Genomic DNA, 287,697 nt, shown 5'->3' on the forward strand with positions numbered 1-287,697 from the left:
GGTGACAGGCCAGCCCTGGGTAGAGGGATCATCGGGGAGTTTCAGGGTGATAGGAAGAGGTGTGGAGGCCTCAGAAGCTTCCACAGTTGCTGCCTGGCCCCATCTATCCCAGGTTTGTAGCTCACGAGCTTCCTTGCATCCTGCAATACTGACTACAGCCAGCAGAGGCCGCCCCAGGCATTATTTTACAGAGCCTGTCCTGTCCTGGGAACAGGCCTTCCCCACCTCGTCCTGCATCAGTTTTGCTGTGATGGTGGGACACAGGACCTCCAGTGGGCACTCAGACGACCTATCAGATGCTATTTGTGAAACTCCTACCATGCGCCAGCCTAGTCAGCTAAATACCTACCTAACAAAGCCAGTGAGGAATCAAAGAGAGCACAGCAACATGGCAGTGAAGGCAGAGGCCTTTTTTTGGGGGGGTGGGGGGCACAGGGTCTCATGTAACCCAAGCTGAACCTCAGACTTGCTATGTGGCCAAGGATGATTTTGAACTCAATTTTTAAAAGCCAGTCTGTGTGCACACACACACTAGGCACGTGTATGGGTGTGTGGGTCAGACACTCTTCTCCTTCTACTTTTGTGTGAGTTCCAGAGATCAAACCCAGGTTGCCAGGATCATGTGGAAAGCAAACGCCTTTACCGACTGAGCCATCTGCCTGGAACTGTCCATGCGTCTTGTGCCTCAGTTTCCCCTTATGTGAAATGGGAATGGTTACAGATAGACCCTTTCTGAGGGCCTTTCCCCAAGGACCATCGGGTTAGTACAGTATTGAACTTGCAACAATTATGTCTAGGAGAGTATTTTCACAAGGTTCATGGCTTGGGCTTTTGCTATATTAGACAGATGGACAAGAGGAGGCCCATGCATTTTTTAAAAGATTTATTTATTTATCATATATACACAGTGTTTTGTCTGCATGTATACCAGAAGAGGGCACCAGGTCTGATAGCTGGTTGTAAGTTATCTTGTGGTTGCTGGGAATTGAACTCAGGACCTTTGGAAGAGCAGCCAGTGCTCTTAACCTCTGAGCCATCTCTCCAGCCCCAGGCACATGCATTAAAAAAAAAAAAAAGATTTATTTATTTATTATTATGTATACAGTGCTCTGTCTGCATCTACACCTGCAGGCTAGAAGAGGGTGTCAGGTCACATTATAGATGGTTGTGAGGCACCATGTGGTTTCTGGGAATTGAACTCAGGACCTCTGGAAGAGCAGATAGTGCTCTTGACCACTGAGCCATCTCTCTAGCCCCCGCACATGCATTTTCTTGTTAGTGTTTATTCAGTGTACAAAACGATGACCTCGTCATGCCATTTTCACACACATTTGTAATGTGCTTTGATCATATTTAACTCCCATTGTCTTCTTCTTCCTCCCACTGGTCCTCTTCCTCTTTCCAAAGAGTTTCTTCCAGCTGAACATGGTAGCTCACACCTATGATCCCAGAATGTTAGAGACGGAGGCAGGAGGGTTGCTGTGAACTCCAAACCAGCCTGGGATAAGACAACAAAGCACCACCCACAAAGAATCCCTTGTAACACTGTGTCTTCCTTCCTTCACCCCTCCCAGGGATTGGCCCTGGACCGAGAGCATGCTGGGTAAGCACTGTATCATGGACACATCTCCAAGCAGCACATACCATATCTTCTTACATTTGCATTCCATCTAGGAGAGAAAACTGATGGCCTGTGTCTTTCTGAGTGTCTGGCTTATTTTACTTGACATGGTGATCTCAGCTCTGACCATTTCCCTGCAAATGTCATAACTCCATTCTTCATGCCTGAATAAAACTGCATTGTATGAGCACGCATGCGTGTGCGTGCGTGCGTGTGTGTGTGTGTGTGTGTGTGTGTGTGTGTGTGTGCGCGCGCGCACACACACACACTGATTGCACAACCCAGGTGGTGTGAAGAGCTGACAGGCACCTCTGCTGTAAAGCACATGCATTTAGTATGGTTGTAAGTGTTAGGATACCCAAAGCCTTCCAGAAATAAAAACCCAGATGGAGGAGGGGCATATGAGACTCCACCTGAAGCAAGTGGAGAGGTTCTTGGTAGTTGCTGTCTGCGGAGGGAGGGGGAGCCATCTTTGTTCAGGGTGTAACCTGTAGAAAGTTGCTTGTAATTCATTCAGTGACCCCACACTCAAGCATATGTCTTCAGGCAAGCTTAAACCTAGTGGGTCATAAAAAAAAGTTGGAGAGAAACTTGTTAGGGAAAAGAAAAGGTCTAGATTGGGTAGGAGGGGACGACAGAAGGCTAGGGCTAGAGAGATGGCTCAGTGGTTAAGAGCACTTACTGATTCTCCAGAGGACCCAACTGCCTGTAAGTCCAAAGACATTCAAACATGAATACATAGCTACATACCGACACATATAATTTGCATAATTAAAATAATAAGAATAGCTGGGTGTGGTGGTGCACACCTTTAATCCCAGCACTTGGAGGCAGAGGTAGGCAGATGGCTGCAAATTCGAGGCCAGCCTGATCTACAAAGCAAGTCCAGAACAGCCAAGGCTACACAGAGACACCCTGTCTCAAAAAACAAAACAAAACAAACAAACAAACAAAAAATTAAGATAAAAAAATTAAGATAAAAAAATCACCATATGTATGTATAAAATTGTCAAAGAATAAGTAAAGTATTCTAAAGGAAGGAAAGTGAAGACATGGGTCTAGAAATGAGCCTAGGCTGGTAGGGTGTTTTGCCTGGCAGGCATGAAGCCCTTGGTGTGTGTGTGTGTGTGTGTATGCCATGGCATTTGTGAGAAGGTCAAGGGACAACTTGCAACAGTCACTCTTCATCTCACCAGCAATGGAGGGTGGAGGCAGGAGGAATGCGGGCTTAAGGTCTTGGCCACGCTAGGCTATATGGGACCTTGTTTCAAAAATAGAAAGACCCAGAGGAGTGGGAGGTCTGTGCGTTTGAACCCACAGATGACTGTAAGTGCTATTATAGTGAGGCATACTGGGGCAAAGGTGGGTGTGAGCAAATGGTAAGCAGTAGGGCGGGGCCTAGCAAAAGCAGTCCGTTCTGGTTCTCCCCTGTTCTGACATCAGTCATAAGTGTAAACATAGCATGAGGGGCTGAGGGTTGCCTTCATAGGAGAAAGATGGGGTAAAAGACTGGGGCCTTCCTGTTCCTGCTACTTCTAAAATGTAGGGTACCTGTTTAGAATGGCATGTCCTGAGCCATGTGAGTGTCTGGGCTGCTGGCTGCTGCCTTGCACAGGCTGCAGGTCCTGTCTGCAGCTAGCCCAGTAGTTTTCTATAAAGGTGCTCATGTACCTCTGTTAGGGGAATGCGGATAATCAACCAGGAACTCTCGGCTCCAGCCCCGGGCAGCCACTCAACACAGAAAGTAAAGCCCAGCGAGGGAGGAGCATCCAAACTGCCCAGAGACTGGTATGCCTGCCAGGAGGTGCCAAGGAGCCCGAGCCTCTCAGACTGGGCCAGCCTGGGCACTGGGCCAACAGCAACCTTTAGGATCCGCAGGCTCACGTGACTGGTACTGACTCTAGAACAGCTAGCTACCTGTAGCCTTGGCAGGAGTAACACATCTGGTGCAGAGACAAAGGGCGCCCAGCAAGGGCGTGGCAGGAAACAAAAGTCCAGGGGTTACAGCAACGTCCTAGGTAACCAGATCTATGCTGGTGACACCCACTTTCCTCTGGCTACTTCTTCTCACTTAGGCACGACATGCTGGCTGGAAGAGGTCCCCAGACCAGTACATCCTGCCTCCCTGTTTTATAATTTGGAGACATCAGACCTTACAAAGAGGACAGGATCTGCATAAGGTAACACAGCGGGCACAACCTGGGTCCCCAAGTCTCTATTTTCTTCCCCAGTCAACCTCCCAGTCCTGTCTAGGGCGCTGCCATTTCCAGGTGCCCCAGGGATGTGCCCAGGGGTAGTCATTTCTTTTTTTTGGTTTTTCGAGACAAGGTTTCTCTGTGAAAGCTTTGGCTGTCCTAGACTCACTTTGTAGACCAGGCTGGTCTCGAACTCACAGCGATCCACCTGCCTCTGCCTCCCAAGTGCTGGGATTAAGTAGCCAGGCTGGTCTCGAACTCACAGCGATCCACCTGCCTCTGCCTCCCAAGTGCTGGGGTTAAAGGCGTGCGCCACCACGCCCGGCCCTGGGGTAGTCATTTCTTAAAGGGGCCAAAAGAAGTCACTAACAGTGGCCTCGATCTGGGGTCTCAAGAAGGCCTTAGGCTGGGGGTGGGTATTTTTAAGCTGCCAGACCAACCTTGTCACCCAGCGGGTGACTTCACAGGTCCTGGGATTTTTGCTCAGTCAGTTTACCTATCTTCAGCAGTACTGTGCACCTTCTGTATTTGGGCTTGCCACGGTGAGTCTCCATGCTGGCTGTATACCAGAACTCCTGCATGCTCTCTGAATCTCCTGATTGATGCCCGGGTTTCACCCCAGGCCAAGGCCACCAGAGTCTCTGTAGGGAAGGGTGGAGGTGGGCACAAGTGTTTACATTTAATTATAATTCACAGACAAGGGCTGATTAGAAGTCAGAGAGAAGGAACTGCACGCTGCAGCCACAGTTACAGTCCCTGCTTCCTTTTTCTCAGGCCAGCCTGCTGCAGCAGCTCTACTGTGAGCCACGAGAGAATCTGGGAAAGTCCCGGATATCGTCATGCGTGACGGCATCTAATTAATCATCAACTTCGCAATGTGATCTCCAGCCTATAAAAGGGGAACCTTCGGAGTCTTGTAACCCTGACCACTGGCCTGCAGACAGACATCTCCAGACCCAGGGACTTGCGGCCCAGGAGGAGCCCAGGCTAATGGGTTCCCGCCTCAGCCCTGAGGCCAGTAAGTAGACTTCCTGTACGTCTTGACCTGCAGAGTCCTGACTGCAGAGTACAGATGGGAGGTCTGGACCGGGGAGAATGGAGACCTTGAGCTCATTGGCTTCTAGAGTGGGTTTCTGCCACAGGCTGGGCTGTGTGAGGGAGTGAGCTTCCGGTTTTCCCAGGAACCCAGCAGAAGCTGGGTGACTTGAGTCCAAGATGGCTGCCGAGATAAACATCCCTCCTCCCCGACTCCATTACCGGGTAACCAGTCTTCATCTAGGGACCAGATACAGAGAGAACCAAGGCTGGGATGGGGCAAAGGGTAGAGCTTAGAAGGCCTGGTAGAAAAACAAGGGGGGTTTCAGCTTTGCCAAATTAGCGGTGGCATCATGGGCAAGCCATTTTGTCCCTGGGCCCTCGGTGTTTCTCATCTGAATGCTGGGGATAATGCCACCACCTTGATAGCCTTTAGGGCTTCAAAGATAGACATCTAAATAGTAATGAGATAGATAGTTTCTCTGAGACACTTGCCTGTACCTGTGGTCATGTGTCTCTTAGTGGAAGGACCTGGGTAAGTGGGCAGGAGAAAGCATTTTAGGCCTTAGCACAGAGACTGGGACCTGGCAGCCTGGACTTGTCTCCTAAGTAGAGCAGAGCCCTTGCTTAGGGCCCCATGGCAAGCACCCAAGGCTCTCTCACAGTGGATGTCCACGCCCAGAGCCAGGCCTGCTGTGGCAGCTGTGTTTGGATTCAAGTCAGTCAGGGCAGTAAAAATGCCAAAGGGATGAAGTGTAACAGGTGCAGGTGTGTGTGTGTGTGTGTGTGTGTGTGTGTGTGTGTGTATGTGTGTGTTTGTGCTGCTGAGCTCATGATCTCCTTGGGGCTGGCAGGACAGGAGCCCCTCTCCCCTCAAGTTCTGGGTGCTTCTATACAGGGTACAGAGAGTAGAGTAGGAGGAGGCTGCAAAGGGCTGAGTGGGTGCCTGGCACCCCAAAGGCCTTGTTGGCTGGAGGAATGGTGATGAAGATGCTGACAGTTGGGAGGCCATCATGGGGCAGGTGGCTGCCCATCCATTCCTAAAATCTCCAGAGCCTTGCTGCAGAGACTAAAATTTGCCCTCATCTCCCCATGGCTGGAGATGACTGTACGGACATGTATTGTGTGTCTCAAACTTCCTAGCAGTCTAGACCCAGGCCAGTAATGACTCCCCTGCCTCTAGCAGTGGGGAAGACAAAGGCGGGGGTGTCATTGGAGAGGGTCTTCCACTCACTCTGTCCCATGGAGCCTCAGGATCTGGCCTGACATGGGGACCAGAAAAAAAAAATGGCATCCTTTTAGAGAGTGCTCTGGACCCTGAGCCTGCCCTGCCTACAGGCCCAATCAGCGCCCACCTCTGCCGCCCCCCCCCCCAAGCCAGCAGTGGGATCTGTCAGGTTGTTCAGTCAAAGGGTAGGAAGATTTCTGCAAGTCTCTGTGGAGGGAGCAAGGCAGAATGGAGGTGGTGTCTGTCTCTTTAGTGCGCTGTGACCCGGCTCTCAAGCCAGGAAGCTGAGTGTGAAGGAAAAGGTGGGGCCCCTGTGGGGGGCAAAGTCCTGAAGGCCTTTGATAGGCTGCAGGGTGAGGTTGGCCTTTAGCCCTACTCAACCTTGCTTGGGTGCAGTGAAGAACCAACACACGCCATATAAGAGAGTAAGTGTGGAGAGGCCAGGCCGCAAGAGGCCCCTTGCTGCTTGCCCATGGCCATCCCTCCTGGGAGTCACACCCAGGGAGTTGCCCAGAGGTAAGTAGAGGTAAGGACACAAAGCCTGAGTGTGCAGTTGAGACAAGGTGGTTCAAGTGCTCTTGTCACCTAGGGACCCATGGAAGTAGCAGTGTGTCCCCTCAGTTTCCTTCCTGTAACCCAGGACATGAGAACGTGGGTCGCAAAGGTCACTGGGAAGGCTTCTAAATGGGGATGGAGCTTTGCCTGCTCAGGCTGCCAAGCCAAGGTCAAGGCTTTCTTTTCTTGGGACTCTTGTACCCTCAGAGGCCATTCCTGGGGCAATCACCCTCCCCATAAACCATCAGCCAGACCCCTGCTTCTCCTCCGGGAAGTGGGTGGGGCAGTGAACTGACCTTTCTCTCCCAGAGCAATCCTGCCAGTCCTCTGTCCCCCAGGCAAACACCCTGCCCATAGCCAGGGAAGACTGGCCACCATTTTGAGATGAGCAATCTAAAGTTCCCAGACCCATAGGGGGTCTGAACTCTTTCCGTTGAAGCTGTAGTGGTTGAGGCTGGGGACCCACTCTGGCCCCATTTCTGCTTCTGTGGTGGACAGACTTGTAGCCTGTGGTTCCCAGGAGAGCACATCCTGTTTCTCTGGGTAGTGGGGTTGCAGGCAACTGTCTCCAGCATCCACCCTGGTCCAGGATTATCTCTCGAGTCTCTCTAGCCAACCCTACTCTTGAGACCCTCACATTAGTGGTAGCTGTGACCTAGTTAAGGGACGGGGTGGGCTTTGGCTGGTAGCACCAGCAGCCCTCAGTCCTATGTCTGGCTCTGCTGGCAGGCCTGCGGTCTACAAGTGGAACAGGGAACAGGCAGTTGGTGGGGGATGGGGTCTCTCCTGGGCCTGACTCAAGTTCAGATTGAGTTCATCTTACTTCCCCTCCTCACCCCAGCCCTCCCCCAACCTACACCCTTAAAGAGGAAAGGCAGGTCTCACACACACTTAAAGAGGAAATGCAGGTCTCACACACACTTAAAGAGGAAATACAGGTCTTCGAGATCTGATCAACTGGGCCAGGAAACTCCAGCTCTCCCTCCTGGCTGCCAAGTGCCTTTCTGCAGGAAGCCCCTTAGTCCCAAAACCCACTTCAGGCCTTGGCTGAACATAGGCATCTCCTGCTCTCAGCTTGTACCCCTGTCCTGTGGGAAACTGCTGTGTCCCCTTCTCTTCTGGGATCAGGAAGTCACCTTCAGTCGGGGAGGGCTGACACAGCTCTCCTGTAGGAGAAAGTGGCCAGAGAAGCAGAGAGGAAAGCATGGCTCCTCCAGGCGAGATACTTGAGGATGCACTGAAATGACTCAGCGGGTAGAGGTGCTTGCCAAGCTAAAAGACTTAGTTCAGTCCCCTAAACCTGCAAGGTAGAAGAGAACTGACTCCTCCTGCGAATTGCCCTCTGACCTCCACCCATGTGTCCTGGTACTTGTGCACTCAATAAAGCAATAAGTTAGAAGATAAAAACAATAAACTTTATCTGGGTTCATATGCCTAAGTCTTTGGTTTGGTTTTGTTTGACAAGAGTTCACTGTCTACGTATCTCAGGCTAGGCTAGCCTGGAACCTCTTCTGTAGCCCAGGCAGGCCTGGAACTTGTCTTCACCTCCACTGTGCTGGAATTACAGCGCCACCACACGAGCACAGCTCAGGGATGAATTCAGAGGAGGGTCACTCGTAGGTTCTTTTAATTTTCATGCCAGGCAGAAGTGGGGAACTGCGGTTGGGGTCCGGGGAGGTTAATAGATCCAGGCAGGCAGAGTGAATTACCCAACCTGCTTTGAGCAGGTTCTTGGGCCTTGTAGGATGAGGGCGGAGGAAACGGTCCACTGGAGGAGGCCAGGGTGGCCCAAGGTGCTGGGTGTTCCCTGGAGAGCTGGTAGGATAGAATGGTTCCTTATTGACAGGCTCCCCGCTCTGCCCCACAGACACCGACATGCCCCGCGAGGCCCTGAGTTTCCACGGGGACGCCACGGGCGCGCAGGTGCATCTGAATGACCTGAGAAGCACAGCACGCAGGCGCTCCACATTCCACGATGGCATTGTGTTTAGCCAGCGGCCCGTGTGGCCCGGTGAGCGTGTAGCGCTGCGGGTGCTGCGACACGAGGACGGCTGGTGCGGTGGCCTTCGAGTGGGCTTCACACGCCTGGACCCTGCACAAGTGGCGGCTTCCTGCCTGCCGCCCTTCGTGTGCCCTGACCTGGAGGAGCAGAGCCCCACGTGGGCAGCGCTGCTTCCAGAGGGCTGCGTTCGTGCGGGGAATGTGGTCTGCTTCTGGGTGAACCGTAGAGGCTGGCTCTTCGCCAAGGTCAACGCTGGCCGCCCCCTTCTGCTTCGTAAAGACGTGCTGGTCCAGGGCGCCCCACTCTGGGCGGTGATGGATGTGTATGGGACCACGAAAGCCATTGAACTGCTGGGTGAGACAATCTGTGGGGCCGAATTACTGTGGTCCTGGAGTGTGTGGCACGGAGGCAGTTATAGGAGGCTTCACACACCTGTCTGGAGGCCTCTATGCTCAGGATGCCATCAGCCCATGGCCAGGTCCTAGTGTAGGGATGGGCACTGGAGACACAAATGGGCAAAGGCCATAGCCTCGTCCCTAAAGGATGATATACCATGACCAGTGCCCTAAACAATATTACAAGGTTGGTCGCCTTTTTTTTTTTTTTTTTGGTTTTTCGAGACAGGGTTTCTCTGTGTAGCCTTGGCTATCCTGGACTTACTTTGTAGACCAGGCTGGCCTCGAACTCACAGCGATCCTCCTGCCTCTGCCTCCCTGGTGCTGGGATTAAAGGCGTGCACCACCACGCCCGGCTAGGTTGGTCGCCTTTTACAAAGGAGGAAGCATTTGGATGGGGCCTTGCAGTTTAGTTCACCCATACTAAGGCAATAAGCAAAAATAAACAAAACCGACAAAAGCTGTGAGAGCTGCCAGCTGGGTTCTTAACATGACAAGGGGACCGGCAGTGAGGAAGGGAGCTTGATTCTTCAGGGTAGCACGCTTGTGTGTGCATGAGTATTTGTGCATGTGCGTGCATGTGCGTGGATTCCTGGATCTGTTGTGCTAGCTGTGAACCTTCCTTTCTGCCTTAGATCCCAAAGCCAATGCCTGGATCACCAGTGGGGAGGCTATGCCAGAGTCTGAAGGTGAGTGCAGCCTGGGACCCTGGTGGCCGTGAAGTGTGACCAGTTCACCCACAGGTTTTGGGGCCAGCTTACTGTGGCTAGAGATCCAGAAACAACGCAACGTTTCTGCCTTCAATTCTGAGAGTATTTTCATGAGCCAATACCTCCCTGCACCCCCCAAACAGTCTCATGTAGCCTAATCTACCCTCAAACTTGTTCCAAATGCTGGGATTGCAGCCTAGTTCAATCTCCTTTTTTTCTTTAAAAAATTTCTTACAAAACATATACATCACATATGCGCCTGGTGTTTTTGGAGACCGTAAGAGGGAGTTGGATCCTCTGGAGCTGAAGTTGCAGACTGTCGTAAGCTTGCCACATAGATTCCGGAAATCAAACTTGGTTTCTCTGTGAAAAGCAACACATGATTGAAACTGCTGAGCAGCCGCGTGTGGTAATGCATGCCTTTAGTCCTAGTGCTTGGGAAGCAGAGGCCAGCAGATCTCTGTGAGTTCAAGACCAGCCTGGTTTACAGAGAGAGTTCCAGGACACCAAGGCTACACAAAGAAACTCTGTCTTGGAAAAACCAAAGGAAGAGGAGGAGGAGGAGGAGGAAGAGAAAGAGGAAGAGGAGGAGGAAGAGGAATTGGAGGAGGAGGAGGAAGAGGAGGAGGAGAAGGAAAAGAGGAGAAAAGCATGTGGTTAGCTAGAGTGATAGTTCAGTTGGTTAAGTGTCTGCTTGGTCTAAGCTGAATCCTCAGAACCCATGTGAACAGACAGGCACCTGCTGGGAATGTGGAGACGGGAATCCTGGGATTTGCTGTCCAGCCAGTCTAGCCAATCAGTGAACTCCAGGTTCAGTGAGAGAACTTGTATCAAAAACCAAGGTAGAACGTGATGGAGAAAAGCTCCTGACATCTACAAGACAAACACACATACACACACACACACACACACACACACACACACAAACACACACACGGCTGGGGATTCAGCTCAGTGGATGAGTGCTTGATTAGCATGCACAAAGCTCTAGGTTGATTTCCACCACTGAATAAAACCAGTAGTGATAAATGTTGGGACAAGGGGGTCAGAAGGTCAAGGTTATCTTCAGTTACATATATTGTATTTGAAGCCATTCTAGGCTAAATGAGACCTTTGTTTCAAAAAAGAGATTAAAAAAGTAGGGTGGGTCTAGAGCCTAGTGTGTGCCAAGTCCTAGCTTTAGATTCAGAGGAGAGAGAGAGAGAGAGAGAGAGAGAGAGAGGAGAGAGAGAGAGAGAGAGAGAGAGAGGAGAGGGACAGGGAGAGGCGGAACCAAACCAAAATCCATCCCTACATGAATTGTAAAGCTTCCTGGCTGGTAGTGGTGCACGCCTTTAGTCCCAGCACTCGGGAGGCAGAGGCAGGAAGATTTCTGAATTCCAGGACAGTTAGGACTACACAGAGAAACCCTGTCTCAAAAAACAAAAACAAAAAAACAAAAAAGAAAAAACAAAAGAATCAAACCCAAAACAAACCAAACAAAACCAACCAACCAAAAAACCCAAAACAACAACAAAAAACAACCCCCACAAGCTTTACCAAATACATAGACCATAAGCAACCAAACAACAACAAAACTTGCTAGACTCACCTAATATCTGTGAGTGGATTTCTTCCCAGGAGAAGGAATGTGTGGCCTTTATTTTCCTTGTACCCACAGGAGAGTTTTGTTGTGTCTCTGTACCCTCAGAGGATATAGTCCACAAGGCTCGTTATAGCCAGAACCCAGCCAGTGGCCTGTGAGTTATTGTTTCTTCCTGTTCCTACCTACGCTGAACTTGCATTTATAAATCCATCATAGGAACTGATCAACGATGGCAGCTAATAATAAAATAGCGCAGCTATAATACCATACAGTAATAACAATTATTTAGTACTCAGGATTTTTTTTCTAGATCTACTCGATAGTTCCATAAGTAGCTGAAACTGGAAGGCAACAGCTTGAAAAAGGGGCTGAGTGTATTGTGTAGGTTTTCATGTGAGTGCACTGAGTGGATTCCCACAGGACCAGGACACAGTTCCTTGGGATACTGAGCTTTCCTGTCCCGTGGGAAGAGCATGAGTAAGGTGGCCTACCCTCCATGTGCGCCCTGACCCATGCTATCTCTTTTTCCAGTCACATCAGGAGAGGAGTGTGTGATCTGCTTCCACAACACTGCCAATACCCGCCTCATCCCCTGCGGCCACTCACACTTCTGCGGCTCCTGCGCCTGGCATGTCTTCAAAGACACGGCCAGGTGCCCCATGTGTCGCTGGCAGATTGAGGAGGTGGCTGTGGAGCCTTCACAGAAGACTGGGAAAGGCTCCTGAGAAGACAGGCCTTCCGGAGTGGGTGCAGGTGGGACCTGGCTCTGAGGCAGGCCCCTACAAAAGGAGAAACCTCTGTCTGGACATGGGCCAACCAGCCCATTAATGGGCTACCATGACTGATCTTGGGTTAGCCATGAGGGAAGCTCGGAGACCCTTTCCTCAGCCAGAAGGTTCCGTAGAGGCTGATATGGCAAAGAGAAATCTCTCTGGCCACTTTGGGAAGTCCTCCAGCATGACAGGGGCAGCCTGAGCCTCCTGCTACAGTGGAGGACATGAAGGAATCTGTGTCTGGCCCAAGTACCAGAGGCAGGGACGTAGACCATGGTGATTTGTGAGATAGCCAAATAAACTGTGTTTTGTAGCGATGTCTCCTTTGCTTTACTCAGTGGGAGGAGATGGCACCCTGGAATGGTGAGATGCTAAGGCATTTGGGGATGTGCTGCCCTGTGCAAACCCCCCCCCCCCACTGCTTTTCCAATAAGGACTGGATGGGCTCTGGGCGCACACTGGTTCACGGGCTCTGTTCACTGAACATACCAGGGATTGGGTCAACATTCTTAGCTTTCCTGTTTCAACCAGACCTTGCCCTTCCAGCTGGATTCTGGGGACTTCAGGAGGCTCTGATGACTGATGGAAGGCAGGTATTAATGGCAAGGAAGCCCCAACCTGGGGCTCTCTTTATGGGGGAACCCCAGTCCCTGGTATATTTGTTGAATGCAACTAGTTTAGAGTGTTTAAGCTGAGACTGGAGGAGGAAACACTTGAAAAGAGTATCTGGGAGATGAGATTTGTGTTGCAGATTTTAGGACGTCTCTGATGTGGTGTACCTTAGCCTTCAGACTTCCCTTCAGCCTGCTCTCTCTCTCTCTCTCTCTCTCTCTCTCTCTCTCTCTCTCTCTCTCTCTCCTCTCTCTCTCTCCTCTCTCTCTCTCTCTCTCTCTCTCTCTCTCTCTCTTCCGAGACAGGGTTTCTCTGTGTAGCCCTGGCTTTGTAGACCAGGCTGGCCTTGAACTCACAGAGATCTGCCTGACTCTGCCTCCCGAGTGCTGGGATTAAAGGTGTGTGCCACCATGCCCGGCCTATACTGAGTTCTTTATTCCCACGGCTCGGAAGAAGCAGCTGCGTTTGGTGTTAGCTAACCCCTTGTCTGTGGGATGGCCTGGGTCTCTTGAATCAAGTGGAGGCATCTTATTCGAGGCCATCCTTATGTAGACAATTAAGGATGAAACAGCTGCTTTAGAAGAAAGAACATAAGAAAAGGATGTAATGTCTTGTATTTGTCCCTGAAGGGCTTTGGGGTAGAGTGGGGGCAGGGTGGCCTCTGTCACTGCTCCGCTGTCTTGTTCTTGTCTGGCTTGGTAATCTCACACTACACTATGAGCCTTCTTATTTAGCCTTCTAATTTTTCCAGACCTTTCCATGTTAATCTTTCTCTTCTCATGGCTATATATGTACCATGGGCCCCTCTCCCTGACTTCCTTTAGAGATCCAGCTCGCAATCAATTCTCTTCACTCCCCCATCAAATCACTGGGCACATGTAGTTGCTCCCTTCTGTTCCCAGTTATAAACTGTCAGGAATGACCTAAACAAATCTATCTGTCCACCAGGAAACTATGTAGGAAACAACACCTCATGAAACAAAAACTTTGGTAAGAGAGAAAGAAGTGGATCAAACTGAAGACGGATGTGGGGCCTTCTCATCTATTCACCCCAGTTCATGCTGGAGATAACCTGGGTGCCTCATGCAAGAACACACAGGGAAAAAAGTCCAAGTGTCTCAGTGTGAAGGGTTCACAAGCCAGGCTAGCAACACACCGGGCCAGCATGGATCCCATCCTTTACCATTGACATAGGCAGTGATTGGGGGAGCTTGACTTCACAATCCAACCAGATTGATTGACCAGAGTGAAGGGGGCAAGGTCAGGTGAAGTACTTTTAGCTTTAGGAAAAAAAAAAATCTCACAACAGGGCACTGGTGATGGGCTGAGGAAAGGATCCCGCCCACGTGTACACACTGAAGCGGGGAGTTAGCTCATTATGCACGGCTAGTTCCTGCAAAGGATGAGCCGCTCAAAGAACTCTTTACACCCAGTTTTATGAACTTGCAGCAGAGGAGGTCAATGATGTGACCTCCTGCCGAACAGTGAGTCATGGAAGCGTCTTCCCAGGGACAGGAGCAGGGAAGAGCTGAAAACTTGGAGCAGAGAAGGCAGGCAAAGCTGCTAGCTCAGGGCAGGCAGCCTCTGTATCCAGAGTGTGGTTTCCTCTGCCAGCAACCCCTGTCAAGGTTGGTTTCAATCATCAACTTGCAGACTCTGGAATCTTCTGGAAAAGGAGGCTCAGTGGGTGAGTGTCTACTACTGTAGGCTGGCCTGTGGGCATGCCTGTGAGGAATGTTCCTGATTGGCTTAACAGAGTCGGGAACCCTCCTTGATGGTGGCTGGCACCATTTCATGAGCTGGGCCACTAGCCCAGTGGTTCTCAACCTTCTTAATGCTGCAACCCTTTAATACAGTTCCTCATGATGTGGTGATCCCCAACCATAAAATTATTTCGCTGCTACCTCGTAACTGTAATTTTGCTACAGTTATGAATCATACTGTAAATATCTGAAGTGGAGGACATCTGATATGTGACCCCTGTTGGCACCCTACAGGTTGAGAAGTGCTGTTCTAGACTGAAAAGGAGAGAGCTCACCAGCTCAGGGATGGGGGTGCACTTATGGTTTTTATCCCTGATGCAAAAGGAAGCTGAGCTGTCCCTCACTGGTCAAGGTTCAACCGCAAAATCCAGTTGCTAACACGTAAGATGAGGGAAAAAAAAAGCAACAAAAAAACCTTAAAGCACAAGTTTGTTTTTTTTTTTTTTTTCCTGTGTGACTAAGGAGGAAGTAGGGTCAGGAAACGGTGGCTTAGCGCCAGTCAGAAGCTGAAAAACAACTTGTGGTTTGTTAAGGGGGGGGGGAGCAGGGCGTGCTTTAAAAGAACAGATAATTGTTCATTGCATCTGAAAGGGCAACTGGAAAAGAAACCTATATAAAATTGTCGAAATCAGTGAATTAATGTATTGAATGTTGAGACCTAGTCATTTTTCTCCCATCTTCCTCGAGGCTGAGATGCCTTGGGGTGGGAGAGATGGAGAAGCAGTTAAGACACTTGTTGCTCTTGCAGAGGACCTAGGTTTGATACCCAGCACCCACACAGTGACACAACTGTCATTTGTTGTCAGCTGCAGCTCCACTTCCAGGCTATCTGATGCTCTCTCCTATCCTTTGTGAGAACCACACACATGCCCATGGTACATACGTGCAGCCAAAACACTAATATACATAAAATAAAATAAACCTTTTAAAAAGACTCAGATGTCTGTCTATAATTACAACTCCAAGTAGAAGACTGAAGGAGTATTTTCTAGAATACTAGCAGTTCAAAAGAAAACATCTGAAGATAATGACACCGAGTTATTCCCTGAGCCCGCCCAGCCTGGTCCCTTTAAGTCTTGTTTCTCAGGGCTTCGAGCTGAAGTGGCTTGCTTACGCTCTAGTCTTAATTCCAAGCTGATATCCAAGAATTCGCAGACATCTCAGGAAACCTCTAAACAAGAAGTAAGGAAGTATGAACTGAAGCCAGTTCCAGTGGCTCACTCCAGCAACACGAGCAAGGGTTGTGAGCTGGAGGCAAGCATGGGCTATGTGGTGAGTTCTTATCTCAAAAACAAAAATAACAGCAGCAGAAGACAGAGAAAACAGACGGAAGGACAAGGCCACCCACATCAGGGCTGATGTATTTCCTTTGAGACACTCCCCTGCTTACTATGTAGTTTTAGCCCAGTAAAACCAGCCTAGGTTAAGCCTGGCGTGGTGGCACATGCCTTTAATCCCAGCACTTGGGAGGCAGAGGCAGGTCAATCACTGTGAGTTCAAGGCCAGTCTGGTCTACAAAGTGAGTCCAAAAGAGCCAAGGCTACACAGAGAAATCCTTTCATGAACACCCCCCTCAAAAAAAAAACCCAGCCTAGGTTTAAAACATTTTAAGTAAAAAATGCACCAAGACAATCTGGCCTACTAAACATCCTAGTTTGCAACACAGTTTGCAAGTCGAGGCAGACTCCTAGGAGAACCAATCCACCCCGCAAGAGAGACATGAATCCATTCTCAATCCCTGTGGCCAGTATCTCCCACAAGGTCCCACCTCCTAATGGCAATCTATAGCCTGTGAGTGTTGGAGTGGACAACTTACAGGCATACCATAGCAGCCTATAAATGGCCAAAAGGGATCTGAAAAACCGAGTTCAACTTCACTAGTGACAGGAAGATGCAAGCCCAAACCACAGTGAAATGTCAGCTCACACCTGTAGAAATGGCATTATCAAAGAAACTGAGAACTGTTTGCGAGGATATGAAGAAACGAAAAGTCTTTTTTTTTTTTTTTTTTTTTTTTTTAAGAAATGAGAACTCTTAGTCATTGTCTCTGGGGTGTAAATACTATAGAGGTTCCTCAAAGAATGAAAAATAAAACAGCCACATGACCCAGCAGTTCTACTGGGCCCGCATCCAAATCAGTAAGCCAGATTTGGAAGGTTTTCCTGCCCTCCACTGCAGTGTTCACTACAGCACCGTTCACAGTAGCCAAAGTCCAGGGGCAACTTAAATGCCCAGTTGACAAGTGAGTGGATAGGTCAAACATGATGGAGGTGGGATATTACGCAACCTTAATAGAGGAAGAATCTATTTGCACTCTGAGTGAAACAAGCCAGACTGAGTCAAATAATTCCCAAGCCAGAAGGCTCTGGAAAGCTAATGCACAGCAGGTGACTAGTCAGTAATGGGGCTGTGCAATTGGGATTTGCCCAGGGACCAAAATTGGCAACTATGAGAAACAGAAGAGAGGCTAGTCAGCTTGACTGTGATGATCACTTTATGATACAAACACTTTCCAAAACATTACACCTTAAAAGGATACAATTTTTACCTGTCAATCATAGTTCAGTAAGGCTGAAACAAAATAAAGATACATAGTTTTAGCAGCTGAGTTGGAGGTCTGGCTTGAGATCCAAGATACTATAGCCTGCCAGTCCTGGGGAGAAGGGGCAACATGGCCTTGGTTGGTTAGTGTGGAGGTGGGGTTGGGTTAAGGTGACAAAATACCATGAGGTGCCAGGATTTAAAAGATGATGGCCAGCACTTAGGGGAAGCAGCAGCAGTTGGATCTCTGTGAGTTCAAGCCTATCCTGGACAAGCAAGGTTACACAGAGAAACCCTGTGTTAAAAAAAAAAAAATGGAACTGCAGTAGTAATATTGAGTAATATTGATCGTCTTTCCAGATAGATTATCCCTAAGAACACGTAGAGGGGTTGAGACATCTACAACATGGTCAGCTTCTCACATAAGCAGAACGGCTGGCCCTCTGTGGAAAGTCCCACACGCTGTAGAAGGTGGCCTAACTAAGCAAGTTCATCACCTTCCCCCATCCTTGTCATGGAAACAAAGCCTCTGGAAGTGGGACCCGTGACAGGGAAAATAAAGAAAATGAATGGGCCCGGGCACTTGTGTGCCTGGAGAACTGCTCAACAAGAAGAGAATAGAGTTGGTTAAACGCCAGCTACTCTGTTCCTCAGACAGGAAGCCTGCCATCAAAACACTGGCCTTTCTTTCTGAGGCTTCTCGGGCGGGGGGCAAAGGCTCAGGTTTTGTTCAGTGGGAAAGTGAGATGGACCGAGGCTTTAGCTGCCTGGAAGTGAGCTTATAGCTTGTCTGGTTTCAGGCTGCCTTCTTTTTAATGGCTAGTTTACAGGAAGAAAAATTATCTTACTTGGCTGCAGCAGAGACCTGGTGCCTCTAGCGATGGCATCACTGGGGAGCAAATCTGAAGATGATGTAATGTTTTGTTGTTGTTATTTTGTGCTTCTTCAAGACAGGGTTTCTCTGTGCAGTCCTGTCTATTCTGGAACTCACTCTGTAGACCAGGCTGGCCTTGAACTCACAGAGATCCACCTGCTTCTGCCTCTTGAGTGCTGAGAGCAAAGGCGTGTGCCACCTCTGCCCAGCTGTGAGTTTTTGTTGTTTTGTTTGGTATTTATGTAATAATTTAAACCAGAAGATGATGTAACAGTTTAAATTGGTTTCAAGCCTCAGCTTCCTTAGTGTTGGCATTAGAGGACACACTACCACTTTCAGGGTTTTTTTTTTTTTCAATTTGTTTTATGTTTTCCTTGAGGTTTTTTTGTTTTTGTTTTTTGTTTTTTTTTTTTTCCTCCTGTGAGTTTGAGGCCAGCCTGGTCTACAAAGAGCGTACAGGATGGCCAGGGCTCTATTACACAGAGAAACCCTGTCTTGAAAAAAAAAAAAGAAAGAAAATGGAAACTGGGCACCAGGTGTGATGGTACATGTCTGTAATCCCAGCACTCAGGAGCCAGAGGCAAGTTGATTACTGTAAGTTCGAGGCCAGCCTGGTCTACAAAACAAGTCCAAGACAACCAAGTCTACACAGAGAAACCCTGTCTCGAAAAACTTAAAAAAGAAAAAAAAAAAAGAAAGAAAAAAGAAAATGGAAACTGAGCTAGCAAGATGGTTCAGGTAAAAGCACTTTTTTCAAAGCCTGTGACCTGAATTTGATCACAGTGGAAGGACAGAATTGACTCTTGCAAGTTATCCTCAGACTTCCACATGTCTACCATGGCACATGAACACACACACACACACACACACACACACACACACACACACACACACACACACACACTGATAATAAATAAAAGTTTTTTTTTTTTTTTTTTTTTTTTTTTTTTTTTGGTTTTTTCGAGACAGGGTTTCTCTGTGTAGCCTTGGCTGCCCTGGACTCACTTTGTAGACCAGGCTGGCCTCGAACTCACAGCGATCCACCTGCCTCTGCCTCCCGAGTGCTGAGATTAAAGGCGTGCGCCACCACGCCCGGCTATAAATAAAAGTTTTAAAAGGCATTGGTTGAACAAAAGAAAACTTGTAAGCCTTACCCAATATCACACAAACTTAGCACACACTGTGGCCTAGCAGTTCCAGAGGGTCACTGTGGTAAGGAGGTTATGGAATGAAAGCAAATGAGAGCATGTCTAAGAATACCTTCCAGAATGTTCCAGGAGGAGCTCTGTGACAGGGATGTACTTGGGAACAAGCTGATTATTCTCACCAGAAGGTAAATGCTTATATCAACTGCTACAGGGATTAATGGCATTTCCCCCTTTTCTTTCTTTCTTTCTTTCTTTTTTTCAAGGTAGGGTTTCTCTGTGTAGTCTTGGCTGTCCTGGAACTCTCTGTGTCCAGGCTTCAAACTCACAGAGTCCTGCCTGCCTCTGCCTCCTGAGTGCTGGGATTCAAGGCGTGCACCACCATGACCAGCTTTTAAGATCGATTTATCTATCTATCTATCTATCTATCTATCTATCTATCTATCTATCTATTTATTATACAGTGTATACCTGCAGACCGGAAGAGGGCACCAGATGTCATTATAGATGGGTGTGAGCCACCACATGGGTGCTGAGAATTGAACTCAGACTTCTAGAAGAGCAGCCAGTGATCTTAACCTCTGAGCCATCTTTCCAGCACCCTTCTCTGTGTTCTTTTCTCTCTGGCATTGATGATAAAGCCCTCATAGGCAAATCTTCTACTACTGACCAAAACCCTGCTTTGATTTTATAAGACAGGGTCTTATGATGTAGCCCAGGCTGATCCTTGCACTTGAAATCCTTTTATCTTAGCCTTACAACTTATGCTACCAGGTTTGGCATCTTGAATGTGATATAGTCAATGTCTGTAAACTAAATAGATAGAATAATGTGTGTGTGCACATTTGCAAGTCTATATTAAAGTTCAACAAAGTAGAAAGTCACCCTGGAAAAGAGAGGAGAGTGACTGAACCGCCATGTGCATTTCCCTGCAATTTTTTAAATGATAGAAATGCATTACATTTTGATTAAGAAACACAAATATTCGCTTTAGAAAACACTCTGATGATTTCTCAAACACATAGTTACCATATGAGCCAGTGATTTCACTCTTGGTGTATGCCAAGCAGCCTGAAAGCACAGAACAAAGGTTCAGAGAAGAGCCATCCATTCACAATAGCCCCAATGGGGAACCGGCCCAAATGTGCACCAGCTGAGAACGAGACAGTGGAGCAGGGCCATCGGCACAGCAGCGCAGTATTACTTGGTCATCAAAATGATGCAAACAGCTGGCTCATGCTCTGAGGATGAGCCCTGGAAACACTGAGAGAAGGAAGCCTGTTACCAAGGGCCACATGGGGCCTGGAGAGATGGCTCTGCAGTTAAAAGCACATCCTATAAGGAAGGACCCAAGTTCACTTCTCAGCACCCATGTCAGGTGCCTCATAAGCACTTTAACTTCAGCTCTAAGAGGTTAACACTTTCCTCTGGTACACAGACATGTGGGATACATAATCAATAATAATATATTATTATTATTTGTATATTATATATTATTAAATATAATAATATATTATTATTAAGGGGGCTGAAAAGATGGCTCCAATGTTTGAGAACATTGCTTTTGCAGAAAGCCTGCATTTGATTGCCAGCACCACGCAGTGGTTCACTCCATCTGTAACCCATCACACACACACACACACACACACACACACACACACACACACGCACACACACACACACGGTACATATACAAAAATGCAGCAAAAACACTCATAAACACAAAATAAATATTTGTTTGTTTGTTTGTTTAAAAATATTTATTGATTATGTATACAGTATTCTGCCTGAGAGCCAGAAGAGGTCACTATATCTCATTATAGATGGTTGTGAGCCACCATGTGGTTGCAGGGAATTGAACTCAGGACCTTTGGAAGAGCAGGCAGTGCTCTTAACCTCTGAGCCATCTCTCCAGCCCATAAAATAATTTTTTTTTTCAAGACAGAGTTTCTCTGTGTATCCTTGGCTTGGCTGTCCTGGACTCACTTTATAAACCAGGCTGGCCTCAAACTCACAGCGATCCACCTGCCTCTGCCTCCTTAGTGCTGGGATTAAAGGCATGAGCCACCACGCCCAGCCATAAAACAAATCTTTAAAAAATAGTAATAAAACAAAAACCAAAGGGCCCCAAGTTATGTGAGTCCATGTATATAAAATATCCACAATAGGAAACACAGACACAGAAACTAGCAGGGAACAAGGGCTGGGAGAGGGAACCTGGGGAATAAAACTAAGGGTGGGGTCTGAGAAAGCACAGTTGCTGCGGTTCTTGCCTTGCATACGAGAAGCTCTGGGTCCAGTCCTCAGAGCTGCGGGAACCAGGCAGGCATGGTGCTGTACTCCTGCAATCCCAGCAAGGGAGATGGAGACAGGAGGACAAGACATTCAAAGTCATGAAGTAAGTTGGAGGTCCATGTGGGTTTAAAGACCTTGTCTCAAGCCAACCAACCAAGGATGCTGGTCTCACAGTGAGATCAAGGAGGTACTGTCGATCGCGCTGATGGCCGCACAATTTTGATGTCATTGAAGCCATTTAATTGGTACTTTTAAATAAATTGGTTTTTGCTTGTCCCTTTGCTTTTTGAGACAGGGTCTTACTGTGTAGACCAGGCTGGCCTCGAACTCATGGAGACCCTCCAAGTGCTGGGATTGCAAGTGTTAGCCACCACAGCGACTGCTATTGGCACATTTTTATGAGGATGATTATGGTCTGTGAGTTATACCTCAACAACAACAAAAACGTATCAAGCAAACCAAAAGCCTCCACAACACTCTTCAGTGGGGGCAAACAGAAACAAACAGGAGCATCCAAAAGAAAAAAAAAAAACCTCCTGGAGTGGGAGCAACTGAGTGACATGAGAACGGGTCCTGCACAGCGCACAGCCCTCACTAAGACAGAGAATGTCCCGCACAGCGCCGCTGCTAGATAGAACATACAGGGCAGCTGCTAGGAAGATGGAGAGAGGAGGAAAGGGTATCTCAGAGAGTGCCAGTATTCAGTTGGAGAAGGACAGAGTTGTGAGGGAGTCGTGAGGGAGTCGTGAAGGAGTTGTGAGGGAGTCGTGAGGGAGGTCGGCCTGTAACTACTACGCCAAAAATGAAGATATCCTAAAGAGACCCTTGTGTCTTATTATCTGATCTTCAGAGTGTTGAAACAATGGACATGCAAGATGGCTACTTCCCCAAGAAAAAGAAAGGCCCCACCCAGGGGCAGGGAGGTGGGGCTTCTATCCTAGAAAGAGATTCCACACAGTTCTAACAATCTGTCAGACCACTTTAGGGTGTGAGACTGAGGCCCAGACATGATGTGTCCATGGTAGACAGGACCACCTTGACTGAAATGCCTCGATGTGCATATTCCTAAGCCTTTATTTAAACTTTAATCTCATTTCAGGACCCCCAAAGATGGACATGAGGGGTCACCAAATCTCTGTCCCTCTTCCCAATGTGGCCACGTTGAATAAATCTCCCCATTCTGCCTTTCACTATTAATCTGTCTGTTCTAATTGGTCTCTTGAGGATAGGTGGCCAAACTTGGATTCTTAAGGTATACAGAGTGTGCCCCACCCCTACCCCAAGTTCGGTAACAAGCAGGGGCAGGAGGGGATGTCCTATCAGTTGTCAGGAGAGCCAAGCTTCAAGGGTGTGCCACAGTTGGGTGCTAATCCCATGCCAGGCCTGCTCACTCGTGTGTGCTAGGTGACAGGCAAGCCCACTGCCAAGGTCCATTTTCCTGGAAGCTGGCTTGATTTCTCGGTGGTCACTGAGATGGAAGGGCAGCGGATCAAAACAAAGAGAGTATTTTGTTAATCATCCTCTGGAGGATTCTTGGCAGAGAGAAAGGAAAGCAAAATCTCCACATAGGGCTATTAGTGTGTGAACAGGAAATGGCCAGGTGGGATCCTGGAACTGCTGAGGGGCTTTCCCTGGGACCCAAGAAACTCCCCCATGGCTCTGCTAGGGGTCTGGAGGTCTGTCAGATCTGCTTAACAACCCCCTCCCCGCACTAGTGTTGGCATTCTGTTTCATATAAACTGCTTAAACACTTCTTCAGTTTAGAAGTCAACATGGAGGCGGGTGTGGTGGCACATGCCTTTGATCCCAGCACTCATTCTGGGAGGCAGAGGCAGGAGGATCTCTGTGAGTTCGAGGCTAGCCTGGTCTACACAGAGAGTTCCAGGACAGCCAAGGATACACAAGAAACCCTGTCTCAAAAAAACAAAACAAAACAAAACAAAAACAAACAAACAAAAAATGATCTAGGTTAAAAGCAGCATAATGCGGGGCTGGATTCAACAGTTAAGAGCATGCGTTGCTCTTGCAGAGAGCCTGGAACCAAGAAAATAGTTGATAACCATCTGAAATTCCAGTTTCAGAGGATCCAATCCATCTTCTGACTTCACAGGGCACAAGGCATATGCATGTAGTGCACATACATATATACAAGCAAAACACACATATGAATAAAGGTCAAAAGATTATATATATATTTTTTTTGCTAGAGAGGAGTGGTCCACACCAGTATTCAGGAGGCAGAGGCAGATGGATTTCTGTGAGTTCAAGGCCAGCCTGGTCTACCTTCTGAGTTTTATGTCAGCCGAAGTTAATAGTAAGGCCCTTTCTCAAAACTAAACCAAGCTAAAACAGGAGTAAAGATCTCGCTGTGCAAGCAGGAGGACCTGAAGCCATCCCCAGCATCTCTGCAAAACTCAAGCATGGCTGCCCATGCTTGCTGGCCTGCCAGTCTAGCCAATATGGTAGCCTTAGTTACAGAAGTGTCTCAAAAATAAATAAATAAAATATTTTGAGGGAGCTTTCTTTCTTTCTTTCTTTCTTTCTTTCTTTCTTTCTTTCTTTCTTTCTTTCTTTCTTTCTTTCTTTCTCAAGACAAGGTTTCTCTGTGTAGGCCTGTCTGTCCTGGGGTCTTTTTGTAGACCAAGATGGCCTTGAACTCACAGAGATCCGGCTTCGTTTTTTTTGTTTGTCTGCCCCCCCCCGCCCCCGCCCAAGACAGGGTTTCTCTGTGTTGTCTTGGCTGTTCTAGACTTGCTTTGTAGACCAGGCTGGCCTTGAACTCACCGCAATACACCTGCCTCTGCCTCCCGAGTGCTGGGATTAAAGGCGTGCGCCACCACACCCGGCTTCGTGTCCCATTGCACATCTGTGCACACCCACCTGCCGGTTCACACTGAAGACGGTAGCATTCCCCTTTAGGTACCTGACAAGCACCTGGAGAAATCACAAACTCCCACGAGGAGAGACAGTACTGCCTGCGGGTGTCGGGTAAGAACTACTGCTAAATCTCCCTCAAACAACCCCACTCACAGGCGAGGTTACGCAGGGAAGAACCCTGTGCCGCTGGCTTCTGCACTACCGCGGTGTCAGTGACTCACTCCTGCCTCTAGGGGGCTCCCCAGGAACACAGACAAGGAGCCATCGTCTCTCAGTTCTTTGAGCCAAGATTCTACATGTGGATGGATGTGGCTTGGTAACCCACAAAAGTATGGCTGCACGTTACGGAGGAGGAGGAGCCACAGAACATCAGAGGGTGATAATTGGTGGAACCTAGACACCAATGACAACCCTGTCCAGCGTTCCGTGAGGTACAATGATCTTCTCTGGTAACCGCTGGGTAAGAAAGCTCATTTTTTTTTTTTTTTTAAATCCATTCAATTAATCAGTTTGTTTTGCTAGTGGATGCATGCAGCCTGGTGTGGCATGCATGTGCAGAGGTGGGAAGTGGACTTCGGGCATCATCGTAACTCATTTTACTTTTTTTTTTTCGAGACAAGGTTTCTCTGTGTAGTCTTGGCTGGCTGTCCGGGACTCGCTTTGTAAACCAGGCTGGCCTCAAACTCACAGTGATCCGCCTGCCTCTGCCTCCCGAGTGCTGGGATTATAGGTGTGCACCACCACTGCCCAGCCTTTTATTTATTTTTTATTTTAATTTTTTGAGGTTGCCTCACTAAGTCTAAAACCTGCTATTTTAGTTTGTCTAGCCAGCAAGTCCCCAAGATGTGCCTGTCTCTTCACCTAGTGCTGGGGTTATAGGCATGCAACATTCCCAGTTTTTGAGTGGGTGCTGGGAATGCAAACTTTGGACTTTGGACTTGTGGATCAAGCATTTTACCTACTGAGCAGTCTCCCAGCCAGGGATGCACTATTTGGTGGAGCCGACTGGCGGGTCTCTCATCAAGCTTTGCCACTATTTATCTTTGCTGGTATTCATCTAATTGGTGGTCACATCAGACAGACTTCTGACTGCTGAAGCTGTATTTGTGCCCCGCTCTCTCATGGAGTCCCCAGACCGTGAGTGAATATGGAAAGCAACCCGTGTGGGGCCAAGGACTACCTCTAGCCTCACCCAAGAGTCTCTGTAGACAAACAGTATCCTGCATTGCTTGAGTTTATTTATTTAATTTTTTTTGAGACAGGGTTTCTCTGTGGTAGCCTTGGCTGTCCTGGACTCACTTTGTAGACCAGGCTGGCCTCAAAGATTTATTTATTTATTATGCATACAATGTTGTGTCTGCATGTACACCTGCATGCCAGAAGAGGGCACCATATCTCATTATAGATGGTTGTGAGCCACCATGTGATTGTTGGGAATTGAACTCAGGACCTCTGGAAGAGCAGACAGTGCTCTTAACTTCTGAGCCATCTCTCCAGCCCAGAGTTTACCTTCTTGTTTTTTGTTTTTCTGTTGTTTTCTGAGACAGAGTTTCTCTGTGTAGCCTTGGTTGATCTGGACTCTCTTTGTAGATCAGGCTGGCCTCGAACTCTTAGAGATCTGCCTGCCTCTGCCTCCCGAGTGCGGGGATTAAAGGCGTGCGCCACCATGCGTGGTGAGTTTAACTTCTTTAAGGTGACTATTAGAAGCTTATTCCGCAACATTTCAAACATCACAGAAGATCTGAAAGGATCATATAGTGCAATGCAAGTTATCCTCCACTTACATTCTATATTTCCTAAAATCGTATTTAATTTATTTATTTATTTAGGTTTTTCAAGACAGGGTTTCTCTGTGTAGCCTTGGATGTCCTGGACTCCTTTGTAGACCAGGTTGGCTTCAAACTCACAGTGCTGGGATTAAAGGCATGTGCCGCCACCACCTGGCTCGCATTTATTTATTATTATTACTCCGTGTGTGTGCGCGTGTGCCCGCGGTCCTCCTGTAGAGATTAGAGGACAACTTCTGGGAGTCAGTTCTCACCTTCTACCGTGGGTTCTGGGGACTAAATCAGGTCCTCACACTTGCACGGCAGGCACTCTCACCTGCTGAACTATCTCAGCAGTCACAGGGTCAATAATTTTAAAAAAACAACAAAATATTTTTCACACCTGCTTTCTTTTATTTTCCAGCTTGTTCATTTGTACCATGACAGGATCTGGCCTCATAGAAATATCTAAATTAACCAAGGATGACTTTGAACTTCTGGTTCTGCCTCCACCTCCCCAGTGTTGGGAGCATAGGTATGTGCCACCAGGCCTGTTTTATGCTGTGCTGAGGGTAGGATGAGGACATCTTTGTATGCTAGGCATGCTAGCAACTGAGCAACACCTGCAGCCATGCACCAGCGTCATGTCCTTGCCTGTCCCCCATGCACGAGTGTGACTCTGTGTGCTTGTATGCATCCTCTTAAGGTGTTTTTGGACCACTGGAAAGTAGAGCAGGCAGAACGCTGCTTTACTCTAAATCGTCCGTATGCATCCCTGAAGAAGAAAAACGTTCTACGAAATTACGTTAAGAGCTAAGGATACAGCTCTGCCAGTAGAGTGCTTGCTTGGTGTGAATAAAGCCCTGAATTTGATCCTCACCATCACATTAAACCAAAGTGGTAGCACAGGCCTATAATCCCAGCACTTGGGAGATGGATGGAGGAAAGTTAGTCTGAGATACATAAGGATGCTCAAATAAAAATGACATTAAGATTTAACTAGCTGGCCGGGCATGGTGGTGCATGCCTTTAATCCCAGCACTCGGGAGGCAGAGGCAGGTGGATCACTGTGAGTTCAAGGCCATCCTGGTCTACAAAGTGAGTCTAGGACGGCCAAGGATACACAAAAAAAACCCTGTCTTGAAAAACCAAAAAAAAAAAAAAAAAAAAAAAAAAAAAAACCCCAAAAAAAGTTTTAATTAATTTATAGAAGCTCATCCTTACTTGTACTGAATCCTGTCTAGCTTCTTATACCAAATTATGCTTCAAAAGGGACATTCTGCCAGGTCTCTGCCTCTCGGCGTGCCCAACCTTCCCATTGTAGCTGTTAGAAAAACAGTCCCTGTCTCAAGGGGTTCCAGAGGAGCCACCTAAGGGTAGTGAACAGCTTTTCTCAGATGTCTCGCCTGTGTGCATGCACCTGTAAAACAGAGGACAGTGCTGAGTATTGAAAAAACAAACAAACAAACAAACAAACAACTATGCAAGCAAATACATTCCATTAAAAAAGAAAACAGTATCAGGGCCAGGCACCGTGGCACATGCCTTTAGTCTCAGCGCTCTGTAGGAACAGGCAGACTGATCTCTGGGAGTTTGAGGCCAGCCTGGTCTACATGTCTAGTTGCAGGCTAGCCAGGGCTACACGATAAGAGCCTGTCTCCCATCAACCAACCGATCAATCAATCATCAATCAAGGGCCGGTGAGATGGCTCAGGGAGTAAAGATCCTCGCTACCACAACTGTTGGCCTGAGTTGGAACCCTGAAACCCACATCGGAGCGACTGACTCATGACTGTTTCCCCATGACTTCCACACCTGCAAGTGACAACAGCAAGCGCATGCACAACATAAGCGAGCCAATAAGGAAGCGTCAAAAGAAGCCCCTGCATAGTGTTTTTATTAAATTTGCAGTTTTGTGTTGGACCAAAGGCACAGCTACCCTCTACCGCTTCCTTCTTCTGGAGAAACCACACTCCCCCACCAGGCTTGGTGCCCAGGACTCAAGGCTTCACCCAGGCTAAGCAAGCACTGTGCCCTTCAGCTATACCCAGAAGTTCAAACACACATCATTTTAATATCACTAGGTCGCTATAATGAGCTTCAGGGTCTCAGAGGACCCGGCTCCTTTGTTATTCAGCTAAGTACCCACGTGGCTTCCCAGCAGGTGCATCAGCCTCTGCAAGCACCAGGTGTGAAACTGAGACTTCCAGCTGCGCTTAAGGTCCAGCTGGGGAGCCTTCTGTTTTATAGTTTATTTAACAGACCCTTATTCAAATTTAATCAGGAGGCCAGACAATAGTCTTATTTCCCCCCCGGGGAACTAACCGGCTTCCCTACTACTTCATAGTCCCGATGTAGTTCCTTAGAATATGACCTGCGTGCTGGCTAGTTTTGTGAGTCAGCTTGACTCAAGCTAGAGTCACCAGAGAGGAAGGCGAAAGCGCCTCAGTTGAGGATGCCTCCATGAGGTCCAGCTGTAAGGCATTTTTTCAATTAGTGATCAATGGGGGGAGGGTCCAGCCCACCGTGGGTGGTGCCATCCCCAGGCTGGTGGTCCTGGGTTTTCTAAGAAAGCAGGCCAGGCAGGCTAGTAAGCAGCACCCCTCTATGGCCCCTGCATCAGCTCCTGCCTCCTGGCCTGTTTGAGTTCCTGTCTTGGTTTCCTTTCCTCCCCAACGTGCTTTTTGGTCATGGTGTTTCCTTGCAGCAATAGAAGAAGTCTAAGACAGCCTGTAATCACATGATGCAAATAAAAGGCAGAGGCGAGTCCTCTCTCCCACTTCTCAGAGCCCCTGTTCCCCTCCATGGAGGAAAGCTTCTGTGTCACACCCAAGACTGCCCAAGTGTTTGCAAAAATTGCACGTTCTGCCCATTCCCATCAAAACTTGATACCCTATGAGCATATACAGGGAGAGGTAATCCCCCTCAGGAACAGTCATAGGGGAGGGGAATAATGGGAAAATGGGAAGGAGGGAAGAATGGGAGGATACAAGGGATGGGATAAACATTGAGATGTAACAAGAATAAATTAATAAAAAAATTAAAAAAAAAACTTCACATGTAAAACTAGACAGAAAACAGTGTCTGGAGGCAGATTCTGAGCTGGGCAAGGCTGTGTGTTCTTCAGTCACAGCACTCGAGAGGCAGAAGGAGACTTTGAGTTTGAGTTTGGAGAAAAAAAATAGTAAGTCTATAGAGCAATGGTCAGTACTGACCTTCTCTCTCTCTCTCTCTCTGGTTTTTTGAGACAGGGTTTCTCTATGTAGCCTTAGCTATCCTGGACTCACTTTGTAGACCAGGCTGGCCTTGAACTTACAGCGATCTGCCTGCTTCTGCCTCCCAAGTGCTGGGATTAGCCAGGCATTTTTTTTATTGTTTTTAAGATTTTATTTTTTTAAGATTTATTTTTAAGCTGGGCGTTGATGGTGCATGCCTTTAATCCCACCATTTGGGAAGGCAGAGCAAGTTCCAGGACAGCCAGAGTGAAACAGAGAAACGCTGTCTCGAAAAACAAAACAAAAGACTTATTTTTGTCTTACGTGTATGGGTGTCTTGATTGGCTGTATGTATGTGAATCCTGTGTATGCCTGGTGCCTGCAAACACCAGAAGAAGCCATCAGATCAGACCTTCAGGAACTGAAGTAAGGACAGCTGTGAGCAGTCACGTGGGTGGCTCCCCATGAGCAGGGAGCAGCAAATGCTCCTAACTGCTGAGCCATCTCTCCAGCTCCCAGGTTAGTTCTTGAGACCATGGTCTCGTGTATTCCAGGCTAACCTCGAACTCAGTACATAGCCGAGGATAAGGCTGAATTCTGGACCCTCGTGGCGCCATCTCTAGAGTGTTGTGTTACAGCTCGCACCTCCAACCTGCTTACGTGGTGGATCCTAGGGGTGGAACTACGGGCTGAAGACAGAAAGCCTCAGGTGGGATAGGAAAGTGGTCAGGAAAGCTGACGATAACATCTGCAGACAGTGAGACTCGGGGGCCCCTTGATAAGAAGACAGCAGACCAACCTCCCTTGAGACCACAGGGAAACAGATCTGCAGATAGAGTCTTCTACCCGCCAAGCCCCCCTTTCTGCCCTATAAAAAAACCCAGGTCCTCTGCACCTTGACACACACTCTGTTCCCTTAAAGAGACTGCTGCCCTTTGTTCTTCTCATTTTTCTCGTTTCAAAACAAGGAGAATCTCACTATATAGCCCTGGCTGTCCTGGATCTTACTGTGTAGACCAGGCTAGCCTTGAACTCACAGAGATCAGCCTGCCTCTGCCTCCCGAGTGCTGGGACTGAAGGTGCGCACTACCTACCTTGCTTTGACTGAAGGTTAATTTACTTCTGTAGAGGTCAGTCTCCTCTTTCTTTTATTTTCATGTTGCCTCAACCAATCTCAATGTAACAGGAGGGCTCCTGTTGTGTGACACTATTCCTGGGGAGATGGGAACAGATGTTTCCTCATCCCAGGTAGGAACTATTAACAGGAGGGCTTGGTGACTGGACTCTCTCTCTCTCTGGTACTGTAAGTCCAAAGAAACTCTTCCTAAAGTTGCTCTTGGTCACGGCGTTTTATCACAGCTGCAGAAGGTAACTAACGCATCCTCTCTTCCCGTTTGGCTGTGCTCATTAATACCATACTTTGCTCTGCACAACTTCTCTCCTTCCTTAAAGTCTCATATAACACATTTGAACTCATCATTACAGAATTATCTCAGCCGGGCGATGGTGGCGCACGCCTTTAATCCCAGAACTTGGGAGGCAGAGGCAGGAGGATCATTGTGAGTTTGAGGCCACCCTGGTTTACAAAGTGAGTCCAGGACAGTCAAGAGAAACCCTGTCTTGAAGGAAAAGAAAAAGAAAAAGAATTATCTCAACAGTGAATCCAGCATGCTTCAGATGTTTGTTTATGACTTCTGTTGTCATGACAAAATGTTCAGAACTAGATATTTTATGAGAAAGGAGGCCTTTTCTTTCTTTTCTTCTTTTTCCTTTTTCTTTTTTTTAGCTTGCAGTTTTGGAATTTGGAAGCAATCACACAGCGAGACAGGCAGCAGGAGGCTTGGGGGTCATGTTTACTCTTTTTATGACTCACTCTTGGCAGAACAAATTTACTTTTCAAGACAGTAAAAGTTCTTTCCAAGGGCAGTGACCTCAAGGACCTAATCCTGTTCCAGGAGGCCCCACACCTTCGAAGTTTACCCTCTCAAAATCACCAGATGCCACGCTCCACAAATAACAACTCCTGTCCGATGTCCAGGCAAACAGCCCTAATTAAACTGGGTGGTCACAAAAAGACAAAACAGAGACAAGATCTGAAAATAGGAGGGGTGCTCGTTAGTGGGGAGGGGATGAGGGAGGGAAACAGTGGATATACATGAACAGACTTGTTAAAGAAGGTAGATAGATAGATAGATAGATAGATAGATAGATAGATAGATAACCTCAACAGTCATAGTTATGTGCACTTTTAATCCCAACATGCAGGTGGCAAAAGTGGCAGATTTCTATAAGTTTGAGGCAAGCCAGGTTTATATAGTGAATTCTAGGCCTTCCATTGTTATATAATGAGGCCCTTTCTCGATGAATGAATGCATGAATAAAAGCATTTAAGACCCAAATTTCTTTTCCTAAGATCTACCTGAGTGTACCTCCCTTCTATTTCTGTAGGAGCGCCCCTTTCTCTTCTTCTGTTTTCTTTTAGAACCAACAGTCCACAGGTATAGTTTCTTCTTTCTCCTCCTCTTCCTCCACCTCTTCCTCCTCCTCTTCTTTTTTTTTTTTTCCCTTCCAGAGCTGAGGACCGAACCCAGGGCCTTGCGCTTGCTAGGCAAGCGCTCTACCACTGAGCTAAATCCCCAACTACCACCACTCCTCCTCCTCCTCCTCCTCCTCCTCTTCTTCTTCTTCTTTTTGAGGTAGGATCTCACTATTGGCATAGGCTTGCCTCCAACTCATCATATGACCTTGAACTCCCCCCCCCCACAGGGTTTCTCTGTGTAGCCTTGGCTGTCCTGGACTTGCTTTGTAGACCACGTTGGCCTTGAACTCACAGCAAGCTGCCTGCCTCTGTTCCCAAGTGCTGGGATTAAGTGCACCACCACTGTCCAGTGACCTTGAACTTCTGATCCTCCAGCCTCTACTTCCCAATAGCTATGATTATAGAGATATGCCCCTACAAATGGTTTCTGTGGTACTGGGGATCAAATATGGCTTCCCATGTACTAGACAAACCTTCTGCTAACTGAGCCACACCTCCAGACCTGAATCCGACGACTCTTTTTTTTTTTGGTTTTTCGAGACAGGGTTTCTCTGTGTAGCCTTGACCATCATGGACTTGCTTTGTAGACCAGGCTGGCCTCGAACTCACAGCGATCCGCCTGCCTCTGCCTCCCGAGTGCTGGGATTAAAGGCGTGCGCCACCACGCCCGGCTTAATCCGACGACTCTTAAGCCCACTCTTAAGAGAAAAGGTGCACACCACCAGCTGAAGTCTTAGCTTTCTGCATGAGAAACAGTTTCCGAGCCTGGGATTCAATGTTCCTTTTCCCAGCAGCGCAAGAGACATCAACAAGGTATGTTTTTTGTCCACAGGGCAACCAGAGAGCATCAGCAACAGCAGGTGCCTCCCCACCCCCCCATCTCCACCCCCAACCCCCATTCTACAGCAGAGTGTGTTCCCGCAGTCTGAGCAGGGAGTTGCTGCTAGAATTGCTCGGCTGATGCTGACTGAGCACTGGGCCTGGAGTCTAATGAGGGATTTGGGTTCTCTGAATCCAGTAGAGGAAGGAGAGGGTATGGGGGAGACTGGACTTTGGATGCTATGGTCAGGGAATGTGCCTTGAAGAGGCATGTTAACAGAGGCTGCAGTAAAAGTGTGAGAGATTGTAGGTAAAAGAACACGGCAATCTGAGATGCAGAAAAGCACCGTGGTGGCCCTGTGTGTTCCAAGAATCAGATAGACAAGAGCTCTGCTTATTATTGCTGTTACTGGTAATGAAGAATAGCGATGCAAATCAGGCATGGTGGCGCACGCCTTTAATCCCAGCACTCGGGAGGCAGAGGCAGACGGAGCTCTGTGAGTTCGAGGCCAGCCTGGTCTACAGAGTGAGTCCAGGACAGTCAAGGCTACACAGAGAAACCCTGTTTTGAAAAGCCAATAAATAAGTAAATAAATAAAATAAAATAAAGAAAAGAAAAATAGCGATGCAGCAGTTGGCAGAGTCTGGCTACTGAGCACTGAGCCCTAGGGCACAGGGTTGAAATGTGTATAATGTGAGCACTAGATTTCAGAGAGACAGACAGCAGACAGACAGACAGACAGACACACATACACACACACACACACACACACACACACACACACGATTCAAAAAGAAAATGTCGTAGTAACATTTCATAATTCCATTTAAAATTGTATCTATTTTTACATATTTTTACGTGCTATGTGTGTCCTTGCATGCATTTATGTGCAGCATATGTGTGTGTGTCCGGGAGCCCACAGAAGCCAGGAGAGGGTGTTGGATTTCCTGGAACTAGAGTCATAGATGGTTATAAGCTGCCAGGTCCTCTGTAAGAACAGCAAATGCTCTTAACCGCAGAGCCATTTCTCCAGGCCCTCATAACGACAGGGAACTGGTAATTCCAGTGTTCGTTCATGAGCGAGCAGGTGCATGTACATATGTGTATATGCATGTGGAGACCAGAGGGGAGATGTTCCTTAGACACTACCTACTTTGTTTTAGAGACAGGTTCTTTCACTGGGACCTACAGCTCACCAATTAGGCTGGATTGGCTGGTCTGTGAATTCCAGAGATCCTCCTGTGCCTTCCCTCGACACCAGACTTTCTATACATATGTAATGTTTTCATGAATTCTTTGAGAATTTCCTATGTACACAGTGTATTCTGAGCATATTTACCTCCACTCCTCCCAGGCCCACTGCCTACTCCTTGCTCTCTCTGGTTGACTTCTTGTGTTCTTTATTTCTTTTTTCATTCTGATAGCACACTGATTTCATTTTGTTCTCATACTGTGGGACCACTCACTAGCACATGCTCAACCGCTAAAGAAAACTGACTCCGCCCCCCCATCCTCAGAAGCCACCAACTGCCAATAGGTCCTCAGCTAGGGTGGGGGCCTGTGATCTCCTCTCCACTCTATGCTACAATATTGACTGACTTGATCTTGGGCAGGCAACCATGATTGCTATAAGTTCATGAGTGTAGCATTCCTGCCACATTCAGAAGACACTGTTTTGTTTCTCTCCTTCACATAATCTGGCTCTTACAATCTCTCTGCCTCTTCCTCTTGAAAGGTCCCTGAGTCTGTTGGGGACTGTTTTGCCCAAATTTTGAGACTCCCCGAACAGACCACCCAAGAGCCAAGTCCAAATGTAATAGCAAGGAAGTCTTTATTGCAGGTTCGAACCTGGGCCACACCTCCTATGCACTGACACAGAAGATGCAGGAAGGTGGCCTTGAGTCTCAATTGAGAGGGGTTTTTATAGGTTTTAGAAAAAGAAATGGGTTTTACAGTATATGGTTGGATGGCATATGGGCAGAAAAGTTGCAAGCAGGGAGTTACAAGCCTTGGTGTTTCGTGGTTGAGTAATAGATGTAGGGGCAAGTTGGCCTATAGAAAAGATTGGTTGAAGCAGTCATGGGGGTGTCAGGACCTGGCCTAGCTTCTCCTAATTGGTTGTTGCTATGTGCCAGACCACCTGCTGGTCACCTTGACCAGCAGAGAGTATATTTGAACTTTCCCAAGGTGAGCTGATTGTGTTGCTAGGGGAATTTTTCTGTTTAGAATAGTTTGTGGTTTTTCTAGAATCTGGGTTCAGCCCTTGGCTACATTTAACACAAAATGGAGTTTGTCGGTCCTTACAGGGACAAGGTATAATATGTATGTCTCATTCGTGGTTGAATATTACAGACACTGGTTCTCTGTACTTTGACCAGTTGTGAGTTTTAGCATAAAGCACTGTTCACTGTCAAAGGAAACTTCTCTGATGAGATTTGAGAGCCGAATCAATCTGAGTACAGAGAGATATGAATTTAAAGAGCAATTTGATACTATGAGATCTGGTACCTTCTGCTGTGCAGATGTACATGCAGGCAGAACACTGTATACATAGTAAATAAATCTTAAAAAAAAAAAAAAAAAAGGAAATATCTAGCTGCCAGCACCTTTGGGCACAGCCTTGGAGCTCAGCCAAGTAGACGCTACTATGACCTTAAAGACAGGAGGTTGGACTATTCACCGGATCGACCCGGAGAGGGGAGGGGCCGGAAAAGGGGCGGGGTTTCTGCCGGCAATATGGCCGCCGCAGGACTCTCTGGCAACCTCCAGCCCGCCCTCTATAGCCGGAAGTCGTCTTGCCTTCGCCTCTAGGAAGCGGAAGTGTTAGGGCAACTGGCAACTGGGTTACTGCTTTGAGAAACCGGCTTGTGAGGAGCGGCGGGAAAGGCGCGTGTCGGCTTCTCACTGGCGCAGCCTCCGCCGCGGTCGCTGCTGTCCCGCCCTGCCCTGGCGACGTTGCAGGCACCGGAGTGGACGAAGCGCGGCCCGGGAATGGGCAGCCGGGGGAATGCGAACACTGAGGGTGCCGCGGCTGCGCGGAGGGTGACAGGTACCTCGGGTGGTGTGGGGCGGCCTGGGAAACAGGAGAGAGGGGCCAACGCGGGAGGCGACCGTGATTCCGAGTCACCTTGGGCTTCCTCCTGCACTCTGACGCGGTTTCCCTTCTAGTGCTCTCTTCGCGAGCGCCTCAAGTTGTCCCCAGCGGTCGTCTGTTCTAAGCGAGGGGCGGCGGGCTCACTCCAGCAGTCCTGACCGGGTTTGAAGTGTAGGAGAAGGAAGCCGGGCGTGGTGGCACACGCCTTTAGTCCCAGCACTCGGGAGGCAGAGGCAGGAGGATCGCTGTGAGTTCGAGGCCAGCCTGGTCTATAAAGTGAGTCCAGGATGGCCAAGGCTACACAGAGAAACCCTGTCTCGAAAAACCAAAAAAGAAAAAAAAAAAAAAAAATGAAGTGTAGGAGAAGGAAGTGCCCTCAGGAATTTAGACCAAGCCTGACCCTAAGAAGGTTGAGAACCCAGCACTTTGCATGACTCTTTGGAGAACCAGTTGGTGGTTTTTCTTTTCTTTTTTTTAATAGGTTTCTGTTTTCAGGTGATGCATCTTGGTTGACTTTTTCTGTGAGTGATAAGATCTCTTGGCATGAAATTGGAGGATTCACTTCACTTTTAGCTTGCCACCTGTCAGCGGAAGATCTGCGTGCATCTCCAATACATTGTGGGCGTGAGCTTTTCTAGTTGCTCAGCTGAAATCTCCCTTTTTCTGCCTTTATTGTCAGGTTTGAGAAGGAGCATGCATTCTTTGCTTGTTCTGAGACCTGGGAGCTTACCCTTACTGTACCTTGGAAACATCTGTGCGCTCAAAAGCCTATTGTATAAAGTTCTTTCTTTCCTAGAAATACCTTGTACAGTTGGCAGTTACATGAAGACATTTTTGTTTGCTTCCTCTTCCTTTGGAGATAGGGTCTCATGTACCTCAGGCCAGCCTTGGGACTAGAGGCTTGGCCAGCTACCACCGGACCTGCTTGAAGACACTGTAGCCTTTCCACTTGGCTTGCTTTTGATAAAGTGAGCTGAAACTTTTTTCTTTAGATAAAGATTTAAACATTTTTATTTTACTTATTTAGTTTTTGTTCTCTGTGAGCAGGACAACCCAGCTCTGTGTGGGTTTCAGGGATCAATCTCAGGTTACCAGGCTTGCATGCCAAGAGCCTTTACCCACTGAGCCATCTTGCCAGAACTTTCTTTTTTGCTTTCTTGAGTTGGGGGGGGGGGCGATCTATCTCTATTTACACACACAGATATACATCTATCTATCTATTGATGCAGATATATCTATTATCTATCTAATGACACAAATATCTATCATCTGTCTATCTAATGACACATATCTGTCTGTCTGTCTGTAGAGAGAATGTAATAGTGTGCATGTGGAGATCGGAGGACAACTTTGAGAGGCTTCTCTCCTTCCACTGTAGGGCCTGGGATTTGAACTCAAGTTATCAGCCTTGTGTAGCAAGTGCCTTTATCCACAGAGCCATCTCTCTGGCCCAAAACTTTATTAAAGGAGGTAAACAATACTTTGTACAGTAGCAGGTGATCTACATTGGATTAAAGGGGAGTAGATGGACCAACGGAGAAACCTCCATTAGAACTTGTGTGCAGGGATGTAGTCATATTCATTCAGATGAATAGCGGCTACTTGGAGCTGAAATCAAATTTATGTGACTCACAGCGAATGGTTATTAGGTATAGGCCCCTCAGTAGTTAATTACTTCTCACTTGGATTGTATGTTTCCTATTCATTTTCTTTGCTAAATGAATATATTGAAACTCAGTCTGTAGGCTTGCAGATTGCAGATTTTTTATGCTGCCCCCCCCCACTTTTTTTGGGGGGGGGTTGAAACAGTGCTTTTCTGGGTAGTCCTGGCTGGCCTTGAACTCAAAGAGGTTCACTCGTCTCTGCCTCCAGAGTGCTGGGATTAAAGGCGTGCGCCACCACCACCTGTTTTATTTTTATTTTGTTTTTAAAAAAGAGTTTTTTAGCTCCTCTTTACTTTAACAATGCTGAAGCAGCTGGGTCTGTGGCGCGCCCTGTGTAACCCTGGCACGCGGGAGGGAGGTGGAGGCGGTCGGATTTGGGATTCAGGGGCATCCCCAGCTACATAGCAAGTTTGAGGCCCACAGGGGTCAGGACAAGAACCTGTTTTGAAAGAGAAAGAAGGAATGTGGTGATACCTTCAGAACCAGCCCCCCTGTTCTACTTCCCAGAAAGTGAAAGCTTTGCCACACACACCTGTTTCTCACAGGTTTCATATTTGATGTGGATCATAAGCAAGCGTTAGTTTAAACACTCTCACGGATGGCTGCTAATAGACCTGGGCCTAGGACGCGCTGTTTGTCTATCATGCTGCCCTCTTCGTTCCTTTGGGGTGGGAGAGGCCCTAAGGCTGGGAGTCTGCTCTGTTGCTGCTGGCTTGAATATATTATAGGGCTCCTGGGTCCTCCTCTTTCTCCTATTGGTCCTCTTAAGATACCTGCCCCAAAACTTTCCAGCTGTTTTACTTTTCACTGCCTCCCAGAAACAAGAAGGTGTCATTTCGGGAGCTCCCCTTTGCTTGCTTTCCCTGCCGATTTATATTACCGTAGCACTTCTTCAGGTGCTGGTGTGACTAGCTGTGCATCCCTGATAGTTACAAATCATAGTGAATCTCGGTGTCACACTCCTCTCTTGTTTTCTTAATTCCTTAGTGAATGAGGCCTGTGTTTATTTCATTTTTCGAGGCTCCTGTGTTCCAGGCTTCATGCTAGGCATGATGTCCATGGCAGGCAAGACTCCCTGCACTTGAGGTACTCACATTTAGTCCCTGAAGTCAGCCTAAGCATGGGCCTGTCAAGTTGGCTGGGTGGATTTCTCTGGGGCCAGCTTTAGGCCCATCCCATTCAGATCGACATTGTTCCTTCCAAAGACTTGCCCCTAAAAAAAAAACAAAATAAAACAAACAAACAAAAAAAACCAACCCCTTTTTATGGGGGGGAGGGGAGGGGTTTGAGACGGGGTCTCTCTACATAGCCCTGGCTGTTCCGGAAGTCACTATATAGACCAGGCTGGCCTCAAACTCAGAAATCTACCTGCTTCTGCCTTCTGAGTGCTGAGATTAAAGGAGTGAGCCACTCCTGAGTTAGAAGAACCTCAACTTGCATTGGTTCTTTTTTTTTTTTTTTTTTTTTTGGTTTTTTCGAGACAGGGTTTCTCTGTGTAGCCTTGGCCATCCTGGACTCACTTTGTAGACCAGGCTGGCCTCGAACTCACAGCGATCCGCCTGCCTCTGCCTCCCGAGTGCTGGGATTAAAGGCGTGCGCCACCACGCCCGGCTTTTGCATTGGTTCTTGAAAGAAAGTGGTTTGTTCAGTTTGAGTCTGCAGAGAATGAATCCTTACTTCTTCTAACACCAGTAGGAAATAGTGTCACACTGTAGAATATTAAAAACACTGTACAGTGCAGTGGCGTGCACTTAAGATCCCAGCACTTAGAAGATAGAAGCAGGAAGCTCCCAGTTCCAAATAGCCTGTGTTAGAGAATAAGACCTCAAGAACGCATAAGCCTGCTAAGGGAACAAAGCAAGGCTCTAAACCTTGCTACTTAGTTCCCCAGCACCTCAAAGGTAAAACTGCCCTGAGCTTTCCTTATTTCCCAGATGGGCTGGTGCTGCACATCTCATGTGCCAAGTGTTTGCTTAAAGGAGGCAGGAGCCAGCGGTGGTGGCCTTTAATCGGATCACTGTGCGTTCGAGGACAGCTTGGTCAACAAAGCGAGTCCAGGACAGCCAAAGCTACACAGAGAAACCCTGTCTTGAAAAACCTAAAAAAAAACCCCAACTAAGCAAAGAAACAAAGAAACAAACAAAAAAACCCAAACTAAAACCGAAACCAGAACAGGGAGGCATAGCTGCTACCCCCAAAGTCTTCAGTCCTTTGGTCATTGTGCAGAAAGACTAGGTAACAGGACGTATGTAAAGCACCTGGGCCTTTCTGTTGTTTCCCAGCTCCTGTCTGTTCCCCGCATCGAGTCCTTCCTCACCCCATAGGACTTAGCCTTCCTTGTTCTCTTTCCCGCATGTTGTGCTATACCCAGGCATACATTTGTTTATATATGTACAATATTCTGGCTAGGTTTTGCATCTTAGGGAGGCAATGGGGGCTTTTTTTCTGTCTGATATTGTGACCTTAGTCACATCTAAGTCCACCCATTTTCCTGCAAATTTTGTGATTATGTTATTCTTTAGAGCTGAATAGTATTCATGTGTGTGTGTGTGTGTGTGTGTGTGTGTGTGATATTCATTTTTCACGTATTGATGCACAACTAGGTTGGTTCTAAGCCTCTGCAAGTGGCTGTCAGTTGCAGGCAGTTTCTTGGTTAGGGATGGGAGCCTGTGCCTACTTTCCCCTCTCAGTGCCCGGACACAGTCTGGCCTGAACCCGTGCAGGCCATGTGTGTTCTGCCATCAGCATCTCTGTGAATCTATATGTGCATCAGTCCTGCTGTGTCTGGAGGATGCTGTTTCCTTGGAGTCAGCCATTGCCCCTGGCTCTTACAGTCTTTCTGCCCCAAGAAGATTTGATAAAGACATCCCTTTTAGGGCTGAGCGCTTTATTTACACATGGAATGTTCAGTGTTTCATTGGTTTGTAGAGAAGTTGGCAGTGCTTGAACATAACACTCTTCTGAGAGATGCTTCTGTGTCTATAACTTATTTTGTTTCAGTGGTGTTTTTAGTCTTTATGCATTGTATAAAGAAGGCTTTTAACATAAGTGATATCAGTTAAAAAGAAAAAGAAAAGTAGATCCTGATTGGCTCACTCAATGTCTTTTTATTGTTGTTGTTTTTTGGTTTTTGAGATAGAGTTTCTCTGTGTAGCCCTGGCTGTCCTGGAACTTACTCTGTAGACCAGGCCAGCCTCGAAGTCACATCTGCTTCTGACTTTTGAGTGCTGGAATCAAAGGTGTGAGCTACCATACCCCACTGCCATACCCAGTGGTTGGTTTTTTTCCCCTTTCTTTCTTTCTTTCTTTCTTTTCTTTTCCTTTTTTTTTTAAAAGAAGACCTCTCATCATGCTGTCCAGGCTGGTTTTAAACTCTAATCCTAATTTCACCACAGCATCCTGAATAGCTGAGATTACAGGCTGAGTTTCCTTTTTGTGGCACTGGCGATGGAATGAGTGTCGTACTGTGCTAGGCAAGTGTTTTACCACTGAGGCACAGTTCTAGATGGAGGGTACTGACCTCTGTGTAGCTCTGGACTGGGGTGCAGAGGTGAGATTAAGGAAGTTCTGAGGTCAGCCAGTGCTGGAGCTGTTTTCTGCAGTGGTGTGGATGCCGTCTGAGAATGTCAGTTTCCTTGGGGAGGATGCTGATGGGAGCCTCTGCTTCCTAGGAGCTTGGGCTCCCCGCTTTGTAGATGGGCGCAGATGGCACGAGAAAGTCCTGAACCCTTTGCAGATTGCAGAGCCAGTCTTCCAGTTGCTACACTGGAAAATCACTACATTGTTCCCTAGAGTGAAGGAAACTGCGTGCTTCTGACAGCAGCTGTCATTGTCTTCCAGTTTTAGGGTACAAGTCCTCGGCCGAGGGGCGGCAGCACCATATCCCCTCTGGAACGACAAGGAAGGATGTTTGCTTGCCACTTTCAGTGTCTGGTAGCATCAGACCCCCGGATAGTCCTGGGCTTGGGTGTAGCTCTAGTGTTTACTTCTCTCTTCACAGGCACTCTCTCTGTGTCTCTCCACACCTCTCCCTTTGTTAACACTAGTAATACTGGGTCACTATACTGATTACTGCCCTCACGAGCAAAATGTTATCACCTTGTAAAGACCGTCTGCACGTCAGTGCCCATTATGAAGTAGAGGGGTTATGACCGCAACATATTCCCCCCTCCCTTTTTGGGGAGAATATGGTTCAGCCTACAACCTACTTGTCATTTCTGTTTCATCTATCTTAGATTTGTTTACCCTCAGACTTTATGAAGTTGCATGCAGCCTGCTGGGTGACCAACTTTTACATGTCTGTGTGATGTCACCCCTCAGGAAGGGAAGTGGCGCCCTGTAGGAAAGATTGTAGCCAACTAGCCAACTCTAACTGCCTGACTTTCCTTGTCCCAGGTGCGCAGCGCTGCCTTTTTGGCCATCATGGTGCTACATGCTGTTTGTGTCAGAAGCATTTTATTTCTGTAGGTTCACTGTTGTTTTGTACTTCCTTGTGGACTTTTAACATTCCTTCTCTCCTTTTTTCCCCTTGCAGGGCTTTGTTACAACATGGGTCTTCTGCTTGCATTGGCTTCCCTGTGCCTGTTTTCCTTAGCAGAGGCCAATTCCAAAGCTGTTACAACCTCACTTACCACCAAGTGGTTTTCTGCTCCTCTGCTGTTGGAAGCCAGGTAAGGAAGGAGACATGCTCTTCTGTATAACACAGTGTTATAAACTCAGGGCCTGGCAGTAAATGAATACTGAGGAGTGAGCTCACACTGTTCACTTGCATGTGCTAAATGCCCCTTACAGCGCCCACTGCGCGCTACCTGGGAGGTGAGGATGGGCTGCACAGGACTGATTTATAGGCTTAGGATTGGATAGGAGGAGGGAGGAGGAGCTGAAGAATCCACTTATACTTGGTTAAAGGTGCTCCTGTTCTACTTTGTAATCTCCCAAATCAGGATGCTTTCTTTCTTTTCTTTTTTCTTTTTTTCCGAGACAGGGATTCTCTGTGTAGCCTTGGCTGTCTTGGACTCACTTTGTAGACCAGGCTGGCCTCGAACTCACTACAATCCGCCTGCTTCTGCCTCCTGATGTGCTGAAATTAAAGGTGTGCACCGCCTGGCCGGGATGCATTCTTAAGTTTAGAGTTTGTTCTTGTCATTAAGTTTGTACTTTTGTATTAAGTCAGATCTTAATTAATTTGTGTCAACATATATATACATTTAAAGTGTTTTTTGTTTGTTTTTTTGCTTTTGTACCACATAGCAGTCCCTTGTATAACTACATTGGTCCTTGGTGCTACATAAGCTGATAGGATGGGGAGCACATGCCTGTAATCTCAGCATTTGAGAGGAGGATAAGGAGGTCAGGGTCATCCTTTGATACACAGAGAATCTAAAATCAGCCTGGGATATAGGAGATGATGCTAAAAAAATAATCTTAAAGCTGGGAATGGTGACATATCTGTAACAGCAGCAGCCTGAGTAGAGGAGTGGGAAGTTCACGACCAGCTTTGATGAGTTATGCAGACATTACCTCATCATTATCACACAGCATTAGTAGCAACAGAAGACTGGGAATGTAGCTGGGCGCGTGGCGCACGCCTGTAATCCCAGCACTCGGAGGCAGAGGCAGGTGGATCTTTGTGAGATCAAGGCCAGCTTGCTCTACAAAGCGAGTCTTAGATAGCCAGGCTACACGGAGAAACTGTGTCTTGAAAACAAACAAACAAACAAAAAACAAAAAAAGGATTGTAACTTACTGGAAGAATGCTTGTTTGCCTGTCAGGTGTGAAACCCTAGGCTCAGTCCTCAGGGGAGTGTCTATGGTAGGAGGATGTGTTTGAGGCCAGACTGGGTCACACAGTGATCTCTTGTTACAACCAGGCCGTAGTTTAATTCTATAATATAATTAAGTCTTAAATCGGTAAGATGTATTAAGTGATGAAAATTTTTTTTGTTGGGGGTTTGCTTTGTTTTGTTTTAAAGACAAGGTCTTATGTATCCCAGACTTGCCTCAAATTTACAATGTAGCCAAGGATGACCTTGAACTTTGATTTTCTTGCCTCCATCTATTCAGTGTTGGGATTATAGCTGTGTGCTATCATGCCTGGCTTATGTGACCCTGGGATCATGAACCCAGGATTTCATGCATGCTAGGCAAGCGCTCTTAGCATTTGAGGTGCGTCTCCAACCCCTCGAAGGAGTTTATGGTGCTACCCATGGAGTTGAGAAAGCATGTCTGAAGCTGCCAGCTCCAGCTTCTCAGTTGTTTTTCCAGTTTCTTTGATCACTCTTGAGGATATAGGCTATGATATTTGCTTCATCAACTTCTCCATCAGAAACACCTCCCCTTTTTCTGCTATCTCTGGCAATTTATCACTTTGGGCTGTTACTTTTAGATCCCTTCTCCAGTAGGGGTTTGGGAACAGGTGGTCAAGGGCCTTGGAGGTGACTCCAGCAGGAGCTTTGTATGTTTGAAATTACTCTGCAGCCACCTCTACAGCTACCTGAGGCCACCATTGTTCCCTCCTGTCCCCAATGATGAGTTCGATAGTGTCGGTGGATGAGGACGAAGAGGTCTATGTACCAGGGCATGTGGCTGTTACAGAACTTGTTTTTCCTTCCGGCTAGCCCTGGGGCACTAAAAGCATTCCTGTGTGTATTTTTAGATTGTGCCTGATTACTATGAAGGGATTTTAGCCTGTGATTGCCCATGCAGTGATACAGACATTTAATTGAAGTAAAACTCTTGAGTGTTTTGAGCAGCTGTAGTTACTACTAGAAATAAGTATTATTAAAATTGGGAGCAGCAGTCATTTGTTGTTAGACATAATGGCCAGAGGGCATAGGGTGATAGTTATAAATCAAATCTATCTTCCAATAATAATTTTTGGGATTATAGACATGAGCCCCGAAGCCCAGCTAGCTCCCTTTTTTATTTTTTTCATATATGAAAAACTTTTTTTGAGTTCCTAGCAGCTTCCTTATTTGGAGAGTGGGTGTGATCAAGGGTGCCTGAGGACTTACACTGAGTGAGTGTGCCTAGTGCACGGAGAGAACAGATGCCCTTAAGTCTTCCTGTCTTCCTCTTCCTCCTGTGGGAGACTTACCCTATCCTCACGATAACAGTGGATACAGAATATGCTTACCATATTTGTACTGTCTGTTATATATTTAGGTGGTTTAAGGTTTTGGCTTTTTTCTTAGTTTTTCTGTATGTGAAGAACTTTGTATTATGACCTTTTAGAGGTATTTGTCAATAAAGAAATGGTGTGCCTTCTGTGCACATCACTGTGTGTTATCAGTGACTGGTGCTGGGTATGGCTCTGTAGTAAGCGCTTCCCTAGGTTGTTGGAGGCTATAAGTCACACATGCAGCACCAGAGAGCACAAAAATCAGTGTAAGTGCAGTAGCTTGTACCGTCCTCTTCTTCCCCAGCTGAAATGTTTATAGTAAACCCATGGATACTTTTGCTCCCTGCATAGGAATACAAAGCTAAAGAAGCAGAGCAAAGGAAAAAGCAAAGTTCATTATATTATATAAGAGTGGCATTATTTTGTTGTTGTTGTTGTTTTTTTCGAGACAGGGTTTCTCTGTGTAGCCTTGGTCATCCTAGACTCACTTTGTAGACCAGGCTGGCTTCAAACTCAGTGATCTGCCTGCCTCTGCCTCCTGAGTGTTGGGATTAAAAGTGTGCGCCATCACGCCTGGCTCTGAGTGGCATTATTTGTAATGATTCTTCTATTATCCTCTTCTGGATTAGTTTAATGGATGTAGTAGCTTTCTTTCTTTCTTTCTTTCTTTTTTCTTTTTTTTTTTTTTTTTTTTTTTTTTTGGTTTTTCGAGGCAGGGTTTCTCTGTATAGCCTTGGCTGTCCTGGACTTGCTTTGTAGACCAGGCTAGCCTCGAACTCACAGGGATCCACCTGCCTCTGCCTCCTGATGTAGTAGCTTTCTTAAGACTATTGTAATCTTAGGCCTCTGAAGTTGGATAGAAATATGTTTCAAGAAAATTGTTTGTGATTGTATGAAAAGTGTTTAGCCTGAGTGGGTCCTTGTTTTGTCTAACCCTGCTGAGTGTGTCATCTTCCCTAAGCTCATGAGTCGGTGTTGACTTGCATATTGACTGCTTAGAGTGTAAGCTGTCCTAAGGTCAATCCAGTGTGTAATGAGTCAGTACACAGCCTAGAAAAACAAGGCTCACGGAGGCACTAATAATCTATTAGGAGGAGCCAGTCACTTTGAAACCTATCTTTAGAGAAGCTATGTATTCCCAGGAATTGCTTCCCATTTTCCCACATTTCTCTGTGTAGCTGCGGAGTAGAAGGCAAGTTGTACACCCCAGGGTTGGCAGTAATGGGCAAGCCTTGCTCTGGCTAGGTGAGCTGAAGATCTAGGTCTGCAGAGTCCTTTAGGACAAGGAGATCACCCCACACTGAGACTGTGCCTCAGAGCCACAGGCACCAGCTTACCCAAGTGGTCCACTCAGGCGTGAAGTGCATTTTGATTCAGGAACTTTAGACTTGGATGACAGGAGGCTTAGACAGACCTTTTATACTTTAAAGCTAAAAGAGATGATAAGTCTTAGGTTTGATTTTGTTACATGTGTACTAATTTTAAGCTAAAATTTAATGATGTGGAAACTTTGGTGTTTTAGATGTTAAAAGCTTAACATGCTGCCTTTATTCTTCAAGAACTGTTCTGGGGTTCACGTTTAGTGTGGCAGAACCTTAAGCTGACACATCTGTCCTTTGTAAGATCCTTTTATTCTCCCTAGTAATACAGTCTGTGTTGGAAGATTTTATCATCTCATTGCTGCTATCTCCTTCTCTCCCAGTGAGTTCCTAGCAGAAGACAGTCAAGAGAAGTTCTGGAGTTTCGTAGAAGCCAGTCAAAATATTGGATCCTCAGATCATCACGGTAAGATTGAAGCAAATGCTTGTTTGACTTTGTGGTCTGGGGAAATGTTAGAAAAAATGGTCTCTTTTGTATAATATATATAACATGGTAGCTGCTGGAAAGCTTTTCTTTAGTGACTAGAGTTGTTATGGGAGGAAGATTTGCCTTAGCCTCCTGCACGGGCTACTCCCGAAACCCTCCAGTTGTAGACCAGTGCATTATTTATTTTCCTTTTGAAGAGGTGAGGCCTTGCTCGGTGACCAGGCCGGTTACACAGTCCTGCTGCTTCAGCCTCTCAAACAACGGGGGTCGTCGGCAGACACCACCGTGTGGAGCCCCGCATATCATGTTGTGTGGTGTGTGCAGTTTGTACCTGTGACTGCAAACGAGGCCTTTCTTCCCATTGCTTTTTCTCTGTTGTGCTCTGTTGTTAATGTGCTTTGGGACTAGTTAATGGAAGTACATTTTATTTTAGATCATTTAATATTACCTTTGTCTGTCTGATTGAGCCTCTCTTCCTTTTGTTATAAACTAATTACACAACTGAGTTATTTGTGTTAGTGTGGTTTTTTTTTTTTTTTTTGGTGTTAGTGTGTTATTATTAAGTCAGTGCCACCCAGCGTGACTGTCATTGTACCTGCTGGCCACTGAATACCTAGTGTCACGATGTCAGGTTAAGATGGACCTCGTATTGCTCAGTTTCAGTTTATGGTGTGCTTTCTTGAGCACTTCCTAATATGAAAGATGTAGTATAGGTTGTTGACGTTGCTAGTCCAGTATGCTAATAGAGGACATAGTCATGTGCTACCCATTGACATCTGATTGGGATGGGCCACATACATGAGAGTGATGCCGTAAGATGCTACCCAGTGACCTCTTAGTTGTCATAATTTGTGTAAGTGTACTTTACTGATTTACACAGTGACAAAGTCACCCACCCAATAGTGCATTGCTCTGAAAATATATCCCTTAGTGACATATGACTGTCACTAAAATCTTGAGCACTACACTGACAACAGTGACTTCTTTTTTTTTTTTTTTTTTGGTTTTTCAAGACAGGGTGTCTCTGTGTAGCCTTGGCTGTCCTGGACTCACTTTTTAGACCAGCTCGCCTCGAACTCACAGAGATCCACCTGCCTCTGGCTCCCGAGTGCTGGGATTAAAGGCATGTGCCACCACACCTGGCCTGCCTGTCTGTCTTTCTTTCTTTCTGTTTTTTTATGTTTCAAGTGTGACTTCTTACTGGAGCAGAAAAGGTTGGAAACTGACTATTGTTAGGTTAAATGGAATAGGCTACTTTTAAATTTTTGTTAAAATATCATTTTAATGACATCTGAATCTCATGATAGAAATACATACAGATTTTGAGCCAGCATCTATGTTTTAATCATATAAGTTAGAGTGAGCTAGAATTGTTTATAACAAGTTATTTCACAGATCTGGAGACTTGGCTCAGTGGTTAAGGGTATGCATGCATGCTTTTCAGATGACCTGGGGTTCATTCCCAGCTCCCACATCCAGCAGCTCATAAGGGGATCCGATGCCCCTGGCTCTGAGGGCATACATGTGTGTGTACCAACACACAGACAAACACAAAACTCAAAACAATAAAATACGTCTGAAAACATATTTTACCTTTACTATTTTATGAAATAAAATTTTCAGTATAGGTTTTAAAATAAAACCTCAAGTCTTAACAGCTAAAATGAACTTTTAATATAAATGACATGTTCTTGGTTAGTGTAACAGGGATGTGAATTCATAAACATATGTTAAATGTTTCATTATTCAAAAAAAAAAAATGTTTCATTATTCATAGTTCTGCCACCCAAAGATTGACATTATTAATTTTTGTGAACATTTTGAAGTATTTCTTTCTGGTTTCTTTTTCCATGTAAGATGATGCTAATGTCATATGGAACCGGATGCACTCTGCTTTCAAGAATGTAAATACTGGAGCTGGAGAGATGGCTCAGTGGTTAAGAGCACTGTCAGCTCTTCCAGAGGTCCTGAGTTCAATTCCCAGCAACCACACGGTGGCTCACAACCATCTATAATGTGATCTGGTGCCCTCTCTTCTAGTATACATGCAGATAGAGTACTCATATGTAAAATAAATAAATCAATTTATAAATAAAAGAAAAGAAAGGGGAGGGAACTGCCAAGGCTCTTCTCCATGCCCTCTGGCCTCTCTTTAAAAAAAAAAAAAAAAAAAAGAATGTAAATACTGGGCCTAGGGAGATGGCTCAGTGGATAAAGCACATACTATGCAAGTGTTTAGATCCCAGAACCATGTAAAAACCAGGCAGATGGGACAGTCACCAGTGACCTAAGCACTCAGGAGGCAGAAAAAGGGGACCCCTGGATTAAGCTGCCTTGTAGACTAGCTGCAGCTGAGAGGCTCTGGCTCACTGTGAGAGTTTGCCTTAACACATAAGTGGAGAGATGCAAGCACCAAGGAAGATGCCTGGTCTAATTTTGGGGCCTGCACAAACATGTAGGCATGTTCACGTGCCCTTGAAACAAGTGTGTCCAGACACATACGGCAAGCTAATATTTTTCTAATTGAAGATTTTATTTTTTAAATAGCTCATACTGCAGTCAACACTATATTCTATAGTGTTTTTTTTTTTTTCTTCTTCTCCCCCTCCTCACACACACATATGTGCATATACTCACACATCTTTATTTCACAGTCTTTTGGCAAAAATGATTACTTGGTGTGTAACAAGTTCTGTACTTTGCTTTTTGTTTATTGGAGGATTTATTCATAGTAGCACTCAGATGTCTTTTTTTTTCCTAAATAACTTTGTCTAGCTTATCAACCTTTATGATACTATAATATCTTTTGATATCTTGTTGTGCTCCTTAGAGTTTAGTTGAGTGGATCACACAGTCTAGGTTCTGGGAGTACAAAGATATAAGCTATTGCCTGTCTCTGCTGTCCAATGTCAGTGACATGCACTTTAGTCAGTGGTGTGGTAGACAAAGCCGTCCTCTGGGGTCCCAGCAGCGACGTAACTGGTCTGTGGGAGCATGGAGTAGAGATGAAGTCTGCTCTCCTGATTGGTGTCTGCCAGGAGGAAGCCATCTCTGCCAGTAGGAAAATAGTGGTTCAGGCAAGCAGCATGCTTTAGAAGAAGAAAAGAAGAGTCTGTCTGTGTTACGGACCTCAGGTAGTTTTAGTCACTTGACAGAAATTCAAGATGATGCCCTGGATGGAACACTGGGGAAGTTCATTTACCATCTGCCTTTGCTCTGCCTTACTGACCTGCCTTACATGGTTGTCTGCAGTCATGCAGTTCTTCGGCTAATGTGCTTCCTTGACAGAAACGGATCAGTCCTATTACAACGCGATATTGGATGCTGCATTTCAGTTTCTCTCACCTCTGCAGCAGAATTTGTTGAAATTTTGCCTCTCTCTTCGTTCCTACTCAGCCTCCATTCAAGCCTTCCAGCAGGTAATAAAAATCATTGTGTCTAGAGGACAGGCTTTTGTAGGGGTGTGACATGGGGACTTACTTGATTTTAGTTCTCTTGAGACTGACTTACATTTACCACTTTCTTTGTCTGACGACATTTTCTGGTATTAATGATTGATTTTTAAATAATGAGCAAAACTGATGGTTTTAAATCACTGAGGTCTTTAAGTCATAGATGTTTCCTTCCTTCCCTGGTTTGGGGATGGAACACAGGGCATTGGGCATGCCAGGCAAATTAGTAAATGTGACTTCCAAGCCACACCTCCTTACCAATCACCGCTATGCCCATTGTATTTTATTTTTCTTGCATTGGGGCTGGACTTGGATATAAAAATTTTTTAAAAATTATTTACTTGTATTTTCATGTGAGAAATGAAAAGAATATCATCACAAGAAAAGTGACAGCCACATGCTGCTAGGCAACCCCGTCTGGAAGATGTAATCTTGCTAAAGCAGTGGACCTGACTCTGGTCACAACCTTTGGATGTAAAAGCAGGAGATACAAGAGATAGGCAGTGTCAGCAATGCCAAGGGGATGTCGTCCAAATATGTAGGATCAGAGAGCCGTTATAGTAAAGCGACCTGGTCTATTCTGTGATAAATGAAAAGGGAAAAGAAAAGAGGAACATAGCAACATGAGGAAGACTTCAAAATGTCACTGCAGGGTCTTGTTTAGATTTTGAAAGCAGATGTGTATATCCCAACTAGACATTTGTTTGAGCAGGTGTTAAAACCATCCTGTATTATAAAACAAAACAAGTACGGACAAGCACTCAGAGTGGATGAACTGCGTGGAACACTTCTCAACAAATCTCTCTGCTATTTCCGTGCCTTTTGAGTGTGGCCTGCTGAGTTTAGTTAGAGTTCCTTCACAGAGCTAGGTAGGAGACTATGTACTGGAGCAGGGGAACATCACAGGAGCTGCGCCATTAAGGCAAATGCCACCCCCTCTGCCAGTAACCCTTAACTGCAAGTAGTCCTGGAGGTAGGGCTGAGGCCTGTGGCTCTTCACTTGAATGGCCTGCTCGTGTACAGGCTGTGTGCATACCGCCACAAGTGCAGTGAATTTGAGTGAAGCTGCTGTATGCCCAGAAAAGACATTTCTTCCTGCACGTCTCATCCTCTGCTCTTGCGCTCTTTCTACCCCTCCTCTGCAGAGTGTGATGACAGCTGTCCCATTTAGGGCTGAGTCCTCTGCCATCACTTGTTCTAGGTGCTTTGGACAGTTGGGTTTCTGTGGAAACTGCTACTCACTGCACTTGGGAACATCTCTAGCAAAGGCTTGGACATACCACTAATCTGGGGGTATAAGCACGAGATCCCTGAAGTTTGTCATCTATTCATCCTGGTGAATTGGTGAGCTTCAGGTTCAACGAAAGAACCTGCCTCAAAAAATAAACTTGAGGAATATTCTAGAAAGGACGCTGCATGTTAACTTCTGACCTCAACATGTATATGTAGGTACACACACACACACACACACACACACACACACACACACACACACACACACACACACACCATACATACAAAGTTTCTGCCATTTTGAGCCAAGGGTGTTTTGAATGTACAACCTATCTGTTGCTAATTCTGAGACAGAGGTAAAAATTCAACTTTCTCTTGTGGAATGATAACACTAGTACTGAACCTCCTGGGGTGATATGGAGGAACTGAATCACAGTTCCGTCTTGGAGCGTTCTTATCATCTTGACCCTCAATGGCTGTTCAGCAGATGGTAGTTTTTGCTTTTTTTGTTTTTGTTTTTGGTGGTTTTGATTTTTTGAGACAGGGTTTCTCTGTGTAGCTTTGGCTGTCCTGGACTTGCTTTGTAGACCAGGCTGGCCTTGAATTTGTAGAGATCTGCCTGCCTCTGCCTCCCTGAGTGCTGGGATTATAGGTGTGTGCCACCACACCCGGCTTAGTTTTTCCTTGTATTGATGGTGGATTGTCATTCAATCACATGTTCATTAAATGATAGATTTCTGTCTTAACCTTGAGTAGAATATGTATTTGTCTTCCCTCACAGATAGCAGTCGATGAGCCTCCACCGGAAGGATGTGCATCATTTTTTTCAGTACATGGGAAGCAGACTTGTGATCTTGATACCCTGGAGACTCTTGTGCTGTCTGCACCTGACAGGTTGGTTGCGTTACATGTGCTCTCTGAGTTGAGTTTTATTTTATTGTCTTCTTTGTTTATTTCAGGTATTCTCACTCTGTAGTCCTGGCCTAGAACTAGAACAGACCAGGCTGGCCTCGAACTCACAGAGACTGCTCTGCTTTCCTCCAGGGTGCTTGGATTAAAGGCATATGTGTCTATGCCTGGCTGATTTTTGTCTCTCTGTTTGTTTGGTTCTTGAGAAAGAAATTAATTTGTAGACTGGGCTGGTTTTGAACTCAATCTTCCTGTGTAGGCCTCTCACGCGCTAGGGTTATGAACATGTGGTGCATGCATAGCCCCTCTGATGGTCCTAGCTCTCCATTTATGTATGTACTAGAGTATAGCCGCAAGCCGGACACGGACCAGGTATGAGCATTGGCTCCGTTACTTAAAATAGTGTTGTAAGAGGAGGCAGATGACTTTGCTTTCTCTTTTTGTTTTTGTTTTTTGGCTTTTTGAGACAGGGTTTCTCTGTGTTATCTTGGCTGTCCTGAACTCACTTTGTAGACCAGGCTGGCTTTGAACTCACAGCGATCCGCCTGCCTCTGCCTCCTGAGTGCTGGGATTAAAGGTGTGCGCCACCACGCCCGGCTTACTTTGCTTTCTCTTGTTTCAGAACCAGAGTATTTGATATTCCTGTTTATTGGGCAGTGATTTTTTTTTTTTTTTCTGAGAGATTTTATGGACTTTGTTGTTAGCTTATCAAGGAATGCTGTCTGTTCAAAACGCTGAGACCTGAAGTAGCAGAGACTAATGATAATGCTCTTTTAGGATATTATTACCAACAACAGACAGTACTTAAAAGATAATTGAAACTTGATTTGAATAATGAATGTGCACTTTCCTTTGCATGAAGAGGCTGAGTTCTGCAGTGGGCACTTGCAGTATGTATGTGTCTGTCTCTCTGGCTGGAGCAGCTGCCTCTCTCTGAACCTGCTCTAAGGCCATGTGGTGATCGCTCGTTCTACCACAGACGTTAATGGGACTTTTGGTTGTGTATGTCTTGTGTAATGACAACTGTACTATGGCTGCCCAACAAATGGCCTGAGTGTCTCTTACTGAGGATGACAACCAATAAGCTCTTTATGTTCCAGGCACTCAGAGGCAGGGTATGGATAAGGCTGAGAATGGCCACTGGGGGAGATGCTCTCTTGGGTGAAACATCATTGGAGACTTTGTAGTTCTTTTAAAATTTTGTTTAGTTTGTTAGAGCAATAGTGCAGACCTACATAAAGAGTGGTGTCTCTTCTGAGAGATTAGAACTACTTTTAATAGTCTATTATGTGTTCTGTCAGGCGTTTTTTATGGCTTTCAATCTGTACAAGTAGGTAGGCCTATTTCTGTTCAGAGGCGTCTTTCCACTTAGTGCGTGTAGGTGTACTTCAGTATTTTTAACACCTGCGCATTGTCCTATGTAAAAATGTCCTGCTGATGGTTTTTCAACTTGTTCCCAATTTTGGAACTTTCCTATGATAAGGAACATATTTTTTCATCTGTGGTTATCTTTGTTGAGTAGTTATTAGAATAGAGGTTGTGGGTATGTTAGTTACTTCTTTGTTGCTATGATTGAGTACCACGATGAGAGACAATGTAATGGAGCATTTACGTTGGCGTAAGGTTTCTGTCCTACTTTGCTTCTTATTGCTGTGATAAAACACTACAAATAAGAAGCAATTTTGGGAAGGAAGCGTTTATTTGGCTTATAGTCTCTGATCAGGGGAAAGCAAGGCAGGAACCTAGAAGCACGTTGCCCAGCCTGCTTTCTCTTATAACTCAGCATCTATTTAAGGATGACACCGCCAATAGTGGGCCAAGCCGTCCCCCATCAATCATTAATCAAGAAAATGCCCTACAGACTTGGCCTACAGACCAGTCTGATGGGAGCCTTTTCTCAACTGAATTTCCCTTTTCCTAAATAACTTTAGCTTATGTCATGTATACAAACACACACACACACACACACACACACACACACACACCAAAACACAAAAACAAAAACAAAAAAAAGCCCCTAAGCAGCACAGTTTCAGGAGGCTGTGTCCATCACGGCAGGGCAGCCGTGATTCAGGAGGCTGTGTCCATCACGGCAGGGCAGGCGTGATTCAGGAGGCTGTGTCCATCATGGCAGGGCAGGCATGATTCAGGAGGCTGTGTCCATCACGCAGGGCAGCCGTGATTCAGGAGGCTGTGTCCATCACGGCAGGGCAGCCGTGATTCAGGAGGCTGTGTCCATCATGGCAGGGCAGGCATGATTCAGGAGGCTGTGTCCATCACGGCAGGGCAGCCGTGATTCAGGAGGCTGTGTCCATCACGGCAGGGCAGCCGTGATTCAGGAGGCTGTGTCCATCACGGCAGGGCAGCCGTGATTCAGGAGGCTGTGTCCATCACGGCAGGGCAGCCGTGATTCAGGAGGCTGTGTCCATCATGGCAGGGCAGGCATGATTCAGGAGGCTGTGTCCATCACGGCAGGGCAGCCGTGATTCAGGAGGCTGTGTCCATCACGGCAGGGCAGCCGTGAGTCAGGAGGCTGTGTCCATCACGACAGGGCAGGCATGATTCAGGAGGCTGTGTCCATCACGGCAGGGCAGCCGTGATTCAGGAGGCTGTGTCCATCACGGCAGGGCAGCCGTGATTCAGGAGGCTGTGTCCATCACGACAGGGCAGGTGTGATTCAGGAGGCTGTGTCCATCACGGCAGGGCAGCCGTGATTCAGGAGGCTGTGTCCATCACGACAGGGCAGGTGTGATTCAGGAGGCTGTGTCCATCATGGCAGGGCAGGTGTGATTCAGGAGGCTGTGTCCCATCACAGCAGGGCAGGTGTGATTCAGGAGGCTGTGTCCATCATGGCAGGGCAGGTGTGATTCAGGAGGCTGTGTCCATCACGACAGGGCAGGTGTGATTCAGGAGGCTGTGTCCATCACGGCAGGGCAGGTGTGATTCAGGAGGCTGTGTCCATCACAGCAGGGCAGGCATGGTGGCAGGAAGAGGAAGTGAGAGCTCAGATCTCATCCACACACAGGGAGCAGAAAGAGCAAGAGCTGGAATGTGTCAAGACGATAAACTCTGAAAGCCTGTCCCCAGTAGTTCTTCCTCCGAGTTCCAAAGCTTCCTAACTTCCCTCCAAACAGAGCCACCAACTGGGGACCAAGTATTTAAATACATGAGCCTATAGGGGATGTTTTTCTTTCAAACCACCACAGTAAGTCATGTTTTAAGAACTTTTAATGTCTTGATGCCAGTCTAAGGAGTGTGGTGGTTTTAATTTTTTGTTTGTATTTTGAGAAGCTTAAAAAAATGAAGGAGCAGTGGTGGCATACACCTTTAATCCCAGCCCTTGGGCAGCAGAGGCAGTGAGATGTCATGAGTTCGAGGCCAGCCAGGGCTACACAGAGAAACCCTGTATCGGAAAACCAAAAAAAGAAAGCTGAAAAGTTAAATTCATTATAGGAAGATCATAGTAGCAAACATGGCAGAGAAGGGAGACTTGCTGTAGCTTACAAGTTGCAAAGTTTTACCTGCTGCTTACATTATTTGCACAGTATGTTTTCAGATAAGTCACACTCCACATGTGTCTAGGTAAGCAGTCTACTAGTGAGATTTAGTGTTATGAGGCTTGGTGTGCATCCTGGCTTCCCTTCCCTTCTTTCTTAGGGATTGATAATGTTTAATCCAACTCAGTATTTTATAATTAATATTCATATGATTTATGTTTATGATCATGAACAAGTAAAACTGATACTTGACAGTATCCATATGCAAGCTAGGAATGTGATGCCATGTAAAGATACTTAAAAATCTGTACTAAGTTCTTAAAGTTGTTGTCAAAAGTGTCCTGGTTTTTGTTTACAAATTTTTTACTTGAAAATTTTAAGCTTTTAATATTTATTTCCAGACCTAAACCTTTATTATTCAAAGGAGATCACAGATATCCCTCATCAAATCCTGAAAGTCCAGTGGTCATTTTTTACTCTGAGATTGGCCATGAAGAGTTTTCTAATATTCATCACCAACTTATATCAAAGAGCAACGAAGGCAAAATTAATTATGTATTCAGACATTACATATCTGTAAGTATTGACTATTTACAATGTTCGTAATATTAATTTGTGTACAATGACCTTATAATTTAATATGGGGCTGGAGAGCTGGCTCAGAGGTTAAGAGCCCTGTATGCTCTTCCAAAGGTTCTGAGTTCAATTCCCAGCAACCACATGGTGACTCACAACCATCTCTATAATGTGATCTGATGCCGTCTTTTGGCCTGTGGGTATAAATGCAGACAGAGCACTGTGTACATAATAATAAATAAACCTTTTTTTTTATTCTGTAAAAATTTTTTCTTACATATACATTTATATTTTTCCACACATATATATAATAGATTACATATAGTAATAAATAAACCTTTAAAATAATTTAATTTGAACTATTTTGGGGGGGATCCAATATTTTTATTAGATCTTTCTTTCTGTTTTGGTGTTCTCTCTCACTCATCTCTTTCTCCCCCTCTCTCCCTCTAACTCCATCAATTCTTTTTTTTGAGATACTGTTTAACTCTGGCTAGCCTAGCACTCACTATGTAGACCAGACTGACCTCAAACTCACAGTGATTCACCTATCTCTGCCTCCCAAGTGCTGGACCACAGTGGGTGCTACCACACATGACATTTTTTAATTAATTTTTTTTTTTTTACTTTCTCTTTTTAGGAGTGTGTATATACAGTGTATGTACATGTGTGTTGTGTGTTTACATCTGTGTGTGGGACCATCATGTGCATGTGGAGGTCTGAAGTAGATATTGAATAACTACCTGATGGCTCACCACTCACTTTCCTCCATTCCTTGAGGCACAGTCTCTCCTCAGTGGATGGATTGAGCTAGTCTAGCTAGCCAGCTTGCTCAGGGCTCTCCCTGTTTCTGCCTTGTATGGGTTAGAATTACAGGCAAGCTGCCACACCAGTCTGGGTGCTAGGGATCTGAACTGCGGTCTCATTCTTGAGTGGAAGGGCTTTACCTGCTAAGACATTTCTTCAATCTTCGTCAGAAATGGCAAACAATTATACTTAAAAAGTGGTGTAATTGTTTGGATTTTATTTTAAAATGAACTGCATAGAGCTAAGTATGAAGACTGACTGGATAGTGATGGAATCATGATCTGTTTTCAGACACTTTGAAAGGTGCTGGATTGACTAGAAACAGTGTGAGGGCCTCTCAGCCTCCAGAGAGGGACAGAGAGAAGACATTTAACCATCACTTGATTTGTTTTTTTAGGTTAAGGTACCAGTGGGCCTGCCTCTTTTGGCTGCAGATATGCAGTGTTTAATTGATCCAAGATCCAAGGTCTTTTTTTTTTTTTTTTTTTAACAGCAATTTAATCTTACAGTAAATGGAAACTTATCTTTTTAAAGAAGATTTATTTATTTATTATGTATACAATGCTCTGCCTGCATGTACAGTTGCAAGCCAGAAGAGGGCATCCGATCACATCATAGATGGCTGTGAGCCACCATGTGGTTGCTGGGAATTGAATTTACGACCTCTGGAAGAGCAGTCAGTGCTCTTAACCGCTGAGCCATCATTCCAGCCTGGTCCGAGGTCTTATATCTGGGTAGGCCCCCTCCCCCTTTTTCTTTTAATCAAGAAGAAAATCATTAGTGAGATGTAGTCTAAATGACAGCCCATGTAGAACTCAGGACCACTAGAAGAGCAGACAGTGCTTTTAACCTCTGAGAGGTCTCTCCAGCCCCTGGCCAGAATTATTATTACTTTTTTTTTTTTTTTTGTACTGTTGAGGATCTAGTTCTTGGATCTGTGTGCTTGAGAGAACCCTCTGGCTCCTTCTCTGCCAGCTCCTCTGTGTGAGTATAAGTCAGGCCTGCTTGACCATGGCTTTGTTTGGAAGCAGTGAGGAACCCTTTGTCCTAACCCTCCTCTCTGGAGGTTGGATACTGGTTAAGGTTCACTCCTTCACTCCCCACAGAACACCCCCTTCTATCTTCATGCCCTCCTTTTTTTTTTTTTCTTTTTAAAGATTTATCCATACTATGTTCTGCCTTCATGTGTGCCTGCAGGCCAGAAGAGGGCTCCAGATCTTACTATAGATGGATATTATGAGCCACCATGTGGTTGCTGGGAGTTGAACTCAGGACCTCTGGAAGAGCAGCCAGTGCTCTTAACCTCTGAGCCATCTCTCCAGCCCGTCCTCCTACTTTAAAAATAATAACCCACTAAGTCCAGTTAGTGTTGTCCATACGTGCCTGCTTCTGGGGCCACGCACTGGAGCATGGGACACCCACTAGTGGCTGTACATCCACAAGAACGTGACTCTTTTTCAGCAGCCTCATAATGAGCCAGGTGGTGACCGTGGAATTCTTGCTCTGTTTGCAGAATCCGAGGAAGGAGCCTGTTTACCTTTCTGGCTATGGCGTGGAACTGGCAATTAAGAGCACGGAGTACAAGGCCAAGGATGATACTCAGGTGAAAGGTGAATTTGTAAAATCAGACCAGCGTGTTCTCTTGCCTTTAATATGAGTTAATGGGGAACTGGCTCCCATAGTAAAAAGAACAGGGTTAGGAGTGTCGTGAGCCAGTGTTCCCGTCCTGGTTCTGCCTCGTCTGAGTGGGTGGCCGTCAGCTCATTTCCTAGGTCCTGATGTTTGTCCTCAGGAGTATATGGGCACTGCAGACTCTGATAACGTAGAATAATTTGGGGTGGATATTGTGGTATGTGATTAACAGTCTTAGACTCAGGCAGGAGAGTCACAGTTCAAGGCTGGCCTGGACTGTCTCCAAAACAGTAAAAATGAGAGTAAACAGAAGCGGGAAAAAAAAAGTTGAAAAGGTTTAATATGGTGATTTTTGCAGAAAATAATTTAGTAGACAGTAACAGATATTGCTGATATCATATTTGTCACAAATAAGCATTACTGTGTCATTCCAGCACAAAAATGTAAGCATCCCAGGCTTAATGGATGATTCTGTTGTTATTGTTATTGTTGTTGTTGTTTTTGAGACAGATTCTCTCTGTAGCCCTGGCTGTCCGCGAGTCACCCTGCAGACCAGGCTGCCCTTAACTCACCGCGATCCTCCTGCCTCTGCCTCCTAAGTGCCGGGACTAAAGGACTGAGTCCTCATACCTTTCCCTGAATTTTTTTCAACCGAAAGTTTTACTGCCTATCGTTTTTTAAAAAAATATTTTAAACATAAAAAACTTTTATTAAATCTAATAACTTTGAAAAAACCTTTTTATTTTCTTTCTTTTTTTTCCAAGACATGGTTTCTCTATATAGCCTTGGCTGTCCTGGACTTGATTTGTAGACCAGGCTGGCCTCGAACTCACAGAGATCTGCCTGCTTCTGCCTCCCTGAGTGCCCGATTAAAGGTGTGTGCCACCACACCCAGCTTAATTTTGAAATTTTTAATGTAAAATTTTCTAAGGCTTAAGAGAAAATACATTCTTATTTTGTCTAGGAAAATAAAAATATTAAAACACTGTTGGTTTAAAAGGCTACATTGAAATGTAAATTGAAGCATTGACATTTAACGTTCAGACATTGTGAAGTTAACATTTTCTGGTCTGAGCTACTAGACATGTCTTCACTATGTCTCTATAGGAACTGACGTAAATACCACAGTCATTGGTGAGAATGATCCTATTGATGAAGTTCAGGGGTTCCTTTTTGGAAAATTAAGGTATGTTAATTTATGTTGACAAGATGGCTCCGTGCGTTCATTCCTACTGTTGCTCTTGTTGCTGTCTGCTAGCACTTCCTGTGTGTAGTCCATGCAGAGAAAGCCCACCGCCCCCTCAGCGCAGCTGCTAATGTTGAAGCTCACGCTCTTGGCCGGCACTGGCTACCTGCCGGTGGCTGGCGTGCATTTTTCTTTTCTACTCAGTTGATGACATAAAGTTACATGTCATTGTGTTGATGGAGTAACAGAATAGATCAATTGTGTTGCTGATGTTCACAATGTTGGTGGTAGTGTGGACTTTAAGCTAGAGTAACCGAAGCTATTTTCTTATGCTGAGCAGAACCTGAAAAAATAAGCAAAAGCCTCATAGTAGACTTTAAAAACACTCAACAGAAATATGTTCTATCAGCCAACAGGAAATGGTTTTTTCTTTTTTTACTTTTTTGGTTTTTTGAGACAGGGTTTCTCTGTGTAGCCTTGACTGTTCTGAAGCTCTCTCTGTAGACAAGGTTGGCCTCGAACTCACAGAGATCCACCTGCCTCTGAATTCTGAGCGCTGGGATTAAAGGTGTGCGCCACCACACCTGGCACATGTTGTGGTATTTTGTAGCAGGGTCTCAGTTTGTAACCCTGGTTTGTCTGGAATTCTCTGTACAGACCAGGCTATTCTCAACCACACAGAGATCTGTCTGCCTTTGCCTCCTGGCTGCAGGTCAAAGTCATGGGCAGTCACACCCGGCAAAAGATGATTTTAATGATGGAATTTGTTTCATAATCCATAAATCATTTTGTGAAAACATCAAATGTATAGCAGAAAATTATTCTTAACTGTGGTGACTTGATAAAAATTTCAGAGCCCTGAATTCTGCTGTGTGGGAATTTCAATTAGAACACCTGTGGTGTGCTGCCTTAAAAAAAAAAAAGAATAAATAACATATGCTAGGCTCACTTTTCATGTACTTCAGTGTGACATTTGGCTGAATGAAGTAATTTAACCAAGTTTCTAGTTCAGGAAGCAATGTCTTCATTTCCAATTGAATTACTATGTTGCTTTGGTTCAATGCTTAGGACCTTGATTATCATCACTTTTGGATGTGGCTATGGTTAGGTACCATTTTTATTTAATCAAGATCTCCAGAATCAGCTGGGCATGGTGGCACACAGTCTTTAATCCCAGCACTCGGGAGGCAGAGGCAAGCAGAGTGCTGTGATTTCGAGGCAGCCTGGTCTATAAATCGAGTCCAGGACAGCCTAAGGCTACACAGAGAAACCCTGTCTTGAGGGAAAAAAAAAAGATCTCCAGAATCGCTTTAATGCTCTTTCTAGATGTGTGCTCGCACGTGCGTGGGTGCGTGCGTGGGTGCGTGCGTGGGTGCGTGCGTGGGTGCGTGCGTGGGTGCGTGTGTGTGTTTTGCAGGGGCAGTCCATGAGTACCATGCTATGCACATGGGCTTGGTTCTCTGATTCCTTTATCTGAGTCCTGGAGCTCCAACGCAGGCTGCCATGCTTGGTGGCAAGCCTTTACCGCTGAGCCGTCTCACTGGCCCCATTTTGTGGGTCTTTGGGTGATAGATCCCGTGGTTTTCTGCATTCATAACACAAAAGCTTCATGTAAAATATGTGCTATCAACTTACTTTTAGAGGACAACTACTGTGCCTTCAAACCTTTTGTCTGAATTGAAGGAATTTTTTTTAGGTTTGGGAGGGGGAAATTATGAAGATAAAATTGGAGTCCTTCACTAAGTGTATTATGAGAGAAAATATCGAAAATAACTGATTCTGTTTCTGTCAGAGAACTGCACCCCAACTTGGAAGGGCAGTTGAAAGAATTCCGGAAGCATCTTGTGGAGAGCACCAATGAGATGGCGCCCTTGAAGGTCTGGCAGCTACAAGGTAATGGAAACTCAGAGGCCACTGACAGTTTTGTCACTATATTTTGTGGTACAAAAAAATGCAGAACTTGGGTTGGTGATGTAGCTCGGCTGTTGGAGTGCTTGTCTAGCATGGCTCCCAGCACCACTGTGGCCAGCATTTGTACTGTAGCCTGTATCCCAGCACTGTGGCCAGACAGGATGATTGGCAGGATGAGCTAAGGAATAGAACCATGTCCTAGGGCAGAGAAGGGCAGAGTTTGAATGAAATCTACTAGATTCTGAGAGTACCACAGATTCTGATTTTATATACATATATGCGCGCGTGTGCACACACACACACACACACACATACACACACCCGCCATTTTAAAAGTGAAATACAATTACACCACTTCCCTCCTTTCCTCTCCCCCATCTCCTCCCCTTGCTCCCTTTCAAATTTTTGGCCTCTTTTTAAATCATTGTCCTTACCTTTGTGTGTACACACACACACACACACACACACACACACACACACACACACACACTCCTAGTATGTTTAGTGTTGCTGTGTGTAAATGCTTTCAGAGCTGACGACTTGGTATTGGATAACCACCTAGGGTCTCATCCCTGCTAAGACCGATTCTCTCTTTCTCAGCATGTTTGTTGTTGGTGTATAGAAAATCTGTTGGTTTTTCCAAGTTCACTTTTGTATCCTGCCACTTTGCTGAAATTGTTGACTTTTTTTTTTAAGTTTTCTGGTGGAATTTGGGATCTCTTATAGATAATATCAGGTCATCTGCAAATAGAGATATAGTTTGACTTCTTTTCCTATTTATGACCCCTCAATTTCCTACCCTTGCTTTATTGCTCCAGTTAGTGTTTTGGGCACTGTATTGCAAAGGCGTAGGGATAAGGGACAACTGTTTCCTTCCTAAATTTAATGGGATTTGAGTTTTTCTCCACTTAGAATAATATTGGCTGTGTATATATAGCCTTCATTATGATGAAATGTGGTCTCTCTAGTGTTATTAGACTCACCCCCCACCTCCCGCCAGGGTTTCCCTGTGTAGCCTTGGCTATATTGGACTATCTTTGTAGACCAGGCTGGCCTCTAACTCACAGTGAGCCACCTGCCTCTGCCAGTGCTGGGATTAAAGGTTTGCACCACCATGCCCGGCTTTATTAGACTTTTATCATGAAGGCATGTTGGATTTGTCAAAGGATTTTTTTCTGCATATATTAAGGTGGCCCCATGATTTTTTTGTTTGTTTTGAGAAAAGATCTCACCATGTTGTCTTCGCTGGCCTAGAACTATGTAGATCAGGCTGGCGTCCAACTCAGAGATCTGCCTGCCTCTGCTTTCTGAGTGCTGGGATTAAAGGTGTGCCACCATGCCTGGCTAGAGATGGTTATATGGTTGTTTATCTGTTTATATGATTTATTACATTTACCCACTTATATATGGTGAACTCTCACTGTATCTTGGGGATAAAGTTAACTTTGTCATGGTGGATACTTTTTTTTGACATCTGTCTTTATGGGATTTGTAGGTATTTTACTGAGGATTTATGAATATATTTTCATCATGATATTGGCCTGTAGTGTTCTTTTTTTATCATATTTTTATTCTTGTTATTGAAGTACTGACTTAGTAGAAGTTTGGACATATTCCTTCTGTTTCTAATTTTTAAAAATAAATTTAAGAAATATTGGCTGTAGATCTTTGAAAGTTTGGTAGAATTCTGTGTGACTCCATCGGGGCCTGAACCCTCTTTAGCTGCAAGGCTTTATATTTACTGTTTGAAATCTCCTTTGTCACGGTCTGTTAGGCTGTCGGTCTTTTCTTGGTTTAACTTCAGTGGTTTGCTTGGATCTAGGAATCTGTCCATTCCTTTTAGATTTTCCAACTTAATACAATTTAGGTTTTTAACTTATTTTCTTAAGTTGTTCTGGATTTCTTTGGTGTCTATTGTGATGTTTCACTGTTCATTTCTGATTCTATTAATTTTGCTTATCTCCTCTTTTCTTTTGGTTAATTGGGCCAAGGGGCTGTCAGTCTTGTTTATCTTCTCAAAGAATCAGCTCTTCAGATTTGTTGGTTCTTTGTATTGCTTCCTTCATTTCTAGTTTATGAAATTCTGGTCTGGATTTTAACATTTTTGCCATCTACTGGTCTTGGGTTTGTTTTGTTCTTGTTTTTCTAAATTCTTAGTCATTTATTTGTAGTCTTTCTAATTTTAAAAAAAATTTATTTACTTTTTATTTTATGTGCATTGGTGTGAGGGTGTCAGATCCCCTGGAACTGGAGTTACAGACAGGTGTGAGCTGCCATGTGGAAGCTTGGAGCTGAACTCTGGTCCTTTAGAAGAGCAGACAGTGCTCTTAACCACTGAACCACCTCTCTAGCCCCCCTAATTTTGTAATGTAAGCACTTAGTGTTATAAATTTATTTGATTTTAATGTACCCCAGAGATTTCTGTTGTGCTATGTTTTCATTTTTATTCAGTTCCAGGACTTTTCTTGATTTTTTTTTTCCCCTTTGATCTATTCGTCATTCAACAATGAGTTGTGTAACCTTCGTGAGTTTGTCTACTTACTAGAGATTTGTTGGCTGTTGATTTTAAGTTTTTTGCATTGTGGTCAGATAGTATACATGGTGTTGTTTCTATCTTTCTGAATTTGTTATGATTTGTTCTGTGTCTAGGATGTGGTCTTTTTTTTGGGAAGTTCCCATGGGCTGCAGAGTAGAATGTATATTTTCTTAGTGTTTATGTGTAATCCTTTATAATCTGTTAAGTCTGTTTGATGTATGACATTACTTAATTCTCATGTTTCTCTGCTAAGTTCTTTTTTATCGATGACAGCAGTGTGGTATCAGAATTACCTATTATTATTGTATTAATGTTAATCTTTGATTTTAATTTGAATAGCAAGGTTTTTTGTTTTTGTTTTGTTTTTTATGAAATTGGGTGTACCAGAATTTGATGTATATATGCTTAGTTATAGTGTCTTCTTGGTTAACTCTTCTCTTGTGTGGAGTGAAATGTCCTTCATGTCTTCTGGTTAGTTTTAGGTTAGCTTAGGTCTGTTTAGTTGCTAGGACAGCAACGTCTGCTTGGTTTTTTGTCCATCTGCTTGCAGTGCTTTTCCCATTCTTCCTTACTGAGGTGGTGCCTGTATTTAAAGCTGTCATGAGTTTCTCATACATAATACAGAATTGGATCTTTGTTTCTTAATCCATTCAGCCAGCCTCTGTCTTTTGATTGGGGAATTGAGGCCATTAATAATTATTATTGAGAGGTATGTGTTGATTGCAGACATTTTTCTCCCTAAAAGTTTATGTTCTCAGTTGTACTTTTTGTTTCATTAATTATGGCATCATTTGTTTTCTTTCTAGATATCATTATTCATCCTTCTAGTCTGGCATTAGTGCTTCCAGTATTATCTTTAGGATTGGTTTGTAAACAGGAGTTCTTGAAGCCTTCTTAGGTCATGGAAAGTTTGTCTTTCTCCTTCACTATGGCAGATACTTTTGCTGGGTACAGTAATCTAGCTTGGCATCCATGGCCTCTTAGAACTTAATGTGCTTTGCTCCAGATCTTCTGGCTTTCAAAGTTTTTACTGAAAGCTGGGCACGATACCACATGCCAGTAATCCTAGCACTCGAGGCAGAGGCAGGCAGATCTCTGTGAGTTCAAGGCCAGTCTGGTCTACAAAACAAGTCCAGGACAGCCAAGGCTACACAGAGAAACCCTGTCTTGCAAAACCAAAAACCAAAAACCAAAATCCAAAAACCAACCAACCAACCAACCAGACAAACTAACAAAGTTTCTACTGAGAAATCAGCTGTTAGTCTGCTGGGTTTTCCCTTATCGTGGCTTCTATTTTTTCTTTTGTAGCTTTCATAGTCTTTCTTGGTTTTGTATATTCAGTGCTTTAACTATGATATTCTATGGAAGTTTGTTTTCTGGTCTTGTCTTTTTGGTGTTCTATGCGCTTCTTGTATCTGTGTCTATTTCTGTCATTGGTTTGGGGAAATTTTCTTCTCTGATCTTGTTGAGAATCAATCATTTGGCCTATGCCATTGATCTGGGATTCTTCTCCATTTATGCATATACTTTGATGATTGGAGTACCATAGATTTTAAAGACAGAATGATGAAGAGAAGAAAGGAAATTCCCTGTAAACATCATATTCGCTGGTTTTATGCATACATTTTAAAGACCTAAGTTTCAGTTTTAAAATTTAGGTTTGTACTTAAAAAAAAAAAATAGTGCTGAGGGTTGAATCTAGGGCCTCACATATTGGGTGTGCGTTCTACTACTGAGCTATAAGCACAGTCTTGCATGCATTTTAAAGTATATTTATTATCACTGTGCATGTGTAGGCTGGTGTGCTATAGTGCCCATGTGGTGGTTAGAGGACACCTTTGAGTATTTGATTTCTCCACCTTTATTTGGGTTTCACGAAATTGAATTCAACTGATCAGGCTTACATTGTAGGCAGCAAGCACCTCTACTCACTGAGCTATCTAGTTGGTCTCCTGTATGCATTACATTTCTTTTTTTTTTTTACATTCTTATCATGGAATTTTTATTTTATTTTTTTTATTTTTATTTTTCTTTTTTATTTTTTTTTATTAATTATTCTTGTTACATCTCAATGTTTATCCCATCCCTTGTATCCTCCCATTCCCCCCCACCCCCCCATTTTCCCATTATTTCCCCTCCCCTATGACTGTTCCTGAGGGGATTATGTCCCCCCTATATATTCTCATAGGGTATCAAGTCTCTTCTTGGCTACTTGCTGTCCTTCCTCTGAGTGCCACCAGGTCTCCCCCTCCAGGGGACATGGTCAAATGTGAGGCACCAGAGTACGTGAGAAAGTCGTATCAAAAATATGGAACGCTTCACGAATTTACGTGTCATCCTTGCGCAGGGGCCATGCTAATCTTCTCTGTATCGTTCCAATTTTAGTATATGTGCTGCCGAAGCGAGCACTGCATTACATTTCTTAAGCTGTGTATCTGTAGAATGTTAAAGGCACATAGGGACAGAATATATGTTCACTTTTCTGTTCTAAAGAATGTTCCAAATTATTCTCAAGATATTTTTTCCCCAAGGTCATTTGCTAAATCTTCTTTTTTTTAAAAAAATAAGGTGATTTGAGAGCCTCACATTGTACATTCTGATCTTACTCTCCTCCCAGTCCTACCATGTCTGTCCCCTCCTCCCCTATGACATCCCCCCACCCCAACCAAGTCTGTTTTATGTTGTCTCCATATACTTCCTGGATCATGGCCAAACTTCCCTTGGCCCATCTCCCCAAGGGAAGGTGAGTCTTTTTCCATCTGCGCACTCCCACCAGAAGCCATCAGCTGTGGAGAGCCTTGCCCAAACCCACACCACTGCAGGCAGGCACAAGCATGAGGTGGCCAGCAGGGGCAGGGCCAGCTCTCCTGCCCACCATTTGCTAAATAATCTTTTTTTTTTTTTTTTGGTTTTTCGAGACAGGGTTTCTCTGTGTAGCCTTGGCTGTCCTGGACTCACTTTGTAGACCAGGCTGGCCTCGAACTCACATCGATCCGCCTGCCTCTGCCTCCCGAGTGCTGGGATTAAAGGCGTGAGTCACCACGCCCGGCTTTGGTAAATAATCTTAATGCTGTATTTTGTGATAAATTGTAAATCTAGAAGACAACAGGATTTGGCTCAAGTTTGTTTCTGCTAAACGTGTTAGCATGTGTCCTAGGATTTTATGGGTGTAGATCATGAATAACTTAGTAAAAACTCCAGGAGTCCATAAAGTGAATGAGATCTGAACTTAGCCATGGTCACTCTCTGGAACATTCTTCAGTATCGGGATTGTGGGTAGTATTGGGGATTTTGGTCTGCTGTCATTGCTTTAGATTCATATGTTCTAACATCACACTCGGCATTGTTGCAGATCTCAGTTTCCAGACTGCTGCCCGCATCTTGGCTGCTCCTGTGGAGCTAGCTTTGGTGGTGATGAAGGATATTAGTCAGAATTTTCCTACCAAAGCCAGGTAACATCCAGTAAGGTTTTGCTACCTTCCTCTCCTTAACATTATTCCCAGTTATTTTCATGTTTGCATAGAACATGATGTAACTAAAATGTAAAAATGTTTGAAAATGAAGCCTATTTGTAACTACTGAAGTGACTGGTGTCCTCTTTCTAATAAGATGACAAGACTGTTGGTTGTGTGGTTGAAGACAGAGGGATCCAGATGCTCTTAGCACTATACCACTTATGCCAGATTAGCTAATCCAGAGTCTGGTCCATTTTGTGTCCTGATGAAGAGGGTTCTGTCTAGGGCTCAGTGGCAGAACACTTGCCTCTCATGCACAAGGCCCCAGGGTTAATCCTCAGTCCTGCTGGAAAGAGGCGGAAGGAGAGAAGGGGATGATCAGGACCCTGGTTTAGAAACTGATTCAGGGAGACTGACTTGTCCATTGTAGCAGAGTATTTTGAATTTTCTGACATTGCTGTCTCCTGTGTAATGTTCCTCTTTGTCCTATGAATGTAAGGCAAAATCTTCTCAAAGCTGAAGTCTTAGAAACCTTTGACAGATGTCTTTGTTTCACATTACTACCTGCACTGGTTTAAGGTCTGGCCTGAGGCTTTCATAAGTAACTTCTTATGCCTATGTAAGATGTCTTCATCCACCATGCTTCTAGCAGATACACATGCAGGCCTGAGCCACCACTACAGATTTCCTAGGCCAGCAGTCACTTTAGTGCATGTGGTGCTGGCTGCTTATCTGTGCCACGTCACAGTCAAGTAAGAACTGGGAAGCAGCTGGACTTGCTGTCACGTACTGTCACTGTGAGCCTTTCCTTTGTTGTTGTCTTACAGTCATGGAAATTTGTACATCTGAGGGGTGAAATACATTTACCAATTGTAGGTCTGTGCAGTTTACTTAGTTCTTATTTTGTAATTTATTGAATTGTATGTTTCATGTTTAAACATTGGGAAGTTAAATACCTTTTTGTGGCACGTTAAGCCAAGCACTGATTATATTTTTATTGTTTTAGAGCAATAACAAAAACAGCTGTGAACTCACAACTTAGAATGGAAGTGGAAGAGAACCAGAAGGTATTAGTAATTGTAGAAAATTCTCTGACTGGGTGTTGGGGGTGAGGGCAACAGGGAGTCTAGGCTTCCTTTCTTAGCAGTCTTTCTTTAAACGTGTAGATTTCTGCCTGTGACGTACTGCACAGGGTAGCTGGGTCCTTGTCCTTCATTCCCACAGCCCCACATGCAGCTCCTGCAGAGTGCCAGGGCACTTTCTGCTCACGCTTACTTATCCTTTGCTTCCAGAATTCATTGGCTTTCTGTCATTGCCATGTGGGTTCATAAAGAAAAAGCCTGTCTCCTTAGAGCCATTTCAGTATAGAGCTGTTCAGAGCAGGGGGAACCGTTGTGTAAAATTAACCTTTAAATTTTGTTTTTTTGAAACAAGTTTTTTTGTTTTTGTTTGGTGTGGTGTGATATGGTGCTGTGTGTGTGTGTGTGTGTGTGCGCGTGCGCGCGCGCGCGTGTACGTGCACGCATTCACTCTATAGACCAATCTGGCTCAGATTTGTCTCCTTCTGCCTCCTAAGTGCTGGAACTAAAGGCATGTGCCAGCACACCTAAACCTCAGTTAAACTGTTTTCACCCCCAGATTTCATTATGTGGAGGATGTCAGTTAATTACATAGCTTTAAGAAAGAAAGAAAACAAATATTTCACATATTTTTTAAATTAAACACATTACCAGCTGTGCTGATGCACACTTGTAATCTCAATGTGTGTTAAGTAGAGGTAGGAAACAGGAAGTGCAGAGCAAACAGCTTCCAAAACTAGAGAAATGACAGAGACAGCTGGACAGTCACCCAAGGTTCCTCTGTAACACTGGGGCATCATCTTCAGCCTTCTGGCCCAGGATATCTGACAGATTATTTGTGAACAGTAATTATGTAGGACTTGTCTATCTTCTTGCAGAGTTTGGCAGTAACTAGTAACTAACAAGACTGTAAGTTTGATTGACTGACTACTAATTTATATTTCTTATATTTTTGATTGTGAGCCTAGCCTTTAACAGCTAAGCCATCTCTCTGGCCCTTATATTTTTTAATTATCCCCAACAGTTTGCAATAGCAACTTTCAAGGACTAGAACTTTATATTACATTTGTAAATGAGTTGTTTTTGGTACAATACCTAAAACAAGAATTAAAACACATATATAGTATGTTATAAAAAAATAACCTTAAATTTGTATCAATATACAAAGGTCCATACCAATGCAAAATTTTTGGCTTGTTGAATGCTCTTTAGTTTAAAAGTAGATTCAACAATCTACCCTTTTATCCTATCGCTCCTGTACCCTCTTTTCCTCTCTTCATCCCTTCTCTTCCCTTTTCCCTTCTTCTGTGTATGTTGTGTGTGTACAGGTGTGTGTATCATAGCTCACCCTAGAGGGCAGAGGGCAACTTTGAGGAGTCGGTTCTTGCCTTCTCCCTTGTCTGGTTTCTGATGCTGTGGTGTGCTCCAGGCTGGCTGGGCCTTCAGCTTCCTGGCAGTGCTGTATGACGCTAGGCTTACGTACGCTCACTGCCTGCGCTCACTGCCACAGCTGGAGTGATTGCTGGGAATGATGTCGGCCAGAAGTCTAGGGCCTCTGTCTGCTCACCCTTCCCTGCCTTGAAGTTCCAGTCCTCAGTTGCTTCAGCTCTCCATTGTCTTCTTGGGCTTTGCTGTTGTTGGGTTGTTTGTTTTTAAGGGAATTTTGTTGTTTTTCATATTTAAAATTTTTGGGTTTTTTTTGAGATTATAATATAATTGCATCATTTCCTCCTTTCCTTTTTCCCCTCCATATACTCTTCCTTGTTCTTTCAGATTCATGGCTGCTTTTTTTCATTGCTTCTCACATAGATGTGTGTTTCCACAGTTCTGTATTATTCTCTATCTTGTTTTCTATTTGATGCTGCCATGTCTGTGAAGCATGAGATGCGCTTCCTCACACAGTGCTAGAGATTGAAAGTGGACTCTGTCTCACTCCACTGAGTGCTAGACAGTGAAGTGCTCCTCAGGGCTAGGGCGAGGCTCTGCTGTTGGTGTCTGGCTGCCTTCCTCTGTACTGCACTCTACTGTTTAGGTGGGCTGCACCGCTGTCCCATGGTGCGGATGAGTGAGAAAGAGTAGCATTCATCAGACGCATCTGAATGGAGCCCATCAGTGTTTCTGGCAGGAATTGCGCAGCACAGTCACTGCTGTACTGGCCAGCCACTCTGTGGGCCGCAGGAAGGAAGTCCCAGCCAGGCCCGGGTGCATGGGCAGCTGGAGGCACTGGCTTCAGCGCAGCAACACAGCAATGCAGGGCTCCTTGGTGTGCTTCAGTTTGAGGCTTAAGAGGGACATGGTGTGTAGAAACCCTTCTTTCAGTCCTGTGCTTTCAGGGGCCTTGTGCTGGTGGCCAGCTCCCTTCATTGCCATCACAGTCAGAGAAGACAACAGAGAAGCAAAACACTTTACTGTGGTGCTTGCAAAGAGAGATAAGGAAATTCCAGAGCTTGTGTAACTTGATAGAGGGGAAAGTCCTCCTGTTACAGATAGTGTGCTTCCTTCTGCCTTCAATATTAAGGAAATAGATTTTTTGTTTGTTTTGTTTTGTTTTTGTTTTTCTTCCGAGACAGGGTTTCTCTGTGCAGCCTTGGCTGTCCTGGACTTGCTTTGTAGACTGGGCTGGCCCTGAACTCACCGAGATCTGCCTGCCTCTGCATGTGCCATCACACCCAGCTAATATGAAGGAGATAGTTCAGTTTCTTTTGTTATAAGGGACATTCTTTGTGAACAAGCATGTGCATTCTGTTGTGTCTCACGTAAGGCAGAATGATACGCTTTAATTCTTTGTAGTCCTGACAACTATTGGAAAAGAAACCCCAAAGAATAAATATCTTACTGTATTGTGGGCCAGAAAGAATCATTTTATTTTAACAATTAAGTAGAGATAATATTTGTTCAATTAGCCCTATTTATGTTCTATTGTGTGTGATGTATGCATGTGTGTATGTGTTTGCAGGTATGTGGAGCTCATTTTTGTGGGTATACATTCATTTGGGCGTATGTGTGTACAGTAGCCAGAGGTTGATGTGGGTGTCTTCCTGAATTGCTCCCCACTTTCCTTACTGAGGTTGGCTCTCTAACTGACACACACAGCCAGCGAGTGTGGTCTTGGGAATCCCGTCTCTCAAAGTGCTGAGGTTCAGGGGGTCACCATGCCTTCCTGCTGGGCCTCTCTGTGAGTGGATCTGAACCCCAGCCTGGCAAGCACTTTCTTTACCCACTGAGCCACCTCCCTGGCCACTCTGTCTTTCATTTTGATAAATGCCCCACAGCGGTTGGCATGCTTGCATGCCCAATGTTATAGAAATAGTTGTGTCATCACCAGAAAGTAGGAAGGAGGAAAGGAAAAAGGATGGGGACCCAGGAAAGCAGCAGCTTCACTCACTGGAGTGGATACTCAGAAGGGTCCATGGAGACTATAGACGGGCATCTTAACCCAGCCTCAGAATGTCAGGAGGTGTGGGGGTAATGAACCCCAGGAACAACGAGCTCTCCTAACGTGCTCTCACTGCTCTTTCTATGTGTTTTCAGTATTTCAAGGGAACTGTAGGATTACAGCCTGGAGATTCAGCTCTCTTCATCAATGGGCTTCATATTGATTTAGATACCCAGGATATATTCAGGTATGGATACTGTAGGTTTTGTTCTCTCTCTCTCTCCCTCTCTCTGTCTCTCTCTCGTCTTACAGCTGATGTGTTCAGGATCGTCTTTCTTCTCAGTGTGGCATGAGCAAAGGCTCATAGCTCATGATGCTCACTGGAGGGGGCCCATACCGTGGTCCTCACCTGCAGGACAGTGCATGGGCAAGGCTTGAGTATTTTAAAGGATGCATCTTTAGAGTTGTAGTTTTCCTGTTATCTGTAGAAGCATCGAGAAGAGCTTTTGCTTCTGAGAAGCTTGAAGCAGGTGTAGTCATAGTGCTGCCTTCCCGGCCTCAGAAGGCATTAATTTTTTATAAAGTTTTTTGAATATTCACTTAGAAATTGTTTTGTTTTTGAGGCATGTTTTATTACTCAGGCTGGCCTCCCAGCTCCGTGGGGATGACCTTGACTGATCCTTCTGCCAACACCTGCAAAATCCTGGAATTACAGGTTTTACACAACATGTGGCCTTGCATACTTGTTTTTTGTTATTGTTTTTAAAATGTAATTGAAGTCTAAGAAGTTGTAAATTGTCATCATGTGTTTAGGACAGTGGGCAAGTAGAATTCAGTTGTTGCTGTGGCTTTATAATAGTGAAAATAAACTGAATCCACAAAAGCAGTTGTTAATGCTTTGGAAGGAATAGTTTCATAGTATTATCTTCCGAATTAACTGAATTAAACTTTATAACCATTTGTTACATCACAGACCTAGTGATAAGTTGGTAAAATGAATATGAATATTTGGAATATTGTTAATCATGTCTTTTTATTGAGTGATTTAAAAAATAGTTTTATTGCAAACTAAGAGATTGATGGTTACAGTCTTAAATAATGCAGAGAATAAGGAGCAGAGTATAATACAGAGTATAAACACAAATTATTTACTTATAAATTACTATAGAAATAAATTTTATTATAAATTATTTACTTATAAATTTACTATAAATACAAAGTATAATATAGACTATAAGTAAATTTCCTGCCATCTTGTTAGCTTCTCCTTATCTCTTCTGCTCCCAGCAGACTTTTCCATTGTCATCATCATGTTAGAGCGTGTGTGTGTGTGTGTGTGTGTGTGTGTGTGTGTGTGTGTGTGTGTGTGTGTGTACCTGTGCCAGCTGGCCCTGATATTAAACACACATTAAAGATATAAAGTGCTCTTTATGCTTTTAAATTTTAAGGTAATTATGGATTCATAAAATGTACCTGAGTTTAATCCTTGGAACTCATGTAAAGGTGGAAGGAGAGAACTGAATCCACAAAGTTTTCCTTTGATCTCCATACACATGCAGAAGCATGCACACGTATCCTATGTACAGTACACCCTATAATTAGTAATAAGTGAATTTATTTAAAAAAACAAGCAAAACATGTGGTATAGTGTAGAATGGTTATTAATAATACTGATTCATTTTATTAGTAATACAGTAGTTACTTTCTAACCAGCTGTTTTTCCAAATAACCACACAGAGAGACTATGATTTAATTAAGCACACGCATATGCACACAATCCCCCACCAACATATCATGCAACATAAAGTATAAACTGAGGGCTATTTTATTATTTATACATAGAGATAATCTAATCTTATACTGACAGATAATCTGCACATCCACTGCTAATGTAAACAAACAGGACCAGGAAAGCTCCTCCGGTCACTGGCTGCATCTACCGACCAGACAAAGTGAGGGGAGGAGCTCCAGTTTTTTGGGATTTGCTTTAGAATTGAATTTTGAGCTGATAGATTTTTTTTTTCATGGCGAGGCTTTCTTCTTAAGCTTTTTCCTATACTAAATATCATCAGGCTCTCTGTGTGTGTTGTATGTTTTGAATTGAATCTAGGGCCTCATGTGTTGTATAATCCCCAGCCCTTAACTAGACGCCTTGTTTTTCCCGCAGTCTGTTTGATACATTGAGGAATGAAGCCCGGGTAATGGAGGGTCTGCACAGACTAGGAATAGAAGGCCTTTCTCTACATAACATTTTGAAGCTGAACATCCAGCCCTCTGAGACGGACTATGCAGTAGACATCAGGAGCCCTGCTATCTCAGTGAGTACCACTTAGAGTGGCCCTGAGGCCCTGTGAGTTCAACTCTAACCTCTGTGGGCACCTGCCCTTGTGTGCATTCTCTCCATTGTGTTGTATTTATAGGATTCAGATGAGTATCTTGGGAAACAGTGTTGTGTTTTCCCAGTTGTGTCTAGGTTTTCTGTGACTTTGTGACAATATGCATAATTTAAACCTATTAGTAAAGCATATATGTCCAACCAGGAGCCATATTTAAAGGGACCTTATTATCTATGTGATCTCTGTGTCTCTGTCATTTGTAACAAGAATGTGAATGGTGGTACTTTATCTTTTCCCCTTGGTTTCTGTCCTGCATTTATTTTAGAGGCATCTTACTGAAAGAGAGATATGTACCATGCATCAGGCGTGTCCATCCTGCAGCCTGTTGGCCACAGGTATCCCAGGATAGCCATGAACGCAGCCCAGTGCATTCGTAAATGTTAAATCTTGGACCTGGCTGGCTGTAGACTCTCTTTACGTGCATTCTCACTTGGTGACATAACCATTGTTTATTTTGGTGCATATGGTTTTGCTTATAAAGAATCAAAATAACATAGTATGGAGACTAATAACCATATGGCTCATCACCATTTTTACTAAATAGTCAATTTGTGTAATAATTGCTGTTTTCTTGGAGGAAAAAAAAATGTGTCAAGTGAAGCTCTTTTCGTGTTCCTTCTTACTTATACCTCTTCTCCCTGCGGGCCATTTCTTCCTGAAGTTGGTGTGCATTTCTCTGTCTCTATTTATACCTTTATTTCTTTTTAAGTTTCTTTTAAAAAAAAAATATTTTCAGTCTGGTGTGTCTGGTGTTTCACGCCTGCTTCTTTTCATTCCATAACCCCAATTTTATTTTTATAACCCCTTCTAGGGCTTTATTCCCCGCACTTTCTTTATAGAAGACAACGGCCTAAAGAGCTCATACAGCAAGGAATAATTAAAGCCCTGGTTTTTGTTTTTTTCCGAGACAGGGTCTCTCTGTGTAGCTTTGACTGTCCTGGACTCGATTTGTAGATGAGGCTGGCCTCGAACTCATAAAGATCCACCTGCCTCTGCCTCCTGAGTGCTGGGATTAAAGGCGTGCGCCACCACCGCCCAGCTTGAAGTCCTTTTAAGTCAGGCAATTAAGAACATTTTAATAGTGGTTTAAATTATTCATATTGCTAGGTGTGGTGGCACACACCTTTAATCCCAGCACACAAAGGCAGGTGGATTTCTGAGTTTGAGGCCAGCCTGGTCTACATAGCGAGTTCCAGGACAGCCAAAGCTACATAGTGAGCCCTTGTCTCAAGAAACAAACAAATTGACATTGCTAGAAAATCTTTTTTATTTAACAAACTTTTAAAAAGACTCTGAGAGAGGATGGTGTAGTAAATTGGGGCTGTAGTACTCGGTGGTTTGAAAGGTCTTTAGCTTTATTAGGGCGATTAGACTAGACAAAGAGCTCCTGACACTAACATTGTATGAGGCTTCCTCTTGCTCTGTTCCTTAAAATTTTACTTATTTTTTTTTTTAAAGAACATCATTTATACTTTTATAGCTGATAATGTAACATATATAGAATGTGTCTAACTACGGTTTCTCTTGCTGTGATGAAACACCATGAACAAAAAGCAAATTGGGGAGGAAAGGGTTTATTTAGCTTATACCCCTACAGCACTGTTCATCATTGAAGAAAGTCAGGACAGGAACTCAAGCAGGGCAGGATCCTGGAGGCAGGAGCTGATGCAGAGGCCATGGAGGAATGCTGCTTACTGGCTTGCTTAGCCTGCTTTCTTTCTTTTTTTCCTTTCTTTCTTTCTTTCTTTCTTTTTTTTTTGTAGTTTTTCGAAACAGAGTTTCTCTGTGTAGCCTTGGCTGTCCTGGACTAACTTTGCAGACCAGGCTGGCCTTGAACTCACAGTGATCTGGTTACCTCTTCCTCCTGAGTGCTGGATTACAGGCATGTGCAACCATGCCCGGCTTAGCCTGCTTTCTTCTTCTCCTTCTTTTTCTTCTTCTTCTTCTCCTTCTTTTCTTCTTCTTCTTCTTCTTCTTCTTCTTCTTCTTCTTCTTCTTCTCTTCTTCTTCTTCTTCTTCTTCTTCCTCTTCTTCCTCTTCTTTTTTTTGAGACAGGGTTTCTTTGTGTAGCCTTGGCTGTCCTGGACTAACTTTGTAGACCAGACTGGCCTCGAACTCACAGTGATTAACCAACCTCTACCTCCCAAGTGCTGAAAATGCCTTACAGCTGGATCTCATGGAGACAGGTTCCCCCTTCAGATAACTCTAGCATGTGTCAAGTTGATATAAGACCAGCCAGCACAGAAGGTATATAGTAGGTCTCACCAGGCAGCCATCTTTCCTCCCAGAGGTGGGCTGCATGAGCAATTGCTTGTGTATCCCTCCAGAGCACAATACTCACACAATCAGGAAAGCATCTTCCTAGCTCTTCTGTTCTCCCTTACCCAGTCAACAGGTGCTTACTGTTCATGTGCTTTTCTTTCTGCCCTTGTACTTTTGGAGATATTGCCATATTGGGTCTCTCTGTGTCCTGTCCTCATGGGTACATGTGAGAACTCAATTGGGATGGATACCTGGATGTGGAATGCTTAGAGGTTCTAGTCAGGTCTTCGGTTTTATCCTGTCTGCTTTTTTAAGTGAGCGTGGCAGATTCCACCATGGCTTGAGGGTGCCTGTATGCTCTGTCTGTACTTTGCCTAGTCATAGATATTGACAAACTGTTATTTTCCACTTTAATGACTGTGACGTTTTCTTGTGGAGTCGTTGACACTTCACAGATTGTGATTGAAGGTGTATGTCTTCCTGTGTTTACTGACCACTTATGATTCCTCTGAGGTTTATTATTTTTATTCTTATTTCATTTCCTATAGATTGCTTGATTTTTTAAAAAGATTATAGTTATTGTTACTAGTCTTTAGTTGGTTATGTTGATTGCAAATAACTTTACTTATTTTATGGCTGTGTTGTAGTTACTCATTTTTCTATTCAATCTTTGTATGTTTGAGAGTAGTCTTGTTTATGCTTGTATATTTGCTGGAGACAAGGTCTTATATAGCTCAGGCTGGCATCACTCTACGGACGGTTGAATACCCGATTTTCGTGTCTCTACCTGCCAAGAGTGCTGGTATTACACCCATGTGCCACCATGCCCGTCTACTGTGTGATTCTTTCTGTTGTTGTTGTTGTTTTTGGAGACAGGGTTTCTCTGTGTAGCCTTGGCTGTCCTGGACTCACTTTGTAGACCAGGCTGGCCTCAAACTCACAGCGATCCACCTGCCTCTGCCTCCCGAGGGCTGGGATTACAGGCGTGCGCCACCATCCCCCAGCTTACTGTGTGATTCTTAAAGTCTCATTAGTGTTTTTTCATCAATGACTAATGTGTATGTATCGTGATTTTTGTTTTTGTTTTTTTAATTCAAGTGGGTCAACAACCTCGAGGTTGATAGCCGATATAATTCTTGGCCTTCGAGTTTGCAAGAGTTACTGCGACCTACTTTTCCTGGTGTTATACGGCAGATCAGGAAAAACCTGCATAACATGGTGAGTAAAACTCCCCACTGCCTCTCCGTATCTGCTTCTCCTTGCTGTATCTTATGTCTCCATCATAAGTAGAATATTCACTCTTCTCTTGTGTACAGTGTTCATGTTACAGCAGTGTGACAGCCTCTGTTGCTATGTGACACATGCATCTCATCCATAACTGGCCACTTTTTGCTTTCATATTACAGTATTCTGCCCGTGTGTGTGTACACCAGAATAGGGCACCAAATCATGTTATAGATGGTGTGAGCCACCATGTCATTGCTGGGAATTGAACTCAGGACCTTTGGAAGAATAGACAGTGCTCTTAACCTCTGTCCTGCCCCTAAAGTTTTTATTTTCTTTCTTTTAAGATTTACTTATTTATTTTATGTATATGAATGCTCTATCTACATGCATACCTGCAGGCCAGAAGAGGGCACCAGATCTCATTACAGATGGCTGTGAGCCACCGTGTAGTTGCTGGGAATTGAACTCAGGATCTCTGGAAGAGCTGCCAGTGCTCTTAACCTCTGAGCCATCTCTCCAGCCTCTTAAGACAGTTTTTGTTTGTTTTATTTTTTTACTCAAAAGATATGTGACTACTGCTTTTACATCTTGTTGTGTGTGTTTGTGTGTGTGTGTGTGTGTGTGTGTGTGTGTGTGTGTGTTAACAGGCTATTTTTTCAAGTTACAACTTAGTCATTGGTTCGATAGATTTTTAATCTTAATAAGTAAAAGAAAGGAGAGCAACATAAGAACTAGTGTGATACTTGAGAGGTGTACTCGAGGGACAGATGCATCAGTGTCTGGCTCCGTGGACACAGTTGTAGTTATTAGTGCATTCTTCAGGTCATGAGATATTTTGGTCCTGATGTTAGCACTCTTTTTTTTTTTTTTTTTTTGGTTTTTGAGATAGGGTTTCTCTGTGCAGCCTTGGCTGTCTTAGATTCACTTTGTAGACCAGGCTGGCCTCACAGAGACCCGCCTGCCTCTGCCTCCTGAGTGCTGGGATTAGTACTCTTAGTGTGACACGCCCTCCACCCACCCCCACTCTTTTTTGTGAAGCATAATTAATTAGGGCATTCGATTTGTTCCTATTGCTGTGATAAACTCTGTGACCAAAACCATCTGGGAAGGAAGGAGTTTATTCCTCTTACAGGTTATAGTTCACTGTGAGTGGAAGTTAGGTCAGGAACTAAGGCAGGAACCAAGCAGAGACCATGGAGGAGAGCTGCTGTCTGCCTTGCTCTCCATGGCTTGCTTTGCCTGTATTCTTATGCAATCCAGGACCACCTGCCTAGAGGTGGCCCCACGCTCAGCAGGCTAAGTTCTCCCCCACACCGGTCATAAATCAAGAAAATGCCCCCACAGATTTGCCTACAGGCCAGCCTGATGTATGCATGTATTTTAATTGAGGGGCCCTGTTCCCAAATTACTCTCGATTGTGTCAAAAGAACAAAGCAGTAACCAACACAATTGGCCCATCATCAACTTGACACACAAATACATCACTATTATACCATAAACTCGGCTTTCTTATCTGTTCCCAAGATGTTATGTTAATATTAATATCACGATATTAACATAGCAAATCTTTGAAAGTCCCACTGTCTTTAAAAAAAGTTCATACTTTTAAGGTTTAAGTTTTCTTTAAAATATCCAATATCTATCTCTTTAAATGTCCGAAGTCTTTCCAATAGTAAGCTCCTATAAAAGAAGAAATTATGTGCTTTCTGGGTTCAAGGGAAGAACCAATCATAATCATATCAAAGCAAATCCCAAATTCTGCAGTGTAGAAAGTATAGTCCTTGGTATCTCTGACCTCCTCATGGTCCTCTGGGCTCCAGGGGCAGGGCAGCTCCGCTTCCCTTGCTCTTTCATCTGGAGCTCCTTCAGCTCAGAAAGGCTCAGGCTCCACAGCTGCTACTGTTGGTGGTGGTGGTCTCACTGTCCTTTCACATCTCCAGCATGTGGGGTCTCCAGTGCACCTGGGCTGCATCTTTACCGGTAGCCTCCCCTGGGCTCTCTTCAGGGACTCTGGCCTTGCACATGGTGCCAACCCCCACTTTCTCTTCTTGACCCCCTTGAACCCCGGGTTTCTACTTCAACTGAGGCTGCACCTTCACTAATGGCTTCTATTGACCTTTCATGTAGTGCCGTCTTGAGCTGCCCTTCATGGCCTGCTCATGCCTTCCAAGCCAGTACTGTGAGGGCTACTCTTAAATGCCACCACTTTTGGCTGCCAGCATGAAATGCAACCTTGCCCCCTCTGGACCACACCTATGTGCTGACTGCTCCTGTAATGGTTTATTAAAGTCTGAGCACTCATGACCTTTCCAACCCAAAGTTCCAAACACTTCCACAATCCTCCCCGTAACAATTGGTCAGGCTTGTCAGCAGTAGCCCATTCTCTGGTACCAGTTTCTGTTCTAGTTTGCTGTTGCTTTAATAAAGACCATAACCAAAAGCAACTTAGGCTACATAGTTAAAGTCTCCCTTCCCCACCAGCCATTAACTGTTCCTGCCCCCCACCCCCATGCCGGGAAGGGGCAGGGCCTCCCAAGCTCTACTATCTTAATCCCCCACTAACCCTTCTCATTACCCTCTCACCCCACCTCCTTCTTTTCCTGTGTTAGAGACTGAAGTGTCTTAGCAGATCTTTCCCTGTCATTTCTGAGACTCTTCCCTCTTACTGCTGTAGAGAGAGGCAGAGGGCCAAGGTTGCCTTTGAACAACCGTCTGTACGTCTCTCTCTCTCTCTCTCTAATTTTAATTTTATTTCATATATTTATTCCCTGAGTGTGCGTGTGTGCAGGCTGCACATGCCACTGTGTCTGAGTCAGAGGACAACCTTCTGCTGATGGCTCTGCTCTGTGGGCCTAGGGGTTGAACTTGTTAGAATAGGCAACACACGCCCAGTGCTTCTCAACCTTCCCAGTGCTGTGGCCCTTTAATACAGTTTTTCATGCTGACCCCAACTATAAAGTAACTGTAATTTGCTTTAAAAATTTTTAATATATTTTATTAATTTATTCATATTATATCTCTATGGTTATCCCATCCCTTGTATCCTCCCATTCTTCCCTCCCTTCCATTTTCCTCTTATTCCCCTCCCCTATGATTGTGACTGAGGGGGACCTCTTCCCCCTGTATATGCTCATAGGGTATCAAGTCTCTTCTTGGTAGCCTGCTATCCTTCCTCTGAGTGCCACCAGACCTCCTCATTCCAGGGGACATGGTCAAATATGAGGCACCAGAGTTCATGTGAAAGTCAGACCCCACTCTCCACTCAACTGTGAAGAATGCCCTGTCCATTGGGTAGATCTGGGTAGGGGTTTGAAGTTTACAGCCTGTATTGTCCTTAGCTGGCGCCATAGTTTGAGCAGGATCCCTGGGCCCAGATCCGCCCGTCATAATGTTCTTTTTGTAGGTTTCTAGGACCCTCTGGATCCTTCTATTTTCCCATTCTCCCATGCTTCTTTCACCTAGAGTCCCAATAGGATGTCCTCCCCTCTGTCCCACTTTCTTGATAAGTGAAGACATTCATGGGACATGCCCCTTGGCCTAGTGTCCAGATATAAATGAGTATATACCATTTGACTCTTTCTGCTTCTGGCTTAACTCACTCATTATGATCATTTCTGGTTCAAACCATTTGTCCACAAATTGTAATTTGCTTTTGTTATGAATTGTATTTTCTGATGGACTTAGGTGACCACTTGAAAAGGCATTTGACACGTCTTGACTCACCAAGTTGAGAACCACTGCACTAAGCCATCTTACTAGTTGTCCTTTGTCTTCAAACCACCCCTTTCCTTTAAAAAGTCAGGTCTTTCTCCTTATTACCATGCAAGTAAATTTTAATTTTTCATTAAAAATGTATTTTAGGTAATTCTCAGATATCTCAGGCTGGCCTTCAACATTATCCAGTCAAGGGTAACTGAGCTTCGGATCTGCTGTCTCCACCTCCAGGTGCTAGGATCACAGATATGCAGCAGCATGCCTGGTGTTGTGTGGTGCTGGAGATGGATCCAGAGCCGCCTGCATGCTGCTGACATTCTACCCAGTGCTCCCCAGCCCCAGCCCTGAGTAGCTTCATTGTCTAGAATACGTACGAGCAGGTTAGCACACGATGAGGACTTAGTACACGGTCACTACTGCTGTGGTTTAAGAGATGAGCTCCAAATTAATTGTTAATCCAGGGAGCCTTGGAAACAAGTACAACTAAAAGGCAGGCTCTGTTTTCCAAGGTGGGAGAACTGATAACATTGAGGTTTATTTTATTTGGTATGGTACACTAGGCATCAGCAATCTGGGACACCAGTGGGATGTCGCCAGTGAAGTCCACGAAAGAAAGAGTCACACCTCCTTGCACCACCACGGTCTCTGCTTGTTGAGAGTGGAAGCTGCGGTTTTCACGTGTAACCCCTTAGGTGTGGTTCGGTAGTGTTTTGAGAAAGACTGGCCTCATGTTTGACGATTCACGTCCTTTCTCTTGGCCCAGGAATGCTTGCCTGCCATCTCATGGCTTCCTGTTCTTTTTCCTCCGGCAGGTTTTTATTGTTGACCCTGTACACGAGAGCACAGCCGAGTTGATCAGCATTGCCGAGATGTTCCTCAGCAATCACATACCGCTCAGGTAACGGGCCACTTAGCGAGGGTGGGCTTGTTATTTGGATTTCACATCTTGTTTCATTGAATTGTAGTATAATTACTAGTCAGGTTCACTGATGGCGGTTTTATCTTCTGCTTGGTAAGACACCTGTGTCTTTTGGGACTGAGAATTTAGTTTTCAATATGGAGATGCTTACCACCATTGAATTATTAACAACTAGCCATGTGAAAATAGTTTGTGGTCTTCACTTGCTGCCTATTGGAAGGGACTTTGCTTAGATGCATAGGAAAGAAACCCTGTTTCTAATTTCGGCAGCGCATGCTTTGCTAGTGGCTTTTGCTAGGTTTTCAAGACTAAATGTGTTACAATGTTAAGTAACCATTTGTAGATTCTGTAGATACAGATAGTACATCTGTGTTAGTTATATTGTCATGTCTACCACCTGGACACCAGGTAGCTAGGTTTCCCCTGTTTTTTTCATAAACAAGTATATATATGTATTAAGATATTTTCACTTACAGTCTGTAATAATTCTTGTAATTTTACCAATTGATAAAATTTGAGTTCTTTTTTTTTGTTTTGTTTTCAAGCAGGGTCTCACTATGTAGCTCTGACTGACCTGGAGCTCACTATACACACCAGGCTGGCCTTGAACTCAGAGATCCACCTGCCTCTGCCTCCCAAGGGCTGGGCTAAAGCTTGTGCCTCTACACCCGCTACAACTTGAGTTCTTAAAAATGAAAAACTTAAAGGACAGAAGAGCTGCTACTAAACAAAGATTGCAGTGTGCTCACTGCTCAACACTGACTGAGTTGTGGTTGGCTTGTATGAACGCTGTCTGTCCCGTTTGCCTTCTCTACAAAGCTTTTGCATACTTTTAATGGCCCTAAGAGCTTCAGGAAACATGGAACTGTGTGGGGAGGACCTGGGTTTCCCAGGGGCTTTGAAGAAAAGGAGGATTATTAAGATCAGAAAAGCAGAGATTATTGAATGCAATGAAATTTTCATTTAAATTTGAATACTACCTGGGAAATGGAGAAAGAATTTGCTAAATTATAACTATAGCTATGTTTTGTCTAAAAGGGAATCTTGGATCATGTAAATTGATTTATGATACAGAGTGGACAGTAACTGAGCATTTGTACAGTTGTACTGAAAGGCAGGAACCTTACAAATGTAGGGAAAGAAGGCAGGCGCTTGCGCCCTGGGCAAATGAAAGGCATCGTGTGAGCATCAAAGGGGAGCCTGGCAGATAGGCTGACGTTTCCCTCTTGATGTAGGGAATCTGGTTCTCTCTGTAGCAGGGATACAAGCTCTGGAAGGAGGCAGACATCCTCAGGGTTATCTAGCCAGGGAGGCATCCAGGAGACACAAAGCCTGACGTTTTTGCCTTACCTAAGAAACACTGATGCCCAGTAGAAGCTGGACATGGGGAGTGGGCTGTAAAGAGGTAACGAGACCCAGTGATGTAGTTAGGTGCCAGTCGATGTCCTTGCCTACAGAAAGATGATTAGACCACTCTTTCTACTTATACAGTCTATGTCATGAGTAAAGTTTTAAAAAGTAAGAGTTAACCTGAAAACAAATCTGTCTACACATGCCTGCGCACAGGCACACGCACACATGCATCACTAGATAATGAATACTAACTTTCTCAAGATGGGGTCTTGCTATGTAGAGGAGGCTAAGTAGAGCTCAGTGATGTCCTCCCGCCTGTGATTCTGCAGCGCTGAGATTATAGGCGTGCACCACCACACCCAGCCCGTTATTAACAGGTCATACTTGATAAATATGTTCATATTTTTCACATTTCCATACTTGCTATGTCACTATCGCTTGCTCATATTCACCCCATCACTCGCCTATGTCCCTCTTTTCCTCTTCTGCTGGCCCCTTTCCCCTGCTTCTTCCAGCATTATTATTGTGCATGTGTGTGCCTTCTTTTTTGGTTACTGTGGCTGTGATAAAACACCATGGCCCAAAGCTGCTTGTAGAAGAAAGGCTGTATTTCAGTTTTACATCCCATCATTATAGGAAGCTGGGCCAGGAACCTATAGCAGAGACCATGTGGGGATGCTTTACCAGTGTGCTTGTTTTGGCTTGCTCAGCTGGCTTTTTATATCAGCTAGCCCACCTGCCTATCTCAACAAATCCCACAGCGGGCTAGGCCCTCCCGTATCAATCAGCAATCGGAAAAGATGGGCAGACATGACTACAGTCTAACCTGGCCGGCAGTTCCTCTGTCCATCTGTCAACAGCAGTGCCCAATGATCCAGGCACCAATTTGTGTTTTAGTTTGCTTTCCGTTGCTTATGTCATCTGACGGCTTACAGTCCTGCATGAAGATGCTCAGGGTAGGAGTTCCAGGAGTGGGAGCAGAGAGCACGGAAGAACAGCGGCTTACTGTTGTGCTCCCCATGGCTTACTCAGCTTATTTCCTTACACAGCCCATGACCATCTGCCCCCGGGGTCACTACTCAAGTAGGCCGGGTCCTCCCAAGTGAATCCTTCATGAAGGGAAGACCCTAGAGATGACCACAGGATAGTATGATGCCTCAAGGTGGTTCCTCACCTGCTTAGATTGTGTCAGGTGATGAAACCAGAGCCAGCATGCAGCCTTCTCCCAAGTCTGAGCAGTTATTACTGAAGCTTATGGACATCCATGTGTAGATTCCTATGTGGACAAAGTTCTGTAGCAGGATTGCTGGGTTGTGTGATGAGTGTGTGCTTAATCTTGTAAGAAGCAGCCAGTGTGACTCCAGAGTGTCCTCTGACAATGAATTGGGAGTCTCTGTTGCTTCTCAGCATCGTTCAGTGTTTGGCCGTCCTCGTAGATGTATAGTGATAGGCCATGTTTAATTTATGATTATATAAAGGCGTCAGATCCTAGTGTTTTAGTTTGTGAGTGTCTACTCAGAAAATTTCCTCAGTTGTTTATTTATATGGGCTTTTTGAGACAGGACCTTGCTGTGCAGCCCAGGCTGACCTGAAACTATGTAGCCTGGGGTAGCCTCAGACACACTGTCCTGCCTCAGCACTCCCAGATGCTGGGATTGCAAGTGTGTGCTACCATGCCCAGCTTCTTTAGCCTATTTAAAAACTGTGTTGTTTGCTTAATACTGACTTTCAAGAATCCTTTTTATATTTTGGATACTTGTTCTTTCTCAGATGGGCGTTTTTCATAAGTTTTCTGCTAGACTGTGGTTTTTCCTTTCCTTCTCTTGTTAGTCCCTCCCCCTCCCTCAAAGCAGGCATCTTTTTGTTTTCTTTTGTGTGAGGGTTTGGGTTTTTTGAGGCAGGGTCTCACTATGTGGCTCTGCTTGTCCTACAACTATGTAGACCAGGCTGGCTTTGACCTTGCTTCAGCCTCCTGAGTTCTGGTATTAAAGGAGTGCACTGCTATGTCTGGCTTCCTTTTATATTGTCTTAATTATATTTTAACTCCCCAAATTTCTGGGGTCTTAAAATTAATTTATTTGCTCTCTATGCGTATGTGCCTGATTGTCTGTATGTGCACCAAATATGTGCATTATCTACAAAGCTAGAATTGGACATCACATGCCCCGAAACTGGAATTAGAGGTGCTTCTGAGCCTTCCAGTTCTGGGTCCTGTGAATAGAACCCAGGTGCTCTGCAAGAGGGCAATTTCTCCAGCCTCCAATTTAAAAGCAGAACAGAATTTCTACCTATCACCATAGCTGTATTCTTCCTATCAGTGAAGAAATCTATTCAAAACTCTGAAACAAATTTAATTGTGGAAAAAACCCTAACCTGTTTTATGACTCCACTCTTGTGTTTTGTAAATGACGTGTGTGCCATTGCCAGCCTTGCTTAGAGTGGGGGTGAGCTTTGCTTCTGGGTTAGGACTGCACAGTGGCCCCGCCTGCCTCCAGCTGACTGCCTTCTTTATGATGCCCCTTTGCTTCTTCCCCTCTGCAGGATTGGGTTCATCTTTGTGGTCAGCGACTCTGAAGATGTTGATGGGATGCAAGATGCTGGAGTCGCTGTTCTGAGAGCATATAATTATGTTGTCCAAGAAGTGGATGGTTATCATGCCTTCCAGACTCTCACACATGTATGTTTTTTGTTCAAAATGACAAATACTTTTTAAAAAATATAACTTACTCTAAAGCAGCTTGTGGTAGTATTATTTTGTACTTCTGTAATAAGAAAAAGTAAAGTAAATTCTCACATAAACTCTTGTATTTTATACTTAAGAGTTCTTTATACTTTATTGAGTCACTGATGTGAATGTTATAAATTGCTGGTCTTTTTTTAATGTTTAGAATTTGTTACTGTATGTTTATATGGGGACATGCATGTGCTACAGTACATGTATACAGGTCTGAGTAGGTTCTCTCCTTCTATCATAAGTTCTGGTGCCAAAGTCTCTCTGCTTTGGCAAGGTCTAGGGTAGGATCTGGTACGGGATGCCTGATGGTTCAGGCAGCTGATCACGACTGAAAGAAGAAAGAGGGCAGAGAGCCCAGGGTTCCTTTTCTAGTGGCTTGGACTGGTCCACTGCTGATAGTGAGGAAAACTTAAACTGGCTGCTTTTCTTCTCTATAGTCAGGGCTGTAAAAGTGCCTTATAGCCAAAACTGCAGGGGAGTCTAAAAGGAGGCTCTTTGATCTGTAGATAGCAGACCTTGGTAAGCTAAAATATGTCTGCTTGCCTGAGAGGGCTAAAGGAGAGCCCTCAGTCTGTTAACTTATTTGTGACTCTACAAGGGAATAAAAGAGAGATAGAAAATAGATCTCTCTCTCTCTCTCTCTCTCTCTCTCTCTCTCTCTCTCTCTCTCTCTCTCTCTCTTTCACACACACACACACACACACACACACACACTAGCACACACACTAGCACACATTCAAGAGAAAAGGGTGGATGAAGTTAAAAAACTTTAACCCCATTTTTTGTCTGGTTACAGCTTTTATACTTATCAGAAAAAGAATTACCTCATAGTCAAAAAGACAGTTAACCACAAAAACAGATGAATTGTAAAACACAATTGGTTACATGTTTTAAAACCAAACATTTCTTATCTATGTATCCATTACATAAGTTCACAGTGAGTTCAGAGTGACAAAGGTTGACAAGGCTAAAGGTTAACAGAGTCTAAAAGTTACAAGAATATATGTCTTTTGAATTAGGACTGACCTGGCTGCACATTTTCTCACTATCTCTTAGTTCATAGTGAGTTCAGGACAATAATTTTATTTGTCTTTCATTCCAAGAAACAAAGTAAATTTAAAATGACAGTATATGATGCCATAGAGTGACAAGGTATAATATAAGGAATTATAACAGAACAGTTTGTATATTTGAACATTAAAGCTTGTACTTAATTTAGACATTTCTAGGCAGCCCCATTATATTTTGAGTTTATGGGAAGTTTAAGCCAACTTGCCTATATTTATGGTGTATACCAGGATTCATGGTGCCATCTGGAGTGAAGGCTTATCTGAGGCTACAAATCTGCCTCAAGGCTATCCCCTAGTGAGGCATCTGGAGGTCCACAAAGGTATATATTACAGACATAAACTTTCTAAAATTGTTTTAGAAGCTCTAAAACAGTCTAATTTTTTAATTGTTTGAATCAAATCAGGAATTCCATAATCAGGGATTAATTCATCTGAACAGTGGTATCTTCAATAAGATCCCTTAGGAAGTTTGTTCAATCAGAGTGGGTAAATACCTAGAAAGTGATAGTTCACACCAATTTTAGGTTTTAGAGAGATGCAGCAGTGCACAGCTGATGGGGTTGTCAGAGGTTGGAAGCAATTCTGGGGTCCATCATTGTATAGACCTTGCAAAATCCGGGATCCCTTCCAGAGAGCTCTCATGCCTACTGGGCTTCCCCAAACCAATGGCTCTTGACATCATGTCAGAGGCTGGAAACAATTCTGGGGGTGCATTATGGCACAGACCTTGCAAAATGTCGGATCACCTCCTAGAAAGCCCGCATGCCCAATGAGCTCCTTTCACAGACTATGGCCCTTGACAGTCTGGGGATCAAACTTGGGTATCAGGCTTGTCGAGCAGTTTCCTTTACTTGCTGAGCCATAGTGCTGGCCGTTAGATGCAGTTAGCTCTCTAGGAGTCCGAGTGTATTATAGTAGTTTGTACTTTGGTTATTTGTAAGTACCAGTTAATGCCTCCGGGCAATGTGATGTTCTCTACTTGCTTTTTAAAAATTCAGTCTTTTCTCTTTTGACCATCTTATGGCTTCTTTTTCCTCGTCACCCTCTTCTTTCTTTCCCCCTCCTCCTCTTCTTTCTCCTACTCCGTCTCATACAGCCTTGAACTTGGGCCCTGTGCAGAAGGTGCCCTTGAGCTCCTGATTCTCCTGCCTTCCCCTCCCCCCACCCAGAGCTAGTATGTTAGGTGTGCAGCCCCACACCTGGTTGTTCCTTTTCCCTTTGAGATAAGTTCTTTCTGTTTAGCCCAGGCTAGCCTAAGACTGGATCTCTCTCTCTCAGCTTCACAGTGCTGGTTATCTCAGATATATTCTACCTTCCTAACTTCTGATACTTCTTAAAGCATGTTGCTTCTGGCATTTAGGTTATAATGTGTTTATGGACGGATAGATCATTTCAAGAAACCTTTAGTTCCAGCAACCAGGTGCAGGAGTGTCTTTGTGAGTTCAAGTCCAGCCTGATCTACATAGCTAGTTCTAGGCTAGCCAGGGCTTCATGATGACACTATATTCTTAAGAAATGAAGGAAGGAAGGAAGGAAGGAAGGAAGGAAACTAACTCCTGGGCTTCTAATCGGAGGCATCTTATGGGGATATTGAAGTGGTAGTGTTGCTAAGAGGGTCCAGTTTCATTTTTAAGAAAAATCTTATTTTTATAATGTGTTTAGAGACTTCATCACATTTGCTTTTCTTTCTTTAGATCTATAACAAGGTGAGGACTGGAGAAAAAGTGAAAGTTGAACATGTGGTCAGTGTCTTGGAGAAGAAATATCCATATGTCGAAGTGAATAGCATTCTGGGGATTGATTCTGCTTACGATCAGAACCGGAAGGTAACACATTCATTTGGCACTTTTTATGTCCTTGGTATTTTCTTGACGGCAGCATTGGGCTGTCCTTTGTGGGTTGGATAACATCTATGGTGGGGTGTTGATGCACTTAGCATTTTAAAATGAAAAATTTAAAACAGACCACTTTTTAATCTTTTTTTTTGGAAGGCAGGATCTCACCGTGCAGCCGTTGGCTGGTCTTGAGCTCAGAGATCAGCTGTCTCTACCCTGTGAGCGCTGGGGTTAAAGGCATGCTGCTACCACACCTGGCCTCACTTGTCAGTCTCTGGAAAGTAATTCAATTTCAGAAAATAGCACTTTTTTTTTTTTTTTTTTTTAACTTGCCTGTTCATGTTTTAACTGGAAACAGTTAGCTTTTTCATAAGGTAGTGGTTGTGCCGGTATGAAGCCTGTTCTGGATAAAGCCTATCAGAAGCAATAAGAGCCAGGAGGGTGCTGTAGACCATAGTGCATGTCATATTCATTTCACATCGTTGTTTGGGCTCTGGATGGGTATGTTCTAAGAACTGTAATAACTAGCTGAGAGTGGCGGCACACACCTTTAATCTCAGCACCTAGGAGGCAGAGGCAAGTGGATGATCTCTGAGTTCAAGGCCAGCCTGGTCTACGGAGCAAAGTTCAGGACAGCCAGGGCTACACAGAAAAATCCCTGCCTTGGAAAAGTAACAACAACAACAACAACAAAGAATTGCCTGCTGATGCAGGTGCTTTCTGCACAAAGCTGGCAACCTGAGTTTGAGGCTCCAAACTCATATAAAGGTAGAAGAAGAGAAGACTTTACCTTTTTGGGGTGACAGAAAACCAAGTACTTGGTGACCAGTTTGTACAGTTACATCCCTACAACCAAAACATCTGTTGTTACACTGTGAGAGGCATTAGAAAATACCTTGCTGTATTTGGTTTTTAAAAGGTGCCATAAAAAGGACTAGTTAGAACTTAGTAAACAGGTCTTGGAGGTTGGAAGCTAATGCAAGAATTAGTCCCCTTTTGCAGCCCAGCTTAGTGTGGAAAGATGTGGAAAGAATCCCTCTGCCTGCTGCTGGTGCTTGACGCTAGAAGGCTGGCTGGAGTGGGCTCCCAGCTTAGGCACAGAGAGCCAACAAATCTGTCTGTGGTAATTCTTGAGAGCCTGGTAAGGAGCTGGAGAGGCCTCTTCCTCTAAAGACAGCAGGAGTAGCTGAGGAGCTGGGCTCTGGGATCCTCCTCCTCCTCTGTTGGTGCCTGCAGCAGTTATGACTCTGCCAATAGAGGGCATCTGGCTCATAGAGCTGCAGTTAAGGTGGTGAACCCCATATATGCGCTGGCAACAGAACCCAGGTGCTCTGCAAGAGCCTCGAGTCCTTCTCATGGCTGAGTCATCTCTCTAGCCCTTCGTTTGTTCTTTCAAAAATTTTATTTTTATTTATTGTTATTGTGTGCATGCATATGGAGGCCAAAGGACAGGTTTGTAGAGTCTGTTACATGGGTTCTGGAGATCAAACTCGGGTCACCGGGCTTGCCCAGCAAGTGTCTTTACTGGGTCACCTCTTTAGCGTATACTTTGTTGTTGTTGTTAATTTAAACAGGCATGTAAGATAATATGTTTTGTTGTATATGTGTCATGATGGGGAAAATGTCTTCTTATTTTCTTTCATTGTTTTCTAGGAATCAAGAAGCTACTACGAGCAGACTGGTGTGGGTCCGCTGCCTGTGGTCCTGTTCAATGGGATGCCCTTTGAAAAGGAACAGCTAGACCCTGACGAGCTGGAAACCATTACAATGCACAAGATCTTGGAGACCACTTCCTTCTTCCAAAGAGCAGTGTACTTGGTGCGTGGCATTTTCAGGCCTTTCTTCTCTCCTTGACTGCCCGCTTAGACTCCCCGCGTTAGTGCGTGAGAGTGTGTGTGTCTGTGTGTGTGTGTGTGTGTGTGTGTGTGTGTGTGTATGTACACACGTACTGACAGAGCTTTTTAGTTAGCCTAGGCTCGCCTCCAGGTGCCAGTCTTTAGCCACTCAGGTCTTCTGAGTACCACTAGATCTGCTTTTTCGTTTGTTTGAGAACAAGTCTCCCTGTGTACCCCTGACTGTGCTGGATCTGGCAGTCCTACTGCCTCCATCATCAGGGAGTAATAAGATTATAGGTGTGTGCGCCATCTATTTTTCTTAACCCTAATTTTTAATTTGTCCTTTTACATATTTTATTTTTTTTTAGTGATATTATTTATTTGGTAATCTTGAGTTTCATACTTTAGTTTTATAGTTTTTTTGTTTTTTCTTTTTTTTTGAGTATACTTAATATAGACTGTTTAAATTTTTTTGTTGTAAGTCTACAGTTTGGGTTTTTGAAAGAACAGTATATGCTGGCCACTTGGTTTTCGTTGTTGTTTTGAGTATGTGTATATTTTTCTCTTTGATTGTCTTCATGCTTTTGTTTTGACATTTTTAGTGTAATTATGCTCTTTGAACCTGATTGAGCCTTCCCCCTACAAGGTGTTGTTGTTGTTGTGTTGTTTGTTGTTCTCGCAGCTGTTGCTTGTTTTATAATGACATTCTTAAATAGATTCCTTGTTATGTGTGAACTCTGAAGTGTCTGCTTATTTAGCTTATTAATTAGCTAGTAAGTGAACACATTTCCAGAATACTTTTTCAGGGTTCTGTTCATATTAAGGAGTGGCTTAAGTGCTCAGCTAGGCTGCTGACAGTTGTCCGTAGCCACCTGATGTCTCTGTGGGGTGCTGGAGGTGAGTGCTGGGCCTGTGTATGCAAAGGAAACACTCACTTGGCCAACGTGCCAGTCTTAGCCTTCAGTTATTGCTTGCACAGACTCTCAAGGCTGTCATCAGAGTCAAGGGCTCCCTATGAATTCTTCATGCCTTGTGCAGTCCTCTGGGCATCATGCTTTAGATTGTAGAGTGTGGTGGGTGTCAGAAATACACAGCCTTGGGAACTTCTCATTCTCCAGCTGTTACTGTGTTTAACCAGCTTCATTTTAGCACATCTGAGGTGTCAAGCAATTTCTCCTGGTTGTGTTTGCAAATATCCCAGGGGAAAAGCTATTGAAATGTTACTCAGCTCAAATGAAGAGAACCCCCTGCCAAGGCTACATTGCTTCTTTTGGTGACCTGTTGGCTTATTAAGGGTTTTATTAGTTAGAGAGAGGTAGATTATAATAGGGCAAGTTAAAATGTCTAAAGGCCATTTCTACTAACATTCAGATATTTTCTTCAGTAAAAGCACCTCTGAATTTTGCAGGCCTTTAGCTAATTTATTTAATTTTGGGAAAGTTGTGTGTGTGTGTGTGTGTGTGTGTGTGTGTGTGTCTGTCTGTCTGTCTGTCTGTCTTTAGATAGGAGACTTTTTACTCTATTATATCTGCTGAATATCATCCTCAGTAGTATTTTAAATGTTAAATAACATGGATATACTTATAACCCTAAGTCAAAACATACTGGATTATTTTCTTACTTTAAAATCTGATTTTTCAATTTTTTAATTAATTTTTATTATTATTTAATATTTGCAAATAAAGAACACCACACACCAAAATCAACCAGATTTCAAAGTTACACTCGTCAATGAACTTCTGTATAGTTTAGAACAGCCATTCTGCAGTTACGGAGCATCACATTGGAATTTGCATTTTTACTATCGGATATATTTTTATGCTCTTATCCACCATCAATCCCCAGAAATCCAAGATAAAGTTAGAACTAGGAAAACTATTGGCTTAATATCTTCTTTTATAACTTGGATCCATTATTGCTTGGTGGTTTGAGTGAAAATGGCCCCCATAGACAAATACATTTGAAAGCTTGGGCTGTAGTTGATGGAACTTTTGGGGAAGGTTTAGGATGTGTGGAAGAGGTTTGGAGGAGGTGCATTACAGGGGGCAAGCTTTGAAATTGCAGAAGCCCACTCCATTTTCCCAGTTAGCTGTCGTGGCCTCCTACTTGTGGATAAGGATGTGAGCTCTCAGCTACTGCTCCAGCACCATGTCTGTCCTTTTTGTTGCCATGTTCCCTGTCATGGTCATGGACTCTAAGAAGCCCTAAATTAAGCAATTTCTGTTATCAGTTGTGTTGGTTGCATGGTGTTTTGCCATGGCAGTGTGACTAGCACCCCCAGTGTGGTGACAGGGTCAGAGATGCTGTGTAGTACGTTCACACTGTATTCAGCCCTGTTCCTGGGCTGCTGACAACTCTATCTCTAGTGAGTTGCTGTTACTGCTATCCCTTTAACATTCACGCCCCTTTGCATCTTTTTCACACAGGGTGAACTGCCACATGATCAAGACGTGGTAGAGTACATCATGAGTCAGCCGAGTGTTGTTCCGCGGATCAACTCTAGGATCTTGACAGCTAAGCGAGAGTACCTGGATCTAACAGCAAGCAGTAAGGAGCATTTCAGTAACAGCTTTGGCTTTTGGTTTCGTACTTCACATTCCTATATTTATTAGATTATAATGTTAAGAAGGGAGTCCAAAATTATGATATATGCTTCTGAACTCACAGGAATTTCCTTCTGTAAAAGGATAAAATCTTGGAGAGATGGCTTAGTGATTAAAAATATTGCTGCTTTTGCAGGGGACTAGGATGTGGGATCTGGCTCCCTCTTCGAGTCTCCAAAGGCATCAGACACAAACATACATACGTGCAGTTAAAACGCTCATACACATGTAATAAAGATAAATAAATCTTAATTTAAAAAATGGAGTTCTCGCTGGGTACAGTAGATGACAGTACATCTGCAGCAGGAAGCTGTAGCTGTGGAAGTAGCTGTAGGAGCTGGAGCCGGGGTGGCACTCCTAGTTTAAACATAGGCTGGGTGGGGCATCTTCTGGAGGAGCAGTGCTATGGGCGGGGGCGGGGCGGGGCTGCACAGTGCTGCTTGTGAAATTCGATGAGACAGATCTGGCCCTGAAGACCACAAGAAGTTCATTTCTTTTTGACCTTCAGTTCAGTTCCAAGGACTCCAAGAGTCTGACTTTCCAACATTTTAGCTTGTCAGAATTCCTGTGAACCAATCCCTTAGTGATATCCCTAACTTTGTCTTTGTCAAATGTGAGCTAATAGCTCTCAGGGCAGCTTTGAAGGGAAACTACAGTTCTGGGGCCTCACATTTATAAGGGATCAGTTACTTGTCCAAGAAACAACTCATATTTGATGACATGAGAAAGAACGACCCTGGCAAGGGAGGAATCGCGTTATCGAAGCACAAACATCAAACCCTGGGGACTGGATGTAGGGAAGGAGTACAAGCATGACAAATTCCTAGTCACCTTGGGTGGAGCGTCCAAGAGGAAGACGTCAGCTCCTGTGAGCCCTGCAGACACAATTCAAAAGCACCAACGTGAGGTATTCACTTGCTGGAGCTAAAGGCTTGCTCAACTGCAGAAAGGTGGTGTCAGTCAAAAAAGACAACTCACTAGGAGCAATTCTGCCACAGACAGCTGCTGTGCTTCCTAAGGACCGACCACTCCTTCATGTTAAAGGATTGTTTGTTTAAGGAGCTTCAGTGAGACTGGCCAGGATGCATGGAGACAGAAGGACTGACAGACGGTCATTCAGCTGTTACTCTCTAGGAAAGCATCTGAGAGTGCTGGCACATGCTGCGCAGAGTCTCCTCTGTGTCCTAGCAGAGATAATGCTGCTTCTCCTCAGAAATGACTTTACATTCAGATTTTTTTTTAAGAGATGTATTTATTTATTATGTTTACAGTGTTCTGCCTGCATGTCAGAAGAGGGCACCAGATCTCATTACAGATGGTTGTGAGCCACCATGTGGTTGCTGGGAATGAACTCAGGACCTTTGAAAGAGCAGGCAGTGCTCTTAACCCCTGAGCCATCTCTCCAGCCCTGCATTCAGATTTTATTGATCCTTTAATGAACAAAAAAGCTTGAATATCTCACCTGACAAACAAGAGTCTCAACATTAAGTGGTCATTTGAATCCCACCAGTGGAAAATCTTCACAGGCCTTCTACCGCCTCCACCCCCACCTCTGCCCTGCAGCTGTTGCCATCCCCATGCACCCCACCCACACCTTCAGCCCACCTGCCTGTCTCAAATCCAACTCAGACTAATTAATTCCTACTCTTGTTCCCCACGTACTCCAGAAAGTCAGGGCTCACGACTTTCCAGTTGACGGTTTTAGTCAAAACGGTGGCATCTTTGAGGGCCAGCAAGACAAATGAACCTCTAGGACTTGTCTGGAAACTGTGCCAGGTCTGCTGTATCCAAAGGCTATGGAAGAAAACTGTCTAGTGTCTCACAAAAGGTCTAAAATGAAGTTAAACACAGGAACACATGCACATGCACGCGCACACAGAGAATGAAAAGGACCAAATAAAAAAGCATGACACTGGAGGATGACTGTCAAGCTGGCAAGCAGACTAACTCCATTCATAGTCCCATTGAAGGAGTAAAGAATCGCCTGCCTCCATGGAGCCTCTTCAACAATTGGTGAACTCCCAGATTATTTGGTAGAATATATTGGTATTTATATATACTAGTGTATATCCCATGAACAATGCCAGAATTACAAGAATGACTTTAATGCCGAGTATGGTGAACACAGGGCTTTGCATGGCAGAATAGAGACTGTAGCCAGGAGATTTATCAAACTGGATGCACAATGAAAATGCCTTCTCTGAACTCAAAAAAGTACTAGAATTTTCCTGAGAAGATCTTACAAGAGTTTAGGAAGACTAAGCAGTCCCAGTTCCATGAAGGAAAATACAGATGTTCATGACAAGCTGGCTCACATCAAAGTCACTAGGTGGACTTAAGTAACAGCAAGCAGTTCTGGCACCAGAACTCCACTTGGACCACAGATGTGAGTAAACCTCAGCTCACTCACTTAAAGTTGCACATGAGTTGCTCCAGAATCTAGGATGCCGCTTAGCTTGTCGGCAGTTTCATGTTAGTCAGCTGGGGTCCCTTTCCCTCTGTTTTACTTGGCTTCCTTGAATTCTTCCCGCACCCCCAGACTTGCTTGTTAAAAGAAGCAGTGTTTCTTTTAGCTATTGGGAAGTCCAGTGTCTACTTCTGGCTGACTTTTCTCTGGAAACTTGTGTTTGTCATCAGAGATGCGTTCTTAGATATCAGGTACGCAGTGTCCACACTTAAGAGTTGCGTGAGTTTGAGACAAGCACTGATGTGCAAAGTAAACAAAGCCCAGTTGCTGACCTTTCTTGATGCAAACTCTTTGCCTTAAATGGTAAAATATGTAGACATTTGCACAAAATACCAACATATTTTTACAGAGGGTTGAAACTGTGAACATGCAGATTTCCATGCATCCATGTATCTGGAATGACTTGCTCTACAGTGCTAAATCTGCCCTGCAAGTTAAACCCCATTGCAGTGGCTGCTTGAAGGTGTTTGCCAGTTGTGTACAGAGTGTGGTTAGTCAGTAGCTACACTGATTGCTACTGACAGTAGCCATGGGAGGCACGTGGTGGCTGACCAGCGTCGGAGCATGTGTTCTGCTCACATGTCTGTAGAGCCTCTGTGGATGTGAGCTGTGTGAAAGTAGGACGCTGCTGCTCTCCGTCTGCTGCTGAGAGTTACACGGTTATTGTTTGTCTTTTCCCCCCCAGATTGCGGCTTCTGTTCTAGAAGACAAAAGCATTTCCATTTCAACTGTTTGCCAGTGTTATTAATATTGGATAAAAATAGAAACATTAAAAATTAAGCATTTGGTTTTCTATACTACTATAAAGTATTCTTGAAGAGGGATATGCAGAAGAACTATTACCTCTATGAGGTGCACATTCAAAGAGTTGGTTTTTTTTTCATTCTGGATATCAAGAATATAAAAAATGTAGATATGTTTAATCATAACATGTATGATTCATGAAATAGCACAAACTTTCAGGTCATGGAATTTATCTGTTGGCATTGATTTAAATTATCATGTAGGAACATAAGTTATGTCATTAAAAATAAAAGGATTTTGAACTAATGTTGATTCAGATTGTTAGTCTTATGGTGTTGTCTTATTAAATGCATTGTGTTTTCAAGTCTATTGAAATCCTTGCCAAAATTTTGGCACTATCTTTAATAAGGATTATTTTGTCTCCAGAATCCTAAAATAGATAAATATATACCAAATATAGGTTGCCGTTAGATGATAAGAGTGGACCTGTGTTGGTAACCGTATAGCCACAGAGTACTAACTGTCAGATTCACATTGCTGTGACAAACTAGTTGAGAACATCAACTTTAAAGGAAGGATGGTTTGTTTGGTTTTGAGACTCAGAGGTTTGACCCCATGGCCAGTTGCTCCATTGTTTTAGAGCCAGGAGCGTGCACTGGGGCAGCTGCTTGCCTGTAGTGGCTGTGAAGCCAGAAGAGACAGGTGCCACCATCCCTTCCGAGAGCACGTCAGGCAACCCGCTCCCTCCTAGGAAGCAGTGCCTAATATGTTTTACTGTGCCTTTTATGCATCTTCTGTTATGCTCAAAGGTGATTATCAGTTGAATATTAATGGTAGATTGCATTGAGGCTTGTTAATTATCCATCTGTTTCCATTTTTTCTTTTTCCCCAGATAACTTTTTTGTGGATGATTTTGCCAGATTTTCTTCCTTGGACTCTCGGGACAAGACTGCTGCTATAGCCAATAGTATGAACTATCTGACAAAAAAAGGTAACTCATTGGGCTTGTGTTGGATCCAACATGTTTATTCTTTACTTAGTATTTGCAAACATAACTCTCTTACTGTCCTGGGAAAAGAGATTTCCATAATTTCTTTTATTAATTTTCCCTTAGAATACAAGCATAGAAAATAGACATTTAAAATACAATTCTGTGTATATCTAAGAATTCAAATGTCTTCTTTATAAATTTCATGCTTATCATTAAAATCGATAGGAGAACCCCTTCATGACTCAAAGTGAAAAACATTTTATGAAAACGATCTGTCTAGTTGTTCGATAATATCATAGGGCTGATTTTATTGTAGAGCTTATGAGACAGACTGGATTCTGGAAAGCCTGTGTAATTCTTCAAAGTGACTTTGATGCAGCATTACTTAGTTAAGCTCTACTTGTGTAAAGTGACTGTTCTTATCTGCAGACAGGCCCTTTCCCTCTGGAGGGGCTGACGTGGTTCCCTTTGCAGAGTAGTTCTGCTAATGCTGGGCTCCCCACCAAAGCACCCGTTGTCATTAGGACAACGCCTTCTACCCCTATAGTCTTCCCTTGGAGCATCTGGTTTCCTGCATCTGTATAAATTCACACGATTAGTCCACTGGGTTTCCCTAAGCTTTGTCTCTGAGGGGTCCTAGGACAGAGCTTGAGCATGGCGGGAGCTAGAGCAGAAGGCAGCACAACCCTGTTAGCTGTGTGTACTCTGCTGGCTCCCCTGATGACACTTAAGTGACGTTCTCTTTTCTTCTGCTCTTTTTTCTTTGCCTTTGTCTAGGAATGTCCTCCAAGGAAATCTATGGTAACTTAAAATTTCAGAATGTTCCCTTCATTTTCATAATTAAATTAAATGGTTTCAAGATGATTGTTATTCTGAATTTATTGACATTTCATTGTGATGTTTCTAAAATCTGTGGGTAACAGTGGAATGTAGATAAACAATATAAATGTTTGCAGACCTTTCAAAATGTTGTACGTTAACACAATTAAACACTGCATTGCATCGCCCACATGTTTCGTTGCATGTGCTAACAGATCACAGAACGCAGGACAGCTAATTGGTGCATGCTCCTGGTTTCCAATGAATTGCAAGGACGAGCACTCAGCTTCATGCTGGAGACATTTCACCTCCTTCTAGCATACCAGTCCTTGTCCTTTTCTTATTTTTCTTTTTGCATGTTTTTTGGAAAAGATTTGGCCTAACTTTAATGATGAAACATAGAATGTATTTTTTCTTCTAGTCAGTTTGTTTTTGTTTTTCTACAGATGATTCCTTTATTAGGCCAGTGACTTTTTGGATTGTTGGGGATTTTGATAGCCCTTCGGGGCGGCAGTTACTCTATGATGCCATTAAACATCAGGCAAGTATCTTGGACTCCATGCTGTGAGGGGCTTGTGGGGTGTTGTGTCGCTCAGGCTCTGGTTGACCTTCTGAGCACCGCTGTGTCAGTGTGGTTATTTTTTGTGCTGCGGGAAAGGAGCACAGTGTCTTTAAAGGTTGTCAGCTCCTAAGAAAAGAGCTCAAAGCGGGAATCTGTAGTCAGCTAAAGGTTGAGTCAGGGCTGTGACAGATAGTCACATCAGGGCTCTCTGACGTGAATGGAGAAACCCCTCACATGGTCCCAAGGTGGGATCACCAAGAAAGAGAGTCAAGCTCTCAAATATGGTTTTTCATTGAGGTGAAATACACATGCATCTACTTAGTGTCACAAGCAAGTATGTCCCTATGTCCACCACCCAGATTAAGAAATTATATTGAAGCCGGGCGTGGTGGTGCACGCCTTTAATCCCAGCACTCAGGAGGCAGAGGCAGGTGGATCACTGTGAGTTTGAGGCCAGCCTGGTCTACAAAAGTGAATCCAGGACAGCCAAGGTACACAGAAAAAACCTGTCTCGAAAAACCAAAAAAAAAAAAAAAAAAAAAAAAAAAAAAAAAAAAGAAAAGAAATGATAGGATATGAAGGCTCTTCTCCCTCACTGCTTCCCTCCTTTTTCTTGCATCATAAAATCTTAGGATGTGTACTTATATTTGGTTCCTTTACTTAACATTTTGTGAATTTACTTTTTAATTTTAGTGACTTAAAGAAATATTTCTATTTTATGTATATGTATATACATGCCCAAGAAGGCCAAAGAGGGCGTCAGAGCCCTGGGAACTGGGGTTACAGATAGTTGCATGCTGCCTTGTGGGTGCTGGGAACCGAATGAGCATTCTCTGAACGAGCCACACGCACTCTTAACAGCTGAGCCACTCTCCAACTCCTGATCCCCTTTTCTCTCCTCCTACATTTTAATCTGTCTGTCTGTCTGTCTGTCCATCTGTTTGTCTGTCAATCGATCATCTATGGGAAGAGACACATGCACGGCATGATGTGGAGTTCAGAAGACAACTTGTGGGGAAGTCCTTACCTTCCACCCTGTGAGTCACAGGGCTTGAACTGAGATCTTAGTTGGTGGCAGGCACCTTCCCTGCTGACTCATCTCAGCAGCCAAGTTATATTCTTGATACAAGTTCTTCATCTTCTTCCATGTGGATTCATGGTTTGGTTTTGTTAGTTAGAACCGTTGCCTTTTACCAATTAGGGTTTCATTGCTGCTGGCATCTAAAAAGGCCACATGAACGAAGATGGATGAGCAGGAACCTGAAGAGAATTTAGAGAAGGTGGAACACAGAGTATAAAATGTGCCACGGAAAGATAGCACCCTTGTTAGTCTGCAGTGTTTGCTGTATTTATAGAAAGGAAGTTGGAAGGAAGGCTGGGGCCAGTTCATACAGGATTTGGCAGACCTGACCATGCCTATCGTCTGAGTTTCATCTTGAATCTAGGCAAGTACTAATGATGCTTGGGAGAGATATTGCTGTTATGGAGTACGACTGATGGTAGTTTGGTCTGGCTGTGTAGCCCAGGCTGGCCTTGAACTTTCAGACATCCTCCTGCCTCTGCCTCCAGAGTGCTTAGCACAGTGGAACTCTCTAAGTTCGAGGCCAGCCTGGTCTACAAAGTGAGTCCAGGACAGCTAAGGCTACACAGAGAAACCCTGTCTCGAAAAAACAAAAAAGATAAAAAATATAGGTGTGCATCACCATGCCTGGTCAGTGTTACCTTCTTAAAGTTCATAACATAAACAATGTAATTCTTATCTTTCTTTTTTGTAAATAGAAAACCAGTAACAATGTTAGGATAAGTGTGATCAATAACCCCAGCCAAGAGATAAGTTACTCAAACACTCCAATCTTCAGAGCGATCTGGGCAGCTCTCCAAACACAGACCTCCAACTCTGCTAAGAACTTCGTCACTAAAATGGCCAAAGAGGAGACGGCAGAGGCCCTGGCCACAGGCGTGGACATCGGGGAATTCGCTGTTGGGGTAAGGCTCGCAGGTGCCGAGGCTAGCCTGGCCACTCATGTTTCTCCCCTAGGCTGAGGTGTCCTGTTCTTAATTGGGTTTGTGATTACTTCTGAGTCTCAGGATATGTTTTTGTTGGGTTAGAGTCTTTTTTTTTTTTTTTTGGTAGACCAGGCTGTCCTTGAACTCAGTGATTTTGCCTGCCTCTGCCTCCCAAGTGTTGGGATTAAACGCTTGTGCCACCACTGCCCGGCTTTGAGTTAGAGTCTAACAAGAGATAATTCTGTTATATTACATTTTATTTTCAAACATGCTTTGGTTTCAGGATGCCCAGTTTACAAGTTTGTGCCACTTTGTATAATCTTTAAAAGATAGTATTTGATTTATTGATAAAGTAAAAAGCAGATCTAAGATGTTTATGAGGTAGACAATTAGCTGTTCTTTTTTCTACTGAAAGCCCCTTAATGTTACTAATTTTTTTCCCAATGTCTTGTAATTCTTAAATTTCTGATTAAAAAAAATTTTTTTTTTTATTAAAATCATGAGTATATTGCTGCGCATTGGTGGCACACACCTTTAATCCTAGCACTCGGGAGACAGAGGCAGGTGGATTTCTGTTAATTCAAGTTCAGCCTGGTCTACAGATCAAGTTCCAGGACAGCCAGGGCTATACAGAGAAACCCTATCTCAAAAAACCAAAAGCAAAAAACAAACAAACAAAAAATCATGAATATTTTGAGGTTCAGTTAGAGGAAATGGCTGTCACTGAAGTTAACAGATTAAAAAATGCAAAAAGGGGGCTGGAGAGATGGCTCAGAGCTTAAAAGCACTGACTGCTCTTCCAGAGGTCTTGAGTTCAATTCCTAGCAACCACATGGTGGCTCACAACCATCTATAATGTGATGATGCCCTCTTCTGGCCTGCAGGTGCACATGCAGGCAAAGCACTGTAAATAAATCTTTAAAAATAAAATGAAATAAAAATAAAAATGAAATACAAAAAGAAGTGACTGAGAATAGATCTCCAGCTAAACAAATCAATAGAAAAAAATAGGAAAAAGGAACGAGCAGTTTATGAGAAGGGAAGAAAGAAGAGAAAAATGAGGAATTAATTATGAAATTTAGTTATTACTTTTCACAAAAGCACTTGATTGTTTTCTCGTTATTACTCATTTGTGTGGTTTGCTTAATAACAGTGACTTTCCTTAAAAATGATTACTTCCTAGGGCATGGATGTCAGTCTTTTTAAAGAGGTCTTTGAGTCTTCCAGACTGGATTTCATTTTGTCTCATGCCCTGTACTGCAGGGATGTTCTGAAGCTGAAGAAGGGACAGCGCGTGGTGATCAGCAATGGCAGGGTGAGTTCTTGCTGGGCTGCCAGCCTCCAGGGCTCTCCAGCCCACTCGCTCCTTGAGACTTCTGTGGTCTGCCATAGAGCCGCCCCCTGTTGGCTGACGAGAAGCCTTGTGACGCTGTACCTGCCTCAGTTCAAGTGCAGGTGCCGAGAGTTCTGTCCTGCCAGTCCAAGAGTGTGCTTCAGGGTCTATTCCAAGGCTAGATCTTGAGGAAGCCCTATTCCCAGTTTTCTGAGATAGCGCCAGATAGATTTCCAAAGTGGTTGTACAAGTTTGCATTCCTACCAGCAATGAAGGAGTGTTCCTCTTTTTCCACATCCTATTGGGACTCTAGATGAGAGAAGCATGGGAGAATGGGGAAATAGAAGGATCCAGAGGGTCCTAGAAACCTACAAGAAGAACATTATGACAGGCGGATCTGGGCCCAGGGGTTTTGCTCAAACTATGGCGCCAACCAAGGACAATATGTGCAGTAAGCATCCAGCTCAGATCTAGCCAATGGACAGGACATTCTCCACAGTTGAGTGGAGAGTGGGGACTGACTTTCACATGAACTCTAGTGCCCCATATTTGACTCATCTCCTTGATGGTGAGGCCCGGTGGCACTAAGAGGAAGGATAACAGGCTATCAAGAAGAGACTTGATATCCTATGATCGTATAGAGGGGGAGGAGGTCCCCCTCAGTCACAGACATAGAAGAGGGGAATAGGGTGAAAGCGGGAGGGAGGGAGGAATGGGAGGATACAAGGGATATGATATCAATTGAGATGTAATATGAATAAATTAATAAAAAATAAATAAAAAAAAGAGTGTGCTTCAGATGCCCCAAGGGGTGCTTCCTGCTGTTTTGATTGTGTCCTGGGAGGTGGTGAGTGTGGGCCGACCAAAACAGAAGTCCATACAGCTGCTCACAAAGTAAGCCTTACTGCTGTTTGCTGAGAACTAGTGCAAATGGCACTGCTATTTATGTCAGTCTGCTTAGAAAGTTAATGTGAAACACACACATCTCTGCTGTCTGAGGAGTTAATAGATAAACATTAACTGCATTTCCTTAGGCTTTATGTTTTTTATTTGATTCACTTTACATAAGACGTGCGTTAGGGCAGGAGTAGTCAGGTGTTTGGTGTGTCAGCTCCCAGGGTCAGCAGAGGCTTCTCAGGAGCTGACAGCCACTGCTACAGCTCTGCCCTCTTCTTCCTTCCCTCACAGATCATTGGGCCGCTGGAGGACAGTGAGCTCTTTAATCAGGACGATTTCCACCTCCTAGAAAATATCATCTTGAAAACATCGGGACAGAAAATAAAATCTCATATCCAACAGCTTCGAGTAGAAGAAGATGTGTAAGTTTTGATAATTTGCAAGTAGGTGCTTGATAATAAGTGATGAAACTAGTTTTCCAGTTAGAAGCTAGTTCATGTCACAGAGTTTTATTAATTTTCTTCTCATTGGTCAAAGTGAGGAATGTGAACACAAACACACACACACACATATACACACACATACCACACACACACACACACACACATATACACACACATACACACACACACACATACACACACATACACACACACACACATACACACACACACATACACACATACACACACACATACACACACATACATACACACACATACACACATATATACACACACACATACACACGCACACACACATACACACACATACATACACATACATACACACACACATACACACACATACACACATACACACGCATACACACGTATATACATTATCTCCATATCTAAGTCAGTGGGTTTATTTCCATTTTGAATTTGGAAAAGTTCAAGCAGAAGCAGAGGGCTGGGTCTGCTTCTTACTGGATGTGTGTGTACAGACTGCCCACTGGTTCTTGGTCCTCAGTTTCACTGTGTTCAAGAGAGGAAATGCATGGCAATGGCTCTTTCCTGTATACTTGTATGGAATATGAAGTTGTTTCTCTCGCAGAGGGACGATGAGTTAGATGTTGCTGGCTTATGATTTTAATTATTTTTGTAATTTTATTAACTAATGTCTTTTAGTATGTTTTACTTCCAAGAATTAAATTGTTTGAATGCATCATGTATTTGCTATGTAAAGACAGCCCAAAGTTATGTGCAGTCCTTTCTGTGTAAGATGTCACACGAGTGTGTACTTGAGGATATATTTGTTTACTATTCTAAGGACCTGATATGCCAACTCCCACAGTAGCTGCACCATCTGACATTCCTACCAACATTGCTCCTGGTTTCAGTTTCTCTGTAGTCTCACCAACACTTACTGTTTTTTGTGGGGTTTTTTTTTGTTTTTTGTTTTTAAAGCAGTAGCCATCCTCTGGGGTGTAGAACGGGGGGTGTCTCCTGTTCAGTGGTACCATTGAGTTGCTGTTCTCATGCATACTGTTGGCCATTGTGTGTCTTTGGGGAATGTGTTCTAGTCTTCATTTCATATTAGGTTATCTGGGTTTTTTGTTTAATTGTGGGCACTCCTTATATTCTGGTTCCTTATCAGATCCATGACTTGAGATACTATTTTCCCTATTCCCTTAGCTGCCCTTTGCCCTTTGAATAGTGGCATTTGATTCATAGTTGGACAATATAAAGAAATTAAAGTGTTCCCTTTTGTCTCCATTGTTTTCATGTAGTGTCACACTGCATCTTTTACTAATGTGTTGTTTCTGATAGCTGCCAAAGTAGCCGTTGGCGTTAATTTTGTGTTTAGGCTGATGGTCTTCAGCAGTCATTAGAAAACCTGCAGATAGCCGGGCATGGTGGCCCACGCCTTTAATCCCAGCACTTGGGAGGCAGAGGCAGGTGGATCACTGTGAGTTCGAGGCCAGCCTGGTCTACAAAGTGAATCTAGGATAGCCAAGGCTACCCAGAGAAACCTTGTCTCGAAAAACCAAAAAAAAAAAAAAAAAAAAAAAAAAAGAGCCTGCAGATAAAAGTGGTGCTAAGATTTCATAACTCATCTTTTAGGGCGAGTGACTTGGTGATGAAGGTGGACGCGCTCCTGTCGGCGCAGCCCAAAGGAGAGGCGCGGATTGACTACCAGTTCTTCGAAGACAAGCACAGGTATAGAGTTAATGTTGGACTTAGGTGCATCCATGAACACTGACTCTTAGGCTTTCCTTTTGTTTCTCCATATAGGGTCCTCTATACATTGTTAGAGACGAGAAGCTCAACGTGCAACTTGCTTTGTATGTTAGTGTGCACATACAACTTGAAGTTCATGAAAGTTGGTATTTCTAATAAACTGGACGTAATTCTGAGTGCAGCCTTTTAATGAAAATAGCACTTAACAAAATAGACCAGGTGTAATTTCCAGATAATTCAGGAGTAACTAGTTTTGCTCAAATACTAAAGTACTTCTCTCTTGTTGTTTATTATTTAAAAACTATTGTTTCCAAAGAAAAATGTATTTAGGATATGAAGATATCTCCGCCTTTTTATTCTTCAGTTTTTTGTTTTCAAGTTTTGAACATGGATGAAGTTGGAAGACTTGCAAAGAATAACCGTGTGTCTGTCACTATAGTCACCATTGCCGGTGTGCCTCCTGCCTGTCGCCTACACATGTCTGTAGCCCAGATTTACCAGTTAGTGGTGTGTCACATTCAATATTTCCTATCTGTGTATCCAACGTGCATGTGTGTACTACATTTGTTGATCTGTATATTTGTCACACATGTGTATTCACATCTTTTTTTCTAGCATTTGAAAATTCATTGCTGACATGAGAGAAAATGTCTCAAATGTTCAGCAAGTGGAGACTTGGTCCATATACTGGGACCATAGCTGAGAAATGTGACCTTCATCCAGTGATACTAATAGAGATAGATCTCTGTTTAGATTTCTCTGATGTCCCAGACCACAAATTGAAGTTATTTGTATATCTTGAATCTCCTTTCATCTAAGAGATTCCTCTGTGCCTGGCCCCCTCCCTGCTGCCCTGATCTTTTAAAGAGCCCAGGCAGATTGTCTTTGGAATACTATAATGTGAGTTATTTCCTTAAGACTGGACCAGTTTGTTTTTCTGGAAAACCCAAAACACTTGCTCTGGCTCCTTGTGTAAGATATTTACTCCTGTTATTTTAACTATATCTATGGATATGTCCACATGTGTGCAGGTGCCTGTGGAGGCCACAGGCTGTTGGATCCCCTGCAGCTGGAGTTATAGGTGGTTGTGAGATACCTGGTGTAGGGGCTGGGAACTGAACTCACGTCTTTCGCAAAAGCAGTATGCACTCTTGGCTGCCAAGCCTTCTTTCCAAGCCCACATCTCCTCCCTTATTGATGTCTTGCTGTCTCTTTCCTTCCCACCCCACCCTCCTCTCTAATCTAAGGCCTGTCCATGCTGGGCAGTCACTCTGCCACTGAGGCACATCTTCAGCCTTCCCGTTGCTTATGTGACTAGTAGGCAGAGGGCTCTGTGACCCAGAATAATCCTTGTGCTAGTTCACTACCAACATTGCTGGTCACGCGCTGCTCTGCTCTTTCCAGCACTGCGCTCTGTAAGAGGTAGCTAGTTATCTAGCTGGCAGCATAGAGACAGTGATTGACCTGCTGCCTTTGTAGCCAAGACAGCAGGCCCTCAGCGAGGCCTGAGCTCTCCCCAGAGAGTATGAGCTCTGTGAGTTTTACATAATAAAATTGCCCTAGGTACAATTCTGTTACGATACAGTAGAAATTCTTACAGATGTTGTGATAGCCAAGTATTTGATGTGAATCAAAATTCCTCATTTCTATTTTTTTTTTAAAGGTTTTATCTATTCAGGTCATCGTATGGATTTCTTTGTTTCTGGTTTTTTAATATGCTGAAACTTGCTTTCCTCAAATAGATTGCATTTAATTACTACATAAAAATAGTTATCATTTCTGCTGCAAATAAAATTATGCCACCTGTTCTATGTGCCTGTAGTAAACTAGACCAGCCAGCAGCAGGGTGTTGTCTGAGAGCCACTTAAATTCTCTTTGGCCCAAGAGCAGACCTATAGCATCAGGATTTGCCTTAGCAAGTCCCCAGTGGTTCCTGTGACCATGGCTAGGGAGAGCACAGTGTTCTGGGACATTTACTTTATTCATCCAATGGGAATGCATGATCTTTTGTTACTGACGTTTGGCTTCATTCTGGGGCTTTCTCTTACCAGTACCAGTACATGGTGGTGGTGGTTTATACTATGCCATTCTCACGTGACTTATTTCCTTGCGTCTTCTTGTCCCTTGTTATAGAATATAAGAAATAATAATTTAATATTTTTTGCGTAAGGGTGTTTTGCCTGTGTATACCCATACACCCATGTGCAGTGTCCTTGGAGAACAGAAAAGGGCACTGGATCCTCTAGAACTGGAGTTAGGGATGGTTGTGAGCACCCATGGGGGCTATTTTGGAGGGTTTTGGTTGGAAACAGGGTTTCTCTGTATGGCTGTCCTGGAACCCACTTTGTAGACCAGTCTGGCCTAGAACTCATAGATCAACCTGCCTTTGTCTCCTAAGCACTAGGATTAGAGGTGTGCGCCACCGCCGCCATTCTTAGAGGTGATTTTTTAAAAATAGCTGCACTAGAAGAACAGCTATTTTGTATTGCAATAATTGGTGGTGGACTGAATTCAGTCATTAGTGTTAGAGGTTGCAGGTAGCTGCTGTGACAGTCACAAGCTGTACCAACATGGTGGCCGTTTCCAAAGCACCTAGCATTTGAAATAACCACTGCAGCAGAGTGACACTCTAGCTGCACGCTTGGCTGGCTGCACCCTACTTTGTGTTGTCCTTTTACCACAGGGCCAAGTGCTCTTGCTCTGTAAAATTTTCATCAGATCAAACAAAGCAATAAATGATTCTGGACAAGGGGGTGAAGTGTTTCGATCCTTTGAGAGCTGCTGCTTTTCTTCTCTTTGCCTTTTCATCTGTAAGAGCTCTCACTGGGCTCACGCTGCAATGCTAGTGGTACTGAGCATGCACGGTCTCTTCCAGACTTACCTCAAAAAGTAGTCTGGAGGGGCTTTGGCATGGTGGGGCTCCACCAATCGCAAGGCTCGCTCAGCTGTAGTTCCTTGTGCTAATGAGCAGTTAGTTCTCTTGCTGGGACACTACTGTGATTCCTTAGTGTGATTCTTTTTCTTAGTGTAATAGATGCTCCTGCTCCTCTTATGTCGCCTGAGCCACTGATTCAGACAGAGGCACTGTCCCAGAATGCTTTACAGGAGTAAATACATGCTGGTCCTCCCTTGTTAAGGACAGGTGAAGCATCCTGGCTTCACAAGCCAGGCACAGCAAGCCTGTTTCAAGAAATCAAAAATAAGTAAAGCAAAAAGGAATCAGATGAGCAAGTTGACTTGGTAGATGAAGTGCTTGACGTGTAAGCCTGGTGACTTAAATCCTATCCCTGGAACCAATGTCAAGATGGAGGAAAGAACTGACTCTACCAAGTTGTCCAAAGGATCTGCACAAGTATGCCATGCTACATGCACACTGGCTTATACTTGTCCCCATAACAATAATAAATAAAGTTCAGATGAGTAATACCTGAATTCTCTCAGTGATAAGGCGGAGTTTGTTGTCCTTTCTCGTCCATGCAGATTGTTTTAGGTGTTGAGGAAATTGAATTAACAGTACATGCTGGCCACCAATACTGTAGCCTCATGCTCAGCTCTTTGACTTTAGAGGAATGTGGGTATGGGGAAAGCTGGATGCACACATAGTTTACAGGTCAACACCGTCTAAATATCTAGCAACAAAAATAATTTCAGTATATAATTTGGTGAGCATAAACTATTTCCAATTCAGGATACAGGGTGTGTAGGAGCATGTGAAAATGTTTATATTGAAACAGTCAGGGAGGAGCATCTTATTTATTTATTTTGTGTATATGGTAGTGACAGGTACATGTGTACGTGATGCACATGTGGAGGCCAGAGGACAACTTGTGGGAACTGGTCCTCTCCTACCATGTGGGTGCCATCAGGCTCTGTGGCAAAGCTGCTTATCCTCTGAGACACCTTGCTGGCCCAAGAAATTGTTTTTAAGACCAATATTCCATATTTACAACTAATTTATGCAGCATCTAGAAAGGATCATGCAGACATACAGTGCCGTTATTGTAAAGTGAGGTTTCTGAGATACTTTCTTTTTATGTTTTACAAGTTTCCTAGAGTATTAAGTTTGGTTAATTGATAGTTGATTGATTGCAGTACTCAGCATTCTCCCGCTGAGCTACACCCTACACCCATTGTTGTTAAATTTTTAAAAAGATTTATTTATTTATTATTAATATTTATACAATGTTCTGCCTGCATGTATACCTGCAGCCCAGAATAGGGCATCAGATCACATTATAGATGGTTGTGAGCCACCATGTGGTTGCTGGGGATTGAACTCAGGTCCTCTGGAAGAGCAGTCAATGCCCTTAACCTCTGAGCCATCTCTCCAGCCCTTCTGTTGTTGTTAATTTAATGGTTGCTTTTCTTCTCTCATACTTTTCCTGCCTGGAAGTAAAACTTGGCATAATGTTCAGTAAATGTCAGAAGTAAATAGCCAATATATTTAGTAGCTGGGCTTTGTGGTGCAAGCCTGTACTAAGTGTTTGGGAGGCTGAGGCAGGAGGATTACAAGTTCAAGGCTAGCCTGGGCAACTTTAGTACGACCATCACAAATAAAAAGTAAACTAGGACTCAGGGTGTGTCTTAGTGGTAAGGCTCTTGCCTTGGAGAGGAATGAAAAGAAAGCAAAAACAAAAATCCAAAAGCCTTAGCAGTTTTGTGTAAGTGCAGTTCCAATCTAGCTTTCCTGATTTCACACAGATTTTCAGTCTCTCTTGTCCAGGATTTCACAGCCTAAGCTCTAGCTTAGTCTCAGTTGCTCGCCATTTTAGCTTGTTGCCTCTGATCTACATATTGTTTGAAGTGCTAAGAAGGCTAACTTGGTTATGCTCTGTACTGGTGGTGTCCTGCACCGCCAATCTAACAGTTTCCTGTTTCCGCCATGCCAATGTTTTGTTCTTTTGATTTTTTTCAGTGCAATTAAACTGAAGCCCAATGAAGGGGAGACCTACTATGATGTGGTGGCTATTGTGGACCCTGTCACAAGAGAAGCACAGAGGCTCGCCCCCTTGCTCTTGGTAGGGCTGCTGTGGAGGCGGCTCTCATCTTTAACCAAAGCAGTCATAGGCCCATGATTTTCTGGGCACTTTGTTTGTCCCTTAGACATTTTCTAGAGGAGTTGGACAATGACATTTTCATAAAGGTTGATAAAGGCTTCGTCATGGATTGTAGGAAGCTATACTTTTATGTATGTTTAAAAAAGTAACTAGCACAGTCCCTAACATTTCATTTAGTGTGTGTGTGTGCGCGTGCTAGGCCTGAACTTGGAGCCTTATACATGTTATGTGGGTTCTCTATCAAACGAAGTACATCTCTAGCCCTTGGGATTTTTTAGGATAGTATGATAATCTACTCTTCTCTGTAGATGTTAATTCATATTTTTTCTTATACCTTTTTTTTTTTTTTCCTGGTTTTTCAAGACAGAGTTTCTCTGTGTTATCTTGGCTGTCCTGGACTCACTTTATAGACCAACCAGGCTGGCCTCCAGCTCACATTGATCTGCCTGCCTCTGCCTCCCGAGTGCTGGGACTGCAGGTGTGCGCCACCACGCCCAGCTTCTTTTTCATTCTTTTTAATGTGAACTGAAGCAGTGAGTGGCTGTTTTTTCCTTTGTAGCTAAATATTCATCATTTACCTGCTGTTTCCTTACAGCTGAGTGCTAAACTTTGTGTGAGGAGCAATATCTGCAATAGCCTTTTTAAAAACCATATGTGCATTCATTCATTCATTCATTCTGTCTGTCTGTCTGTCTGTCTGAGCACACGTCACAGTACATGGGTAGCGATCAGAGGGCATCTTGCAGGTCAGTCCATGCCTTCACCATTGGGTCTTGGGTTGGAAGGCTTGGCAGCAAGCACTCCCTGCTGAGCCATTTCATTACCTTCCCTGCCCCTTTTTGAACCATGCTTTAAGCATGTGTGGTGCTGTCTACATTGGAGCTCTGATTTCCAAAACGCCTCCAACAGAGACGTAATGGCAGGTGTTAGCTTTGAATTTCCTCTTGAGATGTTAAAAAACCACCTTGTCTTCTACTGATTATGAAATAATACATTTCTGAAGAGAAAACCTAAATATTTGTCATCTGGTTTGCTTTTCTAGGTTTTGACTCAGCTGATAAACATGAATCTAAGAGTCTTTATGAATTGCCAATCTAAACTTTCGGACATGCCTTTGAAAAGGTAAAATGCCATATAAGGAACGTTGCTTTAAAGTGGTACCAAATCTAAAAGTTAGTACTAGGTGGAAAGAATCAGGTATGTTGATAGTGGATGCTGTGTGTGAAAGGACATCTACTGACTGCTCAGTTATGTCACCATTTTTGCTCTGGCAGTCACACTGACAACATAATGCAGGCTTGGAAGCGTTCACATGGCTTCTGTGCAAGCTACTTGCACATTTAAAAGAATGGTCGCCATCCGTTCTCATGTGCAGAAGCTCACTGTCCTCATTCTCATGTGTCCTGGGGAAGGGACAGACTTGGCTTGGGATGGCAGTGGTAGTTTAGCACATGCTCTGGCTATGGGCAGTGTCTTCCTTGATGCGAGCAGAGTTCTATAGTTAGATTTTTGGCGGGGAGGCATGTTTTGAGACAGGATTTATCTATACAGACCTGGCTGTCCTGGAACTTGCTCTGTAGACCAGGTTGGCCTCGAACTCACAGAGATCCACCTTTCTCTACTGGAATTAAAGATGTGCACCACCATGCCCAGCTATAGTTAGACTCTTAATGGGTCCCAGCAGTTTTGCAAAGGATGGAAGGAGTTCCAGCTTCCACTATTAGCTTTCTATTAAGAGGTTTAAGCCGGGTGTGGTGGCACACGCCTTTAATATCAGCACTCGGGAGGCAGAGGCAGGAGGATTGCTATGAGTTCGAGGCTAGCCTGGTCTACAAAGTGAGTCCAGGACAGCCCAGATAACATAGAAAAACCTTGTTTTGAAAAACAAACAAAACAAAAAAGAGAAAGGTTTAATTATTGCATACAATGTTTTCAGTGCTGCCATGAGAACACAAACACCATGTAGGGCTCAGATTTTAAGACAGATGGTTCTCAAAGAGGATAGTGCTCAGGAAAGTGGTTGTGACCCTGACAGCCATAAGTATGAGGTGGTGTCACCTGCATTCTTCCCTTTCTCCCCTCTCTTGGCTCTACAGCAGCCCTGGGAGGCATCACTAGACCAGAATACGATTTGTTTATTCATGTCCTGGTCTGCAAGGATATGGTCCAAACCGAGATTTTTGATTACCCGCTGGGCGCTTGTGATTGTGATTGCATCAAGAAAGCCTAACACTTCTGTTTTCATTTCAGCTTTTACCGTTATGTCTTAGAACCAGAGATTTCTTTCACTGCAGACAACAGCTTTGCTAAGGGACCAATAGCAAAGTTTCTGGATATGCCACAGTCTCCGCTATTTACTTTGAATTTGAACACACCTGAGAGCTGGATGGTGGAATCTGTCAGAACACCATATGATCTTGATAATATTTATCTAGAAGAGGTAAGAATATAATTGTTTCTGAATATTGAACCATGCATAAAATCCGTTTATTATTCAGTCGGTGGTGATTTCCTGAACTGCACGGCGGACCTCATTGCTCACATCCAGTGTCTTGTTCTTACAGCAGCAGCTTTATGCAGATGCCCTTCATGTTCAGTTTTGATATGTGCATAGCCTGGTGCTGCTGTCCTTGCAGTCTTTTTGCGATCTCAGTTCAGTTGACTTTCATTGCCCTTAGAACCAGCTCCATGTCAGTATTGCTTGCTTTTCTTGTTGCAGTATCTAAATGGTTGACAGAAAGATTGACATGGACTCATTTTGTGGTAGGGAAGACGTGGCAGTGGAAGTGGCTTGGGCTTCTGTGGCACCAACCTGGAAGCAGAGAAAGGAGAATTGAGATAGTTTTCTCCATTTTCCTCCTGAATTGAGCCTCTCTTGAAAGGCCCTCACACGTGCCCAGAGGTGTGCCTCAAATATAGTCCAGTTGTCAGCAAGGGTTAATCACCACAGTGGCCGTCACCACAGGGCTCCTGTGCTCTCTCCCTGGCCCACTGGCAGTTAGTAGTGCAGTTTCTGTCTCTGAGAGTGCTCAGAATATGACACTATGTCTGAGTCGCTATTCAACAAGTACTCTTTCATGACTTTTTTCACCTGATAAATGGTTTTCCAAGGTTCATGTATGTGATCATACTTATTAGTTCTTTATTTTGATTGCCAGATAATATTTCACTATATGGACATAGTGTACTTTGTGTGTGTTGGTGAACAGATGAACACTGGGTGGCTCTGTAGCTGGCTCTTAGGAGTATGCTGCTGTGGATGTGTACAAGCCGCACCCATCCATTAGCATAGGATGACAATCCTTTTTCTTTATTCAGGGCCCTTCAGAACAGTGTGTGGAATCTTATCCTCCCACTGTATTTTTGGAATGGTTTTATTTTGTTATTTCTTTCTCCAGTGAAGATCTTGTAATCATAGTCATTAACACTATCTCAATCAAGATGCAGAACATTTATCCCCATAATTCTTCTGCGATCCTTTTTGTAGATTACCTCCCACCCCCACCACAAGGAGTGGTCTACTCTCTGGAATTGTGGTTTTGCCTTTTCTTGAGTTTTTTGAAGTCACAAAGGATGATTTGTTAAATTTATTATCCATCTATCTATCTATCATCTATCTATGTAGCTATGTATCTATCTTCTTTCTATCTATCTATCTTGGTGGCGGTGGGGAGTGCCGTGGTATGCACATGCGGGTCAGCGAACAGCTGTGGATCTCAGGTCTCCTTCCACCATGTAGAATCAGGGATCAAGGTCAAGTCATGAGCCTTAGCAGTGGCAAGTGCTTTTATGCTCCTGGCTGTCTACCTGACCCCTGTGATTGCTTTGAGTATGCACGTGTAGTATCCAGGTGGCTTAATTCTGACTTTGCAGGTGGACAGTGTAGTGGCTGCTGAGTATGAGCTGGAATACCTGTTACTAGAAGGTCATTGTTACGACATCACCACAGGCCAGCCCCCTCGAGGACTGCAGTTCACGTTAGGAACGTCCACCAACCCAACAATTGTGGACACGATTGTGATGGCCAACCTGGTAAGTGACGAGTTTATCAGATGGTAAAACCGCAGTTGTGGTAGCTTAGGTCTATGATTTATGACAGAACAGTCAGCATTCCGAACCATGGAGTGAAATAAGAATTAACAATAGACTAAATGTAGTCAATGTAGAAGTTATTGTTTGGTTAAGCTTGGAGATTCCATTTATATGCCAGTTAAACAGCGAAACATGACAGCGCGCTGCTGGCCCTCTTTTCATTGGAAGTTCCCAGGCATTTTCGTCATCTCCTCACTGAGGCACAGTAGGCAGGCTTCCCAAATTCACTGCTTCGTTCCTCTACGGCTCTTTGTTTCTTTTCTTTCTTTTTTTTTTCTTTTTGGTTTTTCGAGACAAGGTTTCTCTGTGTAGCCTTGGCTGTCCTGGGCTCACTTTGTAGTCGAGGCTGGCCTTGAACTCACAGCGATCTGCCTGCCTCTGCCTCCTGAGTGCTGGGATTAAAGGCGTGCGCCATCACGCCCGGCTCGACTCTTTGTTTCTTAGCTTGTTAGTTGATAGTTTTTGGTTTGTTTTGCTTTACTTTTCTCTGATTTGTTAACTGTCTTTTAAATTTTTTTAAATTACCATGGCAACAAGATCTTGGGTTCAATAGTCAGTACAACCAAAAAAGAAAAAAGAAAGGAAGGAAGGAAGGAGGGAAGGAGGAAGGAAAGGTAGACAGATAGGTTGGCCTACACACATACTTGATCTGACGTTTCAAAAGAAGAAGTAAGTATCCACCAGAAACATTTTAAATTTTAAAGAGAACTGAAATTTTACTTTCTTTGTGTCCTAGGGATATTTTCAACTCAAAGCCAACCCTGGAGCCTGGATTCTGAGACTAAGGAAGGGGCGCTCTGATGATATTTATAGAATCTACAGGTAGGGGGCGGCGATGCAGCTTCGTTGTAAAAGACTCAGCTTTAACTACATGGCGCCTGGCCTTGCCCCAGGCGTTGTGCACTGCAGTCATGTGTAATAAAGCCGTGCCTTCCAGTACAGGAAACGTGGAAGACGTCTTAGGGATGAGCTGGATAACAAGGGGTAGAAAGGCTGACTGTAGTGAGGTTTGTTCTCCGTTGGCTTTCCTGTGCCAATGCTGTATCAGAATGAAGTTGTTCTTTCCTGTGTTGCAGACAATAGGCTTTGTCCACTTGATGATATTTGACTTTTGAGCGTTAAGTGGGCTTGGCCCTTTTTAGTACATTGATGGGAAGGTATAGCTCTTGACCTCGAGTGATTTACAGAGCACGATGGGAGCTTTGACTGTCATCTGACTGACATCTGACTGTCAGTCCTGGTCCTTGGGCTGGTGCTGTATAGATATACTCCTAAAACACATGGTCAGAGACAGGAAACACCTTAAAGTTCACCGCGTCTCTTAGTTACAAATCAAACCCTAAAACACCACTTTAAAAGTTGTCTCTAGCCTGTTTTACAGAGTTTAAGTTAGTCCTTGGTTCTGTGACTGCTTAGGGAATGGTTTCATTGGTGTTGATGTGAACTCTAATGGTGTGTGTGTGTTTGCTTTGGTTTCATGGCATCTTAGCTGACATGGAGAAGCTGTGTGGAGTAGTGGTTTTGATGCAGAATTCTACTCTCTTGTCCAGGCTTAAACTGGGCTCAAGTGAATCATCTGCCTCAGTCTCCTGGGTAGCTGAGACTACACGCATGCCCCATACCTAGCCTGAGTAGCTGAGACTACACGTGTGTGCCCCATACCTAGCCTGAGTAGCTGAGACTACACATATGTGCCCCATACCTAGCCTGGTGCGGATTTCTAGTTTAATAGCTCTGAGAGAGTTGTGCTGTAGTTATGTCCCTAGTGTAAACAGTAGGCTTTTTTCTGGTTAGGTTATTGTCCAGATAGGCTTCCCAAAGTGATGCTTATGAATTCTCTTTCTCCTGTGTGCCCCTGTCCATCTTCCTCCTTGCCCAGGCTGGGGTACCACCCTCTCTAACTGCTGTCTCGGGTTCCTGTCTTCTTGTGCTTCGCAAGTCTCTGTCTCTAGGGTCTCTGCACTTCAGCTTTCTCCTCTCCTTTTCCCTGAGAACCCTGCTGTCTGCTGAATGACAGAAAATGCAGTGACTTCTTGACATTTGGTGACTGGAAAATATGATACAGAGGAAAACATGCCTCTGTGTGCCTATAAATAATGCTGGTTGTACTGTGGTCCTTGTACCAGAGACACAGAATTGAGTCTCTGGTCTAAACATGGTTGGTTGTGTTGCCTTGAGACAGACGTCAAGACCCAATTTTTTTTTTTTCCCCGAGACAGGGTTTCTCTGTGTAGCCTTGGCTGTCCTAGACTTGCTTTGTAGACCAGGGTAGCCTCGAACTCACAGCCATCTTCCTGCTTCTGTTTCCTGAGTGCTGGAATGAAAGGCATGTACCACCATGCCTGGCTTGTTTTTTTTCTTAGTCACTCTGTAGCCTAGATGGCTTTGATCTCAGGTGTGAGTCACCACTGTCAGCCAACAGTAGGTTTCTTCATATGGCTGCTCTAGTTAACTGGTAGCAGTGGTTCTGGTGCTGGGCCTGAGTGCTCTGATCTGTGAACACACATTTGGTCATGATGTGTCATGTGCTTGTCCTGACTGAGAACCTTTTGCTCTTCGCTTGGTGATCAGAAGGAGGATTTAGGAAGGAAGTCGGCTTGGTTATCTAGCCTAGAGATGGAAGTTTCTGTGAACACTTCTTTGTCCCCTAAAGGGGCTTCTTTGAGGCTGTGAGGAAGCAGTTGGTCTGGAAAGCTCTGCTGTGATGACCGTGATGGATAAGCACACTGATGCCTGAGGACTTAGCTGTGTTTGGAGGTTGTGACTTGTGTTCTGTTCTGTCTCCTTTGTCTCTCTAAGCCATGATGGGACAGATTCTCCTCCTGATGCAAGTGACGTCGTTGCCATCCTCAATAACTTCAAAAGCAAGATCATCAAGGTGAAGGTGAGCTTGTGCGGCGCTGGCAGCTGCTAGTTTCTGGTTGGTAAATAGCCCCATTCAGTCCCTGTCGTGGGACAGTGTAGACAGTGCCTCCCTGGCAACGCTTTAGGGTCACGGTCAGCCACTACGTCAAGGTGCTAACCCTGATTGTGACTGTTTCAAGAAGAGCACATTCACATTAGCTTATTGAAATGTTGCTTTAATATCTATTTCACTGTTAATTATTGCTGTGAATCTTACCTTGCCTAAGTTACAAATTAAGCTTTTCTTCATAGCTTATCTTAATTGTCATAAATAGTAAGAGCAACGCTATAGTATATATTCTGGGTTCTGTACTCTCAGATTCCATGCACCCGCTAGGGGCTTGGGCTGGGCTGTTTCCAAGAAGACGAAGGGGGACAGCTTGAAGTCAGTCTGATACTGCATTTGAAGGTGTGTGTGTGTGTGTGTGTGTGTGTGTGTGTGTGTGTGTGTGTCTTTTAACAGGTCTAGGAATGCTGCTTAAGCAGAGTGTCCTTGTGAGACAAGCTTCTAGTTTCCTTCAGCCAAGAAATTGTCCCTTTGGGTAATTTCAGAGAGCAATGGTAGTCTCATTTTATACAAAATGTTCCCACAGAGACTTTGCTGCCCTCTCCCTACACCCCCCGCCCAATCATTTAGAGACAGAGTCTTACTGTGTAGCCCTGATTGGCCTGGGACTTGCCATATAACCAGGCTGGCCTCAAACTCCCAGATATGTCTGACTGCCTCCCAAGTATTAATATTAAAGGAATCTACCACCTTGCCTGGCCCAGCTTTGCCAGTTTTTTAAAGTTTTGTTATTTGTACATATGTAAATGTGTTTGTGTGAATGTGTGCCACACCTGTGCAGGCACCTGTGGCGGCCAGAAGAGAACTCCCTTGGAGCTGGAGTTACAGGTAGTTGTGAGCCACCAAATGTGGGTGCTAGGAACTGAACTCAGAGCTTCTGGAAAAGCAGTAAGTATGTGCTCTGAACCACTGAGCCATCTCTCCAGCCCTGGCTTGGACATTTTTATACCCATAATTCATAGTGTTACATTTTTATTCTCAGAAGACTGTGGGAAATTCCAATGACAATTCAACAGTAAGATTATAGTTTTATAGGGACAGTAGGGAACACCTATACTCTGAATACTTACAGAGTTAGAGGCAGGAAGATCAGAAATTCAAGGGCAGCCTAGAATGCATAGTGAGTTTGAGGCCATCTTGGGTGACATGAGACCCTGTCTCCAAAACCAAACACAGAACACTAAAGTAGGTGATTTTATTTAGTATCTTTTGTTGCTCTTTCTCTTCAGCATTTTGAAATTCTTTGTCTTAAAATAAAATGATTGTAGGATAAGTAACTATTGCACATGGTAAAACCGAAAGTCAGCCATTGCACGGCTGAACAGGAGGAGCCTGCTGCAGAGAAGCCTTTGTGGTAGTAAGTCCTGGAAATGGCCACCACCCAACAGGCCTCTCTCAACAGCTCCTGTAGGACAAATTCTTCCCTAGTTGTCAGCTAGAAGAAATGCTCACTCTGTGTTTCTATGCAGCTGACCTTGTTTTTTAGCTCATTGTATAAACTGATCGTGAATATCTCTCAATTCAAAGAGATTGCTGCTCCTCCCTGAAGGCTTGGGCGATCTGAGAGTCAGGGTGGGGTTCTCCTGTAGGAGGATTGGCTGATTGTTTCCTGTTGACAGTTCTTGGTATGCATCCAGTGCAAAATGAGGTCTGTGCCTGTCAGACCTACTGGGAGAAATAAGATCTGTCATTTCCAATTGCAGGTTCAGAAGAAGGCAGACATGGTTAATGAAGACTTGTTGAGTGATGGAACGAATGAGAACGAATCTGGATTTTGGGACTCATTCAAATGGTAAATTGGCATCATAAAAAGGCTTAATGTGTTGAAGGAAAAGCTGAGCGATGGGTACCATGCATCCTTTGAATATGGGAACTCTTCCTGGGCCACCTTCACACAGCTAGATTGTGTCCTTTCAGTCGCTGTCGAGGAATGTTTCCCGTGTGACTAAGGGAGGGAAAGTGTTCTTCTGCATAGCTTGCTCTGCTGACCTCCCTTTGGGCAGATTGCATTATTTGGAGCAGCTTGTGTTCCATTTATTCCTAAATGACATGGTGCCTCATGGTGAGCATCTTTCTTGTTACCTTGTTATCTCTGTGCCCTGTCCCAGCATCTTTGTATGCTGCTTCCACCAAGTCTCCCCTCTAGAGCTAGAAGGAACAAGCACTATCTCTTTTCTCTCCTAGAAAGTTTTGTCTGCCCAGCATTGTAAGTGCTGTTTGTATTCTGTTGTTACAGGGGCTTTTCAGGACCGAAGGCTGAGGAAGTGAAGCAAGATAAAGATGATATAATCAATATTTTCTCTGTTGCATCTGGTCACCTCTACGAAAGATTTCTTCGGTCAGTCTTCATTGCTTGCTATGTACATGACAAAGTCTTCTTTGTGTGAAAGGTTTTACTTGCTGTACTGTGTATATGTACATACATATATGCATTACATATACAGACATATGTATGTATACGCATATATATGAGGTACTCTTAGGGCTGTGGATACTCACCATATGCTGCTCTCTTTGTTTGATCCGGTTCACTTGGTGAAGTAGAGCTGTATAGTTAATGCCTCTGTGTGGATATCACAAGGCTATAGACCTTTATATCCTGTGCACACCTTATGGACAATTATTGGTTCCTTGGCCGTCAGATATCACATAAACTATGGCCAAATGCTACACAGGTCTGTACTTTCTATGCCAACTCCCTAGTTTCTGATTTATGACAAAGTATAGAACTGTGTAACATTTGGCCATCTTCTGCAGGCCCACGGGGCTTCAAAGCTGGATCTTAGTTTTGTGAGAACACCTTTGCTTGAGACTAAAATAGAAGGGCTTTGCCTAAGTCATGCAACGGGAAGCAGGTCAGGCCATTGCTTTGAGTTGTTGGTGTGCTTACTTGAAGACACATCACTTGTCATTGTTCCAATTTCAGAGCTGTTTTTACTTTTAGTTTCCATTATAAATCTGGTATAGAAAATAAAAATAATGTCATTTGGTTAATTTTTAGTCCTTTTTTCAATGAATATCAGCGCTAAAATAACAATAGTAGTGATAACTTAATTGCATTTCTTGGCCTAGGAATCCTGAGCCTGTGTCTCTGGTTTCCCTTCTCCTTCGCTGATCTCCTTTCTGTAGGCGTTCTGTCCAGGCTTACAGGGGCCTTGTACCCACTGTTTGTTCAGCACCAAGTGTTGCTGCCCCTGAGCATGGGCATTTGGAGAATGGTGGAGTCATGACCTTGACCTCCAGTGCTGACTCTCAGCAGGTTATAAGATGGTTTGTTTAAACCTGCAGCATGGTTAGCATCTGCCTCTGCTTGTTTTGGAATATACTGACAGTGAAATCCTTGTCTCTCTCATTTGGTGACATCCTTACACGCACACTTTCCCATTACTGAAGGTCTCTTTGCCTAATGGAACCATGACTTAGCTCTGCTGTCAGTCTTGTGACTTTTCTTTGCTTAATTTGTTGAGGTTAAAAGCATTGGAAAATCGTTATTTGTTTTGTTTGGCAGCATAATGATGCTTTCAGTGCTGAAGAATACCAAAACTCCTGTGAAATTCTGGTTCTTGAAGAATTATTTGTCCCCCACATTTAAGGTTTGTTCATGGGGAAAAGGAAAATCTTGTTAAGGGAATATTCCCACCATAGCATATTCTTTTCTGCCTCTGTTTTATCTCTCCCTTTCATTAGGATACCCTAATTTCATTGTCTATGTCTGTATTGGTATTTTTTTTTTTCTTCCAGGTTGCTCTATTTGGGGTGATAGTGTTTAAAATATAAACCCAAAATTACAGCCTGCGTGAAGCTGGATAATAGAGGAGGAAGTCTCTGTCTTTTCTAAGAGATGATGTTTTAGCAAAGTACCAATCCTGGCCTTGGAGGCGAGGCATGCATGTCTTGTCTCAGTTTAGAAAGTGCAGTGATGCTGTTTTGAGAAAGGGGTGAAGACATGTTCCCTCTGTGCCAAAGGAAAACCACACTTGAACCGTTTCCTGCTTGACTCCTATTGGCCTGGACTGATTTTCTTGCAATTACTTTTTTTCTGTGGCATTTATAAAGGAACTTTGTAGTCAGTGCTGACTCATCTCAGATGAGTGGCTACTTCACCTCTGATCCATCTCCTGAAGTGCTAGTGTTGGTAGCTACTTCACCTCTGACCTCCTGAGGTGCTAGTGTTCGATAGCTATTTTACCTCTGACCTCCTGAGGTGCTAGTGCTTGGTAGCTACTTCACCTCTGACCTCCTGAGGTGCTAGTGTTCGATAGCTATTTTACCTCTGACCTCCTGAGGTGCTAGTGCTTGGGAGCTACTTCACCTCTGACCTCCTGAGGTGCTAGTGCTTGGTAGCTACTTCACCTCTGATCTCCTGAGGTGCTAGTGTTTGGTAGCTACTTCACCTCTGACCTCCTGAGGTGCTAGTGTTTGGAGTCCAGAAGACTTAACTTCTTAACACCAGGAGATTTTTAAGAGCCCTGGCTCTGTTGTATAATGCCCTTTGTTAGACAAAGCCTTGAAAAGATCTTGCCATCAAGCTCCAAGTGTTTTACTAAAGTTAAATTTTAGATAAGTGAACCTGGAACTTATGTGCCTTAAACACACACACACACACACACACACACACACACACACTCACACACACTCACTCACACGCATACACTATAAATCTAAAAGCCTTCACCTGCAGATTTCTGTCATTTTATGTGGTGAATAGAAGTAACCAAGAAATGGGGGTTGGACCAGAGTTCATATGTGCTCTTATGTGAGTTAGTGACTTAAGACCAAAGTCTTACCAGACCTTGTTTTAGTGTTTTATTTGTACTGTAATAATGGCGGTTAACTTACATTAAGTAGTCAATTTTCTTAATCAGAATGAATGATTGTTGTTCTCTGTGTCTAAAAATAGGAGTTTATACCTTACATGGCCAAAACATACAATTTCCAGTATGAGCTTGTTCAGTACAAGTGGCCACGGTGGCTTCATCAGCAGACAGAGAAGCAGCGCATCATCTGGGGCTACAAGATCCTCTTCCTGGATGTGCTCTTCCCACTGGCTGTTGACAAGTTCCTGTTTGTGGATGCTGATCAGGTGAGCTCGTGCACACCAGGTGTTGAGAGCTGGGTCAAATATGCTGGGTCTCTTTTTCCCTTTTAAATATAATTTTCAGATGGAAAAGTACCTGTTTATTTTGTATTAGAGTTTCAGAAATATGAAAAGATGTCACCCTGATGTGATCACTTTTTAAATTTAAGTTCCATCAGCACATCTCCTTTTTAAAAATATTTTTTTGAGAATGTTATGTATGGATACAATAAAATGTGATTATATGATCATTATACCTGATGGTCCCCTCCATAAATAACCCAGTGTGTCTAGTTAGTGCAGCCCATGGGTGCATGAATATAGAGGCATCCACTGAGCACCGGAATCCTATCAGCGGCCTAGAAAAGAAGGATTGTCCCTTCCCAGCAACTCTCCACTGCCAGCAATGCCTCAGTAAGGGGGGAGCCTACGTATCATCTGACTATCCATCTGTTTTTTTGCCAGCTTGATCTTGTCCAGGTCATGTGTAGGCCCAGCTGCTAAGAATGTGTGAGTGTGATAACCACATCCTGTCCAGAAGGCAGCATTCACAGCACTCTCATCTTCCTTAGTGGTCATTGAACCTTGGGAGATGGGGGAGTTGGGGTAGATACTGAGGATTCAGACTCTTATTCTCATCCCTTTGAGCAGTTTTGTATCTCTGCTGCACACTGCTTAAAGAAGCATCTCTGACCATGGCTAAGAGCAGCATGAATCTATGGGTTTTAACATAAGCATTTAGAAGGTACCTTCAGAGCATCGCTATTTAGGAAAATAACAATAGCAGGTTCTGCTCTTGGGCCTGTGACCTCCACAATCCTAGGCTAGGCTTTGGGCCATGATTAGAGTACTAGGGATGGTGTTTCTCTCCTGTGGAGCAAGCCTCAAATCCAGTGAGAAAGCCATTAGTTATCCCCTCACAACTATGCCACTATTGCACCAGTGACAAAAATTTCTTCCCATTCTTGGGCTGTTTATAGACTCACTTCACAGTTGCTTTTGCTCTACAGAAGCTTTTTGTTTCATGAGAGCCCATTTATTGATTAAATGCTTTTATTTCCTGTGCTATTAGAACCTTATTTAGAAAATCTTTACCTATGCCTATGAGTCATTGGTTCTCAACCTTCTGATGCTGCAGCCCTTTAGTACAGTTTCTCAGGTTATGGTGCTACCCAACCAGAGTTTTTTGTTGTTGTTGTTGCTACCTCCTAACTGTAATTTTGCTGCTGTTATGAGTTGTATCTGATATGCAGGATAGTCTTAGGTGACCCTTGTGAATGGGTCATTTTGACCAAAAACGGTCGTGACCCACAGGTTGAAAACCGCTGCTTTAAGTTGAAGGGTGCTTTCAACTTTTTTGTCTGGCAACTTCACAGCATCAAATCTTTTTATTTAATTTTATTTTTATGTGCACTGGTGTGCTGCTTGCATCTGTCTGTGTGAGGTTGTCAGATCTTCTGGAACTAGAGTTACATATAGACAGTTGTGAGCTACCATGTAGGTAGCCCAGAGTACTTAGGTTGAGATTCTTGAACACGTGGAGTTGAGTTTGTCCAGAATGAGAGATCAGATCTAATTTCATTTTTTCTGCATGTTGAAATTCAGTTTTCCCAACACCATTTGTTGAACATGTTGTCTTTTCTCCAATGTATATTTCTGATACTTTTGTCCAAAATCAAAACTAGTTGTGCGGATTATATCTGGGTCCTTGGTTCTAGTCCACTGGTTTGTATGTTTGTTCTTGTGCCAGACCGTGCTGGTTTTTATGACCAGGATAATTTGAAATCAGATACAGTGGTGCCTCCTACACTGTTCTGTTTGGTTAAGGTTGCTTTGGCTATCTTTGGTCTTTTGTAGCCTCTGTCTAAATTATCTTGGATTAATCTATGAGGAATAGATTTGGAATTTTTTATCGGAATTGCACTTGAGTTTGTTGGTTTTGGTAGAAGGGTCATTTTCATGATAATAGTTCTTCTACTACATAAGCGTGCTGTATCTTTTTATCTTCTATCTTCCTCAATTTCTTTCTTCATTGTCATAAAGTTTTCGTGCTAAACATCTTTGCTTACCTGGTTAGGTTTATTCTCAGGTGGGTTTGTTGTTATTGTGCTTGTTTGCTTGTGGCTGTGGTTTCCCTGGTTTCTTTTTCAGACTACTACTGGAATATTGGAAGATTATTGATTTTTGATGTTGATTTTTGTATTATGCCCTTTTGCTGAAAGCATTTATCAGCTCTAAGACTTTCTTGGAGTCTTTAGCATCTGTTATATATAAAATACTATCATCTTCAAAAAGGAATACTATGACTTTTTTTTTTTTTTAAAGATTTATTTATTTATGTTTATATAGTATTCTGCCTGCATGTGAGCCAGCATGCCAGGAGAGGGCACCAGATCCCATTATAGATGGTTGTGAGCCACCATGTGGTTGCTGGGGATTGAACTCAGGACCTTTGGAAGAACAGCCAGTGCTCTTAACCTCTGAGCCATCTCTCCAGCCCTACTATGACTTTTTATATTTGTATTTCTTTTATTTCCTTCTCTTGTCATATTGTTCAAGCTAAGGCTTCAAACACTGATATTAAATAGAAGTTGTTCCTGATGTTAGGGAGAATGCTCTGAGTTCTCCATTTAGTGTGATGTTGGCTTTAGGTTGGTTTGTATATAGTTGTTATTATCCCTAGACTCTCCTTGATTTTTATCATGAAGGGATTTGGATTTTACCAGTGACATTTCCTTTGTTGCCTGTAGTCCATTAATGTGATGAATTATATTTACTGATTTACATATATTGAACCACTCCTGGATTTACTGAAATAAAGCCACCTTGGTCATCATGAATGATTTTTTTTTTTTTTAATTGCATATGAGTGCTTTATCTGCAGAAGAGGGTATCAGATTACATTATAGATGGTTGTGAGCCACCATGTGGTTGCTGGGAATTGAACTCAGGGCCTCTGGAAGAGCAGTCAGAGCACTTAACTGCTGGGCCATCTCTCCAGCCCCGCCCCCCCCGCCCCATTTCTAAAAGAGTTTTTTTATTTATTAAGTATACAGTGTTTTGCCTGCATGTACACCTGTATGCCAGAAGAGGGCACCAGATCACATTATAGATGGTTGTGAGCCACCATGTGGTTGCTGGGAATTGAACTCAGGACCTTTGGAAGAGCAGGCGGCGCTCTTAACCACTGAGCCATCTCCCCAGCCCCCATGAATGATATTTTTGATGTGATATATTCTTCAAGGATTTTAGCATCTATGTATATCAAAGGGATTGGCTTTTTAATTTTGTAATTTTGGTTATGGGGTAACACTAGCTTCATAAGAAGAGTACAAAAGACGTTCTCTTCCATTTTATGGAACAATTTGAATAGTATTGGTATTAGTTCTTTGAAGGTCTGGTACAATTCTACAGAGAATCCATTGGAACAGACAGTTGTGAGCTATCATATGAGAGTTGGGACTCAAACTTGGGTCCTCTGGGAGAACAGCCAGTGCTTTTAACCATTCTCCTTCAATTTTAGTAGGTAGTGATAGTTTTGTTGGGTATAATAGTCTTGGTTGACGTTTGTATTCTTTCAAAGGCTTCAAAGGCTTTCAGAGCTTAGAATACATCTTTCCTTTTGGCTTTTATGTGTTTCTGTTGAATAACCAGGTCCTATTCTGATGGGTCTACCTCATAGATGACATGACTTTTCTCTTTTGAAGCTTTGAGTACCCTTTCTGTATTCTGTGCTTTTAGTATTTTAACTATAATATGTTAACTATAATATGTTATTTGGAATTCTGTATGCTTCTTATATCTTGCTGGGCATCTTTTTCTCTAGATTTGAGAAAATTTCTTCTATGATTTTATTAAAAATTTTGTTTGTGCCTTTGGAGTGATACCCTGCTTCTGTGCTTGTAATTTTGTGCCTATAATTTTTCTGTGCCTATAATTAGAAGATCTTTTGTTTGTTTTATGGTATCCCAGATCTCTCCCATTTCCCTTTCTTCCTCCCACCAACTATTTATCGCTGGTCTTTGCTGCATAATTTGAGTCCTCCATCTTGTCTTCCCGTCCTGATACTCATGATTCAGATTCATTATGTTTGTGAGGCTTTCCAACTGAGCTTTTGATTCGACTAACTGAAACTTTCATTTCTTGTATCATTTGTTTGTTTTTCTTCAGTATTTCTCTCTCTCTCTCTCTCTCTCTCTCTCTCTCTCTCTCTCTCTCTCTCTCCTTCTCCCTCTCAAATTTAATTTTATATATTGGGTTGACTTCCTTATTTCATTCACTCTGTTTTGTTCTCAGAATATACTCATGTTTTTAAGTTGTTTGGACATAGTTATAATTATATTTTTTAATTCTTTGGCTGCAAGTTCTTTCAAGCCATTTTCTTTAGGAGCCATAGCAATAGGGTTAGAAGTAAACAAGACTAGTTATCTTGTTTGGTTTTGTTTCTGCTCTGGGGCTTGTGCATCTAGAATTAGTTTATTGGTTGAGCTTTTCTTGTATATTTTTCATTTTTAACATTTAAGTCACCTTTTATTGTCTTTCAGTGGTGGTGTTTGCAGTGTTTAGGAGAGGACTAAGTTGTAGAGGGTTGAGGTGCTGGTGTTCTGTGGGTGGGTGTATAGAGACAGAGCCTCCATCTCATGCTTTCCTTTGAGGGTTAGGTATTGTCCGGTATAAATGTGGGTACCCTGCTTGCTTCTGCAGCTTTCTCTGAGTCTTGGAATTTCCCATGTCTGTGGATCTTCCAGCGTCTAATCCACTTCCTGTTCTGATCCACAGCTTCCACTGAAGCCATTGCAGGACGTGGAACTTTTGACAAGCTTGTGGGTCTAATCTTGAGTCAGCCCAGTCCCCACCCAGGGTCTGCAGCTTCTGAGAGTTCTCATTGTTATCTCGTCTTAAGTACAGCTGCTCTGTATGTGGGTGCAGTCCTATGTCTAAACTCATTTAACAAAAGTACCACGAATTACAAGATAAATGTTCACTATCACTTGCTCACTATGTCCAGTTATCTGGCCAAATATTAGGTACTTTATTGTTTGTTTATTTGTTCATTCATTGATTTTGAGCCTTTCTGTGTGGTCTCCATTGTTCTTGTGTCTCTGCCTCTAGAGCACTCGGACTCCAGGCCTGTGCTACCATGCCTAGCTAAGACAGGGCACCACTTTGCTAAGACCACTTTGGTAGTCAGTGCAAAGCGCAAAGACTCTCTACAGTGATGCTCATCTTAACAGTTAAAGCTGTGTTCTCCAAGCTGCTGAATGTGTGCTTTTGATCTCCTTCTCCTCCTGTTGGTTCTGTTCACTGTACATCTGACCCTAGCAGGAAGCTTGATAGCCATGCCACAGCCCGAAAATACGACAGTCTTGAAATTCCTCATGTTAAGTGAATTAGTTCATTGCTTTTGAATTGAACAGTCATATTTTGAGCCAGAATGTAAATCAAGTGGCCTCTGGTCCAATTCCAGCAGGTCTTCACTTTCATCTGAAGCCTCCTTAGCACAGGCTTATCTGTGAACATTTCTCTGGTGTCCTGTCTTATGCACTCCCACCAGAGTAGCCCACTGAGCCCTGCTTACTTACAGCACAGTAGGGCATCTCTACCCCGTGTCTGCAAACTCTTCCATGTGCTGCCCACAAGCCAGTTTAAAAGACCCGCCATCCATCCATCAGGCTCTGTCACTTCAGTGTGTGCCGCGGTATCTGGTACCTGTGTCCCTGCTCTGTGCGAACACCTAGCAGAAGCAGCTCAAGGGAGGAGAGGGTTGTCTTGCCTCATAGTCTCACAGTCTGACGTGGCAGGCAAAGGAACGTGGACAGTGGGCCATAGGGGCAGGAACATCTGGTGTGACTGCTTGTTCCCATGACAGCATACAAAGGACAGAGAACAGAACGTAAGTAAGGCCAGGCTGCAGACTTCAAAGGCCTGCCCCTAGAGACCTACCTTCAGCAACTGGGCCCAACCTCCTGAAGGCCCCTCAGCCTTCAGAATAGCACCACCCACCAGCTGGGGCCAGCTGCACAGAACTGTGTCTGTGGGGGTCGCTTCAGACTACACGTGACAATGCAGGAATTCAGGCGTGTGTTCTAGAGCCTGTGCTGTACCCATTGAGCTGCCCTTCTGCTCCTTGTGAAATACATTATTAGACTCTAAGGAATACTTTAGAGTTATCTGTGTCTTAGTTAACAAATGATTTGGTTGTCTTTTCTGCAGATTGTACGGACAGATCTGAAAGAGTTAAGGGATTTCAATTTGGATGGTGCCCCTTATGGTTACACTCCTTTCTGCGATAGCAGAAGAGAAATGGATGGCTACCGGTTCTGGAAGTCAGGGTACTGGGCCAGTCATTTGGCTGGACGAAAGTATCATATCAGGTACTGAAGAGTGCTTCCTACAGAGGGTCTTGCTTATAGCTCTTATGCCTGAATATAAAGAGCAGCTTACTTCCTTTGCTTAGCTGCCTGTACAGCAATGTGTTGTTCATAGTTTTCCTGTTAGTGTGTCCTGATGTATATATAATCTGTTAAATACATTGTTTTGCCAATATCAAGCATATTTGTAACCTCTTGGATCAGTGTATGGGCTGGGTGTGGTGGTGCACACTTTTCATCCCACCACTCAGGGGGCAAAGGCAGGAGGATCTCTGAGTTTGAAGCCAGCCTGGTCTATAAAGTGAGACCCTGCCTCACAAAAACTGAAACAAAAAGCCCACCATCACCTGTATATATATTCATGTCTAATGGACACTCCATGTGTTCTGGATAAAGTATAATTTGGAAGATTTGGAGGCTAGGGCACACAAAAGAAATATTGCAGGGCTGGAGAGATGGCTCAGAGATGAGGAACACTGGCTGCTCTTCTGTGGGGCCTGGGTTCAATTCCCAGCACCGACATGACAGCTCACACCTGTCTATAACTCCAGTCCAGGGCATCTGGTGCCTTTTTGGCCTGTGTAGGCGCTGCCTGCATGTGATGCACAGACAAATGGAAGCAAAACACCCATACACATAAAAAATAAATAAATAAATAAATAAATAGAAAGATTTACTTATTTTATGTATATGAGTGTTTTGCCTGCATGAAAGCCAGAAGACTTCAGAGTCCCTGAAATTGTAGTTTCAGGAAGTTGTGAGCCACTATGTGCATGATGCGAGCCAAGCCCTGGTCCTCTGGAAGGGTAGCCAGTGCTCTAACCCAGTAAGGCTCCAGCCCCTAAAAGACCCATCTTAAAATGAGCCCACGCAGAGATGCGTGCTGAGGCGCTGTGATGTCAGGGTTAGTCTTTGTTTCCTGGCCTGAAATGCTTGTAACACTCGGGAACTAATTTCCTTGTAAGACAACAAGATGAAAAGCTGGCCAACGGGAGCTGCTACGGCAGAGTGTGCCTGTCGGGTCTGCAGGCCTCACTGACATATGCACACTCCTGCCACCGTCCGGTTCACCCTCTCAGAGACACTTGCAGCTCTTGACCTATTATTTGGTTTTGGTTCATTGTTGGCATAAATGTTTGGTTTGGCTGTAACAAGTGTCTCTTCTCTGCTCAGTGCACTGTATGTCGTGGATCTGAAGAAGTTTAGGAAAATAGCTGCTGGTGACAGACTCAGGGGACAGTACCAAGGTCTAAGTCAAGATCCCAACAGTCTTTCAAACCTTGATCAAGTAAGTGACCATTGGCATTTGCACATTTAAGGCATGCCATTTTGTGCCAGAAAATGAACTGGGGTGTGTGTGTGTGCGCGCGCCTGCATGTGTGCATGCGTGCGTGCGAGCGTATGTGTGTCTTATATCTGATCACAAAGGGGCTGAGACTGTCGATGGTATTAAAGTTTCCTAAGCCTGACCTATATGTCAGGAACTTTCAGAGAGGCTTGCTGAATACCTTTTCCAATAACAAGCACTTTCAGAAGTAAAACGACAGGTTTGTTTTGTTTGGGCTTGCTTGTATTATATCTATTTTTCTGTGGATGGGTGTTTTCCCTACAAGTAGGTCTGTGCACTGTGTATGCAGTGCTCCCGGAGTCCAGAAGAGGGAGTAACAGACAGTTGTCAGGTGCCATGCTGGGTCCTGTGGAAGAGCAGCCAGGGCCCCCTCAGCGTTCTCTCCAGCCCCAAAGTTGTAGTTTTAGCTATTTTAGATATCTACTGTCCATCTTTTTCTTTTCTTTTTAACTCTTTGGTTTGAGACTAGGTATCACTTGGTAGCCTTGACTGGCTTGGAACTCACTTTGTAGACAAGGCTAGTCTTGAGATCCACCTGCCTCTGCCCTCCGAAGTTGAGATTAAAGGCATGAGCCACCATGTCCAGCTTGTCTTAAAACTTTGTGGTTGTTTATTGTGATATGTGGCATCCATTAAGAATCCACCTTCAAGTATGTTGGGGCATCACTACAAAGGAAAGCCTGCAACTAGAACCCCTCAGGAGTGTGTCATCACTGCCATCACATGCTACTCTTCACACTGAGTTGGATGGGAGTCAATCCACTTGTGTGTAGACTCGGTGCTGAGCCCCTGGCCCGCTTAGGCACTGTGCTTCTCTTTGGCCTCTTGCCCTCTGCTCTGTCCTGGATGCAGTTTACTAGGTATTCCTCATTTGCATTTCTCCCTTCCTCCTTCTCTTATGCTCTTTCCTTTTAGCTGGGCATGGTGGAGCACACCTTTAATTCTTGGCCTGTGGAGGCAGAGGCCAGCCTGGTCTACATAGTGAGTTCCAGGACAGCCAGGGCTGCAAAGAAACCCTGTCTCAAAAACAAAAACAAAAAAATTTTTGAAGCAATTAATGATAATTTTTTATTAAATATTTTTACATATGCATTTATATTATTACACACATATACAATAAACCACCTACATCAAGAAGAACCATCGAAACAGTTTTTGATATCTGTTCTTCAAACTAGCCTTGAACTTCTTTACGCAAGCAATCATTTGGCTTTGGCCTTGGCCTTTTACAAGCTTGTGCCACTCTATCCTGGTGCATTTTCAGCTTTTCGTTTATGTGGCTAATGCTCCTGCACTGTAAGCACTTTTGCATGCATGTGTAAATAGCGCTGGAGATGTCAGTTGTTTGTATCGTTATTGCTATCACTAGAGAATTTCAAAAGCCTTTAGAAGCCAGGTACAGTGGCACACGCCCGTACCCCAGCACTCAGGGAGGCCAGCGGCTCTCTGTGAGTTCGAGGCCAGCCTGGTCTACAAAGTGAGTCCAGGACAGCCAAGGCTACACAGAGAAACCCTGTCTCAACCAAAAAAAAAAAAAAAAAAAAAACAAAAGGACTTTAGAATGATCTTATCATATGTCTGTATGTCTGGGGGTAGAGGAGTGTGTGCATGTGAGCACAGCCCTCAGATGCCAGGAGAGGGCGTCAGATGTCTGGAGCTGAAGTTAGAGGCAGTTGTAAGGCGCCCAGCATGGGTGCTGGGAGCCAAGGACGGGCCCTCTGGAAGAGCAGCCCCCGCTGTTAACTGCAGACCCACTTTTCTAGCTGCTCAAACAGCTTTTTAGTGTGGCTACAGTTTGCACTCCCATCAGCAGTGTAAGAGGTGTGCTACAGTTTGCACTCCCGTCAGTAGTGTGAGATATGCCATTGCTTATATTTTGGTCATGACTTAATGGCCAGTCTGTTTACTCTAGGTGTGAGCTGAGTTCCATTCTAGCTTCCATCTGGAGAATTTGTGTTTGCAGTAATTATTAGTGAGGCAGGATATACGCCTCATATTTCCTGTTCATTCTCTCGTATCATTGTATTATATCTTTCGAGCCTACATTATTTACTGCCTTCCTCATGGCAATAGATATTTTTTCCAGTGCATTTATCTGTATATACATACACGTTAAGTAAATAAGATACATATGTGTAAATAAAATATTGTTTTACTTATTTTGGAGACAGGATTTCATTATATGGCCCTTGCTGGCCTGGAACTCACTGTGTAGACTAGACTGGCCTAGAACTGACAGAAATTTCTCTGCCTTTGCCTCTTGAGTGCTGGGATTATAGGTGTGCATCATCACACTTGGCCACCACACTAATGCATATTTTGAGCGAGTGAGCATGCGTGCATGCGTGCGTGCGAGCGTGCGTGTGTTCTGATGATTACCGTTAACGTCTTAATTTATGGCAGTACAGTTTGGAGCTAGCTAATTTCAACTCCACTTTCCTGCTCCTTTGTACTGCTATCAGTCTGTATCTTATTATATACCCATCACACACATTTGTAAATACCTTTTGCATTGTCTAATTTTAAGTCAGATACATTGGTACATTTTCCCATGCAATCTGTTAATGCGTATGGATTTCAGTTACTGTCCAGTGTCCTTCCATTTAGGCTGAAGGATTCCCTGTAGTGTCTCTGGAAGGCATCGTGACTCTTAGCTCTGCGTCTCAGATAGCGTGACGCTTTCCTTCAGCTCTGATGAGCAGTTCTGCTGTACATAGAAACCCTGCCTGGACCGTTTCTTTCAGCACTTGAATATCTTTCCCCATAGTTTTCTGTCCTTCAGGGTTTCTGATGATAAATTACCATTGCATTTTAGTGAAGATCCTCTGTATATGACATGTACCTCAACTGCTGGCTTTAAAATAGTTTAAGTAAGTTTTGATAAGTATATTAGGTATTGGTATCTTTCTGTGTATATGTATTTGGAGTGCATTGAACTTCTTAGATATGTAAAGGTTATTTTTGCTTTACATCTTGGCATTCTTTCTTTCCCTCTCTTCCCCACTTTTACTTCCCTCCTGTTGGGGCGCTCATTGTTTCCGTGGCGATCTAGTCCGCGGAGGATCATGGGTCTCGGAGATGGTGTTTATTCCCGTCCCTTTCCACTCTGGGTTGTGTTGATGGCCTGTGTGCTGCTGTGTCCATGGCTTACAGGAGGGATGGGCTGGTTTGCTCATGGTTTCTGAGGGCTTCAGATGGCTGCAGAGTGGAAGTCCTGGCACAGCAGCTGAGTTCTTGGTGACAGGAGTGGCAGATCAAGAAACAGAAAAGCACCAGAACAGGCTAATCTGCCTGAGTGCTCTCACTAGAGACTTACTTCTGAAGGTTCCTGCTCCCAAAGTGGGACTATTCACTGGAGACAAACGTTCAAACACAAGCCTGTGGAAAACATTTCATAGTTAAATAGGAATTTGTTCTTGTGTGGTGTGAGGTCAAGTTCAGCTTTTAGTTGCTTTATGTGGTACTTGGGCATTTTTTTTAAAGACATGCTATCACTATTATAGCCTTGGCTGACCTGGGTGGCGTGCCTCTACTAAAGGTATGTGCCATCTGGCCCAGCTTCTTTTTCTTTAAACAGGACACACTGGCTGGGTATGGTAACAAACACTTTTAATCCCGTGGTTTGGGAAGAAGAGGCAGGAGGATCTGTTAGTTCGAGTCCTATCTGGTTTACGTAGCAGGCTCCAAGGCAGCCAGGACTACATAGAGAGACCTTGTTTCAAAATAAATGTCAGTAAATAAAATAACAGAATACATTTCTCTACTATACCATCTTAGTCAGAAATGAAGTCAGCAACGCCTGAGAATGTAGTTTAGTGGTAGAATACATGGTTAATATAAGTAAGAACCTTACTTCAGTTCCTGGTACTGGAACATAGAAAGGATTCATGTGCTTGTAGACCTGTCTCAGTGCTGCTTACTTCGTCCCATTGGTCTGTCTTCATTTCTGTTCTACAATATCTACATTGCTGTAGCGTTGTAAGTTTTGGGGTTGTATTTGATTGGTATACATTATGCTGTCGTTGTGTTTTAAACATCTCATTTTTATTGTTATTCTCATGTGGGTCTGAGTGTGTGCCACATGTGTGCACATGCTCAGAGCCACCTGATAAGCTGGGGACCATGTGATTGTGAAGTACCAGACATGGGTGCTGGGAACCAAACTCAGGTCCTCTGGGAGAACAGCACTGAAGCCTCCCCTCTGTGCTGGCCAACTCTGCTTGGGCAGATTTATAATCACTGAGGAGACTAGTAAGGCATGCCTTGAAGCTCTGAGGGTGTTTCCAGGAGAATTAGCTGAGGGACAAGACCAGCCTGTAGCACTGTTCCTTTGCATGGGGATCTAGACAGTTCTATGAGGAAGGAGTGAAAGCCAGCAGAGCATTGTCATCCACCTGCTGTGTGGGCTGGTCCACAGTGCAGGAGCCGCTCTGCCTGTTGCTCTTCTCATAATGAGCTGACCCTGTGAAACTGTAAGCCGAGACAGAGTGTTCCTCCAGTACTTGGCTTATAGCAAAGGAGGGAACTAATACACCCTCGTTCTTCTTGTTTAAAATGAGGGAGAGAGAGAGACAGACACAGAGACACAGATAGATATGGGGAAACGTACATGTCGAAGTCAGGACAGCTTTGTGAATTGGTTCTCTCTTTCCATCTTTCCACGGTTTGTGGTGAGCAAACTCAGGTCTCCAGTACCTTTACCCACTGAGCCATCTCACTGGCTGCCCATTTTCTACTTGTTGTCACTGTGAATTTGTTTTTGTAACTCATAAAGGAATATTACAGAATTGCCCTTTTGCTTGGCTTATTCACTTAGCTGACATTTCAGTTGTGTTGTATAATAGCTTATTTACTTAGGTAAAAATCTCCTTTCTGTTAAGACTGAGTGTTACTGTAGTACACATACACAGTATTTGTTTACTAGGTCATTACTAGTAGATGTTTGGCTTACTTGCACACTGATGGGTGTATGTAGTTGCTATGGGCATTGGTATACAAGTATGTGAGTTCTTGTGTTCAGTTCTTTGAGATATATACCAAGAAATAAGGGCTTCATTTGCTCCAGATTCTTAGGCGTGCACTCACGTCATAGCAAGCACATGGAAGTCAAAGGACAACTGTTAGTTATTCTTATAAAACTGTTTGTTTCTCAGCTTCTCTCTTGACCCGGCTATCACACAAATAATTGAGACACCATTATATTATTTTAACAAGCTTCACAATGTAAGAACTAAGCATTTATTACAAGATTCTTAACCCTTTAGGCTAATCTGGCTCCCTCCCAGCATTCATTCCAGAGATGCTTGTACTTCGTAGCTTTCCTGCTCTGGCAGCTCTCTCCTCGTGTCTCTTGAACCTCCCAGGGGCTCAATCCCCTACTTCCTCTCCTAACTCCTCCTCCCCTGGCTGGCAGGAAGTCCAGCCCTGTTCTCTCCCCCTGCTCAGCGATTGGCTGAAAGCTGCTTTATTGGCATATTAGGCGACAGCTAGGGAGCAGTGTTTATACAACATTGAGACAGGAAATTCTCAGAACAAGGATTGCAACCAGATATGGAGGGGACAGGAATCAGCACTTGAATCACACAATAACCGTATGCCTACTTGTTTTCTCCTTAAACTGTGTTTAAGGTCTCAGAGATCAAATTCAGGTGGTTGGGCTTGGCAGTGGTGCCTTCATCCACCAAGCCACCTCTCTGTCCCTACCTACATTTTTAACTTACTTAAAAAAAATAAAAGTTGTGGTGGCACACAGTGACCCTAGAGCTCTAGAAGCAGAGATAAGAGGGTCACTACAAGTTCCAGGCCATCTCGGTCTATGTAGCGAGTCTGGACCAGCCAGAGCTACATAATTAGGCCCAAGGGGGTGACTACAAAGTTAAGGGAATCTTGGGCACCTAGTTGAGGTGGTATCCCTGATTGTTTCTCTAATTTTTTAAAAAAAACTCTTGATTATGTGTATGCATGTCTGTGTGTGGGGGGGGGATGTACACGTGTGTGTAGGTGCCTGCAGAGACCAGAAGGGGGCATCAGATCCCTGGGGCTGGAGTTACAGGTGGTTCTGATCTGCCCACTTGGGTGCTAGGTTCTGAAGGAACAGTATATACTTTTAAATGCTGAGCCATCTCTCCTGCCCTCTAGTTGAATTTTAAGCTAACACTTTCTGGTTGCTTATTTAAATTTCTTTCTGAAATCCTTGTGTTTTATTTTCTTTACCAAACAGGATTTGCCCAATAACATGATCCATCAGGTGCCAATCAAATCACTCCCTCAAGAGTGGCTTTGGTGTGAAACATGGTGTGATGACGCTTCTAAGAAGAGGGCAAAGACGATCGACTTGGTAAGCTGCCCTGCTCTGTGGCCCCGTGACACTGCCTGGCGGTTGCCGATGCTATTCAAGTTGGCTTTCTCTAAGTCGTGGTTGGAGCTGCAGAGCAGGTCCTGGTCATTTCAGCAGGGCTCTTCTTCGCTTGCCAAGGAAGTCAGATTCCATCCCGTGCAGCCTGCAGAGCTGTTTTCTGTTGAGTCACCACTTGTCCTCTAGTTCATCTCAGTGCCTGGAGGGTTCTCCACTTCACCTTTATTCTTTGCTGCCTTTGGTTTTAAGAGTATTCTACTGCATAACCCAGGCTAGCCCTGTCCTGATCTTCCCTCCTCAGTCTCACCCACGCCCGCCGGAAACCCCTTTGAATTCAGTACAGTATGCCCTTCCCTTGCCGCACTAAGATGCGTTTGTTTGTTTGCTTGCAGTGTAATAATCCCATGACTAAAGAGCCCAAACTGGAGGCTGCTGTGCGAATCGTCCCCGAGTGGCAAGACTATGATCAGGAAATCAAGCAGTTGCAGATCCTCTTCCAAGAAGAGAAGGAGATGAGGACCCTGCGGGAAGAGAAGACCCAGGACGGTAAGTGCGAGGCTGCTCGGGTGAGGCAGTCTTGTTTCTGATGAATATAGGAGTAGGGGGGGGGAGGGTAACCTTTCTCTTAATCTTGACCTCAACTAGGGTCTATTTTTCATTTTGCCTCTTCAGCCAGCCTTCTGAATAGCATTTTCAGTGCAGTTTTAAGAAATAATTAATGTATGTATTTGGTGTGTGTGTGTGTGTGTTGTTGTTGTCATCAAATCTCACAAAGTACTTGCATAAATTTATGCAAGACCAAGTGTATATTCATTTGAAAGAAAATAGTGTAAAACCGCATTTTGGGGTAAGGATGGAGTGTTTGTATTTAAGTTGAAGCTATCAGTCTTTTTTACATAAAAATTTAACTTTTGTTAACATTTTATTATAACTTCAAAATATTTTTACTTATTACTTGGGGAGGGGGCCACACATCACTAGGCATGGCAGCACACACCTTTAAAGACAGGTGGGTCTCTGAGAGTTTGAGCTCAGCCTGGTCTGTGTAGGAAGGCCAGGCCAGCCAAGGCTACATAGTGAGATTCTGTCTCAAAACAACAAAGGCAAAATGAAAAACCAGACACACATATGATGTTATTTTAACTAGGCAGCAGCAGTGTGGAAGAGCATACTGTCTGGGGTAAGATGCATCTTTCTGAAGCCTTCAGTGGTAGAGAGCACTTACTTAAACCGTGTACAAGATCCTGGGTTCAGTCCTTAGCAATGCCAAAGATAGACATGGACCTCTGTACAAAATGCTTCCATATTGTTTACCAGTCAAATTAGGTATTTTGTCATGTTTTATTTTGGGGGCCACTAAAGCTTACAAATAAATGTGTAATAAGCTTTGCCCATCCATTCAAGTCTAAACAGTCTACACCCAGCTACACAGTGAGTTTGAGAGCAGCCTACACAAACAGTGAATAAACTGGCTCTGGGTGATAGTATTTCTCCTATTTTAAACTTATCCTGAGAAGCTGATGCAGAGCTTGGTCCTGAGTGACTTGACAGTCCACTGGAGGCTGTCAGGGTAGTAAATATCACAGGAGGCCACACAGTCACCATGGAAACAACTCAGGTTTGGAGCAGTCTGGAATTCCTGTTCCAGGGGATCGGGTGCCCTCTTCTGGCCTTTATGGCTCAGCATGCATGTGATATGCAGATACACATATAAGCAAAACACCCATTAATATAAAAAATGAAAATAGAGGGCTGAAGAGATGGCTCAGAGGTTAAGAGCACTGACTGCTCTTCCAAAGGTCCTGAGTTCAATTCCCAGCAACCGCATGGTGGTTTGCAACCATCTATAATGAGATCTTGTGCCCTCTTCTGGCTTGCAGGTGTACGTTCAGACAAAACACTGTATACAAAATAAATAAAATCTTTAAAAAAAAAAAAAATGAAAATGAAAATAATACTTTTTAAGAGAAATTAAATTCATTATGAAACTTATCTGTAAATGGACAAAGACTGTGAACAAACTATTTAAGAGTCATATATGAGGAATAAGGAAATAGTGATCAAGTTAGAGTCACCGTTAATATCTGCTATATCAAAAGACATAGATGTGTTGGTGATGCTATACTCAGAGGAGACAGTGGTGAGCGCTGCTGAGAGAGCCTTGCTGAAGTTCTGTGTATCTGGAAAGTCTGAGTTTAAAAGCAGCGAGTCTGTTACCAGGAGCCTTTAAAATCCTGTGGCACTGGGCCAGAGCGATAGCTGAGTGGGCCAGGGGCTTGCTTCACAACCAGTGACCTGAGTCTGATCCCTGCAGCCCAAGAGCAAGTGAAGGAGAGCACCAACTCCACAGAGCTGTGTTCTGAGCACACGTGTGCACCATGCATGTGCACACAACACGACAGTGGGAATAAATAGAAGTGTATATGAAAGGAGGGCTTCTATCTTCAGCAATGCCTCTGTTGAGGATGTATCTTCAATAATTCAAGGAAAACTTGTATACACGAAGAAACTCCACTGTTATATAGCAATTAATAACACTAAAAAAGTTTAAAGATCAAAGAAAACAGCCACCCTGGCACATAGACCAGACATGTAAGTGCAGAAGCTGTCTGAAAAGTCCGCTGGCTGAGAGCCAGTGCTGCCCTTGTGGAAGCCGTGTAGCCAGAGTGCGAGTCAGCAGTTCTTAAAACTGAAGACGTCTCCTCTCTCTCATGGTCACTTTCAAACACTAATACAAAAATACCAGCCCCCAAACTTCTGTAATCTCTGAGAGCTGCAGGGGCCAGGCTGGGGACAACGCTCACACTGCATCTTATGACCTAAGTCTTACTCTGTTGCTCTCTGTAGGCTCTCAGAAGCATGAAGAGTTATGATCTCTGGAGGAGGATAGGAAGCCACCATTGGACAGTTTTGTACTAAGTGCTGTTTTTTTCTGATCTGTCGATACAACTGCTGATGAACTGATCGGGCAGGTGATCTGAGCATTGGATTTAGACTACTGCACCCTAGTGGGGGCTGGATCTTTGGGGCTAAGGCTCTGTTGGATTGGTACCTCAGAGGAAGACAAGTGGCTTATCTTCTGGGACTCTCTTCTCACCAAAGGGAGAAATGGTGGTGGCAAGTGGAATAAGCCGAGTCCGTTGGTGCCCACATCACTACGCTGGCCCAGAAGCTGACCAGAAAGGCCACCATGTTTTTCCTTACCTCAATTTACCTGCAGCCCTCGCTGCACCGCAGATGCCCAGCCTGTCCCAGGTCAGGCTGGCAGATGCTTCATCCAAGGTCCATGCCTCAAGGTCTATGCCAACGCGCCTCTCACCTTGTGCCCCACACTCTCTTCCCAAGCATGGGGCTCATTGTTTAACTGAGCCCAACCTATAATCATGTGTCTTCAGGGTTGGCTCAGTACAGTTGCTAAGCAAATCAGACTTGAGGAGAACGGGGGTGGTCTGGGTGAGGGCTGGGGAAACAGCGGGCAGAGGAGAGCTGTGGGGTGTTCAAGGGAAGAAGACAAAAAATTGGCTGTTCTTCAGTCCACTGTGGCTGAATTCAAAGGAAGCTTTATTCCGTTCCCAGTGAACTTTCTAGGTGATTGTTTTGTAAACAATTTTTATATTTATAAAAATGTTTGCTGTTTCTTCCTACTTTCTGAAAAACTGTTGGTTATCAGTTTCCTGGCTGGGCACAGTATACCAAGTCCCTCAGTGACCCATCTGAGTGTGCTCAGCCTCCACATGGATGGTCACCATACCGTCTGCCTTCCCCTTGAGAGTTTTCTCTCAGACCCAGGAGACTGTCCTTGCGCTTTTCTTTCCCAAATGCTGTCAGACCTACAACCAGGATTGACTTTGTCTCTAGGCCTCAGTTTCTTACAGTCTGTCATTGCCCTTTTGTTTTGGCTCTGTGGGTTGCCTTTGACTTTTGAGACTTGCCCGGGCCCAGTCCAGTTTTAAGGTACGCGCTGCTGTGTGAAGTGGCACCCTTCATTGCTTTGTGTATATTCACAGCCACAGGCCAGCATCACCTTGTCAGGGGCAGCCTGGGCTGTTCCGCGTTGGCCATGCTAACCCGCCTGGACAGTTGTAGGTGTGTGATGTCATCTCTGCCCAGGAGTCAGGCATCTGCAGAGTTACAGGGTGCTGCTGGGCACTTGCCTGCTATCCAGCCCACAGAGGCTGGCCTTCCTCTTTTACCTGACTTTAAAAAGGGAGCTGTGGTGTGGCTCAGCGGCTGACAGAGTACTTGTCTAGTGAGCCCAAGGCCCTGCATTCCGTCCTGGCACTGCACCCCAACCCCTCTCAAAAAAGTGACTGTGAGGAGCACACATGGATGACTAAATCCTTGCCCATCTGGGCTATGTGTTTTCAAGGAAGAATGACTGCAGTAGCCATAGCTGTTAAGGAATAAACAGTGAGAGACAGGGAAACGTGGAGTGGGAACTCAGAACCAGCACAAACTCAGCAAGCTGCAGTCCCTGCCGAGAGTCCTGTGCAGAGCACAAGTGTCCCCTCAGGTGAGACTTCCAGGTAAATGAACAAAACATCATCAAATTCGGTGCTCACAACATCCAGCAGAAGTGGCTGGGGAGGCTGAATTTCAGTAAGCGTCCCTTTCCCGTGGCAGGCATCCCTAGCGAGGATGCCCAGGAGATGCGTCCTCTGACCTTGGGAAGGTGTCTGGGAACCAATTACTTCCCAGCTGAGTTCAAGGATGTTTCATTTTGACTCTTGGACTATCGACCTGTTTTGTCATTTTGTCGTAAAGTAAGGGAAGGGGCACAGGTCCCAGACAAAGGGCCTTGAGGACACTTTGAGGTAAGCATGTTCTATTGCTCTCTTCTTAGCTTAGCTAGCACATGACATTTGACACAATGTACATTAATTACAACATGAATTTTAAAAATAAAAAATTTGCCATATATATTATATCAGGTAATTAATTCCTTCCAACCCCCATTTTTAAACCCAAAAGTTAGCTTAGGAGCCGGTTTTTGTTCAGGCTTCATGTCTACACTGGGTTAACCTTCCAGGATGCCATTGCTTCTACCCTCAACTATAGGCAGAAACAGTCCTCCCAGTGTTCCCGGGAAATAGTTGGGTCACTGGGATGTGGCCAGTTTCCTTCTTTTTACCAAGTCATTTGTGCATCCTTGGTGGAAAAAGAAGGTGCAGGGTGTGTCCTCCGTGGTCCTTTAGTCCCGTGAGTTATCATCCTGACATAGTCATCAGTAGTTGATGCTAGCTTGCTTCTAGAGCTGTTCAGGCCCTTCCTTTGCCAGTTCTTGCTTCCTGTGGATTTGATTTGTTATCTCTACTGATTAAACATATGCCCCAGATGTGATGCTACCATCAGTGCCCCGCCCCCCCCAAGCGTGCCCCTGTTTGTTTCATCTGAGAACTCCACCATGAAAAGGCATGCTGTGACAAAAGAGATGGAATATTTCCCAAGGATTAGGAAATAGCTGGCCACATAGAGTGTTGAGGCTCCTGAAAGGTTCACTCTTATTCTTGACAGGTGTATAAATAATGGTTTTTTAGCCTCTTCATATAGTGGTAGAAAGTTTCCTCTCTGAATCAGTAGGGTAGTATGAACTGTGACATGTCAGAATTACATGCACCAATGTGAGTTAGTTTCTACGTTCTGTGAAAAGTGGCACTGGGCTGGCATCTAGGGCTGTCGGGGCACAGCTCTCTGGTGTCCTGGTTTTGTCAGAAGTATACTGGATGCGTCCATGCTGAGGGTGGTATGTCAGTGTCATAAGATAATTGACATCACTGCTCTGGCAGAAGCTGTAGTTCTGACTGAACACGATTGTCTCCAGGTGTGCTGGCCTGACCACTCGGAAGCAGGCTCTGTGGCAGAGCAGGATTTCCTCAGCTCTCCTTGAAGCTTATGTTCTGAGCTGTGTTAAGGCTCTGCCTGATGTATGTTACCTGGTTTTAGATTGAGTCTGCATGGTGAGCTGATAAAGAAGGAAGGAAAACGCAGGATGTAAACTTGACTGGCGTTATTTGGAACTGGTCGGACAGCTCTCATGGTCATGAGTAGGATGTCACTCCTGTTGTCCACATCTCCATGACTAAATCTTTGTCTAGAATTGCTCTTCTTAATTAGACTGCAATGTTAAAAGAAATGATTCACCCGAGGAGCCGGGAAGGAGCCCTCGTACACTTTTCTGCATAGATTTCATGGGGAATGTCCTCAGGGCCCCGTCTGGTTACTAGTTGTGGAGGACTTGGCTTTATGGAGATATTGTGTGATGACCAGAGTCAGTCAAATTGCTCATCATATTTCTTGTTTAGTAAGGTAGTAGTTTTTGTTGAAATCCGTGAATCCTGTTTTCTTTGCCTTAAGGTAATGAGGAAAGTCTTATGAGGACTTCTCAAATGCTGGATCGAGTTATAGCACATTAAAAATTGTCACTCAGGAAGTTACTGAAATTTCCAAGTGTCTGGAAGGTTCTCATCTCTCGTTAATTGCTGGTGTTTTGTCTCTCTGTATAATAACAGAAAGCACTCTGTGTTGCCTGGCAGTGGTGAGTCGGTGAATTGGGCAGACTCCCCTTCTCCTGGTGTCACCGCATGCTGACAGGGTGACAGCAAATGGGAGTCAGCGCCAAACATGCTCCTGGGAAGTCCACCAAGTCGGGGACGGGAAGCAGGAGAGCTCTCTTGAATCGCCTGGGTCCCTAGCAGTGTGGAGGGCTTGGAGCCACGGGCTTTCCCACCTGTGCTTCCTGCACTGCCTTCTTTGTCCGCATTGAGCCCCACAGAGAGATGGGCACCACTCCCTTAGCCAAACGCAAACTGCACTAACCTAAGCTTAACAATTCGGAACAAAAGACTACCAAACACTCCGTTTTCCAACCAGAAAACGGAAATGGAGGCAAAGCTTAGGGTCTTTAAAGGAACTGTCCTACTTTCCACTCAAATCAGCACCTCACTGATGGTGGGGCTCATGTCTGTGAATGTCTCAGTCCAAAGGAACGCTGGTTTTATCATGAGAGAAAGCTCTGTTCAACACAATAAACTTCCTCTTCTTTACAACTCTCTGGCCCCGTCATTCAGCCTGCGTACGTGGGAAGGGCAGATTGAAAGAGGGATGGTCTAACCCTGACGAGGTTGGAGGGTCCTAGGGTCTGGCCATAGCTAGTCCTTCAGATCTTGGGCCAACAGCCAGGCCTTCAACCCTGGAACCCGCCCCCGGCAGAGCCTGGGTGACATGCACAGTGCCAACCATGAGAGGCAGAGGGGTGAAGGTCAAAAGAGCACTGGCAAACCTCGCCGAGTCCCTCAGAAGGCATGTGGGTTCTGCCCCTGCCTGCTGCTCTGGGACGGGAGTGAAGCTGAGTACAGTTGTGCCACTCCTGATCAGTGCACATTTGAGACTGGCGTGTCAAGTGTCCTCACTGAGGTGGCAACCAAGAAGGCCTGGCACCCATGAGGAGGAGAGTTTAGTGGGTGGGAGATGATGCTCGAATGAGACCTGGCAAAGAAGTGAGACTTCTCCCGTGTTGGTGGGGGATTCAAGGGAGGGTATGTACATCTCACTGCGCAGCCCTGGGCTGGGGTTCATCTGCAAATATGGAAGTCCTGGGCTCTAACCTGCACTCTGACTTGACGTGGATTCTGTTTGATTTTGTTTGGAGGGGCCTCTGAGGCATGTGCACACTCGCCTGAGAACACCCTCAGCTGTTACTCCTCAGGAGTCATCCACTCTGTCTGAGACAAGTTCTCACGTAATGGAACGCACCAAGTAAGCTAGTTAGCAATCCCAGGACATCTGCCCGAGTCTGCCTCCGAAACTTTGCTTGTTCATTCCTTACTACTCTTTTCTTTTCTTTTCTTTTTTTCTTTTTGTTTTTTTTGAGACAGAGTTTTTCTGTGTTAGTCTTGCCTGTCCTGGACTCACTTTGTAGACAAGGCTGGCCTTGAACTCAAAGCAATCCTCCTGCCTCTGCCTCCCAAGTGCTGGGATTAAAGGTGTGCACGCCTGGCTATTGTTGTTGTTTTGTTTTGTGTTATTTTGTTCTGTTTAGTTTAGTCTTGTTTTTCAAGACAGGGTTTCTCTGTATAGCCTTGGCTGTCCTGGACTCTGTTTGTAGACCAGGCTGGCCTCAAACTCACAGGGATCACCTGCCTCTGCCTCTCGAGTGCTGGGATTAAAAGCGTGCACCACCATACCTGGTTCCCTACATTTATTTTTTATTCTCAAGTTTTAATTTATAAATGTACATGTCTTCAAGGTTCACAGAGTGAAGATTTGAAATACAGATATACTGATGATCATCACAATGAGTGATGCCCGTAACCCCTGACAACGAGGCTGCAGAGGTAGCTCTAGCTGGAAGTCTATCCTTTGGTTGGTACCCTCCATTGCTAACCCACCTCCAGCTCAGAGCTTCTCAAACTTGTTTCACTCTAGATTCCTTTAGCTTGAGAAATTTTTGTATGTCCCTGCGTATAGAAAATAGGCGTATACACCAGTCATTTATTGATAATAAATCATAAATTTATCTTAAACATTATTTGGTATACATATAATTGTACCATCTGTATTAGTTACTTTTCGATTGCTGTAATAAAACACCAGGACCAAGGCAACTTATAAAGTGAATGAATGGTTCTAGAGGGATGAGTCTGACGTGGTGGGGAAGCAGGGCAGCAGGCTGGAGTGCAAGCTGAGGGCTCGGGCCTTGAACTGCAGACCGAAGCAGGGAACTGGAAATGGTGCGAGTGAAACTCCTAAAGCTGTCTTGAGTGACCCTTCGCCAGCGTTGACCCCACATCCCAAGACTTCCCAGACAGCATCACCAGCCGGAGACGAAGTAGTCAGATGCACCAGATTGTGTGTGTGTGTGTGGGGGGGGGCGGGGCATCTCATTCCAACCACCACGTTCCTCTCCCTGGCCTCCAGAGTCTGTGATCAGATCATAATGCAAGGTACAGAGAGCTCAACCTCAAAAGTCCCCATAGGCTTATAACAGTCCCAACACTTTAAAAATAAGACTCAAGGCGATGTGCGACCCCTGTGACATCAAAAGGCAACTTTAAAACTTCCAACATATGATGGTCCAGAATATATATCACTGTTCTGAAAGGAAGGAGTCATCGTAAAGGGAGAAAATACTGAGCCACAAAGCTATACTGAAGCCAGCAGGTAAACTCAGTTCTCTAGCTCCATGTCCTGTGTCAAAGGGCTTAGGAGACTCTCCCCCACCAGCCTTGCTGTCTGCAGCATCCACACAGCTCACGGACTGGTTCCACTCCCTGCCTGCTGCTCTTCTTGGTAGAATTCACAGCTCTGGCATCTTCCAGCATCTCATTCAAACCACCACAGCATTCACGTAAGACAAAAGGCAACATTGTGTACTAATGGAGCGGATGTGTGCTTGTTACCTAGTTTCGTGTTAGCTAAATATTTGATGTTGTGGCGAAGGTAGTCTTTAGTGTTTGCTTTGCATAATACATAATACAAATGGCTGAGGTGTTAGAGCCATCTCAGAAACAGCTACAGATTCTGTTGGGGTGTGTGTGTGTGTGTGTGTGTGTGTGTGCGTGCGCGCGGGCATATAGGGGAGGACACCTCAGTGCACATGTGTGAGTCAGCCCTCACCTTCCACTTGAGACTGGGTCTCCCCATTATCTGCTGCACAGACCAGGCTAACTGGCCTGGGAGCTGCTGGAGACTCTCCCGTCTCCATCCAGGTGGCCTTTGACATCTCTGTTTTCTGTAACCTGCTTGATGAGATCTGAACTTAGGTTGTCAGTCTTGTGCAGGAGGCACTTTAGCCACTGAGCCATCTCACAAGCCTCATCATTTAAGGGACACAATGCGATTCAAGCAGCAGCTTTAAAATGTTTTTAAGCTTGTGTGTGTGTGTGGGGGGGGGGTTATGTGTGTGCCGTGTGTGCAGGTTCCGTCAGAGGAGACTACAGTGTGTCAGATCCCCTGGTGCTAGAGTTACAAGCAAATAGCCACCTGATATGGGTGCTGGTCCTCTGCAAGAGGAGGCAGTGTTGTTTTTTTGTTTTTTTAAGCTTTTAGAGAATCTTTTATTTTTTTTATTATGTGCATTACAGGAAACAAAACACAAGAATCCAAGAACTAAGTCACCCAGTCACAAGCAGCTCAGCTGGTGTGTCCTTCTAGATTCTGCAACTTGTACATATACTTGGGTAATTGAGATTATACAGCACGAACCATGCTTTCCCCCACATCGTGAATATGCACCACCTAAAAACTCCAGAGTACATGAGCACTCCCAAGAATACACCATGTTTTGTTTTAATATTTTATTTAATTTTAATTTTTATGTGCCTTAGTATGAGAATGCCATGTGGGTGCTGGGAATTGAACCTGGGTCCTTTGGAAGAGCAAGCAGTGCTCTTAACCCCTGAGCCATCTCTCCAGCCCCGGAGACAGTGTTTTTAATCACTGAGCCATTTCTCCAGCCCAAGCAGCAATTAAAAAAAAACCAAAAACAACAACAGCAAAAACCCCAATGTATTTAATACAATACAAAGATGGATTGATTTGCTACATGCTGGGAAATAGTGGTAGAAACAATAGTAAAAGTGTTGCCTCTTCTGTAATTAAGCCATTAGCTTTCCCAGGCAGTGTTTGTGACCAATGCACGATCCAAAGTTTGTTGCGTGAATGTGTGCAGAACCAGGACTGCAGTGAGCAGAGGCGATGTCCCCAGAGGCGTCCTGTGCAGGTTTGAGAATACCTTATAGGAGTTAGTCTTCATCTCCAGAAGCGATAGCTTCTCTTTTTAATGCCTCTTTGGTCCAGATCTGTCGCTCTGACTGGAGGGGTGCCCTCTGCAGTGGCCTGTTAAGGTCAGGTTCATCCCTCAGCCACCTCTATCTTTGGGCTCACACTCTGGAGCACCAACCATGTCAACTTAGAGCCTTGTTTGGACATGCAGCGCCACTGATACTCCATATTTGCTGAAATCATTCCAATGATTCAGGTTAGCCCTGCCCACCCTGCCTCACCTCCTCCCTCCCGTGAACCTCAGCTCGCCCAGTTACTGCTCCCTCTGCCCACTTCCGCCTTATCGGCTTTCCTCCCAGAGCTGTACTGTAAAACTAGGATCTCTCGGTGTATCTCCCCAACTCCACCTCAAATCCTCTATGTAGCCAGATGGCCTTAAACTCCTAATCTTGCCTTTACCTCTGCAGTGCTGAAACCCACACATGCTAAGCAAGCCCCCCCACCAACTGAGTTATATCCCCAGTACCCATACCTTGATATGTGTCCTTTCTTTTGCTTGTTTGTTTCTTTTGTTGTTGTTGTTTTGTTTTGTTTTTTGTTTGTTTGTTTGTTTGTTTGTCTTTTTCAAGACAGGGTTTCTCTGTGTAGCCTTGGCTGTCCTGGACTCACTTTGTAGACCAGGCTGGCCTCCTCCAGCTCACAGTGATCCGCCTGCCTCTGCCTCCCAAGTCCTGGGATTAAAGGTGTGCGCCACTACGCCCAGTGATGTGTCTTTTCTTAATCTTCCTTCCATTACTACTGTTTTTGCTTTTTGTGGGTTTTTCCCTACAGAATCTCAACCATGACAAGTTTATGGTCTGCCACTATACTGTCCTCCAGCACCGTGTCTCCTAGAAACATACAGAGAAGTTCACACCTGGTCACACTATAATACTTTTCTCATTGCTGCAACAAAATGACAAAAGCAATGTAAGGCTCACGGTTGTGGAAAGTCATGGAAACGGGAGCTTGGGGCAGCTGGGCACATCTGCAGTCAGGAAGCATCTTCATTATCCAGCCTGAGACCTCAGTCCATTCCATGTGCCATCCACGTGTAGACTGGGTCGGCCCACTTAAACGCGATCTAGACACTTCCCTACAGACATGCCCAGAGGTGTGTGTCCCATCACTGCTAAAGCATAAGTGTCACACGGGCCATAGCCAGATGCTGACAAAGGAAGGTAAAATTGGTCCCAGAGTATCAGGCATGTGGTTTTCTGAATTCAAGGCCGGCCTGGCCTATAGAACAAGTTCTAGGGCAGCTAGAGCCCCACAGAGAAACTCTGTTTCAGAGGCAGGAAAACAGGACACTGGGAGGACAAGAAGGAAGGATAACTGACTTCAGAGAAGTGGAGAGCTGGCAGAGTGGATGGTGTGGTCACAGTGCTATGAGCCAGAAGCCCCAGTGAGCCAGAGAGGAGTCTCCAAACCTGAAGGGAGATAGAGCCCCTGAGGCTTCTGAATATAGACTGCTTTGCAGGGGTGTGGGACCCGCAGAGATGCCTGAAGGCCCTTTAAAGCTAAAGGGAAAACAATGCTAGACAAACTAAGACCTGTAGGACGGGGGAGGGCACGGGGAGCAAGTGTGTGGCTGCGCTATTTGCTTGTGTGGGTGACTGTGCCTGGTGACCTGGAGGCCGGAAAAGGATGTTACATGCTCTGGAGCTGGAGTTCCAGACAATTGTGAGCCTTGAACCCAGATCCTCCAGAAGAGCAGCAAGTGCACTTAACTGCTGAGCCATCTCTCCAGCCCCTCTTCCATTTTGTTTTTAAAAGGAAGCATTGACTACTTACAGCAAATGTAACATCTATCTATTATGGGGTTTGTGATAAGTGTAGAAGCAAAGAGCCTCACAGCTGCATGAAGAATGGGCATTGGCTCAGTTCTTAAGCTGCTGGCCATGCAAGCATGAGGACCTGAGTTTGATTCCCAGAACCCGTGTGAAATACAGAGCACAGAGGTCTGTGGAGACAGCTCACTGCTTACATGGATTGAGAGTATTGGCTACTGAGCTCAAATTACCAGCACCCATCTTAAAAGTCTCTATTCCTTTACCCCAGCACTGTAGAGTGGAGACTGGATGAGCAGGGTTTGCTGGCTGCTGGGCTCAGTGAGAGCCCTGCCTTAGCTAGAGTAAGGTGGACAATGATAGAGCAAGGTACCAGATGTTTTCCTCTGGCCTCAGCAGTGTGCATGGACACGCACAACTTCACACACACACTCACACACACACACACACACACACACACAAAGAGAGAGAGAGAGAGAGAGACAGAGAGAGAGAGAGACAGAGAGAGAGAGAGAGAGAGAGAGAGAGAGAGAGAGAGAGAACACAAAAGTATTACCATTCTATCCCTTCACGAAGCGCCCCCTAGTGGTTACTGGTACATGAGCAGCTTCCCGCGGCAGTCGATTGCCAGGCAGCAGGCAAGGCAGCACAGTCACCACCCTGGGAGCTTTTTGTGTGAAGGCAGCTAGCAAGCAGCCAAGTTTCCCTCTGACCTTTGCACATCTGCGGGATCGTCTTCTTCCCCAGTTCCTGGAAATGCCTTGGTAGACCTACCCGGAGATGTCTCTTAGTGCATTCCAGATGCAGTCAAGTTGACAGCTGAGAGCCACCACAGGCATCTTTCTCCTGCCTTAGTCTGCAGCGTATGGGTGTGCACATTGGAGGTTAACCTCAGATGCTGTTCCTTGGGTTCTGCCTGCCTTAGCTGTTGTTTTTTAATTGGTATAGTCTCTCACTGGCCAGTGAGCTCTCAGGGTCCATTTGTCTCCATCTCCCCTGAGCTGGGATGGGATTACAAGTGTGTACCACCAAACCTAGCTTTAAAAGAAAAAAAACTCTCTCTCTCTCTCTCTCTCTCTCTCTCTCTCTCTCTCTCTCTCTCTCTCTCTCTCTCTCTCTCCTCTCTCTGTCTCTCTCTCTGTCTGTCTCTCTGTCTCTGTCTCTCTCTCTCTGTGACGCACACGCTCATTTGTATGTGTGCATTCATGTTCTTTACCTTCTACCTTGTTTGGAACAGTCCCTTCGTTGTTGGCTGTTGCTTATTGGACCATCAAATGTCAGAGATTGGACTGAGCTGGAGAGTGTCAGCAGTCAAATGCTTGCCTAGCGTGTGTGAGAGGTTATGGGTTATCACTGACAGCAGAACACCAAAATTTACGTTGCAGAATTGAAGGGAGAAAAAGTTGTCTAATAATAACTGGGCACTTGAGTGTTCTATGTTTTTTGTTGTTTGTTTGGTTTTTGTTTTTGATTTGGTTTGGTTTTTTGAGACAGGGTTTCCCTGTGTAGCCTTGGCTGTCCTGGACTCACTTTGTTGACCAGGCTGTCCTCGAACTCACAGTGATCCACCTACCTCAGCCTCCGGAGTACTGAGATTAAAGGCGTGTACCACCACCACCCGGCTAATGTTCTACGTTTTTAAGATTTATTTATTTAGTGTATATGAGTGCTTTGTTTTCAGGCACACCAGAAGAGGGAATCAAATTCCATTACAGATGATCATGAGCCAACATGTGGGTGCTGGGAATTGAACTCAGGACCTCTGGAAGAGCAGCCAGTGCTTTTAACCACTGAGCCATCTCATCAGCCTATTTTTCTGTTAATAACTGTTCCAAACTGAACATACCCCCCTTTTCCTGCCCCCCCACTTCAGTGTTCTATTTTCAAAACTGAATAGAACATTCACGGGCTAGAAGGACGGGGTGATAGTAAAAGCCAGTTAGACATAGCATACAGAGCTCTCTGCTTCTCAGGATGCAGGTTTTTAAAGGCTTATTTTTAGTTTAGGGGTGAGAGGTTTGCCTGAGTTTATGTATGTCCCACGTGTGTGAGCAGTACCTGTCTTAGTTAGCACCATGCGTGTGCAGCAAGCTCACTACCAACCGTGCTAACAGTCCAGTCAGGGCACCTTTTTGAAATGCATAAAATCTTTAGAATTTGGAGAGATGGTGCAGTGCTTAAGAGCACTGGCTGCTCCTGCAGAGAACCCAGGTTCAGTTCCCAGCACCCACATAGCAGTTCACAACTGTCTGCAATTCCAGTTCCAGGGGATCTGACACTCTCACACACATAGACCTACATGGAGGCAGACCACCAATGTTAATAAGATAATTAATTTTTTAAAAAATGAAAAAGAAAGAAAATGTCCCCTTTTCTCCAGTAGCTGATGGAGCAGAACAGCAGGCAGAAGTTGGGGAATCACACAGAAGTGGGGGAGGAAGGACTCTAGGAGTGAGAGGGGTGAAGGAGACCACAAAAACACAGCCCACAGAATCAATGAAGCAGGGCTCATCCGGGCCTCACAGAGCCTGCACGGGGCAGGCTGGGTCCTCTGTATATGTTATGGTGGTTGGCTTGGGGTTTTTGTGGGATTCCTACGAGAGGGAGTGGAGGTGTCTCTGACTCTTTTGCCTCCTCTTGGGTCCCTTTTCCTCCTACTGGGCTGCCTCATCCAGCCTTGATATGAGGGTTTGTGCCTGGTCTTATTGCATCTTGTTATGATATGTTCGTTTGATATCCCTGGGAGGCCTGCTCTTTTCTGAAGGGAAATGGAAAAGCAGTGGATTTGGGGGAGGGGCGAGTGGGTGTATGTGTGGATCTGTGGTCAGAGTATATTGTATGGGAGAAGAATAATTTAAGAAGGAAGGAAAGGAAGGAAGGGATGGAGGAAAGAAGGAGGAACTAAAGACAAAAAAATGCTTCTATAAAAATCAGGCTGTAGGCAAGCCTGTAGCATATTTTCTTAATGGGTTATTAATGGAAGAGGGCCCAGCTCATTTTAGGCGGGGCCATCCCTGGGCTCTATAAGAAAGCAGGCTGAGCAAGCCATGAGGAGCAAGCCAGCAAGCAGCACCCCTCCATGGCCTCCATGTCAGCCCCTGCCTCCAGGGCCCTGCCCTGTGAGTTCCCGCCATCACTGTTCGCAGTGATGGACTGGGATGTGGGAGCAAGGCTGAAGACGCCCTCTCCTCCCCAAGCTGGAGTTCCGTCCCCCGTGGCCCAGCAGCCAAGGGTGGTGTGCACACCTACAGTTTCGGTGCGTGGGGAGGCAGAGACAAGAGGATCAGGCACTTTTCCAGGGCGTCTTTGGGTATTCAGCAACTTTAATGCTAGCATGGAATACACCAGGTCTTGTCTCAACAAAACACAACAAGAAATTATGCAGTATGTGTGCGTGTGGGGGTGCATTGTGTCATGGCCAGGACACCTTGTGGGAGTCAGCCCTCCCCTTCCACCGTATAGATTCTGGGCATCACATTCCAGTTTCCAGGCTGTTGTGTGACAGACTTTCCCTGGGAAGGCACATACAAGTGCATGCGCGCGCGCGCGCGCACACACATACACACACACACACACACACACACACACACGCACACATCCTCTCACCCCAGAGAGGGGACCCACGAACAAAACATAAACAACCCCCCATAACATAAAGTGGGGAAAGAAAATATATATCGAAGGGCATCAACATGAGAGGATCAGCTGAGTCAGACAGAATATTTGTGGGCGTGTGCTTGACATGGATGTCCCTTCTTTGAAGTTATTTATTATCGTGTGCACACGTGGTGTGTGTATGACCACGGGCACACTGTTCCACCCAGGGTAAGCGTGTGGAGGAGAGAGGAAGGCTGTGAGAGATGGCTCCTCCCTTCCACCATGAGCTCAGGGATAGGCCTTTCAGGTTTGCTCAGCCCCTTTGCCTGCAGAGGATCTAGCTGGCGTGTCCTTTCAGGCATTCATCACTGCTCCCAACTAGAGCTTAGTTTTAATGCAGACAATTAAAAAGTAATAAATTAGGGGTCTGGAGAGAGAGAGCTCAGTGGCTGACAGTTCTGCCTGCTTTTTCCAGTGGACCAGTGTTCAAATCCCAGCACCCATATGGTAGCTCACCACTGTCTGTAACTTCAGTTCCCGGGGATCAGAGGCCTTCTCCGGCCTCCGTGACACCACACACAAGGAGTGCACAGGCATACATGCAAACAGAGTATTCATAACACATAAGATAAACTTCTTAAAATGATCTTAAGAATTAAATTACGTTTATGTGAGGGGTAGTGTGTGTGCACACCATCCGTCACAGCCTGCAAGTAGACGTCAGAGAACTACTTGCCAAAGCTGGCTTTCTTACTCCTTCAATGTGGGTGCCAGGAACTGAACCCAGAGTTGTTCCGCTTGGTGGCAAGTACTGTTACTGGCTGAGCCATGTCACAAACCCACATAAACAAACAAGAAAACAAGCTCCCTTTTATCTTGAGTTTTGTGTGGCGGACGTCTTTAATATCCTCTTACCCAGCCGGGCGTGGTGGCGCACGCCTTTAATCCCAGCACTCGGGAGGCAGAGGCAGGTGGATCTCTGTGAGTTTGAGGCCAGCCTGATCTACAAAGTGAGTCCAGGAGAACCAGGGCTACATGGAGAAATTCTGTCTTGAAAAACCAATAATAATAATAATAATAAATCCTAATAATAATAATAATAAATCCTCTTACCTCATCCCCACTCTGCTTGCTAAGCCTTCAAGTGTCTCCCCATGCCCTCTCTGTGGTTGGCTTGGAGATATTGTCACCTTTTACTGTCCCCAGCCCTGTGCGTCAGTGAGATTGGGAGACAGCATAGCTGCGGCCAGGTGTGATCTTACCCAGCAGGGGGCTGTGATCATGCCTGGTCCCCACGAGTCTGCCTGGCCTCTTCACTTCACGGTAGGTTCTGCCCTCTGAGTTTTATTGCGATAGAGATTACCCTGGCAGCCTCTGCAGCTTGCGGGCACCTCTTTCCTGCCCAGCCTCAGGTCTTTAGCAGTCTCCACCTTGCTGGCTGGGTCCACTTGGCTCTGCTCTGCCTGGAGGTGTTCTTGTTCAGAAATCCTTCAGGCGTCAGGCATCTTAGTTCTCTTTTGGCTGTCCCCAAGGCTTTGTCCTGAACCTATTAATGTTATTAGCTTATCAGTGTTCACTAAGTGCACTAGACCAAACTACTTAACACATGCGCCTGGTTGCTTCCTGGGTCCTAAAGCCTGACATTTTCTGAGATAGTAGATACACCCCAGCTGCCATCCCTAGTGGGCCTACCCTGACCCCGGCACATATAAAAAGCAACATTTGTCCTCAGGGAGGGGTGCATACCTGTGGCTAGGCAGTCCTGTTGGAGAAATAGGAATTAGCTGAACAGCTGGGGTGCCCCACCCCACCCCACCACCTTGTCCTGCTAGAACTAGCAAAGGGAATTTACTCAGACTTAAGTGCTGCAGATGAGCCCTGAGGCTTAGCTGAGCCAGTGGAAGTGGCAAGAGAGCCACGTGGAGGGCATTGCACTGAGTTGTGCCCAGTGCTTGGGACCTAGGGCACTCAGGGGCCCAGCAACTAGCAATGGCATTAGCATAAGCCTTGCCTTGGCTGGATGTTGGTGCTCTGGCAAGTGTCAGGCCTAGCAGCCCCAGCGGGGCAGCTTCTTAAAGCTCAAGGAGGCTAGGCAGGTGGACTTCCCTGTGCTCTCTCTAACTTCTACTACCAGATTGGTGAGATAATGAGCTACAAGAAACTGCCCTTTCGGGGCTGGAGAGATGGCTCAGAGGTTAAGAGCACTGGCTGCTCTTCCAGAGGTCCTGAGTTCAATTCCCAGCAACCACATGGTGGCTCACAGCCATCTATAATGAGATCTGGTGCCCTCTCCTGCACATGCATGCAAAAACACTATATAAATAATAAATAAATAAATCTTAAAAAAAAAAAAAAAAAGGGAAAGAAACTGGCCTTTCTCTAGGAATTTTCTGCTGGGAGAAGAAAAAGACTGAGGCCCTGGGCCAGTGCCAGCCAAAGAGTTAGAGCTTGCCAGACCATTGCATCAGAGACTATGGGCATGGAGATGCTGTGTCTTGACCATTCCTCTTGCTCTCTGTTTAATCCTAAGCCTTGTGTCTGGGCCCACAGATGGGCATGGGCCTACTGGCGCTGGCCTCTTTGTTCCTCTTCCCGGTGTGACCTCCATTTTTTGTTCTTCAGTATTTTTGATGGTTTAATTGACCTTCTGAGAACAGATGGACAAACCTGACTTATTAGGGAGGCTTCTGGGGTCCAGGCTCTGACCTTAACTCACCTTTGCCCCAAAGATAACCAAGGATAGCTCATTATCAAGACTTGGATGAGTATGCTGTGGAATATTATGCAGCTGTGAAAAGTTCAGGAGAAGGTGTGATCTGACAGTCCCATAGAGCTTTCTAGAAGGCATCACTGAATGAGGAAATCAAGGAGAAGGCTGTGACATGGGGTCCTACTTTATTAACTCAGATGCAGTCAAACCCTCCAAGTGTGCATACATGTACCAATATGCACAAGTAAGCTTTGCTATTACTGCATGCAAATACAGGGGAAATCATGGACAGTACGTAGCCCATGAAACAGGCTGTTATTAGGAGATATGTGAAAACAAAGGTAAAGGAGCCAGAAATCTCACTACAGAGAAGTCTAGGCAGGAGAATGGAGAGCTCAAGGCTATGGAGTCACCCTAAGCTATAGGGTCATGGAGAGCAAACAGGTAAGTAGGAGAGAAAGAGGAAGTATGGAATTGAGTGAAAAGGATAGTTATTGGAGTTAAAGCTGAGGGGGAAAGCACACATGCAAACAAACACACATGTATATAAACACACTCATACATGCATCCTTACATAGATGCAGCTCACCCATGCAAACATATGTACCCATGCAGACAAATGTTCTCATGTATACACATACAAAGTGCATGCATGTATATACATATGAACTATGGCATAAAACAGATATGTGCTGTGGTCATCCTGGTCAGACACTCAGGACAGGCACAGCTGGCCAGGCTACTTTTGGTGTCAGATGGCAGCTGGGCCTGCCATCACCAGAAAGAAGACCTAGGCTGCATGGCCTGCCCCGAGGTGTATGTTCATGACCAGCAGCATAAAGCAGCTTCGCCTTATCTCGGCAACTGCTCCATCTCTGTGGCAAGGGCTGAAGTGGCCCCAGATGCATCACCATAGCAAGACGGCAGCCGTGAGTCATGGTGAACGTGGGGGGAGAAAGTGTTCCAATGAGCCAGAGTTCACAAGCTGCTGCAGTGGCCCCTTGTAGGCTGTAGTTAGGACCTTGGCTTACAGCCATAGGCTGAGCAACACAGAGAGCACTGCAGGGTCACAGCTGAGAAAGTAAGCTGGCTCGGCTCTGCCGTGACAGGACCTCCCTGGCTACTACGAGCAGGACCGTCGGAGGGGTCTTGAGGAAAGCTATAAGACGTGAGGGCCCACTCTAGGTGTAGGTGGCACCAGTCCACGGGCTGGGGTCCTTCATTGGATAGAAAGGAAAAAGTGGGCTGAGCATCAGCACTCAGCTCTCTCTGCTTCCTGATTGCAGATACCATGTGATCTGCTGCCTAACTTCCTGGTGCTGTGTTTCTCCAGCATTATCGACAGCACCCTCAAACTGGGAGCCAAAATGAACCCCCTTCTTTCCTTAAGTTGCTTTTGTCAGGCCATTTTGTTAAGAGGATGGATGAAAACAGTAGGTAACATGGGAGTCATTGCCAAGAGGCTCCAGGAGTGAGTGCTGAGCTGACCATGCTCTTGTATGGCAGGGTAGCTGTGGCCAGAGATGGAATGCTTAGAATAGTTAGAGCCAGGGCTGGAGAGATGGCTCAGTGGTTAAGAGCGCCGCCTGCTCTTCCAAAGGTCTTGAGTTTAATTCCCAGCAACCCCATGGTGGCTCACAACCATTTATGGCGCCCTCTTCTGGCTTGCAGGAGTACATGCAAGCAGAGCACTGTATACATAATAATAAATAAATAAATCTTAAAAAAAAAAAAAAAGAATAGTTAGAGCCAAGGGGAAAGTGAGTGTGTACAGGCAGGGGCACTGTGGCTATCACTGTACAGAGGGATCAGGGAGCACTGGACTCTGGTTCCCTGGAGCACATCTTAGAAGCACCCTGATTAGACAAGCCACAGCTGGCCATTTTCTGACCTTGGGGCATGGCTCATTAAAAAACACATATAAATGCATAAATAAAAAAGAAGCTATGGAGTTTGCAGCTCAAGTAGCTGACTCATTTCCTGTAGCCATTGAACCTTAGGTTCAGTGTTTTGCTCCACCAGTTAGCTAGGGTTTTGCCTTTCTCTCCAACTTTCTGTACATCAGGCTAGAAGGAATCCAGGCAAGCCGGTTGTCAAAGGAGTCCAAGCAGCCAGGAACTGACAGGAACTGGCAGCTTCCATAGTGTGCTCTCCCTTGATGTAGTAGGCTTTCTGAGGTCAAATGCGCTCACTTAATGAGCCACATTGCTTATAAGTAGCCATCTCCTGTGTGCCTGGGTTAGCAGCCTCCGGTCAGTGTGTACCACTGTCCTTTTCTGTCATCTCACCCGTCAACATTTTAACCTCAGCTAAAACACCAGAGGTGGCTACACTGTGGTTCCGATTTCCTCTGCGGTGAAGTGAAGTGACACTGAGCAAATCTACTCTATGGAACTTGGGGGAAACCTGCCCCCTGTATTAACTATGTCCTAATCATTGTGACCACCCTGGCAGAAGCAGCTTGAAGGAGGAGGAAGGATTTACCAAGACTTCCACTTTCAGAGGGTTCAAGCTATGGTCACTTGGCCCCGAGTGCTTGGCTAGAACATTGTGGCAACTGCAACATGTGGCAGAGTGGATTCTTCCTGGAAAACAGGAAAGGGATGAAAACAAGGGCTACTGGAAGGGGCTGGGTTAAATTACAGCCTGGGAATGTGGCTCAGTCTGTAGAGAGCCCTATCAGACTTGGGAAACCCTTGCTTCAGTCTCCAGCACCATAAAAGCCAGGCACGGCAGCCCACATCTACAGTCCCAGCACTCAGGAGGTGGGGACAGGTGGATCAGAAGTATAAGACAATCCTCAGATATATAGGGTCTTCTGGTCCAGCCTGGGCTAGAAACACTGTCAAACAACAACCAACCAACCAATCAATCCACCCACAACAAAATAAACACAGAATTCTCTGCTGTGGTTTGAATGAGAATGTCCCCCATGGGCTCGTGTGTTTGAATACTTGGTTCCCCAGCAGGTGGCGCTGTTCGGGACGATCATGGAGCCTTCACAAGCTTGAGCATTTTGGGAGGAAGTGCATCACTGAGGGTGGGCTTTGGGGGTTTACAGTCTGGCCCCACTTCCTGTTTTTACTCTTTGCTTCCAGACTGCCACTGACTTCACACTCTTGTCATTGTGCCCTCCCACTATGATACACTGAGTGCCCTCTGAAACTCCAAGATAAAATAAACCCTCTCTCCCCTGAGTTGCTTTTTATCAGGGACTTTTTATCACAGCAGCGGGAACATAGCTAATACAGTCCTGAAGGACACTGTCTCCAAGTGGCCTGCATTCTGCCACCAAGCTCCTCTTCCTATCTTCCTCACCACCCAGCAGTGTGATGCATCAATGGTTGTAGGGACTCAGGGTAGAGCTCTTCTCGTCTATGATGACAGCGTGGCTGCTTACGTGGATGGAAGGGTGTGTTTCTAGGGTGACGGTCAGAGGATAACTTCCCTTTCGGCTGGATCCTTTTTTGTTTTGTTTCGTTTTTCGACGCAGTCCTGGAACTCACTTTGTAGACAAGGCTGGGCTCAAACGCACAGAGATTTGCCTGCCTCTGCCTCCCAAGTGCTGGGATTAAAGGCGTGCGTCACCACAACCAGCTTGACTCTTTTTCTATATGACAGCTATGACTATATTGTGAGGAACAAAGTCCTGAATAATAGAAGTTTCCTTCTGGCTTACATACAGCAAATCTGGAGGTGGATGGTTCAGAGCTGGTATTGAATTCTGGTGTTTCAGACTCTTCCAGTCTTGAGAGGTTTGTGCCCTGGACTTCCTCGTTGTTTAACATGGATGCTAGGGCTCCACCTGTCACATTTACTTCTGGCACAGGACAGAGGAAAGGGCGTGAAAAATTAAAGCTGTGTTCGTTTTACAGAACCTTCCTGTAGGTGTCATGCTGTGCCTGCATGAGTTTCCATGTCCTTGGGCAAAAAGACTCTGATACAATAACAGAAAGGAAACAAACTCTGACAACTTAGAGTTCATGAAAATTGGCAACTTTGGGGCTGGAGAGATGGCTCAGTGGTTAAGAGCACTGTCTGCTCTTCCGGAGGTCCTGAGTTCAATTCCCAGTAACCACATGGTGGCTCACAGCCATCTATAATGAGATCTGGTGCCCTCTTCTGGCCTGCATGGAGGTAAAGTACTCATATACATAAATTAAAAATAAATCTTAAAAAAAAAAAAAAAAAAAAAAAAAAAGGAAAGGAAAGGAACCCGGGAACTTTGCGTCAAGAGAGTAAAAGGCCAAACCAAAACCCAGGAAAAGATGCTCGGTTGAAACCACAGACAAGGGTGTGGGTGGTGACCCGGTGGGTCAGGCACTTGCCCACAAGTGTGATGACTCAAGTTTGAATCCCCAGAACCTGGTGGCATGTGTGTGTACTCCCAGTGCTCCTATGAGAAGGTGGGAGGTAGAGGCAGGAGAACTCCTGTGAGAAGCATTGTCTTTTCCGTGGGAAGGTTAGTGGAGGGCCTGGAAAGAAAGCTCAGTGGTTAGAGATGTCCTTTCTCACATGATAGCTCACCATTATCTGTAACTCCAGTCCCAGGGGCCCCTGTGAGGAGTCAGTACGGGTCAGAGAAAAGAGAATTACACTCATATGGAACAGAATAACCTTCCCACCCAAGCACTGGAATGGGCTTAACAAACAAGGCCATCCATCAACCAGGGCCATCTATCAAATCAAGGCCATTCATTGGACAATGACTCATGTTTTACTGACTATTTTGGTCAAACAATACGGTCTGTTTTGGAGGGTATTTTCAGTTTGCAGAGGAAACAACTTTTTTTTTTCTTTTTCTTTTTTTAGTTTTTCAAGACATGGTTTCTCTGTGTAGCCTTGACTATCTTGGACTCACTCTGTAGGCCAGGCTGGCCTCGAACTCAGAGATCCACCTGTCTCTGCCTCCTGAGTGCTGGGACTAAAGGCGTGCACCACCATGCCCTGCCCCAGGTCTGAAGAATTCATAAAAGGACCAGCTCAGACACTAGATGAAAGTCCTCCAATTCTGAAGACACCGCCCCCACTCTTCCTAGCAGGGTGCTCTGTGCTCTTTGCTTTCTTCCTAAATGAACCCCCATTTCCATCTTTTCTGAGTCGTTTCTTTTGGTCCCTGGACCAAATGTCCCTGGACATTCAATTCTTTGTTCTTCTTTGGGAAGAACTTGGACACCTGAGCAGACAGCCCTCTCCACTGAAACCCAACTCCAGCAACAGTCTGACATCCTTTTCTGGCCTCTTGGGACATGAGGTATGCATCTGCAGGCAAACCACCATACTGGAGTGGTTTAAAGAAGAATGCCCCCAGAGGCTCATCTATTTGAATGCTTGGTCCCCAGTTGGTGGAGCTGTTTGGGAAGGATTAGGAGGTGTGGCCTTCCTGGAAGTGTGTCAGTGGGAGTGGGCTTTCTGGTTTCAAAAAGCCCATACTATCCAAGTTAGCGCTCTCTCTCTCTCTCTCTCTCTCTCTCTCTCTCTCTCTCTCTCTCTCTCTCTCTCTGCCTTGTCCCTTGTGGATCAGGATACAAGATCTCATCTACAATTTCAGTGTCATATTTGCCTGCCTGCTGCTATGCTCCCTGCCAGGAGCATGGTTCAGGACAGCCAAGGCTACACAGAGAAACCCTGTCTCAAAAAAAAAAAAAAAAAACAAAAACATGCGAGTGCACGCGTGCGCGCACGCGCACGCGCACACACACACACACACACACACACACACACACACACACACACACACACACATTAGCTGAGCCAGGATGATTCCATTTCAAGAAAACATCATTTTGCAAACTGCCTCCATATACACATGTGGATGTGTTTATGAATGTGCACACATGTGGGGGCCAGAGTTCAACATGCAACCCACCAATTAGGCTGGGCTGGCTGAGAAGTGAGTCCCAGCATTGTCTGTATCTTCCTTCTGGGTGCTGGGACTGCAGGCACAGGCCACCACAGCCAGTTTTTATGTGAGGGCTTGGGAACCTAACTCACTGGGCCGTCTCCCTCACCCCACCCCACATATAAGTCTCTAATGTCTAGTTCCTGGAATGTAACTTTTGAGTTCCTGAGTCTTGCCTGCACCCAGAAATGTCAACTTCTCCCCATACTGCGCTGAGTCATGAACGAGCCCATAGTGTGACAATATGACCAGAGTGAATGCGCAGAAATATTAGGAATAAAACCCCAGCAGGGGGGCTGGAGAGATGGCTCAGTGGTTAAGGGCACTGACTGCTCTTCCAGAGGACCGGAGTTCAAATCCCAACACCCACGTGGCAGCTTAGAACTGTCTGTAACTCCAAGATCTGACACCCTCACATAGACATACTTGCAGGCAAAACATCAATGCACATAAAATAAAGGTAAAAAAATCATTAAAAAAAAAAAGAAAAAACCAGCAGAAAGCTGGGTGGTGGTGGAGCATGCCTTTAATTCTAGAGGCAGAGGCAGGCAGATCTCTGAATTCAAGGCCAGCCTTGTCTACAAAGTGAGTCCAAGACAACCAAGGCTACACAGAGAAACCCTGTCTCAAACAAAACAAACACCAGCAGAATGCCCATTCGGTGTGCATGCTTGCTAGAACTCATCATGGCCCTACACCCTTCTGCGGAAGTAAAGCCTTGAGATATTTTAGACTGTGTGGTCATTCTAGTGACATTCCTGTCCCCCAGCCTCCTCCTCATATGTGGAAGCCTGTGGGCCAGCTAGCCTGCGTGTCTATGCATGGCTTCCCAGCATAGTTCTTTTTTTTGTGTTCAGTAATATTCCATTGTCTGGAATCACAACATTCTGTTTCTCAGCTGCAAGGTGCTTCCAAGTCCAGACAGCTCTGGATAAAGTTGGATTTGACAGCATTTTTGTTAAATGCTGTTGCAGGACCTGGGCTTTTGCTTGACTCTTCTTTCGTAGCCTTTTGATGTGATGACATACATTGTTTGGCCACTGACATTCAAGTGTATGCTGCTGTGCCTGGGTTAATGTCCATGCTATTACGTAGTGCTGTATTTTGAGTAGGAATGGCCCCCATAGACTCATGTGTAAATGCCTTTTGCAAAGCCAGGAAATTGCCATGAGATCTGTTCTCTTTCACTGTTTCATAAAATGCTCTATCCAAAAAGCAACTTTGGGAAGAAACGGTTTATTTGGTTCCCAATTCCAGGTTACAGCCCATCACTAGGGGGAAGTTGAGGCAGGAACTCAAAAATAGAAAGTCCTACTTTACTTCTGGGGCAGGATCAACAAATCCTTGCTTGCCTATCTGCAGTTTGCACTCAGCCTGCCCTCTGCAGTCTAGTTCAGGCCATGACACCCTTCCTAGGGAATGGTGCTGCCCTTGGTAGGCTGGGTCACTTAACAGTCAGGACTCAGCTGGGTGGTGGTGGTGGTGGTGGCGCATACCTTTAATCCCAGCACTCGGGAGGCAGAGGCAGGCGGATCTCTGTGAGTTCGAGGCCAGCCTGGTCTACAAAGTGAGTCCAGGACAGCCAAGGCTACCCCGAAAAACCCTGTCTCGACAAACAAAACAAAACAAACAAACCGCCCAAAACCAAACAAATAAAAACAAAAACAAAACAAAAACCAATCTCCCTGTATCCCTACAGACCTCTACATGCCTGCTGATCCACACATAACTCCTCATTGAGGTTCCGTTCCAGAGTGATTCTAGGTTGGGTCAAGTTGACAGGCAGTAACCAACAGCTCCCTAATTGAACTTAAGCCCTTCTCAACAAGAGAGAAATCATGCCTGGTGCTGGAAACCCAGCCAAACTCCCTGTGGCTAGTGAAGTCATGGGTCCTAGAGGAAAACCTGCAACTGTCAGTTTGTTAAACCAACATAATCCCTAACTACATTCTAAATATTTATCTTTATATCCACATGTAAGTGGAGTTCTCACGCCTCATCAAGGGAACTGCTCTTTGCCACAGATGGAAACCTTTGCAGAAAACCACAAGTGATCAGAAGGCAGAGTTGTGGAGTCCAGTCCCAGCTGACACGTTTATAGCACAGCTTCTGTGCCTAAGGCTCGGGGATCATTTCAGGAGAGGGGGCATGTCTTAGGGTTTTGTTGCTGTGAAGAGACACCATGAGCACACAACTCTTATAAAAGAAAACATTTCACTGGAGATGCAGTACGGTTTCAGAGGGTTAGTCCATTGTCATCATGGCAGAAAGCAAGGCAACATCCAGGTAGATGTGGTGCCTGTAGTTCTCCATCTTGATCTTGAAGAGAGCCAGGAGGAGACTGGATCCCACACTAGGCCAAACTTGAGGATATGAGACCTCAAAGCCCGCCCCTGCAGTGACACACCTCCTCCAACAAGGCCACACCTCCTCCAACGAGGCCACACCTCCTCCAACGAGGCCACACCTCCTCCAACAAGGCCACACCTCCTCCAACAAGGCCACACCTCCTCCAACGAGGCCACACCTCCTCCAACGAGGCCACACCTCCTAGTAGTGCCACTCCCTATGGACCAAGCATTCACACCATGAATCTATGGGGGTCATTCCTATTCAAACCACCACAGGGCAGAAAGATTATAAAAGCCAGAGGAACAGGGAGTTTACTGTGAGATTGTATCTCCTAGAAATGTCAGAAAAGCTATATTCGTGAAGTCTCAACAACATAGCTACCTAAACAAGCCCTGAACAACACTAGCAGACATGCTATCACAGAGAGGGGGAAACACTGAGTAAGTGGTGTTAGGTATTTAGGAACACACACACACACACACACACACACACACACACACACATGTAACAATAACAAAAAAAGACACAAATTTGAGTGAGATCAGGACGGGATACATTGGAGAAGTTGGAAGGAGGAAAGGGGAGGGGTGGGGAATGATGGAATTATAACCTCCCCAAGGGGAAAATGTATCTAAAAACAACCAACCAACCAGTGTAGGGTCCCTGCCCTTCTTGGCCAGCTTCTATCTTCTATTCTTGTCAGAACTTCTGGAGACCTTTGCATTCTCCACCATGCCCAGCTTTCAGACAGCCCACTGTGGGAAACTGGAAGCTTGTTATGAAGTTCAAATGCAAGTGAGATGTTCCCCAAGTTCCAATGTGGTATCGTAAGAAACATTATGTATTAGTCTTTCCTATCAAACACTGGGCCTAGATCAGGAGAGCAGGCTCTGCCCCTTGCCAGCTGCCACTGGGTGAGCTAGCTGGGGCAGTGCTGGAGAGTCTGCCCTGGTGGTGTGGGTGCAGGAGAGCTGCAGGGATGACCAGCTCAAACGTCAGCCAGGCCCAGATCCAGGGCCCAACATCCACCCCGTCCATGAACTGCTGGAGCCAGTGAAGGGCCCGGTCCTGCAGATCCAAAGCTGCAGAATCTCCATGACACAAGGAGGAGTCCTGCTGAGGACCCAGTGTTGATGGTGCAGCAGAAGCCAGAGGCCTCGAACCTGACAAGTGACTCATTGCAGTGAACATTTCAAGGCAAAGATGTGTGGACAAAAGGGTGTACTGTGGGACACACTGTGGCACCTACAGCTTCCACATTTTTTTGTTTTGGAAGGGGAGGTTGCAAGGGTGGGAATATGGAGGGGAGGGGAGGTGAGTGAGTTTTGGGGTGCATGATGTGAAATTCACAAAGAATCAATAGAAAGTTAAAATAAAACAAATAAACAAAAAGAACAACTCATGCCTTTAATCCCAGCACTCGGAAGGCAGAGGCAGGTGGATCTCTGTGAGTTTGAGGCCAGCTTGGTCTACAAAGTGAGTCTCGGACAGCCAAGGCTGTACAGAATAACCCTGTCTCGAAAAACCCAAAAACCCAACCCAAACCAAACCCACTGTGTTTAGGACAAGGAATTCAAACCGTTTTTATTTCTTCACTGCGTAAAGCCTTTATGCAAATTGCTGTACCCAGATCGAGAGACCTCCCCCCTCCCCAAAAACCACCAGGACTCGACACCGATGCTACACACATGAGGACCTTTTATCGACTCAGAGCCGGGCTCTGACCAGTCACCAACACAGTGGTACCCAGAAAGAGCCTCGATCTTGGGCTGAGGGTAAATTTATAGCTTCCTATCCCTTCCAGTGCCCCAAAGCAGGGGAGTTCCAACCTGGCAAGCATCTGTTGGCTGAGTACCATAAAGAGGTCTAATGTCTAAAGTGACAAGCTACAGGAAAAGGCTCCAAGACCACCCACGGCTTAGCGTTCTTTGTTCACTGCCTTGTCCAGGGAAGTGTCTGGTTTCTTATTAACCCTATCTCCGGTGGGCAGGAAGGAACGTGGTCTCTTATCAACTCTATCTCCGGTGGGACCCTTCCGGTCAGTCACTAGGCAACGCTATCTCTAGTGGGGCTGCTCTTTGCAGCTGGCCAGATTATCTCCTGTAGGCCTATTTCTTAACCTTTGCCCCACTAACCCTGAAATCCAATTTTAGTTCTTCTGGTATCTCACAAATGTTTTAATTACTCCCACCAGTTAAAAACCTTGGTTTAGGGGCTCAGTGGTTAAGAGGGCCGCCTGCTCTTCCAGAGGTCCTGAGTTCAATTCCCAGCAACCATATGGTGGCTCAAAACCATCTATAAAGTGATCTGATGCCCTCTTCTGTAGATAAAGCACTCATATGCAATAAATAAATAAATAAATCTTTTTTTAAAATCTTAAAAACAACAACAACAACAACAAAACCCCCTTTGTTTACACTAAGACCCTGCTGCTGTCTCAGGTCTTAAGTAACTGACCCCTTCTGGATTTCTTTTTCTTCCTTTATGCTGTTTTTTTTTTTTTTTTTTTTAAAGTAGCCAATCACAAAAGACTGAGATTGGGTCCCAGCCTATATGGAAAAGACACACCTACATTAGGGTAAAAATCAAGTCAGCTGCCTAACCCCGCCCCCCCTTGCTTGCTTTTCTGCTTCTGTGAGGAGGCGCCCTCTTGACCAAGAGTAAAGTTTGCCTTATTGAGACACTTCAATTGGAGTGGTGGATGCTTTCTTGAACTTACTTCTAATAATATTCACCAGAAAGCATGGATCCTCAGAAAGACTAACAGTGGCTGGTTTACCAAGCAGAAGATGGCTGATGCTGATGGCATCCTCCGAGCTGAACTGAATGAGTTTCTTACATGGGAACTTGCGGAAGATGCCTACACTGGAATGGAAGCTGAAGTTACACCAGCCAATGTTAAATATGAAATATGTGGCACACATGGTACAGGATTTATTGTAGGAATGTGGGAGAGGAGGAGATGGGAAAAGGGCCCCCCCAAGGGAACACACACACACACACACACACACACACACACACACACACACACACACACAGAGAGAGAGAGAGAGAGAAAGAGAGCGAGAGAGAGAGAGAGAGAAGATGGGTTTGCCTTTTTATATCCTGGGCAGGAGCACACTGTGTGTGTGTGTGTGTGTGTGTGTGTGTGTGTGTGTGTGTGTGTGCTTGTGATGATGTCAGAGGTTGCTAGGAACAACCAAGACAGAAATCATTAAGTTAACCACCAGGGCAGAGAATGCTATTGGTGGGAAGGGTTGGGAAATCGGAGTCCAGAAGGAGTTTGGCTTCCCTGACGGGAGGGTGGAGCTTTATAGAGAAAAGGCCTGTGGGCATTTGCTCAGGCAGAGTCTAAGTTACAAATGCTTTTGCTGTGTGAAAGGCCTGCTATAGAGTGCGTGGTTTATTATGGAGAGCAGGGGCCAAGGGCTTCAAGGTTGTTACAAGAAGCCCACCAGAGGTGACCACTCAGATATAGCTCATAGCCAATTAAGTGAAAGTCCTTAGTCCAGCCGAATGGGACTGTACTTGGGTATTTGGGATCTAAGTGTGGCCCCAAACATTTAGAGCAAAGGCTTTTAAAGGCAAAACTCACATCCTGGCATCTTGCTCAGCAGCTGCAGGTGGAGGTTTGCACAAGCAAGCAGTTTAACAGAAGCTAAGATAAGTTAGCTGGGGCATCATGGCCTTTGGTCCTAGAATAGAGCTGGGTAATTTTTCAGGGGATTCTCCATCGAGGTGATCAAATTCTTATTGAACCTGAAATGGCCATGGGGGAATACAAGATGGAGGAACCTCTGCAGTGTCTTGCTCCATCACATTCCCCACTGGTTCTATGGGCATAAGTCAAATTGTTGACCTGTCCTGTCTCTAGGGAAGCATGGTTTAGCTGAGTTTATACTCTGTTTTACATACTTGGCATGCATGGCATGAATGGTTGGATGCAAAGTCCAACCATTAGCCAGATCAGAATAGGAATCAGTGGTCCACTAATGCTAACAGTAAGGTGGCCAGCTGTGGGGATCCGGTAAACAGAGATTGGTACCGATTACCTTATCTATGTCTTTTTCCCCCCCCCCCTTTCTTTTCATTAAGGTTTGATTTGACTATGGCTGATTGGTTGGCATAGCATCAGCAAGTTTCTCCTAAGGCCATGGAAAGTCCTCCCTGTTTCATGTAAAAAGACGTCTAGTCCCCTTCAGGTCTGTAGGACTACCTCTGCAAGGTTCAGTGTGGCTCACCAGCCTGGAGATAGAATTCCCCACAAGGCTTAAGTCTGAGTCTGTTTGGCAGCTGAGTTCCCTGAAGTTTAGGTTTGCCAACAATCAAGGGTTAGGTGCCTGTGGCAGTTGCACTGGCTATTCCTGTCCCTGTTAGGATCAGGGCCAGGATTGGGGCCTGTTTGACCTTTGTTAACATTGAGTCAAAGCCAAAAGGAGCTCTCTGCCTTCTCCATTATAGGCATGTGCCGGGGGTGGGGGGGGGGGATAATATAGATCTGTATACGAAGTATGGGTGTGTGACTTTTTAGTGAGTCAGAGAAAGAACATTTAGTCAAACTGTTAGCGCAAGCAAGCCAGGTAATTTGAGGATATCCTTGGCAGGATGACTCACCGTTGGCAGAGCATGCATAAAAACTGTAATCCCCGAAGGCCCTTTTCTAGGGCAGTCTTCTCCACTGCCTGATTTACCGAGCGAGCCCCATCCATCCTCAAACCCATATTGTGTCACACTTGGAAGAGACACAAGACAGCAGAGATCTGCAGGAGAGAGTTGTGAATCTTCTCGGGTCTTCTGAATCCCATGTCCAGGTTTGGGGCTGATGGGGATTTTGTATCCCAGGTTAGTAAACTCTGGTCAGTCTTATCGTTAAGGGGTCCAAGGTCCAAGTGACCGTCCATCTGTCATGGCTCCTCGGTGACCTTTTTTTCAAGGGGTGACACCAGCTACCTTGGGATGGGGAGGATGACTGAGCAGGGTCCCTTCCAGGCAGGTTCTGGGGGCCACACAGGGATTTTCTTTAACTAAACCAAGTCTCCTGGCCAGATCGGGTGGGCGGGTTTGGAGGTGGGAGAATGATAGAATTCCCTTCCCAGTCTGGTCAGTGGCATGGCGGGCCTCCTGCAAAGCCTACAAGGACTTGAGAAGGCAGTGGTTAGACAATTCTGTCTGGGGAATAGCTTGGAGTTTAGAAAGGGTGGGAAGTTGTCTCCCAGACATACCTTCAAAAGGCGTACACTGGACTATGAGCAGGCCACAGGGGCGGAGGTTGACCCAGTTTTTTCACCAGTTTCTGGGGCCAATTTGGTTAGATTCTCCTAAAGCGCCCTGTTCCTCCTTTCTACTTGACTTGAGCTCTGTGGCCTATATGCGCCTTGTACTTTCCAAGTAATATGTAATGCCTTTGTCAGATTTTGACACACTTTGGCCATGAAGGCTGACCCATTGTCAGACCCTAAAACTGAGGCAGTCCAAACATAGGAATTATTTCCTGAAGATGTTTCTTAGTAACTACTGGAGCAGTCTTTGCTCCAGTGGAGTAGGCTTGCACCCATTCTGAGAAGGTGTCTATAAATACCAGCAAATACAGCAAAACCAGTAGGCCAGAGTTCAGTAAAATCTAACTCCCAAAGTTCCCCAGGCCCATTTCCTCAAGCCCAGACCCCTGTGTGATCTTTCTTTTCCCCTTTGGGGGTCTACCTGAATACAGGTGGCACCACCTAAAAGTGGCGTCTTTGATCAGGCTTTCCAAATTTGGAGCATAATATCTGAGGAGTTGAGCAGTTTTCCTGGCCCCCGGGGAGGTGGCTTGGTGGAGATCTGTAACCAGCTGTCTTCCCAGACTTGGCATCCACCATCCTTGCTTATTCTATTGGCCAGAGCTCTTGTGGAGCCCAGTCAATCTTGCCCTGTGGAGGCATTCTGGTAAGCTCCAGCAGGGCTACCATCACCTGAAGAGGACTCGCTTGTTCCAGAACCACCTCCTGAGGGGGCAAGTCAGCTTCTCTGCTGCCTCTGGCTTCTGAGGAACCCCCTTCCTGGTGTTCTCTGCAATGGACAATGGCTGCCCTCTTGAATAGCCAGATACCTTCCAGTAAGATTAAGATTTTTTCTCCACGTGTGATTTCCTTGCCTGCTGAGGTTAGCAGTCCTCTTTCCCTGTATAGAGCCCCATGGACATGGGCCACAGCGAAAGCATATCAGCTGTCAGTTTATCTGGTGATCACCTTGTCTTTTCCCCAGAAAACTGCTTGGTCCAAGCTAAAAGCTCAACTTGTTGAGCAGAGGTTTCTCGGTTCAAAGGTTTTACGTATCTTGGGTCACCTCTGTTACTCCAGCATACCTAATCCAGTTTCTGGGAGAAAATGCTCTAAACTGGTATTTGCCAATGGGATATTGGTCAGAGCAGGCCTGACAGACTGGATCAGGCCTGTCACCTCATGACAGTCACGCAGGGGACCCATTGCATCATCATCCAGCAGGAGACTGGCAGAGTTAAGGACTGATGTCTTGTGAAACCCCATGTGGGGTTGATCCAGAAGCTGGGTTTGGTACTGGGTCACTCAGGTGTTAGACATTCATCTCTCGGTGCCCTCCTCAAGAGGGACCCAACAGAGCATGGGGCTGTCGGGAACAGTTTGTACCCTAAAGTTAATTTGTCATCTTCTTTTACCAGCCGGGTAGTGGAAGCTATGACTCTTATACAATGCTGCCTTCCAGCTGCAACTGGACCAGATCTCTTGGGCAGATGTCACCTGCCTTTTTCAGGGTCCCAGGGTTAGTGTGAGGGTGCCCTAGGCAATGCCTGTGGCCTCATTCGCACACAAGTGGAATGGCCAGTGCCAGGGCAGCCACCAGGGCCTTTTTCATGGTTTTGAAGGCCCTCTTCTCCATCTCAGTCCAGGCTGCATGGCTCTGGTGCTGCTGCAGAGGTGCACAGCTGTCTCAGCAAATCCCATTATGCACAGCTCGTAGTAGCCAACCACCCCCAGGAATCCCCCATACACGTCGCTCTCTGCGGACGTGAGGATTCACAGAATGGCTGAAGCATGGCCACACACGTCGTTTTTGTGGACGTAAGGATTCGCAGAATGGCTGAAGCATGGTCAGGGGAAGGCATCTGCTTTCCTTCCTCTAGGACTCAGGCATCTGATCTGAGGGGCACATGGCTCAGCCTTCCTGCCTAGGACTCTGTAGCCCTGGGCTTGGAGGGTTTGCGTTCCTCCTCAGCGCTGGGAGCTGTGAGGGCGCTGTCTACACAGTGGAGGAGAGTGCTCGGTGGAGATTTTTGTCTAGATTCCAACAGATCTGCACGCAGATCCTCATCAAACAATGTGTGTCCCTGAACCTCTTCTCCTGGCCTACTTCCCTGATTTCCTTCCTTGTCTGTTTCCCAGAAGCAGGGACCACAGCGTGGGGAAGTTTCATTCCCTGTGCCTTCAGCTGAATCTCGGCTGTTGTAAACTTCCTGAACGATTTCCAAAAGTTGAGACCTCTTATCCCTCCAAGTCTCTCTCTACTTCCTGGAGTTTTCTCCTTATATCTGGGGCCAACTGCATGACAAAGGTAATATTAGTGGCTCGCTGGGCATCTGGGTCTGTGGGAGTATTTATCTGATATGTCTCTGAGCTTTCCCAGCAACCCAGCAGGCTATTCATCAGGTCCCTGAGTAGCAACCTGAGCCACCTTACCACCTTAGGTAAGTGGGCATGTTTTCTGACTGACACTTTTAACCCTCCCATTAAGGTTTGGGGAAAAAAAAAAAAAAAAGAAAGAAAGAAAAAAAAAAAAAAAAGATCTGATGCCTTCTTACCTTAAAACAGTTTTGAACAGGCTGATCAGGGCCTGTGGCTTCTTTGAAAATGGAAGGTTTTGAGTCTTCCAATTACACCAGTCATTGGTAGAGAAGGAAATACAAACCACGAAGGAGAAAGGAGGTAAATGTCTACTTTTGCTCCTGATGTGACTGGGGAATTACTTCCCCCTTTCCCAGGTGCAACTAGCTGCATAGAGCAGGCCAGAGATGAGCAGAGGGCTTGCAACCCCTGCCTGCCTTTACACAGAAAGCAAGACCAGGACCCCAGGACCCCAGGACCCCAGGACCTCCAAACAGAAGCCAAGGGGCTAAACAAAACAGAAGTGAGCGTTTTGGAGCAGAAAGTATGTGTGTGTGTGTGTGTGTATATATATATATATTTGGAGAGAGAGAGAGAGAGAGAGAGAGAGAGAGAGAGAGAGAGACAGAGAGAGAGAGAGAGAGAGAGAGAGGTGAATTTCCTCTGGCTGGGATGAAAGAATAGATTAAGGTTTCGGGTTTCTCTAGGCAATGTGATTGGGCCAAAAGGAGTCAGGTCTCCAACATGAGGGTATGGAGTAGCACCAGCCAGTTGCCACTGTAGGGCCACAGTCACCACTGGAAGTGGGGTAGGGGGTGGGGGGTGGGACTACCAGAGTACAAGTGGGTGGTCCAGCATGGCCCTTGAGCCTGAGGGGAAATGCCCTGACTAGGAAGCAGCAATGGCCTTAGGATGGCTCCCTCTCCCCTTTTCGATCTGACAGAGACACACAGAGAGGCACAGAGACACACAGGGAGGCACAGAGACACACAGGGAGGCACAGAGACACACAGAGAGGCACAGAGACACACAGGGAGGCACAGAGACACACAGGGAGGCACAGAGACACACAGGGAGGCACAGAGACACACAGAGAGGCACAGAGTATCATTAGAGAAACACACAGTAAAGACAAACAGGAAGGCTGGCACACATTCATGCACCTGACCAGATCAGGGGAGTCCAGTGATGGCTCACGTGATTCCAGACACAGGAACTACAGCTAAGTTTGACCTCTCCTCTTGTGTCCTAACCAATGGCACTTCTTACAGACCACGGTTACTTCTGGAGGTATTCAGAGCAAATGACTTTTGATTTACCTGTTTTCTTTTGGGGGGTGGCATAGGGGTGTCTCAGGAGTGCTTCTAGTTAAACCTGAAATGACCTCAGCAAGAATACAAGCTGGAGGAACCTCTGGATACTCTTGTCCTGTCACAAGGTCATGGTGTCTGGAAAGTCCCCAGGACCAAGGTCTATATCCATCATGTTTATGACCCACAATGTTGACTCTGTTAACCACTCTGTTGACACCACCATGGGCCACACGCTGCTCAGATGGATATGTTGGACATCAAAGTGAACATCATGCCTGGAACCCAAGTGCTAAGATTAACCCAAGAAGCCTCTCTCTGGTCACTTCAGTGTTATGGAACCTAAATATAAGACCCTGCCTGCCCCTGCCCCCATCTCAAAACAGAAGGGTGACCAGCCAGAGCGCTTGTCATGTCCTAGCTAGTGACTGGAGCATAGCGGAGTCTGGCAGCTGTGCATGGAGGCTGGATGTTGCTCTGCAAAGATCTTTAATAACACTTTACACAAAGGCAAAGAAAGAAAACTTGATAGCAACTTTATTCATAAAGAGACAAACCCTAAACCGACCCCATCCGCAATGTCAGAAAACAGACAAGGAAGTTAAGATAGCTTTGCATGACACAGATACACAAATAACAAAGATCCCTTGCCACCAGCCATGCCGGGCAGGGGGACTGACTTTCCAGGGGTCTTGTGTTGCAGGTTGGTGAGGATCCACAGTTCAGAGTAGAGACGACAGCCTGATGAGGCCAGTGCACCTCTCCTGCCAAGCCTGCATGAGCCTAGCTGATGGGGGGGGGGGGCAGCCCATGTCACAGACATTGTGGGGATGCACATATTGATACGTGGGGTATATACTGTCCTTTGGGGCTAGAAGAATACAATAGGTGGGTGGTAACTGAGACTGGGGGGAAGGGGTGGCCCCAGAGGACAAAGAGGTTGGGTTGGGGTGTGGAGTAGGCTCCTTGGCGTCTCTAAGCTCTGTGTCTTGAATGCTTGACTTTTTGTTTGACAAAGGAAACGTGTTTTCCAAAGCCCTCTGGCCCTTCTGAGACACCACAGGGTTCTGAGAAGCACCAGGGTGGGGTGGGGTGGCAGTGGGAGGATTTAACTTCAAGAAAGAAGCCCTAGGGGGTCTTGGATCAGAGACCCCCTGGAGAGAAAGGAGAGCAAACTCTGGTTCCTGCCAGGACTGGACACTGGGAAAGGCTCTGGATGGGGAGGGAAGGTGAGAGCTGAGAGCATGGTGCTTGGAGCAACAGGGTAGGTGGGAAGCCAGCCTCAGTCCCTTAGGGTAGCTAAGAGCCTGTAGGGGGAGGTCAGGGGAGCTGTGATGAGGTGAGGACTAAGGACAGAGCCCCCAAAAGGCCAGGACACCCCTAGAGTCTCTGTGCTTTCCAGCAGCAGCTCCTGGGCTGCCCTAACCCCACCACCAGCAGCCTACGAGGGCTGATGGGCATCTTGGAGGAGTGTGTGTGTGTGTGTGTGTGTGTGCGCGTGCGCACGTGCATGTGTGCCTGTGCATGCTCACACATGCATGTATAGGTCAGAGGACAACTTCTGGGGGTCCATTCTTTCTGTGTACCATGTGAGTTCTGGGTAGGCATTGAATTCACTTTGTAAGGACTTATACTTTAGAGTCTCCCATTTAACCAGGAACTTTGAACTGGACAAGACTAGCCGGGCAGTGAGCCCCAGAGACTCTCTTATCTCCATTTCCCAGGGCGATGGTTCCCCGTACTCAGGTGGCAGACACCTAAGCTATCCCTGAAGCCTGATTTCTTTTAAGTTGTTGATCCTTCCTTGGGCAGACTCTGGTCGAGGAACAGATATCTTGGGCTGAAGTGAAGCTGGGATATTCATGTTACCAATAAGCTTGATGAAAGGCCCCAGCCAGTGACATGGGTTCCCTTTGTTGCCAGGTTACTAGTTCCTGGGGGTTCTGTGGGATGACTGGGGTCCCTTGTGACTCTTCACTCTCCTTCATAGGAAACAAGTGGGGAGGGTTCAGTTTGTCCAGGCCCCAGGACACACCCAACGCTCAGCAACACCAGACCTCTGCCTGTTGCTCAGGTTCAAGCTGGCTAAATAACTGGATCAGCGGGGAGCGGGTTGTGCAAAATCTTTTAAGGGATAAGTGTTTCATGTCAGTCAATAGTATCAGTGGTTGGGCTGGGAGATGGGAGACAGCTCAGTGGGTAAAGCGTTTGCCATGCAAGGACCTGAGTAAAGGCTGGACACGTCGTTATCTGTAATCCTAGCACTTCTAAGAGGAAATAGGAAGCGGAGACAGGAGAATCCCCCAAGGCTTGTAGGCCAGTTTGCCTGATGTAGGCAGAAGAAAGCCAACAAAGAGATTCTGTCTCAAAGAAGATGGAAAGTGAGGTCTAACACCCAAGGCCATCCCCTGACCATTGCATGCTGTACTGTGGCATGCCTGTACCTTCAGTTACACATATACAGTATGGATGATATGAGGACCAGGAGACTGTGTGGCCTCTAGTTAAGCCAAACAGGAGAAGTACAAGAAGCAGTGTTTGGTTCTGAAGACACTTATGGGACAAGGATATACTAGCTAACAATCCTGTGTAAGGGGCCTATGCGGGGGCAAGGGGACATGGCAGTCGGGTTGAATGTGGCAGCAGAGTGCCACCTCACAGTAGACATGTGTGCAAGTGTTTAGGGGTGGATGAGTCCGATGACCATAACCTACTTTCACATAGTTCAGCAAGTATGGGTGTGCATGTATGTCCATGTGATAAAATATTACCTCCATTGGACCCGTGGGGCTTGCTGTGACTTCAGTATGATTAGGGTGTCCCCAAAGGCTTCATGTATGGAGTTTAATCCACAGTGGGAAATAGAGTAGGACTTTCTCTGACCATGGTGTTCAGATTTGGGCCCACATGGGGAGTGATTAGAATTAGAAATCATGAGGGTAGAGTCCCATGAATAAATAATGTAGTTTTATTAGAGGACTCATATACGTGTGCTTCTTTAATTTGTGTGTGCATGTTGTGTGCACCTGGAAGTGTGTGTGTGTGTGTGTGTGTGTGTGTGTGTGAATAGTCCAAAAGGTAACGCCAGCTGTCATTCCTCAGGTGCCACCCACCTTGTTTTGAGTCAGGGTCTCTCAGGACCGGAACTCACTAGGCTAGGCTGGCTGAGTTCCGTCTCCTCAGCATTGGGTTTCAGGCATTCGGATCCTTAAGCTTGCCAGGCAAGTCCTTAAGCAAGGGAAGCCCCTTCCCAGTCTTTCCTGTTGCTTTAGACAGGGTTACAACTGTGCCGCTAAGAGTTTGTGATCTTCCCGCCTGTACCTCCTGAGGGCTGGGATGACAGGTCAGAAATGGGACTGCTTCATGCTTGGCTCACTTGCCTCTTGTTATTTGGTGTGACCGGTCTTCAGCAGCAAGGAATCTGCCAGCAGAGGGGCTACCACAAGCAGCCCCTCTACTGTGAGGCAAACGAACTTTTTCTTTTTTGCTAGGATTACTGATGCCAAAACAAACAAACCAAAACAAACAAAACCAAACAACAAACAAACAAAAAAAGCAACATGGCACCGATAGGTCCCTTAAGAATAGCTCCCCCCTCTCAACACAAACTATTTTCTATTAACTTGTAATTTCTTACAATGAAGGATAAGTTTAGCTTTATCGAGTCAGGGTTCTATATACCTGATTTCAGACTTGCTGTCACCACGATGACCTTGAACTGACTCTCTGGCCTCTACTTCCTTAGTGCTTGGAGTCTTGCATGCTGGACACTCTGCCAACTGAACCGCCCGGGCAGAGGAAGTCGTGACAGGTGGCACTGGCATTGCTGTTTGCGACAGTCTCCCTTTCACTGGGTGTCACCTGCCCACAGGCTGTAATAAATGATGACTGTTTCTACCCTTTGATCTATGGATGTTTTTATTTACCCAAGCACCTCACTTTGTGCCAGGGCCATCTGCACCCGTGCAGCAGCACCCCTGCTGTCACCCTTGCCTAAACGCCTATGATGCAGACGGTTGCTGTGCCTGGGAGGGCTGTCAGCACAGACCACAGCACGCAGTGACCTTTTCAGGGTTTATTTCCTCTGCTAATGTCCATTCTCCACCTAGACAAAGACAATTAGAAGACAACCAGTTGCTTTTCCGTCATCGTTTCTTTGTTCTGTTCGAATAACCAAAAGATTCCTTCTCAACACTTTTTATTTATTTTTTTTTTAATAAGAAGCTATAAATAAATAAAGCTTTAAAGCTCCTGGGTTCAAGTGAGTCACTTCCAGTTCAGACGAGTCAGCGGACAGTTCTGTGGTCCCCCGCTTCCCACTCTAGGAGGGGGTGTCTGCAGGGTACCTCGGGACTGAGCTGCTGCCTTTGCATGGCCCCTCAGCCCCAGGGCACATCCCTGGGTAGGCACAGTCCTTAGAGCTGGAGGATTGGGGGAGCACCCTGTTTGGAGATGCTGAGTATCAAGCTGTGCCCCAAAGCTGGTGGCCTGAGCCTTAGGCAGGGGTGGAGAGCCCAGCGGCTGAGTATGCCTTAGTCTGCCACTGGCCTGAGGTGGGGGGTGGGGGGTGAGGTGGGGAGTGGGGGGAGGACGGTACTATTTTTTAAATGCAGCAAAGATTGAGGAGACCCGTGCTTCTGTGTGAGTCAGGATGGCGGGGCATAAGTTAAAACATATCTCAGTATGTATAGGACAGACCCTATGTTTGGGTGTGCACACAAGAAGTTGTGAAGATGGGCCTCATGGAGTTGGGTACTTCCTGACAGAAACCAACATAACCTGTGAAAGACCCCAGGGTTCCCCCAAAGACCCCACACTCCTCCCAGACGTCTATTCACTAGGCCAATTCCTCTCAGTGACCTTGTCCTCCCAACTCATCTTGCTACTTGCCTCCTCAGTGTGATCATCTACCACAAAGGTGCCTGGACTGGGCTGGACAGCACCCATCAGAACTCATCTTGCCCGGTCAAGTGCCCGGTACCTGAATGTAGGCCCTGTACCACACACATGTGAAGATCAAGCCATCACTCTTGGGGGCAGCAGCTCCACCTGCCAACATCTGGAATATTGCTGTGCTACTATATATGGCCCCACTCTTGTCTTGTGGAGACATCAACTCTTGTTAGCTGAGGGAGACGGATGCAGGGAGTGGGCCCTGTCCTGCCTCACAACCCTTGGCTGCATGCATATGGACTCTGAAAAAGTCATGACATCTCCACTAAGGGCCCACCAGGGCCTCCTAGAGAACATATGGGATAGGGCACAAGGCAAGTGCCTAAAAAACAGATATGCAACATGGCTTCTAGTAGGGTCACTTGGCCAGCCCATGGGGCTGCTGGAAATAGCCTGGTCAGATTTTGTGAAGGGTAGGAAGATGCAGGGAGAGCCAAGGGTGGGGGGGGGGTGGTTGTGCATAGGGGGCCCCCAAAAGACACACAGAATGGTTTCTTCCAACATTAGCTGAGAATGGGAAAGTCCCCATCCTGGCTACTCAGTACCACCAACTCAGGTCGGTGTGGTCCTGTACCCAGCCAATGGATGCTTTTATGCAGGGGACAGAAGAACTGCTGGTATGGTGGGACCACTGGCACACGAGCCCTTGTATAAATGTCCCAGTGTTGGGGCTGGGGACAGTGGATCAGAAAGCATAGGGTCAATCCCTTTCCCTGCCTGAGCCTGGTTCCCTCAAAGCCAGGATGCATTGTACATTCCGATCATGGCCCAGAGAGTGCAGTGGCCAGGTGCCAGACTTGAGTCTTCTCTGCCATAATTGGGGCTGACCCTGACCTGGAAAGCAGCTTTGATGGGCGAGGGGGCGGGCGGGGGGCACTCCAGGTCTGAGGACGCCTCAGAGATATACTTGTGTTCTCAAGGAGAAGGGTCCCCAGAGGCCAAGGAGCTTCAACTGAGTTATTAGGAGCTAGTCACATGTTCCTAGAGGGCTGGTCTTTGGGGGCCAGTGCGTGCATAGGTGTGGGACTCTCAGCTGCGTAGACATGTCCCCTCGTCGGTCCTTTTCAAATCTTCATCACTTTTAACTGTGACACTGGGGCCCGGAGAGCAGGGAGGCCATCTGCCCCAGAGGTCCTACCCCGCCCATCAATCAGGGGGCTCAGGCATCCTACTAGCAGGCTTCCCTCTATGCCAAACAGGACCAACTGTTGGCCCCACTTCTTTCCCCATTAAATCTTGCCCATGACTCTCTGCCCCTGCCACCACTACCACTTCTCGATGATATGGCTCATGTAATCCTCAGTGGGCACGCGGCCCGGCTCTTCGGTGTCCTCCCGCGGCAGTGCTTCCTTGGAGCGGTGTAGGAGGCGCTCCTCGCGATTGCGCATGCGCTGCTCCCTGCGCTCCAGCTGTCTCTTGTACTGGTAACGCTGTTGGAAGAGGTCCTTGGCATAGTCATAGAGCTGCATGTCCAGGTCGTTGAGCTCCTCGATGTGCCGAATAGTGTCCTCATCCACCTCCACACCACCCGCCCGCGTGCTGTTGTACTGCATGAAGGGTCGGATGAACTTTAGGTTGAACGTCCGCTCAAACAGGTACTGCGTCTTGCGCTGGAACTCAGTGAGGCCGAAAAAGGCCATGCCGCGAAGGTTCTTCTTGGCGCTCTCCAGCAGGAGCTGGGCTCGCTTGCTCTCGGGGATGAAGGACAGGTTGTAGCAGCCCACCAGGCTGAGGTCGGCCAGCATGCGGACCTGCCGGTTGTTGGCCAGGTTGTAGGGGCAATCCATGAACTCCTGCAGCGTGCAGCCTGACCAGTCTGTGCCCTCGTAGCAGGGCGGCAGCTCCTCTGGGGTCGGCGTACGCCCGTCACACATGTGCAAAGAGGTCTTCCACGTGGCTCCACGCTGGACATGTCGCCACTCACTTAGGTAGCGGGATACTGGGTCTCGCAGCAGGGTGATGTAGTAGAACTTTCTACAATGAGAATGGGGGAAGAGGTCAGGACCGTTAAGAGGGAGAAGGAATAGAGCTGTGCCCGCAGTGGCGACTGTGGCTCCTTAGGTAGATGGCACCCAGCTGCAGCACAAACTCTCAGCTCTGCCATTCATTTCTGAGTAGAGAAGCCTGGGGTCTGAGGGAAGGAGCCTGTCAGGGCATGGCTTCCAAGCAGGACGGCAGAACGATGCCCTTGTAGTGCCTGGCTTCAGTTCCCTCTTGCCCCAGTCTCCGACTCTGCAGGGTCAACCGGACCATATCCTGCTGGGAGAACCAGGCCGTCAAACTCTTTACACCCAGGTTGGCCTTAGCCACAGTGCACACATGTAGGCGAAGGAAGAAGGACCTTAGCTTCTCCTCCTCCGTGCAGCACAGACCCAGGCAGGACAATCTCTCCTGGGTACATTCTGATGACTAGTTTGGGGGACATTGGGGCACTGTAGGCAGATGGGTAAATATGGGGGCCCCCTTCCCTTCTCAGGCAGCGAACAAAAGCACACCCATGGGTTTTCCTGGCTAAAGCCTGGTTAAATTTCTGACTTCCCCATCCCCCACTCTCGTATGGGGCCTACCAGCAGGTGTTCCACTGACATGTCTTAGCCAGGGAGTGAGGAGGAGGCCCCAGCAGCTGTCACCACACACCCTGAAGGCCACAGGAGCCGTAGTTCTGACAAAAGATGTCTGGCCCTTCACTTATGTGGAGAGTGCAGAAGAAGACCTCAGGGCAGCTCTTGGTCCCTCCAATGTCCTGTCACTGTCCTGGAGCTCCTGAGGGCTGGCAGGCTCAGGCCACACCCTTGAAGGTTCCCAGGATGCAGGGCACCCTAGAGGCATGGGCTGTACAAGCCATAGGAAGCTGTGTGTGTGTGTGTGTGTGTGTGTGTGTGTGTGTGTTTGTGTGTGATATGATGCAGCGTGGGGGTGGGGTGGGGGCAGGCACATGACATGGGACCACAGATGTTTCTCCTCACACTGGTCAGATGGTGTTGCACCCCTCAAAGGGTGGAACTGAATGAGGCCCATCTGGACTATGCGTGGGACCTATATATCCTGATGACAAGTTGTATGGCAGCCTCTGCCCTTTTGGGGCATTCTGTGACCTTGGTGTCAGATGCCCATCGGTACTGAACAGATGGTAACATAAAGGTCAGGCTATGATACCTCTCAACAGGGCTGTCTTCCTCCTGGGTAAGCGCTGTGTAGCTGAGAGCCAGCAACCCCTAGGTCTAAGTTTCCTCACCCCAAGAATCTGCCATGGCTCATGTCACCCTGACAGGTCCCACCATACCCTCTAGGACTCAGTAAAGCATCACATCTTCTATCTGCACGGTCACCTGGATTATTGTATATATTGGCCTTGGAGGCCAGGTTTTCCCATAAGTCTGTAACTATATAGAATAATATTTATCAAGTGTCCTGGGGTTAGAGAGATAGGTCAGCAGTTTAAAAAAAATTTGCTGTTTTTCCAGAGGACCCCCGTTCAGTGCCCAGAACTCATGTTGGGTGGCTCACAACTGCCAATAATTCCAACGCCAGGAGATCTGAGGTGCTCCCCTGGTTTTCTCAGTTACACGCACACAAATAAGCATACATACAGAGACACACACATGTACACATAAATAACAAAATAAAACTTAAGAGAAAACCCCAAAGAGCTATATTTGGTGACAGGCGTTTATGTTGAAATCATTCATAAATTCACTGAAGTGAGATGGTATACTTGGAAATTCAAGACAGGGCTAGAGCTGGTGTGCTCTGAGGGTGGAGGCCCCAGGACACCATCATTTGGGATGGGCTTAGGGCAGTGAGGGTACGGGTCTTCACCGCTGTGAGTCCTACGTAGCTCATGGACATGATGCAAGTTCTTATGTGCTTCAAACACTTCAGGAAAAAGAAAAAGAAATAAAAAACCGAGGGGCAAGAGAGATAACGGAGGTTAAGAAAACTTGCTGTTCTTGCGGAGGCCTCGATCAGTTCCCAACACCCATGTCCTGGCTCACAACCATCTGCAACGCTAGCTGCAGGAACTCCGCCACCCTCTTCTGTAATTAGTGGGAACCCACACATAAATACAATCTTTATTAAAAAAAGAAAAGAGGGGCTGGAGAGATGACACAGTGGTCACAATCACGCACTGCTCCAGAGAACGTGGCCTCAGTTTCCAGCATCAGGTGGAGCCTTCTTGGGACAGCACCTCCGCACTTCAGGGCTGTAGTTGACGGCTCCAAGCTACGTTCCACTTCTTACCTCCCTGAACTTCTGGGAAAGTTAGCCTGTTTCAGCCAGTCTAGGTAATTCCAGGCAGCTAACACTGCCCGGGGCCACGGAGTTGGGGTGGGAGGGTAGGCGAGGGATGGCAGAGGGCAAAGACACTATGAAACTGCTCCTGTTTTCCCTTGTAGCTCCGCTCACACTGTGCTGGGTGGAATGGTCATTGCAAAGTGTGTTCAGTGCCCATGTCAACCAGAGGGGTGGTGGATCTGGGCCAAGGGATAGGGAAGCTGAGGGTGCCCCCAGGCTGGGCTCCCATTTCACCTCTTCCAACCCCCACACAGCCAGCTTTCCTGGTGCCACCTGGGATCTGTTGGGGTGAGTGTTGTTGGTGGGATTGAAGAGGAAAGGGAAGCAGCAAGCTTTAACATTAACACACATGGCTAACAAGAGTACTAGGGAATTTAGGGGGACACAGGGATAAGAACACAGAACAAGGGAGCCCTGCCTCTGATCTGAGACGAGCTAAGCCCACCCTGCTGATGTCTGCTTGTGTGAACCTGCCTGCTCCTGCTCTTTTCTGGAAGAGGTATACATGAGCTGTGACCACTGACCACGCCCTCGGAGACAGCGGGTCCTGCTAACTAGAAACCTGCAGCTCTCAGCTTCTGTAACTTGCTTAGCTCTGGGGAAGAAAAAAATCACCTCCAGGAAAATCATGAAGGAGCACCATCGGTGGCCATTTAGACAAGAGTGTGACAATGCCTCTGTCTGTTTAAGCTATGAAACACTTCTGTTCGAGGCTGGGTCTCTTTAAGCAACAGCTGGAGGCTACAAGTGCAGGCCTAGTTAGAGTTTCTGTCCTTTCTCTCCAAGGACAGAATTCCCCACAGTGGAAGGGTGAGCTCCCCCAGCAGGATCTGGGGTGCCAGATCCACTGTGTGAAGGCGATCCCCAAACCTCCACAGAATACTCGGTGTGGACATGAAATGGCAGCACCCGGCCTTCCCGACAGCAGCTCAGGGGGAAGCAAAAATATGGAGGTGCCAGCACTGGTAGGACGGGTCAGTCCCAGGGCAGTGGGCAGCACTCCCTGACAGGACAGGGATGAGAGCACAGGGTTTTGACTTCGGAAGGGCCCGTGGTGAAGACCAGAGCACCTTCCTAGTTTGTAGAAAAACTAGGAGGGGTTGGCAGATGACTCCGTGAATAAAGCCTCTTGCTGCACAATCACAAGGATTCAAGTCTAGGTCCAAGGCACCTACGTAAGAAGCCAAGCATGGCGGCACACATCTATAAGCCCAGTACTGGGGTTCCAGGAGAGTGGGAGGGAGACAGGTTGACCCTGGAGCTTGCAGGGCAGCTGGTCTAGCCGAAATGATGAGCTGGTTCAGTGAGAGGCCCCATCTCAAAATGCGAGCAGCGGTGTGACAGAGGAAGGGACTTTGGTGTCAAACTCTGGCCTCTGTGTGTACCCACACAGCTGAGGACACCTGCAGAGCTGCACACACCGCCGTGGGGTATAGGAAGAGGTGAGAGGGGAGAGGCTCAGTCAGGAATGGCCCTCGGATAGGACCAACAGATAAAGCAGACCCGAGAGGACTCGCGGCCATGGATGGATAGCTAATTCCAGTCCTGCAACTCGCTGTCAGCTCTGGCATCTCTGGATCTCTCCCTTAAACATTTTAAAGATGGGGTCTTACTTACTGTGCAGCTCGGCTGGCCTAGATCTCACTTATGTTGACCAGGCTGGTCTCCAACTCACAGAGACCTGCCTGCCTACCAAATGCTGGGGTTAATGGTGTGTGCCATCAGACCTGGCCCACTTAATTATCTAATTATGGCTGGCCTAATCTTTTTCTGAGACATTCAGTATTTTAACCTTTGTGTGTGTGTGTGTGTGTGCGCGCGCGCACTGGTTTGGTAGGCACTGTCTTTTGGAGCCTCTTAAGTAAGCTAAACTGGCACGGTGGCTCAGTGGGTAAAGACATTTGCTGCCAAGTCTGGTGACTGGACTTGGCTGTCCTGGACTCACTTTGTAGGTTGGCCTTGAACTCACAGCCATCCACCTGCCTCTGCCTCCTGAGTGCTGGGATTAAATGCGTGTACCACCATGCCCGGCCCTTTTATTTCTTTTAAAGACTTATTTATTATGTATACAGTGCTCTGCCTGCATGTACAGAAGAGGGCACCAGAGCTCATTATAGATGGCTGTGAGCCACCATGCAGTTGCTGGGAATTCTGGCCTCTGGAGGCTCCTGCCTGCACATGATGCACATAAACTCACAGACCCCGGCCCCCCACATACACGTAAATAAATAACCCTTAAAAAGAATCTGACTCCAGTTCAGAAGGCCCAAGAAGGACACAGTGGGGAACAGGCAAGCATGAGGTCCCCTTCCCTAGCCCGTTGTGATTACTACCACCACGCCAGGAACATGGGGCATCACAGCGCAGGACAGTGAGTCTTTGTGAGAAGCCAGCAGGCTTCCCTAGGTCCTTGACAAGGAAGGGAACACTAGGCAGCCTGCCGAAGCTGGGGAGCCCCTGACACAAAGCACCTTGGCTAGCGTCCTGAGCACTGCCTGCCACCAGTTCCCCAATGCCAGCTGCTTCCTACCCGTCTGTGGCCTTGTGCACCTCTGCTCCTGGGTTCCCGCTAGGACTTTAGAAAAGTGAAGTGTGACTTTGGCTTCAAGTCCCACCGTGGGACAGAAGCCACATGGGGCTGGCTACCTTCTTGTCTCTAGCAGCAGAATGGGGCGGATGGGCAAGACCACAAGGCCGTGTTATCGCCCTTCTAAGAGGGCACAGCTGCAGGCTGAGGAAGTGGAAGCCCTAGGAGACAACATTCAGTGAGCACACTGCCAGAGGCCTGCCTCTCACCTCCTTGCTCCTGACCCTGTATGCAGGGCCGAGCAGCCCTTCTTGCACCCACCCCATCACGTGTGTGTGTGTGTGTGTGGTGTGTGTGTGTGTGTGTGTGTGTGTGTGTGTGTGTGTGTGTGTTTCTCTCCAAATGCAGCATAGAAAATGCTGGTCCAAGGCCGCCCCTCTGCTAATGCCCAAAGAAAATCAGTGGTTATTTCTGTTGAGTCACTGAGTCTGTTTCCAAAAATACCCGGGTTCAGGTCCAGGCCTCGTGACATGCGGGGTCAGGTGCTGTGTGGGCACAGCAGCAGGCAAGACCCTTCCTAAGAGCTCCTCCCCTTGAGCTCCCTCTGCCCTCAGGATGCCTAGAGCAGGGAGTGCCCACGGCAAACAGCCATTGTGGGACAGTGGGATGGGATCCTGTCTTTGGTGGAGGGTGAGGGCAGCTGAGCCCTAGACGACCCTCTTTGATGATCTATGCAAAAATGCAGCATCTTAGGTAAGCGACAGAAATGGCACTGTCCAAAGGGCCAGAGCATACACCCTGGATACCTTTGCCATGCTGTGAGCTCTTAATAGGCTCCTCCCATCATACACACCCCCATCTCACCCTAGACTCAAAGGGTAGATAGCCAGGGACCAGAATCCTAATAGCTTCTTGCTAGAAAAAGATGCTGGGTGCTTAGAGGATGTGGACACGGGTGTTGATCCTCCCAGTGTCCCTGGAAAGACAGATGGAGCCAGGAAAAGGCTGCTGTGAGTGCTGACCCCGCCTTGCCCCCTCGCAACTCTGTCTAAAGTGCAGCTGCCAGGCAGGAGTCTGAGCCATCCCAGGGTGCAGTGCCCCTGCTCAGGAGGGCATACAGGTGTCCGAACACTAAGTCCTCAGCCTAAGAGACCGTGGTGTCTAGGGGGTCTCCGACACACAAAAGGCCTCCTCCTGCTGGTTATTTGGAAGGGGGGAGGGGGCGGGTCCTCATGGAGCCCTCAATCTCACTATGGAGGCTGAAAAGGACCTTGAACTTCTGGCCTTCTCTTCTCCCTCCCCCGAGTGCTGGGATCGCAGGCAGGTGCCATCACACTTACGACCAGCTGGAAACTGAACCCAGGGCTTGATGCTAGGGAGCGAGGACTCCAACAACCGAGATATATCCCCAGCTCCACTTAATTCCATTTCTGGGTCACTTCTTGGGCAAAAACCTGGCTGTTATTTTAAACCCCAGGCCCCTAGCAACGGTATACACCTTTTTTTCCCTTTGGCCTTGAAATGGGGACATGGCCCCTCTAGTTGCCTTCTGTACAGTGATGGGGTAACGCTAACAATGCCTCTTGGTGCCTGTGCTCAGGGCTGTCAGACTGATACACTGGACTCTGCTCATAGTACTGGAAAGCGCAGGCCTGTCACTGTCACCCCGTCCAACAGCTCCAACAGGAGAGGCCCTGACCCTTAGGCTTAGCAGTGCTACACCTCTGCCTCTCCCCTGGGAAGTTCCTATAGTGATGAAATGGTCAGAGACGCCCCAGGTATGGTATGGATCCTGGTGGCCCAAGTGTTACTGTGTAGCCATACTGTTGGAAGATTTGCTGTAAGCTCAGAAGCAGGAGAGGCCCCCAGAGGAGGTGGTGTCTGGCCTGGGTCTCTACTCTATAGAGTAAAGTGGTGGCCTCCAGTGGCTACATTCACACCCAGAACTGTGCAAAGACTGCCAATGGGGTGTCCTGAGCCTTACTCCCACGACCAGTCAGCAGAGTAGACTCCTGGCTGGGGTGTGGGGTGCTGGTGTCTGTGCCAAGGAGGTCTCTAAACCTCTTGATAAAGTCTTGGGGATCCCTCGCTGCTCCCCGGACTCAGGCAGTCTCTACTGCAGAAGCAGCTCTCTTACTGCACCTCCTAAGACTCCGGAAAATATATGTACGGATGAACGCGGCAATATCAGACTGGCTGGCAAGAGCCTCGCTTCTAGGCTGAAAACAGTCAGGGCAGGGAGGCTCCTCGCATACAGAAAAACTGGCCTGAATCAAGCTGGAAATGGGCTGGTATGTGCCCTATCTCCACCCCCAGGTCAGCCTCACAACCTCATTCTGAGCACTGTCTCTCTCAGCCAAGTCCCCGGCCATCCTTCCTGCTCAGCTCTGGCCTTACTGCCAAGAGGCAGGCTGCCTGGCCTGGGCCTACCTCCAGACTTCTACAGCTAAGCCTGCAGCTTGGTGTTTTGAAGGTTCAGCGGTCCATGTCTTAGGCATGCTTTGGGGCCCATGCCCATGCCCACGCCCATGGTCACTAACACTGATCCCTACTTCCATCTCCGGGGCCTCCCCTTGAGTATTTCCCATCTGTCCCCAGCCACGCTTGGCTCCAGGTCATGGCCATCTGCCTTGCACACCACAGGTGCTCACCCACTCTGTGAACTGTGGCCTCCCCTTCTTTTAAAGCCCTGGACATGTCAGTGTCTACACCCTTTCCTTTAACTCCTAGTCCTGACAGGCTGTGACTTTCCTGGACTATAGCCAGGACATGAGTGGATGATGTGACTACACCTTCCGTGCCTCCACCTCCTCTTCGGCCATTGGTGGTCTGGCCAGGTGGGCTCTGCCTTGCTCTGGGCCTTGGAACATTTGCAACAGCAAACCCATCTCTGGTCTCCAGAGGCACAAACATCCCCTGACAGAACTGCTCCAGTTAACCCACTCACTGGTTCTAGGACCTGGGGCCACTCTCCTGAGGACATCAGCTTAGAAGGCTGAGCATGCTCATTAAACTTGGCTCACACTGTTTTCACACACAGATGGGAGGCAGCAGGTACTGCACGGGGGTGGGTGGTATGTCCCAAAGGTCCTACCTGGGTAGGGCAGACTGCTGAGGCCCAGGGCAGTTCCATCCCAGAGAACTAGTTTTCTATGTTTCTCTTTTGGGGGTGCATACATGAATGTGCCATTTACACATGCCACAGCACATATGTGTGGGGGTGTGTGTGTCAGAGGACAACCTCAGTGTAGGTCCTTGCCTTCAATTTTTAAAAATCTCAGTGCCGGTGAGATGAGAGGCGAAGACAGGCAAGCCCTTGAAGAAGCTCACAGGCCGGCTAGCCTAGAAGGACCAGGTCTCACGCAGCCGTAGGGAGGAACATCACCCTCTCAGCTCTGGTCTGCTGGCCCCTCTCCTATTCCAGGGCTATGTCCTGTATGCAGGACAAGACAGGGCCCTGTCATGAGCAAAAGGACATTTCTCATTCTTGTTTCAAAACGCCAAACTATTTAAAAAAAAAAAAAAAAAGTTGAGCAAATGCAGCAGTGCTCGTTTAGCCGTAGGAAGCCCAATGGTCCTGCCCTGCTGGCAGCACCCAGCGGCTCAGTGGGAGTGTGAAAAATCTTTGCTCACTTTATAAATGAGCCTGGCTGTTGTACCAAGAGGCCTTACTGCCAAAGAGCTACACCCACAGAGAGACTGAGCTATTGCGTGGGCAGCTGGGCAGCAGCGTGAGGGTCCCCAAAGTCCCTCTTCCCCCTAGGATAGGACCAGGAGTTGTGGTCCCACCCCAGGGGAAGTGCAAGTGATTTCAAAGTTCTTAGAGCCGTGCAGATCCCAAGAGACCCAAACAAAGCTCAGGAGAGCTCAGGGCTGCCTCCTGGCCCAGTTTGTGTGCTGACTGGGTATGCCAAGGCACACGAGAGGCCCCTCCCCCATGGCACACTTCCTAGTTACCTGCTGGAACAACCCCAGCCCTTCACCATGAGCTCCCTGGGGAGCCAAGAGGACTGAGCTAGGGCTGGGATACTAGGCCCATGAATGGTTTTAACCTGGCTGGTATCAGGGGAGGTGCTGGTGGGGAGCTCCACCCAGGGAGGGGCTGAAGGAGGCCCTATCAATGCCTTTAAACAGGACAGCCCATAAAGCCAGATCTGTACATTGTCAGCTCTCTTGAGGGAAGAGGGAATGAGTTTGGGGGCTCTGGATTACTGTGCCCTGCCAGTCTCTCACTGCACGGTTTTCTTGACGACACCCTAAGCAGTGCTCTACTTGGACCCTCCTACGTAGAGGCGAGGCCTGGTCCTGGCATCTGGCTGAGGCATCCAGGCAGGGCTCCAGGGAGTGGGCTTCCCTAGTGAGAGGAGAGGCTGCCTGGGGCCTCATGCCAGGGGAAGCGGGGGTGGGGAGTGGGCTCCCTGTTGTAACTCATTCATATTTCACACCCACCTGCCTGGTACTTTCTGGCTTTTGATGCTGGACAGGCAAGATGTCACTTCTGCATGCATGCACTCATACTCTGAGGACAAGGGAAGGTGACAGAACACTGTCCCTCCGCTGGGTGTGTGCAGGAAGGAGGCGGGCGCCAACCTGCTCATTCAGCCAGAGACCTGCCTGCAGAGCTGGGATTCTTCCTGTTGGAGCTGAGAGCTGCCAGGGGGAGGGGGACACAGGGGAGGGAGGGAGGAAGGGGGTAGGAGGAAGGGCAATTTGCTCTTTTGGCCTCCTCCTCTCTGTAGGGTTGGGTGCTCAGAACTCAAGCTGTTCTTCCTCACATCCTCATCGCCTGAAAATGGCTTCTACCCTCCTCCCCGCCAGGAATACCAGGCCAAAGAAGGGAAATAGAGGCCTATGAGGAGGGTGGTGGCTGGCTCTGCCCGTGTGCGCGGTGCATATGCTTGGCTGAGCTGAGGCACCCACCCATAGCCAGACTCCACCTGCTCCTGCCACTACCCAGGCGGCGCCCAACTCTGGCTATCTGTGCCAGGCACGTATGCTACATACAGCCATAACTGCACAACGTGCCACGCAGTATGCCGCAGCTTGACAGAAACCATCCCTGCCAGGCTTAGATGTGCACAGGGCCTTCAAGCCAGTCAGCGCCATACTGACTGCTACATACATGGCCTCTGTCTAGTGACCTGGCTAGAGGTTTCTTTGTTTTCTTTGTGTTTTTCCATTTTTTTTTTAACAGCCAAAGAAACACCAAAATGTATACAATCTAAAGTGACTCCAGAAAGTTGTCCTCTGATTCACATATACCACCACCAAACATACAAACATCATACAAAATCATACATACATACATACATTACATACAATGGATTAAATGTACAATGCAAATGCTATGTCCAAAGCTGGAAGCACCTTTCTGGGGTCAGGAAGGCTGGAAAGGTTCTAAAGACCAAGTAGGGTGTTGTGGGACACCCTCCAAGCCCCACTCGTTGAACTCAAAAGATAGGGGCTGCCTCTTTCCCACAATCCTTAGCAATACCCCACCAGGAGTTCTTGTAAAGGCAGCTATCACAAGCAGAACTCCTCAGAAGGAGGCTGACCCCTAAGCACCACACCTTTGCCCAAGGTAGGAGACTACTTCCCCCAAAGAAATGAGAGCCCTGACAGCCACTCTAGACAACTCTGCGCCCAAATCAGCTGCAATCTCCCAGTTTCTATCAGCCTGTGGCCCTGCTAACTCAGCTTCGTTCACAGGGAAGGTGCTGGCCACCTTTGGTTGATATAATGGGAACACTGTCACCTGGGCCAACCTCAGGTCCTGGGGACTACAGGTCTTTCCAGTCAGGAATCCTTCCCTGCTACACCTGGCTACTTCAGCTCCCCAATGAGTGCCCTTCTGTTTGACACCTCCAAAGAAGTGGGGGAGCCTGTCGGGTACTCGCTAGCCCTGCTCCTGGTCACTATTAGCACCTTCTGTAGCTTGGTAAACTGAGGCTCCCAGGGGCATCTGACTCCATGGGCCACACAGGTCTACGATCTATCACTGACAGTCTTCACCAGGCACCCGGCGGACCTGGGTGTGGCACAGTCAGCATCGGCCTCCCACTTGCCAAGGGCTCTGCCACTGTGAGCTGTGTGGCTGGAACAGGGTCCCCACAGAACAGCCCTGACATGTTTCTTCCTTGTGAAACACAGAAAGTACATCAGCTCCTGAGGTCCATAACATGGCACCCAGCAGGAGCAGGGGTCCAGTTGGGCTCAGCGCAGCCCAGCACGGAAAGGCACCTGCCTGTCTCACCAGTCATCAGTGGAAGAAGAGGTACTAGAACACGCAGGAGAAAGAGAAACCATTTGTCAGAGAGTTTGTAGAAAATGCCCAGTTGTAAGAGCACAGACAGACCTATAATTTCAAAAGTAAACTTGGAATTGGGCGGCGCAGATGGCTTAGTTGGTAAAGCGCTTGTCTCATAAGCATGGGAATGTGAGTTCAATCCCCCAGAACCACATAAAAAAGCCAGGCGTGGGACTGGGAGACGACTCAGTGGGCGACAGCATGTGTTCTGCAAGCCTTAGGACCGAGTTTGAGTCGGCAACACCCATGTAAAGAGCCGGGCAGGCTGTAACTGCAGTATTGGAGAGAGAGCCAGGCAGATCCTCAGAGCTTGCTGGCCGGCCAACTTAAGGCTAAACTGTGACTATCCCGCTCAGTGAGAGACCCTGCCTCACGGCAATAAAGACGACACCAATGTCCTGCTCTGGCCTCCACATATGCGGGCACGCATGGGTGCACTCTAACATACTCACACATGTGTGCACACCCCACAAACACACGGACAGACAGACACATGGACAGACAGACACACGGACACACAGACAGACACACACACACACACACACCCCCCATGGTGGAACACATTTATAATCTCAGCCCTTGGGAGACAGAGATGGGAGGGTCCCTAGGGAGCTCTGGCCAGACAGCCTTGCCTACTTGATGAGTTAGTTCTAGGCAGGTAAGAGACCCTGCCTCAACAGCCAAGGTGGGCGGTACCTGAGGAACATCCTGAGGTTGTCTTCTGGCCTCCACATGCATAAACACAACCACACATACGTGTGCACAACCAGCCCTGTGTCATCGCCCCTGCCCCACCCCAAATCAAAGGAACCGAGAATCTGCTACGAGCTCTGGATGTGGTGATGTGTCTCTGTGATCCTAGCACTTGGGAGGCTGAAGCAGGAGAATTACTAGTTTGAGGCTAGCCTGGGCTATAGCGGGAAGAACCTTCCTCAGAATACAATTTCCTAACTGTCTTACAGCACACACCAAGGAGCAGCTGTGGCTAACTGTTACCTAAAGCAAACACACACATATACACCCAGGCGTGCACACAGACATGTAAGTGCACACATATCTACAAGTTCATGTGTGCATTTAGAAATTAAGTGAGTTTTCATACACAAGCACAAATAAAAATACAGTTAAGGGAAAGCTCACTATTATTTTAGCTGGCAGAAGATCTGATTTTGTAGGTACACATGTATGTGCGTGTGTGGCGAGCACAGGGCAACACCGGGTGTCTTCCCCCGTCGCTCTTCACTGAGCGTGGAGCTCCTCACTGCAGCTGGACTTGCTGGCCAATGAGCCCAGGGTTCCTTCCACCTCCCTGTTCTCTATGCTCAGTAACAGGCCTGTGCTGCTATGCCCAGCTTTCTACGTGAATGCTGAGGGTCGGAACCCACTCAGGTCCCCATGCTGTGTGGTAAGCACTTTGCCGATTAAGCCATCTTCTTGGCTCTGATTTGGTGTTTTTCCAAATTAAAAAATGTGGGAGAAAATTCCTACAAGAGTGCCAACTTATTTCCACCAAAATTTAAAACACTAGGTTATCCAATGTTTAGGTGCTTTCTCCTAGACAAGAAAGGAGATGCCAGTGCTCTGGGGCACATGACAAAGACAACGGAACTGCAATGTTCAAACCAATTTCACCACAGTACAGATGTCAAGTTGGGAGTGAAGTTGTCTAGTAGGGCTTCCTGCTGCCCAGCAATGCCTGCATGTAAGAGGGAGCCTATGGGCAGTGGTGCCCCTGAATCCTGTGACACTCTACATCAGCAGAGAATTAATGTGGGAGTGTGGTCGTGTTTGACCTGTGTCTTCTGGAGTAGATTCTTCCCAAACGAAACTCTAGTCCACTCATTTCTGAGGGAACATGTAGACACTGTATTGTGGGTGGCGGGGAGGTCAGGTTCTGATAGGCACATGAGGTACTTTTTTGTTGCTGTGATAAAATAACTGGCAAAAGCAACTTAAGGAAGAAGGGTTTGTTTTGGCTCTCAGTCTGAAAGTGCACAGTCTGAAGGCGCACAGTCTGAAGGCTCTCAGTCTGAAGGCGCACAGTCTGAAGGCACAATCCATCATGAGGGGAAGGGCACAAGTGTGAGGCAGCAGCTCACATCACACCCCCCAGTCAAGAAGCAGAGATGAATTCAGCTCAGCACCCTTTCTCTGTCAATCTAGGACCTGGGCCTGTGGGATGGTACCAACTACACCGAGGCTTTGTCGTTCCCATCATCAACGGACCTAATCCAGAAACTCCCCATTGACACACACAGCAGCTTGTTTCCATGGTGATTCTAAATCAACAACTTGACAATCAAGATTACAGTACCACGCCAGGTGCGCAAGATGATCTGCAATGAGAAAACTCCCCTGTGGGGGGAGCTGCACTCAGCAGATTATAGGTCTCAAGCAGGCATTCAGGAGAGTCTGCCAAGATGGAATGCCTCTTCAGTTTTAAGGCCCCAGAAAGGAGGTAGACAGAATTCCCATCATGTGAGAATTCTTCAATCGCAGGTCAAACATGACCAGGGTAAAGTGACACAGGGTTCAGGGGCACCACCGTCCATAGGCTCCGCCCTACATGCAGGCGTTGCTGGGCAGCAGGAAGCCCTACTCCAAGGCAGACGACATCACAGCCAACAGCCCTTGCCTTGGGTCCTAGCAGCTAAGCTGTGTATGTGCTCCCAGAGACTGTGTGTGCTGGAGGCTGGAGGCGGGAGGGGGGTGGCAGTGGCCTCCTTAGCCATCTCCTCCTTGTACTGGCCTGGCCTCCTGGGCACCAAGTAAGCTCAGGAGTGCGTCAGTCAGGGTACAGTTCAACACCCTCAGGGAGGCTCTAAGGCCTCTAGGGGCCGGTACCTTGCCTGGAGGAAGGTGGACCTCTCCAAGGAGCAGTGCTGTATGCCCTGCCTATAGGGTGTTTATCTATGTGTGTGAATATGTATGTGTGCATGTGTCAGAGGACAGGGTGTGGAAGTCAGTTCTCTCCTTCCACCATGTGGGTCCAGGGATCAGACTTAGACTATCAGGCTTTCCAGTCAGCACCTTTACCCAGGGCGTCTTCTCACTAGCCCATGGCAGGGTGCTTACGGACATACACACGGGCAAGGCTGGGCTTTGCCAGTGCCCTGCTGCCTTCCTTCTGTTTCTGTGGGAGTCTGGGGATGGATGTGGGGTGGGGTCAGCCTTGCAGTGTGGCTGCATGCCCATAGGCACCCCTGCCTGAGGAACTAATTACCTGTCCTCTCAGTTCTCCTCTCCTGCCCAACCCTGGCCTGGGCAGTACCACAAAGCCCTCCCCGAGCCAAGGGTGGCCCAGAAGGCCTTAAAGTGTTTTGAGAAGTCAGGCTTGCCCTCGGCTGGGGCAGTCCCCACAAGGAAAGGATTAACAGGGAGCAGCTAGAACTGGGAAGTGGGAGGGCAGAGCAAACACAATAGGGACTTAGCCCAGCCAGTGCCCCAGGCCCTCTTACTGCACTAAAACAGGCCAAGAGGATTGAGGGGGATCACCCAGGCTGGCCTGGACAGGCACAGACTTGGATGGCTCTGGGCCCCAGTGGCTTTAACCCGCTCTGCCTGGGAGCAGCTAGGTTCTTGCTATGGTCCTTCTGTCTTCCAGACACTTCTTCAGGGGTAGGCACACCCACACCCACCTGGGTAGAGACACCAGGGTTTGAGGCTCACCACCACCCCCCAAAAAAAAAAAAAAAGGCCTTCCCTTCCAGCAGCTGTGGAGCACACGTCCTGGGAGTACTGTGAGAGCTCACTTTGACCAGGCATTTGGGTAGGATGCTGGGGCCCTCAATGCCTTGAGGAAACTAAGTTTGGTGGGAAGATTGAGGCACAGGCTGTGTCAATATGCAATGGCAGCAAAGGAGGCTTGGTCATCCTGTCAGGTATGGAGGAGGAGGACCAGCAAGGGGGAGCTAGACCCCAGATATGGGATGCAAAAGGCTAAAGGCACAGAGCCCCTGATATGACTCAGAAGAGCAATGGGACGGACAAATGGTGTGGTATCAGCTGACAGGCTCCCAGTGGAAACAAGGCTTGACTCACCCAGGAGAAGCCCAGGACAGGAGGCTTGTAGCTGGGAGCTGTGGCCTGACCCTTCATCTGTCCTTGTCACTACAGCTCCTCCTGTGATGAGGACATGCTTCTTGGTAAGGAGGTGACAACGGGTAGGAGCTGAGAGTCAGAGCCGAGTCCCTGGGTTATGCAGAGATGTGAGAGGTGTACAGGACGGGAGGATCCAGTCACGGAGTAGGGCACCATAAGGCCTGAATGGCTGAGCGTGAGGCGCCCGAGTGTCCAACCTCATGCAGCAAGACCACAGAGCTAGAGTTTAGGGTTCCCGTACCATGCTGTGGCCACATGGTCCCACTGTGGCTGCCACTGGCTTTGTCTCCTTATGGTTCAGGGTAGGGGCCTGGCCCTGTCATCCCCAGATGATCCGTCTCAAGTGCCAACGGTGTGCCCATGGGAACACACAGACCCTTTTGCACCCTGGATTTGGTGCAGGTGGCACTGAGGTCACATGGTTCTTTGAGGAAAGGCCACCTCAACCTTGTCCTTGCTAGTTCTTCAGAGGGACTCTGGAAGGCAGGTCCCAGCTCTGTCATCGGAACACCACTGAACTTCTGTCATTTTTCTTTTTAATTAAACACATGTATTTATTATTATTTGTGTATGGATGTGTGTGCATGCCATGTGCATGTATAAAGGGTAAAGGACCACTTTGTGGAGTTCTCTCTTTCCTCCTTCTCCCCCTCCCTGTCTCCCTTTCTCTCAAGAAGGGCCATACAGATCACCCAGGGGGCACCTGGGCTTGGCTCAGCTGAAGCCCCTCGCCTATGAACAGCCTCCACGGGCGAGCCCACCCCAGGGCTGTGCACATACCACAGCAGCATACCTTGAAGCCAGCCCCACCCCACACCTGTCTGCTTATAAGGGAGTGCTGCTCTTGGCTTCGGCTCCATGCACCAGGCAGAGCTGTGCTGTTTTTCTCTCTGGCTTTGTTTCTACACTAGTCTGGCCCCGTGGGGCCTGGGCAGAATGAGGCCTCAGCTAAGCCTCGGAGGTAAGGCTTTGGCATGAAGCCCACTGGCCAACAATTCCAAAGCCACTCCCTAAAACTGAGCAAATCATTGGCAGTGACTGTCTTCAGCAAGCACTGGGTGGAGGGCACTGGGTGGTCAGGGCAGCAGAGAAAAGATCTGGAGAACAGAAACTGTGGAAGGGTCTCCAGGTGCTGAGAGAGCTGTACCCTGGGGAATGGTCCACCCATTGTCAAGTCTCACACACACACACACACACACACACACACACACACACACACACACACACCCCTGGGCCTGTGAAGCAGAGTGGGTCTGGGTGCAGAGGGGACACAGGAGTAGAAGGCAAGGAGTGGTCAAATTCCCTTCCCTGACTTTCCTGGCCTGAAGCTCTAAAGGAAGCACAATCCACAGACAGACAGACAGACAGACAGACACACACTTTCTCACAGAAAAGAGCAAAACAATAACAACCCGTGTAGAAAGCCCCTCCAGGTGCTCTCCAGGTTCCTTGGGCTGAGGAGGCTCCCACCCACAGGAGAGCGGCCTGCTGTTGGGTGTGCAAATGGCTCTGCACTGATTCCTAATTGCCTTGTGACCTGGCTGTGAGCAGTGCTGTGAGCTGGGTTAGAGACCCTGTGGTGCCCAGGTTAGCTTTGCAGCCCAGGACTACTGCAACCCTTGCCCACACGGCACAGGCTCCTTGATAAAGCCAGGCCTCTGAGGCTTTGGGGACACAAGCAATGGACACAGGGTGGGCTCAGGCCACTAGTAAGGGACGTGAAATCCTCTATGTGGCTGATACTGGCTTCTGGAGCTGTCAGCAACCAGTTAGGCAGAGGGACAGCTGCTGGAAAAAACTCAGGGGTATCAGAAACAAAACAAAGACGCCCACTTGCCCTTTCTAGTCAACAGAATCCTAGAAATAGAGATCCTAGAAATAGGCAAGAAAAAGAAATAAAAGCCACCCAAACAGGAAGAGAGAAATAAACTTATGGTTGCAGGGGAACATTTTCATATGTGTAAGATCCCATACAATGGGAGGGGAGAGAAAACGACATCTAATTAACGTGGCAATGTTGTAGGGTATAAATTTAAAACGTGGTATTACATACTAGCAATAAACAATCCGAAGAGGAAATGAACAAAACGACCACGTTTACAGCAGCATTAGAAGTAAGCTTAACCAAGGCAAAGGATTTGTGTACCGAAAACTGTAGTGCATGGACGAAGGAAAGGAGCTGACACGGATAGACGTAGGGCACTCACGCTGATGGGAGTCCAAGGCCTAACCAACCACAGAGCATTATGCCTCCCATAACCACAAGATGTTTCCTGCGTATATACAGCTCATCTTATAGTTTTATGGAAGAGATCTCAAATAGCCAAAGTATGTCATAAACAGCAAAGTTAAAGGACACACATCCCTAAACTTACCAGAACACGGTGGTAACCAAAACAGTGTGGCACTGGCACAAAGTCAGAGGTAGAACAGGACCAGGAGTCCTTGAAATAAGCACTTGCACACACATATGTCTATGTTTATATATATGTTTATACACACACACACACATTTATAAATGTTTGCATATATAAGCACTTTGCAGGCACACACATACACATTTGCATATACATAAGTACTTTGCAGACGCACACACACACACACACACACACACACACACACACACACACACACCCTGATTTAACAAAGATGCCAAGATCATTCTATAGGGAAAGGGATGGCAAAACTAGACAGCCATATTCTACAGAATGAACTTGAAACCTTATTGCCTGTGGTGGTTTGAATAGGAATGGCCTCCACAGACTGGCACTACAGGGGGTGTGGCCTTGTTGGAGTGGGTGTGGCCTTAGGCATCAGTGTGGAGGTGGGCTTTGAGGTCTCCTATGCTCAGGCTAGGCCTAGTGGGACAGTCTCCGGAAGCTGTATGCAGATCCACATGTAGACCTCTCAGCTCCCTCTCCGGCACCATGTCTGCCTGCATGCCGCCATGCTTCCCGTCATGACAGTGGACTAAACCTCTGAAACTGTAAGCCAGCCCTGGTTAACTGGTTTCCTTTATGAGAGCTGCTGTGGTCACGGTGTCCCTTCACAGCAGGAGAACCCTGACTAAGTAAGATACGGCCCCGCCCCACCCTGGAGTGCTGGGGATCCAGGGCCTGGCATAGGCAAGGCAAGTGCTCAGCCTGTGCCTTCAGCTCTTGGAATGTTGCCTTCCTTCACTTATCAGAACCACTGCTACACTGGTCATCATGATCTAAATGTAGAACTAAAAAGTGACTGAACACTGGGGAAAGTTTGTGAGGTTGGGCTGGATGATGAGCTCTTACAAAGGACACTAACTGGCTCCATTGCAACTAAAAGCTTTTGTGGGTCAAAGTCATCAACAATGAAAAGACAATCCATAGGATAGGAGAAAAGATTTGCAAACGTATCTGGTAATTGACCGATATCCAGATAGCCGTAATATATAAAGAGCTCTTATGACTAATAAAACATCAAGAACCCATTGAAATATAGGTAAAGAAGTTGACTAGGCATTTTTCCAAAGATGTGCAGATGACGAAGACGCACACAGGAAGGTGCTCAGCACCACCGAGCGCAAGAGGACTGCTATCTCAAAGCCCAGAGAGGAGGCTGGGGAGACAGACGGCCTGGTGGGCAAAGCACATGACGCACAGCAAGAGGATCCAGGTCCAGTCTCCAGGACCTATATGAAAAGTAGGGCATTGCAGCTCACGTAAGCCCAGCACTGGGTATGGCAGGACGCAGAGACAGGAGGCACTCTGGGGCTTGCTGATCAGACTGTCCATACAATAGGTGAGTTCTGGGTTGCCTGAGAAATCCTGTCTCAGAAAAAATAAATGAGGTGGTGGCTGAGTGTGGGGGCACACCACCTTAATCCCAGTACTCGGGAGTGGAGGCAGGAAGATCTCTGTGAGTTGGAGGGCAGCCTGGTCTACATAGCAGGTTCCAGGCTAGCCAGGGCTACACACAGTGAGACCCTGTGTCAAAGAAGCAAAAACAAAACAACAACTACAACAAAACTAAACAAAACAAAAAAAGCTGGAAGGTGATGGAAGGAAATAGCTGGTGCTGGGCTTAACATTAGCACACACACATGAATGCATAGATAGATATACTCAGAACCATAATTAGCACACACACATGAATGCATAGATAGATATACTCAGAACCATAATTAGCACACACACATGAATGCATAGATAGATGATATACTCAGAACCATAATTAGCACACACACATGAATGCATAGATAAATGATATACTCAGAACCATAACCCAGCACTCGGGAGGCAGAGGTAGGCAGATCGCCGTGAGTTCGAGGCCAGCCTGGTCTACAAAGCGAGTCCAGGACAGCCAAGGCTACACAGAGGAACCCTGTCTCAAAAAACCAAAAAAACCAAACCAAACCAAAACAACCCCCCCGCCAAAAGGCAACCAACTGAGTATAGTGGTACACAGCCACCCTCCCGGCTATTTTGTAGGCTAAGGCAGAGGGCTGCTTGAGCCCAGAGTTGGAGGCTAAATAAAGTGTACTATGTAGTGAGTAACAATAGTGGGGCCAGGCTATTGTACTGTAGTCTGGGCAAGGCGAAACATGATCACCAAACAAAGCAACCAGGAAAATAAGAACTGCTGGCAAGTACGAGGGGAAATTAGAATCCTGTTCATCCCTGTTGAAAACATAATGAAGACCTGTGGACAAACGGAGACTCACCACACAATCCACGAGGTCTCCTCTTGGATATTTACCTCCAAAGAACTGAAGACAGACGCCTGAGGAGACGTTTGCACACCCATGTGATACACGTCATAGTAGCATCGTTCCCAAGAAAGGGAAGCAGTCAGATAACCACTGATAAGCGAACAAGCCAGCAAGATGCAGCACATACACGCGTAAATGCATTTATAACACACACAACATACACATACAGTGAAATATTGCTCGGGCTTAAACAAGGGAATCGGGCCTGGGAGATGGATGTCTCAGTGGAAGGTGTGCTTGTCGCACAAACACAAAGACTAGGGTTCGGATCTCCAGCAACCACATAAGAAGCTGGTGGCAGTGTGTCTGCAGTTGTGGGGCTCAGGACACAGACACAGGGGATCCTTGGGATAAGTTGGTGAGGTGGACTGGGCAGATCAACAGACCCTGGGGTCAGTGAGAAACCCTGCCTCAGGAAATGAAGTGGGGAGCGAGTGAGTAAGAAAGACAGACCCCCGATGTCTCCTCATTCAGTGAGAAACCCGGTTGCCAACGTTTGGCTTGCACATGCGCACCTGCACATGAGAACGTGTGAGACTACGCAAAACACATACATATGCAAAGCACTTTAAAAAAAGGCTTTCTGGACATGTTATAAATAAACTCTGAAGACATTATGCTAAGCCAGTCACCAAAATATGAATGCCATATAGTCCCACTTATATAAGGCACCTAGAGTAGGTAGATTCCTTGGGACAGAAATCAAATTGTGGTTGCTACAGGCCATGGAGGAGGCCCAGAAAGTTAGGGTTTGAAGGAAATGGAGGTCTCATCTTGGGTAGTTGATGGTGTTCTGGAGGCTGAGATGCACACAGGCGCTTAGATGCCAAAGCAGCTGACATCTATATATATGCTATGCAAACAACTCAAAACCAGGTATGCCCAGAGAGAAGTGGCTACAGCCAACCCTGCGCAGGATGTGTCTCCTGGAGCCCTCCGGGAAAGGAGGCACCTTTTTTCCGGGAGTTGCTACCCCAGGGGGACCTCAGTGACCAGGGAACCCATGGGACCTGTCTGTCCCCACCACGCCCCGCCCCATTCTCTAACATAGGTAGGTAGGTGGGCAAGGCTGGAGACCCCTGGGACCAAGCAGAGGCTGCGCAGGATGCCCACTTATACACACACCTGCATTCCCTCATTAGTTTGTCCCTGGAGGCCACTCCCCAAAACGAGAAAGAAAGGCAACTAGCTCCCAGCGCCTCTCCAGCCAGGGTCCCATTGGTCATGACTGAGCCATGGTAACACCTGAAAAGGGGGCACTGGCCAGCACAGGTGAAAAGCACTCGGACTCTGCCAACCACACCCTGTTCCTTGTGCTGAGAGCTGCCCTCTAATTGACCCAATAACGGGAGCCAGAGGTGGGACCTTAGGCCTGTCCTCTGCACTGTTAGAACAGAGAGATCAGCACTTTCTTCAGTCTGTCCCAGTGGCTGGTCCCTTGTCCTTCCCAAGGGAAGGTCACAGCACGCACTGGCTGTGAGAAGGACAAGTGTGACCGCACAACGCACACATTTCACCTAAGACGCAAACAATCATCCTAGGCCACTCACATCGTCCCAGCTTTCAGATACGCGGTGGGCGGGCATACCGGCAACAGTCTCCACCCGGCCTGGGGACCTGACCCCGGGCTGAGGTTTCAGCACCCCCTCTGCAGTGAGAGGTCACCCCTGAAACACGTCCTCCTACATCCCGGCCATTCCGAGGGCTTCTGAAGAGCCAGGCTACAGAAACCGCCCCGCCTGCGCTTGGCGCTTAGTGGGCTCTGGTGGGCAGGAGTCCCAAACAGGAGGGACTATCCGAGTGCCAAGTGCTCATAAGGAAACTGGTTTCCCACTCTGGAATGTTTGAGTCACCACTGGCTGCAAAGCACGAGCCGACGTGGGCGTGTGTATGACTAGGCACGCACACACAGGTAGTGGGGGTGAGGGTACATGTTGAGAGCAGGCATCCTATCCTGTCGGCCTCTGCTTTTATCCCGGGACTCTCCCGAACTCTTGCACTGGGGTACCTATGTGCAGGTGAGACCTGTGGCTCAGCTGCTGCAGCCCAGTCTCCAGCAGGATCCTGGAGAATCACAGCTGTGTCCTTGAGGCATGGCAAGTCTGTTTCTACACTGGTTCATGGGGGCAGCAGAGGGAGGCAGCCAGGGCATACGCTGGCACCTGATGGGTCCAAATAGTGTGGGTCTTGGTTGGGTCTGAAAAGATAAAGGCAAGCACCCATGCCCCAGGTCTAAACATCCCGGTAGGAGGAGATGGAGGAGGGACCTACACACACATACACACCCCACTGAGAAGTGTCTTAAAGTCGGTACCCACTGCAAAAGGAAGTGGGCATTGTTGTGTATAGCAGGTCGGGTGCAGACCCTGAGCACTGGGTGTCTGGCCAGGCCTGTGCTCCGTTAGTGCTCTTCTCTCAGGGGACTCTTATGCGTAGCAAAAGAGGACACTTGCTCCTGGGTCCAGCCACTCAATAGCCAGCTATTCAGCTGCAGGACCGGAGGTCACAAATGTTGACCTGGAGTTAGGGGCGCTGCTGGTGGGGGCGGGCAGAGGGCTAGGCCTGTTCAATCAGGACTAGGAAAATGTGCAAACACGCGCTCTTCTTTGAGCCTTCAGTTGAGGACATGAGTACCCACAATAGCCTCTTTCCCGGGTCCCTCTGTGGTGCTCCAGGAATGCACAGTAGGTCCCTAGGGGTCTAAGTCCCTCCCTGGTTTGAGAAGGTGACCAAACAGAGGCTCTCCACAACAGGTACCCTTACCACGTCACTCAGCTAACTCATCCCGCTCCCTATGGATGGCTTCACATGGAGTTATGGCTCTCTGACTTACTTGCTTTGTAGACCAGCTGGCCTCGAACTCACAGAGATCGGCCTGCCTGTGCCTCCCCTTGAGCTGGGATGACTGGTGTGTGCCACCATGCCCGGTTCTATGTGCTTCTTTAGCCACAGAATGTGAACAGAACAACCTCCTGCCACGTGAGACAGAACTTAATTCCGATTCTGTTGGCAAGGGCGTAGGGAAGCCACAGGCAGCCTGAGTAGGTCTGGGGAACATCTGTGTTGTGCTAACACCTGGTCTCATTTCACCCTTGCTACAGCTCAGGGTGTGTAACCCTGTTCTGTGAGTGGCAGCCACCTAGGACAAAAGCAGCCAGGAGTTGAGGACGCCGTGTGAGTAGCAGCAGCTAGCAGTCTGGAAAGAGGAAACGTGGCTTGCAGGGGACACCAGGGTACCAGCCTCTCTCTTAACAGTGCTGAAGAAGAATAGGCCTTGTTGGGCCTGGCCCCTTGAGCTGTTCTGCTTCCTATGGTTACCCAGCTCTCTCCTCTTGGGGCCTGGATGCTTGGGCATCCACAGCGGGGTGGGGGGTGGGGGGGGGGGGGGGGACAGGGTGTGGAAGGAGGGGGAGGGGGTAACTTGGTCACTTTTGTCACTTTCTTTTCTTTTTTCTTTTTCTTTGGTTTTTCGAGACAAGGTTTCTCTGTGTAGCCTTGGCTGCCCTGGACTCGCTTTGTAGACCAGGCTGGCCTCGAACTCACAGCGATCCACCTGCCTCTGCCTCCCAAGGGCTGGGATTAAAGGCGTGTGGTGTGCCACCACCGTCCGGCACATTTGTCACTTTCTAACCATTAAATCAACATCCAGTTGTTCTGCAATGCCCAGCTTGTCCTTTAGGGCCATCAAATAGGTCCCCGGAAATGATGGTCATTTTGATTGGGTACCTCACACTGCTTCTGGCCTTGGGTGTTACGATGACTGACTTTGTCAGCTGCCTGCACTAAGGGGCTCCCAGAGGGCTCAAGAAGCAAGCTCTCCTGGCATTGGAATGTGGGGACTAAGTAAGGCTCTCTCCCCGAGGGTGGCCAGGCACCACGTGAATGGCCAAGGGGTCTGTCTGCACGGAAGGAAATGGCACCTGCTCTTTAGCACCTGGGGGATGCCCTCCTCCTGCCCTTGGGAATCATTTCAGGTGATCTGCGTGCCAGGTTCAGAGGCCCTCAGACTTGGATGGAGCCACGGTGTCCCTGATTTGCAGCTTGCAGAGAACACGTTCTGCAATAACGCAACTTCCATGACCATGTGAAAGAATTCCTGTAAGTCCACTTTCGTCAGCCTCCCTCCCTGTGGGTTCTGCTTCTCTGGAGAACTAGTGCAGCCACGCCACCCTGTGGGGACACTGCTGGCCATGCCCACCTTCCCAAAGCTTTATCTGCCCAACCTTGCTTGATACCTTCTTGAATACGACAGAAGAGAAGGGGGCCATAAGGCCTTCAGGGCGGAGCCCAATGCTGTTCCAAGCACAGGCGCTTTGTCATTTGTGGGGTAAGTAAAAAACTAAGCACCTACCGCTGACGCTAAAAGTACAGTGTGCCTCAGGGGCGGCCTTGGAAACATGTTAACACAGGCCTCTGGAAAGACCCTGGGCTAGCTCATCTTCCGATGACCAGCTTAGGACCATGGTGAGTCCCTCAATTCTTGAGTGGCTTCCCTGCCTGCAGCTAGGATATGAACCTCAGAGGCCGCAGTGAAGATGGCTGTGTCCCGGCTGAGCCCTTGCAGTCCGGCAGTGTAGCAGCTGCGCACTGAAGTCTAGCTCAGTTAGAGGACCCCCTCCCCCATAACTGTTCAGCACCTAGCTCCTCAAAGGATGGCCACATGCTCTTTTCTTATGACCCAGCACCACACCCTGCAGGGCGTCACCCCATGGCTCTGTGGTGACCCCTTCTATGGACCTGACAAAGTTCCTGTGACGTATCATGTTAGGGTCACTCACAGTTCACTCCTTCCACTGTACACTGTAAAGCAATGCTAAGCCGAGGCCACACATGGTCCCATCTTGACCAGCAAAAGACGCGGGGGACTGGGCCAGAGGACAGACACAGTGGCTGGTGGCAGCAAGGTAGGAGAGGATACAGAGAACAAGGATGGGTGACAGGGCCTGGATAGTTCAGGTTCAAATCCCCCAACGACACAGCTTCTGGTCTGGGAGCCCGTGCCAGTTGGGGAGTCACATGGTGCTCACTTGTAGATAAAAAGTGTTGAGTGCAGGCCAGCGAGGTGGCTCTGAGGTTGAGAGCACTGGCTGTTCTTCCAGAGGTCCCGAGTTCAATTTCTGGCAACCACATGGTGGCTTACAACCAGCTATAATGAGATCTGGTGCCCTCTTCTGGCCTGCAGGTGTACATGCAGGCAGAGCACTGTATACACAATAACAAATCTTTAAAAAACAAACAAAAAAAAGTGTTGAGTGCAAAGAGGATGCTACAATGTGTGAGGGGGCACACAGCTCTGGCTATGTGGCTTCTAATCCTCAAGTCTTCTGAACATCTGTGAGAAATTGAGGAAGGCACAAGGCAAGAGAGGGCCTGGCCTGTGATGTGGACTGAGCCCGAGAAAGATGCCTGTGTCAACTTGACTGCATCTGGAATGCGCTAAGAGACGTCTCTGGGTAGGTCTACCAAGGCATTTCCAGGAACTGGGGATGAAGACAATCGCACAGCAGTGCAGAGGTCGGAAGGAAAGCTTGGCTGCTTGCTGGCTGCCTTCACTCCTTGGTCAAGGGTACGTGTATGCAGCGGGGCTGCCGCTCTTTGCTGGCCTCAGCCCCCCAGCACAGACTGGAGAGCTGGGTACTCTAGGAATGCTCTAGGCCTTCAGAGACATCTCCTTCTTGGACTCAGCAGCAACTAGGCTGGGCTCTTAGCCTCTCCAGCACGTACACTGATGTGGACACCCAGACATTCTAATAACACCCCCACCCTGCCCAGGTCCTCTAAACACCTGCTAAACATGGCAGTCCCAGGCTGCCAGATGTGTTCCGGATCCTCCACGGCTGATGGCCTGACATGTATTTCATGGACGACTGTCAGGTCACTTTCCAAGCCAGCTCCCATGAGACGTGCCTACTGGTCCTGTTCCTGCCTTCTGCCGATTGGCTGGTTGTCTCTTACAGAAGCTGCATTTTCTGCTGGGCACGTCGCCAGCCCAGCTTTCAGGAAAGCGAAGGCATAAACCTGTCCTTGCAGGACTCAACTTCCCGGTGGCTATAAGCGGCATAATGATGGGGGAGGCAGTGACCCCTTTCAGAGTTCAGGAGGTGGGCTGGCAAGCATGCCTGGACTTGCGTGAGCAAAACGACCCACACCTGCCCACCCGCCTGTCACAAGAACAGAGGCGGCAGAGGAAGCCCACATCCCTCCAGGCCGAGCTGGACATGGCCACCGAAGTCTGAGAGCTATAACGCAGTCATCCTGTGGCCCACCCTCTCCTGCCCAGGCAGAGCCTCTCTCTCTACCAGAAGCCTCAGACTCAGGCTACTGAGGTGACTCAGCAGGTAAAGAACTTTCCATCCAGCCTGACCACCGGAATTTGACTCCTGGGGCCCACATGGTGGAGGGAGGGAACCAACCACCTCTGCAACTTGTCCTCTGACCTCCACATGCGGCGCCTAAGTAGATTAAAAACTAAATTTAGAGGCTAGAGAGAGCTGGGCAGTTAAGACCCTTTGCTGCTCTACAAGAGCAGGAGGTGGTTCACGACCACCCGTACCTGTGACTCTAGGTCCAGGGAACCCAGTGTCGCCTTCAGCCTCCAAAGCCACCCCCACACACCTGGCTTACATTCACACATAAACATACATGCCATACACATAAAAAAAAAAAAAAAAAAAAAAAAAAAACAAAAAAAAAAACAGAATACACCTTTACAAATTATACTTTAAAAGACCTCAGGATGTCTAGGGAGATCATCTGCTCACTCCATCCCCTTGAGTTTGATCTCTGGGGAGCCACCAGGCCACACGAAATGAGCTGAGGCAACAGTTCATTTAGCTAGACACTGGGAACCTGGCAGCCACTCAGGGATCTCCACCCAGGCTTTCCACGGTATCCCGGGCCTCTCACAGGCCTGCCACGACCAGCCACATTTGCCCCCATCACAAACAGATAGCACTGTAGGTCCAAGACCCTAGATCTCCTGGTGGTGGTGATGGGCGTGGGGGGGGGGCACTTTGCTGCTTATCACTGGGGAGGGGTAGGAGAGGGATAGAGGGGACTTTGCAGCCATGGGCGACCTGATGTAACAATTTATTTAGCCCTCTGCCCCTCAGTTTACTGCCTGCAGAATGGGGCTCCTAATGATAAGGGTAGAATGAAGGAAGCCTGGTACTGAGTGAGGGTGGTAGTGGGTCTCAGTTACCATTTGTCCTTGGTTCCTCTAGAGTACCACTCTTGTGTGCCTTCCCTGAGTCCTCTGTTTCCAGTAGTGCCTGTGACAAAGCTCTCCCTGAGCTCTAGGGTTCAGGAAGGCTCATACTATACCCTACACCCCCAATTTCCCTGCTTGAGAGGACATCCATCTCTCCTCTCACCACGGTGACGCCAACACCAAAACTCAGTGCCTCCGGTTCCTATTTCCCGAGGACACCAAAGCTCCAGAGAGGTAAATATTTACATGGGAGTTTTAGTGCCGACTTGCTGCCTACGAGCTAGAAGCAACTGTCTACATTTGTCCCCTGTGCTCTGCAAGGCCTGAAGTGGTCGAATTCTCAGTTAGAAAGGGCCTCAGGGGGGTCAGGCTCTCTCGTCCCAAGCCTCAAGGGCCGGGGCTCTGTGTGTGTGTGTGTGTGTGTGTGTGTGTGTGTGTGTGTGTGTGTGTGCGCGCGCGCGCGCGCGCACACGCGCGTGGGCATCCCATGATAAGCTTGTCTTCCGGGAGGGCAGTGCTAGGAGCTTTGTTCACAAAACAACATCATGCAGAGAGCAGCCCTGGGTGTGGCTGCAGCAGACAGTGGTCACTACGGATGAGCAGGGGAGTAGGGCCAGGTACCAGATGCAGACAAGCAGTGTCCAAGGTCCCGGTCAGGCTGTGGTAACCCTTCTCCATGCATAGAGATGGTGCCTGCATTTTCCAAGTAGCCCTGGTTTTAGCTGTAACGTCTTTTCTTCCAACTCAGTCCTTCAGAGACCCTGATAAATGAGGCCTGCAGTAGGAGACCCTGTAGGCTTACCTCGCTTTCCTGGGCTCAGCTTGTGTAGCTGGGCCCTGCTGAGTACCTCTGAAGGCAGTCTTGGGGTATCCGCATTGCTGGGGGGACGGTAATAAGACAGCCATCTGTCCACTCCCCATGACTGAGACTGCTTCTATCAGCAAGGTCCCAGAGGGATTCAGACATGAGCAGGCACACCCTCCCCTCACATGTACACATGGTCCCAGAGACAGGACACGGGGTGCCTGGGCTAGCTCGGATTGTACTGTAGATACCCGTGTAAGCCACAAGCCTAGAGTCACATTAAAGGTGGCTAGGCACGCAGGAGGTGACGTCTGCTGGGCAGATCACCCATGGAACTGGACCCTAAGACACACAGAGGACCCCACCAAACAACAGGGAGAGCATAAACGACCCCACAGAGGGAACCCAAGGCCAAGTGCACAGACAGGTCACAGCAGAGAAAGCCTCGACAGTCAACACGTGAGCCCCGAGGCCACTGGTGTTTATTTCAGAGCAGATAAACCGAATGCCTACGTCTGCAGGGCCTGTTCTGGGCCGAACGTGGAATACCCCGACTTACTGGATGGGGTATACAGGACCACAGACAGGTGCAGCTTTAATAAGTGAGACGGTGGCAGGAAACATGAAATGAAGCTCCCTCTAGGCTGCTTACAGAACAAAGCCGAGAAAACAGGAGCTGTGTCTAGACAGCCATAGGGCAGAATTGGGAGGGGGATGGTTTAAACATGCGCGTATCATGGAGCGAGCGGGGAGGAAACATCTCAGAGGCAGGCTGGGCACAGACAGCAGGTTGCAGGAGGCTAAGTACAGTTGGATGCAGGGCCTAGAAAGTTTGCGACATTGAAATAGCTTAGTGTGTGGTTTAAGGAGACACAAACCACAGCCAGCAGGCCGGGTAGCTGTGGAGAGGCTCCACCTGGGGCCTACAATAGGGCAACAGTGGATGTACCCCCAGCAGGCTCTTCACTGTACCGTTGCAGACTCCTGTGAGGGTGACTAGAGTCAGCCCCACAACACTGACTAAAGCATGCATAGCAGTGTATGCCTCTAACCTCAACATTCAGTGTGAGATCAGTTCAAGATCACCCTCTGCTACCTGTGGGAGTTCAAGGACAACCTGGGATACACACGAGACCCTGCCTAGGCTTTAGCTGCTGGCTTCAGATCTCACGGGTTCATGAAGTAAAGTCGAGAGGTGGCTCTGGGGGGGGGGGGTCCCTTGTTTCTGTCCCCACTAGTGGCAAGATTCATTGGAACCCCTCAAAGAAACAGGCCCACGGGGGAATTGCATGTGCAGGTCCTGGTTTCTACCCCTGTTGCAGGCACAGTCAAGGTGACAATTTACAAAAGGGGAAACTTCTCAACAGATGTTGCGAAGCCCATGGAAGGCAAAGCTGGAACTGTACTTGGTTGGAGCAGCTTTAAGCCTGGGTCTCTAACCTCTGCCGTCACCTCACTATGGCCCTGTGGATGCCTGCCACTCCCAGCTCCTGCTCTCCTGTATCTCCCCAGGGGCGGCCCTGTTGGGCTCTAGTGCTCTCACCATTCCATGAGGGAAAACGTGAAAAGAGGAAACGAGGCTTTTGAGTGGTTCAGACAGGAAACAGCCAAGCTGGACCCTATACTGTTCTGACTCCAGATGCACACACGGCAGGGTTCCTGTGGTGTATGCAGTTTCTGAGGGAGTGGCCTGGTTAGCCGGTAGAGGGCCTTGTGCTTAAGTAGCCTGACCTACGATGGCAGAGGCCTGCCATGAGGGGGAAGGCCCGTGCACCTGCTCATGACTGGGGGTTAGGGTTAGGGTGGGAGGTGGGGAGTTAGATGACTCTGGCTACTGACCTCTGTGCTGTACCGTTCTGTAAACCATTAATTCCCAGTTTAATATGTCCACTTAACTATCTTCCCAGACAACTGATTTGTTCTGATGTTCCTTGCTGCTGGGGAACATTCTCCACGTAAACAAACGGAAGCAGTTCTCCGTTCATGGCCTTCAAAGCTGGGCCAGATGCCGGGCTGTGGGAATGGATGGCTTCTCTCCAAAGCACATGCGCAAGGCAGGCCAGCAGTGCCCACCACGGTACCAAAGACACCCTGCTCTCCAGATGGGGAGCTGGGTCCTGCCTGCTGGCAGACTGTGGAACTCTAGTGGTCATGAGTGGCTGTGGCTCCCACAAGATGGAGGCACCGTGAGGTCACCTGTCCTTCTCTAGCCCCTTGTGGTGGACGGATATCTCTACTATAAAGATGGAGATGTGTCCTACTGAGTTCCAGAATCACTGGCTCTGGTTACAAGGCAGAAGAGGCTCTCTCTTCTTTCAAGGGTTCGGCTTCGGAACCCCAGGACACGGGTGGGCAGGCAGGTTACTGGTCCCTAAGCCCTGTGTGTACAGAAGATCTGAACATTCCTGGAACTTGGATTTTGTTTCCTGTGACAGGCTGCCCAGGCCAAAGTCTGTGGCTCAGTGAATCCATGAATGAATAACTGGGGTAACTGGGTGTATGGGTGGAGCCCCCCCAAATGATCCAACTGCCTGGATGGTATCTCAGGTGGAGCATGAGCCAGCCAGAGTGGGTAGAGAAGCCTCCTCAACATGAATGGCTAGGTGTGTAGACTAAAAGCAGGAAAGGGGTGCTAGGGGCGGGGGTGCCTCTAGCCAAGCTCCCATGCCCACAGAACAGGCCTGGCCTCAGAGAGGCCAGTGGTAGAGGAAAGAAGGCTTGCCCAAGACAGGTTTGCCAGGCCCCAGCTTCCCACCAAGGCTGAAGCAAGGCATACTGTCTCCAGTGGAAACTACCTGGAAGCTGGAGAGACTTTTCTCTGGGTCAGAGGTCAGAAGTGAATGGCTTTTAGACTTCCTGTGTGTGAAAATACACATGCTGCTTCTGCAAAGTGACAGAGCCTGTACTCTGGGGACTTGGGACAATACCAAAGCAGGAAGGGGCATTTTATTCAGGGACAAACAAGACCAGCAGCTCAACAGCCAGCAAATGACAGGCCTGAATTCTAAGGCAGATGAGACACTAACGCCTGGGCTGTTTCTCTCCACTTGGGCTATCTCTAGGCCCCGCTCTGCTCCTGTTCATCCCTGTCACCAACTTTGGGCTACATGCGTGAACCTTAACTGGTTCCAGAGGGCAGTTTCCTCCATCAGGCAAGACCCTACATACAGGAGAGGTTGCTGCCCAGATCACTTCCCACTGGCACCACACACACCCTCCTTTCCACTCCCAGACTAACATACTTTCCCTTTAACACAAATGCAAAATAAAAAAGTCTTGGGTGTGGTGGCATACACCTTTAATCCCAGCACTTGGGAGGCAGCGGCAGGTGGATCACTGTGAGTTCAAGGCCAGCCTGGTCTACAAAGCAAGTCCAGGACAGTCAAGGCTACACAGAAAAACCTTGTCTTGAAAAACAAACAAACAAACAAACAAACAAACAAACAAACAAACCCACTTCAGACTGGAGCCTGGCCTGATGAACTGACCTGGCCTTCGCTCTCACTGTTCTGCAAGCATAGCCTCTTGCGCTTTACTCTTTTCAAACCCTCTAGGTGAGTGGGGAACCCAGTGGTTTCATGTCTGTTCTGGAAACATCTCTCAAGTCCTTTGCTTTGGGGACAAAAGAGAAAGGCTGGAAAAGCACCTGGCTTCTAGCTCACCCACTCAGTGTGCAAAGTGCCAAGCATTCAGAGACAGGTTGGCACGTCCCCACAACACGGCCTCAGACCCCGTCTACCCTTTCCAGGGTATGAGGTGGAGTAGGCAGCCTAGTGCTAAGGAACCACTGGCCAATAGTCCAGCCATGCAAGGCAGGGTAGTAGAAGCTGCCCTGTGCCGCCATGGCTGGTCTCTGCTGACCGTCAGCAGACTTGTCAGTGTTCCCTTTTTCAGAGCCAAGAGGACATGGCTTGATTCCTGCCCTACAGCTAGCTAGTGAAAGGCTGTCATGTGGTTTCTAGTAAGCTGATGACTCGGGTTTCATGTACAAGTGTACATTTCTGCCCAGGTATGGGAAGCTTAGATGCCCTGGGGACAATCATTCCCACAGGGGCAGGAGACAGTAGAGGGCTGCTTGAGGCACCGAGCTCAGGATAGACAAAGACCCAAATGCTGCCCCAGCCTTTCAGGTTTAGACTCTGATGAGTCTAACTGGGCCAGTCTTCACACACCTGCTTTGTGGGGGTGTTGATGACTATCTCCCAGCGTTTCCTGTTGCTACAATGAAATCCCCGGGGCTGGGTGCTTTCCAAAATAAAGTTTACCGACTCAGTTCTTAGGGGTTCAAGGACATGATGCCAGAAGCAGCTCACCTTTAGTGACAGCCTTATGGTGCACAGCTGACATCATGGCGGGACCACGTGCAAGAGAGATCACATGACTGGACAGGAAGCCCAGATTCACTCTGTCAAGAACTAACTGGGACCTCCCTATCCCTTTTCAGGAAGATGTCCTCACAGAACCAGATACCTAGGCCCCACCTCTTAAAGGTCCAAGCTTCAAAATCATCACACAGGGGACTGAACATCTCCTGACAAGCCACAGGAACTGAGATTGTCACTAAGAGCTTGGGGACAAGTGTTCCCCACCCCTGGCACCTCAGTCCGCCCTTTGAGCCCTGTTGAAGACACCCCTAAGCAGGTGGGGAGGTAAGTAGGGTGACAGGACACATGTCTTGTTCCCTTATCAGGCTGTGCTACCTCAATGGTATGAGCAGGGCAGGTATTTGCAGTAGAAAACATAAGTGCTTTGGGGGAACCAGTAAAGTGGATGGTTCAGTAGATAAAAGGTGCCTGCCATAAACCCTGGGGACTTGATCACCTGGACCCACGTGTAAGAAGGAGAGAACTGACTTTCACAAGCTGTTCTCTAGCCTTGGATGCATGTCCATGTTGAGTACACACACACACACACACACACACACACACACACACACACACACACACACTACATAAGTAAAATGTAATAACAGCTTATTTTAAAATAAGAGTGGGGCTGGGCATGGTGGTGCATGCCTTTAATCCCAGCACTTGGGAGGCAGAGGCAGGCAGATCACCTTGAGTTCGAGACCAGCCTGATCTACAAAGTGAGTCCAGGACAGTCAAGGCTACACAGAGAGACCCTGTCTTGAGAAACCAAAAAAGAAAAGTGGCTTCCAAGTTGGGGCCTGGTTTTTAAAAGAAAAGAACAGAAAAATGTGTTGTTACTGTTTGTGCCGCGCAAGCTAGAAATCACTATATAGCCAAAGATGATCCGACCTCTGACCCCCATGTTCCCATTCTCTGGAGTGCTGGAAGTAGAGGGGCACACCCCCACATCTGGTTTGATGTTGCACTGGGGACAGGGCCTACGGCCTGCTGCATGATGGGCTGGCACTCCACCAACTGAGCTGCCTTCCTAACCTGAGAAAACTTTTTAAAGCCACAATTGTGACCCTTAGTGAGGAGGCAGCTGGGAAGGGTCCTCTGATGGCACAGGCTGGGATGCACGAAGCAAGACCGTCCCCAAAAGTAAAGTGACATGGATGTTCTCCATAGTTGTAAAACATTCACACATTCTACTCAGAGGAATTTCCAAAGGAGTGTCCACTCAGCACTCACTCCTTACAGAAGTAAAGTACCTATCACGTGGCGGCTAAGAACGGGAACACAGAGGGACCAGCTGCAGCTGCCATAGGCTGAGCTCGGCATGACCCACAGCGAATACGCAAAACCGCAGGAGGGGAATACGGGCTCCTCTCTGCTCAGTCACAGAACACCATCTTGACAGCAGAATGGGCCAGGGAGAAAGACTCAAGGCCTCTTACCGTAATGCCAGACTCCTCCTCTTCCTCTCTACTGGGCCCAGTAGGTCTGGACTGCTGGTACCACCCTAGAGTAGCATCCACACTTCCCACCCCTGGCCACTAAGGAAGTCACCAAACTGAGCCCATAGGCACCAACTGTGGAACTCACTGGCCCCCAGGGGCATGCTGTGTCCACTGGAAAGAGCTCTCTGAAGCAGAGAGTCATATTGTCAGACTAGAGCTGGCCCAGGTGCCAGCGGTCCTCGGTACCAACCATCCCGTGGCAGCTCCATCTGGCCTAAGCCAGCCAGCAACCTTTCTGTCTCCCCAGACCGGCCTCGTAAGCACACAGACTTATGTTAGCAGATGTGAGACATCTGTAGCAGACAGAGGCCACAGAAACCTCCAACGCTCTGCTCACACACCTGTCCCCCTACCGAGGCAGAAAGTACAAGGGATGCTATACGTTACAAACCTAGGAAGGAGTGGAAGACCTGTCCAGCCCCGTTAGCCACCCAAATGCGTGCCCAGTTCAGAGCAGCCACAGGCAGATGTGCCACGGGGAGGTTGGGAGTGGGGTAGCCATTTGTCCAAGCATAACCCTGAGGGCAGAGAGAAAAGAGAGAGGACGCCCACCCTACCAGTTCTTAAGGTGTCTGGAGAGGAAACAAGCCTTACAGAGAGAGTTAGTGTCACTCAACACCAGCCACCCTGCCATCAAGGGCTCTGACAGTGGCAGGGTCCTGGTACATGGGGGAGTACAGCTCTTGCCCAGGACAGGACTCAGTGGGGGAACTCAGTTAGGTACAGCCCCCGAGGTCAATGCATAAGTCTCCTAGGTTAGCGCGTGGGTGCGTGCGTGCGTGCGTGCGTGTGTGTGTGTGTGTGTGTGTGTGTGTGTGTGCGTGTGTGTGCGCGTGTGTGTGTAAAGCTATATACCTAGTGCCTAGGAAAGAAACAGACTGAGGTAGAAGACAGTAACATAGAGGAACCCACCAGTGTCACCTATTTGGTGGCACAGTTAGAGGCTTTCAGAAGCAAGGGCCCTAGAGGCCCCTCCCCCACCTCACCCACTGTTGTTGAGTCAGCAACTTCCTGGCTGGGGTTAACAGTCCACACAGCATTTTTCATCCTTGCCCCCGCACCCTATGCAGGCAGTGGAGGCCTGTGCACAGCGTCTGGGGGACCACCCACCTCCCCTGTTCCTCTCATTCACAGCCATGAGGCCACCTGAGACTCTAGCCAAGAGGGCACTGGCGTCTTTCACCCTGGGAACCCAAAGGGCTGCCAGAAGAGCACCCTGGCTACAATCTGTGGCCGATGTTGTCCGTACCGGGTAGGCTCACTCCAAAGCTGTGGCCTCTCTAACAGCTCTAAGAGCAGCGTGCAGTTTGCCTGCACCACCTATAAATAGGATGCTTCAAGCCCCACATCCTGCAAGAGAGAGGGCCTCCCTGGGCCTGCTGCTGGTGGACGAGGGGACAGCTGCTACAGACAGATCCAGCTCCATCTAGCCCATGGCTTAAACCACTGGGTGCTGTATGTGTGCACAGCAGAGCTACTGTGGACAGGAAGCACTTTCAAAGGCCCAGAAAGGAGACTCTGGGTCCAGGATAGGGTCCTGGAAACACCTACCGCCATTGAGACTGGGAGCTGCAGGGGGTGGGGCGCAGTGGGTATGGCAAAAGAAAGTAGATCTATCACTCAACTCTCGTTATCTTAGTGTTCTGAAGGTTTGGGAAATACAGGCTTGGGACTGGAAAGCAAGCAGCCCACCAACAGCTCCAGGCTGGCTGGACCCTGGAGGCTCCCAACACCACCAAGAAGCCAGCAGGTTCTTGCCCCAAGAGTACCAAAGAAATAAGCGACATCAGTCAAGACTAACCCACGCCCACTTCCCAGCTCATCTGGAAATTCAGTCCTACAGTGAATATGGAAGAGAAACAAAGGCAGGCAAGGAACCCTAATTCCTGGCCCTTTCAGGGGTGAGATGGGGGGAAGGGGAAGATGATCCCAGAAGCATCTGTGAGCCACCAACAAGGCCTACGATCTCAACTTTACAAAGTGTTTCCTGACGGGCTAGCCCAACCCGACTGGCCCCCACCCGCACCAAGGAGGAGGACCAAGGGCCTTGCCTGAAGGTCCCTGGCTGCAAAAGTAGCCTTCACTGCCTCAGCTATCCCTAATCTGGCTGATGGATAGGTTTCCAGGGAAGGCAGTCCCCAACCCGAGGCTTTTGTTCCACTTCGGTGGCTGGGGTAGCCAGGTAGTGCTGCTGCCTTCTCCCCGCCTTCAGCCCGGGTCACACGGGCCTTTGTTCTACCTGCACACACCGGCAGGCAGAGCCCACCCCTTTCCCGGCAGCTCCTCCCTGGGCTGGCGCACACCGGAGGGCCTGGAAAGACCCCTCAGGTGCAGGGAAAAAGAACCGTATTTCTCTTGCTCCACTTTTGGTACTAGACGGGTACGGTCTACACACACGCATACGTAAACACACCTGTTTTCCTGCCTCTAGACTCTAGGCTGAACCCTTAGTCTCCGAGGTTTTCTCTCTCAGGCTAGCAAGCAATGCAGCGCAGGTGAGGTGGACAGAGGGCAGCGGGCGGTGACCCAGGAGGAAGTCTGGGTACTGCGCAGTCAGGCCAGTGGTGAGGAGAGGCACAGAACAGAGGGTGAAAGGAAGGATCAGAGGTCAGGAGTGGCAGCTGCAGGGACAGATGAGATGGGATACGGAACATCGGAAGGAGCCCCAAGAGACAGATCTGGCCTCGGCTTTAGGGCACTGCCGCCCCCCGCCCCACCTCCCACCCCCATCACACTCGCCCGCAGCGGGCGCTCACCTGGGCGAACGAAGACCTGCTGGGTCGCGGCGGTCTAGAACACCGGGCACACAGTTGGTGAGTTCGGTCCAGTCAGCGTGGAGCCCGCAGCTCCAGCCAGTGGAGAAGCGAGAGAAGAGCCACGTCTCGCGGCGATTGGGCCGATAGCAGGTGCACTTCTTCTGGCCCGGCCGACAGTCGCAGGGCACCTCGAGGCGCACGTTCTGCACAAGGTGGCGGCCGAAGGTGGTGCCGCCGGTCTTCTGGATGTGCAGGAAGACGATCACGTCGTCGCCCTTCATGTCGAAGCGCAGAGAGCGCTCCAGCTCGCGCACCGGGAAGTAGTACTTTTTCTCGTAATGTGGGTCCGGCGTGGGGAAGAGATCCAGGTCGTCGGGTGGCGCGCGGCCACCGGGCGCACCCAGGCTCAGCCCCGGGCCCGCGTACTGGTATAGGATGAGCATGAAGCACGCCGAGCCCGCCACCACCAGCACGAACTTGCTGGCGCGCTCAACCATGGTCCTGCCGCCGGCGCGCCGCCGCCGCATGTGTCACCATCGCCGGCGGCCCGGGCGCCGGGCCTGGGAGGGCGGGGGGCGCAGCTGCTCCGCCACCGCCACCGCCGCCGCCGCCACCGCCGCCCGCTCTCTGGCCCGGCCGGGCTACTCGGCGCCCAGGCTGTGCGCAGCGTCGCGGGCCCCGGGCCTCCGCGGCGCCGTGGCTGCTCCCCGCCCCGATCCCCGGCTTGGCTAGCGTACAGCCCGGCCCCCGCCACAGCGCCCCGCAGCCTCGCGCGCCGCCACCCGCCCGCAGAGCCCAGCGCCGAGAACGCTCTGCACCGCCCCGTGCGCCGCCGCGTCTCCGCAGTCCGTCGCGGCCCCGCCCCGGCCCGCCCCCGGCCCGCCCTCGCGGCGTCTCTTGCCGTCGCCGCCCGCTCCGATCCTCTGCTCCGCCTCTGGAGCTCCCTGTTGTGGGGGGAGGGGCTGGAGGAGACCAAGGCACCGGCCAGTGCTCGGCGGCGCCGGGTCGCGTGTCTCTCACATCGTCAACGCCGCTTGTTACGGAAAGGGAATCTGTTCCAGCTCTCAGACCTGTGGCTGGAGACTGGGTTGTCCCGAGCCCCGGAGTGGGTGGTTCTTTTGGGCCTTGGCGGTGGCTTTGGGAGCCCGAGTCTCTTCACCTTCTCTGGTCCGGACAGTTTGTCTGACCTTTGCTGGCTCCCAGCGGAATCCGGAGGCTTTGACCTTCACGCTAAAGGATCTGAAGTTCCACGTTCGAGAGCGCTCGAAGTCGGGACCACCAAGCAGTTTGGGGCTACCAGCAAGGGTGGGGAAGGAAAAGAGAGGTTGAGGGCATTGATGTGAGTCTTAAGTGGACTTCACCATTCTCCTGGTGGCAATGGGACAATGACCCAAAGCCCTCAGTGAAGATAAGCAAAAATTCCAACTTCTTTTGACATTTTGAGGTTGGCAGCAGGACCTCCAGCCTTGACTAGTGTGGTCTGCCTGCAAATGGGGTGCAGCCTGGGCTCTAGCCTGCAAGCTGGGTGCTCTGTTTAAGTTTTGCCTCTTGGTAGAGCCTTCAGCGTCTGAGCAAAAACATATGATGGGTTCGCTTGCAGCAATGCCCTGTAAGTCTGCACTGCTGTCAACCAAGTCCAGTGCAGGAATATTCAGTTTTCACTTCTGTAGAGTGGTTATTCTATCTAGCCTGTGCTTGCAAGTCTTGCTGGTGGGATTGGACGTAGCGTATGCGCCAGGTTTAGGGGAGGATTTCCATAGCCAGGCAAACCCTTTCCCACTCTGTTCCTGGCCACATGAAGCTCCTTGCCTGGCCCTGTGCTCATCTCTGCTCCCCAAGGCCAGAGGGAAAAAAGCAGAGGGTCACCAAACGCTCTTTATTGCCAAGTGGCCCCAGAACATTCCAGAGAAAACCACCCATGCTTGGCTGTCCCAAAGGGAAAAGCGAAGACCCACGAAAGCAGAAGAGTCTGGGACAACATCTCATCCAGAGAAGATGTTTCTTCAGACTTCATTGTTGCCAAAAAACGATTGAAGAGCCTCCCTCAATAGCCAGGAAGCGCTCCATCTCTTCCTCAGTCTTCCGATTTAAGGCCGCCCAGGTGCAGATAGATACTCCTGAGGCCGTCGGTGAATGGAAGCTACCCGGAAGGCAGGTCCTTCCAGTCTTAGGTCAAGGAGTGAGGCGTTTGCAGCTTGACTAGCCAGCCTTCACCAGGCTCTTTCCCCTGTCCAACTGGCAGAAATGTGACACTGAGGGTTTGCTGTGGATTGCCAGTGAGACCGATGAGGCCCAGCTGTCACCTGGCACTCAGGAAGGGCTCCATTTGCTGTTTCCTTTCTCTTTCTGGTAGCCAAGGTTCCCCATAGCCCTAGGAGTGCACACGAAGCGGAGAACCCTCTCTAAGCTTCCTTGGAGGCAGTGCCCAGCCTCAGTGTGTGATTCTACTTAGTCTCCTACCTTTGTCCTCAAAATGCAGACTTCAGAACTCTGAGCTAAGACAGAAGAAAAAGAAAAGGACGGGGCTAGTGGTAGGATGTGATGACCCAATGAAAACAGGTCACCGTACTTCTGTTGGAGAAAAGATTAAGATTTCGTCTTTAGTAAGCTAACATAATTCCCTACCCACCATGCGTCTTTACAGTCTGAGAACCAGGAGATCAATCTCCACCGCCCGCCACCCCATGGCGTGCAGTCCCGCGGGTGGACACGCGGGGGCACAGCCACCGGCTGCTCCCTGGTTTAGCAGTTGACATTGTAAAATTGGGGGATTTTCCACACTTGCTTCCCTAGTTCTCCGTCGGCTGTCTGCCCATTGTTTCTGAAGGAGTGGAGGGGGCAGTCACGTTGTCTTTAGAGCCTCCTCTGGGGCTGCAGGCAGGGAGCAGAGAGAGGTTTTGCTTGAGGACAAAGTTTTAAAGGTGACTCGGTGTAGCCATGGAATCTCAAGCTAATGGACTGAATCCAGAGCTGCTACTGTGGGGGCCAGGGGAGCTGAGCTGGGCCGCTCTGCTCTCGTGGAATCTGAGCCCATCAGTCCCCGTAGACCCCATCTGCTCTACTGTACCCTCTGCTGTCCTCTGGTCTCCTGAAGGGTACTTTCTTGGAGCTCCCAGCATCCTCTACCGAACAACCTTTTCTCCCGTTCCCTTCCCTCCCAGGGCAGAATTGTCCTGTGTTTGGGTGGGCCCTTGCTCCAGAACTTCGCAGTACCCTATCAACGTCTTCCGCAAAGGCCTGCCTGCTCGGACCCAAGGAGAACATACATGATCTAGTTGACTCCTAAAATCCTCTACTTCCGGTGGGTTGAAGGACTTGGACTTGAAGCGGTGACCAGAGCCCCTGGAATGCCTACTGTACCCTCCTTCACGCGAGTCTGAAGAGTCTACTGCAAGCTGGCGCCACCCCTGAGGAACCACCCGCTTCCCTGCTGGAGGCTGCCTGTGTAAGGGGGACTATGGCTCTTCTTGGCATCACTGGCCGTGCATCCTGCAGTGGAAACTTAACTCCAAGCCTCTCTTTCTCTTAACCTTTCCAGCGCTGACACTCTCTTCCCGCGGCACATCTCTGAGACTGGCAGCTCCACAGTGGCAGGCTGGGCAAGGGACGAGACCTGAGCAGTCTTACTGTAACCCAAAGGGTTTTGCCTGTTTGTTGCATGTGTGCATACATTTGCACGCATGTGCGACTGTTGTGCATGTGTGTGTCTATGCATTTTCCTCCTACGTAAGGAGGCACGCACGTGCGCTTGAGTGTGTGTGAAGGTCAGGGTTTGACAACATGTGTCTTCCTTGAGTCTTGCTATTTTATTCACTGAGTTGGGGTTTCTTGCTGTCCCTGAGGTTTTGTTAATCTAGATAACCCCTTGCTTTGGGGGTGCCCTATCTCTGTCTCCCAGGACTGGGGTTACAGGCAGGCCACCATGACCACCTGGCTTTTTACATGGGCTTTGGGGATTGGAACTCCGGCCCTCACACTTGTACAGCAGTGTTTATCAGACGTCTGCCTGGTCCTTTCTGCATGGCACATCTGCTGGAACCTGCCTTGAAAAAGTGTGGGGGGAGGCCTTCTACCAGATTCCTGCCGAGGCTTTCCTTTTCCCAGAAGGGGCCCTGGCCCAGCTGAGGTAGGGGAGCCACAGGAGAGGATAGTGGGTGCTCTGGGAAGATGCCTGGGGCTGTCTGTGGCCCTGGGGAGAGTCCATGGCTCTATGGAGCCATGAATCCTACAGGCTGAGACAAGCCACCTGGACCAGAAGGTCTTCTAGTTCTGTTAGTGCCTCACCTTCCTAGAGCCACCCTGGGCAGGCACAGAAGGTGTCTGTCCTGCCTGTGCCCCGCAGAGCCTGTATTAGCACTCTGTAGTCTTGCAGCTCATGTCCTTTGTCTCCTGCACGGGATGACTCCTCTTTTCACCTGTGAAGCCCTCCCTGTATCTCTCTTGTGGCAGGAGCTGCGCTTGCTGGAGGATAGCAGAGCTCCTCCCTTCCGGGCTGCCTTTCACTGTTCATCTCCACCGACATTAACGGTTGCTCTCCTAACAGCTTAATGTCAGCTGGGACTGAGTTCAGTGGGAGCTGCTTTCTTAGGGCAGGACTCTGGGGTTCACTGAGGGGAGAGCCAGTGTTTCAGAGATGGTCTTTGCCAGCAAGATCCTGGCTGTGGCAAGGGGTGCATTTACACTTAGGTGCACATGTGTGTGCATGCACACGGAAGCCGAAAGTCTCCGGTATTGCTCCCCAAAGACACCCACTGTACTTTCTGAGACAAGGTCTTTTACTAGCACCTGGAGCTTGCTGATAGAGCTTGACTGGTTGATCAGAACAGCAGGTCCATTTAATTCCACTCCAGGGCCAGGTTTAGAAGCATGTGCCACCATGCCTGGCTTTTTGTGGAGGTGCCAGAAATTGAACGTAGGCCCTCGTTATGGGTGGCGAGCATTTTACCAACTGAGTGATCTCTCTAGCACTCCCAAATAGCAACATTCCTGCCAGCATTTCTAACCCTTGCCCTCATAAAGCACCCTCCCCTAAGGAGGGGGTTTCAAATGAAGTGGGCCTGGTCTAGGGGTGCATAGCACTTTGGGGTGGAGGGGGAGGCTAGCAACCCAGTGTGGGTCTAAGAGAAAAGTATCAGGCATGTGGGGTGACTCCTACATAATCCTACAGCACTAGGAAACAGGGCACCACCCACCAAACTGAAGGATTAGGCTTTTAACAGATCCTTGTAGCAGCAGCAGCCCCAGTAGGGGCCACCAGGAGCCAGGGCCTAAAGGACTAGGAGCACTCAGGGTGGCTCTCTTTCAGCAGTAGAGATGGGTGCTCAGGTTTGGGGGGTGGTCACTCAGCTCAGGGCTCTGTGTGTCACGTGACAATAGCTGGCCCTTTGGTAGCAGTGGAACTGTGTGCAGCCCTCACAGGTAGCATTTGCTGCCCCTGGGCCTGCTGGGGGCGGGGACTTCTCTGTCTCCTCTTTGTGAGCTTGGGAGTAAGCTCACTGGTAAGGCCATAGAGCTTCAGGCTAAACTGGATGGAGCTCAGGGCCCTGCAGACACAGAGGCCTCCTCGCAAGTGCTGGGGGCCTGAATGGCTTTTGAGTGACCAGAGCTTTGCATATTTCTTCCACTTTTCCTAGCTAGGCTAGGGGGTCCAAGGATAGCCTTGGAGTCAGATTATGAGGATCAGCTCTGAGCTGAGGATGTAGCTTAGCTGCTTCAGTGCTCACCCAGTGTGTATTAATCCTGATGCCTTACTAGGGCTCCCATTGCTGTGATAGAACGCCCTGCCCAAAAGCAACCCAGGGAGCAAAGGCTTTATGTTAGCTTACACTTCCCCACCATAGTCCATCACTGAGGAAAGTCTATAAGATTATGGACATGGCTCCTTAGTTTGGAGAGAAGGATCTAGCTGTCACTCTAGGCCGTCCCTGGAGTCTTTGGTGCAAAGAGAGGGCCCAGAGGCTACGGTGCCCCAAAAGGAAATGCAGAGCTCAGAGATCTAGGCTAAGGTAGGAAGGGTGCTATAGATACACGGGGGGCCAAGTTTTCCCCAGGACAGTCAAATCTGGGGCTGTCCTTGCAAGTCTCAGACCCGCCTGTACCCTAGGCACACACCTCTTGCAGGCTCAGAGCCTCACCGTGCTGGATTTTGGACACACAAGGAAATGCTTTCCCTTATGTCACACACCCTCTATCTTGCTCAGGGAGGGAGCTGTAAGATCCCCTAAATCTAGAAACTTCAAAGACTGTAAATGCCCTTGAGCCAAGCAAATAGACAGCAGACTGTCCAAAGGGCTGGGTGGTTGTCTGATGACTCTGGGAGATAACAGCACAAGGCTCTGTAAGAAATCTAAGGCTTGCTTCAAATGTTCCCCAGGCCCTGGGGCTGTGGGAAACCTGCTGTGCTTCTAGCTGGCAGGGGGGGGGGCAGACTAGAGCAAGTCCACTGTGATGCCACCTGCTCTGTGTCATCAACAAAAGCTTAAGGCACAAAAGAAAGCCTCAGCAATTACTGGATCAGGCAGCTCCCTGGGGTGTGGCTCTGTCAGGTTTTCTGGCCTTCACAATGGGTTGGCTCGCAGGCAGGTTGGGGCAGGTAGAGACAAAGTAGTGGTCCCGGTTCTGGCCTGGACAAGGTGGTTTAGACTCTTTTTTGTTGTTGTTTGGACCATTTGAATGGCATCCGAGACAGGCAGAGGAGGCTGGTGGAAGAAGGTGAGAGACCTTGAGAAGCTGATCTGAAACCCAGGGCTCAGAAAAACAGCAAAAGAAGCTTGGTCATTTGGGCAGGGTCTTCCCCAAGAGGTGTGCCTCCTCTCTGGGTGTGGCTTCCTGGGTGTCTCTCTCCAGGCCTACCTCTCAAGGTGACCCCCACAGATGGACCATCTAGCGAGTTCCTGTCTTAGATAGGCCAGCAATGCAGTTGGGAATTCCAGGTGAGCCTTGTATCTCCTTCCTGTAAGGGTTGTGCTGTGATAACAGACTAGACTGGGACATTTTCTTTCCTGAGGCCTCTGCCCTGTCCCCACATGTCACTGGGTGGCACCAGCAAAGTGCACCCCCACTCTTCACCTACACACACTCAGAGTGGCCTAGCTTGTACAAGAGGTAAATCCCTATGGACCATTGTGAGTATGTAGTGTGCTTAGCTGGAAGCTTCTCTGACAGATGGAATATTGCAGGCTACACGAAGGAGTCCACTATCAGAAAAGGGGGGCAGTCTCAAGCCCCAGGACATTGATTAGATAAAGCTTTGCATTCTATTTTGTTTTTCCAAGACAGGGTTTCTCTGTGTAATAGCCTTGGTTGTCCTGGAACTCTCTTTGTACACCAGGCTGGCCTTGAACTCACAGATAACCGCCTGCCTCTGACTCCTGAGTGCTGGGATTAAAGGCTTGCACCACCACACCTGACAAAGCTTTGCATTCTGGACCAATAGGGTGAAGACTGGGGGAGCAGGGGTGTAACCGTGGAAAGCCAGGCTGTAGGGAAAAGGGTGGGGTTTCTCATGATCAGGGGTGTTCAAAGCCTTTTTGCCTTTTCTCTAGGCTGGTGTCCCCTTTTTGCAGAGTGGCCTTAAAGGCTGTTTCCCTTTCGCTATTCTCTTGACCCTGTTGTTGGGGGGGGGGGGGGGGCGCTTCTTACCCTGGAAGACCCTGCCATGTGCAACTGGCGGGAACATCTCTCCCCCTCCTGGAGGACTAGCTGGTTCACGTGGCCCCCAGTCACCAGCACCGGAAAAACCAGACAAACCACACACAGACAGAGGCAGTGCAGGAGAGCCAGGCCCACCACACAGGCTGTGGCCTGCCTGCTCAGCCTAGTGGGGACTGGCTGCCGAAACAAAACTCGCTGTTTCTTAATCTAATAGAAAACATGTAAGAGACATACCAAAGAGAAAAGCACTCATCATCCCGCCCACCCACCCGTCCCCCCTTCCCCCCCCCCCCGAAAAAAAAAAAAAACAGGGCAAATTGCTCCTTGAGCAGGGAAAGGAAATCAGCTGATGCCAACACAGCTAAGTCAGGTGTTGGAATCATCTGGAAGGATTTTCAAGTAGCCATCCTAAAAAAAAAAAAAAAAAAAAAAAAGCCTCAATAAGCAATTAGAAATTCTCTTGAAACACACTTTAAAAATAGAAAGTCGTAGGCAAGAAATAGAAGCTACAAGGGCTGGGAAGACTGCCGAGTAGATTAGGCTCTCGCCCTCTGAGCAGGATGTGTGTGTAAGGCATCTGTAATCCCAGCATGCCTAGGGGAGATGGGGAGTGGAGGAAGCAAAGACCAACACTTCAGGTGGTCCTTTGACCTCCACACATACTCCTGTATTCATGCCCACACGTGCCCGTGCACACCACATACACACAGGAAATAGTAACCAGTTAAAGAAATAGAAGTTTTATAAACTGTACCTATACCCAGTTTAGCTTTCCTACAGATCCTCTTAGCCATTCCTTCTAGCTCATCACCACCGCCTCTGTCAGCTGCAATCCTCAGCAACACTTTCTGCTAGGGACCCCAGTGACCACACCAGGCTAGGACTCACTTCGCCATCATCAGAGAGGCTTCTTCTTGCACTACATGGGAAATATTACAGAGACCCACAGCTGCACGATGTGCAGAGTGAGAGACTTTGGAGCACTCAGCCCTAAGTGGGATGCTTTCATCAGAGCCTCTCCTCAGGGCTCGGGGAGCTCCGCAGAAGAGGAGGCAGAGAGACTGTAAGAGCCAGAGGGAACAGATGACTCTAGGAAAGTGTCCTCCAGACACAACGGGCCTGATGCACATATGAACTCACAGAGACTGCAGCAGCAAGCATAGATTTGAGCTAGATATGGTCCCAGCACTGGGATGTGGGTGTGGGTGTGTGTCGGGGGTGGGGGATGTTGGAGATTGGACATGGGCTTTTACCTCTACCCAAGGTATCTGCAATTGATACCCACTGACATTGGGAAAATTTTTTTTTCCCCAGTGGAGCCTTATGGGAATATTAATCACACTTGAGGGCAGGCCCAACGCCCAGCAGTAGATGGCCAATGCAGAAAGAACTCAATGGCCTTTCTGTAGACTTTTATTTTTTATTTTTATTTTTATTTTTTATTTTTTATTTTTTTTTTCTGTAGACTTTAAAAAAAATTTTTTTTTTCTTTTTGCTTTGTTTAGGTTTTTTGGTTTTTGTTTTGTTTTGTTTTGGTTTTTTTTTTTTTTTTGTTTTTCCAGACAGGGTTTCTCTGTGTAGCCTTGGCCATCCTGGACTCACTTTGTAGACCAGGCTGGCCTCGAAATCACAGCGATCCGCCTGCCTCTGCCTCCCGAGGGCTGGGATTAAAGGTGTGCGCCACCACGCCTGACTCCTTGTTTTGGTTTTTTTTTATTTGTTTTGTCTTATTGGTCTTTTGATTGTATATTTTAGTTTCCATTTTGTGTTGTTGTGAGTTGAGGAGGCAGATATTTTTATTTGGTTTTGTTTTCAAGAGAGAAAGGGAATAGAGTTGGATGGATGGAAAGATAGGGAGGATCTGAGAGGAGTTGGAGGAGGGTAACCATAAGTCATTTGCCTACAGCCTGACCTTATGGGAGCATCTTGTTAATTGGGTTTCCCCTTTGCAGACGACTCTAGCGTGTGTCAAGCTAGCCTGCACAGTATGTGTGCGTGATGTGTACATGTGGCCATGTGTGTCAAGCTGACGCAGTGCTAGCCTGCACAGTATGTGTGCGTGATGTGTACATGTGGCCATGTGTGTCAAGCTGACGCAGTGCTAGCCTGCACAGTATGTGTGCGTGATGTGTCCATGTGGCTATGCATGCCCTGGCTGTTTGTGGGGAAGCCAGAGGACAACTTTGCTGAGTCTGTTCTCTTCTTCCACTTTTATGTGGGTCCCAGGGGCTGAACATTGGTCATCAGACTTGCAAGACAAGTACTTTCACCAGCAAAGTCATTTTTTCATCCCTCTAATTATTTTAAATATATTAATGGTATTAACTCCCAAGTTGTGAAGTTTTCACAAATACTTTTCATAGGTTTTTATATGTTCAATTAATCTGGGGCCATGTGTAAGTTCTCCCTTTCTATTTAGTCAAATCCATCCATTTTCTTCATCTTCTATTACCTTACTGTTATAATTTGTAACACTTCACACCTTATGACTATGCACCCTTTTATATAATCACATTAGACAAACATGCATGTTCTAGTGCTCTGGCCCAGGGTAAGTAAGTGCTTAGGTGAGCGCCCTCTCGCTGTGCCACTATACTGTGCCCTCATTCCCGCTCTAGCTTTCTAATATTTAAAATTCAAAGTTAGTTAGAATTAGTTTTGACACACGACAAAGTTATGAATCAATTCAAATGATAAATCTCTCTCTCTCTTTGTGTTTTTGAGACAGGGTTTCTCCGTGTAGCCTTGGCTGTCCTGGGATTTGCTTTGTAGAGCAGGCTGGCCTTAAAGGCACAGCAATCTGCCTGCCTCTGCCTTCTGAATTCCGGGATTAAAGGCGTGCGCCGCCACACTCACTTATGAGTCAATTTCTCAATAGCACTTATTAATTTTACCCTACATGTGAAAGAAGGATATGTGTGTGTGTGTGTGTGTGTGGAGTATCTGTGTGTGTATTTGTGGATGATGTGTTGTGTGTGTATTTAGTGTGTGTATGTATGGTATATGTAGACAGACTACAAACATAGTTAAAGCAATCTTGTATGTATGCATACATGTATGGTATGTGTGTGTGTATGTATTGTGTGTGCATGCACGCTATGTGCAGGTATATGTTATATGTATGTTGTGTGTATATGTTGACTGTATGTTTGCATATATGCATGTTGTGTTTGTGTATGTTGTATCTATGTATGTTGTGTGTATATGTATGTACATGTATGTGTGTACGTGTACGTATGGTGTATGTGAGTATGCATGTTGTGTGTGTATGTATGTTTATATGTATGGTGCATATGTAACTTAGGTGTTTGTCTTTGCTGTTACCTTGTTTGTGACAGGTCTCTTGCTCACCTCTGCCATGCACCAGGCTGTTGGGGTTCTGAGGAGTATCTTGTCTCCATGGCCTTGCTACAGGAGTTCTGGGGTTACGGATGCATGCTCCCACTCCCCGCTTTACATAGGTTCTGGGCATTCAGACGCTGGTCCTCACATCTGCATGTCAACGGTTGCCCCCGTAAGCCACCACTTCAGTCACAAATCATTGTTTTAAGAAACCCAGCAGATAGCTGGGCTTATAAGAAGCGATGAGATACTGAACTTCAGAAAGTGGATGGAGGTCAGGACAGCTTTCATCCGGGAAGGTCGGTGAGGGCGGGAAAGTGTGGTGGAGGGAGGGAGGAGGGAGAGAAAGTGTGGTGGAGGGAGGGAGGAGGGAGGGAAAGTGTGGTGGAGAGAGGGAGGAGGCAGCCGGCACTCCTGTTTTGTGTTACACAGGGTCTCACCATGTCACCTTGGTAGTTCTGGAACTTTTATGCAGACCGGGCTGATGTTGAACCCACAGAGAACCTATTCCCTGCCGCCCAAGCCCTGGGACTAAAGGGGTGCACCACCATAGCTGTTGACAGCCAACATCTTAATGCATTGTGAAGCCCCGTGTGGCTAGGTAGCTCCCTGAGCAGGCAGCACAGGGTGAACCCACGTGACCTGCCAACTTCAGATGACTAAGAGCAAATGTGCTTTATCTCTGCACGGCAGAGGCTACATTGAGAAAAGGGATATTTCACTGGAAGTGCATGTCATTAACTTCGGTCTTAACTATCATTTTACAGACAGACTCTGGTATACAAAACCAGTGGTGAGGCCACAAAGAAATAACAGATGATGGCCACAGCCAAGAGGGAAGGTAACCCACAGCAGCAGAAGTGGGCCCAGATGTGGGAATTATCAGACAGATGTGAATGCAGTTATGAAACATATGTTAAAGGATTCAACAGCAAAGAGAGACAACATGTGTGAGCACATCCCAGGTATTTTAACAGACTTATGGAAACTGTAACAAGCTACAGTTTTCTCAGAACTGTGGTCAGGACTCAGGGAGGGAGCATTGAACCAAAATAAACAAAGGGATTCCAGTACATGAAGTAATAAACTCTTCTGTCTCTCCATGGCATTTTTTTTCTCCTCCTTCTACAAATTTCTCATTCATTTTCTTGGTTCATCTGTCTATTGAAATATCTATGGCCATATTTACAATAGCCGTAGAATATTAATGGTATGAATGGATGTGGTGACACTCACTTGGAGACAGAGGCAGGAGGATTGACAGTTTAAAGGTAACTGGATCCATGGCCTCTGCCTCAGATCCTGCCTTCAGTTCCTGCGCTGACTCCCCTATATAATGGGCCGTCAGCTGTAAGGCTTTCCGGGTCAGTGTGCATCACTGGCTTGGCTTGGGCAAGGTGCTGGGAATGCCTTATTTGCACAAAGAGGAATTCCAGGTCCTTGCTGGACATGACCTTATAAGGAGAGGAAGTTTAGCCTGTAACCTGGCTGCCAGGCTACATGCCAGGCTAACCCTCAAGAGTGGCAGAGGTGGGGGCTGTAAGGCTGTGGGGGCTGGGCCATGCGGACCCAGAACAGGGAGGCATTAGTCCTACTTCTGCAGGTCTCCACACGAGATTTTCAGGGTTGGACACACCTTGACGTCACTCTTGTTCCAGGCCAGCTTCCTCAGTCACATGGCTCCCAGACCTCAGGTGAGGTAAATTCCTTCTTTCCCCAACTTGCTTCTGGTCACGGTACTTCGTCACTAAGACAGTGGTTGAGTCTGTGTGGGTCGAAAGAGGAAAGGAGTGTGTGGAAACTTCCTGGGGTGAGAAGAATATGACAGATCTTGATTTGCACATTTGCAGCTGTCAAAGTTTATTGAGCGAAATAGAAGAGGCCCAAGCTCACCCTGATCTGTTCTGCTTGGCTCCTCTTTGGGTGGTACTGCTTTTCAACCATCTGTCTTGGTGCCTGGAGCTGTGGTCACAATGACTTTAGATGCCACTGTGGTTTGCATCTCTTTTTGTTTTGTTTTGTTTTGTTTTGAGAGAGGGTTTCTCTGTGTAGCCTTGGCTGTCCTGGACTCCTTTTGTAGACCAGGCTGGCCTTGAACTCACAGTGATCTGCCTGCCTCTGCCTCCCGAGTGCTGGGATTAGAGGCATGTGATATCATGCCCAGCTTTGGATATCTTTTTTAATGGTGTTTGCATGCATCTCTCTCTCTCTCTCTCTCTCTCTCTCTCTCCCTCTCTCTCTCTCTGTCTGTCTCTCTCTCTCTGTATGATGTGTGGATGTTTCTAGGACAGTGGTTCTCAGCCTTCCTTCCTGTGACCTCATGTTGTGGTGACCACAAACTCATTTCACTGCTATTTCATAACTGTAATTTTGCTGCTGTTACAAATCGTGATGTAAAGATCTGATAGGCAGGCTATCTGCCGGGCGACCCCTGTGGGGAAAGCATCCCGAAGTTTAAGAACTACTGCTCCAGGGTTTCACTCGCTTCTGTTTTCTATCTTGCTTTCCGTGCTTTGGGGTTACAGACGCTTGTGGTAGGATAGTCATCGGCAAGTGATGACGTCACAGACCTGGATATCTGACGCGTAATGTTGTCATGCTTGTCTGAGGCTTGGGACCCTGATAAGCTCCCCGTGAGACTTTTAGGAGGTGGAGCCTTTGGGAAAGAAGTTTCGCCATTGGAGAAGAAACTCCTTCGGAAGGGAAAAAGGAGCACATCCCCTTCCTGTCTGTCTTTGTTTTCTGGCTGCACTGAGGTAAGTGAACCTTTCCCAAGCACCCCCGCCATAGCTTGTTGCTTTGCCACAGTCCTAACCCAAACATCCAACAACTATAACACCAAGACCAGCCTTTCCTGGTTGTGCACGTACGTGTATGTGTGTCAGTGCCTTCCTCAATCACGTCTCCAGCTTAATTTTTTGAGACAGGGTCTCTCACCGAACTCAGAGCTCGTCAATTTGGCTAGCCTGGCTGGAAAGGAGGCCCAGGAATCGTTCCCTCTCCTCATCCCAGTGTAGGGGCTCTGTCCCAGTGTGGGGGCTCTGTCCCAGTGTAGGGGCTCTGTCCCAGTGTAGGGGCTCTGTCCCAGTGTGGGGGCTCCGTCTGTGCAGTGTGGGGGCTCTGTCCCAGTGTAGGGGCTCTGTCCCAGTGTAGGGGCTCTGTCCCAGTGTAGGGGCTCTGTCCCAGTGTAGGGGCTCTGTCCCAGTGTAGGGGCTCTGTCCCAGTGTAGGGGCTCTGTCCCAGTGTAGGGGCTCTGTCCCAGTGTAGGGGCTCTGTCCCAGTGTGGGGGCTCTGTCCCAGTGTAGGGGCTCTGTCCCAACGTAGGGGCTCTGTCCCAGTTGGGGGCTCTGTCCCAGTGTATGGGCTCTGTCCCAGTGTATGGGCTCTGTCCCAGTGTATGGGCTCTGTCCCAGTGTATGGGCTCTGTCCCAGTGTATGGGCTCTGTCCCAGTGTGGGGGCTCTGTCCCAGTGTATGGGCTCTGTCCCAGTATAGTGGCTCTGTCCCAGTGTAGGGGCTCTGTCCCAGTGTATGGGCTCTGTCCCAGTGTGGGGGCTCTGTCCCAGTGTAGGGGCTCTGTCCCAGTGTATGGGCTCTGTCCCAGTGTAGGGGCTCTGTCCCAGTGTATGGGCTCTGTCCCAGTGTATGGGCTCTGTCCCAGTGTATGGGCTCTGTCCCAGTGTGGGGGCTCTGTCCAGTGTATGGGCTCTGTCCCAGTATAGGGGCTCTGTCCCAGTGTAGGGGCTCTGTCCCAGTGTATGGGCTCTGTCCCAGTGTGGGGGCTCTGTCCCAGTGTAGGGGCTCTGTCCCAGTGTATGGGCTCTGTCCCAGTATAGGGGCTCTGTCCCAGTGTAGGGGCTCTGTCCCAGTGTGGGGGCTCTGTCCCAGTGTGGGGGCTCTGTCCCAGTGTGGGGGCTCTGTCCCAGTGTGGGGGCTCTGTCCCAGTGTGGGGGCTCTGTCCCAGTGTAGCGGCTCTGTCCCAGTGTAGGGGCTCTGTCCCAGTGTGGGGGCTCTGTCCCAGTGTAGGGGCTCTGTCCCAGTGTGGGGGCTCTTTCCCGTGTATGGGCTCTGTCCCAGTGTAGGGGCTCTGTCCCAGTGTATGGGCTCTGTCCCAGTGTAGGCGCTCTGTCCCAGTGTGGGGGCTCCGGCTGTGCAGTGTTGTGCTACCGCTTCGTGCGTGAATTCTGGGGACCCAAAGTCAAGTGTTCATGCTTGCGTAGCAAGTACTTCACCAGTGTAGGTGTCTCCTCACTGCACCTTTACTATTTTTTTTTTAAAGTGGATTTAATGCACAGTGACGAAAAGCTAACATAATTCCTCTCAGTTGTTGAAAAGTAAATTCAACTCATTGCCAGTAGGAATAGCACAAGAAAAAAAAAAAAAAAAAAAAAAGGAAATAGTAGGCGTTTAGAACATTAGTGGATTTAAGCATGCAAATCTGGAAGTGGTAATATCTTTCCTAACAGATTTTCCTTTTGCAATTCAGAAAGTAAAATTTTCTCCTTGAATGTCATTTGCTTCATCTTACCTTCTAACAAAGTATTCTGCACTTTTTAAAAATAAAAAACCCAAATTGTTTAATGAGCCAGGGGCTCACCTCTCACTTCTAAGGCACTTCCACACACTGTGCTCCCATACACCTGGAAACAACTTTGGGTCTTGTCGAATTCCACCAAAGGCCGTATGACACAGACGTGTGCATGGCTTTTGTTCCTCCCACTAGGGACATGGGGTCCAGCTTCCAGAGTGTCATCAAACCTAGGACTTTTTACCTTATTCAGGTGGAATTTTCTGCAAATCTAGTTGTCTTCTCCTCCTCCTCCTTCTTCTTTTTTGTTTTTTGAAACAAGGTTTCTCTGTGTAGACTTGGATGTCCTGGACTCACTTTTGTAGAACAGGCTGGCCAGGAACTCACAGTGATCTGCCTGCCTCTGCCACCCCCCCCCCCCCCCAGTGCTGGGATTAAAGGCGTGTGCCACCATGCCCGGCCCTTAATTGGTTTTTAAAAGGTGGAGACTTATTACTTTTGAATAAGGACATATTTCCAAGCTGAGAGCTGATAGCGGACTTTGGACCATAGCCTTTATCTTCAGAGCTTCCTTCTGTACTCACCACACAAATGTCACCCAAGGTTTCTATATGATGGCAACTGTGAGTTCAACTCAACAGCGTGTTTTCTTGGGCTGGTTAAAGTCATCTCCTGTTTTCTTCCAATAGCACCTTTTCTTTCTTCAACCAATTCCTTAAATGCACCTATAATCAAGAGTGTCCCCACCAAGGTCCTCTTTGTCATCCTGGAATCTTGTGGAAATAAGTGTGTGTGTCGAGTGGAAGGGCAGGGACAGAGGGTGGTAAGAGTGGCAAGGACAGCCGGGCGTGGTGGCGCATGCCTTTAATCCCAGCACTCGGGAGGCAGAGACAGGCAGATCACTGTGAGTTCGAGGCCAGCCTGGTCTACAAAGTGGGTCCAGGACAGCCAAGGCTAACACAGAGAGACCCTGTCTCAAAAAAACAAAAAACAAAAACAAAAACAAAAAACAAAAACAAAACAAAACAAAACAAAAAAAAACCAAGAGTGGCAAGGACAACGGGATCTGTCTCTTGCGTCAATTGTCACAGATGTGTGAACCCTAACTTCAGGCCAGGCCCAGGAACATGTGAGGAGCACCACCCATTCACCCCCTGACTGATTCAAAGTACAGGTTAAAGGGTTCAGAGGACATAGAGGACAGTGTGGAAGATAGGTACTCCTCAGGGATGATGAGCCTGCTGGTGACGGTGGTGGTGGTACTGCTGGTGATGATGGTAGCAGTAACCGTTAGAGATGATGGTTGTAGTGGTGGTGATGGTTGTGTTAGAGAGGATGGTGATGTGATGATGGTGATGGTGGTGGTAGCAGTGGTGGTGTCAATGTTAGAGATGCTGGACTTAAGGTCTAGATTATGTCCCAGCAAGCCAAGTTCAGTCATCTGTTCTCAATAAGCCAATTAAAATAGCCAAGTTAATGCTGAAAAACAGAAAAAGAACATTTATTCAATGTGATCACATTGGAAAGAGGGAAAGAGAGCCAGTGAGTGATCCTGAGATCTTTGGGATCTTAAAGTGAGCTTAAGTTGTGAGTAGCCAGCTATAGTTATGCATATCTAAGCAGTCCTGGTCAATTTGTGATTATGTCCATCATTGACAAACCATTGTCTTTTCTGTAAGATGTCCTAACAAGAAAGTAAATCTCTGAGAGAAAAGTTACCTACCTGACTATCTCAAGCTCTTGACAGTTTCTTCTCCTAGCATGAGATTCCTGAGGGGAATTCTAATTTCTTGGGGTCCATTGTTTCAATAGTCTGCTATCCAAAGTGAGGGGCACAAACATCTCTTTGGAATGTCTGCATCCTTGCCAGGCGAGCTGCAATAGTGGTGATGTTGGAGGTGGTGATGGTGGTGATGGTGATGATATGATGCTGATGCTGAGGGTGGGTGTTGAGATGGTGGCATCAAAGATGATGCTGATGAGCTACGGTGATGGTATGCTAGTGTTGGCGGTAAGAACCATGATGTGGGCCGAGATGATGATGATGATGGTGGTGGTGGTGGTGGTGGTCATGGTGGTTTGAAGAAAGCAGAGATAGATATATTTATTATTTCCCCCTTTCCTTCCTGTAACCCCACGGAAGCTGGAGGAACCGCAGCTCTCTCACAGCCGTGAGGTCATGATGACAGCAGAGCATAAATTGCTGACCGTGACTTACTAAGAGAGGTTAAGTGGAGAGAGATGGGAGCCAGGAACTCAGATACCACAGATGAACAGCTGGACCCGGCAGACAGAGACTTACCTTCTGACTTACAGATTTTTTTTTTTTTGGAAAAAAATAATCCCTACTTGTTTTAGCCACAGTGGTCTTTTTTTGTTACTTGATACTGACAGGTATGATGGTCTTGGAAATGAGGAAACTTGAGCCCACAAGGCACACGGCCATGAGTGCTGCATCACATCTGCTCTTCTCTTGTTGCACAGACCTGTTATATATATCACACACACATGCACACGCACACGCACGCACACGCGCACACACACGCACACACACACGCACACACACGCACACACACGCACACACACACACACACACACACGCACACACACGCACACGCACACACACACGCACACGCACACACGCACACACACGCACACGCACACACACGCACACACACGCACACACACGCACACACACATGCACACACACGCACACGCACACACTCACACACACACGCGCACACACACGCACACGCACACACACACACGCACACACGCACACGCACACACACGCACACACACACACGCACACACACGCACACACACGCACACGCACACACACGCACACACACGCACACACACACACGGTATGTATGTGTGTTCAGGGATCATACACTCATCCTGAGCACCCTCATTCCTCAGGAGCCATTTGTCTTCTTTTAAAAGTATTTTTTATTAATTATTTGAGAATTTCATGCAACATATTTTGATCACATTCATGCCAACTTTTCCCCTTAATTCCCCCCAGATCTTCCCTCATCTCATGACTCACTCAAGTTTATGTTCTTTGAAAATAAAAAAAAAATTTTTTTTTTAATTTGCCAGGTGTGATGACACAAGCTTTTAGTTCCAGCATTCAGGAGGCAGAAGCAGGTGGATCTCCATGAGTTCAAGGCCAGCCTGGTCAGAAACTCATTGACTCTGATTCATGTAGTCCATACTCTTCTGAGTCTGTCCACTAGAGCATGGTCAGTCTACCAGGATACATATCCTTAACAAAACAAAACAAAACTGACTATTCCTCGCCCGGAAGCCATCATATACCCATAGTTCCTCAGTCAGGTAAGAGGCTCCTGAACCACTTTCCCACCGCATGCTGGAATGTTGGCTGGCTCGGTGGCATGCGGGTCACGTGAAGGCAATCGCAGCCCTCTGAGCTCACAAAGGCAGCAGTCATGCTGTGTTCAGAAAACACTGTTATATGCTACTCACGCCTGACCTCTGGCTCTCTCGGTCTTTTTATATCCCTTTCCCCAGTGTTCCCTGAGCCTCAGAGAGGGAGTGAGATAGATCTCTCATTTGTGAATGGACACTCCACTGACACTTACTCCCTGTACTTTAACCAGCAGTGCCTTCCTGCATTAACCACCACTCATTGCACAAAGGAACTTTTCTGATGAGGTTTGGAGTAACAGTGGCCTATGGCTAGAGAGGTGTGAATTTAGAAGGGAGTTTGCTGATTTAACACTCTAATGGTCATAGGCTCATCTGGAGACCTGTGAGCTTCCAAACCATGGGTTCTTGGCCAGTTTTTGTTTTTGTTTTTTTTTTTTTTTTGAGAAGGTTTTTCTGTGTGACCCTGGCTGTCCTGGACTCTTTGTAGACCAGGCTGGCCTCGAACTCACAGTGATCCACCAGCCTCTGCTTCCCAAGTGCTGGGATTAAAGGCATGCGCTACCAAGCCTGGCTCTTGGCCAGTTTTATTGTACCAAGCATGCGTTTTCTCTGTGGAACAGGTCTTAAATTGAACCAGTAAGTCGCTGGTTGACTTCATAATGTTTATGTCACTATTTCACCAATGGGCATATCTTTCCATGCTGGTCATAACTGTAGTTCACAGTGTTCACAGTTGGGTAAGGACTGTTGGTGGCCCCCTCCCCCTGCAACAAACAAACAAACAAACAAACAAACAAAAAACCCTGCACAACACTTTCTAGCACTATGAAAACTAACCAAAAAGGAGGAGACTTTCTGGCCAGTACTGACTTGATTTCTCCATTTTCTGTGGCCAGTGCGTATGGTGACTTTGGCCATAGGATCTCACCACCAAGTTCTGTATGGTCTTTCAAGCATCCTTAGAATTAGTTATCCCTCCCTCAGCCCCACCTCTGCCCTCTTCCCACTCAAGCCCTTCTCCACTGTTTCCTTTCCACTCTGTATCACTGGCACTCTATAATTCCACATCCCTTATGGCTCTTCTTTCTCCCTCTCTACCAATGGACCCTTTCCAGCTACCCGTGTCTCCGTAGGAACTCCAAGTTAGACGCACGCATCTGAAGAGTTGGCAAGAAGAGTCACGCATGAGTAAGAAAGTGTGACATTTGTCTTGCTGAGTCTGTGTTACGTCATTCAGTATGCTTGCATAGATTTATCCACTTACCTGAAATTTTCATAATTAGATTTTTTTTTTCTCCTGGATAAGACTCCATTGTATGTAGGTATGCGTTTTTATTATCGATTCATTAGTTGGTGGGCATCTAGGATGTCTCTATGTCCTGGCTGCTGTGAATAGAGCAGCCATAACATGAGTGAGTAGGTGTCTCTAGAGTCTGTGCCCAGGAGTGGTATAGTCGGGTCATGTGGTAGGTCCCCAACACATTGTTTTCTACGGTGGCTGCACCAGTGTGCTCTCTCACCAGCAGGGAGGGTCCCCCAGTCCCCACATCCTCACCAGCATTTATTTGTTCTTGGCTATTCTGACTGGGGCAGGTTGAAATCTCAGAGTAGTTTTCACTGATGATTTAGGATGGTGAATACATTTAAAACATGCTTCTTAGGCACTTCTATATCTTCTGAGAACACTGTTTACTTTCTTTTTTTTTTTTTTTTTTTTTCAAGACAGGGTTTCTCTGGGTAGCCTTGGCCATCCTGGACTCACTTTGTAGACCAGGCTGGCCTCAAACTCACAGTGATCCGCCTGTCTCTGCCTCCCGAGTGCTGGGATTAAAGGCGTGCACCACCATGCCTGACTCAAGAACACTGTTTACTTTCACAGCCAACTTTTTCCTTTTCTTTTTGGTTTTACTGATACAAGGTCTCTCTGTATTAGCCTTGGCTGTCTTGGACTCACTTTGTAGACCAGGCTGGCCTCGAACTCACATCGATCTATCTGCCTCTGCCTCCTGAGTGCTGGGATTAAAGGTGTGTGCCACCATGCCCGGCCTTTCACAGCCAACTTCTTGATTGGGTTGTTTGTTTTCTTATTGCTTAGTTTTCCAAGTACCTTGTATATATATATATATATATATTTTTGGGGGGTTTTTCGAGACAGGGTTTCTCTGTGTAGCCTTGGCCATCCTGGACTCACTTTGTAGACCAGGCTGGCCTCGAATTCACAGCAATCCGCCTGCCTCTGCCTCCCGAGTGCTGGGATTAAAGGCGTGCGCCACCACGCCCGGCTACCTTGTATATTCTAGACACTAATTTTTGGCCAGATGTATAGCTGAGAAAGGTTTTTCTCTCCTGCAGGCTACCTTTTTTTAGCTGATTAAGTTTCCTTTGCAGTAAAGAACCTTTTAATTGCATGAAGTTCCCTTTATTGATTATTTATGTTGGTCTCATTTCCTGGGCAGTTGGAGTCCTCCTCAGAAAGTACTTACCCGAGCTGTCCTGGAGTGTACACGCCATCTTTCCTCTGGACCTTTCAGTTTCAGGCCTAACACTGAGCTCTTCAGTTCCCTTGGGCTGATTGGCAGGAGAGTAAGAGAGAAGGATCTAATTTCATTCTTCTACGTGAAGCTATCCTGTTTTTCCTAACACCATATATTAAAGATACTATATTTTCTCCAGTGTATGTTTTTGGAATGTTTGTTAAAAATCAGGTGGCCACAGGTGTGTGGATGGTGGCCTATTGAGGGCTGTGCCCTTTTTGTTCTGGTGCCATTTTGTTTTCCCTATTGTATACAACTTGAATTTTGGTTTATTGACCCCCCCCCCCACTCCCCAGCAGTATTTTTATTGTCCAGGGTTTTTTCTGCTTTCACATAAATTTTAAGATTGATTTTTCAATCTCTGTGAAGGATTACATTGGGAATTTGATGGGGTAGCATTGAGTCTGTAGATTGCTTTTGGTAGAATAGCCATTTTCTTTTCTTTCTTTTTTCTTTTTCCAAGTTTTTTTTTTTTTTTTTTTAAGACAGGGTTTCTCTGTGTAGCCTTGACTGTCCTGGACTCACTTTGTAGACCAGGCTGGCCTCGAACTCACAGCGATCCACCTGCCTCTGCCTCCCGAGTGCTGAGATTAAAGGCGTGCTTTTTTCCCAAGTTTAAAAGTCTACTTTAATTCACAGAACAGTTAACATTGAAATTGTGGGGTATATCACAAATATTTAGAATACAAATAAATTCTGTAACCCAGTCTGGTCTTGAACCTATGGTGTGACCTTACAGGGAATATGGACATGAACACCATCAATTTCTACCCGGGAGGACCAAAGAGGGCCTCACACCTTACAGGCAAATCCTTCTACACAGGGCACAGGGACAATTGGGGCACAACTGTGGCAAAGTCCTTCAAATTTAGAATTTTTTTTTTTCTGTGTAGCCTTAGCTGCCCTGGACTCGCTTTGTAGGCCAGGCTAGACTTAAACTCACAGCGATCTGCCTGTTTCTGCCTCCTGAGTGCTGGGATTAAAAGCCAAATTTAGATTTTAAAAAAGCACTCGGGGGGAAAAAAAAAGCACTCAGGAGGGTCTGTGTTAAATGAACTCCCAAGACAGACAAAACTTTATCAAACCGCATATAGTTAAAAGGCCTCAAAGCCACACATCAGGTTAGCCTTTAGCAGGTGGCTGTGACAGCAAAGCCACACATCAGGTTAGCCTTTAGCAGGCGGCTGTGACAGATCCTCTTCTTTTTCTTGCTATCACTGGTGAGTTCAAGACAAAACCACAGCACAGATGCAGAGTCTTAAAAGCAGAATAGCCATGTTCATATTATTAATCCTATCAATCCATGAGATCAGAGCAGTTTTCATCTTCTGATATCTTCCTCCGTTTTTTTTTTCAGAGTCTTAAAGTTTTCACTGTACAAATCTTTCACTTCCTTGGTTAGATTTGTTCAATAAATTTTGAGGATATTGTGAATGGAGTTGCTTCTTTGATTCCTTTCTTGGTATATTTGTTAGTGGCATATAGGAATCAAAGAAGCAACAGAGAAAGTTCCAGGACTTCCAGGGCTAAACAGAGGAACCTTGCCTCAAAAATAAATAAATAAATAAATAGTTCCTCCAATGAGTATGAGGTAATCCTCTTCAGCTCTTCTGACTGGTTTTGGTTTGAAGGGTTTTTTTTTTTTTTTTTTTTTTTTTTTTGTCTTTGTTTTTGTTTTTTGGTCAATATCAAACTAGCTGTGCCTGTTTATTTCTTTGTACAGGTGCTTGGAATTTTTTTTTCTATCCTTTTACATCTTTGATGGTGAAGTGTGCTTTTTAGAGACAGCAAAAAGCTGAGTTCTGTTTTCTAATCCAGTCTGCTAGTCTGCGTCTCTTTATTATGGAATTAAACCATTAATATTAAGAGTTATTATTGAACTATGTATATCCTTATTTTTTGATTTTGTGGTATTTTCTTAGGTGTCTTTTGATAAACTGCTCCATAATAATTTTTTCCTTGGGGGCCGGAGAGATGGCTTTGAGATTAAGAGCACACTGTCTGCTCTTCCAAAGATCCTGAGTTCAATTCCCAGCAACCACATGGTGGATCACAACCATCTGTAATGAGATGTAATGTCCTCTTCTGGCCTGCAGGCTTATGTGCAGGCAGAACACTATATATGCAATAAATAAATCTTTAAAATTTTTTTTTCCTTGTGACTGCTTGAGTGTGTTTATTCCTGCCTTCAGGCTGAAGCATCTTGCCTATTGTCCTCTGCTGAGCTTGCTAAGCGGCCATAAATTCCTTTAGCCTGAATTTGTCATGAAAAGTTTTTTTTATTTCCCTTTCATTTTTAATAGATAGTTTTTCTGGGTATAATATTCTGGATTAAAACAGTTGTTTTTCAGAACTTGGAATACATTGCCCCAGGCCCTTCTGGCTTTAAAAAGTTTCTGTTGAATAATCAGGTATTATTTTCATGGGTTTGTCTTAATAAGTGACTTGACCTTTCTCTCTTGCAGCATTTAATATCCTTTATTTATTTATTAAAAAAAAACTATAATATGTCATGTGGAGATTCTTTTCTGGTCCTGTCTATTTGGAGTTCTGTCCCTGGTCAGGCATGCCTTTCTCTCCACTTGTTGTTGTTGTTGTTGTTTGTTTGTTTGTTTACTTCTATGACCTTAGTCATCTATGCCTTCACTATGGTGTTCTTCTTTTATGCTCATAATCCAAGGTTAGGTCTTCTCATGGCATTCCAGAGCGCTCACGTTTTGTTCCTTTTTATTTTAATTTGTCTGATTGACTTGTTCTGCGTGGCCCTCTTCCTCTGCCTTGCTCTCCGATTCTGTTTTGCACACGTTCCGTTCCACCACTGAGGGTTTTATGTCACTTACTCAGCTTTTCTTTCACATCCGTTTGGGTTTTGCTCAGCCATTCTATCTCAGCTTTCCTGTCTTGGATCGACTTCATCACTTCATTCCTGTCTGGTTTGCTCCCTTGGAGTATATTTTTATCTTCCTGAACACACTCATTGTTTGAACACACTTATAACCATTCTTTTGAACTCTTCCAGGTCATTTTCATTAGGTACCATTGTTGTGGGATTAGTGGTTTATGGAGCAGACAAATTTTCTCCATTCTTGCCTCTGTTTCTGCAGTGGAGCTTGCATGCATGGAGTTAGTTCATTGGCTGAGTTTTATTTTATTTATTTATTATTTTTATTTTATTTTATTTTATTTTGGTTTTTCAAGAAAGGGTTTCTCTGTGTTAGCCCTGGCTGTCCTGGACTTGATTTGTAGACCAGGCTGGCCTTGAACTCACAGCGATCCACCTGCCTCTGCCTCCCCAGTGCTGGCATTAAAGGCTCCAAGTTTTAATTTCTTACTTTCTTTTGTATTTTTTGTTGTCGCTGTTGTTTTTACTAGTCATCTTAAAATTGTTTTTTTTCCCCCTCAGTTGTGGCTTTTGCAGCATTCAGGGAAGAGCTAAGTCCTAAGTAGGGTTGATATGTCCTTTCCCCCTGCAAGACTGTTATTTGAGGTCGGAGGCTCTATCCCGAGTCTTCCTCTGAAGGTCATATTGACCTGTGTTAGTGAGAGCTCTGTGTGCTGCTATCGCAGATGCCCCTTGAGTTGTGGAACTCTCCACATGTCTGTGGCCCTTACCCAGAGTCACATCAGGCCCCCACTTCTGGCCTGTGACTTCCTCTGAAGCTCATTCAGAAGGTGGGACTTGTGTTCACCAGTAAACGTTACTCAACTTAGAATCCACAGTCAGTGCTGGGGCCACCAGGGGAGGTGGAACTTCCTCTGCCTGTGGGAGTCGCACCTTGACTTTTGAGACAGGGTCTTTTACTGGACTGGCTGGCCAATGAACTCTAGGGATCCTTTTGTCTCTACCTACCCAGTGCTGGGATTATAGGTATACTTAAAAAACAAACCATATGAATTCTTGAGATTGGACTCAGGTCCTCATGTATGTAAGACAATCACTTTACTGTCTGAGTGTGTTGCCAGCCCCATGTCTCACTCTTATAAGTAATCCCATCATATGAAGTGTCTGGAGGCCAAAGGCTTACTTTGTAATTCTGGCTGTCAATGGTGCATTCTCTCCCTGTTCTGTAATTTTAAGGAGTGAGTTCCTATGTGCCCAGGCTGTACCTTTGGGACTTCTTTGTGACCCTGATTAGAAGACATTCACTCCCTGATGTTCATCAAGTGTTCCTGGACCGAGGGTAGTTTTCCTGATAATATCTTGGCTCATGTGGTACCTTACTCCTGGGTCATGAGGAACAATACAGAGAAACTGAAAGCTTTAAGCCTTAAGTGTTATATAGATTCTTTATTGTTTCAGCCAAAACCCAAGCTCCAACAGCAAGCATATTTGCTCATTGTTTCAGGGCCATCGGCTCCTTCATCAAGTACAGACAACCCTGAGGTGTATTTTTAATTTTTTTTTTTTTTTTGAGACAGAGTTTCTCTGTGTGGCCTTGGCTGTCCTGGACTCATTTTGAGTTTGAGAGTTTTTTTTTGGGGGGGGTGGTTTCGAGACAGGGTCTCTCTGTGTTAGCCTTGGCTGTCCTGGACTCGCTTTGTAGACCAGGCTAGCCTCGAACTCACAGAGATCCGCCTGCCTTTGCCTCCCGAGTGCTGGGATTAAAGGCATGTGCCCCTGGACTCACTTTGTAGACCAGGCTGGCCTTGAACCATATTGATCCTCTGACTCCTGAGTGCTGAGATTAAAGGTGTGTACCACCACACTGGGCCTGAGGTGTAATTTTATTTTCCTCTCAAAACTTTCTTGTTGTTTTTAAGCTGAAGCGCGGGCCCATGCTATGGCTTAGAGGGTAAAGATGAAGACCTGAGATGCTGCTACCCTCTGTAGGGGTCTTTGAAGCTGACTTTTCAATCAGGAGTTGGTATTTTTGTTATTTAACACCCATGGGCACCTCACTAAATCGCACTGAAATTCTTGTGTAGAAAGCTAGTGATGTAGAGAGATGGCTGAGGAATGAAGATCATTTGCTGCACTCATAACTCCAGCTTAAGAGAGGTTAGTACCTTCTTGCCTCCTTGGCCACAGCACTCACATGCACATGCCAACCCCACTATATATAATAATTAAAAAGTAGAGTAAATCTTTAAAAAGGAAGAAAGAAAGAAAGGAAAAGAAAAACTGGGGGAAGAAAAAGCTTTTGGCATACTTTTATTTTTGTTTCCTATTTTGTTTTAGTTTTAAAATTAATCACATGGATCTTTGGGGGGACACTAGTCCCAACCACAGAGAATATGGTGTGAAAGCCACATGCCTAATAACATGTATGTAGTAGCCATTTAATCCCCATGATGTCTCAGTTTCATAGGTGGCAAAGTCAGGAAAACATGTCATAGACATTTGTCTAAAGTACATAATACTTTCAGATGTTGTACCAGTTAGAAAAGGCTACAGTTTGCTGCTATAATGAAATCCTCTAAACCTTGCATGTTTCTCCCTTTTGTGTAGACCAGCTGGGGCTTTTCTTCCACTCAGGTGTCAATACCCTGCCTCTGGGATTGCCCAGTGTGTTAGCTACTTCTCTTGTTGCTGTAACTAAATGCCTAGAAAAAAAAGCAACGTAAGGGACAAAGGGTTTATTTTGGCTCACAGTTCGGTGTTCAGTCATTCACGGTGGGGAGAGCCGAGGAGCAGAAGCCTTAGGCAGCTGGTCACACACTACAGGAGGCAGAGAGAGGTGAGGCTGGTGCTCGGCTCACTCTCTCCTTACTCTTTCCTTACTATGAGCTATGTACTATGTACATAGTACATTCTATGTACTATGAGCTAAAATAAAGCCTTTCCCTCTTATTCTGTATTTGTCATGTGTTTTGTCACAGCAGGGAGAGAAGTAACAAGTTCAGCAAGGGAGTATCACAGCAAAGGATGCTGCGAAGCTGGGATCAGAGGTGTGAGATGTGGCTGGGCATCCTGTCTGTCCTGGGATGCAGGGGGTGGGGCCTCCCAAGGAAGCAGATGAGCTTATGGGTTGATTCAAGGAGGAAGTGTATCTAGGTCCAAGAACAGCCTAGGAGACCCCACGATGGAAGAGGGAGAGCCAGGGCCTGTCACAAATGGCTGAGATGGCAATGGGTAGGGCAAGTGGCAGCCTCTGGTGGCTCACAACCATCTATAATGAGATCTGATGCCCTCTTCTGGCCTGCAGGTGTACATGCAAGCAGAACACCACCACGACCACCAAAACCAAAAACCAAAATGGGAGGCAGAGGCAGGAGGATCTCTCTAAGTTTGAGGCCAGCCTGGTGGTCTATATAGTGAGTTCTAGGACAGCTAGAGCTACATAGTGAGTCTGAGTTCTCTCTCTGTCTCTGTCTCTCTTTTTCTCTATGTGAACTGCACATGTATATGACATAATAAAACCATTATTGTGTATAATTAATATACTCAAATAAAAATTGTTAAGGAAAGTTCTTCTGGTTTATTGTGTGAATTGAACGTAAACCGAACTGGGAGTGTGATAAAGTGCTGTGGGGTGGTTGGCTTTTAAGCAGAGAGCCTTGGCGAGGTGAACAGTGGCTGAGGTGAATGGCCTTCTGAGGGCCAGAGACAAGGAAGTAGGTGTGGATCATGGAGATGGTTGGCAAACCCACAATGGTCAACTCATCTTCCCAGCAGAGATCCAGGGGCAAGCAGCAGACCAAGTGCCCACAGCCTTAGCCCCAGCAGTCTATCTTGCTTTTGGCTCTTTGGAGCATCTGTCTTCTCCCCTCACCACCATCTCATGTTATAGATGAAGCAACTGAACTTAAAGGGTCACTAGGACTGTCTACAGACCCAGCTAGCCAGTGGGAAAGCAGGGGTAGGGATCCATGGATGGATTCTCCGGCTGCCTCCAAAGCTCCCCGGCTCCACGTGTAATCTATGGGAGATGGTCACCAGACACACTGTGGCAGAGCCAGGCTTCTGCTCCGTGTAGGCGCAGTACACATGGCCTCACTTCCCCTGCCTTTTCATATGTGTCCTCTCTCCCTCCCACTGCCGTGTTTTCCTGCATCAAGCAGCCTCTGCTTTTAAAGGTCCTAACTCACAGCCACAGGCATTTGCCTCGCTTCCTGGTGTTCTTCCTGGAATCTGCTTCTTTTCCCACCCCACGGTGCTCGCTTGGCTGTAGCAGCGAGCCCGGATTTGCAGCTCAGAGGTAGAGAGTGGTTTCCTAATTCGAGCCATGCCCAAGCTGTTGCCTGCAGATGTAGCCTCACCACATTCCACCCCCACCCCTCCACACACACACACAGCCGGTGCCTTGCAGAGGAAAAAGCAATGCCTCTGCCAGCTGCCAAGGAGGCAGACACATTCCTGGGAAGGCAGCTCTGGATGGCCTGCAGCTCCTGTGAGCATCCTGGGCAGGTCCTGGCTCTCCGGTGCCTGTGGTCCTGGCAGTAGTGTCTCAGCTGGCCTCCTGCCTGGGATGACCACAGCCCATGCCCCTCCCATCCCGAGCCTCTGAGCACTGGTCCAGTCAAGGAGACTGAGCTCCTTCAGGCTGCTTTGTGCCTTTCCTCTTCTATGTTAAAATAATTGTTTTGGCTTTGGGAGCTGGCAGGCTACCCACTTAACCCCAAGGCCAAGAGCAGAAAATGGCTCCGGGACAGAGCCCTGACGCCATGCACACCACCTTCACTCATGGTGGCCAGTGCACTAATGGCTGTTTAGCCTTCAGAGATCATTTCTCCACGTTCCTTCCCCTTGGCCTCCGCTCTTGCAGGGAAGGCAGCACGTGCTTTGGGGCTGCTCCCAGTGTAACCCCCTTTCCCTCCACAACGGATGGTGGCAGCCACCCTGCACGCACACATTGGTTGGTTCCTTGTTGCTTCAGGGAACCCTGCCATAGCTCCTGGTGTGGGAGAATACTGTTTTATGGCAGCAGTAAGGCCGCTAGTTGTTCAGAATTCCTTTGAGCCTGTGTTTGCCACATGCTCGGGCTCAGCCCAGGTTCCAGGGAAGTGTTCGTGAAAGTTGGGGCCTTGCTGCCCTGAGGCACTTGGACAATGAATGTTTACCGTCATGTAGGTCTCAGGCTCATGGGGTGAACCCTATTGGGCACTGACAAAATAGGAGCCAGTGATGTGTTGTTTCTTTTTGTTAGTTTACTAAGACAGGATCTCCCTATGTGGCCCTGGCTGGCCTTGAACTCATGAACCTCCTACCTCAGCCTCCTGAGTACTAGAATTATAGGCATGTGTAAGCATGACCAGCCAGCTGGGAAATCATTTCATGTCTTTTCTCTAAAGAGCAATCACTTCCAGGTAGGCTAAAAGCTTCTTTTTAGGTTTAGAAAGTTAATACATTATTTGTTTAAATATGAGGGGGCAGATGTCTAAGGCCCGCCTGACTTCTTTTTTTTTTTTTTTTTTTAGCATGTGTCTATGTATGTCTGTGTGGTTGTTTGGATGTTTGGATGTGACGGAGGCCAACATCACATGACTTCCTCTATTGCTCTCTCTCCATCTTGTGTGTTTGAGACAGAGTCTCTCACTGAACCTCAGTCTCCCAGTCTCTTGGGCACTTTGAGGCAGTTTGGGTTGACTGCCTGGCCAGCGAGCCCCAGAGACTCTCCCATTACCACTTCTCTGGTGCTGGGATTATAGGCACATATCTGGCTTTGTGGACCAGGCTAGCCTCGAACTCACAGAGATCTGCTTGCCTCTGCCTCCTGAGATAATAGGCATGTACCACCACACACAGCCACATCTAACTTTTTAATCATGCATCCTCGGGAATCGAACCCAGGTCCTCGTGCTTGTGAGCAAACACCCTGTTGACCCTTTCTGATCGTCTTGGCCCTCTGGCTGCTATGGGGTAGTCCTGGTTTTTCTCCACCCATCAGCCAAGATCTATGTGGTAAGCAGAGCGCAGGTTTACTTTCTTTCTGCTTGCACGGTCTGTACTTCAAGAGCCTGTGTTCTTCACACTCACGAGCCACTGTCCACCATCACCTGGACTCTCTAACCACATTACCAGGCCTTGTGGGGACGATTTCACACTGCCTGCCACCTTCAGACAAAACTGGTCATCAGGAAGTTGAACTCTGGGTGTCTTTGTGTTTTCAAAAGCAAAGAGAAGAAAACAAACCAGATTCAATGAACATTTTCTGTGTATTGGAGTGAAGGGAGGATCTGGGCAGGTGAAGGATGAAGCCAGTGGTAACTTGGTATTCATGAGTCAGGCCATAAACTCTGATACAATTATTACAAGTACAAGTGGACAGTGAATTTGAAAATTAATTTCTTGTTCGTCAAAGTATATAAGTTTAGAGCTTTCAGACCTATGAATAAGCACAGATTTCCTGTACAACAGCTGGCTGGGCAGGAGGAAAAGGCCGATAGCACCTGGGGATGGAAATGTTGAGTGTCTAAAGGAGAAAAGGGGGGCCGGAGAGATGGCTCGGTGAGTAAAGTACCTCCCATGCAAACATTAGTACCCAGACTTAGATCCCCAGCACCCAGGAGCTCAGTCCATGTGCCTGAAACCCCAGATGCATGTGCACAGCACACACACACACACACACACACACACACACACACACACACACACACACACACCCAGCTTCCCTACACAGTAAAACAGATAAATGAGTAAACAAACAAGTAGTGAAAAAAAAAACCAAACAAACCTCAAAACCTGGCCCCTACTGTTAATATTTAGGTGACTCTAGTTTGTGGCAAGTTGACATAACTAACTAGTACAGAGGCAGGTGAAGTGAGATCAGAAGTTTACAGTCATCTTTGGCTAGCAGCTATGTCATGAGCTTTAGGCCATCCTGGATATACGAGACCTTAAAAACAAACAAACAAACAACAACACCACATCAAGACGACGAGAGAATTGATGACCTTGTGGTAGGGAGGAACTTTTAAAACAGGATGTAGAAATCCAAACTCTAGGAGACCAATTAGCATATGTTCCAGTGAATAATATTATCTTACCAAGAGAGTGTTATGAGAGCCAGCGTAAGCTCAAAGAGAGAGCTTGTCGCATAGAACCCATGAGGCTCTTGCCTGGATATATAAAGAACTCTTACAAATCAATAAGAAAAACTCAAACAGTACAGTAAGACATTGTGAAAGAGACTTGAACAGGGACTTCGCCAACATGTTCATTTCGAATGGCCATGGTGCAGGGCAGTGTTTCTGCCTCCTGCAGCCAGAGCAATGCAGGTTTCAAACCTGTCTGAGGTAGGTTTAGAACTACACACATGAAGTTTGCTTTTGCTTCCCTCTCCAATACCTGGAACTTGATGCCCTATCATTGAGTTTGAGCTGAAATGACTGTGTGTGTGTGTGTGTGTGTGTGTGTGTGTTTATGTATGTGTCCTCTTGTGCATGAGTGTGTGTGTTCATATGCCCATGTGTATACATGTGAGTGTACTTGTGGTACCCACATATCATGGTGAGCATATTATAGGTCAGAGGACCACCTTAGGTGTCAGTTTGAGTCAAGGACTCTATTCCTGGGCGTTGCCCTGTGTCTATCTCCCATCTTGAGATAGAAGCTCTGGCATCACAGATCTGTGCCACTATACCCAGTTTTACATGGGTTCCAGCTCAAGCCCTCATTTGTTTGGCAAGCACTGTACCCAGAGGCATCTCGCTAGCCATGAAGTACATATTTAATAACTCATATGCCAGAACTAATGAGACTGACACTTTCAATAGGGAGCCATAAAATAAAACATAATATGAATCCTTCTGTCTCTTATTATTTTTTTTTTTTCGAGACAGGGTTTCTCTGTGTAGCCTTGGCCATCCTGGACTCACTTTGTAGACCAGGCTGGCTTCGAACTCACAGCGATCCGCCTGCCTCTGCCTCCCGAGTGCTGGGATTAAAGGCGTGCGCCACCACGCCCGGCTCCTGTCTCTTATTTTAAAAAAAGATTTATTTATTATGTATACACTATTCTGCCTGCATGTACACCTGCACTCTAGAAGAGTACACCAGATCTCATTATAGATGGTTATAAGCCACCATGTGGTTGCTGGGAATTAAACTCAGGAACTTTGGAAGAGCAGCCAGTGCTCTTAAGCTCTGAGCCACGTCTCCAGCCCCCTTCTGTCTCTTGCAGACCAGTCAATGGTTTGGAGAAGTCTATGCCCTCATGGGAATCATTGGTCTGCCCCATGGAGAGCTATGTTGGTACTTGGTTGTAATCTCAGAGCTGAGGAAGACGGAGGGATCATGGTGCTCAGACGGGTGACTTCATGGCGCTGCTCACTGGCTAGTCAGCCGAGCCTGCATGGTACGCTCCGAGCAAGTGAGAGACTCAGTCTCAAAAACAAAGCAAGGTGGACAATGGTTGTGAAGAATGAAGCTCAGGTTGTCCTCTGGCCTCTACACAAGTGCACTCACATGTATCCACACACACATGAACATACCACACACACACACACACACACACACACACACACACACACACACACACACACGGTGGGGGCGGCAGTGATAAGCGTTCTGATAGTAAAGGTATTGAGTTGGGGTTGGCTGGTCTGGAGCAGGCTTCAATGGTGACATCAGCCCGGGCTGTGGGCATCTGGGGCTGGGGGATCTGCTTTCTTAGGAAAGGCGATCTCTTCCTGTGGCTGAGCGTTCTTGCTCACACAGGGCTGGGTTTCCTTGTTTCATTCTGGTGCTGTGAGAAAATATCCTGACAAAAAACAACTTAGGGAAGAAGAGTTTATTTGGTTTACGGTTTCAGGGTTTAGTCCATTGTGGAGAAGGCAAGATGGGAACTCAAGCTGCTGTTCACATGATGTACAGCTGAGAACAGAGAGAACAGACACACCCTTCCTTTCTACTTCTGCTCAGCTAGCTTTCTTTACTCTTGCACAGTTCAGGGCCCCAGGGAGTGGGCTTTTCTACATTGATGAACAGTCAAGGCAGCCCCTTATAGACAGGCTCATAAGGCAATCTGATAATCCGTTGAGACCTTCCTTCCTTCCTTCCTTCCTTCTTTTTTGGTTTTTCAAGACAGGGTTTCTCTGTGTAGCCTTGGCTATTCTGGACTCTTCTTTGTACCCCAGGCTGGTCTCGAACTCACAGAGATTGGCTTGCATCTTCCTCCCCGAACACTGAGATCGCAGGTGTGTGCCACCATGCTCAGCTCCATTGAGACTTCCTTACTAGGTGATTCTAGGTTGTGTCACGTTGCTAGACCAACACCTCATCTTTCACGTGTTGCTTTATTGCTATTTCAGACACTCATTAGCTCTTCCAACTTTTACCAGATATTGAATCATCCTAGGCCATGATCTTAAACTCCTCAAGCCAAAAGAACCCCTGCCCCTTTAAAAACAACAACAACAACAACAAATTATCCAGTCTGAAGCAATGCATCATGGTGAAAGAAAACAGGCTAAGTAGCTGGGCCTTACGGTACAGACTTTTAATCTCAGCACCTGAGACGTGGAGGCAGGGGGATGAGGAGTTCGAGGCCAGCTTAAGCTACATAGCAAGATCTTGCCTCAAATATGGAAAGGGAAAAACACAGACAGGCAAAGGCTAACGTGAGGCCCACTTGTGTCTCGGTGAAAAGACATCGGGGAAGCAGAGGGCCCCTGGAGCTTTGCTTGCTAACCATGTCTTACCTCATGTGGACCATGGTTACACAACTGTTTGGTACACTACCCACACAATTATGTTTGATGCCTTTTCCTGTGTGGTTGTATACTTAAGAAAAAGATTCTTTAAATTAAAAAAAAAAAGCAACCCACAAACCAACAGGATATAACACCACACACACATTTCCCAGGCCTGTGGCGAAGCCTTTGGTGTGAGCCCCATGGCCCACGCAGATATTCGTTTCCCCTAGCTGCACTACAGAGTCAGCCTACTCTCCGGTGGCGCGAACCTGACCTCTAGCAGAGCACAGAGGGTGCATTCTCTAGGTAGCGGTTCTACAGGACACATCCGTTTGCTTGAATCTGAGGACAGACAGGTGGAGGTTGCATTCCGTGGTGGCTGAGGGTTTGAGCGTGGCTCCTGGAGAGATGGATGGGGTGCAGTGGTGTTGGTAACATGCTAGGGAGGCCCAGAGTCTCAGCACGCCTCTTTGGAACACATGACTGCCTCTGACTTAGACAATCCCTATGTGGGCCGCATCTGCTGAGGGGGCCAAATGCTCCCAGCGCTGTGTGCTGCCCTCAGTGGAGGAGGTTTGAGAGCCAGTCAGCATGGGTGTGGCAGTGGGACAAGGGGTTGGAGAGATGGCTAAGTAGGTAAAGGCAGTTGCTGGCAAGCCTAGTGCCTGAATTAATTCCCCAGGACCCACATGGTGGAAGGAGAAACCCTCTGCAGCGTGTCCTCTAACACACACACACACACACACACACACACACACACACACACACACACACACACGGACACCCCCCTCACACAGACACACACACACACAGACACACACATGCACCCTACACACAGACACACAGACACAGATACACACAGACACACAGACACACAGACAGAGACATAGACACACACAGACACACACACAGACACAGACACACACACAGGGACACAGACACACACACACATAGAGACACAGACACACACAGAGAGACACACACAGACACAGACATAGACACACAGACACACACAGACATAGACATAGACACACACACACAGAGACACAGACACACACAGACATAGATATAGACACACACACACAGAGACACAGACACACACAGAGAGACACAGACACACACAGACACAAAGACACAGACACACACAGACACATACACACAGACAGACACACACACGCACCCTACACACAGACGCACAGACACACACGGACAGGCACACAGACAGACACACACAGACACACATACAGACACCGCCCCCCCACAGACACACAGACACACACCCCCCCCACAGACACAGACACACACACACAATTAAGCAGATAAATGTAATAGTAGAAAAGGGACATCTCAATGCGCACGCCCCTTCCCCACATGCTTCTTTTGTCATTGCTGTTTTGAGACAGGATCTCTTAGGCTGACTTGGAACCCTGATGCGACCAACGGCTTTGAACCACAGCTCTTGCTGCCTCCACTCCTCGAGTGCTGGGTTTACAGTGGGACGAGAAGTGGGTCGGGGCTTTTTATTCCCTCAGGATGCTCATGGATGGCACATCCTGACTTGCTGTGGCTCAGAGGAAGCCACCACTCCTACAACATGGATACCTGATGTAGGGAGCCTGGCCATGGACCACCCAGGGACCCAGCGGCAGAAGATGTTGTTCTTGATCCAGTCTGATGGGATCCTGCTGTCATTGACCTGGGAAGAAGCAAGGCTCACCCCAACAATTCTCAAGACCTCTGGCAGGACTTCCAGGCCCGAGAAGGAACAAGGCTCACCCTAACAATTCTCAAGACCTCTGGCAGGACTTCCAGGCCCGAGAAGGAACAAGGCTCACCCTAACAATTCTCAAGACCTCTGGCAGGACTTCCAGACACTGTACCTTCTGTAGATGCCTCCCAGATGTCCTGGGGGTTTCTCCATCACAACCAGTATTCATACACACAAGGATAATGCACTCAGACAAAACACACCATAGCGTATGTGGCTGAGGGAAGGCTTTGGATTTCCCTATTCTCTGTGCTTCATACAAATTAGAAGCCATTTGGTCTGTCTCCACTCACTTAGGGCTGCAGGGCGCCAAGCTTCAGCCACAACGCAGCATGTATCAATACTTCACTCCTTTTTGGTACCTAATGATAGTCCAATGTATGGATATACCACATTAAAAAAAAAAAAACCCTTCATTCGTTGGTTGATGGACATGTGGGGTGTTTTTACTTCCTGATTATTATAGCTAATGTGCCTATATTTTTTATTTCTTGGATGTATACCTAGGAGTGAGACAGCTTGGTCAAATGAGAATGTTTATTATTTATTTTGTTGTGGTGTGTGTGCATGTGTGTGTGTGTGTGTTGCACATGCCCACTCACAGATGCATGCATCCATGTGTGTACATGCAGAACGTCGAGGAGGATGTCAGGTGTCTTCCTTTATTGTCTGACACAGAGTTTCTCACTGAAACTGAAACCCACTATTTAAGCTAGGCTCCCTGGTCAGCTAGCTCCCAGGATGCACCTGTCTGTCTGAAACATTGGGGTTACACGCCCTCCCTGGCATGCCTGCCTTTGACATGGGTGCTAGGGATTTGAATCCCAGTCTCTTGCCTTCACAGCATGCACCCTTGCCCACCAAGCCATCTCCCCAGAGCCAGCCATCTTCACGTTGTTTGATGAACCATTATGTTGTTTCCTACAGCGGCAGAAGCACTGCATGCTCCCCCAGCAATGCGAAGAAAAAGCTGCAGCCTCTGCACATGCCACACTCACAGCTTTGTGTCTGAGGGGAGCCAACCCAGGAGGCAGGGGGTGCCAGTTCATTGCTGGGTGATCCACATTTTGTTAATGATTGGTGGTGGTAGGCATCTCCTAATGCATTTATTAGTCACTTGTACATTTTGTTTGTTTGTTTGTTTGTTTGTTTGTTTGTTTTTGAGACAGGGTTTCTCTGTATAGCCTTGGCTGTCCTGGACTCACTTTGTAGACCAGGCTGGCCTCAAACTCACAGAAATCCACCTGCCTCTGCCTCCTGAGTGCTGGGATTAAAGGCGTGCGCCACCACCGCCCGGCTACTTGTACATTTTCTTTGGAAAAATGTTCATCTAAATCTCTTGCCAGTTTTAAAAAGAGGTTATCTTTTGCTGTCTCGTATGTAGAACCTTGATCAACTGTGTGAGTTAGTATGTTTTCATTTAAATCATTTTACTTATGGAGTGTGCGTGCATGTGGGTGTGAGCACACACATGTGTAGAGGTCAGGAGGTCAGAAGGCCACCGTGGGTGTCACTCTTTGCTTTCTGCCATGTGCTGAGATCTCTTGTTTGTCATGAGTAACTGGCCCTCAGGCTTTCATGACTATCGCACTTACTATCTCTTCACAGGGGTGTGTGTTAGGAGTGCAGACACCTGTGCTACTGAACCTGGCTTTTGAATGTTTTGTTGTTGTTGTTATAATTTTAATTATCTGCATGTGTGTCCATCTGTGTGAGCATTGGTAAGTATATTTATTGTGAGTATAGGATGCTGGGAACCAAACTTGGGTCCTCGTGAGAGCGGCAGGTCATCTTACCCACTGAGCCACTCTGCAGCCCCTGAGCTTCTGAGGATCCGAACTCAGGTCGTCTGGGTTATGTGGCAAGCACTTTATCCACGGAACCATCCCCGCTGGCCTTCAATCTTTGTTTTCTTTATCTTTTCTTTATTTTTGGGCTGTGCATATGTGTGTGCATGTGTGTGTAAGCATGTGCATGTGTGTGTGTGTGTGTGTGCAGGAGCCCCTGTGGGATCAACATGGTGCAGATTAAATGTGGACCGCTATGTTCTTTCCTTTAAAAAAGAAAAGACACCGAGTTTAGATAAATATGGGTATGAGACAGCGCATGTGGCTGAGGCGTGTGCAGGCAGCACGTGTGGCTCAGGCATGTTGGAATTCTACAGTCTCCACAAGAAAAAGGACTCCATATGCCTTGCCACAGATCGTTACTGTGAATGCCATGGGGGGGGGGGGTCATCTGGATCCCATTTTGACCTTCCCTCAGCTCCTAGCTACAAGGTGTTGCTGGAAAGAGCTGGCAGGAAGAGGAGGTGTGCCAGTGTCTATAGCTGCTGCTGTCACTGCTCTGGGAGCACACGGGACACTGGGAAGGAGACTATGACCTCTGAGCCATGTTGTCCTACAGGGGCTGGTCAGACAGTACTGTGGATATTGACTAGGGTAGGAGAGCCTTTGAGCAGGCCAGGAGAGCTGGTTACCCCCCTTATTTGGGGGGAATCTGTTTCCTTGGAGCTCTTTTTACTCTATTGTGTCCCATCTTGGCTACATGAGAGTTAAGCTAGCAAAATCATAGCTTTTGTAAGAGAGATTTTAGACTCTCAAATGCAGCAACATGTTTTTTGTTTGGTTGGTTGGATTTTGGTTTTGTTTTGTTTTTTGTGTTTTCACTCAGCTTTTGAATGTTCATCTGTCTCTGATGGATCCCTTCCTAGGGCAGTGTCCTATGTCACGAGGTGTTAGGGGCCACTAAGAATACTTACAGAGCTAGGGATCAGAACTTCACATCTCTTGATGTCAGCAAACTGTCTTGTGCACTCTTAGTCAACCAACCTCCAGATTGTCCAGACCAAACAAAAAGCACTCTGTGATTCTTTGTTGGTCTTCTGCAGGGTTATGTGGTCACCACAGTATTTGTGATGGCCCTTCCTATTCTTCTGTATTGTTCTCCCCCCTCCATCTTCCACTAAGGCTCCCCCTCCTGCCTGTTTCCTGCTTCTCATCAGCTCTCTGCTATCCCCCTCTCCTTCTCTGTCCCCAGCGTCCCCTATTACTTTTCCGGTCACTCCAGTGTCTTATGTAGTTTACAATCTGAAGATTTGGAACCACAAATGAGAGAGAACATGTGCAGCCCTGGCAACCCTGGACTTGCTTTGTAGACCAGGCTGGTCTCGAACTTGCAGAGATCCACCTGCCTCTGCCTCCCAAGCGCTGGGATTAAAGGCGTGCGCCACCACTGCCCGGCATTCAGGCCTTTGTTTTAAGCTGTCAGGCTTTTGTCTTATGCCAGCATGTTGAGGAAGAAGCCAAGCATTGTGGACTTCAGCATTTTTATTACTGAGCTACGGCCCCTCTCTCTGTTTTCCTGCCTATCAGGATCTATCTAACTCCTAATCCCTTGGGTGTGTCACTGTTACAGGGAGATGGCAGCTCACCAGAGATGGCCACTTAGACACAGTTTATAGCCAATTGGAAGTCTTTCTTCCAGCCAGCTGGGACTACACTCAGCTATACAGTACCTGAGTGTACTGGCTGGTTTTATGTCAACTTGACACAAGCTAGAGTCATCAAAGAGGAAGGAGCCCCAATTGAGGAAATGCCTCCATACGATCCAGTTGTAGGGAATTTTATTATTAGTGATTGGTGGGAGGACCCAGTACATTGTGGGTGGAGCCATCCTTGCACTGCTGGTCCTGGGCTGAATGAGACAGCAGGCTGAGTAAACCATGATGAGCAAGTGCCTCCACCATCCTGCCCTGTTTGTGTTCCTGTCCTGACTTCCTTTGTTGGTAAACGGCAATGTGGAAGTATCAGGCGAATAAACCCCTTCCTCCCCAACTTGCTTTTTGGTCATGGTGTTTTGTTGTATCACTAGAAACCCTAACTAAGACACTAAGTGTATCCCCAAGCATTTAGATCAAGGGGCTTTTGAAGGCAAAAATCACATCCTGGAATCTTGCTCAGCTGCAAGGGGAGGTTTGCACAAGCAGGCAGTTTAACAGAAGCTAAGATAAGCTAGCTGGGACATCTCAGCCTCTGGCTGTAGAACAGAGTTGGGTAGTTTTCCACGGGGTGCTCCATCAAGGAGATCAAGTTCTAGTTAAACCTAAAGTGGCCTCAGCAAGAATACAAGATGGCAGAAGCTCTGGGCTGCCTTGCCCCGTCATGTCACCTGTGCCAGCATAGCCCCCGTTAGCCTGAAGCTTCATAGCTGGAGTCCTATACACAGAATCAACTGTTAGTGGAGATGTGTTCAGCTGCCTATGGGCATGCTGCGGGTAGCATCTGGCATTGGGGTCTAACAGGTGCACTGTGGGCTTCCCCCAAGGGGTGCTCAAGCTAAGTGTGTCTAGCCACCCGCCTTCCCAAGAGCATCTGTATCCCAGTAGCCCTAGCCTCCCACTTGGCAGCTTATGGGAGATGGGGAGAGAAGGGAGGTTTAAGAAGCCTTCTCTTTGGACTGAGATTTCCACTCTTGGGTACGTACACCCACAGAGAGTGGACATGTCTTCCTGGAGGCGAGGATTAGAGAAGCCAAATGCTCTTGTGCTGGAGCTTCTGAGTCCAGACACATTGCTCACTCACAGCCATGCGTCTGCTTCAGGACTCTGGGCCCAGCACCATGGGAACCAGCAACGACGCTCATGATTGTGGTAGAGGATGAATCTGTGGAGGAAGAGGCATCCAGGTTAACAGAGCAAGACAAAAACACTGGCAGAGGAAGAATAGAACTGGACACCCCTATCCCCAACCATGGGCTAACTGGACACCCCCATCCCCAACCATGGGCTAACTAGACACCCCCATCCCCAACCATGGGCTAACTGGACAACCTCATCCCCAACCATGGGCTAACTAGACACCCCTCATCCCCAACCATGGGCTAACTGGTCTAACTGTACACCCCCATCCCCAACCATGGGCTAATTGTATACCCCCATCCCCAACCATGGGCTAACTGGACACCCCATCCCCAACCATGGGCTAACTGTACACCTCCATCCCCAACCATGGGCTAACTGGACACCCCCATCCCCAACCATGGGCTAACTGGACACCCCCCATCCCCAACCATGGCCTAATTGGACACCCTGCATCCCCAACCATGGGCTAACTTGACACTCCTACACCCAACCATGGGCTAACTGGATACCCCACTCCCATGCCCAACCATGGGTTAATTGGACACCCCCATCCCCAACCATGGGCTAACTGGACACCCCGCATCCCAAAGATGGGCTAACTGTACACCCCCATCTCCAACCATGGGCTAACTGTACACCCCCCATCCCCAACCATGGACTAACTGGACACCCCGCATCCCAACCATGGGCTAACTGGACACCTCCATCCCCAACCATGGGCTAACATTCACCAAACAGCACAGGTAGAAGAGGAACTGGACGTCCAAGCACCCGAGGAGGCCTGTGCCTTGTGAATGACACCCAGAGGCTCGAGACTTCCGAATCTCAGACGTACTTCAGCTCTCTAGCTCACTCCATTCTTCGGAGTGCTTTTCTCATGTCGATAGACGGTCTCTGTTTCCATTCTACGTGCGTTCCTGGCCTGATCCTCTGCTTTGGGACACAAGAACCTGGACATCTCAGCAGGTGTCATCTGGACTGACTCCCTTCCCTTCTAAAATCAGGGCTACAGGACAGGTGTAAGTAAGGCTCTGAGAAACCAGCCGCTCACAGAGCTCCGGAAAATAGTTCCTGGAAGCTTGCCGGTGATCCGTCTTATCTCCCGAACCCACAGCCCAGAGGTTGCAAGAACAGGCAGTCAGGTTGCCTCCCACACCAGTTGCAAAGTGCCCTTTATCCAGAAAAGCAGTTTCTGGGGCCACAGAAGCCGTGCTTTCTCCCCTGTCCCCAAAGCTGTCACCAAACCCCACGGGGTGTGTTTTTCTGCACCTCTGAATACTGGGCTGCAGTGTTTGAGGACGTCAGCCTCCCGGAACAATAATGGTTTGCTCCAGACATGTTGAGGTCTGAGACAAGTCGTTTGCTTTCATTGACCTGTTTCTTACACCTAACACACAGACAGGTGTGATGGTCTCTGATGGTTGACTCCGGTCTACAGTGTCCTGTCTCCCTGTTGTCCTGTTTTATATCTTCTGTATTCAGAGCGCTTTGGCCCCTCAGAGTTGGGATCCTATGAAGATCTTGGAGTTCTAGTCATGGGATGCATTCTGAGAGTGAAGGACCAGAGTTCTACTTTAGAGCTGGTTCACTGGGGCACACTGTATGCCACAGATCTTGGGGTACAGAGGGTGTCTAGTAAATGACCTGAGTCTTTAAAAGCTGGAGTCTTTTAAAAATGCATATATAATTTATTTTTATTTTATGTTCATTTGTGTTTTGACTGCATGCTTGAGGGTATCAGATGCCCTAGCATTGGAGTCACAGACAGGTGTGAGCCATCATGTGGGTGCTGGGAATTGAACCTGGGACCTCTGGAAGAGCAGGCAGTGCTTTCAAAGGCTGAGCCATCTTTCCAGCCCCCTGCAGGAGGAGCTGGGGGTCTGGGGTGGGTGGTGGGTGGGAGGTGGCTGTCTTACATCTCTAGCTTGTCTGTAGTATTCATCCTGTTTGTGGGAGAGGGGTAGAGTTTTTTTTTCCCTTCACTCTCTCTCTTTGTCTACAGATGGTGGGAGGCTCCAGACCCTGTCTGTGACTCCCCCACCCCCCCCCCCCCCCTAGCGCCAAGGGTCTGAGGAAAGGCAGGCAGAGGCCCCAGACAGGGCACATTTTTGGAATTCCAAGCATGTTTTCACACTTTCCAACTCTGGGTGGAAGTTGGAACTTGGCTGAATTGCCTATTTCAGGCTCCAAACCCAGCCAATCCAGACCTGCCAAAAATGCCCCGTGAAATCTACCCCACCCTGCTGGTGGGGGTGGGGGGGCAGCCAGCTCCTTCGGCTGACCAGGCATGCAGGGTGGGCTCACACTCCCACAAAACCGGTGTAAGATCTTACTGTTAGAATCTAGCCTCTGCTGTCCAGCTGTCCCTCTCAGCCACTGACAGGCACCCACTGGGACATCTCAGACAGGATTTCTCACCTTCAGCCCACACCAAGTTGATGTTAAGGTATTGACACCACTGGCCCCACTGGCAGCCTGTTCTCCTCCCCTCCCCGCCTCCTGCCGGGAAGCAGAGGACGTGGCTGCAGGCTCCTGACATAAACCTCATCCTCAAAGGCCTAGGCAGAGGCCTCTTCACTCTTGTGCTCCGTGGTTCCTGGTTCCCCTCAGAGCCCCTGGCATGCTGCCTGTCTCTGATGCTGGCTCCTGAACTCCGTGTGGGAGCCCTGCCATGTTGTTATCCGTCTGTCTGTCTGCCCACGGTGTTAATAACTCATCTACTAAGCTCTGTAATCCCCAGTGATCAATCCATCTCAGCGCCCTCTTAGACCACCTACCCCATCCCTAACCTAACTGGCACTGCTTTATTTGGGGAGCAAAGTTCATATGAGGTTGTTTTACAGGAGGTTTTTTTAAAAGTTGAATTGCAATGCTGAGGGTAACGAAAGAAAAAGAAAGACTTAGAAGGCTCTACTTTATCATATCCCAAATCTATATTATGATTACATCTGTGTATTAGCAGGGATAAAGTTTGTGTGTGTACATGTGTGTATACATATGTGTGTCTCTGTGTGTGTGTGTGTACATTTGTGTGTGTATATGCGTCTCTGTGTGTGTATACATATGGGAGAAAGGATTTACTACAGCTCACAGCTCCAGAACTAAATGGCCCATCCATCCTGGCAGGGAGGACACGGAAGCAAGCAGGAAAGGCGTGGTAGCAAGGTGGGGAGGAAGGCTAGTCACATGGCATCTGATGTGCGGCCTCTCAGACCCACTCCCTTTTAGTGGAGTCCCTCCTCCTAAGGATTCCGCAGCCTCCCCAAAACACCACTGTTATATATAAAAATTAAAGATTAAGGCGGATGATAGAATACAAGGTACCAGGCAGGTATTATGTTATACAGAGTTTATTAAATGAGCATGGGGGGAGAAGGAAAAGGGGGAAGGGGTACCCCAGAGAGAGAAAAAGTAGAAATAGGGAGAGAGAGAGAGAGAGAGAGAGAGAGAGAGAGAGAAGTAGAGAGGTAGAGAGAGTGCGCCACGCGGAGGGTGTCTTTTATGTGGCCAAGGGCAGGGCCACGCCCCCGTGACAGGTAAGCAATGACATCACAGGCAGGCTGACTGAAGCAGAATCCTAAGACCCACTAGTTAAGGGCCCCTTCTTCAGAAACTGGGCCTATGGAAGACAGCCTACATCATCACATTTGTTTTATAGGCACGAGTACTCTGCCTGCATGGACGCCTGTGTACCATGTGCATGCCTGGTCCTGGTGGAGGCCAAAAGAGGGTGTCAGATCCCCAGAACTGGAGTCACAGATGGCTGTGATGGACTCTGTGGGCGCTGGAAACTAAACTGCAAGAGCAGTGAGCGCTCCTATTGTAAGGGGGAATTTTGGTGTCCCTTCATGGGGCCAGATGGGACAGGGAAGACGGACTCCCTCTGGGAGTTTTTGGTGTCATTAATAAAACATTTTAGCAATAGATTCAAGTGGAAGCTCAAAGACGGATCTATTAGAGTTGTTTGAGAGTCCCAAACCCCAAGGCAGGCAAGCTGTGAACTTCAGCAGCTGCCTGGAGGAGCTGAGGGGAGGCATACAGTGCCGCTTTGAGCTGTCATGGAGGCCAGGCCTGCAGTGGAGGAGCAGCCACATGGCAGGGAGGGAGGATTCGGGAGGAGAGGAAGCCCAATGTTGGGGCATTAAGGAAAGCACACTCAGGAAAGAGAGAAAAGAGAAACGGAAAGGCAGGCCGACTTCTGAAGCTACTCAGCTACAGCCTGGTGAGCTAACATGCTGAGGGTCGGGGTTCGGGGAAGGGGAAGCACAGTATCTCATTAAAGGACTAATTTTTTCCACCTTTGTGATTAGCAGAATAGCTTAAGGTGAGCCAGTCTTCCTGGGGTGGTCTGTGGGCTAGGTGATTGAACCAGCCCAGCTGGAATGACAGGTCTCCTCCACCCCGGCCAGAGATCCAATTCTTTTGACCAGGAGTTTTTCCCTGTAACATTAACTGCTGATCCATCTTTCTAGCCCCAAGATTCCTAATTTTGTCAGTCATCAACGACCACATGCCTGGGACCTCCTGAGGGGAACTTAATTAATGTTTGTGAAGAACTAGGGCCTCCTTGTGAAAAGGTGCTGTGTGTAGGAAATATTCTTTTAAACACCAATTGTCTGGCCCCTCCAGAGGCCCTGTAATTAAGCAACTGTTGTGGTTCTTGAGTGGCTAAGGCTTTAACATTTAACTATATTGTAATTAAGGCAGGCCTTCTGGAAGCTGCTACATCGCTTTGCAGTGAGGAAGAGAATTCCGCCAAGCATCTCTTTGCAAAAACATGCTCAGGTTCCGGGAACCTTGCCAATTGCTTTTCCCATAATCTGAATGTGGTTGCCTTCTCCCTCTGTGCAATTTCTTTTGAGGTGAACGGAAATGTCTTCTGTTTCTTAGACTTCTCTGGTATGTAATTGGTCAAGCATCCATATGGGGAGAGGATTGACTGGAATGCTTTCAGTGTAGCCCCAGGCCCAGAAGCAGAGACAAGAAGTGTGTAGCCAGTGGAGAGGAGGGGAATGGGGTGGAGGGATGGCTGTGTGGAGAGAGGAGCAAGAAGTGCCACCCACCTTGCTACTCTTCCCAGGTACTCCTGGACTACATTTCCCAGCATCCCTTGTGGTAAAATAAGGGCCTTTGAGGCTAAGAGAATGTGGGACAGACCCTGGGGTACATCTTCAGGCCTAGGTGAACATCCTTTTTGGCTCTAGAATTCACTGGCATTCACATTCCAGAAGATCCTCAAGGACTCTTTAAAGCACCTCTTCCAACCAAACCAAACCAAACCAAACCAAACCAAACCAAACCAAAACCAATGCAACAAAACAGGCCCGAGGGGTCGAGAAACCGACCCTCCATGCAATTCCAGGAAACAGCCAACTCCATCACAGGCCCTGGAATCCGGAAGTCCTCCAAACAAGCATTCTGACTTCCCTCCCACTCGCAGCTTTTAGAAACAGTTTACCTGAAAGGTATTTTTCTGGGCCTGAAAAAATCCGAGCCCCCTTTTCTCCTAACACAAACTAAGAACAATCCGCACATTCTCAGAGCGCACCTCATTCTCCTGTACCCTCAGTGAGATGCAGGTGGGAGGTGAGGGTGGGAGTGGGAGGGGGCGGGCGCCAACCTCTTTGAATCATAAAAGCTCGTCTTGTGGTTTTTAGGTCGAACTGAGTCTATTCTTTGGTTTCCCTCCGATGACTTATATCTTACACCCTTGAAGGTGGTGACACCACCAAATGGCACAGGGGCTGAGATCTTGAAGCCTCAGGAAAACCACAAACCAGAGCCTCTTCAGTGGGTTTAGCATGAATACAAAGTCAGATAGTCATCATCATCATCACCACCACCACTTATTATTATTATTATTATTATTATTATTATTATTATTATTATTATTATTATTATTATTATTAATTATTGTGTATGACTTGCATCTGTGCCTATGTGTATGGACAGAAGAAGATAGTCTTGCATGCTGGTTCTTCTATTCCACTTTGTTTGAGGCAGTCTCTGTTTCTTTGAGAGGGGGGGGGGGGGAGAGGGAGCGCACACCAAAGAGTGCAAGTGGAGGCCAGAGGACATGTTTGTGGAGTCAGAGTCAGTTCTCTCCTTATGCTCTTATATGGGTTTCTGGGGTCTAATTCAGGCTGTCATCAGCTTTGCCTAGCAAGCTCTTATACCCACTAAGCTATTTTCCTGGCTATTTCTTAGGGTCCCTGGCTAGCCATTGCATCCACCAGGCTAGCCAGTTCACCAGGTTCTGGAGAGTCTCCTTTTCACAGTATTCACTGGGGTTACAGGCACCGTTGCACCAGGCTCTCTCTAGGCTCTGGGAAGTTGAGCACAAGTCTTCAAGTTTATGTGGCTTTATCTATTGAGCCATCTTCCCAGTCCAGAAAGTCAGCTTTTTATTTTTTTTTTATTGTTTTATTTTATAAAGCTCCGCATTTCAATTCTTTCATTGGTGAGAGCTGATTTATCTGAATTAGGCAGAGCCACATTTTCCTCATCTGCAGAATAGATAGAACGACAGGTTTTCCAATTTGCCTCACTGGGCTGTGGGAAAGACACGCAAGGGGCCAGCAGACAGCTCTGCAGATCAAAATCCTCGCCACTCATGGCTGATGACCTGATGGTGCGAAGAATCCACGATGGAGGGGGATCTAATTCCCCAAAGTCATCCTTTGGCCTTCACATGCGCACTGCGGCACAGGCATGCCCCACTCACATACACAGCACATGCACGCACACAATAATTATAACTATCACAATAATTTTAAACAAGAAGAGGCAGACAAGGATGAGGAAATAGTTTGAAATGGGATCAAACATCTTCCCAGGAATGACGGCTACTGACTTAAAAGTGGTGTTCACACTGCCCCAACCCCAAGTGATGATTCACAAATTGTGCCACAGGCTGGCAACATAGGTCTGTGCCTCCCACCCCCAGCACACCCCCTGTATCTGACATACTGCAGCAAGATTGACAGCTTCCTGGCACTCGTATCCTCAGAGAACCTTCTGTGCCCTTTGCAGGCATCACTAATCCACTACAGAGGACTTTTAGTCTAAACTGAGAGACAGCCTCAGAATCTTTCTCAGTATACTGTTCAATGTTCTCTTCCATCCTCAGTGGCCTAAAACCTAGTAGTGACAGATTTTTCTTGCATTTAAGTAGGTTGCTTAAAGCTAGGCACCATTTTGATCTTCCTGGCTTTTAGGCTGAACCTCTGCCTGTTTTTTGTTTTATGTTTTTTGTTTGGTTTTGTTTTGTTTTTTCCAAGACAGGGTTTCTCTGTGTAGCCTTGGCTGTCCTGGACTCACTTTGTAGACCAGGCTGGCCTTGAACTCACAGTGATCCACCTGCCTCTGCCTTCCGAGTGCTGGGATTAAAGGTGTGCGCCACCACACCTGGCCTGAACCCCTGTCTGAACCCCCTTGTGAGACAGAACCTGCAGAGAAGACATGAAAGGTAGCCTGAGGGGCTGGCTGGACAGATTTTCCAAGTTTCATATGTTGAAACATATATGTATATATGTGTGTGTACACATATATATGTAGGTTTATATATATACATATATATGTGTGTGTGTGTGTGTGTGTGTGTGTGTGTGTGTACACACACATATCCTCTTTTAGATAGGGCCTCACTGAGTTGGGAAAACTGTAAAGAGGAATTTCCAGAATTTGATATACTAAAGGTGACAGCCTGGGAAAGACTTAGCACACCTAACCTTCATTCAGCCAGGAAAACATGCTTGGAAAAACCTGCACTACATGAACTGAGGCAAAAAAAAAAAAAAAAAAAAAAAAAAAAAAAAAAAAAAAAAGGGTACTGTATTAATGACTCATTAAAAGGTCATTTGTTTCTATGCTACCACATGAAGCCATGTTGATGTCCATGGGCTGTGCAGCCCCTGAAGCCATGTTGATGCTTGTAGTCCATACTGCCACAGAGGGCCATGACTGGGTCTGTGGTCCTGCTGCAGCCGGAGCCATATTAGTGTTTGTGGCCCATGTTACCACCTAGGGCTGTGCAGATGCCCATGATCTGTGCTGCTACCTGAATCCATGTTGATGTCCTTAGCCTGTGCTGCCACTAAGAGTTATGATGATGGCTGAAGCTTGTGGTATGTCAGAGGGCCATGCTGATGTCTGTGGTGTCTACTGTCACGGGAGACCATGCTGCGGTCTGTGGCAAGTGCTGATGCTGGAGGCCATGTGGATGTCCATGGTCTGTGCTGTCACTAGAAACTGTGTGGAAATCCATGATCCATACTCACGTTGACTGTAAAAAGGGTAAAGAAGCTACCTTTGAATCTTCTTCTTCTTCTTCTTCCTCCTCCTCCTTTTCCTCTTCTTCCTCCTCTTCTTCCACCTCCTCTTCCTCCTCCTCTTCTTCCTCTTCTTCCACCTCTTCTTCCTCCTCCTCTCTTCTTCTTCTTCTTCTTCTTCTTCTTCTTCTTCTTCTTCTTCTTCTTCTTCTTCTTCTTTCTTCTTCTTCTTCTTCTGTAGGAGGGGAGGTCACAAGGATGGAGGCAGACCTTGGAGAACTGGGAAGTGAGTGTGATCAGGGGGCATGCTATGAAATTCCAAACTAATCAACAAAACTGGGGAATCTCTCACCTCAGCCCTCCTCTCTCTTCTTCCCCTCTTTAGGCCAGGCCACAGAGGAGGCACCTCTGTATGTTCCCAGGATAGACTGTCTTCTGTCCTCTAACTGCCCGCATGGCTCTGTACAATTTATTGTAAAGAGTCACAAGAACCTGGAAACCTCAGTGTCTGCCCTCTAGACTCATACCTGTTCTTGTAACCTCATGTAGCTCAGGCTACCCTCAAGTCCTTCCATCGCTCAAATGCTGGAATTTCTGGTGCTAAGGGGAGACTCCAGAGCTCTGTGCATGCTAGGAAAGTACCAACAGAGCACAGTCACAGTCTCCGGAGGGGATAGGTAGTTCCAGTGTTATGATCACACAGTACATGGAATCTAAGTAACCATACAGGGGGTGGGAAAGATGCAGGCTCCCATCTACGCAGTCCTTTGGCTTTCTCTGCCACCCGGATCTGGTGCACAGTGGCACAACAAACACTGGCCTGCGAAGCCAGGCCCAGGCCCCTGACAGTGCGGGTAAGGGGCAGGTAGCACATGTAACTGCAGCTCAGTTAGTACAGCCAGCCTGTAGGGTCATGGCAGGGCTGTGACTGGAATTCAACTTAGGTCGCTGTGGGGAGTGTGCTGTGTTCAGTTTTGCACACGCTGTCAGTGAGAAGGGCTTTTCACATGGGTTCCCTGGAGACCCAGGCCTACCCAGGTTCTGCAGCCAGCCCAGCAGGAAGGAAACCACTCCAAAGAGCCCCTCTCTTTGCCTACCAGACCACTGAGACTCGGACTGCAGGAAATTGCAGTTTTCCCAGGAGTCTCATGCTGAGAGGAGAGCATTAGGGTCTTGGGGTGGGGTGGGGGGATTGGGGAACAACACTTGTTTCCTGGAAAGAGATTTCACACAGTTCTGACAATTTGTTAGACCACCTTGCAGGATAGACTGGAACCGAGACATTGGAGGGTGGTGCCCACCTTGACTGGAAGGCTTACTTAAACATATAGGCTGGCGCTATCCACTGAAGCCTAAACCTTAAGTCAAACCCCTAGGACGACCTTTAGGAGTGGAGCCGGGGCAGAGCCGGGCATTGTCATTCTTCCCAATGTGGCCATAATTCATCACATAAATGCGTCTCTACTTATCGCTGTTACTTTTTGGCATCCTGAGGAAGACGTGCCAAGCTTAGCTTGTCTGCCCTGCCAGCGCCTAGGTTATGACTCCGACAACTCTAGTTGTGCTCCCTGAAATCTGGTGGGAGTGCCTGAAACTGTCCTTAGAACAAGAAAGACAAAGCCAAGTTACTTCATTGTTTTCTCTCCTTCCTTTCCTGATGCGGAAAGGAAGCACACTTTGCTCAGGGACTGTGGAGAATGCCGCGGAAGTAAGCAAGCTAGGAAGGAGGTGGGTAAGGCCTGGTCTGAGGTGACCGTGGGGGATTATAGCCTGGAACTTCTGGGAGCTGACCTTTCCCACCATGCTGTAGGCTCTGCTGGAGCCCACCGTGGGAACAGGCTGTTGGGAGCTGGGCAGAGGCAACCATTGTCCTACGTCCCTCCCATTCCATAAATTCTGACATGCTCTATAGGAGGATTGATGGAGACATTGACTTGTCCCTGCTCTGGGGCATTGGCTTGAGGGTCGTCCCCTCCTACTACCCCTTCTCTGGAGCCCGAGGGAGCCTCTGAAACTGTCACATACAAAAATATCCTTCTTGACCTCAGAAGAAGTGTGGAGAGCCTGCATCACCCTCCAAGGTGACATGCAAAGCCAGAGGTGGCAGAAGTGAGAACCCAGGGGCTGGCAGTTGTAAAGAATGAGACATGTGGGAGGTCAAGGGGCTGAGAATAACTCTACGTGGGTAAGGGCCTCCTGTGCAGATTGGCCTACACCTCTGCCATCCCATGGTTTCTAGTCTGCACTGCTGCGGTTCGGGGCAGAATTTTCCAGACTCTCAGAGGACAGTCATTGGAATACTGGACATGCCCTCACACCTCCCAACTGGCAGAGATTTATAGTGGGCAGGCTTATCCTGCTAAAGCAGGTGGGGTGGACCAAGGTCTCTGAAGTCAGACTCCTGCTTCAGGAGTCTGATGTCCCTTGCCGGCTTGATGGGCTTGGGCTAGTGGCTTCTCTGTCACCTCTTTAAAACTGGAGCACACAGGAGTTGTGTGCCCATTGCACAGATGCAGTGCACTGTGTGTGAAGAAGCTAGGTAGCAAGGAGCTACGCGTCTCATTTGCAAACGTTGGGTCTCACTTCCTCCTAGCAGGAGTTCCACGTATAAAATGCTCAGAAATAAAAAAGCCTCAGAGTTGAATCCTAGTCTGGGGATGACAAAACCAGCATCTCTGGCTTCTCCAGGATTACACCTCACTACTGCTTCTGGTTGAAGCAGCAGCCCTTGATGAGACAGACTAGTCCTTAGTGTCCAACCTCACCTAAATCTCATGAGTATGGTCTGGCAGGACTCAGGGCCCGACATAGACACTGATCAAATCCACACTGATCACAGTGCCACACAGCTGCCAGCTAGCCCATCTGTCCCCAAGTCCATGGCTGTCCTCAGTCATACTTTCTTCCATCTCTTACTCAGCTATGATTTTCTGTCTTTATCTCTGTGGCAAGGAGAATTTTGTTTGCTGAGGGATGGCAAATTTTTTTTATCATTTAAAATTATGTTTTGTTAGGCTGGGCATGGTGGCACACGCCTGTAATCCCAGCACTTGGGAGGCAGACGCTAGCTGATCTCTGTGAGTTCAAAGTCAGCCTGGTCTACAAAGTGAGTCCAAGACAGCCAAGGCTACACAGAGAAACCCTGTCTTGAAAAACCAAAACAAAAAACAAGAATATATTTTGTAGTTCAGGGGTACAGGCTACACTTCAGGAAGTCAAGTTGACAGGAGCTTGAGTGGCTATTATAATAACCAGAGGAGTCAGGAAGGAGAGAGAGAGAGAGAGAGAGAGAGAGAGAGAGAGAGAGAGAGAGAGAGAGAGAGAGAGAGAGAGAGAGAGACAGAGAGAGACAGAGAGAGAGACAGAGAGAGACAGAGAGAGAGACAGAAAGAGACAGACAGAGAGAGAGAGAGAGAGAGAGAGAGAGAGAGAGAGAGAGAGAGAGAGAGACAGAGAGACAGAGAGACAGAGAGACAGAGACAGAGAGCGAGAGAGAAGAGAGGATTGCTGGTGTTTAACTAGCTTTTTCTCTTTTATAGTCCAGGACCCTAGCTCAGGTAATGTTGCCACCCACTTTTAGGGTAAGTCAGCTCACCTCAGTTAACCTAGTCAAGCGGATTTCTCTCAGGTGCACCTGAAACCTTGTCTCATAGGTAATTCTAAAGCCTCTCAAGTCAATAATCAATATTAACAATCACAATTAGTTATTGTTCTTATCGTTATGATGAAATAGCTCACAATGAAACTTGAGAAAGAAGGGGTTTATTTGGGGTCATAGTTTGATGATATAATCTGTGTGTGTGTGTGTGTGTGTGTGTGTGTATGTGCATGTATATGTGTATATATGTATGTGTGTATTGTATACGTGTGCATGTGCATGTGTGTGCATGTGTGTGCGTATGCATGTGTGTGTGTGTAGTGTAGTTGCATGTGGGTGTGCATGCACATCATATGTGCACAGGTAGATAGTGGTAGAGGTTGATGCTGGTGTCTTCCTCTATTGCTCTCAACCTCATCTTTTCTTTTTAAAAAATGACATTGTTTGTTTGCTTATGCTGTGTGTCTATGTGGGTGTGCATGCTACAGCGCACCTGTGGAGGTCAGAGGACGACTTGAGGACATCGGCTTCTCCATCCATCATCTGGGTTCTGGATAGAACTCAGGCCATCAGGATTGGTGGTAAGGGCCTTCATTCATTGAGTCATCTCGCCAACCTCGCTGATCCCTCACACCCAGCTCCAAGCCCAGCAGACGCCACAGGCCACAAAGGTCCTTTTATCAGCCGCAACTGCACATGGCACATCCTGAGGAATCTACAGGAAAACCAGATGGTTGTATGTGGCTGGCATTTACTTACTGTCTGTCAATATTTGAGATGTTTTATTACTTTGCGGTGTCGGGTTTTAGAATAAATTAAATGGCTAATGGAAATATTAAAACGGAATTAATTTAGCTAAACAAATGAAAGCTGGGAGAGGCAATGTGATTTGTTTAGAAGTTACTAAATATATTTTTCAGAGGAAACCTCAGGGAAGGGAGAGGGGACGGTGCTTGGGATGTCTACGCTAGCCAGGTGTCAGTGGGCCCTTCAGGGCCCGGGAGGCCGACCTGTATGGAAGACAGCTGAGGTGTGCAGCCTTGCCTGCGCTCACACCAGGAACCTGGAACTCACTTCAGGCTCCTCTCAGGGACCTGGACCCTGCCTGATCCTTCTCCACGTTACATTTCAGGGTCTGGCTGAAGCTTCAAGTTTCAGAGCAAAGCCAGCATCACACATACCCTCCTCAGTCTGTCCACAGGTCAGCAAGCGAAGCAGAGAAGCTAACAGGTGATACACAAGACACTTGCAAATAATGCAGCGACACAGAGATGCTGCAAGTGTATTTAGGAGAGTGTTAAGGCCGATCTTTTTTTTTCTTTTTTCTTTCTTTCTTTAAAACAAGCATTGACCTTAATGTATCTAGAGGAATGTGAAAGCTACTCTTCGGACAATGCCATGTGACTGTCTCATGCCCTTGTTTTTTGCTAGAAATCCCCAAAGGATGTCTCCCTTGAAGCAAAGTATGGCCTCGTTAGGTGGCTTTTCTGCTGTAGTCAGGAGCTTCTCTGGGTCAGTACCGTGATGCTTCTGTTGAGAGTCAGGGGGACAGGCTTCCAGTGGTCGCTGGCTCTAGAGCAGGAAGGCAGAGCGGAGCATGCAGACAGCGACTCAGCAGATGGAAGAGGGCTCACAGAGCAGATCCTGTCTTACCCCTGCTTTGCCAGGCAAGCCTTTGTGAGCCACGCCCTCCTTGGCTCCCGTCAGATATGGTGGAGAATGTCTGTGGTTCAAGTAGGTCCCTCACATTTCTTGTGCTGAACACTTAATCCCAAATCATCACGTTATTTGAGAATGAGGTCTTGGGGATCCAGTCTGTCCTGGATTAACACGTTAATGACCTGTCTAGAGAGTGGCTTTGTTATATAAATAAGCCACACTCTCCTAGCTTGCCCCATGTTGCCCCAGGGCTCTGCAAAGTTCTCATCAGCAAGGTCTGGACGTTCAGTTTCCAGAACTATGAGCGGAGTAAACCTTTATCCTTTATAAATCACCCAGCCTCAGGTAGTCCATTATAGCAACAGAAGATAGTCTAAGGCAGGGAGCCAAGGGAGATGTGCCAAGCAAGGAGACGTAGACTTCAGCCTCTCAGAGACAAGAAGATGCAATATGGAGAGCCCCGCCTTTACAGGAGCCGGGACTAGCAGGGGTGTAACTGAAAGGTGAAGGCAAGGGGACTCATGGGCGCCTCTAGAATCCCGACCTGGTCGTCTGTTGGGCATCCGGTCTTTGCGCATGGCTAGTGGGAGGTGGAGAGTAGGTTTATGTGTAGTGTTTTGGGAAGGTTCTGACTGAAATGCTCTCCAGAGGCAGTGGGAAGCCTGGGTTGCAGAGGAAAGCAGCACACACACACACACTTACACACACACACACACACACACACACACACACACACACACACACACACGCCTGGACGAAGCAGGGAGACACCAGAGAGAAGGCTCAGGAGAGGTCACATGCAGTGCACAAGCCAATAGGCCTGTGCTGCAGCTCTGTTGGTTCCCGGTCTTTTAAATGTCTTACTATAATAAAGGGAGACTCGGTAGCATGTGATGGTCTCACAATCAACTTTCACCAGTCTCAGAATCCCCATTTCCTAGCACGTGTGGCCTAACAAATAGCTGTGGGAGTTTATTCAGAAATCTGGTGTGTGTGTCTCTGTGTGTGTGTGTGTGTGTATATTAATGTATATGTATGTGCATGTGTGGGTATGTATGTGTATGTGTGTGTGTGCATGCGTGTTTGTGTGTGCATATGTGTATATGTGTATATATGAATGTGTGTATGTGTGTGTGTACACATGTGGGTATGCATGTGTATGTGTGGATATGTGTGGATATGTGGGTATGTGTGTGTATGCATAGGTGTATGTGTGTATTCCTGTACATACGCGTGTGTGAGCATATTCTAAACCACATGCAAGCAGAGTCCAGAGACTGGGAAATCCAAGCTCTAACTGACTTTGCTTCTGGAAAGCCCTTGGATACATTTCATGCTTTACTCTCTGACTAGAAGGAACACTGTGCAATCACTGTGAAAAGGTGGATATATATATATATATATATATATATATATATATATATATATATATATATATATATATATATATATATATATTTCCAAGACCATCTAATGCCAGTCAGGATCCAGGAGTCCTCATGACCTCCTGAATGCCCCACTCCTTAACCACATCACACAAGCCTGAACTTTGAAAGGAGCGCAGCCACTAAAGCACCTTCTGCCCAGCTGCTGCTGTGCACAGTAAGCAGGCCCTAGCCTGCCTTTCTCCCCTCTGGGGATTTTACATCCCGTAACCACCCAAGCAACTCTCTGCCAAGAAGGTGTTGCCAGCAGCTGCCATCTGGCTCCTGCTGCTCATGATGTTCAGGCACACCTGCACCTGACACTGCCACCTGCCTTTGCTCCGTAGGCTCTAGCTCTCTGTCCTCCAGGAGTGTTGTCCCTGTCAACCCTACCTGCTGCTGCTTGGGGCCCAGGGTCTGCTCACCATCTGGTCCTCATCCCCAGTAGAAGGGATTTCCAAGCCCCTTGTGGCAATGTGGGTAAGTGACAGTTTCCTTCCTATGTAGCCAATCCGTGGGAGCAGGCAGTTGCTCTGTACTGCCTGGGGGAATGTCTTGGAAATATCTAGAAGCAGTGTGCATGCATGCGTCTAAGGTGCAGGAGAGGTGTGAGCCAGGGTCCTTGCAGGATGCTAAAGCCTTTCCTCATTGGTACTTACTTGTCCAGCTTCTCCATCCTTCAGGCAGCACCCTAGCATTCAGCCGTAGCCCCACCCCTGTTCCTGATGGGGTCTGGGCTGGTCCTGCAGTTCTTGGGGTCCAGGGATGGCATCCATCTCTTGTTCTTCTCTGTATGTTACTTTATGTTACTGGGATAAAACATTAGCCAAGACAAGTGTGGGGAGAAAGGGCTGATCTGGGTCACACTTTCACGTCACAGTCCATTTCTAAGGGAAGTCAAGACAGGACTTCAAGCAGGAACTTGGAGGCAGGAACTGAAGCAGAGGCCACTGAGAAGTGTTGCTCACTGGCTTGCTCTCCGTGGCTTACTCAGCTCATGTTCCTTTACAACCCAGGGCTACCCGTCCAAGGGTGACACTGCCTGAGCGGGCTGGGCCCTCCTGTGTTAGTCACTAACCGACAGAATGTCCCACAGACATGGCCACAGGCCAAAGTGATGGAAGCAGTTCCTCAGGCAAGGGTCTCTCCTCCAAGGTGACTCTAGCTTGTATGGAGCTGACAAGCTAATCAGCACACCCTCCCAGGCCTGGCCTTTTCCACCACGTTGCACTGGGTGTGATGCAGGTTCTTGGTAATAGCAGGAAAGAAACAAAGGTCCCAGCAATGACTTTCTCTTCGATGGTACCTGTTTATTTAACCACCAGGAGGTTTTCATGGGGGCAGCAGCATCAGCTCCTAAGGGAGCTTGATTGCTGTTGCCTTTCCTACTAGTAGGTTTGGGTGTCTGGGGGTTGTACCCCACATGCCTACATCCTGAGTCCCATTCCCACGGGGAAGGGGAGGAACCTCCTGTAACCCTCTGCAGACAAGGCTTCCATAAAGCTGTCCAGCCTTACATTTTGCCCAGTCCCATTCTCCCGGTTTTACCAATCCTATCCTAGTAAATCAGCAATCCCAGCAAGCGTCAGGTCCCTAGATCTCAAGCCACTCTTGCAGTGGGGGCCAGGGATGCTATGCTGGTTGTGCGTCATCTTCTGTGTCTTAGGGTCGGTGTTGCTGTGACGAGACACCACAACCAGCCTGGGGAGGAGAGGGTTTATTCAACCATCAAAGGAAGTCAGGACAGGAACTCAAATAGTCCAGGATCCTGGAGACTGGAGCTGATGCAGAGGCCATGGTGGGGGGGGGGGGGTGCTGCTTACTGGCTTACTCTCTATGGCTTGCCCTGCCTGCTTTCTTTTTTTTCTTTTTTTCTTTTTTAAATTTTTTTATTTTTTGTTTTTCGAGACAGGGTCTCTCTGTGTAGCCTTGGCTGTCCTAGATTCGCTTTGTAGACCAGGCTGGCCTCGAACTCAGAGATCCACCAGCCTCTGCCTCCTGAGTGCTGGGACTAAAGGCATGCACCACCACGCCCGGCCTCCTACCTGCTTTCTTATAGAACCCAGGGATGAAATCACCCACAATGGGCTGGGCCCTCCCCCATCAATCACTAGTTAAGAAAATGCCCTACAGGCTTGCTTGCAGCCCCATCTTCTGGAGGCATTTTCTTAATTGAGACTCCCCCCTCTCAGATGACTTTAGCTTGTGTCAAGCTGAAATAAGACTAGCCAGCACATCCTGTAAGCTTCTGGTCCCTGCTTACCCCACAGCGATTTGCTTCAACACCAATGCTATACTCAGGGGCCTCACTTGCCTTCTTGCTGCCAGTACCGGGTCTCTGTTGCAGATGCTGCCTAGGGAGCCAGATCTCTTTAGAACCAGCTTTCCACCACTGCCATAGAGCCAGCTGTCTGCAGTGGTCTTCCCTTGAAACAGGTTCTGAGCACAAGTGACTCACGCAGAGCGGCTGTGACAGCAGAGCTCATCCTTTGGCATTCCAGAGTGGGAGTGGGACTGGCCCCCGGCACTTACTGGCATGGGGGTAACAGAATGGGTCTTTGGGACCCCTACAAAGCAACCATTGACCTTCAGACTAACCCTGGAAGAGAGGCAAGGGTGCTGTGGCCGTGGACAGAGGAGGTAGCAGTGGAGCAGCTGGCAAGTTTTTGCCCACGAGGAGCCGTGGCCCTCCAGAAGGGGGATGGCTGAGCACTTCCTTGAGGGTGTCTTGGGTGTTGCTGCCCCTGGGTGAGTCTGATATGGCATGGGAGGTATCTGAGACCCAGGGAAAGTGGGCCCAGGTGCTAGTGTGGGCATGGGAGCCAACACCCTTGGTAGGTCTTCATGAGCTCAGCCGGGCCAGGAGCTGAGTGACGGTGCATTATGGGGTCCTTTGTGATGGTACAGAGTCTTCACTTGAGCTCAGGCCAAAGGGACAGGCCAGTTCTTTCCTTTAGCTTCTCCTTCTCCTTCTCCTTCTCCTTCTCCTTCTCCTTCTCCTTCTCCTTCTCCTTCTTCTTCTCCTTCTTCTTCTTCTTCTTCTTCTTCTTCTTCTTCTTCTTCTTCTTCTTCTTCTTCTTCTTCTTCTTCTTTTCCCCTGTTTTTCATGCTCCGCCCTAAATGTTGTAGGGAGGTGGGAGAAGAGGGGTGATTAAGATAACTGTACCGAAGGACATCTTGTTCTAAATCGAAGTGTCCCCCCCCAACCTCCCCCCTCACTTATCTGCTTATTATCTGTCCCTCTGTCTGTCATCTCCCTCCTGCCTGGCTCCTATGTCCTTCTATCTGCACAGGGGCCTGGATGACTCCAAGGGCATGCGTCCTTGAGAGACAAAGCATAGCCCACCGGGGAGGAGGCTGCTTTCTCTCCACTGAGCCAGGCCCAGCAATCTCAGAACAATGGCACAACTCCAGATTTCATTAAATCAAGAGAGGAAAATATTTTTTGAAAGAGGGTAAACAGAACTTAATTTGCCATGTGGTCAGAATTAACAGAGAACGCTTCCCACCAGCCTTTGAAGGGTTTTGGTGGCTGGAACAGCTTCATTGGCTCTGGCTTGGAGCCTCGGTGCTACTCAAAGCCTCCATCATCAAGGCTGGCGGCTGGTGCTGGCCAGGGTGGGGTACACAGCACATCTTGGGTAAATGTTTGCCTTTCAGTGGCTGTGCTGAGGGATGGGTGCAGCTGAGGAGTACCTTCCTCCTTCCTCACAGACACCTCCCCCCCCAACTTCATAGGGGCTGCTGCATTCTTGGAGTAGGGAGCTGGCAACTAGGGGAAAGACTCACAGGGGTCACTCCAGCCGGTCCCCCTTATTCTGGTCAGGATACGTCACGAACAGCTGGTAGCCACATGTTGTGCGGGGAAAAGCCTGTGGCGTGGTTGTAATCCGACCATTTCCTGTAAAAGTGTCTGCGTTGGAGACTTAATCCCAGTGCTGTGCTGATGTTTGTCTCAGTTCGGGTTTCTATTGCTGGGAAGAGACACCCATGGCCACGGCAACTTTTATAAAGAAAACGTTTGTTTGGGGCTGGCTTACAGTTCAGAGATTTAGTCCATTGTCATCATGGTGGCGTGCAGGCAGACACGGTGCTGGAGAAGGAGCTGAGAGCTCTACACCTGGATCTGCAGGCAGCAGAAGGAGACTGTCCCACTAGGCCTTCCTTGAGCATATGAGACTTCAAAGGTCACAGTTGACATACTTCTTCCAACAAGACCACACACCTCCTAATAGTGCCACTCACTGTGAGCTCATGGGGGCCACTTTTTTTTTCTCAAACCACTACAATGGTACTTTTAGACAAGGCCTTCAGAAGTAATCAGGGTTAACTGAGGCCATGAGGGTGGCCTCCATGATGAGCCGGGCGTGGTGGCGCACGCCTTTGATCCCAGCACTTGGGAGGCAGAGGCAGGCAGATCACTGTGAGTTCGAGGCCAGCCTGGTCTACAAAGTGAGTTCAGGACAGTCAAGGCTACACAGAGAAACCCTGTAGTGTGCATGTTGCATGCATGTTGGTTTGGATGTGACTGCATGGTGGGTACATATACATGTGTGTATGTGGAAGCCAGGCATCTTGTTTTGGAGACAAGATCTCACATTAGCTCGGAAATCAGTGATTTGGCTGTTCTGGTTGGCCAGTGACCTTCAGGGATCTGTCTGTCTCCTCCTCCCCGGAGCTGGGATTACAAGCACATGTCATCATGCCTGGTTTTTTTTTTTGCCAACTTGATACACAAATATATCACTGTAAAGCTATATCCTTTCATTTCTCTTTCCCAAGATCTTATGTTAACATCACAATATAAAACACAGTCAAAAATTTGAAAGTTGCAGTCTTTAAAAACACCAAGATTTGGAAGTCCCTTTAAAAATCCAAAACTTCTTAACTTCTGGGTCCTATAAAGTCAAAGCCAAATTATGTACTTTATTATCCCAAGAGGGAAGAGCTAAGGCATAGTCATATCTGAAGCCAAACCAAAGTCCAATAGTATATATATCTCAGTGTCTGATGTCTGGAACTCATTCAAAATCTTCTGGGCTCCAAAGGGATTGGACAGCTCCATTTCTCTGGCTCTGTCTTCTACAGCGCAAATGTCTTGTAGGCTCACACTGGTTCCATACCACACCTAGCAGCTCCAATACTATGGGACTTCCATGCTAAATGAGATTGTACCTTTATCTAGGGCCTCTCCGGGGCCCCTTCATAGACTTCAGCCCTATTCCATGGTACAATGCTTCTCCTGAAACCTCTTCAGTCCTGGAGCTTCCATGATTTTAAAGACAGACCACCTGGCAGGCTCATACACATTACCAAATTAGGCCACCAGTTTGAGATGTAGCCTTGGCCTGCTCTGAACCACTGTCTGCATACTAATGCTGGGAACACGTCTTAGAAGATTTTGCCTCAGTGGGGCTGGCCCCTTATTGATTTTCAGCACCAGTTAACCAGCATCTATTATCCCAGCAAAGCAAGGCTTTCTCTTCCATGGTGCTGTGTTGTTATAAAGAATGAAAATTCCCCCCTACTCAGATCTACCCAATGGACAGGACATTATTCATAGTTGTGTGGAGAGTGGGGACTGACTCTGACATGAACTCTGGTGCCCCATGTTGACCACTTCCCCTTAGTGAGGAGGCGTGGTGGCACTCAGAGAAAGGATAAGCAGGCTACCAAGATGAGACATGATAGCCTATGACCATATAGTGGGGGAGGAGCTCCCCTCAGTCACAGACCTAGGGGAGGGGAATAGGGTGAAAGCCGGAGGGAAGGAGGAAGGAACGGGAGGATACAAATGAGGGGAAAATTGAGATGTAATCTAAATAAAGTAATTAAATAAAAGAAAAGAAAAGAAAAGAAAGGAAAAAGAAAGAAAGAAAGTGTCAAATGTTCGATTTTACTGATAATGACTCAGGAGCCAGATGCTGGGGTGAAAACTTGCTATCTCAGAGAGGCAGAGAGAGCACCCAGCTGACCCTCCTACCCACCTCACATCCCAGAAGGAATGAGCCCAAAGCTCAAGGCCTAAGGCCAGTAGCTTGCTAGCTTAGCTGACAGCCCAGGAGGAAAAAGGCAAAAGTCAGAAAGCTAAAGAACTAAAGGGCTAAAGAGCCAATGGACTCTTCTTCTCCACGATGTCTTAAATGCCCTTCTCTCAAAGCCCTGCCTATCTACTTAATCCCTGTCAGCTGGTTACTGGCTCTGCCTCTTGACCTAGGATTAATTTTATTAAGTCCTGGGTACACAAAACTCTTGGATTAAATATCTGTGACAGAGCTGAGCCACACCATAATCACGTGCTTACAATAAACGAAGTTCTTGGATTAAAGGTGTGTGTTAAGGCTGAACCACACCAAACAAAAGACAGGATTTTACAGTCCACAATTTCGGGGTTCACAAGTGGGATCAAATGTCCTGCAATAGTGCTGACTCTTCAGGCCCACACCACACAAGTGGTTCCAACACTATCCTCGCTACCTTTAAACCCTTACAAGCCAGGCCTTCATGGTCTGCACTGCTCTCAGAATTCCTGTCTCCCAAGGGCTCACAGAACAGCCCATTAAGTTCCAAGCATACAGTGGGTTCTCCAGCTCAAAGTTCCCAAGTCCTTGTGCACTCGCTGGTTTTGTGTGTCAACTTGACGCAAGCTAGAGCCGTCAGAGAGGAAGGAGCTTCTGTTGAGGAAATGCCTCCATGAGATCCTGCTGTAAGGCATTTTCTCAATGAGTGATCAGTGCAGGAGGGCCCAGCTCATGGTCTGTGGTACCATCCCTGGGATAGTCGCCTTGGGTTCTATAAGAAAGTAGACTGAGGAAGCCGTAGGAAGCAAGCCAGTAAGCAGCACCCATCCATGGCCTCTGCATCAGCTCCTGCCTCCAGGTTCCAGCCCAGCTTGAATGCTTGCTCTGACTTCCTCCAGTGATGGAAGGATAAGCCACATTAACCCTTTCCTCCCCAACTTGCTTTTTGGTCATGGTGTTTCAAAGCAGAAATAGAATCCCTAAGACACTTTGTATGATACTCCTTAAAAACAACATGGTCACTGGCCGTGGTGATGCATGTCTGTAATCCCAGCACTCGGGAGCCAGAGGCAGGTGGATTTCTGTGACTTCAAGGCCAACCTGGTCTACGAAGAGAGTTCCAGGATTGCCAGGGCGATTATGCAGAGAAACCCTGTCTCAAAAAACAAAACAAAACAAAAAAACCAAACAACAACAACAACAACACAACACAAACAAACTGAAAAAACCCCAACAACAACAACAAAACAAACAAACAAACAAACAACCAGAAAAATCAACATGGTGGTCATGTTCGTCACACGCTGCTACCAAGTCCCGTTCTCATGTATTTGCTCTTGTTGTGATAAACGTCACAGTGAAAGGCAGCTTGGTGAGGAAAGGATTCATTTGGCCCACAGATCCTGATCACAGTCCATTGGAAGAAGTCAGGGGAGGGACTGAAGCAAGGGCAGAGGCAGAGCTCATGAGGGAAGCTGCTTACTGCCTTGCTGAGCGTGCTTTCTTATAGCCCAGGCCCACCATCTACATCCCCTAACGTAGACTGTGTGTTCTGCCCCAGTTAACCTAAACCCAGAAGCCCTCCCATAGCCGCACTCAGGTCTCGTCTCCTTGGTGACTGCAGATTCTGTCAGGTGACTTTAACACCAACCATCACAGAAGCAAACACAGGAAAAAAAAAAAAAAAACTCATTCCTGGAAAAGTAGAAGATGAGAACTGTAAAAATAAGCATTATTCCTGGCGGTTGAAGATGGTATTGTAACTATGAAATGAGATTCGGAGGTTATGGAGAAGAATGAATTAAGAGACCATGGAAATGAAAACTTTACTATGTAGTTGAGCAATAGGAGCAGCCAAGCTGAAGGGAACTTTGTGATTGCAAGAGTTAAGCTGGAGGCCAGAGAGATGGCTCAGTGGTTAAGAGCAGATGTTGTTCTTGCCAAGAAGCCAAGTGCTGTTCCCAGCACCCATGTTGGGCAGCTCACAGCTGCCTGTAACTCTGTATCTGGGGGATTTGACATCTCTGGTTTCTGCGGGCACCTGCACTCATGTGCAAATACTCCACTTCTATACATACTGATAATTTTTTTAAAAAGGATGTATTTATTACTATGTATATACTGCTCTGTCTTCATGTACACCTCCAGGCCAGCAGAGGGCATCAGTTCCCAGTATAGATGCTCATGAGCCACCATGTGGTTGCCGGGAATTGAACCCCGGACCTCTGGAAGAGCAGACAGTGCTGTTGACCGCTGAGCCATCTCTCCAGTACCACAGATAATTTTTTAAAAAAAAGATGAAAGGGCTGGAGAGATTGGCCAGCAGTTAAGAGTATGTAATACTTTTACAGAAGATCTGGGTTGGATCCCCAGCAACCACATGGTGGCTCACAGCCCCCTGTAACTCGAGTTCCAGGGGTTTCAATGCCGCCTTCTGACTTCCTTGGCTCTTGCACGAATGTGGTGCACATACATACAATGAGGCACACACACATACCTCAACAAAATAAATCCTGAAAAAGAAGATGATGAAGTTGAGCTGTGCTAGGCTCTTGCTACTTACAACGTGGATCTCAGGGCTGGAGGGATGGCTCAGAGGTTAAGAGCACAGGCTGCTCTTCCAAAGGTCCCGAGTTCAGTTCCCAGCAACCACGCGGTGGCTTACAATGTGGATCTCAAACCAGACATCAACACCACTTTAAGCTTGTCAGAAATTCAGCCCCATGGGCTGGAGACACGGCCAGGCAACATGTGTTCCTTAGTGTGAGGATCTGAGTTCAAGCCTCAACACCCACATTAAACACCCTGAGTGTGGTGCGCTGTTCTTGGACGCGGGTCACTGGGGCTCACCAGCCATCTATTCAGATTACCCCAATCAGCAGGTTCCAGGGTAGAGCGAGGCCGTGTCTCAAAAAATAAAAACAAAAGGTGGACATTGTCTAAGGAGGAACAACACCTGAGTGTCTCCTCTGGCTTCCACATGTGCCCCCCTCCCCCCAACACACTGGCACATGTGCACAAGACGTGTATCCAGAGCAGGCCGGTGGCACACGCCTTTAATCCCAGCACTTGGGAGACAGAGGCAGGGGGATCGCTGTCATAGAAAGCAACCTCTTGAATGTCATTCTTGCTTCTTTCCCCGGTGTAGCTTGGCTTCATGTGTTTATGGGAAAGCTGTGCTGTTTAAAATCTGGAGCTGCTACTTGGAGACTTGTGGCTGAGGGGAATTTCCTTTCTCATTCGGGCCAAGTCCTGCCGGAGTTAATGAGCCCGGGGTTAAAAGCTGAGCTGAAACTATGGCGATGAGTTTATTCTTGGCAAAAGCTCATTTTCATCTGCCTTGAGAAAACAATACTAAAATGACTTATAAGAAAATTTTTTAAAAAAAGCCTTCTGTATGTTAAAATTCTTGGAAAACATGTTTTTAATGACTTGTGTGTCAACTAATAAGAAACAAATGCTTAGCATTTGTGAAAATAAAGTAAAATAAAAAAAGAAAGTCGGTGGGTGAGGAAGCCCAAGGGTGTGGCCAGGCCCACTGATGTGTGTGACAGGAAGGCTGAGCCCCGGCTTAGCCACAGGTGACACTCATTCCTTCAGTCACTTCTGTGTGGGCCAGCCTGACTGACTGCAATCATGACCAGGAGTCAGTTAGGACCCTGTGGGCACAGACATGTGATGCATCCAACATGGCTCCGGGACCTGACTGAAAAATACCGACACACGGACACACAGAAAAAACCTGGAGCTGGGTGAACAGATCTCTGATGGAGAAACTGCAGCACCCTGGAAGCTCGGTGTGTTTGCTTATTACACAGAACTGAAAAGGAAGTGGAGTTTACATATAGATAAACAAGGAAGGAGGGTTATGGTATATGGCTGGATCAAGGAGATAGGCTTAGCTCTCGGCAGGAGCGGTTTCTGTAGGGGAGCACTTTTCAGGTGGTAAGTACCGGGCGTTAGAAAGCTACGGCGGCATTTTCTACCCACACCATCCACATACACACGTGGCGCAGAGGAAGGGCTTGCTGTCCTTCTGAGCCTCACCCTGCAGGGAACACTTTGCCATTTTCCCATGGGTCCTTGCTATGGCTGGCTCATGTCAATAACACGTAGCCGGTCAGGGCTCACGCACTTGGGGCTAACTCTGCTCTCCACAGGGAAGTGAGCCATGCTCATATCCCAGGGGAGTCAGAAGAGAGTCCTCCTCCACGGGGCCCTGAGGTATGAAATGGCGATGGGCCACTGGTGACACCCATGATACTCCCCTTTGCTTAGTGGTGCCTTTTCGCAGGGTTCAGGCCTAGCATGAGCGGTCCCTCCTTTTGAGAATTCTCCATCCTGTTGCAAAGTACTTCCTGTGGGATTCGAAGGCCCTCTTGTCTTCTCCTGTGATCGTGACCGCGTTTCGCCTTCGCAGTATTCTTGGAGTGAATGTGGGTAGAAATGGGACATGCTCACTGACTGTCATGGTTAATCTTGGTCATCAGCTGACTTAGTTTTTTAATCCAACGCTGTGATAAAACACTGGCAAAAAAAGCAAGTTTGGGGGAGAAACGGTTCATTTGGCATACAAATGACAGGCCCTGACCGAGGAAGGTCACGGTAGGAACGTGGGGACTGAAATCGAAGCAACGCCCATGGAGGGGTGCTACTAACCGGTTTGCTGTCCATAGCGTGGCCACCTTGATCTTCCATGTACAACTCAGGGCTGCCTGTCCAGCACTGGCACTGCCCCCAGGAGGCTGAGCCCTTCCATATCCACCCTTAATCAAGAAAAGGCTCCGCTGAGACACCAGCAGGCCGAGCTGACAGACGCCAGCAGGCAGAGCTGACAGAGGCAGTTCCGCAGCTGAGATGTCCTCTTCCCAGGTGACTCTAGTTTTTTGTCAAGTTTGACAAAGAAAGTGATCTGAACATAAACTTCATGGCTTTTATAGTCACGAGGGGGTGGGGGTGGGTGGGATGGGGTGGGGGTGGCGCACAGATGGATGGTGACAAACCTCTTGGCATGTCTGTGAGGCAGTTTTATAGTTCAGGTTATTTGAGGTGGGAAGACCCAGCCTACGTATGGGCAACCTCACTCCACAGGCTGAGGTCCTGGGCTGAATAAAATGGAGGAAGCAAGTTGAGCACCAGCATCTACCTCTCCCTGCCGCGTGACCAGTTGCCTGACACCCTTGTTGCCTCATGCTGCTGCCACTGTGATGAACTGTGCCCTATAACTGAGATCTGACTAACCTCCTGTCCTTAGGTTGCTTTCCCCAGGTATTTTGTGGAAGCAATGAGCAAAGTAACTGATACCGGTTGCGCTACCCCCCACCCCAGAAATGTTAACCCAAAAAAGGGCGCCCCATGTGTGACAAGGCAGATAAGTTTGGGAAGAGCAACAGCAAGGTCCTGGCTCTGGGTAGCAAGGTCCAAAAGATCTGACTGAGCAGCTTGAAGTTGGGCCATCTGAGAAGGGACTCCTGACAAAGATGCTCTTTCCCCACCTGCTGTGTGCTGTGTGCCTTTTTGCTATGGTGGCAATCCATGGGTCTCGCTATGGGTAGTGAGACATATAATTACACCTGAGCCATTGGGGGCTGTAGTTTCTGTCTGGAAAACCCCAGGGTGGTAGTCCTCCTCTGTGTGGTATGGAGTTGCACACCTGTTTCATGAGTGGGGTCCGCTGTATGAGCACGGAGCTGCCCCGAGAAAGGCAGAAATTTACCATCCCCAAACACAGCACAGAAGGAATGAGAGTGCTGGCTGCTGCTGAAGAGGCGTCATGGCCACCACTGTATGCACTGAAGGGTGCTGGAGGATGAGCTAAAGTCAGAACAAAAACATATGGAGGGAACAGAACCCCAGAGCCCACCTGGAGGAAATGGTTATAGACAGTTACCTGGTAAAACACCTGCATGCAATTATCCCATTTTAAAGAAAACTCTCCTAACCTCTGTGTTCTTTATCTGCTTCTGTAAACATGCCTTGCCACAAGAGAAGAATTTCTTGTTGTTTGATCTTCGTTGCATAGACCCACTAAGACTGATAGCTACTTAAGCCTACTGATGATGTCATAGTTAAAAAAAAACCTGATGTTGAGAAACCTTTAGGTACTATAAGAACTGCGGTGTGGTTAGTTGCACAGGGTTATGGAGGTGATTTCACTGAACCCATGTGTAATAAATTCTCTCGATCCTCCATTTGGTTTCTGGTGCTCGTTTAACAGAGGCTTGCCTGCCTCAGTTTCCCATAATAGTACATCTGAGGCCCAGTTGGCTGCTCCACAGGAAATTGTTTGTGTAACGGAAACATTACACTGAGAAATGAAGACGCGGCGAGCATCCTCTGCTCCAGTCTCTGCTGGATGTGGTTGTTACATTGGAAAAAGTAGAAAATGAGATCGAGATAGCAGTTTTCTATTTCTTACAGCTGGCACAAGATAGGCTGACTTTAAAGACTCCTTCATGAGGTACAAAAACTTGGAACCCATGAGAGGAGTAAGATGTTGGAAAAAATGAGAGTGAGGTAAAGTGACAAGGGAAACCTCAGGTCTCACCTCTAATAGAGAGGAAGGGAAAAAAATTTCATGGTTCACCATGCAGATGGAGCCTCAATAACGAACGACCCAGTACAGAGAATCGTGATCGCCAGGGAGTATTCAACCTTTGAACTGCTTGAGTTGAGAAGGACTTTTAGGTAAGGGATGATAGAACTGTCTCTTTTGAATCACGAGCCTGTGAGCTTGGGGGCGTCTGGGGTCTAGGGGAGCAGAGAGACTGTGCGAAGGAAGACCCTCATTTTGTAATAAATTAAAGAGGCTATCAAAAGTGAAGTGACTTTTAATAGTCCACTCTACAAAAAGGGATAGGACCCCAGCATTGAGAGTAGGCAAAAATGCCTTGCGTGTGTACTGGGTCTGGGCCACAGGTTTTTAAAGTCCCTGATCATGGGAATGTCCTGCTCTCTCTTTCCTGCAGGCTGCTACTGTAGTTCCAGTCTGTGCCTTCCTACACAGGCCCCTTCACAGACTGTTCATCCTGTTGGTTCAGAGCACAAAGCCTTATCTAACGAATGTTCTGCGGTTTGAGACTGCCCATCTCTCTGCCTCCTTTCCTTCCTTTTGAAGAACCAGCCTGCTTCCATCTTAGGCTTCAAAGCCATCTTATAGTAAAGACAAACTAGGTTCGTTCCTGGTTATGATTAAATCTGTTTCTCAAGGACCGGGCTATGCCCTTACCTGTAACCTTAACTACAAATAGTTCTGTTCTGTCTGTTCCAGGATATGGCAAGCATGTCTTTAATTTCAAAAAGTTGTTATAACCGTCTTGCTACCCACCCTTTGTTTCCAAAGGATTGTTGTGACTACCTGTTATGACTGGCTGTTGTTATGACCACTTTGCAATCATATCTTTGTTTCAAGAGGTCGTTATAACTAAGTTGTTTTGCTTCTGTAGCCCCACTTTGCCTGACAAACCCCCCATTTGGAAATCCTCTACACCTAAACTATAAAAATCTTGTCTCTCTCGTCTTTCTTACACCCAGTGCTGACCTCTGGAACCCCACCTTAGAAGGAGACAGCCTGTGCACACAAATAAGAATACTTGCTTTAATTCATTTGGCCATGATGACTTGGATCAGTGGTCTTTCTCCTCCCATCTTTGGGATTAACACTTTCTTAAAAAAAAAAAAGATTTATTTATTTATTTATGTGTGTGTGTGTGTGTGTGTGTGTGTGTGTGTGTGTGTGTGTGTGTGTGTGTGTATGTGTGTGTGTGTGTGTGTGTGTGTGTGTGTGTGTCTGGTCTAAGCAGGCACCAGGTGACTGGAGCTAAGTCAAGGACAGCTGTGAGGCTGGAGCCAGGCCTAAGTGTGGTGGTGGTGCTGGGGTGGGCATACGCCAGGAAGGCAGCAGGCAAAGGCTGCATGTGATCTGCACTCTTCCAGAGCTGTGTCTGCAAATTTGCAGATGGCTCAGCAGCAGGCATTGGTCAGAGGGCGTGCAATTATCGTTAAAAGTAAAATATATAAAGTTTTTTCCTGTACACCCACAGCTTCCCTCTGCTTAGATCAAAAGAGCCTTTAGCTAGGTGATGGCTGAGAACAAAATTCATAGTCCTCCTCTCCTGCCTCAGCCCCCCAAGTGTCAAGGTTGTGCATGTATCACCCCTTTGTATTTACTGAGATTCTGCCCGTGTCTTCCGTTTCTAAATTGATCTATTCGTCCAAATGGTACATCTTGGCACTGAGGGTTGGGGCTGGAGAGGCGGCTCAGCAGTTAAGGGCACTTCCTACTCTTGTAGGACCAAGTGTTTTTTTTTTTTTTTTTTTTTTTTTTTTCTTCCCAGCTTCCATATCAGGCAGTTCACAGGAGATTTGACATTTTCTTCTAGTGTTTGTGGACACCTGCACTCAAATGGCACAGACATACACACATACACATCAGTAAAAAGAAAAGCTCGAAAAATCCTTTTCTTTTTTTTGTTTTGAATTCCTTTGTGTCTTTAATAAGTTGAAAGCAACTCTATAGTCACTGTCAGATTGTCCTTTAGTCTGCTACTTGTGGTTATTACTTCTGCTTGTGACATTTGCTGTTTCTCACGCATGGTAAACGAGCTTAATTGTGTTTTGTAATTTTGCATTGGAAGCTTGTCTTCATAGTGGCTTTGAAAATCCCTTTTGGGCTTAAAGGGGTCATGTCTATTCAGATTTAGGTTTTGGCTTTACCAGGTTATCAAGGGAAGCCACCGGCCTGACACTTAAGGTTTTTAAATGCTAGTTTCTTAGCCTGCTTCACTGCAGAGGGAGAGCACTTTTCCACATCTGAAATCTCTGAGGCGCAGGGTCCATAGACTTAGCGGAATTTTTTGTGTGCACCTGGAAACCAGGTGGAAGGGAGGCTCTTTTTAGTCACGCCTGTGTCGGTGGGTGGAATTTTCCTCCAGGCTCCACACTCTGCATCTGGAGGCCATTCTGGGATTGAGTTCTCCCCTCGTCCACTCACTGTGGGTACCTGTTCCCACCTGTTTGATCGCCTGCTGTTGACCTCTTTCAGGTCTCCCTGTGGTATAGCCACTTCTACATTTGTAACGTAACTCAATTCTATGTTGTAAATGTGTGGAATCACTTACTGTGTCCCCAGAGCTGTAGACTGTCGGCTGGCTCTGAACACTAAGATGAATCTCACTCTAGAAATGTAAAGACACCACTTCCTTGCCACCAGCCTTTAAAGTGATGCCCGAGTCTGTTCTTGTGTGGCGTGTGTACGTGGGCGTCTATGTGGATACATGTTTGCATGAAAGCCAGAAGGCAAACTCAGGTGTCATTTTTCTTGTTGTTGTCCAGGAACTTGACAGGCACCCTAGACTAATCTGCCAGTGAGCACCAGGGTTCCATCTGACCTCGCCTCCCCCAGACTGGGATTACAAGTGTTTTGTCCCACTTTGCATTCTGGGAGTCAAACTCAGGTCCTCGGACTTGGAGGACAAAGGGGGAGGTTGAATCGATCATGAATCTTTCCATGGGTCAGTCATGTGACTCTCTCTCTCTCTCTCTCTGTGTCTGTGTGTGTGTGTGATGGGCCTCACAAA

At 47.0% G+C, this 287,697-nt stretch overlaps 3 protein-coding genes and 1 non-coding gene across 4 annotated transcripts; 2 read left to right on the forward strand and 2 right to left on the reverse strand.

Moving 5' to 3' along the window:
* The first annotated feature begins 8,042 nt into the window (after window positions 1-8,042).
* On the forward strand, window positions 8,043-12,180 carry Neurl3 (neuralized E3 ubiquitin protein ligase 3). The gene is made up of 3 exons (XM_051152808.1): window positions 8,043-8,990; window positions 9,667-9,720; window positions 11,858-12,180. Exons 1-3 carry the CDS (start codon window positions 8,510-8,512, stop codon window positions 12,049-12,051), a joined length of 729 nt encoding a protein of 242 aa, XP_051008765.1. The 5' UTR covers window positions 8,043-8,509; the 3' UTR covers window positions 12,052-12,180.
* Window positions 12,181-35,354: 23,174 nt separating this feature from the next.
* On the forward strand, window positions 35,355-141,226 carry Uggt1 (UDP-glucose glycoprotein glucosyltransferase 1). The gene is made up of 41 exons (XM_051152810.1): window positions 35,355-35,595; window positions 41,839-41,974; window positions 46,127-46,209; window positions 49,519-49,649; window positions 51,697-51,809; window positions 55,723-55,897; window positions 58,218-58,314; window positions 59,444-59,522; window positions 61,315-61,415; window positions 67,322-67,421; window positions 68,431-68,491; window positions 72,035-72,126; window positions 74,047-74,197; window positions 77,636-77,755; window positions 82,291-82,376; window positions 86,292-86,427; window positions 89,249-89,380; window positions 91,043-91,207; window positions 93,651-93,771; window positions 97,931-98,029; window positions 98,807-98,830; window positions 99,295-99,389; window positions 101,190-101,396; window positions 102,601-102,732; window positions 103,939-104,069; window positions 105,714-105,809; window positions 110,746-110,848; window positions 111,930-112,009; window positions 113,138-113,327; window positions 114,761-114,919; window positions 115,716-115,801; window positions 117,779-117,863; window positions 119,654-119,742; window positions 120,187-120,288; window positions 121,459-121,543; window positions 122,851-123,033; window positions 129,241-129,401; window positions 130,572-130,686; window positions 136,967-137,083; window positions 137,494-137,647; window positions 139,949-141,226. Exons 1-41 carry the CDS (start codon window positions 35,538-35,540, stop codon window positions 139,972-139,974), a joined length of 4,656 nt encoding a protein of 1,551 aa, XP_051008767.1. The 5' UTR covers window positions 35,355-35,537; the 3' UTR covers window positions 139,975-141,226.
* LOC127196005 (U6 spliceosomal RNA) lies at window positions 66,272-66,378 on the reverse strand. The gene has a single exon (XR_007831412.1). It is a non-coding gene; the product is annotated as a U6 spliceosomal RNA (small nuclear RNA).
* Window positions 141,227-178,715: 37,489 nt separating the features above from the next.
* On the reverse strand, window positions 178,716-217,276 carry Hs6st1 (heparan sulfate 6-O-sulfotransferase 1). The gene is made up of 2 exons (XM_051152802.1): window positions 216,711-217,276; window positions 178,716-180,066 (listed from the first exon to the last, which is right to left on the reverse strand). Exons 1-2 carry the CDS (start codon window positions 217,235-217,237, stop codon window positions 179,358-179,360), a joined length of 1,236 nt encoding a protein of 411 aa, XP_051008759.1. The 5' UTR covers window positions 217,238-217,276; the 3' UTR covers window positions 178,716-179,357.
* Window positions 217,277-287,697: the final 70,421 nt, after the last annotated feature.

This window comes from Acomys russatus, chromosome 11 (assembly GCF_903995435.1).
Source record: "Acomys russatus chromosome 11, mAcoRus1.1, whole genome shotgun sequence".
Classification (NCBI taxonomy): Eukaryota; Metazoa; Chordata; class Mammalia; order Rodentia; family Muridae; genus Acomys; species Acomys russatus.

Bases quoted from the DNA above. Each gene is read 5' to 3' on its own strand.
- Hs6st1 (XM_051152802.1), bottom strand. From the start codon at position 217,237: ATGCGGCGGCGGCGCGCCGGCGGCAGGACCATGGTTGAGCGCGCCAGC. The intron at 180,067-216,710 runs GTGAGCGCCCGC...TTCTCATTGTAG, and splicing joins GCAGGTCTTCGTTCGCCCAG to AAAGTTCTACTACATCACCC.
- Uggt1 (XM_051152810.1), top strand. From the start codon at position 35,538: ATGGGCAGCCGGGGGAATGCGAACACTGAGGGTGCCGCGGCTGCGCGG. The intron at 67,422-68,430 runs GTAACATCCAGT...TTATTGTTTTAG, and splicing joins AATTTTCCTACCAAAGCCAG to AGCAATAACAAAAACAGCTG. The intron at 130,687-136,966 runs GTAAGTGACCAT...TTTACCAAACAG, and splicing joins GTCTTTCAAACCTTGATCAA to GATTTGCCCAATAACATGAT.
- Neurl3 (XM_051152808.1), top strand. From the start codon at position 8,510: ATGCCCCGCGAGGCCCTGAGTTTCCACGGGGACGCCACGGGCGCGCAG. The intron at 8,991-9,666 runs GTGAGACAATCT...TTTCTGCCTTAG, and splicing joins GAAAGCCATTGAACTGCTGG to ATCCCAAAGCCAATGCCTGG. The intron at 9,721-11,857 runs GTGAGTGCAGCC...CTCTTTTTCCAG, and splicing joins GGCTATGCCAGAGTCTGAAG to TCACATCAGGAGAGGAGTGT.